This window comes from Lynx canadensis, chromosome B3, assembly GCF_007474595.2.
Source record: "Lynx canadensis isolate LIC74 chromosome B3, mLynCan4.pri.v2, whole genome shotgun sequence".
NCBI classification, from domain to species: Eukaryota; Metazoa; Chordata; class Mammalia; order Carnivora; family Felidae; genus Lynx; species Lynx canadensis.
In genome coordinates this window covers 47,548,337-47,799,384 of record NC_044308.2, presented here as the reverse complement: position 1 = coordinate 47,799,384, position 251,048 = coordinate 47,548,337, and the positions used below count along the sequence as shown (strand labels likewise).

At 36.2% G+C, this 251,048-nt stretch overlaps 1 protein-coding gene across 5 annotated transcripts; it reads right to left on the bottom strand.

Annotated features, from left to right (window-relative positions):
- Positions 1-95,620: 95,620 nt before the first annotated feature.
- Positions 95,621-238,954, bottom strand: ZNF280D (zinc finger protein 280D). Of its 5 annotated transcripts, none has more exons than XM_030318107.1 (22): positions 238,823-238,871; positions 221,941-221,984; positions 221,764-221,832; positions 218,790-218,936; positions 216,637-216,702; positions 216,398-216,537; positions 210,461-210,578; positions 197,850-198,020; positions 197,602-197,711; positions 175,186-175,409; positions 171,395-171,552; positions 170,596-170,696; positions 169,472-169,618; positions 163,920-164,054; positions 161,793-162,100; positions 161,186-161,326; positions 150,762-150,824; positions 144,027-144,145; positions 143,843-143,879; positions 124,604-124,649; positions 101,255-101,310; positions 95,621-98,614 (listed from the first exon to the last, which is right to left on the bottom strand). In XM_030318107.1, exons 3-22 carry the CDS (start codon positions 221,789-221,791, stop codon positions 97,990-97,992), a joined length of 2,940 nt encoding a protein of 979 aa, XP_030173967.1. In that variant the 5' UTR covers positions 221,792-221,832; positions 221,941-221,984; positions 238,823-238,871; the 3' UTR covers positions 95,621-97,989. The 5 variants fall into 5 exon arrangements, with proteins under 5 accessions (XP_030173967.1, XP_030173968.1, XP_030173969.1 ...); XM_030318108.1 differs by having other exon boundaries at positions 221,764-221,825; positions 238,823-238,845; XM_030318111.1 differs by lacking the exon at positions 95,621-98,614 and adding an exon at positions 106,567-106,649.
- Positions 238,955-251,048: the final 12,094 nt, after the last annotated feature.

The window sequence follows — 251,048 nt, the reverse complement described above, 5'->3', positions numbered from 1 at the left end:
CTGGAGGACATTATGCTAAGTGAAAGAAACCAGTCACGAAAGGACAAACGTTGTATTATTCCACTTATGGGAGGTACCTAGAGTAACCAAAATCATAAAGACAAAGTAGAATGGTGATTGCCAGGGGCTGGGGTGGGGAGGTGGGAGGAATGGATAGCTGTTTAATAGGCACAGACTTTCAGTTTTGTAGATGAAAAGAGTTCTGAAGATGGATGGTGGTGATAGTTGCATAACAATGTGAATATAGTTAACGTCACTGAACTATACACTTAAAAATGGTTAAGATGGTCAATTTTGTTATGTTTATTTTATACATTAAAAAAAAACGTGTAGATGAATGAGCTCTGTTCGCCAGATGGTCTGACTCAGGAAGGCAGGGGTGGAACCCTGGCATTTCTCTCTCGCCTTCACAGTCAAAGCCAAAATAAAATTTTGAGATTCATTAAGTAAAAGGAAGTAGCCTGGAAGAAGCAATAGAGGAATGACATGTTAATGATACAATGCCTAACTAAACCTTGATTGTTTTCAATTTTGGCTGGATGCTAATCTTTCTGGTAAGTAAAACTTTTATATTTTAGAAACTACTCTCACTTGTAGCAGACAAGGTAAAAGCTTTTACCAACATAGTTATAATTCCAGAGAGAGACAATTTTCATTTTAACTTCTCTTTTCTGACTACTCCGTCTTTCCTTTTTCTATTTCATCTTGACTTTCTTGCATTTCATTTTAAAGAAATAAAACTTAACTCCTCAAACTTTCTTAAAGCTTGATGGCTGGGGAAAAAAAATTCCACAAATGGTATCATTTATTCAGGCTGAGTTTATACCTGTAACTTTCTTCAAATAAGAGAAGCTACATTACTGGTAATCACATTGCCCTTGAAGTCATAGTCTCCACTACTGACTATAACAGTCTTTTAGCATCAGTTGACAAATTTGTCAAGTAGATACATGATATCATGTGAGAGATAGTGGAAATTTTACCAACACATTCTAGATATGTGGTCTCAACTCTAAGGAAACAGAGTTGAGATCATTTGGACTCATGAATGTAAAGTAAAAAAAAAAATACATATATTCGATAGATTTTTAGTTATTTGCCTATAAACCTTTTGAAAATAGTCACCTTCCTTTTACTTCCACTCGGAATATATACCTACTATATAGCTGGTTCATAGTGAGCATTCAATAAATATTTGTTGGATGAGTAAATATGGAGCATAGTCAACTAGGAAAAGCAATAGGATATAGAAGAAACTCTTCTCTAGTACATAAAAATCAACAGATATTCTAACATAGAAGTGTAAGGTTTCCAAATTTAATACCTACAGTATGAAAGGTATTAATAGTGCTAGAAATAGTCCAGAGACACATTCCTTCTGAGCAATTATTTATACTTTAGTGGAGCAGAGTCTAAGTTGGCAACTAGATCAAAATTTGAAATTCTGTTGAGGTTTTTTGACAAATAAGGAAATTATTACTTACGCAATTAATACTTTCTTGTGAGAAAAGCAGGTTGTTGAGTTTGGTGAGTCCACATCTTGTTCTGCTCAGCCAGCAATGGCTTTTTGGTATAGGGAAATCCAATTCCTTGACTGACGCGTATCTTCTGTGATTGGCAGAAATAGAGATTTCTGGACTTTCACTGGCAATGACAGCCACTCCTAACTTAACATTTATTACCTTTGTCACACTAAGTTGTCTAATACAGCTCCCTCTTATATCTCACTTTAAAGAGGGAATCTATCTCATTGGTTTCAACTTTGCAGGGGAACTATTCTTCTCTATTGCTGTTTACTTAATGGTAGCTATTTAAAGAATTATCAGCTCAACCAGGGCTAGCTGTCCCTCTCTTTGTTGCAGAAATGTTCAAGTAATTCTTAATCTCATCTTACACCTGTGAACTTATTCCTAGCAAATAATAACACCTGGTATTGACTGTTTTCTACTGTGCACCATCAACACTTCACATGTAGTATCTAATGTAATGCTTTTTAACAACTCTAATAGTAGGCAGTAGGGTCACTGTTAATTTAGAAAGGAAGAACCTAAGGCCCAGAGTAGATAATTTGGGATGCCTAACATAATAAAACTTAAATGATGAAGTCAGGATTTGACAGTCACATGCCAAGCCATTGGACCATATTGCCCTTCAAATGAAACACTGAATACAGCCTTGTCAGCAATAAGCTGAAGCTGCAAGGAAACAGTGAACCTCCCTCATCATCCGCAGGTGCTGGAAGAAGTGCAGGGAGAGGGAGATGAGCCTCAGAACCAGCTGGTACCAACTCCTGACCCTGACCACAGTGTTGGAACTCCAGAAAAGTATCTATTATTTGCTTAATTCTTGCTCAGACATATGCAGACTAAGTATAAATTCCTTCTCTTTCATGTCCACATTTTTCCAGAGAGATGAATAACTTAAGGTGTTAGTCCTATTTCAGAGACTAATCTTGCCAGGGTGAAAAATCACCAGAGAAAAAGATCCTTTTGTTTCTATCTACTGGCCAGGCCTGAGCAATAAAACCTACAATCATGGATCCTATTGTCTCACTTACATGATAAAAATCTTTTTCCCCCCTCATGTGGGCCATTTCAGTTTTATTTCCCACCTCTGAGACACAGAACACATTAATTCTCAATTATGCTTACTCAGGACCCCAATCTGCAGTCCTTACATAGACAAAACTGTAATGAGAAGCCTGAATAATTAGTTCCTTTGACATCACCCAGGCTGAGGGATTTATTTTGTTTGCTTGTTTGTTTATTTATTTTAAGGAAAACTCCTGGGATGCGGATTCAATGGGGTAGGCAGGATTAATGAGAGTGGAACTTTACATTTCTAATCAGCCAGACTGGCCACTGCAGATGACTAAGAAAGAATCACAAGACACTGGTACATCCAGTGAATGCTTCACAAAATGTTAAATAAGAATGACAACATCAACAAATAGCACTCTTATCTACATAGGATTATAACATGTTAGGAACAGAAAAGTTAATGTCTTTCAAAAGCACAGCATTAACAAGAAAAGATTTCTCAGTAGTAAAGCCAATTCAGTAGAGACTCTTAGTACAAAGTTTATCTGTCTTTCAACAGATACTAAGAATAATGTTAGCAACCAAAAAGTGATATTAACATGAAAACATGAGATGTAATGGATGCTGTGTTGTGCTGCCCAGTTCTGTCTTCAGGTAGTGCTGTCAGCAGGCAGCTCTTGGCACTCAGCCCAGTCCAAAAATTGCCCTTAGCGACAGTGCACCCAGGACCAGCTTGCATCCACTGCCTGGTTGATATGAGAATATGAAAGCCTAGCCTCCTTACTGCAAGGGGAGTTGACTGGAAAGAGCCATTTCAGCTGCTCTGAAGAGCTCCTCAAAGGGCAAGCTGAGACCTTTGTTGAGACTGCACTGAGTTCAGCTTTTCCTGCTACCCAGTCCTGCCTCCTTGCCTTCCACAAATGTTGATTCTAAGGGTCCCTACTCTCTAATGCAAGCTCTGTATGCTCATCACTGCCTCTGAGTTTGCTTCTCAGGGAAGCCAAATTCTAACACTAAGGAAATCAAATTCTTTGTTTCTAACATGTTATTAAAATATAAGTATTATAGGGGCACCTGGGTGGTTCAGTCAGTTGAGCATCTAACTCTTGATGTCAGCTCAGGTCATGATCTCAGGGTCTTGGGATCAAGCCCTGCATCAGGCTCTGTTCTGAGTGTGGAGCCTGCTTAAGATTCTCTCTCTCTCTCCCCCTCTGTCCCTCTCCCCCACTTATGCTCTCTCTCTCACTCTCTAAAATAAAATAAAAAATACCCACAAAAAGAAAATGTAAGTATTTTAATAAGGAAATAGGTTTCTATCCATCATTTAATAACATATTGTTTAGGTATTTTTATTTTTTATTTTATTATTTTTTAATGTTTATTTCTTTTTGAAAGAGAGAGAGACAGAGTGTGAGCAAGGGAGGGGCAGAGAGAGAGGGAGACATAGGATCCAAAGCAGGCTCCAGGTTCTGAACTCTCAGCACAGAGCCCAAAGTGGGGTTCGAACTCATGAACTGAGATCATGACCTGAGCCGAAGTCAGAACTTAACCAACTGAGCCACCCAGGCACCTTGTTCAGGTATTTTTTAAATCCCCTGGTACAGAATTATTTTCCTGTGGATAGAGGTCGAGCTAGTTGATTTACTGTGATAGAAAAACAATTAGGTGGGAGAAGCGCATTCGACGTAGACTACCAAACAGTCAAGTCCCCACACTTAGGAAGTTACACTGGGGATTGGGGAATGGAACTGGAAATACATGGGAGAGAGAGAGAAATTAGGAGTTTGCCATTCCCAACAGAATTCACACAGAAAGTTTCTTGTTGATGCCTAAAGCCGTTCAGCTTTCTAGAGGACCAATTTCCTCAAATGGCTCTGTCAAAGACATGGCATGGTGAAGAAAATTTAGTAGGACAATCTGCCCCTCCCTTTGTCCTTAGTCCCTTCTGCTCTAGGTTTGGTCTCTCAGAATAATCTTTCCTCCCTAATCTTTTATTAGGCAATAGATACATGCTGAAGGTATTTGAATTTTAGTAGAGAATTCTACAGAAGGTGAAAACCTTTCAATTCAATGAATCTAAATCGCTGAGTTTCAGACACTGTGAGTAGAGGAAGAAAGGAAATTTGGGGGGTGGGGACAGCCTGGCCAGAGGCTAAGCCAGACACACTCCTAAAACACCTTTAATAGAGTCTTTAATTAATCATGTCTCATGCTGAGATTATTCATCTACCTCACTGTGACAACTCAGACTATAGTCTGCTTCACTATTAGTTTGGGTTTCAACAATTCATTCAACAATTATTGAGAAATTACCAAGTGCCAGAGAACCAGCAATAAATAAAACAGACAAGATCCCCACTTTCTATTGGGGGAGGACAGAGAAATGAACACAAATAAATATGATTTCAGATAATAAAAGAATAAAGCAAGGTTAAGATAGGGGACCACAGGGGTTATTTTTCCTTGAGGGGCTAGGTCAGTAAAAATGTTTCCAAAGAGGTAACACATGAGCAGAGGCCTGAATGGTCATCATCAAACCATGTGAAGATTTAGGTGAAGAGCATTCTAGGCAAAGGCTGTGTTCCACAAACAGCAAAAATGATGTGTAGCAGGGACAGAGCAGATGAAGGGAGAATTAAAGAGGATTAGAATGGCAGGAAGGGGGCAGATCATGAAGAACCCTGAAGGCTAAACTCAAGAGTTTGAATTTTTTTAATGTTTGTTTATTTTTGAGAGAGAGACAGAGAGACAGAGAGACAGAGAGACAGAGGATCCAAAGCAGGCTCTTTGCTGACAGCAGAGAACCGGATGTGGGGCTTGAACCCACAACACACGAGATCATGACCTGAGCCAAAGTCAGACATTTAAGCAACTGAGCCACCCATGAACCCCAAGAGTTTGAATTTTGTTTTAAATGTAATAGGAAACCACAAGACACCTTTTTGAGGAGGAAGAAAGATGATATGGCATATGTTCCTGAGGATCTCTCCACAAGCTGTATGAAGAAAAGACTGTAAGGGAGCAAGAGTGAAGTCAGGGAACACACAGGAAGCCACAGCTGCAGAGCACATGAGGATTGAGAAAGGTAGTGACAAGTGGTTGGGTCTAAAATGTATTCTAGAAAGAAAACTAGCGGGGCTCAATGGTGGATTCGATGTGAGGAGTGACAGAAAGGAAGGAACCAAAGATAGCTGCTAAGCTGTCTTTGCCAGCACAACTGGACAAATGATACTATCAACTAAGAGGGGGATACTAAGAAGGGACAGATTTGGAAGCAAGGAAAGTCAAGATTTCCCGTTGGACCTGTTAAATTTGAGATGTCTGCATCTCAGTGGAGATCTCGAATAGGCAGTTACATATATGAGTTTATAGTTTAGAGGAGAAATTGGGGCTACAAGTCTAGATCAACATGAAAAGGATACTTGAAACCCGTGGGCTGAGGGGTAGAGCCAAAGATGGGGAGAGATTTAGAACTAAGCTCTAAGGAACACTAATACTTGGAACTGTGGTTTACAACACTGGAATCAGAAGGAGAGCTTTAAATAAATATTGAACCTGGACCCACCCCTCAAAGATTCTTATTTAATTGGTCTGGGGTGCAGCTTGAATATCAAGAGATTTAAAAGCTTCCTGTGATTCTAACATGCAGCTAAGGCTGAGAACCATTGATTCAAAAATTGGGAATAGGAAGTTAAATAAATCAGAATGACTAGAATGAACTGAAGCCGTCAGCAAGATAGGAAGAAAATCAAGTCTTGGAAGTGAAGGGACTATTCCAGGAGTGAAATGGTCAACTGTGTCAAATCCTGATGAGAAGTAAAACAAGAAAATGGGAGATAAGGGCAAGAAGGGTGGAGAAGACCTAAACACGATAAGGTTGTGAGTATGAAGGAGGGCCTACCTGGCAGAGATTAGAGAGACTGCAGAGTGAGGAAGTAGAGGCAGCTGCTGTCTCCTGAGTTCCCTTCACACCAGGGCCAGGACCACTCAAGTCCTGGGTTCATATCCTGAGACTCGAGTTGCCCCTTGTCCAGCAGTTCCTCTCAAGTTAACACCATCGCAACTACTTACTCATTAAGCCAGTCAACATTTACTCTACAAATTCATTTAAAACATGTTGAGCACTTGTATGTGTTAGTCATTGTTAGGTGGTGGGGATATCAAGTCAAATGAGGTACACTTCTTGCTTTCACAAGATTTTCTGTCTATTGAGGAGGGTCACAGATAATTACAACAAAATAGTAACCTTGATTCAGCATCCACATTGTTAATCCACTTTCCATTCCCATTTCCACTAACCTAGTCTAGGCCTTGAAAATGATCATGGTGTTCTATCCAGGCTCCCTGGATGCAGTCTCTCTCTTCTTGCTATTCTAGTTTAAATCTCACCTCCAAATTCCTCTTCCTAAAGCACACCGATGTTCATGTCATTCATTGGTTAAGGTAGCACTAATTGATCACCTATGAAGTACAAAAAGAAATACACACTTGTCTCCTGTAACATAGTGCCAGTTTCTGTTTGAAAAATCCTAACTGGGTAATCTCAATTAGAAGGGACCTTAGCAGTTACCCAGTCCATGCATGAGTCCTTTCTATGAATCTATCCATAAATCATAAATAGATGGCTAGGTAAGAGCACATCCAGTGCGTACTTAAACACCCTCAAGGACGAAGAATTCACTTTTTTTTTTTTCAACGTTTATTCATTTTTGGGACAGAGAGAGACAGAGCATGAACGGGGGAGGGGCAGAGAGAGAGGGAGACACAGAATCGGAAACAGGCTCCAGGCTCTGAGTCATCAGCCCAGAGCCCGACGCGGGGCTCGAACTCACGGACCGCGAGATCGTGACCTGGCTGAAGTCGGACGCTTAACCGACTGCGCCACCCAGGAGCCCCAAGAACTCACTTTTTAAAAAGGCGTTCAATACATGTTCAAGAAGTTGGAACTTTTTACAAGTTATTCCTTCAGTAGTGCTTCCTGCTTACCAGTTGGGGTGTAAGCTTCCTGGCTGGTATTCAAGGCTTGCTGTAATAGGGCTCTAAGGCTTCCTAGTCTTAGCTTCTGAAGTTCTTCAAATTTCCTTCCCCGAATGTGAAATATACATTTCACCTATTCCCACACATCAAATCCTTCAAGATCAGGTTCAAGTGCTACCTTCTCCACAAAACTACTGAGTCCCTCAGCTGATAAACAATCTTCCTCACCTGAGATCTCTCAGACTTATCTTTACCCTCCTTATGGTTTCCACTTTTGGTGATGGGGACACATGTTGTTTTTCATGCCTCACTGACAGGTGCATCAGAGATAGGCCCATCTGTTAGCCATCTCCTTCTCCTCCACAGTGCCCAGCACAGTGACTTAAAAGTTTGCTTAGGCACGTGTAGAATCAATGATGCAGCTATTCTCTGGATGTGTTTCCCATTTTGTGAAAGGCGGAAACTGTAATAGCTGTCATACTGACTCTAATATTCTGATTCCCAAATTTAAGGTATTAGGCACCTATTGCATGCCTGATGTTGTATGTTCCCCATTTCAAGACACGACTGTAGTTTAAACAGCATGGATGGATCTAGAAGACATAATGCTAAGTGAAATAAGGTAGTCAAAGACAAATACTATATGATTTCTCTCATATGTGTAATTTAAGAAACAGAGCAAATGAACAAAGGAAAAAAAGAGACAAAAAATAAACACTTAGATACAGAGAATTGATGGTTACCAGAGGGGAGGTGGGCAGGGGGATGGGTGAGAGAGGTGAAGGGGTTATGAGTATACTTATCATGATGAACACTGAGTAATGTAGAATATTGTTCATTCATTATACTGTCCACCTGATACTAACACTATATGTTAACTATATTGGAATTTAAAATAAATAAATTTTTAAAAAGACAATTCTGATGGGGGGCAGGGAAAACAATACACATAAAACAACTATCTTATAGACTGAATATAATAAAATGTCAGTTTTAAGAGAACAATGGAGCTCATAGAGAAAGGAGAAGTATGTGATCAACAGTTACCATGGAGGGGTAACAGGAAGACAATTAGTTGAACTGGGCTTTGAATCCCCATTTGATAGAGATGGTAGGTTCCAGGCATTTTAGGGCTGAAACAGAGGCAGAGTCAGGGACACTAGAGGGAGCCAAGGCTTAGATGTGGAGAGAAAGCGTCCTTGGCTCAGTCAGCCTTGGTTCACAGATTCTGAAGTATTTGCTTAGTAGGCTGAGAAAAACACTCTTTATCACACACTCAAATGCTTCCATTAAACAATATTCAAAATTAAAACTATTTTGTGTCTATTTTCAGTTTTTACCGGTGTTAAGCCTCTTTTGAGGAGAAAAATAATAAGTACTTATTCGCTGTGCATTTCATGTCATTTTTGCCAGTGAATATCTCCCGAATCTTAACTATGAGCTATCTAAGACATTTAACAACCCCTAATAGGGTCTTGAGAGTGGAAGTAGAGAAGGCTCAGGTGGGACCCTGGTCCAATGACCTTCCTCACCTCTCAGACTGGCCGGAGCGGGGCTGTTCTGTGACTACAGGTTCTCAGAGCTCTGGGCGGTCACATCAGGCCAGGGGTCTAGAATTTGCAGCCTCCACTCTCAAATATCAGGCCTCTGGAACCTATTGTGACACTAAGGTCTCCCCTTTAGCCTTTACACTCGGTCCAAATCTACAAAAAGTCCTAAGCAAAGATTGTTTTAAAGTACTTGGAAGTTCTGGGCCAACAGTGTGAGCTCAGTCTGGCAGCATCAGCACCGTCAGTGCTTGCTTGATGGATGGGTGGTTAAGACCAAGGCCCCATCATCCATGAGTAGATGGTAAGAGTGAGGAGTAGCTGGAAGGTAGGAGAAAGCAAATTGGGCATAGCCCTGATTTATTGCTCCATCTCAGATAGGGTGACATTAGACAATGTGAAACCGCACATCTCCCAAAGGATTAGAACTGGACCATATATTTTGCTGTATATAAATGTTTACTTGTACTAAATTTTGGGACACAGGAACTTAAAAAATAAAAAGTGAAAAGGATAAGGGCACCTGGGTGGCTCAGTCGGTTAAGAGTCTGGCTCTTAGTTGCGGCTCAGGTCATGGTCTTGAGGTTTTGTGAGTCCAAGCCCCGCATTGGGCTATGTGCTGGCAGGGTGGAGCTTGCTTGGGATTCTGTCTCCCCCTGTCTCCCTGCCCCTCATTCATTCCTCCTGTCTGTCTGCCTCTCTTTAAAATAAGTAAATTAATTAAAAACAATTTTTTAAAGGGAAAATGATATCACAACTCTAAAGCAATAGTGAATTAGAATTGGTCATACCTAAGGGAGAGGAAGCCTCAAGGCCAGAAGGGAAGACACCCTGGGAACCCTGGCCTGGAGGGTCTTCTGACATACCCACTCTTTGTGCCACCAGACAGAAGCTTAAGAAATCAGAAGGCATGAGGTCCTCACCAGCCACCAGAGTCTCCAAGAGGCTCCCTTTTCATCCACATGCCATTTTCAGAACTCCTCTTGATGTGGCTTTTACCCAGTTTCCAGTTAAGGTGAGGGCAGGAAGCTGAAGACCCAGGTCTAGAGGGAATAATGGAGAGGAAATTGTGGGGGCAGGCTTTTATGTTAAGAGGAGAGGTGCATTATCCAGCATCTCTGTGCTGCCCCCATCCCATGCTGCTGTCTTGGCATCCCGATGCTTCTTTCCTTTCCCCTAATTGCAAAGGGAATGAGGAAAGAGAGACAAAAGAAGCAAGCAGATGTGGAGGGTGAAGTACTTTCTTCTATCACAGGAGATGCCCGGTGAGGAGGATGCTGCATGAACAGAAGCAAGAAAGAAGCTGAAACTGCTACTCCTTGAGGCAGGATGCAGGGGAGTGGGGGGGGGAGGGTGTGCAGAGCCAAGTTCCAGGGAGGGTCAGGAAAAATGAGCAATACGGTCCTGGCTTGGGCAAAGGACATGTCTGTGCAGGGAGGAAGGCTGTGAAGGGCCACCGGACAGAAGAGTGGGGGGGGGGGGGGGGGGGGGCAGGGGGCGGAGTAGCAGAGAGGGCTCAGAAAACTCTTTCCTATGCAGTCTGAATTTGCTTAACCTCCTCCAGCTTTTCCCAGAAATAGCCTGGCTTCCTTCCGTGGGAAATGCAAACCCTGGAGGCAGAGAGTTGGGCAGTACTCTGTTCTGTCTCCAGGGAAACCTTTTGAACCCCATGATAACCAGGGCCAGACCCAAGGTGGGATGCTCGGTGTGCTCCCCGTGTGGGTGGTGGGGAGCTGGGCCCACAGACGTGCCTTGGTCTAGCATTCTGGGGCTGGAACAGGATAGGGTCCAAGCCTAGCCAACTGCTAAAGGTTAAAGTGGGACTGCAATCTTCCCTGCACTTGGGAGAGCAGGGGAGTGAAACAGACATGAGAGAAAAAAGAGACAGACGTCTTCATGGGCAAGGAGCTGAGACAGTCACATTCTGGTGGATGAAAGTGTGCCTTTCAGCAAACCGTCAGGGGGTCCAGCATGGATGGTAACCACCATCACAGTTGTCTCAGCTGACTCCTGTAGGCTGGTTTTGAGTGAGACGAAAAGCTTGGTGAAGGCCAAAATACATTCACACTTTATACCCTTCCCCATTCCCACATCAAATCCTTCATCAAGTTCAGGTGACCCATTACCTCCCTCACCTGGCATCCCTCAGACTCATTTTTACCTTCCTTATGGATTGCACTTGTGGTGATTAGGCCACACATCCTCTTTTTCATGCATCACTGACAGGTGCATGGGAACTGGACCCATCTCTGTCTCCTCCACAGAGCCCAGCACAGTGACTTGAAAGTTTCATGAGACACTTGTAGAACGAATAAAGCAGCAATTCTCTAAATCTGCCTCCTATTCTGTTAAAGGAGGGAAGTTTCTACAAGCTCTTATTTTCTGATTCCCAGTTTAGATTAAGCATTAGACGCCAGCTACGTGTCTGCTGTGTATCTCTCTCTTCAAAGAAGACACAAATGTAATCTTGTTGTGGTCGCACAACATACAAGGAATAATTATATTATGAGGCTGAATATAAGAAAAAGCCAAACTGTAAATTACAAGAGGAGCTCAGAGGAGAGAGAGGCCTGTGTGGTCCAGCGAGAACTTAAGGGCTAACACAGAGTAGTTAGTTGAATTAATCTCGGACGATGGTGGCTTTGTATGGGTTGGCAGCCCATAGATGTTGCAGCCCTTGCCCTTGACACCCTCTCACATCCCACAGACCTCTTCACCACTGCTTTTATCACTGAATAATCTAGACGCGAGGCAGGAGCTAGAAGCGGTCCCTCGCAGAACAGGACACCATCTGCGTGGCTGTCCAGGCTTCTCGCTGGTCTGCAGTCATTATTGTGGAGGATCTTGGATTTCTGCTACCGAGACCTTGGAAAAACTGAGGTGTGGGGTGGGTGGGAAGCCTCCTTGACCTTCTTCTTCTCAGCTAAGAGGGAGTGAGCTTCACTGTAACACTTTCCACATAGATCTTGCCCTGATCATCCAGGATGGAGGCTTCCAACTTCTTTTGAGCTGTCCATACCTTTACCCTTGCCACAACATGTGGGGTACTGAACTGAGCACACGGGCTGGTGTTGTGATGGTGGCATGCTTTATGGCTTCCCACAGAGCCTCACTACATCTCCTACCACTGCTACCACTTTTCCTCCCTGTGTGTACATTTATGTTTCTAGTCCCTAGCAGAGAGCCTGGCATGCAGAAGACATCCTATAAATGATGCTAAATCCTGAGGGAGACACTTGGCAGATGAATGACAATAGCTAATGCAGCCTTAAAGCTATGGTATGACACAATGAAAAAAAAATTTTCTCTATCTCATTTTACAACAGTAAATCTGAAACCCCATCTTTCAGAAAACATTGTCTCCACTGTGATGCCCACGTCAATGATCCTGCTTATCAAATTCTGTTGAGCCGGTGTGGAAGGAGCAGCTCTCTGTAATCTATTTACCTTAAGGAGCTCAGTCACGTGCTCAGCTCACAGCCCGTTTATCAGGATGAAGGATGCTCTCTGGAGAGAGAAGACAGCAGGACAGGCCGAGCTCAGATGACAGTCTGCCCTGTGGAGATTGACTTTAATGAAGCACAGAATAAACAGGAAGATTAAGAGGGTGCAAAAATCAGTGACACGTTTTGAGTTCACCTCTACGTAGGAAATGAAAGGTTCTCTGTACAGCTGAGAACTGTCTCTGGGTTATAGATGGGGGCATCTGTTTGGTCACTAATGATCCCATGCTGCCTAAGTCAGCCTCTGTGTAAGGAAAGAAAAGTTTTCTCTTAACTTACAGACCCACCTTTGTGCGATTTTAAATTTACCCACAGTGTGATGGGATTTAGACTGAGTAGAAAGATGGAATTATTAAAGGGTTTAAGAAATTATTTAATAGACGACAGTGTTAGCCCGATAAACAGGGACTAAGTATTTTTAATATTGCTTTTTTATACAGTCCTTCCATTTCGTGCTGAGAAATTGTGCCAACTCAGAGGTTTATGACTCAAGGATGTGATCATCCTGAAGGGATGGCTCGCCCTATGGAAGGGCTAAATTCTTGGAATAACACAAAAACAAAAACTTTGTCTTCCTCGTAAAACAGTGCCATTTCCATAGGCCTTAGTGGCATCCTGACATTGTATTGTATATCGTTTCAGTTCCTCAATTCATATGATATTTTTTCAATAAATAGTTTACAAAACAGCCAGAGGACATAGTCTAGAATTCACATCCATCTTTTTGAGATGATGGTTTTATTATTTAGAGGATCAAAATGAGAATCTTATTCCATTGCCATTTCTCTTTTGAAAACATAGATGTTACTAAGGGTAGGAGCAAAGTATTGCTTTGATATTATTCTTTCTTTCTTTTTTTAATTAATTTATTTATTTTGAGAAGAGAGAAAGAACAAGCAGTGTGATCAGGGGAAGGGCAGAGAGAGAGGTAGAGAGTCCTAAGCAGACCCCGCGTTGTCAGCGCAGAGCCTGGCACAGGGCTGAATCTCATGAACCATGAGATCATGACCTGAGTAAAATCAAGAGTCACTCACAGAGTATCTGACTTTGGGCGTCTGACTTTGACTTGGGTCATGATCTCGCAGTTCATGAGGTCGAGCCCCGTGTCAGGCTCTGTGCTGACAACTCAGAGCCTGGAGCCTGCTTTGGATTCTGTGTGCCCCCCTCTCTCTCTCTGTTCCTCCCCTGTTCGCGCTCTCTCTCTCAAAAATGAATAAACAGTAAAAAAAAAAAAGTCATTAACTTAACCAACTGAGCCACCCAGGCGCCCAATATATCCCTTATTTTTTAATCAAACCATGAGAGCTGGCGTGCGTCATGCGTATTGAGTATGTTCACTGGGCTGAATGTAATCATGTTGATGGTATTGTTAACGCTTACACCAGTAGATGGCACTCTGGTTCAAACTGAAACTAAGCTTCCAGTTGTCCCGCAGTAACCTATATTGAGCTCTGTGAAGAAGACATTGTACTAGTCAGCCAGGATGTACCCAAGTGAAAATGTGTGGCAACACAGAAGTACCTCAAAATCACATTTGCAAACTTCTTTAGGGAAGTGGATGTGTACCAGGATATAGAGTGATCAGAATGCTATAATTAGAGGGATTAGCTGAGAATTCTTTTGTGGAAGAGCTTCCTTACGTAGAGTGTTTTTGAATGGGTGGAAGGGACAGGAGGCAGCAAGCAGCAGACATGCCAGGTGGGAAGAGTGGACTGTAGAGGTCAAAGAAGTGGTGTGAAAAATATGAGACATTTGGGGTCTACTGTGAGAAAGTTACCTGATGCAGACTTAAAGTCACTAGCTAATCTTCATATCATGGGAAGAAAGCCATGAGACAAGGCTTAGGGGTGGGGGGGGGAGGTTGCCAAGAGCAAGAGAAACACTCAGCTTTGCAAAAATAAACAGGCAACTAAAACATGCCCAGCCAAAGTTATGCATTGTATTGGATTTTCACTTTTGATTGTTTATCACAGTAAATAAAATTCAAATCAGCTAGCTAAGCCAGTATCTTCAACTTCTGGTTTTATATACATGTAATAACTTATGTTTATATTTTATATTAAGTAATCCTGGAATTGGGAGAACTTGTACTAGTAAACGTTGAGTTTTCCACCTACATATAGAACTCCGTGTGTCTCCAGCATGTCCAAAGAGCCATCCGTTAGACGGTAATTTTTTTTAATCTTCTTAATTTCCTAACTTTCGCCATCTCTTTCTGCAAATTTTTGTATCGTTTCTTTATTCTAAGCTTAGGATAACAAGAAGGTCAGAGTATGAAGAGAGAAATGTATTTGTGATTGGGATTTAGCTTGTATTTATTTTTAGAGCATTTGAGGCAATGGAGGAATCTTAATTGGCATTGTACTTTCTAATGCAAATTGATGGTTAAAGCAGGAAGGAGGTGTTTTAAATAATTCAGCAGAAACTGCACCAAACCAACAGTTAGTTAAAATCTCTTTCAGTTTTCAAGTATAGAAAACCATTAATGGGAACTATGTTGTTTAATCTACAGAAAGTGTTTTCCATTCACCATATGTTACCAGGACTAAAACTAAAATAGTAATTCATTATGAGGATGAGTCTTTAAAATGCTGTGCTGAGGCCCTGGGTTCTGGAACCACTGGCTGGGTCAACACTTTGTGGCTTTAAACAGGGATATGCCTTGGGTAAGAGAAAGAGAATGAGGTTCATTAATTCTTGATGTGCTTTAAACACAGAAACACTGTACTTTTTTCTATTTCTTAGATGGGGAAAAGCATCCTTAAACAAATAGGGTAAATACTCTGATTGGTTAGTTCTCCTCAAAACTAGTAATGTCTCCCTCTCAGTGTGAGTGAATGGATGCTCCCTACAAGCTGTCATTGGGACAGGGGCTTGCAGTTTGCTTAAGAGAGAGGTTTCCATGTGGTCCCTGCTATGGTCACCATTCTAATCGATAGAACCAGTTTGCAAGAGGACTAGGTGAAGTTAAGCGTGCAGTCTGGTGGCAAAGAGTAGAGGAAACGTAGCTGTCATGCTGGAGGTCATGACCAAACCCTTGTTAGCCTGCTGCTCTCTCTGGCTCAGACAGTCTCGGTCTGAGTTTCTCAGTATTTTCGCCATTGCACTTCTGGTGTGCTGGCCTTGGGATCTGAAGATAGTCCTTGGGCCATATTCCTTGATGCGAAAATGCATGTCCTGTTCAAGAAAGTTGTGTGACTGGAGGGAGGTGTGGAGCTGAGTCAAGTGGGCTGAGTGGTAAAAAAGTAACCTAGAAAAATAGGGAGAAAGAGTGTTTCATTGAGGAGGGCCTTGAACACCGAGGACTTGGGTCTTTTAGAAGAACGTTTGGGTTGGAGGCCACACACACACTCTTACATTTAGTCCCAGTCGTTTATGACATATTTTCCAAAGCAGTTGCAACTTAAATTTTTTATTTCCAACCATAAGCCATGAAAAGAATCTTATAGCCCCTAAAATATTCATGTTATTGCTGCTGCATGTTCACGCTGGAATTTGAGGGCTTGCCTTCAGCTATACCTTAGCATAAAAGAAATCGTAGTAAAAATAATTGGCATAAAGCCATCAACTTGCTCATTTGCTCTCTTTCACTGTAAGACAATAAAGGAATTAAATGATGTCTCATTTGGCTTTACACATTTGCATACTTAAATGTTTGGATACTTCCCTGCTAAGTAAATTGAGTCTGATCAGACAAGCTAGGAGTGAGTGAATACTTAGAATTTTCAAATGGATTAATTCTTTCTGACTGCGGATTACTAGTAATATTTTTAACTATTATACTGTATCAATGACATATTGTTTAATGGATGAAGCAGGCTAACAAAGCTGTATGCTACTTGTGAGGAAAAAATTACATACTCACCACATATGGGTTTTTTTCTAGATACATGTAATATGGTAATACACACACAAAGACACACACACATATAAAAACCAGTATATCACTATCTGTGAATACAAATTAAGTCATTTTAACATTTAAATGGCCAAACTACAATGGCCCTGAGCCCTTTCCTGCTTGATTATCCAGTCTTTTTAAAGAGTCCCCTTCCCAAAATATTTCTAAGGGTCCCAGGGTAGTTCACATGCATTAAAAAATATTAGTCTCAGGCCCAATGACTCCATTAATGTGAAACCCCCATCTATAATTCTGGTAAACTTGAGGTTTACTCACACAAATTAAGAACTATGAAAAAAAAAGTGATTCCAATATAATTACTTATTCCTGCCAAACACAGCAGTGAGCTTCCTTGTTTTGTTCAGGAAAATAGCGATTTGGGGGTGATAGTAAAGTGTTCCCTCTTCTTTGTGTTTTCCACCATCCAAGATGTCCTAAAGCAAAGCAGTTTGGTGACCAAGTGTTACAGTTCATGAAAAGTATGCACACACACACACACACACACACACACACACACACACTCCCACTCTCACGTACATACACACATTACCTTTCTGTGGGTTATCAGCCATCCACTGGGCCTAAACTGGAGCAACTTTCTTTAATTTTCCTTCCACTGGGAGGAAGCATTCAGCCAAACCTCAAGCATTTTCTTCCTTCATTCTCTGCTTCCACTCTTCTTACAACTGTAAATAAAATACATGTCTCTATAAGAATAAGTTATCAGCATAATATAACCATATTGGACACAGAAGGGAAAAAATTCCCTCCCCCACCACCCAGCTCATGCCCAATCTTTTATCGACACTCATTCTACTCTGGATTAGGAAATTTTAAGTCCATATAGCCGACTTTTGTTCAGATTTTTAAAAAATCAAATATGAAAAAGATTTAATAACAAAACTGAGAGTTTGGGTCTATCCACCTATCTACCATGTACCTATGATCTTTAAGAGAGAATATACTACTTCTTTTTCAAGCACATATGAAACATTTCTACCAATAAGCAATGTAATAGGAAACAGAGAAAGCCACAAGAAATTCCAAAGAATCAAGTGATATATTACCCGACAGTATGTGATAAAATTAGTATAGAAAGAAATCAGTAACAAGAAAAAAAATTTTTTAATGTACACGCCTGGAAATTAAAAACTACACAAACCCTTTGGTTAAGAAGGAAACTTAGGAGCACCTGGCTGGCTCAGCCAGAAAAGCATGTGACTCTTGATCGCAGGGTGGTGAGTTCAAGCCCCCGCTTTGGGTGTAGGGATTACTTAAATAAACTTTAAAAAAAAAAGGAAATTTAAAAAAAAAAGAGAGAGAGGCAAACCATAAAACAGACTCTTAACTGTAGAGAACAAACTGAGGGTTGCCAGAGGGGAGGTGGGTAAGGGGATGGACTAAATGAGTGATGGGTATTGAGGAGGGCACTTGTGATAAGCACTGGGTGTTGTATGTAAGTGACGAATCACTAAATTATACTCCTGAAACTAATATTACACTACCTGTTAATTAAGTGGAATTAAATTTTTTTTTAACGTTTATTCATTTTTTGAGAAACAGATAGAAACAGAGCATGAGCGGGGAAGGGGTAGAGAGAGAGGGAGACACAGAATCCGAAGCAGGCTCCAGGCTCTGAGCTGACAGAGCCCTAACGCAGGGCTTGAACTCACAAACTGCGAGATCATGATATGAGCCGAAGTTGGACACTCAACCGACTGAGCCACCCAGGTGCCCCAATTAAGTGGAATTTAAATAAAAACTTGAAACAACAACAAAAAATAAAACTTAAAATTAAATGGTATTAAAAATGTACCAGTCAAAATCACTACTTAGAAGGAAATTTATAGATTTAAAAAACATACCAGAAAACAAGAAAGACTTAAAACTAATGAGCTAAATGCTCACCTCAGTAAGTTGAAAATGAACAACAGAGAAAGCCCAAAGAAATATGAAGGAAAGAAGTCATAAACATGATAAATCAATAAAATACTGAAAAATAACAACACTCCAAACTAGAGAAATTTAGCTAACGCAAGACCTGAAATTTTTTTCAGATCAATAAAATAGACAAGCTTCAGGCAAGAATGATAAGGAGGGAAAAGATGAGAGAGAGAAATTGCAAATAAGCAAAACACAGAAAGAAATTAGAAATTTGAAATTACACAGATGCATGTATACACACACCAATGTATCTGAACACTTAAGTGTCTACAAAAGTATACAAACGCCAGGGGTGCCTGGTTGGCTCAGTCAGTTAAGGGTCCCACTTCGGCTCAGGTCATGATCTCGCGGTTTGTGAGTTTGAGCCCCACTCTGGGCTCTGTGCTGACAGCTCAGAGCCTGGAGCCTGCTTCAGATCCTGTGTCTCCCTCTCTCTCTGCCCCTCCCCTGCTCACACTCTCTCTGTCTCTGTCTTTCAATAATAAATAAAGGTTAAAAAAAAGTACACAAACCCCAAAACGATGCAAGATGAAATCTAAAATGTAAATAGACTAGTCAAATAAAAAAAAATAATAAAAGAATTCACCTTTGCATAAAAAGAATAAAAATTATCCAACCCCAGACAATTATATAAGTAAATTCTACCAAATTCTTAGAAATATATATGATTTCTCCCATATGCAAGTTGTTACAGAAAGTAGAAAAAGTGAGAAAGTTACCCAACTCACTTTATGAAGTCTGTATAACCTGGATTCCCGTACAAAATATAGTAGTAGAAGAAAATTATACCCATTTCATATGTGGAAATGAATGTAAAATCTAAACAAAAAATCTAACTGAACCTACCAGTGTTTTAAAAAAATAATATAATAAAATAAAATTTATCCCAGGATGAAGAATGGTTTTATAACAGAAAATCTGTCCATGTAAATCATCATATTAATGAGCTAAAAAGGAAAAAATTACATAACCATCCCAGAGAAGCTTAAAAAGAATTTGAAAAAACTGAACAACTATTTGTAATATAAAAATATAAACTCTCAAATAACTAAAAACAGAAGGGAACTTCTGGAATGTATTAAAGGCTCTACATTGCCACCCACAGCAAACACCACACTTATAAGGGAAACTTTAAATGCAGCCATTTTGAAATTAAAAAACCAGGCAAGAAAACAGTCATCACCACTCTTTTGGAAGTCCTGGCCAATGTAATGACACAGAAAAAGAAACTGGAAGTGAAAGTATGGTAAAGGAAAAGACTTTATTGTATCACTATTTGCTGCAACATGATTACCTACATGGAAAACTTTCAGAATTAACAGCCTATCAGAATAAGAGAGCTAGTGTTTTCATTACACTAACAGTCTTTTCTTAATTTTTTAATATTTATTTATTTTTGGGAGAGAGAGAGAGAGAGAGTGCAAGTGGGGGAGGAGCAGAGAGAGAGGGAGACACAGAATCTGAAGCAGGCTCCAGGCTCTGAGCTGTCAGCACAGAGCCCTACATGGGACTCAAACTCACGAACCTGTAAGATCATGACTTGAGCTGAAGTTGGATGATCAACCGACTGAGCCACCCAGGAGCCCCTCATTACACTTACAATTAAAGAGAAAATATAATTTGAAAACAACATCACTCACAGAAACAGCAATTATATAAAGTCTAAGAATGAAATAATAAAGTATGCATAAGACTTCTATGGAGAAAAATCTAAAGCTTTATATCTTTAAAAGGGTAAAAAAGAAAGAATCTGAATAAAGAACTGATTAAAGATTTTTTATGTTAATGGATGAAATGACTTACTTGTTTTAAAGTAACAGTTCTCCCCAAATGAATCCACACTTACCCTATTAGAAATAAGAGCTATCATAAAGCATTGTGCTAATGCTGTAGAAATAGTCAAATAGAACAATGGAACAAAATAGAGTCCTCCGAATATACCCACTGACATATGGGTACTTGATAAATGAAAAAGGTGATATCTCATGTCAGTGGGAAGAAGTAGATTCTTTAGTAGATGGAGTCGGGTAACTTTCTTGACATTTGGAGAAAAACAAATGTAGATCCTTTACACCATACACACCATACACAAAAGTGAACTTCAGATCAACGAGTCCTAAATATAAAAGATTGAAATTATACAGCCAAGGGGCACCTGGGTTGGCTCAGTTAAGCGTCCATCTCATGATTTTGGCTCAGTTCATAATCTCATGGTTTATGAGTTCAAGCCCCATGTTCAGCTCTGTGCTAACAGTGCAGAGCCTGCTTGGGATTCTCTCTCTCTCCCACTCCCCGCCTCTCCCCCAGGAGCTCTCTTTCTCTCTCAAAAATAAATAAACAAACTAGAGTATTTTTCTATTCAATGAAGAATGCTATGGATACAATTAACAAGTGACACCTTGGGAAAAGATGTTTGCAATGATTAAACAAACCAAGAGATTAATATCCCTTGGAATTAATATCACAAGGAATACTTACAAATAAATAAGATAAGAAAGAAAGCCTAGCAGAACAAAAAAGAATACAAATGAGGAGTTCACATAAAGGGAAATCTGAACAGTTATAAGACCATTGAAGAGATATTCAACCACATTAGCAGTCAGAGAAATAGATATTAAAATGAGATGTCATTTGATGTACACAAATTTGGTAAAAATTATAAAGTCAGAAAATACCACGTTTGGTGAGGATGAAGGGACACGTACTTTCATGTACTATGAGTGGAAGCGTAAACTGTGTAGCTATTTTTAAGAGCAATCTGCCAATAATTGGTAAGCCAAAGATTTGTAAACTCATATTCACAACCCTAGTCTTCATTACATATCCTAAAGAAATTCCTACCCAGATAGATCCATAAGGGAACATATATGAGGATGTTTATTGCTGTGCTGTCTTTTCTAGAGAGCAGTCAACCTTGAATTGTTCAACTTCAGGGGAAAGGATCAGAAAATGTGACTAGATTCTGTGGGATATTACGCACGAGTAGGAAGCAATAAATTAAATACACATAGAGCCACAATATAGATCATAAAACATGGTGTTGAATGAAAAAAAGTTACACCACAATACCCTTTGTGTGAATTAACACATACATGTACAAAAGAGCACAGCAATGTTATAGGCATACATAAATATCTGAGGACATCTGCCAAATCCATCAGAGTGGATGCCTCTGTGGGGAGGAAGGAATGAGTGCGCAGGGATCATGACTGAAGGGGAAAAATGAAATAAAATAAAAATAAAATATAATGAAATAAATGAGGGGCTATGTTGACCCATGTCAACAACAAGGGTGCCATGAAACAGAGATGTGATTAACTCAGCCTCTGGCACCTGATGGTGCACGTCACAAGCAGATCCTAGAAAGGAAGAAAGGGAGAGTGCAAAGCACTGACCTTGCCTGAGACAAACCTCTACTCCCTCATAGTTGAAAGGTGTCAGGAATTCCTCAACCTCCCCATAACTTACAAAATAAAGAAAGGACCCAAGGTCCTCAGCAATACATTCAAATCTTCTCATCATCCGACCCTTGCCTCCTTTAACCTAGTTGAACTTTTCTATCCACTTGTCCCCTACAAAGGCACTAGACTGTTTCATTCTCCTGGGTCTTTGCACCTGCTACTGCCACTGCTTGGATGTTTCCCCCCACCCCCCACACTTGTCTAGTTGCAAACTCATCCTCATTCAACATGGCCCCCTCTACAAACACCTTCCTTGGCCTTTCTCTTCCTTCATCTGCTCTTCCCCTATACATACATCAATCAGGACACTCATCACATGGCATTGCAATTACTTGTCCACATATCTCTCTTCTAATTAGGTCACAAGTCTCTTGAGGACATGGTTCTGTCTTGTTTTGGCACCCAGAACATGCCTAGAACACACAACCTTCCTATAACTATTAATTGAATAAATGAGAGCATGCTCAGTCATGAGAATTTATAGAAATTTTAAGTGAGTGTCCATCTTTGTGTCTAGGGAAGTTCTTAATGAAGTGCTGGGAAAACACCAATATGTAGTGTTGTAGAGACTGGAGCAGTGAGAGGGGAAGGATTGTGAAGCTAAAGATCTGAGGAATTCCAAGTTAAATCAATGATCCTGCTGCCCCCGCCCCTCCTTTTTGCAGAATTGATCCCTACCACTATAAATAGCAGCGGGCCCTGCATCAGGAGCTACACTTCCTTGCATCTCTGACCTGTTGACTCCCCCATAGTGGAGTGCTGCTGTGATTGCCATTAGCATTTTTCCCCTGATGAGACAAGACACAGGAACTTAAAACTGTAGGGAAAAACCAAGTACATGGTTAAGTAAGCCGTTTGAAGAATTGCGGGGTGGATGCAAGCTGGGCTTATGCATTGGGCATATGGAAGCTGTGGTTGCACTCACTCCTCATCTCAGAACTTATCCAAGACATGTGGATTCAGGGAAGTCACCATTTTGAAACATATTCACAAATTTGCTTAAGAACTAATCCTGACGTAAGTTCCTGCAGCTGCTTTTGGAATATACCCTCATTGAGTTCCAGCTAGAATTTAGATCTGCTATCTATTTTGCAGATTTGTGAGAAGGATTAAATTGGACAATATTTATAAAGCTTCTTTCTATTTCCTGGTGCACAGTGAGTACTTGGCAAGTTAGACCGCCCCTCAAATGCTGCCCATGAAAAACTAAATGTATTAATGGGAAAAAATTATTTGAAGCAACAAGTGCCTTATAGATTCTGATTATATTTCTTTACATGCTCTCCCTCTCCCTCCCATCCTGCCACCTTCCCTTAGTCTTGCAACTTTATTCTCATCAAACTTAAACTTGATATTCTGATATGCAGGTTTTGAGCTGCCTCATTGTTTAGATTAAGCAGGTATGACTTCTGGGACTCTGGTCTTTCAGTGCAGCTTCCATTCCCAACCGCCCTTCTTTTGATATTATCTCCATTAGAATCAGTCAAGTCCCAGGCTACCCAAACCCTCACCTTAGACTTTAAAGATAGTGGCTTGCGGAGCCAACATATTTACACCCATTAGGTGAGCATCACATTAGCAGTACCATTGCCCAGGCCAGGGATCCAGAAGTACATCCTAATGAGGATTAAGGAAATAGCAGACAGGAAGGGGAGGTTAGGAAAGGTGTCCCTGGGCCAAGCACAGAGAACCAGAAGAGGGCATAGACCCGTAGAGGAAATGCCAAATGGGCATAGGATGGCACCAAAGATACACTATCCATTTCTCAGAGTTATTTCTTGTCTTCCACAGTATTCATTCTTAGTATGGAATTCTTACCTGGGCAATCTTTGTCTATAATTTTTTCTTCTCCTTGGTCTACTTCCTCATTTTCATAAATTGTCTCCCTAACACGTTTTCACCTCTATGTGTCAGTCTTTACCATGAAACTCACCCTTCTCCCCACCTCAACAATCTCTCCATGTAAAGTTAGACTTCTTGGGCCAAAGGTCAGTCACATTATATTTACATAAGCATAGGGGATATCAAGAACATCAGGAAACACAGTACAGATGTCTGAAACTACACTATGATAGGCCCGGCAGCTGTGGCCATTTGAACCCTCTCATGGGGAAGTAAGAAACCAAAATCCATAAACCAATCTTCAGGCAATAACATTGAGTTTGTCCACAAAGAATAGAGATCAGTGGAGTAAGACTCAGCATTAGTGAGCTTGGTACTGAATCTAATTATTTTCTGATATGAATTTGCTGTGGGAAATGGAACAACTGGTACTGACTTTTAAAGAGTTCTGAACCTATTTATTATTTGACCTCAATAAGACCATGAAGCTTATTGTTCTATGGTAAGACTTAGAATATGGTAGAGAAAGAATAAAGGTCAGGGGGAAAAAAACTGATCCTTCTGACTCTAAGGGATAGTGAGAAGAAGAGGACAGGCACAGTAGCCTCCAGAGTTCTTAGTTTTTTTCTCTCTTCTCGGGGCAAAGTTTTAAGGCAGGGGAACACCAACTGAACTGAGGAACAGACACTTTGGGGAAGCAAAGGAAGAGACTAGAGCCTTTGTTCCCCTGTGTCCTGGCTCTGAGAGGGGGTCTTGAGGCTTACCTTGGCATCAGTGAGGTGACTTCACAACAAGGCTTGTAGTGGACCCCTCAGACCTGGGTTCCAGATGGAGCCACTTGGAGCCTAAGGATACAAGGCGCAGGGTCTACATGAGTGAGAGTGAGGGGAGGTCAAGTCAGCCAAGGAACCTCTAGACTAGGAGTCAGAAAATTATTGCCTATGGGTCAAATCCAGCCCAGTCTCCCATTTTATAAATAAAATAAACACCCATTTGTTTACATGCTGTCTGTGGCTGCTTTTGAGCTGCAGAGTTGGACTGCAACAGAAACTATAGGGTCTACAAAGCCTAAAACGTTTACTACCTGGCCTTTTATTGAACAAGTTTGTCAACCCCTGCCCTAAGCCTTATGAAAGGCTTTTCAGGACAAGCTATTCAGGACAAGCTGTAATAAAGCCAATAAGAGATGGTGCTTTGGAGCTCAGAGGAATCAGAGGCTACCAAGCAAATCCAAGGAGCTGGAGTCCCTTCTTTAGTCATGAGAACACACAGCATAAGCCCCTTCTTCTATTCACTCAGAAGCTATCCTGGAGAGAAGCTGAAAAAGGGACTGAAGACTGAACTGAGAAATTCAAGAGGCTGAGGTTTTTACCTAGAGAGACTGAATATTATCTAAATGGATAGCTCTATTATTTCAGTAGGTTGGCCTGAATATAGTTTCTCCAACATGAAAGGGCTGAAATTCATGAGGAAGTCTGAATCAAGAAATTACATTTCCTCTCAACATCTCAAAATGTGAGCTCTACAACCCACCTACTGATTTATAGATTATGAGCCCTAATGAAAACCTTAAACCTCTTCTCTCATTGTGCAGAGAAGGAAAGACTGTCCCTGAAAGACCATGTTCCTCATATAGAGGATGAACTGACACTGGAATCCAAGTTCCCTGATCCAATGGTTCCAAATACCAAATTTTCAGAGGGATTATTAGTGCTACATGTTCATGGTCTTGGTAGGAAAAAGCACAGTCAAACATCAAAAAATGAAGGCAGTTTGATAAAGAAACTATTTAGAAAGGTGTGACAAGGGTTTAGGTATGCCACAAGGGAGAGTCTGTGTGCCAGGGCCAGCAGTAGTGGGGAGCTCTTCCCATCCAAGGGTAGGACAAGGGAGGGGGTTACTCTGAGAGGGAGTAGCTTAGGAGACAAACACCAACAAGAGTGGAGGGATGCAGCTAGCTCAAAGTAACCCGTTGGGGAAAAATCTAGAGAAGTAAGCTTCCTGATTTCACTTTCTTTCTACTCTTTCCTCGTCCTGTTTTTCCATTAGCTGAATCCAGAGTACATAGAAGTCCAAAAAATTAACCTCTCAAAATAAAAAGAAGGGTCGATATAGTATCTAGAAGAGAAAATGGAAAAATTGGGTACCGTCAGATAAAATAGTCATATAAAACATCGTCTGGAAGCATTCATGGCTTGTGGTAGGTGCTCAAATATTTTTTGAATGAATGAATTGATGAATTAATTAATTTTACTGTTGATAAATCCATCCTCATGAACTTGTAAGTGATTCTTACCAAGCACAACATCCAGTCAACAGACCATCCATCCAAGCAGGAAAGTTCTAAAGAGAGACATCTCTTCCCCATAACAGAATATGGAGCTCCCATAGATGAGAGCTGGGGTCTCATCCGGAGGTTGAAGGCCTCTTCCATGCTCATTCAGGTTATTGCCAGGATTCACTTTCATGCAATTGTAGGACTGAGGCCTCTATTTCTTGCAGGCTGTTGGACAAGGGTTTCCCTAAGTTCCTAGAGGCTGCCTTCAGGTATAGGTACATGACTCCCTCTGTAAGCCCCTTCACACCTCCAATCTCTCAGGTCCACCTACATAATCCCTTTAGATTGAGTAAAGTCAATTCACTTATTAGTAACGTGATAACTGGTATCTCATCATATTGGCAGGTCCTGCCTATACTCAGGGGGAGAGGATACACAAAGTGTATGCTCCAGGGTGGGAATCTTGGGGGCCATTGTAGAATACTGCCTTCCATGGTGGTGCAAGTTCTAGTGCTCTTCAAAGTTCGTAGATTTTTTTTTCAAGTAAATAGTTTGTTTACATTTGTCATCCTGACTTGGAATCTTTAAACTCTAGAGTGTTTTTTGTTTTATTTTGTTTTAATTTGGGAATATTTCTAGGTCATTTATCTCTTCAGAGACACATGTTGAGGACACTGGGGTATTAGTAGCTATGCTTGCATTTTAGAGCCATTTCTGGTAAGGGAATTTGGTGGATCTGATATCATTCACAAAAGAAGAAAGAGGAAAAAGTGGTTTATTTAAATTGTGTAAATATGATCATTTGAAGCAGCAAGTACCTTATAAATTCTATTTCTACAAAATTTCACAAGCATGGTAGCTAGTGTCTACAATAATTTTTAGACAAAACCATACAAAATTAAACAAACTACAGACCAGGGGCACCTGGGTGGCTCAGTCAGTTGAGCGTCTGACTCTTGATTTTGGCTCAGGTCATGATCTCATGGTTCGTGAGATCAAGCCCTGCATCGGGCTCTGTGCTGACAGCTCTTGAAATTCCGCCTCTCTCTCTCTCTCTCTCTCTCTCTCTCTCTCTCTCTCTCTCTCTCTCCCCATCCCTCCCCTGCTTGGACCCCACCCCCAAATAAACATTAAAAAAAAAACCCAAGCTACAGACCATTTACAGCCAAATCAAAATAACATTAATAGATCAAATAATGTCTAATCTTAATGCCAAAAGTAAAAGTATTTTTTATGCTTTTATGCTTTCCAGAATGGTATCTGTGAGATAGAAGTAATACTTAAATACTTAATAGGAAAGTAAATACTTAATAGGAATTCAACTCCCACACTTGACCCTCTTTGCATCTTAACATGGGTCTTAACATGGGTCAACATGGGTCTTACACAAAGTAAGATCATATTTGGTTGTAGATTTTTTAGGACTGTAAGGAGGAAAATATCAGCTATATATTATCATCCATGAAATCTTTGGATTTTGTGAGAAAAGATCAGGAATTTCAATGTCTACTTAAGGTTTTGTTTCAGAGTCATTGCTGCCCTACTGAGGCCCAGGGAAGGAAGCAGAGGGGGCTGGGGAATGGTTTGGTAGTATCTTCACTGAAGCTGCCATTTTGGCATGGACCAATTTGTTACTGCAAAGGTTACATTTTGGGGAAAGTCCATTCATGAATGCAGTTTGAACAGGGTATCATGAGGTAAGTGAAGAAACTGCCCTGATTGTTTTATGGACTCCCTGCTCCTCCCACTTTCCTAGTCTCCCACTACCTCACTCCCTGCAATATCAAACATGGGATTGGCAGCAGAGAGAAGAAAGAGGAGAGCAGGGAAAAGGGAGAGAAGCATAGCAGAAAATGTGGCAGAAATCACTCAGAAATGGTTTTTACCTCCTCATCAACAGCATAGAAAGAAAGTCTTCAAAGAGAGAACTAGAGTGTATTCCACCTGGTTCCACCTTTTCTCACATACTAAATTCAGTGATGTTTACCTGCTCAGTCAGAGAGTTACCACTATCACATATTGATACAATGGTACTATTGACCACTGGGCAAGCTAATGTATTTAGGGAGGAATATACCACACAAGTAGATGACTTTTAGGAAAGAGATTCAGGGAACTCTCCCTGTACAATTTAGACAAACAATAGTTTTCTTGGAGGCCCCACCAGTTTACTTTCTCTTGCATCTCATTAGGCAGAAATAGATCACATGGCCATCCCTAGCTGCCAAGAAAGTGATTTTTTAAAAAACTGACATATATGGAAGTCTTGAATCACTATATTGTATATCTGAAACTAATATGACACTGTATACTAGCTAACTTGAATTTAAACAAAAACTTAAAAAAATAAAATAAAAACTGGCATGTAGATGCTGCAATGAAAAGGGAGTTCTGTTAATATAAGACAGGAATCAGCAAACTTTTTCTGTAAAGCGCCATATTTTCATCTTTTGGGTCCAGAAAGTGTCTGTTGCAACTGCTCAGTTCTGTCCTTGCAGCATGAAAGCAGTCATTGGCAATACATGGTGAGACTGTGTTCCAAAAATTTTTTTATAAAAACAAGCAGCAAGCTGGATTTAGCCTAAGGACTGCAGTTTACCCACTGTCTTGACATAGGAGAAAGACAGTAGGAAGGAAATGAGCAGAGTGTCCCATCTCACCTGTTTGTTTTTAAAAATTACTCTCCAATCCCCTTTCCCACCCTGCATTCCGGTACTTGAACACAGCAAGAAAATAAGGATATCGAACACGACATTGCACATTTGGAAGGGGTTCGGCTTCTGGGTTGTCACAGGACTCGGTTTCTAATCCTCTTCTGACATAGGTGTCTGTGACTCCATGCACAGTGGAGCCCAGCTACTCTGGTATCTTAGTCATATCGTTTATTCAAGTGCAGGAGCCCGACTGCACCAGAGTCTAGAAGTCACAAGCAAAAGTGAAGACGTGGCTGTCACAAGATGATGAATGGCTGCTCTCCGAAGTGTTGATTTGGATCCTAAATGACAAAACTGGACCGACCAAGAAAACTGGGTAATTTTCCCTGCTACAGAGCAGCCACCTGGCGGATATCACATTGCAACGACCAACCCTTGGCAGAGGTTGGAACAGCAGCTATAATTATAAAGAGCAGGGAGGAGACTCTAAAAAATCTCTTCTGAGTGGCAAAAATTCTGAAAATCAAGATAATTACAACACTAGCTCATCCTGATTTGCTTGGCTATTTATAGATGAGGAGAAGCTGATGCACTGAGAGCTTTTTCTTTTCTTTCTTTTTTTCTTTTCCATTTGCATTAAATCCTGTGTGGCTCCTCTCTGAAATGTGTGCATATGCTGAGTCCATGTGAGATGCCACCACTGGCACTTGTCATAAGAATTAAATCCCTCTCAAGCTTGTTTACAGCTCAGCACTTGTCGTAGTGCTCCCTTGAGCTTCATGGCTGGTTGGGTTCTTTTTCTCCCCAGCTCTGCGGAAGATTTAATTTCTTTTTTGTTTATGTGTGTACTTACCCTTGCAGGTGCAGGAAAAAAAAAATTGCTGTGCCCAGATGTTTTGGAGCTGCAGTAGCATACATACAACTCAGATTAAATAGAAAAATTGCATAAGATAAGGCAGGCACTTCAAGTACATTATTCTATAGGGTACTGAATAAACCCATCATGTTTTCTTGACAATAAGACTCTTGAATATAACTTTAGGAGCAGAGGAATATTTCAAGGCATCACCAGCTCAATTCATTTATAGATGACTTTACAGTGAGATTTGTCATTTTTGAGGGGGACCCACTGCATTTACCCCATTTTCAACTTAGCGAATATCTTCCCAGAACAGAACAGTCTGGGAATTGGGTGGGAACATCTCCTATCAAGCTGTCTCAGTTCATTACTGGATTAATTAGACCCCAGGGATCTGAGACCAGATTTCACCTTAGTTTTGAAACACAGCAAACATAAGCCAAGCACAAACAACCCTCTTGCTGCCCATTGAGCTCTGTACTAATATGCAAAAGCCCTGCCCAAGTTGCAGATGGATAATGCTTCTGTGGACCCTCAGTTTGGATTTTCCTTTACCCAAGGCAATGGGGTAACCTGTTTTGTACATAGCAACTGTCAAATAGCGAGAAGGAGTTTAGCTCAGGAGAGGAGATAACGCTCAGTATTCTCCAGACCCCACTTCACCAGCCTCCAACAATTGTTTCCCATGACTGCATGGAGGTAGCTCATCACCTTCAGCAACTAGTCTTTTAAAATATTCCCTCACATGGGGCGCCTGGGTGGCGCAGTCGGTTAAGCGTCCGACTTCAGCCAGGTCACGATCTTGCGGTCCGTGAGTTCGAGCCCCGCGTCAGGCTCTGGGCTGATGGCTCAGAGCCTGGAGCCTGTTTCCCATTCTGTGTCTCCCTCTCTCTCTGGCCCTCCCCCGTTCATGCTCTGTCTCTCTCTCTGTCCCAAAAATAAATAAATGTTGAAAAAAAAATTTTTTAAAAATAAAATATTTCCTCACAGCCAAAGCCTAGCTCACAAGGCTTGTCACAAAGGCCTATACAATAGACCCACCTCTGCTTTGTGCCACACTCCCCTGCGGGGGGGGGGGGGGGGTGGTGCTCCCTGGGAGCATGTTACTGTTTTTACCTTCCCTGAGATGTGGAAGAGTTCCCAGCTGACTTGCTTAAGATGTTGATTTAAAAGAAAACCTCTATCTGCCTTTGCTCATGAAGCTAAAAACCCTCACTAGAATTGGTAGGGGCTTTAGTTAGTGGAAAAGAGAGCTGTAGGCCTGTTTCCCTGTAGGGAAGAAAGAGGTAGTGTAAAAAAAAGAAAAAAAGAGAAGCTCTCACATTTTAATCTGAGTTCCAGTGTTGGATCCCCAGTTGGCAAAATCTTTTATAGTCAGTTTTTGGCCCAGCATTTTGCATCTGCAAGATCAGAGCTTATTAGTATCATCTCTTACTTATGCCGCCCAACACTGCCACCAGAGACCGTAAAAGGCATAGGCTATACACACTGCAGGGCGAATGGCTCTTTCTTAACTACCACAATGCAGGGTTTTGCTTGCACTGAAAGACTTATATTCCCTTAGCCATACTGATAATATGAAACACTGTCTTCATCCCAGTATCTTCTAGAACTGCCCCTTGGAACAGAGGGACTGTATTAGAAATCAGTATTTCCTGTAACTGGCTGGTGTGAAAGACAGAATAGTGGGATGTGGGAAGCATCTGTGGTTTCATAGACTATGACAGTGATACTTTTGTTTGTAGGTCATTGATCAGTTCTAGAAACAAAGCCATCATATAATTTATAGACTCGTCTATTTGTGTTTTTTTCTCTTTAGTCTGTTCAAAGCATCCCATTAAACGCCAATTATTCTTATGGCAGGAAGCTTACGGACTCATCAAGAGATGGTGGGACTTTATGAATGAAATCTTTTGTGGTGGTGGTTTTGCTAGTGTAAATAATTTATTATGTCTCTAGCATGTAATGATTATAAATATTTTAAACATATGAAGCTTGTACATTGAGGCTCCAATCAAGCATAGCCACCCACCACCAGACCGTGGGTAATAGAACCACAACCACACGAGCCAATGAGATGAAAGTGGTTATATATGGCCAGGTCCTCAGTCTCAGTGAAGTATGAATCCAGGTGATGACTTCAGCAGCCCCAAAACATCTGCTCCCTACCTTCCCTAAAATCTTCACAAGCACATGCAGAAACACACATACATGTACTTGCCAGATCCAAAAATTAGCTAAGAGTCAAGTATATTATGCTGAAAGTAGCACAAGGAAGTTACTTTCTAATGTGTTTATCAGGTTCATTTGAGCCTGGAGCAGAGCCATGAGGAAGGGAATCTCTCAATGGCAGTCTTTGTTAGATCACCAGAATAAAAGAAGCTAAAAAGAAGTCTAGAGGCAAAGGGTACTCTTGGGAAGGATGGAGGGGAAGAAGAAAAGGGGACAGAGGGACATTTCAAAGGCACTTTTCTTGCTTCAAAACTTTGTCTTAGAAATCACTGGGCTATTTATACAACAGACAGAAGCCAAGCGACGGTCAACTAGAGTCAACCCCATTGTCTCTCAACCCACAAGTTTAGAGGGACTAAAGATTTTATGCAGTTAGTTGTTTACTCTTTTCTGTATAGCTGTCTCAATCTACCTTTCTAGCTCTTTTCCTGCCACTACCATCTTTACCTAAAGCTGGCCACCTTCCTTGAACATTTCCTGCAGCTCTGTGCCTTCATATCTTGGTTCAGGTTATTTGCTGTCTTTGGAAAGCTCTTTGAAAACCTTTCTCCTTTTGAAAACTCTTGCCCATTTTTTTTTTAGAACCTAGCTCAGAGGTATCAGATACTGTGACATCTTGCTTGGGCAGATCAGTCAGTTCCTCCACTGTGTTGTGAGTGTACATTTTACACATTTATTGCCTCCTACAGGATTGTTTGAGAGTTGCCATCCCATCAAGATTCAACTCCCAGAAATCAGTGATGGCATTGGATTTATCTACATGTCCTTAGTGCTTAGCCCACAGTAGGCACTCAATATATGTTTAATGAATGGATGGATGGATGGGGCATTGCAATTTTTAAGGGAAGAAAAAAAGAGCATGAGGAATTAGCAGGTGAGAAAGTTCCAAAAGAGGTGTTAATCAAAACTCCAGCCACTTTCTCACAAAGGTTCATCTTTCACCTCCAAACATTTGACTCTCAATACTGCCATCATTTCCAAATTAGAGCTACAATCCAGGCAAGTATGAAGGCTTAGAAAAACCACAGGAAAAGTCGTGAGATCCTGCTCATTTGAAGACGGACTTAAACTTCAGTGAAGTACCAACCCTGCCTGCTTGTGTTATTTCTTTATACATTTAATAGAGCACTTACCTCTCAAAACCCAGCTGTGGCTTGATCTCACATTTTCTTCATACTTGCTTGAACACCTGTTAACCACAACACTGAGGCTGCCGGTCCTGGCTTCATCTTGCTCTCTGACTGTTACTACGACGTTGTAACCACAGTTCTGCAGCTGCTACGTTGGCAGCCATTACAGAGACTGGGGCTGGCCTCTGGCCGCTGGGGTGCTTTAACAGTCACACAGGTTCCTGGTGCAATAGATGTCTGTCTCTCTCTTCTGGCCCTCACAGCCCTTTGCTCATCCTGCTCTTGTAAAGCCCATCGCTTCTATGTAGTTAGCTTAAGTATGTCTATCACTCTCACTGGACTGCAAGTTCTGTGAGGGAAGGACCATGCCCTACTCATTATTGTTTCTCTCACGCTTACCAAGGCCTGGCAATAGAAGGTAAGAGTGAAGAATGAATGAATGAATGAATGAACACATGCATGAAAGAATGTGTTCATTAAAATTCTTTGCTAGAGCCTTAATTAAGTCCCTCATCACTCCTATCAGTTATTATTTCCCCCAAAATTATACTCGTGATTTAGTGTAATTGATTGCTTTTTTTTTCTTTCACCCCAGAAACGGGTAATCTTTCTTGATTATCAACAGCTATGCTGTCATACAAAAATAGAAAAGAAAAATCTAGGCGTGGTATAAACCTGCTAACGGCTTCCTCTCTGAAAGCTATCTTTATACATCTTTAAATCCCATTTAGTAATATTTGATTTCCTCAAACCTCTCAAGCCAGTTGGACATGGTGTGCCCTGTTTATGTAGCTAAGTGTATCTAATTCCATTAGCACCAGAGCCACAGTGACACTGCATTTTAAAAATATTACCTGTGATTTTTTTCATTTAAAGACTTGAATGTTTCTGCTTTTTGGGGTCTTAAGAAATAAATGTCTCTTTGGAATCTTTGGGAAAATGGCCAATGTATTGAAACTTTATCACACCTGTTAGTAATAAAGATACCAAACAGATGATTCCTCCCACTTGATGTATCTATCTTGTCTTACCTAAAGTTAATCACCATTTCCAAATCAGAGGACACTTATGGGTGTGGTTAAGTGGGAAACCAGGGCCTGGGCTCACAGCTGACTGAAGCTGACTGATCAGCTTGGCCACACATTTCTCTTTATGTCTGTAAACAGAGATAATAATATTGACTACACAAGGTTCTTGTGAAAATGAAAAGAAAACACGGCATGCATAATGTTCTTAGCCCAATTGTGTGAAGCAGAATTTCCTCTATAACGTTAGTACCCTCCGCTTTCTGACATTCCATGTCCACCAGTGCTGCTTTCCCAACAGGGTGCACTGTGGTGCAATATAGAGACATAAACTTCCATAGCAGAGGGAAATGTGGGGGCTGGGGGTGCTTCACAGAGTTACAGAGTAGAGGCAATGGTAAGAACAATTTCACAATGTTTTGATATAAAGCATCCTGGGACTTTTTGTCTCTCTCCTAGTGACAGTGCTTTTTTCTTTTCTTTTCTTTTTTTTTTTTTCCAGAAATTCCTCTTCTAGGCCTCAGCCTTTGGGATTACCGCATTTCCCACTTCACCCATGTTTGTTTTCTCCTGATCCTCCAAATCTCAGGAGCAAGGTCTTTGCTTCCCCACTGGCCATGCTGGAAATTACCTTTGTTCTCAATTTAGCCAGAGTCCTCCCTGGGCTCTCCTCACAGGAAAATGCTCTGACTTTCCTGGTCCGGACTCACTTCTCTGACCTGGAGCCTTCACAACCTGAGTGTCATTCCCATCAGTGCTGCCCAAGCAAACACTCCCATCTTCAATGTGAAGGCTTTTCTTGACAGGGCATTTCTTCAACTTCTCCTTGGGGTCATTTTGTTTCCTTCTTCCCTGGACCCTCAGTTATCCTAAAAATATATCTTAGTGGCTCACTGTCACTCCCATCCACCATCTTAATCTTCTCTGACTCACGTAGAAAATTCCTGTCCCTCACAGGGGTAACAGAGATGACCACAGTCAAGGCACGTTTACAGCTCCCCACTCTTGTTTCTGGAGGTTGTTGTTTTTCATCTTCCTTTACAAAAGTAAAACAAGTTCAGAGTACATCCTTATGTTTTGTTATATCTACTACTTCTACCTTCAAGTAATTAGTTTCCTTTCAATTAACAGTTTGGGAGAAATAAGATTTTTAAATATAAAATGCCAGTTTTTTTCTCTTTAAAAAATTTTTTATTGTTAAAAATGTAAATAAAGAGAAAATATAAGATGCTACATAATCCCCCAACCACCGACAACTATTTTGTTTTGTATGTCTTCCATGTACCCTATTTATCTATATCCACCCTACAAAATCTCCACAAAAATTTGTTGTTAAAAATCTGTGAGATACTGAAAATGTCCTGCCTTCTGTTCAACTAAGTTTCTTACATCATCACCTCTTGTCACCATGATTTCAAGAGATTTCTTTAAATAATGTGCTAATGTGCATATAGTAGTTTCTTAATAAATATAATCTCTTATTCATAAACTGGATTGGATTATATGACAATAAAATGGCTTTAACTGTGTTAAAAGTGCAACACCAATGCAGTAGGTTTGGAGAAATGTAAATTCTACTATTAAGAAGCATTTGACTCTCAGGTCTTGATCTCAGGGTTGTGAGTTCAAGCCCAGTATTGGGCTTCATGCTGGGTGCAGAGCCTACTAAAAAAAAAAAAAAAGAAAAGAAAAAAAAAAGCACGTAACAAAGGTTTCACTCTTTCCACTTGTAGTGTTCGTTTTCAAAGCAATATATTTCTAAACTAAACTAGCTCATATTCATCAGTGATTATTGTAGCAGTAAATTGTGTTAGTTTAACTATTTCAAGCTTTAGCTTATGAATATACTTACCCTTTTTAAAAACTAAGAACAATAGCTTCCCCAGGGAAGTTTCTGTCTAGTATCCTTTATTGTCTCTTCAAGCGCTTATCCCTCTCTTGTGGTCCTTTCTTAGTACTGACAAATGCCAATAAAGATTGTCCACATGAGAGGTCTTCACCTCCTTACTAATCTCCCCTCAATGCTGGACACTCTGGGTTTCCTGCCACACTACTTTACTGACATTAGACTCCTGTGTTTGTTAGGACAGAGGTTTGGCTATTTTTAATCAAATTATTTGTTCTTTTTCTATTGAGTTGTATGAGTTCTTTGTATATTTTGAATATTAACCCCTTATCAGATATATCATTTGCAAATATTTTCTCCCATTCTGTAGGTTGCCTTTCCATCTTGTTGTTGGTTTCCTTTGCCATGCAGAAGCTTCTTAGTTGGATGTAGTCGCACTTGTCTATTTTTGCTTTTGTTGCTGTTGCTTTTGGTGACAAATCCAAAAAATCATGCAGAGACCAATGGCGAGGAGTTTAGTTTCTCTGTGTTTTTCTAGAAGTTTTATGGCTTCATATCTTACATTCAAGTCTTTAATCCATTTTGAGTTGAATCTTGTGTACATACCTATGTCCAGTTTTAGACACACGATTTGCAAATATTTTTCCCACTCTGTGGTTTGTTTTTTCATTTCTGAATGGTGTCTTTTGAAGAGAAAAAGACTTTAATTTTGGCAAAGGCCAATATACCATTTTTCAAGTGGATTATCCTTTTGTGTCATAACCCAGAATCACAAACATTTGCCTATGTTTTCTTCTAGGCATTTTATAGTTTTCGGTTTTACACTTATATCTATGATCCATTTTGAGTTATTTTTTTGTATGGTGTGAGATAAAAGTCTATATTTGTTTGTTTTAATGAGTATACAATTATACCCACTCCATTTTTTAAAAAAGAATATTCTGTTCCCGCTGAATTGTTTTGGAATCTTTGTCAAAAAGTGACAGACCATGGGTGTCTGGGTGGCTCAGTCAATTAAGGGTCTGACTCTTGATCTCAGCTCAGGTCATGATCACATGGTTCATGAGTGCCAGCCCCACATCGGGCTCTGCGCTTACAGCATGGAGCCTGCTTGGAATTCTCTCTCCTTCTCTCTGCCCCTACCCCACTTGTGCTCTCTCTCTCTTTCTCAAAATAAATAAATAAACTTTAAAAAAAAGTGATAGACTGTACATGTGTGCATTTATGTCTGGACCCGCTGCTTTTTCACATTGATTTTAATGCCTATACTACACTATATTAATTTCTGAAATTGTGTCATAAGTTTTGAGATCAAATAGTATAAACCCTCCAGTTTTGTTCTTCTTTTCAACATTTTTTCTTTGGCTGTTCTAGGTGCTTTTCATTTTTATATAAATTTTAGGATCAATTTGTCAATTCCTATGACAACCTATGGAAATTTTTATAGGACTTTTATCCACTCTGTTGTTTTATTTGAGGAATATTGTCATCTTAGCAATGTTAACTCTTCCAATTCATGAACAATTCATGAACATAACACTTATATATGCTGTTCATTTCTTTCAACAATGTTTTATAGTTTTCAGTGTACAGGTCTTGCTCTTCTAAGGACTTTATTCCTAAGAATTTTATTCTTTTGTATGCTGTGGTAAATAGAAATGTTTTCTTAATTTCATTATTGGATTGCTTTACTGATCCAGCATCATATGGCCTCACTGCTCAGTTCAAGTATTTTGTTTTGCTTTGTTTTGTTTTTACTAGATTCCCTACAGTTCTTGCAGAGTGGTAAGGCAGGAGACTCAGGGTTCTCCCTGATGGAAAAGTCCCTCCCTATTCCAATGCGCACCTCAACAGCTCTAGTTTTATCTTTTGATATGTTGTGGTTCAGCTGTAAAATACCATTCGAATACAAATCATCTATTTTACTCTCATTGTGCAGATGAGGAAACTAACTGATCTCAGGATCACTGAGTAAATTTGACATGCAGTTTACAATGAAATAAAATGGGGCACCTGGGTGGCTCAATCAGTTGAGCATACAACTCTTGATCTCAGCTGAGGTCATGATCTCATGGTTGTGAGATCAGGCCCCCCGTTGGGCTCTGTGCTGGGTGTGGAACCTGTTTAAGATTCTCTCCCTCTCCCTCTGGCCACCCCCCCCCCCCGTTCATGCTCTCTGTCTCTCAAAAGTAAATAAATAAATACATACATACAAATAAATAAATAAATAAATAAATAAATAAATAAATAAAATGAAATATTACAAAGGAAAAATAAAGTATGACATGGAAATACAAAAGAAGTAAGTGAATCAGTAAAATTGCAGTTAGTCTTGTTCCTAATGAAAGATTTTATTTTCTCATTATAGATATTAATTCATGGTGGATACAACTCTTCAGCTTTATGTAAATTTCATAGAAAAAATATGTAGATTTGTCATTTTTCTTATCTCAAATTGAAGCTGCATTTGAAAAGGTTAAAAGGATGCATAATTACACCGTTATTAAATGTCATATGGACTGATATTGTGCAGGTTAGGCCAAGTGTCTCTGTAACTCGAGTGTTAATTATTTGCAAACCTGCATATGGGAGGCCCCTAAGGATATTATTACTGAAGTACTGGCCTTCTCCTGACTTCACTGCTGTTAGTGTCAGCAAAGCCAGTGAATCTGTCATGTCTTTCCTGTTTATTCATAGAGGGTGTAGTGGTATTAGCAATATTCTTGCTTTTCGTGTATAATTGTTTCTGCTTTTGAATTTATATCTCATGTAACATTTTAATAATCCTATTCGTATGCAAAGCTCACTTAAAATGTAGAATATACAACTTGTTATTAACTCTTTTTGACAGAGAGAAGTTCGTGAGAACTGCATACTAACAAGCAGAGAAAGAAAGCCACCAGGACTTTCAATTATTAATAGAAGTAGGAGTTATGCCCAGAGACTTTTTGACACAAATACAGGTAGTGAACGGTCTTATTTTAAAATGGCAGGGGACTCTGACAGCAAAATACTCTGAAAATCCCAAGCCAAATGATGGAAACAAGAAAAGAGAATAATATATACACCTTTTTTTAATATTTGGAGAAGTCTGCACTTAACTTTGGTAGAAAAACTTATCAAAATTGTTACACAGTAATTAGAAGCCATTGAGTTTTGTTATTTACTTAACTGTTCTTATATATTGTACTTATAGAAGTGTCTTCAGTTGGCTAAGAACAGAACAAAATAGCTACTTGTTATAAAGCATAAGATAAAGTTTCCTGTGTTTAAATCTACCTTTTTGTTGTTATGATATCAGGAAGGTATCAGGGAATTGTTGAAAAGGAGAAATTGGGCCATTGCTACACAAGGAGATACTAGAAGTTTTAATACAGCATGAGTCTTTTCACTTAGAAATAGCTTTGGAGATTTGTGTGTGATAATATATACAACTATAACCCTATCTGCAAATGGAAAACTTATGCTCCAAGGTTCAACGATATTTTTATAAACATATTGCTCATATAGAGAGTCATAAATTACAAACGTAGCACATGAGGGATAGAAATATAACTAACATATTTTAAATTGATTTCAAAAAATAATTTTGTTGAGGCACCTGGGTGGCTCAGTGGGATGAGCATCCGACTTTGGCTCAGCTCACGATCTTGCAGTTCGTGAGTTCAAGCCCCGTGCTGGGCTCTGTGTTGACAGCTCAGAGGCTGCAGCCTGCTTCGAATTCTGTGTCTCCCTCTCTCTGCCCCTTCCCCGCTCATGCGCTGTCTCTCTCTGTCTCTCAAAGATGAATAAACGTTAAAAAAATTTTTTTAAATAATTTTATCAGTTGTTTTGGAATTTAGAAGCCTTTGGGTCTCATTCTGGTGGCCCAGGGATCATTTAAAATCTGTTAAGATCATGTGCACCCATGCCTTCTTTTTCTTTTGATCAATTCCCCTACAGCAAGAAAATGTATACAGGATGCTTCCCTTCACTCTAAAACTGTCTGTGTTCAAAACTTATTTTGTGCCAGTGGTGTTCTTCTTCAGTACCTGCCATGGGAGAAGGTCACTGTCAAGCATTATACATTCAAACTATTGCCACCTCTATATCTCTATCACGTAACAGGGAGGTCAGATGTCTGGACCTGGGGATCAAACCCTGGTTCTGTCCCTTATAAACATGTGAACTTGGGCAATTTACTCAATCTCCCCTAAAAACACCAACCTCACGGAATTGTTATGAGACTTAACATGGATGTATATAAACCTAAGACCTGGCTCCTAATAGGCACAAAATAAGTGATATGTAGTAACAATGTTTTGCTCATCACTATCTCAGGACCAGGGAATAAAACTTTTGGTGGGAAAAGTGAATAAATGCTGAAAACCATCTTCTGTTCTATTTCTTGCTTGCCCTCTGTCTTCTGTACTTCTCCACTGCAGTAAGTAGTAGTAAAGGGTGGAGGAGAGCCACAGCCAATTCCAGACCTACCTCAGAGTTGGTTCCAGGAAGTCAATGGAAAGAATAAAGCAGACCATTGAATTTACTGCCCAGGCTAGCTCACTAGGATGGTCAAGCAGACAAAGATGAAGTTAGAAGTTTTACTTAGGAGTATAGACTATGCACTGGGCTGCAGAGTGTTTGTGTTTTATATATATATATATATATATTTATAAATATATATATATATTTTTAAGCTTATGTATTTATTTGAGAGAGAGAAAGAGAGAGAGAGAGAGAGAGAGAGAGAGAGAGAGAGAGAGAGAGAAAGATCAGGGCAGGAGAGGAGCACAGAGAGAGGAGAGAGAGAATCCCAAGCAGTCTCTGCACTGTCAGCATATAGCCTGACACAGGGCTCGAACTCATAAAACATGAGATTGTGACCTGACCCAAAATCAAGTTGGATGCTTAACTGACTGAGCCACTCAGATGCCTCATTGTGTTACATTTCTTAAGGAGTCTGAGAAAAACCATCTCTGACAAGATGGGCTGCATGTCAAAAACCCTTAAATTAAACAACTCTTGTAACCATTAAATTAGTAAAGGTAATTTTTAAAAATTCTAAAACCATATGTAGGTGGGCAAAAGAGATATAGGCTGATTCATACATTGCTGATGGTACTGTGAGAGTTGGCTTTCAGGACAGTAAGTTGAATGAGGGAAAAGAATCAAAACTAATCATATTTGTCAAGACTACCTTTTTGAGAAAATGCATTCTTCCATAACTTTAAAAGACTAGAACTGCTAACATTATTGAAGATTAAGCTGTTGACCATCCAAGATTTACATCCTGTAAGAAAGAGTCGACTATCTTTTCCTCTCTAGCTTGGACACTGATTGAACAGACTTGGGTCACATGCCTTCCCACCAACAAATCAGTCACTGTCAAGAGGAATAAAAGACAATGAGAGACTTGCCACCGCATGTGGACACCATGGATGACCACACCCTCCAGACTGCTCTTGTCCTCATATATTCTCCAAAGGAAAGGGGATATATGTACCAGATAACAGAGGATGAGAAAGTGTCCTAGACAAAATAACTGTCACAATCTGATAATCTAATCATGCCCTTTGCTGTAATAATATTCCTAAAATTATATCCCAAGAAGTAAGTTGAAATAGTGGGAGGGAGGGCTTGTGTAATTACTATGCCAACATGTCATAGCTTTTTACATTTTAACAGAAAAAGGAAAACAAAACAAAACCTAACCTGGAAATGGCCTAAATGCTCAAATGCTGAAGAATGGTAAAGGTACTTTGGCATATTATAATAATAAGCCATCTTGTCCAATTCAATTTATTGAAGATTGAGAAGGTATGTACTTTTGTTTAACAGTTAGTGGGAACATAAGGATGGATAAGGTATAGTGGCCACTATGTGATGTTAGTGATAATGATAATGGGTATTTTTGAGCACTTGCCAGTTGATAGGCAGTGTGTCAAGTCCTGCATTATTACATTCAATCCTCTGAACAATATCTTGAGATAGGCATTTTTGTATATCCATATATTTAGTTATATAGATGGTGAAACTGATTTTAACTTTCCCAAAGTCACACAGCTAATAAATGATGGAAATGGGACTTCACCCAAGGCCTTCTAACTCCAAAGCTGACACTGTGGTAGAGCTTTAAAACAACATTTTGTAGGAACACAGAGAATATGGTTATTTTTTTACAATATTATTGAGTTATAATTTGACATTCAATAAGCACACACATGTAAAGTATACAATTTAATAAACATTGAGATGTGCCTGTGAAGGCATCTGATCTCCTTTCTATGACTATAGATTAATGTGCATTTCTAGAATTTTATATTTGTTTGACTTGTTTGACTCAGCCTAATTATACTGAGATTCACCATATTGTTGCATGTATCAAATACCAAAAGGTCAGTTCTTTTTTTGCAGTGTTCCGTTATTTATTTGAATAAACCACAATATGTTTACACATTCACCTGTTGAAGGACAATTAAGCTCCCAGTAGTAGACTATTACAAATAAGACTGTATGAACAGTTGTGTACAAGTCTTTCATTTCTCTTGGGTAAATAGTTAGGAGGGGAAAGGCTGGTTCATACGGTAGGTGCATATTTAACTTTTTTAAAATTTAAACTCTTTATTTTGAGATAATTGAATACTCTAATGCAGGTGCAAAAAACAATATAGAGAGCCTGTGTACCTTTTACCCAGCTCTTCTCCAATAGTAACAGCTTGTACTACTACATAATAATATAAAAACTGGGGTATTGACATTAATAAAGTGAAAATGCACAACATTTCTATTGCCACAAGGATTTCTTATGTTGCCCTTTTATAGCTACCTCTACTTCTCTCATATACTTCCTCACCAAGAATCAAATACTAATTAGTTCTCCATTTCTAAAATTCATTTCAAAAATATTCCATAAATGGAATCATTCAGTAGATAACCTTTTCGGACTAGCTTATTTTTATTATTTTTTCTTTCTTGTTTAATGTTTATTTATTTATATGGAGAGAGAGAGAGAGAAGGGGAGGGGGAGAGAGAGAGATAGAGGGAGAGAGAGAGACAGACAGAGAGAGAGAGAGAGAGACTCAGAGACAACCCCAAGCAGGCTCCACGCTGTCAGCACAGAGCCCAATGCAGGGTTCAATCTCATGAATCGTGAGATCATGACCTGAGCTGAAGTCAAGAACTGGATGCTTTACTGACTGAGCCACCCAGGAACCCCTATTATTAAGTTTTTAAACTCAATTCCAGAATAGTTAACATACAGTATTGTATTAGTTTCAAGTGTACAATATAGCGATACCACAATTCTATACATTATTCAGTGCTCATCATAAGTGTACTCTTAATCCCCTTCACCTGTTTCACCCATCCTTCCACCCACCTACCCTCTGGTAACCATCAGCTTTGTCTCTATAGTTAGAATCTGTTTCTTGGGTTGTCTCTCTCCCTCTTTTTTTTTCCTTTGTTCATTTGTTTCATTTCTTAAATTCCACACGTAAGTGAAATCATATGGTATTTGTCTTTCTCTGACTTATTTTGCTTACCATTTTACTCTCTAGTTCCATCCATGTTGTTGCAAATGGCAAGATTTCATTCTTTTTTATGGTCAAGTAATAGTCCATTGTGTATATATACCACTTCTTCTTTATCGATTCATCTGTTGATGGACACTGGGCTGCTTCCATAATTTGGCCATTGTAAATAATGCCACAATAAACAAAGGGGTGCATGTATCGCTTCTAATTAGTGTTTTTGTATTATTTGGCAAATAACCAGTAGTGGAATTACTGGATCATAGTGTAGTTTCATTTTAACTTTGTGGGGACTCTCCATGCTGTTTTCTAGAGTGGCTGCACCAGTTTGCATTCTCACCAACAGTGCAAGAGGGTTCCTGTTTCTCCATATCTTCACCTACACTTGTTGTTTCTTGTGAGGATTAGCTTTTTTCATTCAGAATAATTCTCTGGAGATTCACTCAGGCTGTTGTGTATCAGCTCTTTCACTCCTTTTTTTTCCAAAATTTTTAATGTTTATTTTTGAGAGAGAGACAGAGAGAGACAGAGCATGAACAGGGGAGGAGCAGAGATCTAGGGAGACAGAATCTGAAGCAGGCTCCAGGCTCTGAACTGTCAGCACAGAGCTTGATGCGGGGCTCGAACTCCCAAGCCACGAGATCATGACCTGAGCCGAAGTGGACGCTTAACCAACTGAGCCACCCAGGTGCCCCTCTTTCACTCCTTTTTATTGCTGAGTAGCATTCCATGATATGGATTTACCACATTTGTTTAATCATTCACCCACTGAAACATTTATGTTGTCTCCAGTTTCAGGCTATTACAAAAAAAGGCCTAGAAACATTCATGTACAGGTATTTATATAAATATAATTCTTCATTTTTCTGGGACAAATGTCCAGGAGAGCAGTTTCTTGGTGATACAGTAGTTGCATGCTCAATTTATTTAAACATTGCCAAACTGTTTTCCAGAGTGGCTGTGCCATGTTACCATCCTACCAGCAACATATGAGTGGTCTAGTTTATTCACGTTATCAGCATTTGGTATTATCACTATGTTTCACTTTACCCATTCGGATAGATAAGTAATGATATCTCTTTATGGTTTTAATTTGCATGACTCTAATGGTTAATGAGGTAGACCTCTTTTCATGTACTTTTTTGCCATCTGCATATCCTCTTCAGTGAAATGTCTCTTTCTGGTTTTTTTTCCCCCATTTTCAAATTGGATTTTTTTAATTGTTGACATTTCAGAGTTCTTTTTGTATTTTAGACGTTAGCACACTGTCAGATATGTGGTTTGCAAATAATTTTTCACATTCGTTGCTTATAACTATCTTCTTTTTTTAAAGTTTATTTATTTTGAGAGAGAGTGGGGGAGGGCCAGAGAGAGGGAGAGAGAAAGAATCCCAAGGAGGCTCTGCACTGATAGAGCCTGATGTGGGGCTCAGACTCATGAACTGTCAGATCATAACCGGAGTCAGTCAGATGCTTAATCAACTGAGTCACCGAGGTGCCCCATGTAATTTTTATGAGGTTCAGCTTTTCATTTTTCCATTATGGATTGTGCTTCGGTGACAAGTCTAAGAACTCTTGGCCTAGTCCTAGATCCTGAAGACTTTTTTTCCTTTCCCCCCCCTAAAAAAGTGTTATAGCTTTATGTTTCTATTAAGCTTTATGTTTACACAGTACTTATCATAACGTGTAAAATGTAGGTCAAGATATGTTTCTTTTTTAACCTATGGGTGTCCATTTTCTCCATAACCATTGTTTACAGGCTATCTCTCCTACATTGAATTGCATCTGCACATTTGTCAAAACTCAGGCATATGTGTGTTGGTATTTTGGGGGTTTCCCTCTTCTGTTCCATTAATCTATGTGTCTGTGCCTCAAAAATACCAATCTATCTTGATTGTCTTAGCCATTCTAGTTAGTCTTCCATAAAAATATTAGAAGAATCTTGCCTATACCTATAAAATTTCTTGCTGAGGTTTTGATGGGAATTGTGTTAAATCAGAGTATTAATTTGGAGAGAATTGACTATGTTCTTTCCTCCAATCCATAAACATCTTATACCTCTTCACTTACTGATATCTTTTTTAATCCAAGTACAATTAACATACAATGTTATATTAGTTTCAGGTATACAACATAATGATTCAACAATTCTATACATTACTCACTGCTCATCATAAGATTACTCTTAATCCCTTCCCCCTATTTCACTCATCCCCCTACCCACCTCCCCTCTGGCAACTACCAATTTGTTCTCTACACTTAAGAGTCTGTGTTTTTTCACCACTCAGAGTGGCCAAAATGAACAAATCAGGAGACTATAGATGCTGGAGAGGATGTGGAGAAACGGGAACCCTCTTGCACTGTTGGTGGGAATGCAAATTGGTGCAACCACTCCGGAAAACAGTGTGGAGGTTCCTCAAAAAATCAAAAATAGACCTACCCTATGACCCAGCAATAGCACTGCTAGGAATTTATCCAAGGGATACAGGAGTACTGATGCATAGGAGCACTTGTACCCCAATGTTTATAGCAGCACTCTCAACAATAGCCAAATTATGGCAAGAGCCTAAATGTCCATCAACTGATGAATGGATAAAGAAATTGTGGTTTATATACACAATGGAGTACTACGTGGCAATGAGAAAAAATGAAATATGGCCCTTTGTAGCAACGTGGATGGAACTGGAGAGTGTGATGCTAAGTGAAATAAGCCATACAGAGAAAGACAGATACCATATGGTTTCACTCTTATGTGGATCCTGAGAAACTTAACAGAAACCCATGGAGGAGGGGAAGGAAAAAAAAAAAGAGGTTAGAGTGGGAGAGAGCCAAAGCATAAGACTCTTAAAAACTGAGAACAAACTGAGGGTTGATGGGGGGTGGGAGGGAGGAGAGGGTGGGTGATGGGTATTGAGGAGGGCACCTTTTGGGATGAGCACTGGGTGTTGTATGGAAACCAATTTGACAATAAATTTCATATATTGAAAAATAAATAAATAAATTGAGTGAATACAGGGGAAAAAAAAGAGTGTTTTTTGTTTTTCTCTTTTTTTAATTTGTTTTTTTCTTACATTTCACATATGAGTGAAGTTATATGATATTTACTTTTCTCTGACTGACTTATTTCACTTAGCATTATACCCTCTAGATTCATCAATGATGTTGCAAATGGCAAGATTTCATTCTCTGTTATGGCTGAGTTATATTCCACTGTCTATATATACATCTTTTTTTTGGTAACTAAATTTGTTTATTTTTATCATGATTTTCCCCCAAAGATTTTTTTATTTGAGTATAGTTGACACATTATATTACATTAGTTTCAGGTGTACAAGTTGATTTGACAAGTTTATGCTTGACATGATACTATATTCACCACAAGTGTAGTTACCATCTGTCCTATTAACATTGCTATTTCAATAACATTTACTGTATTCTTTCTGCTGTGCCTTTTATTCCCATAACTTGTTCATTTCATAACTAGAGACCTGTATTACCCCCCTCCCGTTTACTCATTTTGGCCAAGCCCTCACCCCTCTCCTCTCTGGCAATCAGTTTAATCTTTGTATTAATAGGTCTGATTCTGCTTTGTGTTTGTTTAGTTTTTGTGGGGTTTTTTTTGTTGTTGTTTTTATTCCACTTATGAGTAGAATCATATGGTCTTTGTCTTCCTCAGTCTGACTTATTTCATTTAGCATATTACCCTCCAGGTCTATCCATGTTGTCTCAAATGGCACAATCTCATCCTTTTTAATGAACTCATAATATACGTGAGTGTGTGTGTGTGTGTGTGTGTGTGTGTGTGTGTACATTTTCCTTATCCATTCATCTAGTGATGGACACTTAGGTTGTTTCCATATCTTGGCTACTGTAAAAAATGTTGCAATCAACATAAGTGTGCATATATCTTTTCAAATTAGTGTTTCCATTTTCTTTGGAGAAATTCTCAGTAGTGAAATTATTGGATCATATGGTATTACTATTTTAAATTTTTTGAGGAGCCTCCATATCAGTTTCTACAGTGGATGCACCAATTTACATTCCCATCAACAGTCGGATTTCTTTCATCATCATTTGTACTTCTCAGCTTTTCCACCCAAGTATTTCTCTCTCTATCTTTTTTCAGTGATTGCAAATAGAATTCTGTTTTAAATTTCAGTGTTCATGTGTTCATTTTGGGGGTAAAGAAATACAATAAGTGTTTTAATGTTTATGCTGTATCCTGCAACTTTGCTGAACTCACTCACTTATTATCACTTGAAGGTCTTTGTAGATTCTTTAGGATTTTTTCCATGAATAGTTTTATTTCTTCCTTTATGATATGCATGCTTGTTATTTCCTATTCTTGCCTTATTTCACTGGCTAGAACTTCTAGTACTATGTTAAATAGGAGTTGAGAGAATAAATATATGTGCTTTATTCCCTGTTTTAGGGATAAAGCAGTCACTCTTTCACCATAAATGTATGTCAGCTATAAAGTTTTTTGTAGATGTTCTTTATCAGGTTGATGATTTCCCCTCACTTCCAATTTTTGTAAGTTTTCATTAGGAATCATTGTTAAATTTTGTCAAATGCCTCTTTAGCCTATTAATATTCTGGATTATATATATTTTTAAGTTTTTATTTGAATGCCAGTTACTTAACATACAGTATAATAGTCATTCAAAGCTTCCATTTAACACCTGATACTCATGACAAGTGCCCACCTTAATCCCCATCTCTTTTTTTTTTTAACTTGTTTTTACATTGATTTATTTTTGAGAAACAGAGTGAGACAATGCGTGAGCAGGGGAGGGGCAGAGAGAGAGGGAGACACAGAATCTGAAACAGGCTCCAGGCTCTGAGCTGTCAGCACAGAGCCTGATGCGGGGCTCGAACCCACGAACTGTGAGATCATGACCTGAGCCGAAAGTCGGACGCTCAACCGACTGAGCCACCCAGGCGCCCCTCCCCATCTCTTTTTTAAGCTATCCCCTCACCCACCTCCCTTCTGGTAACCATCAGTTTACTCTCTGTACTTAAGACTCTGTTTCTTGGTTTGCCTCTCTCTCTCTCCATTTTTCCCTTTGCTCATTTGTTTTGTTTTGTTTTGTTTAATTCCACATATGAGTGAAATTATATGGTATTTGTCTTTCCCTGACTAATTTCACTTAGCATAATACTATCTAGCTCCATCTATATTGTTGCAAATGTCAAGATTTCATTATGTTTATGGTTGAATAATATCCCAATTGTATATATATATTTCCACATCTTTTTTATCCATTCATCACTCAATGGACACTTGAGCTGTGCCCATAATTTGGTTATTGTAGACAATGCTGCTATAAACATTGGGAGTTTTGAGTACTGAACCAGCTATACATCCTTGGAATAAAGTCCACTTGATTATTATGTATAGTTTTTTTTACATGGTGGAATTTTATTTGTTGATATTAAGAATTTGTGCATCTATATTCATAAGTGATACTGAGGTTTTGGTACTGTCTCTGGTTTTAGTGTCAGGTAATAATGGCTTCAGAAAATGAGTTGAGGATTGTTCCCTCAGAGTGGGGGAAAATATTTGCATAATACATATTTGGTAAAGGACTTAAATCTAGAATATATAAAGAACTCTTAAAACTCAATAAAAAGAAGGTAAACAGCCCAGTAAAATTATGAGCAAAAGATGTGAACAGATAATTTACCAAGGAAGAGATGTGGATGGCAAATAACACATAAAACAATTCTTGATATCATTGGCCATTATGCAATAAAGGCACAATAAAATACTACTATAGACCCCACTCAGAAGGCAAAATTTAAAAAATTAACGATACCATGGGGCGCCTGGGTGGCTCAGTCAGCTGAATGTCCGACTTCGGCTCAGGTCATGATCTCACAGGTCCGGGGTTTCGAGTCCTGTGTGGGGCTCTGTGCTGACTGCTTGGAGCTTGGAGCCTGCTTCAGATTCTATGTCTCCCTCTCTCCCTGCCCCTCCTCTGCTGGTGCTCTGTCTCTCTCTCCTTCAAAAAGAAATAAACATTAAAAAAGTAAAAAAAAAAAAAGATCAACAATACCAAAAGTTAGTGAAATGCTCTAAATATCTGGTATGAATGAAAAAAATGATAAAACCACTCTGGAAAGAAGTATGGCAGTACTTTATAAAGTTAAACATACATGTACTATAGAAATCTGTAATTTCACTTCTGGATATTTACCAATGAAAAATGAAAATATATGTCCCACTAATAATTGCCAATGTATATTTATAGAAAATTTATAGAAGATACTCATAATGACCCCAGACTGGATTCAAATATTTTTTAAATTTATTTATTTATTTGCAGAGAGAGAGAAAGCATGAGCAGGGGAGAGGCAGAGAGAGAGAGAATCCCAAACAGACTCTGCACTGTTAGCACGGAGCCCAATGCAGGCCTCGAACCCACAAACCATGAGATTGTGACCTGAGCTGAAACCAAGAGTTGGCTGCTTAGCCGACTGAGCCACCCAGGTACCCCCAAGACTGGAGTCAAATGCCCAAGTCATGAATGGATAGGCACATCCATACAATAGAATGCTACTCATACTTCTACAAACAACAATCAAAAGAATTATGATAAATGAAAGACACCAGATATAAGTGGTGAGGATATTTTATAAAAGGCAAAACTATAGGGCCAGAAAACATATTGATGATTGCCTAAGGCTGGGAATGAAGGAAAAGGAGTTACTTCAAGTAGGCAGGAGGAAACTTTTGGGGATGATGAAAATGGAAATTTTGATTGTAGTGATGGTTATATAACTGTATGTGTTTGTTAAACCTCATCAAATTAGGGGTGCCTGGGTACCTTAGTCAGTTAGGCATCTGATTCTTGGTTTCGACTCAGGTCATCTCATAGTTTGTGAGTTTGAGCCCCTCATGGGGCTTTGCGCTCACAGCACAGAGCCTGCTTGGGATTCCCTCTGTCTCCCTTTCTCTCTGCCCTGCCCCACTCATGCTCTCTCTCTCTCTCAAAATAAATAAACTAAAAAAAAAAAACTCATCAAATTATACATTTTAAAATAATATACTTTGCTACATGTAAATTATACCTTAATAAATCTGATAAAAATTATTTATGTGGCTAAATTTTGCTATATCAGTTACAATTAATTTAAGTTTGCATCCCCAGGTTTTAAGAGCACATGTACCTCTACATCCTGCCAATGAGTAACATTAAACAAGCTTTTTGATCTTTGTTAAAATTATAGGTAAAAAGTAGTATACCATTGCTTTTTTTACTTACAACTTTTTTAAATAAATTTTTTAAGTTTATTTATTTATTTTGAGAGAGACAGAGACAGCACAAGTGCAGGAGGAGCAAAGGGAGAGGGAGGCAGAGAATCCCAAGCAGGCTCTGCACTGTCAGCACTGAGCCAGATGTGGGGCTTGAACTCATGAAACCATGAGATCATGACCTGAGCCAAAACCATGAGTTGGACACTTAACTGACTGATCCACCCAGGTGCCCCTTTATTTCTGACAGAGACAGAGACAGAATGCGAGTGGGGTAGGGGCAGAGAGAGAGGGAGACACAGAAACCAAAGCAAGCTCCAGGCTCTGAGCTGTCAGCTGGATGATTATTGTTTTTATTCTTAGTACATTTTATATGTGAAATGACTTTTCTTATTATTTCCCATATTTCTATTAGTGGTGTTTATCTTTTCCAACTGAGTTGTAAATAGTCACTGTGGATATTTATTTACTTGGCTGGTAACAATTTATTTTTATTTCATTTTTTAAATAAATTTCACATGCATGGTGGAGCCCAGCACAGGGCTTGAACTCATGACCCTGAGATCAACACCTGAGCTGAAATCAAGAGTCAGTGACTTAACCAACTGAGCCACCCAGGAATCCCTCACTGTGGAATTTTAAAAGGTACTGTATAATTAATATTCAAATGTTCTTGCCAATATATTATTTTTAAGTTATATATATATGTATATATATATGTATATATATATGTATGTATATGTATATATATATGTATGTATATGTATATATATATAGTTTTCATTGGAAATGTTACTAATTTTTATTTAGTCAAATTGACTTATTCTTTCCCTTAATATAATCCTGGTTTTACATCATATATTCCTACTCCAAGATTACATATAATAATCTATGTTTTCTTCTGTATCTTATAGAGTCATTTTTGTTATCAAATTTTGCTCTGTGCAGAATGTATTTGGGTATAAGTTGTCTGAACATGACTTATTTAAAGAACTAGCTTTTTCCCACTAATGCCACATTTGTCAATACTAAATTCCCATATCTATTATACTTTATCTATAAATTATATTCTGTTCCATTAATCTTTCTAGTCATATGTGATATTACTTTAAGTATTGATAATAGTCACAATCTTACCTTAAGAAATGAGCATGCATCTATCTATCCTCTACCTGCATTTTATCATAAGAAAGATAATACAGAGAAAGAGAGATACCATATGTTTTCACTCTTATGTGGATCCTGAGAAACTTAACAGAAGACCATGGGGGAGGGGAAGGGGGAAAAAAAAGTTAGAGAGGGAACCAAACCATAAGAGACTCTCAAAAACTGAGAACAAACTGGGGCACCTAGGTGGCTCAGTCAGTTGAGCTTCGGACTTCAGCTCAGGTCATGATCTCACAGCTTGTGAGTTCGAGCCCCGAGTGGGGCTCTGTGCTGACAGCTCAGAGCCTGGAGCTTGCTTTGGATTCTGCGTCTCCCTCTCTCTCTGCCCCTACCCCACAAGCATTCTGTCTCTGTCTCTCTCAAAAATAAATAAACATAAAAAAAAAAAGATGGTGAATAAACTGAGGGTTGATGGGGGGTGGGGGGGGGGGGGGGGGGTGAGCATTAGGTGTTGTATGGAAACCAATCTGACAATAAATTTCATATTAAAACACACACAATAATAATAATAAAGAAAGATAATAAATAATTGCTGAACTTAGTACTTTAATGCCAAGTATCAGTCTTTTAACTACAATATTTAATACTTATTACTTAGTGTTATATTTGTATTAGATTAAAATAATAAATTTAAAAGCAAAATGTAATAATATAGGATACTAGGAAATTTTTAATTTTTTAGCATCAGTGAACAGACTTACAGTACTATATTTAGTTACCCTGTTTAAGACCTTTAACATAATAAAATCTTTTTGTAGTTTTATGGTCTCCTCCAAGGAATGATTGGTAATTATGTTTAGTGCAGCAAATAGTGAGTTTCTGATTGCACTGCAGCTCTAGTTCATTAGGACTGAGCTAGAATGAGCTTGCACATTTTGAATTAGACTGCAGAAGGGTGCAAGTAGTAAATGAACCTTGGCACCATTTCCAGATTGGCATGTGAAAACCCAAAAGACGCCCTTTGTCCATAGTCATTTCCTCAAATGCTGAAGAATTAATAATGCTTCTGTTCAAAATGAATGTGTTAAAATTGGAAGCCTGAAGAACAAATCTTTTTAAATAACAGGGTCAGTAAACATGAATCACCATTTGTATACGGATCCAACAGATTATAAGAATAGACTAAGTTTTCCAAGGCCTTTCTAGCCTGGGTATAAATGGGGTCATGGTCACGGCAACAGGCTCAGGTCCTCATCTTTTTTGTGTCATCATATTTTATATGAACTCTAGGTATAAAACATATAGCTAGATTGTATTTTGAAATCCTATTTGACAATCTTGACCAGTTTAACCCATCCATTTATCATGACCAGTCATATATTTGGATTCATTCACCATATTTTGGATTCACCATATTTTATTATTTTCTACTTTCTAGGCTTTTTACTTGTTCCCCATCTTTGCTTGCTTGTTTGCTTGCTTGCTTGTGTATGTATGTATGTATGTATGTATGTATATTTGCATCATTCATTCATTCATTTATTGGATTGAATATTCTTCTCCTTTTTCTGTGCAAACAAGTGTTTTTATTAAAGTACAGGGACAGGACCCATGGGAAGAAAGAACTTGAATTGAGTTTTCCTTACTCACTTTACCCTACTTTACTGATTTGGGAGTTACTGATTATACTTGACTGAAAATCTAAGATTAGTCAATATCTCTTTCTCTCTAAAATGTAAGGACTCTAATTACAACATGCCCCTACCACCCGGCCTCTTCCATATTAATTTTGATTGCTTTTCAGCTTCATTTAATTTTGTCCAGTTCTGTAATAGTGATTCTTCATTTTCTTTTTTATATAATCAACTGTTAATTTGATTTATCCATATTGTTTTGCTCAGATTATTCTTACAGCCCACATCTTACTCTGGGTTAAATTTCCTAAAGTATGCATTTTTACAAATCCTTCTTCAGGGGTCTGAGTGCAATGAATGTATCTATCACCTAAAACGAACAAATCAGGAGACTACAGATGCTGGAGAGGATGTGGAGAAACAGGAACCCTCTTGCACTGTTGGTGGGAATGCAAACTGGTGCAGCTGCTCTGGAAAACAGTGTGGAGGTTCCTCAAAAAATTAAAAATAGATCTACCGTATGACCCAGCAATAGCACTGCTAGGAATTTACCCAAGGGATACAGGAGTGCTGATGCATAGGGGCACTTGTACCCCAATGTTTATAGCAGCACTTTCAACAGTAGCCAAATTATGGAAAGAGACTAAATGTCCATTAACTGATGAATGGATAAAGAAGATGTGGTTTATATACACAATGGAATACTACGTGGCAAGGAGAAAGAATGAAATATGGCGTTTTGTAGCAACGTGGATGGAACTGGAGAGTGTTATGCTAAGTGAAATAAGTCATACAGAGAAAGAGAGATACCATATGTTTTCACTCTTATGTGGATCCTGAGAAACTTAACAGAAGTCCATGGGGGAGGGGAAGAAAAAAAAAGAGGTTAGAGAGGGAGGGAGCCAATACATAAGAGACTCTGAAAAACTGAGAACAAACTGAGGGTTGTTGGGGGGTGGGAGGGAGGGGAGGGTGGGTGATGGGTGTCGAGGAGGGCACCTTTAGGGGTGAGCACTGAGTGTTGTATGGAAACCAATTTGACAATAAATTTTGTATTAAAAAAATAAATGTATCTATTGCTTGTTTAGAAGAGATTTTCTTTTTCCACTCTTGAAGACAATTCAATGGGAAGAGGTGTATAGACATAGAGTTATTTTCCCTCAACACTTTGAAATTATTGTTCTATCATTGTATGACTGTCAACATAACAAGTGTATAGTCAGTCAGCTGAATTTTTTTTCCATTATAAATACATTGTCTTTTCTTCTTTGGTGTCCTAAAACTTTCTTTCTGTCTTTGGTATTCTGTATTTTGGTGGCAATGTGTCTACTTCTCCATTTCATTTGCTTTATCCAGTAGGGGACTTGGTGTATATTCAGTCTGAAGATTCATGTCTTTAACTCTAGAAATTTTGAAATCATTTTCTCTTCAAATATTGATGCACTCTATTATTTCCTTGCAGAATTCTTTGAGATATACGTTAGACCTGCTAATTATACCCTTCATATCTTACAACATTTCCTTTGTGTTTTCCATATTTCTAATCTGCATTCTGTGTAATATCCAGTGATCTATCTTCCAGGTCACAAATTCTCTTTTCTACTATTTAAACATTTACTGAGTTTTAAATTCCAATGCCTATAATGACTATATCCATTTATAAAAATATAGTTGGTCCTTTTTAAATTTTGCCTCTTTTTTTCTCACAGTGAATTATTTATTATCATGATTGCTGGTACTTCTTTTATCTCTGATCATTTTAACAAATGTATTTTATACACTGATATTATTTATTATCTCAAGTTCTTAGACTGTCAGTTCTCCAGATTGTTGAGTCTGGTGACTCTTCCTCATGCTAGATCACCTCATGTTGTTTGTGAATTTTTGTCACTAGCTTAACTTCAGTGGGAATTTGCTTTATATGTGTGAATTAATGCATCCTGGGGTGTGGGGGTGCTCCCCATGGAGCAATTTTGTGGGTTTTTCCCCTGCTGTGTGCCCTCAAATTATTTCAATAGTCATGGATAATTTTTATTTTTTAAAAAATTTTTTAACGTTTTATTTATTTTTTAGACAGAGACAGAGTGTGAGTGAGGGAGGAGCAGAGTAAGAGAAAGACACCCAGAATCCAAAGCAGGCTCCAGGCTCTGAGCTGTCAGCACAGAGCCTGATGCAGGGCTTGAACTCATGAACTGCGAGATCATGACCTGAGCCAAAGTCAGTTGCTTAACTGACTAAACCACACAGGTGCCCCATGATGGATAACTATTAAATTAACATCTTACAGCACGGGATAGTATAAATTCATATACTCTCCATCATCAACAGTACTGGTAGAGTGGTCTCATGGTTTATTTTCTTAGAAAAGACTTCCCCCCTCCTCTGACCTTCACAAAATCAGGCAGATGACCAGCTACTTTGCATTTTTCAAAAACTTCATGGGTGAAGCTCATCTAGTCTCCTTTTCATAGAAATAGCATGCTTTGGGAACCCTAGCTTTATTCAGGGGGCTCCGTTCCAGTTCCTTATTTGGGCTCAAGGTTATATATCAAAGTTAGCTAAATCTCTATAAAGATATATAAATTCCCATCCCTAGTTATTAGACCTGATTAGGACTTCCCCTTCTGGTGATGTTGGAATGGTAATTTAGACCAATACTCCTATTGAAGAAAACTAAAAAAGGTTAGAATAGAACAATCATATTCTTAAAAGCATCAAAAAATGTAAAGGATATAAAGGAAATACTGGAGCTAAGTCCAGAGCTAAGTCCTGAATAACAATTCAGGGATTTGCTTTTGCTCAGGAGGCATTTGCTGACTCAGAAAAAGCAGCTGAGAGGACACAGAGATGGAGAGTCCAAATCCTTCTTTAAGGAAGTAACTGATACTCCAGGTGCTAAGAATACTGTCAGCAAAGAGTCTTCAGTTATCGTCCTTTTCAGGGATTGTCTCAGCTGTAGGGAAGCCACCTGGCCCAGATCATGCCATTCCTAGCATGGCCCACATCCAATAAGTGATTGAAATGACTGTATAAAAACTTGGCCATTTTGTTCCTCCTTAGGGCAACACTAACAGGCCATTTCAACTCCCCTGTTATTGGACCCGTATCACATCCTGACTTTTCCTTTTACCCAATTCCTACTCCCTTTACCTCCCTTTCACAGCTGTTGATCTCAACAGCACTCCTGAATAAACATCTTAAAAACTAAACTCCATCTAGCTCTTCAGAATTACCAAAACGTTTTTGTTGCAAGTTGGGTTTTCTGTGAATCAGAGCTTTTTCCAAGAGTTAGTGTAGAAGACTTTAAGAGTCCAGAGATTAACTAAACGTCATCTGTGACCAGAAATCTCAAGTCCTGAGATTGGAATGTAGTAATTTGAGATGGTTAGAACATTCATTCAAGCAGCAACACAATCCACCTTGGAGAACTCCTGCAAGTCAGTAAAGAAAAAGAATAATAACCCAGTAGAAAAATGGATGAAGACTTGGATAGGTGCTCAACTCAGTACTCTTCAGGAAAATCCAAACTAAAACTGTAGGAGATACCACTGATCACCCACTATAATGGCTAAAATTTAAGACTAGTGAAACTGAGAGTTGGCAAGTATGTAGAGGAACAGAAACTGTAATGCACTTCTAAGTGGAGTATAATTGGTACAACCACTTCAGAAAATAATTTGGTATTATCCACTAAATTTCAAGATATGCATACCTCATGATCCAACAATTTTACTGCTACATGTTTATATTCTACAGAATTGCATGTGTGTATAAAGAGACACATATAAGAATGTTCTTTACAGACAATGGACTGCTATACAACACTAAAGAAAAACAACAATGAATATAATTCAGATGCAACAACATGGATAAGCTAACACAATGGTGAATATAGGAAGCCAGACACAAAATAATACATTTTGTATGATTTAATGAATAAGAAGTATAAAACCAGGCAAAACTAAATAATAGTGCTTAGACCTACATGTCTTATTGGTCAAGAATAAAGAAAAACAAGGACATGTTTACCATAATTCAGTACAGGAGACCCTAAAGATTACACACACACACACACACACATGTAGAATTAATGAATGAATTCAACAAGGTTTCAGGATACAAATAAACACACAAAAATTAGTTGAATTTTTATATACTACCTGAAGAATTAAAAAAATGAATTAAGAAGAAAACACAATTGGTGAAGATGTGGAGAAAAAGGAACTCTTGTGCACTTTTGGTGGGAATGCAAACTGGTGTAGCCACTATGGAAAACAGTATGGAGGGTTCTCAAAAAGTAAAAATAGAATTATCAGATGATCCAGTGATTCCACCAGTAGATATTTACCCAAAGAATATAAAAACACTAATTTTAAAATATATAAGCACTCATACTTATTGCAGCATTATTTACAATAGCCAAATTATGGAAGCTACCCAATTGTCCATCCCTAGATGAATGGATAAAGAAGATGTGGTGTCTATATGTATATATATATATATATATATATATATATATATATATATATAATGGAATATTACTCAGCCGTAAAAAAGAATAAAATATTGCCATTTGCAACAACATGGAAGGATCTAGAGAGTATAATGCTAAGTGAAATAAATCAGTTAGAGAAAGACAAATACATATGATTTCACTTATATGTGAAATTTAAGAAACAAAACAAATGAACAAAGAAAAAAAGATACAAACAAAAAGCAGACTCTTAAATAGAACAAATTGATGATTACCAGCAAGTAAGGTCAGGGGGATGAATGAAATAGAGGGGATTAAGAGTACACTCATTGTGATGAGCACTGAGTAATGTACAGAATTGTTGAACCACTATATTTTATACCTGATATAATAACTGTATATTATACCTAATATAACACTATATGGTAACTATAATTGGATTAAAATAAATTAAAAAAATAGAATTACTATATGATCCAGCAATTTCATGTCTGGGAGTGTACTCAAAATAATTAAAAGCAAGGTTTTGAAGAGATACCTGTACACCCAAGTTCATAACAGCACTATTCACAATAGTCAACAGATAGAAGCAACCCAAGTGTTCATCAGTGGATGAATGGATAAGCAAAATATGGTATGTACATACAATGTAATATTATTTGCCTTTTAAAAAGAATGCAACTCTGACACATGGTACAACATGGATGAGCCTTGAGGACATTATGCTAAGTGAAATAAACTAGTTACAAAAAGATGAATATTACATGATTCTATCTATATGAGGTACTTAAATTGGTCAAAATCAAGAGACATATAGTGGAATTATAGTTGGCAGGGGCTGGAGGAAAGGGAGATTATGGAGTTGATATTTAATGGGTACAGAGTTTCAATTATGCAAGATGAAAAGAGTTCTGGAGATGAATAGTAGTGATGGTTACACAACAATATGAATGTACTTATTATTACTAAACTCTACAGTTCAAGATAGTTAAGATGATAAATTTTATGTTGTGTATATTTTGCCAAAATAAAAAATGGAAAATAATCCATTGGTCATAGATTATGTATTATTTTTGTACTCACAATTCTATTGATATATATCTGTCCTTATGCCAGTAGCACATTGTTGTGATTATGTAGCATTGTAGTAAGTTTTGAAATCAGAAAGTGTGAGTTCCTCAACTTTGTTCTTTTTCAGGATTGTTTTGGCTATTTGGGGTCCTTACAATTCCATATGAATTTGAAGACTGGCTTTTCCAATTCTTCAATTAAAAAAAAAAGGCCATCATTTTTGCTATGGATTGCACTCAATCTGTAGACCATTTTGGGTAGTGTTTCCATCTTAACAATATTCTGTCTTCCAATCCATAAGCACAGGACATCATTCCATGCATATAGGACCTCTGTTTTAGTCTCTGTTCTCCTAATAAACAACAAATAGGATAGGAGAAAGAGGGGGGGTTGATTTACTATAAGGAATTGGCTCATACACTTATGGAGGCTGAGAAGTTCAAGATCTGCAGTTGGCAAGATGGAGACATAAGGAAGCTGATGGTATGGTTTTAATTTGAGTATGAATGACTGAGAATCAGAACAGCCAATGGTATAAGTTCCAGTCTGAGTCCAAGTCTGAGGGAAGGAGAATATCACTGTACCCATTCTGGGACCAGCAGAGACAAAGATTTCTTTCTCACTCTGCCTTTTATTCTGCTCAGGACTTCAATGGATTGGATGAAGCCCAACCACGTTGGGGGTGGCAATTTGCTTTACACAGTCTACCTATCAAATGTTAATCTTGCCTGGAAACATCCCCAAAGACACACCAGAAATAATGTTTAACCAAGTATCTGGGCAATATGGCCCAGTCACGATGATAAATAAAATTAAACATCACTATTTGTTCTTACCTGCAGCCAAAGTTGAGAACCATTGCTCTAGACACTGGAAAGAATGAAATCTAAAGCCTGGAACTGTCTCCAAGTAGTTAACAGACATCTAAATGGTCAGGTTTTCCTTACAAGAAGTAGAAATGCCAGTTAAGAGAATGGCTAAATAGGTTGGCTTGGGATACAGAAATTGGAGGAAATGATATTGGTTTTTTTTTTAATGTTTATTTATTTTTGAGAGAAACAGAGAGACAGAGCGTGAGCAGGGGAGGGGCAGAGAGAGAGGGATACACAGACTCTGAAGCAGGCTCCAGGCTCTGAACTGTCAGCATAGAGCCTGATGCAGGGCTCAAACTCACAAACTGTGAGATCATGACCTGAGCCAAAGTCGGACGCTTAACCAACTGAGCCACCTAGGTGCCCCATGGAGGAAATAATACTCTAACAAAAGTTTGCTTTATGTACATCTAGAAACATGTTCACTTTTTTCCATATCCTCATACAAGAGAAGCAGATTCCAAACATGTAAACAGGGATTTTGATCTTTTATGCAATGAACTACTAATGTAGGTTTGTTGCATGAACAAGAAAAATGACTTTAATTTTCCAGCATAATTTGAAAACTTGCCATTCAATTACTAAATATTTAAAAACTTTTCAGTATGTTCCCTCTTGTATTCTTATAAACCTTTTATGAGTTGGGGAAAATTAGTGTCACATTCATGAATAAGTAAGCACAAAGGCTGCATTGGTGCAAATTCAATGAACCCACTATTTTGTTTTGTCATTTGGCAGCAAGAATAGACAACATCTAAACATAATCAACACCAAATCTGTGATGTTTTATTCTACAGCTCCAAATTTCAAAATACAGAATTTGAATCTGTTCTCTGGTGGCATATTTAGGCATGAAAAGCAAACTTTTGAGTGTGAATCTTATTACCTCTTGGCCAAATATGGACCCTTTTTCCATTTAGCAAAGCATCTTTGTCACAGTAACTGGTAAAAAGTGCATGAAGAAATGAGAAAGGCCAGTGATGTAATCTTATCTTAATCAAAAGCTGATTTCTGACTTCTTCCTGGCTATAATCAAGCTAACCTCAGAGCTAACCACCTCTGGCAGGACAGAAAACAACCTCAAAACAGACTTAGGCCACTTGAGTTATAAACTCTATTTTTGTATTCTGTGTGATGTAGCTAACTTTGGGAATGTTATCAAAAGCTCTCTTTTTATTAATTTAAACAGAAGGAAATGATAATATGTACCTCATAGGGTTGTCATAAATATGAAATGACATAACCTATTTAAAATCAATATCATAGCTTTAGAAATATATTCAGTAGGTGCTTGTTTCCTCCATCTGTCTTATAGTTTAAGTTTATTTTACGAGAGAGAGAGAGAGAGAGAGAGAGAGAGAGAGAACGAGTGGGGGAGGGGCAGAGAGAGGGAGACAGATAATCCCAAACAGGGCTGATGCAGGGCTCAGACTCCTGAAACCATGAGATCATGGCCTGAGCTGAAACCAAGAGTCTGATGCTCAACCAACTGAGCCACCCAGGCGCCCCGTCTTACAGTTTTCTACCACCTTTCTGCTTCCCCAGGTAGAATGCACTTCACCTATTTTATAAACCTAAACTTTGGATAATACCATGTAATAGTCTGAGGCTGAGGTTGGCCTAAAATGGACAGAAGAAAATACTCCTTGCCAAACCTCAATATCTGGTGGAAATGAAGCTGAGGGTACAGTGAGTCCAGATAAATTGGAAGCTCTTGAGTATCCTAGTAATGTGAGCACACTGAGATAGCTGTTGTTTGAATTAGGTTGTTGGTATATTGTATCAGCCCTAGAAGTATTGAAAAAGAGAGAAAGAGGAGTGCCTGGGTAGCTCAGTCCGTTAAGCGTCTGACTTCAGCTCAGGTCATGATCTCGCGGTTTGTGGGTTTGAGCCCCACATTGGGCTCTGTGCTGACAGCTCAGAGCCTGGAGCCTGCTTCAGATTCTGTGCTGCCCTCTCTCTCTGTCCCATTCTCACTCGCAATCTGTCTGTCTCTCTCAAAAATAAATAAACATTAAAAAATTAAAAAAGAAAAAGAAAAGAGAGGGAGCGATATCCTTGATAAATAATTGAAGCTAATTTTCAAATACTTAAGAGGCTATATTACTCAATCAGCTAATTCCTACCTATCCTAACTGCCAACCCCATGTACCTGGAGTCCAACTACATGAGCACATTCAAATTTGACTATTATAACTGCTCCATATAAAACTCTCCTGCCATCAGATTTTTCTATTTCAGCTTATGCTTTGCACACTGTTACTTGGTAGTATCTCCTAAAAAAATCAAACAACAAACAAAAATCTACACAAAAGTTTAAATTTAATATTTTTTGGCCTCACTAACTCCTAAAATATCACTAAAATTATAGTAAAGGAGGCAAAATGACAATAAAAGTGTATGTTCTTCCTCATCAAAATCCCTTTCTACCTCTACAAATGTAACTACTGTACTGACTTTTAAAAGCTATGGTAAAGTATCCATAACAAAATTTACCATTTTACCATTTTTTCTCAAATGTTTATTTATTTTTGAGAGAGAATGTGACTGGGAGAGGGGGAAGACAGAGGATCCATAGGGGGCTCTGTGCTGACAGCAGAGAGACCCATACAGAACTCAAATTCACGATTTGCAAGATCATGACCTGAGCTGAAGTTGGACACTTAACCGACTGAGCCACCCAGCTGCCCTACCATCTTTACCAATTTTAAGTGTACAATTCAATGTTATTAAGCACATTCATACTGTGTAACCAATCAGCAGAATCTTTTCATCTTGTAAAACTGAAACTCTAACCCATTAAACATTAGCTTCTCATTATTCCCTCTCCCTAGCCCCTGGCAACCACCTTTCTATTTTCTGTCTCTATGATTATGACTACTCTATATACCTCTTATAAGTGAAATCATATAGTATTTGTATTTTTCTAACTAGCTTATTTCACTCGCATAATGCCCTCAAGGTTCATCCACGTGGTAGCATGTTTCCTTTTTAAGGGTACATAATATTCCATTTTGTATACAGATCATATTTTGCTTATCCATTCATCCATTAATGGACACTTGGGTTGCTTCCACTTTTTGACTACTGTAAGTAATGATGTTATGAACTTGGGTGTACAGATATCTCTTCAAAACTTTGCTTTTCATTATTTTGGGTACATGTCCAGATGTGGAATTGCTGAATCATATGGTAATTCTGTTAATTTTTTAAGGAAGCACCAAAGTGTTTTCCATGGTGACTGTACCATTTTATCCTCCCTCCAACAATGTGCAAGGATTCCAATTTCTCCACATCCTTCCCAACACTTTTTATTTTCTGTTTGTTTGACATTAGGTATCCTAAAAGGTGATATCTCATTGTGGTTTGGAAGTGCATTTTCCTAAAGATTAGTGCATCTTTCCTAAAGATGTTAAGCATCTTTTCATTTTTTTATCTTCTTTGGAGAAATATCTACTGAAGTCTTTCATCTCTTTTTGAATTGGATTGCTTGTTATTTTGTTGTTGAGTTGTGGGAGTGCTTTATATATTCTTGATATTTACTCTTTATCAGATACATGATTTGCAAATATTTTCATCCAGTCTATGTGTTGCCTTTTCACTATGTTCATAGTGTCTCTTGAGGAACAAAATTTAAAATTTTTGAGGTAGTCCTATTTGTCTACATTTTATTTTGTTACCTGTGCCTTTCAGGTCATTGACTGATTGATTTTTGACATGTGCCAGGACCATTCAATAGGGAAAGAAAAGTCTCTTTAACAAACGATATTGGGACCACTTGATATTACATGCAAAAGAATGAAGGTGCACCCCTACGTCATACCACACACAAAAATGAACTCAAAATGGATCTAAATATAGGAGCTACAAGGAACTCTTAGAAGAAAACAGTGGTAAATCTTCATAACCTTGAATTTGGTAGTGGATTCTTAAATACTATATCAAAAGTACAAGCAATGAAAAAAAAACAGGTAAAGTAGACTTCATCAAAATTTAAAATTTTGTGCAGCAAAGGACATCATCAAAAAGTGAAAAGACAATGTATAGGAGTAGGAAGAATATTTTCAAATGATATATCTGACAAGGAACTAGTATCCAGGATATATAAAAACTTCTACAAGTCAACAATAACAAAAAAGACCAACAACCCAATTTTTAAAAATGGTAAAAGACTGTATAGACATTTCTCCAAAGAAGATATACAAATAGCCAAAAAGCACACAAAAATATGCTCAATATCCTTCATCAACAATGAAATGCAAATCAAAATGACATAAAGTACCACCTCACACCCACTAGTATAGCAACAACAACAACAAAACAAAAACAACAGAATATAAAAAGTCCTGTTGAGAATGTGGAGAAACTGAAAATCTTGCACATTGCTGCTAGTAAAGTAAAATGGTTCAGTCACCGTGGAAAATAGTTTGGCGGTTCCTTAAAAAGTTAAAAATACAATTACCATGACTCCATAATTCAACTCTTAGGTGTATAGCCAAGAGAATTGAAAACACACTTCAACAAGTAGATGTACACACATGTTCACAGCAGCACCGTTCACAAAAGCCAAAAGGTGGAAAAAACCCAAAGGTCCACCAATGGATGAACAGATAATCAAATTATAGTATGTACACACAATGGAATATAATTCATCAATAAAAAGAATGGAGTACTGACATGCTACAACATGGATGAACCTCAAAAATAGGATAGGGGCCCCTGGCTGGCTCAGTAGGTAGAGCATGAGACTCTTGATCTCAGGGTTGTGAGTCTGAGCCCCATGTTGGGTGGAGAGATTACTTAAGTAAGTAAGTAAGTAAGTAAGTAAGTAAGTAAATAAATAAATCTTTAAATATATATTATGGTAAATTAAAGAAGCCAGATACAAAAGGTCACATATTATGTAATTCCCTATATATGAACTACCCAGAATAGATAAATCCATAAAGATAGAATACAAATTGGTGGTTGATGGAAGCTGGTAGGGAGGAGACAATGGGGAGAAACTACTTAATGGACAAGGGGGTTTTACCTTAGAGTGAGGAAGTGTTTTGTAACTAGATACAGGTGGTGATTGCACAACACTGTGAATATACTGTATGCCATTGAAATGCCACTTTAAAATGGTTATTTTTATGTTATATTACTTTACCTCAACAATTTTTTTAAAAAGAATATTGTATATTCACAGAATTTCCAGGAAATCTGGAGAAGTAGGCTTGGAAATTGACCAGAAAAAAAAAGGAGGCCAGGCAGTCAGAATTACATGAAATTCACACCATAGAATCAGTCTGGAGGGCAAGTGCTACTCTGAGATTGAGGCTATATTCCACAGCTTGCATGAAAGCTTCATCTCTTCAATTATGGATGGTGCCATGAACAATATTATTACCCCTGAAAGGAGAATGTTGTGCCATCATGAAAACTTCTTTTTTTAATGTTTATTTATTTATTTTGAGAGCGAGTGAGCGAGAGATTAAGAGCAAGCAGGGGAGGGGCAGAGAGAGACGGAGAGAGAGAATTCCAAGCGTAGTGCCCTGCAACAGGGCTCAGAACTATGATATCATGACCTGAACCGAAAACAAGAGTTGGATGCTTAACCAACTGACCCACCAAGGTGTCCCCCAAAAATGAATTCTTCATTGGTCCTCCATTTTTGCTTCCTTATCTCTGAGTCCTAAGGGGGCACATTTGATTAGCTGAGTCTAATTGAAGTATCCACATCCTACCTCAAGGGGGTTGGGAAGAAAAGTATTTTGGCTTTTTCTGTTCATACAGTGAGAGATAGGCTTTTCCTGATTCACTGGGCAAGAAATTCCTTAACAACAACAACAAATGGTTCAGATGTCGAGCAGTTTTTTTCCTCCAAGTGGTAAAAGTCTACGGCATATTTAACCTTGACTTGAAAATCAAGAAATATCAGGAAAGGAGAAAATATCTCTATTTGCAGATGACATCCCAGCAAAAAAACTGGAAATGCTAGTGAAAAATTCGAAGAACTACTGAGAAAATTTGTTAAAATGGCAGGATACAAGATGAGTATACAAATGCCAATAGCTTTTCTTACCCATAATGGAAATGGAAATTTTTCCCATTATCATAACATCAAAAATAGTAAATACGAGGGGTGCCTGGGTGGTGCAACTGGTTAAGTGTAGGACTGTTGGTTTCAGTTCAGGTCATGATCTCACGGTTCATGAGACTGAGTGCCACATTGGGCTCCGTGCCCAAGTGGAGACTGCTTGGGATTTTCTTTCTCCCTCTCTCTCTGCCCCTTCCCTGCTTATGCTTCCTCTCTCTCTTTCTCTCCCTCAAAATAAATAAATAAATAAATAAATAAATAAATAAATACTTTGAAAAAATAGTAAATACTTAAAAAGCACATGATGAAAAATTCTGTGCAGTAGTCCTCCCTCATTCACAGTTACCTTTCTGCAGTTTCAGTTGCCTGAAGTTTCAGTTTTATGATCAACTGTGTTCCTGGAAGCAGATGATCCACCTTCTGACACATCGTCGGAAGGCTAATGGTTGCCTAACACTACATCACAATGCCTAGTCATTCACCACGCTTCATTCATCTCATCGTATAGGCATTTTATCACACAACATCACAAGAAGGGTGAATAAAGTACAATAAGATATTTTGAGAAAGACCATATTCATATAACTTTTATTACAGTATATTATTTTATTATTGATTCTTGTTAATCTCTTCCTAGGTCTAATTTATAAATTAAACTTTACCACAGGTATGTATGTATGGGGAAAAAATGGAGCATATATACAGTTTGGTGTTATCTATGGTTTCAAGCATCCTGTGGGTGTCTTGGAACATATACCCTGCAGATAAGGGGGGATGACTGAAATCTTATAAAAAACATAAAGCAAAACTTTCAAAAACAGACATGACATATCCATCCAGAATTGGAAGTTAACACTATAAAAAATTTAGTCCTCCTCAAATTAATACACAAATTGAATTTACTCCAAATCAAAAGGGTTATTCCTGGTACTAGATAAAATTGTCCATATACAAAAATTCATATGGAAAAGTTCATATGGAAGAAGAAAAATCTCCAAGAATATACAAAATGTTATGAAAAACAATAGAAAATAGCTAAAACATTGTAAAGAACAATTGCCTTTGGATATTAAACTTTACTCTAAACCTACTGTAATCACAATACCATAGTATAAAGCATTAGAGTAGGTAATTAGCTTAGAAGGAACAAATAGAGAGTCAGACATTAACCTACCTTATAAAGGTAACTTTTTGATTTAGTTATAAAATGGTAGCTTATTTAATAAATTGTAGGGTTTTTTTATAGTTGACCACAGAACGATGCATATAGTTTGGTTCTTTTTTTTTAATGTTCACTTATTTTGAGAGAGCATGGAGGTGCGCGCGCGCGCGTGCGCGCGCGCACACACACACACACACACACACACACACACACACACACACGAGTGAGTGGGGGAGGGGCAGAGGGAGAGAGAGAGAGAGAGAGAGGGAGAGAGAGAGAGAGAGAATCCCTGCATTAACAGCGCAGAGCCCAAGTCCAACCATGAGATTGTGACCTGAGCTGAAATCAAGAGCTGGACACTTAACCAATTGAGCCACCACCACTATATGAGCCTCTCATATAGTCTGAGTCTGTTTGACTAAAACAAGTGTGTGTGTGTCTGTGTATGTAGATGGCTATCTATTTACACACACACACACACACACACACACACACACACACACAGCCTGGGGGCGTCTGTGTCAAATTTTAACAGTGATTGATTAATTCTAGGAATTAGGATTTAAAAGCGAATAGGGAGAGAGGGGAGAGAGGAGGGGCTTTCACTCTATTTGATATGCTTCTGTATGGTTAGTCTAGGTTGTTCAGGTTTGCTTGCTTTTGTTTTACAAAGGCACTGTTTGACAGAATCAACAACATAACTAAGCAACAAGCATTAAACTACTTTCATTGTTCTCTGTTGAAATGTGCACAGTGGGCCTAATTTATTTTTTTAATGTTTAATTTCTGAATGTTGCTTCTTTAATAAAGACTTTAGTAACTCTAGGGTCTCAGCAATATGTCTGCAATATAACCTTTTCCATAGTACAAACTATGCCTTTTGGCATAGTGCAAACTACTAATTATGCCCAGCCACACTTATCTTTCTTTCTCGTAGGCATATGGCAGCTGAGATTAAAAATTACATTTCCTGGTCCCCAATACAGCTATGTATCGCCACATGGCCAAGTTGTGGGCAATGGGCTGCAAGGAGTGAATGTTGTGACAGGGGGAGTTCCTCACCTGGATTTGTTTTGTTTTGTTTTTTAGAATTTTTTTTTGTGAGCAGTTTTAGGTTCACAGCAAAATTTAGGAAACAGTATAGAGATTTCCCACATGCTTCGTGCTGAAGAACTTTTTAAAAAGCTATTTTTAGCATGAAGGATTAGATTACGTAAAGGAAATTTTGATGACAAATACTCTACTTCTGAGATTATTCTTTTTAGCAGTTATGTATGAAAGTCATAGAATCTTTGTTGGATTTGTCTGTTGGATTATATTACTGAGTTTGAAATAATAACTTTACCAATTTGTATTCATAGTTTTTATTGACCTAAACTGGCCACATTTAAACTGCTAATGCTTCCTGTATTTACCAGATAAAGCAAAGGATGGAAAAACATTTCACTGTGAAATGTGTCATCCTCCAGGAGTTTCATCAAATTGTCTTTGCCCACTAGCTACAATAAAGCTAATGCATCTACTAACATAAAATAGTGCACTGGTTTTGTTGAGGTTTATTTACTAGTCTAATGATTATTTCAGTAAAGCCAGAGTTCTAAATGACAACCACATGGATAATTGCATTGTGATGTGTTTTCACTTTAGTCAGGTTTGATTTCATATCTAACAGAACTAGTGCCTTTCAAATATTGTGATTGGTATAATATGAATAAAAAACAATTTATTTGTAAAGTATTTGAACATATTAGTTCTAATACTATCAACTGCATTTTTTTCAAAGTACTTTTTAGTAATATTAATATCAGCAAGTCATTTATTATTCATTTGATACATTAACTTTTATATATATTAACTTTTATATATGATATAAATTAACTTTGATATATAACTTTTATATATAAGAATGCATATTATAAATTTATTATACATTTTTGTGACTGGGAAATGTAAGAGTGTTAGGTCTCTTTTCTGCAAACTTTGAGCTCTGACTGCTATCCATATGAAATGGAACTTACCTGCAAGGATCACTTAATTGAACTCATGGTTGCCATAGAATGGCCAGTTGAATTCTGTCCTACATTGGAGCACCTGGTGGCTCAGTAGGTTGAGTGCCAGACTCTTGGTTTCAGTTTTTGTCATGATCTCACAGTTCATGGGTTTGAGCCCCACATCAGGCTCTGCACTGGCAGGGCAGAGGCTGCTTGGGATTCTCTCTCCTCTCTCTCTGCCTCTCCCCTACTCTCTCTCTCTCTCAAAATAGATAAATACATAAGTAAATAAATAATATAAATAAATAAATTCTGTCCCACCTTATCATTTTGGTATCTTCTAATAGAAGATCCCATTTACAATGTAGTCAAATTTATCAATATTCCATTATGGTCAGTACTTTCTTTTTTGTTCTGTTTTCTGTTTTATAGAAAACTTTCATTACACTAAAGCTGTGAATTAATTCTATATTACATATCAAAGTTTTATTATTTGGTCTTTCACACTTAGATTTCTAATCCACCCTGAACTGTCTTCATGTACAGTGTGAGGAAAAATCAAGTTCATGGGTTTTTTTTTTTTCCATTTTTATGGGGATTTCTCTCCCCTGTGACCCTGCAATACCATCTTTGTCATAAATCAAAGGTCCATTATAACACAGCTATAATGTCATTGCACACAAAATACAATGTTATGCCATCTAATTCAACAACTAAATATTTCACACTCCACCGTACCTTAGAAAAAACATGACGCTTGGAGCCCACTTTTACTTGCCTTATTTTTTTTAGACATAACTCGAATGTACTAGTAATAAATACTAAAATAAAATGTTGCACTCTGGTGTAACACATGGCACTTGCAACACTGTTCAGTTACAACTGCTTCATTGCAAGTTATAGTGCCACCAGACAGCAACGTGATTGGGAAAGCTAAACAAGATCAAAAACTTAACTACTAATAGCCTACCATTAAGCAAAAGCTTTACTGATAACATAAACAGTCAACACATATTTTATATGTTATGCATGTATGCTATATTCACACGTAAAGTAAGCTAGAGAAAATAAAATGTTATTAAGAAACTCATAAGGAAGAGAAGATATATTTACAGTATTTTACTGTATTTATAGATAAGGTAAATTAACACCATCTGTTTATAAGATAAATTGTCAGCATCTACATCAGTATTGTCTGATATGATACAAAACACTGTAGATGTTACACATATTACTAACATCTAACATAAAAAATGGAAAGATAATCTGAAAAAGAAATTTATATTAATTTACAGGTATAATGATTCATGCACTGATAACCAAGAAGCAGCCATATAATTGCTTTATAGGAGCCTATTGTAATCAACCCTCTTGCTTCATAGTAGCTGAGCCTATATACTAATGGATGAGTCATTATAAAATTTTTATGGCTTACAGAATTATAGTCATATTCATAATACATTATTGGAAACATTATTACATTTTTTAAAAAGAAAAAAACACTTGTGATGATAGGCTGATACATAGTTTTTGCAACTATGAGAGAGACATACTGTAATTCTTTGAAAGCAAAGTTATAAAACAGAAAACTAACACATTATTAATTTTATGTTAAATATCACTCACCTTATGTCTATGTGATGATAGGCTGTCCACCTTCCATACAAGTTTCACACAGGATGTTCAATGTGATGAACACTTGGGGTCATGATGGTAATGGTGACACACAAATGTCTTACACAGTTCTTGTACAGTTATTAGGTTTTCATGAGAAGACACATCTATACACAACAGGTAAGTTTATTGACTGTACAGCATGAGGATTATTTACTATTCATTAAGTGGAAGTGAATCATCATAAAGGTCCTCATCCTCAGGTTCTTCACATTGAGTAGGATGAGGAGTAGGAGGAAGAGGAAGGATTGTCTTTTTATCTCGGGAGTAGCAGAGGTGGAAGAGGGGGATGAGGTAGAAGGGAGGCAGGAGAGGCAGGCACACTCAGTGTGACTTTCTGGAAATACATTGTAATTTCTGACATTTTGTATTTTCATTTCTCTAAAAACGTTTCTATATGGTACAATTTCTTCTTCCACTGTTTGCTTTAGTTTCCAGGCCTGTATCACAGAAGGGTCCATGTTGTAGAAGTCAAAAGCAGTCTTGAATAATCAGAACCCTTCTGCCAGATTGTCTGATGTCAAGTTGTTTTTTGTGGCACTGCTTCTTCTAGATCTTCTTCCTCATCATCTAGCACCAGTTCCAAAGCACTCATTTCTATCAAGCCTTCTTCTGTTCATTCCTTTGGTGTGGTATCTGTTAGCTCTTGAATTTCTCTAAGATCCATGTCTTGAAACTCTCATCCTCCACCTTTTCTCCCTCCCCATATCCACAATCTCCTTCGTGATTTCCTTGATTGGCTCTGTCATAAACCTGTGAAGTCATGCACAACATCTGAGCACAGTTTTCTCCAGCAGGAACTTAATTGTTTCTGGCTTGATGCTTTCATGACTTTTTCTGTAATGATGATGGCATCTTTGATGGTGTGATTCTTTCAGACTTTCATGATGTTCTCTCTATCAGGGTTCTCTTCCATGGGATTGACAATTCTTTCCAAAGAGTACCATGTGTAATAAGTCTTAAAAGTCCTTTTGACCCCTTAATCTAGAAGCTGAATTAGAGACATTGTTTGGGGGCAAGTAGACCACTTTGATGCTTTCAGTGTTGAACTCTGGGTGGCCAGGGGTGTTGTTCAATATTAAAAGAACTTTAAAAGCCTGTCCCTTCCTGGCAAGGTACTTCCTGATGTCAAGGACAAAACATCAATGGAACCAATTCATAAAAAGGGTTCTCACTGTTCAGGCTTTCTTGTTATAAAACCCAAAGACCGGCAGCTGGCATTTATCTTTTTATTTCAAGGCGCAGGGGTTAGCAGCTTTATAGATGAGGGCAGTCCTGATCATAAACCTGACTGCATTTGCACAGAACAATAAAATTAGCCTATCCCTTCCTGCCATAAATCCCAGTGCTCACTTGTCTTCCTCACTAGTAAATGTTCCTTGTGGCAATTTTTTTTCCAGAATAGGGCACTTTTGTCTGCATTAAAAAACCTGTTCAAGCAGATATCCTTTCTCCTCAATGATTTTCTTAATGGTGTCTGGGAACTCGTCTGCTGTCTCTTGGCTGGCAGAAGCTGCTTCTCCTGTTATCTTGACATTTTTAAAGCTGAACCTCTTTTTAAAATTATCAAACCAAACTTTGCTGGCACTAAATTCTCCAGCTTTAGGTCCTTCGCCTTCATTTTGCTTTACGTTGTCACATAATGATTTTAGTTTTTCTTGAATTATATTAGTCTATAGGTGTGTCTTATAGCAATGCTGTACTTACCTGAAAGCTGCATTTTCAATATGACATAAAGAGGCATTTCCAAAAAGTGCAAGGTTTTCATGTTTGCTGACAGTGACGGCTTCACAAATTCCCTTTTCTTTTTTTTACCGTGGTCCTTAACACTGGATTAATTCATTTTGAAATTGTGAGCAACCACAGCTGCAGATCTCAATTTATGGTACATATCAAGCAGCTCAACTTTTTCTTGCAATGTCATGACTTTCCTCTGCTTCTTCTGAGGACTTCCAGCACCAATAGTGGCACTTTGTATGGGTCCCATGGTGTTTGTTATCCAAGGTTTATGATATTGCACTAAAAATGATGAAAAATAGACAAGAACTGCGAGAGATCGCTTTTTACTGTGATATACAATTTACTGGAGAGACAGACTGCTCATGTGGAGATGATTAGCATCACACAGCATTTAAGTGGATACTCCCTACACTTCAGCTCACCACAATAGCAACAGGAGGTTCCAGCAAAAATACTACAGTAGTCCAGTATGTACTACAGTTAATTTTATGTGGTTATGATTTAATGCTGCATCTTTATGTTTGTTTACATTTCTCTCCACTGTGAATAGCACCATGTATTCTCTGTGTTTGTGTACACAGGTTTTGATAAATTTTAACCTGTTAAACTAGATTTGTGTATGTTTATAGTAGTAAATAATAAAATAGATCAGTATCTACATATATTGTGCACATTTATGAAATATGTAACTTTTTCTTGATTTTTTTATATTTCTGGGCTATTGTGAGTTTTTTCAAATTGTCACAAATCTCCAAAAAATTTTCCAATATACTTATTGAAAATAAATCTGCATGTAAGTGCACCTGCACAGTTCAAACGCTTATTGTTCAATGGTCAATTCTATTCAACTCTGCTGTTACAGTGTAAAAACAGGCATTGATAATATGTAAGCAAATGACTGTGGTAGTGTACCAAAAATTTTTGTTCAAAGTCACTGAAGTGTAAATTTCATATAATTTTCAAGTATCACAAAACATTACCCTTTTGATTATTTACAACCATTAAGATATATAAAAATGAGAGAGAGGGGAAGATGGCGGCGTAGGAGGACGCTGGGCTCACCGCGCGTCCTGCTGATCACTTAGATTCCACCTACACCTGCCTAACTAACCCAGAAAACCGCCAGAGGATTAGCAGAACGGAGTCTCGGGAGCCAAGTGCAGACGAGAGGCCCACGGAAGAGGGTATACAATATACCATTCTTTTAAAATTTTTAATTCCAATATAGTTAACATACAGTGTTCTATTAGTTTCAGGTGTATGGTATAGTGATTCAACAATTCTGTACATTACTCAGTGCTCATGATAAGTGTACTCTTAATCCTCTTCACCCATTTCACCCATCCCCCACCCCACTGACCTCTCCTCTGGTAACCATCAGCTTCTTCTCTATAGTTAAGAGTCTGTTTTTCAGTGTGTCTCTTTTTACTTTTTTTAAGTTTATTTATTTTGAGAGAGGAAGAGAGAGAAGAGTTGTACATTCAAGCTGTGCATATTAAACATTCTGAAAACTTCTGCAATAAAGAAACGTGTCTATCTTTGCCTAATCCAGCTGTAAGGAACCTTATATATTTGCCCAAAAACTCTTAAGTTACATAACACTCTTATTTACATGCCTTAGAACCAAGATATCATATATACTTTGAGAAATGTTGGCATGAGTGAAATGAAATAACAAAGTGCTGAGAATAAAAAAAGTTCTTATTTTTCTAGAAAAGGTCTGACCATTTACTGGCCCTATCAGTAGTAACAACCAGAACCAGTTTAAAACTCATCCCAACTTTTCCATAACTTCAGATCAGTAATTAAAAATCAGTGATCACCCCTTCTGCAAGTCAGCCAATCAACAATAGTCTCATTTTGGTAGCAATATGAAAACAGCTAAAGGTTAACCAATCCCTGAACACTTCTTACAAGTCTTCGAGTTTACACATAATGAAACAAATACTGAGAGCAGGTGTATGGGGAAAGGTGTAAATAAATGCAGTAGTGTGAAACAATTAATTTTCCATTAGAATCTAGTGTTTTCTATTACACTTTCAGGTGAAAATTTTGTTCAAAACCCAAGGAAGGCTAGCTGACAGTAAACTGCCTACTCTTGAAACTTGGTAGATTTGCAGTAATTGGGTATTTTGAGGAAAGATCACATTTTCTTCGCTCTGAAGGCACTTTTGGCATTTCGAGTAAAATCAAGTTCCAGAGGCAGCACGTTTGGCTACAAAAATGTAATCTCAGGGCTGAATCCAGAGATTCATAGGTCTTTATCTTTTATCTATTAGCTCTTTAAATCCGAAAGTAGCTTTAAAAGCCTAGCTATTATTCTGGCAATAAAATTTTGGTGGATTGCTTAACTGCTGTGAATAAAAAGGTTCTCATCCTCTGTCCTAGGAAAGTACTCATTGTTTTCTGCCCGTAGCATCAAGTAAACTCCAGAATCAGGTTTTAAACCCACCTCAATCTATCAAGGACAACTTTGCATCAGTAACCATGCTTCTGAAAGCCAGAACCTTCATCACCAAGTTGATACATTAGCATGTCCTTATTGCCTTTATTATATATATAATGGAATATTTTTCAGCCTTGAAAAGGAATGAGATTCTTACACATGCTACAACAAAGATGAACCTTGAGGACATTATGTTAAGCGAAATAAGCTAACTAAAAGAAAAAGATAAATACTGTATGATGTCACGTATGAGTAGTCAAAATCAAGAGACAGAAATTAGAATAGTGGTTGCCAGGCACAGAGGGAAGGGAGAATAAGGAATTATAGTTTAATGTACCCGTTTCAAGGAAAAGTGTGAGTCCTCCAACTTTGTTCTTCTTTTTCAAGATTATTTCAACTATTTGGACTGTTGCAATTCCATATGAATTTTAGGATTGACTTTTCCAGTTATGAAAAAAGGCCATTGGAGCCTGTTAGGGATTACATTGAATCTGTAGATCACTTTGTGTAGTATTGCCAATTCAACTGTATTAACCCTTCTAATCCAGAAGCATAGGATGTCTTTAATTTCTTTCCACAATGTTTTGTAGTTTTCAGTATACAAGTCTTTCACCTTCTTGGTTTAATTTATTCCCAGGTATTTTATTCCTTTGGAGGCTATTATAAGTGAAATTGTTTTCTTAATTTCCTTTTTGGATTATTCATTAGTGAATAGAAACACAACTTTTTGAGTGTTGGTCTTGTACACTGCAACTTTGCTGAACTTGTTTACTAGTTCTAGTACTGAAATTATCACTTAATCACTTCTGAGGAAATGATTATTTCTCCCTCTGGTATCCCTCTGCTTGGATTTAGGCAGTCTGAGATGAGGAAATGGGCACTGATGTGGTGAGATATTGGTTCTAAAGAAGTCTTCTAGCTCAGGTTCAAAGAGGAAGATTGGGGTCTTCTGGAACCCCTACAGGACTCCACAAGCATCAAAAGTTTTATCATGTTGAGGAAACTCCCTTATATTCTTAGTTTTCTGAGTTTTTATCATGAAAACATTTTGTCAAATGTTTTTTTCTGCATCAGTTGCAATGATCACGTGATGTTTTTTCTTCATTCTATTAGTGTAATATAGTACATTGACTTATTTTCTATGTTGAACAACCCTTGCATTCTGAGGATAAATTCTATTTGGTCAAAGTGTTTAATCTATTAATATGCTCCTGGATTTGGCTTGCTAATATTTAGATGAGGATTTTTGCATTGATATTCATGAAGCATTGATCCATGATTTTCTTGTGGTGTCTTTATATGACTTTGGTATTAGGGTAATTCTTGTCTCACAGAATGAGTTACAAACTGTTCTCTCCTCTTCTAATTTTTTGGAAGAGTTTGAAAAGGTTTGGTGTTGATTCCTCTTTAAAATTCTATGTTAGAATTAGCCAGGGAAGACATCTGGCCCTGGACCTTTCTTTGTTGAGAGGTTCTCTAATTACTGATTAAATCTTTTTTGATAGCTCTATTTAGGGTTCTGTTTCTTCTTGATTCAATTTTGGTAATTTGTGTTTCTAGGCATTTGTCTATGTTATTTAGGTTATTTAATTTTTTGGTATACAGCTGTTAATAGTATTCTCCAAAAATCCCTTCTATTTCTTTAAAGTTGGTAGTAATGTCCCCACTTTGATTTCTGATGTGGTTATTTTTGTCTTCTTATAGTATTTATTCTGTAAGTTATTTTTCATCTTAAATCAACGAGTGGTTTTCTGTGATCTGTAACTAAAAAGCCTGAGTAACACAGCAGGCATCCCTGACTTGTTCTTGATTTAGTAAAATTTTGAATTTGGCTTCTACCTGAAATTTTGCTTCGATTAAAATTCTATGGGTCAGTCAGAAAAAGACAAATACTATATGATTTCACTCATATGCGGAATTTAAGAAACAAAACAACAAGCATAAGGAAAAATGAGATAGGGAGGTAAACTAAGAAACAGACTTTTAACTATAGAGAACAAACTGATGGTTACCAGAGGGCAGGTCAGTGGGGGGATGAGTGAAATAGGTAATGAGACTTAAGGAGTGCACTTGTGATGAGCACCGGGTGTTGTATGGAAGTGTTGACTTGGTAAACCGTACTCCTGAAATTAATATTGCACTGTACATTAACTGGAATTTAAATAAAAAAAATTTTTTTTAATGTTTATTTATTTTTGAGAGGGAGAGAGACAGAGTGTGAGCAGGGGAGGGGCAAAGAGAGAGGGAGACAAAGAATCTCAAGCAGGCTCCAGGCTCTGAGCTGTCAGCACAGAGCCTGACGCGGGGCTGGAACTCACAAACCGTGAGATCATGACCTGAGCGGAAGTCGGATGCTTAACCGACTGAGTCACCCAGATGCCCCAATAAAAACTTTTTTAAAAGTATGGAAACTTTTAGGGAAACTCGCCTGGTCTTACAAGTGCTTGCACATCAAATTTGTTTGATTAACAAAAAACTGAATAAACAGTCTCCCTTGCTACTGTTGTTTTTAATTAAAAAATTATAGGGATTCCAATTCTGGGTAAGATGCAGTAAGCACACTCCACTCTGCTTCTCCCACTGAATGCGGCTTTAAAACCAGTGTTAAAAAATGTAACAATTCTGGGGCACCTGGGTGGCTCAGTCAGTTGAACATCTGACTACAGCTCAGGTCGTGATCTCATGGTTCATGGGTTCGAGCCCCACGGCAGGCTCCAGGCAGTGGAGCCTGCTTCAGATTCATTCTCTCTCTCAGAAAATGAATAAAACATTTAAAATTTTTTCTTAAATGTAACACTTTTAAGAACACTGAAAAGTAAATGGTAGTATATAGAGTAGAGAAATAGGACAGAATTCGAAGTATCACTCAATCAGTGGTGAGTGAAGTATTTTTTTCTCCCTCTAGTATCCCTCTGCTTGATTTAGGCAGCCTGAAAGAGGAAATGGGCATTGGCATGGTAGAGAGTGGTTCTAGAGAAGCCTTCTAGCTCAGGGTCAAAGAACAAGATAGGGGTCTCTTGGTAGCTACAGGATCCCACAAGCACTAAAAACTGAGGGAGGCAAACTTTCCAATCAGAAGAGTCATAGTCTCAAGAGAGTGAGGAGATCCCCATTACTTTTTAACTCTCTCCAACTTCACTTAGCCCTGGTTGTGGGGGCAGTTATGGTGGGTGGCAGAATGAAATAAAGCCCCAGCATTCTAAATGGAGCTTCAAAAGGGAGTCCCATGGGATTAGTACTGAGGAGAGTAAGAGGGAGAAGTTTTTGACAATGACCTGATAGAATTGTTTATGAACACCTGGTATCACTTCTGAGTGCATGCGTGGTTCTGATTGTAAACAACATAGCAAAGACTGAGAACTCAAGTAAGAGAGAGACCACCACTCAGGACTCAGACTGGCCTCTGAGCAGCATACATGTAAGACAGATTTGAATAAAACTGTGGAGGCTTTGAAAATGGAACTGACATTGAAACCACAACCCACAGATGGCCGCTTGGAACTTGCAACCTGAACCCAACCAGGTTAATTGTCTGCCAAAACAAAAATATCAACATTCTCCATATGATTTAAACAAAACCCAGAGTCTCAAAATGTCCCGGATATAATCCGGAATATGAAGCATATGAAGAACCAGACAATCTGAACTTACATGAGAAAGAAATAATCAACACATACCAGTGCTGATTTGACACAGATGTTTGAATTATCTGACAAAGCATTGGAGAAGGCATTATAAAACTGTTCCAAGAATAAGGACATTCTTAACATGAATGTGAAGATATAGAGTCTTAGTAAAGAAGTGGAAGATACAGAGAACCAAATGAAAATTTTACAAGTAAAAAATGCAGTAACTGTATTTTTTTTGTAGTAAGAAAGTAATTTAATTTGTTTATCAATTTCAAATTTTCTTTATATATATATATATATATATATATATATATGAAATTTATTGACAAATTGGTTTCCATACAACACCCAGTGCTCATCCCAAAAGGTGCCCTCCTCAATACCCATCACCCACCCTCCCCTCCCTCCCACCCCCCATCAACCCTCAGTTTGTTCTCAGTTTTTAACAGTAACTGTATTTTTTTTTTAATTTTTTTTTCAACATTTATTTATTTTTGGGACAGAGAGAGACAGAGCATGAACGGGGGAGGAGCAGAGAGAGAGGGAGACACAGAATCGGAAACAGGCTCCAGGCTCTGAGCCATCAGCCCAGAGCCTGACGCGGGGCTCGAACTCCCGGACCGCGAGATCGTGACCTGGCTGAAGTCGGACGCTTAACCGACTGCGCCACCCAGGCGCCCCTACAGTAACTGTATTTTTAAAAATCTCACTGGAATGAATGGATTCAGTAGCAGAATTGAGAAAGCAAAAAGAGTAAGTTAATTAGCAGATAGATCAATAGAAATTATCTGCTCTGAAAACAGAAACATATTTCTTAAAAAGTACAGAGCCTACAGAACCTGTAAGACAACACCAAAAGGTCTTATGTTTGTGTTATCAAAGTCCCAGACAGAGAGAGAAGCCAATTATAGCTGATACCATTCCCTAAAGATGGCTAGTACCAAAAACCCTGATATTAACATGTGTTACTGAGGATGTGGAGAGACGGGAACACTCCCGCACTGCTAGTGGGAATGTAACATGGTGCAACCACTGAAGAAAAAGTTTGGAGGTTTCACAAAATGTTAACTATAGGAATTACAATATGATTCCGCAATTCTACTGTGAGGTGTATACTCAAAAGAACACAAAACAGGACTCAAACACACAGGTAACATGTTCACAGCAGCATTACTCACAATGACAAAAAAGTTGAAACAAGCCAAGTATCCATCAACAGATGAATGGACAAAGTGTGGCATATACATGCAAGGGACTATTATTTAGTCATAAACAAGAATGAAGTTCTGATAGATGCTGCAACGTGGATGAACCTTGAAAACAGGCTAAGTGAAAAAAATGTAGACACAAAGTAATACAGACATACGGTATGATTCCACTTATAGAAGATATCTAGGACACACAAATTCACAGAAACAGAAAGTAGAAGAGAAGTTATCAGGGACTAGGAGGTGGAGAAATGGGGAATTATACTTAATGGGTACAGAGTTTCTGTTTGGGATGACGAAAATGTTCTGGACATAGATAGCAGTGATGGTTGTACAACCCTGTGAATGTATGTACTGAATATCACTGAACTGTATACTTAAAAACATTAAAATAGTATACAACCCTATACTCAACACAGTAAGTGTATGGAAGTGCTGAATTACTATACTGTACACCTGAAATGAATATTATACTGTATGTTAATAAGAATTAAAACAAAAACTTAAAAAATGTTAAAACAGTAAATTTTATGTTGTGTGTATTTTACCAAAATAAAAAAAGGGGTTCCCTCTGGCTGAAAACTTCCCAAATTTGGCAACAGACAGAAATGTACAGATTCAAAGGAGTTCAGTAAATCCCAAATAGGATAATCCCAAAGAAATTCAGAACTAAACAGGCCATAACCAAACTGCTGAAAACTAAAGACAAAGAAAACACTTTGAAGGCATTCCAAGAAAAATACCTTATTATAAAGGAACAATGATTCAAATAATTGCTAATTTTTACCAGAAATCATGGAGACCCAAACAAAGTGGCACAACATTTTATTTTTAATTACGAAAAAAAAAATCTGTCTACCTAAAATTCTTTATCCAGTTAAAATATTACTTAGGAATCAAGGTGAAATAAAGACATTCTCAGATGAAAGAAAGCTAAGAGAATTGTTGTCATCAGACCTACTCTAAAAAAATTACTAAAGAAATTTCTTCAGACAAAAGGGAAATGATACCTGAAGGAAACTTGGCATATCATTAATAAATGATGAGCAAAAGAAATGGTAAGTTTCTTAGTAAATATAATAGACTATTCTCTCTTGAGTTCTTTAATATATATTTGAGGGTTGAAAGCAAAAATTATAACATTATCTAATGGAGTTTTAATGAATGTAGGTGTAACATATATGACAAAACATAAATTGAGGATAAAGGGACATATGATGGTAAGTTTTCTACATTCCATTTTAAGAAGTAAAATATTTATTCTAAGTAAAATGTGAAAGCTAAGTATGCAAATTATGCAGCTACTCTGGAAAACAGTTTGTTAACTTCTTATCAAGTCAAACATACACTTATAATGTGACCTACAATCCTTCTCCTAGGTATTTACCCCAAAGAAACAAAAACTTATGGTTACAAAAAAATATGTACATGAATGTTTATACCAACTTTATTCATAATCACCAAACAGAAAACAACTCATATGTCCTTTAATGGGTAAATAGATAAACAAATCCAGTTTATAAATATAATGGATTACTACTCAGCAATAAAAAAGAATGAACTATTAATATCCGGAATAGGTTACATGAATCTCAGGCATTACACTGAGTGAAAGAAGCAGTCTCAAAGGTTACAAGGGTAATATTCTATTTATATGACACTCTCAAAAAGACAAAACCATAGTTAAGAGACCAAATCAGTGGTTGCACTATAGAAAAACTGAAGAACTGAAGGAGTAACAGGTGAACTAGAGTGAGATTTTAACTCACATTACCCAGTAAGCAATAGAAAAAGTAGACAAACAAAATCTTATAGGATGTAAGAGATTTGATTCTTTAAAATTAAGAAAACTGACCCAATGGACATATAGCCAACAACTACAGAATATACTTTTTAAGTACACATGAAACAGTAATCAAAATTGACACTTACTTTGCCATAAAGACAATCCATAAACATGTGCCATAAACACATTTTATTTTATTTTTTTTAAATATATGAAATTTATTGTCAAATTGGTTTCCATACAACACCCAGTGCTCATCCCAAAAGGTGCCCTCCTCAATACCCATCACCCACCCTCTCCTCCCTCCCACCCCCCATCAACCCTCAGTTTGTTCTCAGTTTTTAACAGTCTCTTATGCTTTGGCTTTCTCCCACTCTAACCTCTTTTTTTTTTTTTTTTCCTTCCCCTCCCCCATGGGTTCCTGTTAAGTTTCTCAGGATCCACATAAGAGTGAAACCATATGGTATCTGTCTTTCTCTGTATGGCTTATTTCACTTAGCATCACACTCTCCAGTTCCATCCACGTTGCTACAAAAGGCCATATTTCATTTTTTCTCATTGCCACGTAGTATTCCATTGTGTATATAAACCACAATTTCTTTATCCATTCATCAGTTGATGGACATTTAGGCTCTTGCCATAATTTGGCTATTGTTGAGAGTGCTGCTATGAACATTGGGGTACAAGTGCCCCTATGCATCAGTACTCCTGTATCCCTTGGATAAATTCCTAGCAGTGCTATTGCTGGGTCATAGGGTAGGTCTATTTTTAATTTTCTGAGGAACCTCCACACTGCTTTCCAGAGCGGCTGCACCAATTTGCATTCCCACCAACAGTGCAAGAGGGTTCCCGTTTCTCCACATCCTCTCCAGCATCTATAGTCTCCTGATTTGTTCATTTTGGCCACTCTGACTGGCGTGAGGTGATACCTGAGTGTGGTTTTGATTTGTATTTCCCTGATAAGGAGCGACGCTGAACATCTTTTCATGTGCCTGTTGGCCATCCGGATGTCTTCTTTAGAGAAGTGTCTATTCATGTTTTCTGCCCATTTCTTCACTGGGTTATTTGTTTTTTGGGCGTGGAGTTTGGTGAGCTCTTTATAGATTTTGGATACTAGCCCTTTGTCCGATATGTCATTTGCAAATATCTTTTCCCATTCCGTTGGTTGCCTTTTAGTTTTGTTGGTTGTTTCCTTTGCTGTGCAGAAGCTTTTTATCTTCATAAGGTCCCAGTAATTCACTTTTGCTTTTAATTCCCTTGCCTCCCAACACATTTTAAAGCTTGAAATCATGCCGAGTGTATTCTCTGAGATACCACTACAATACAGATACCATACATACCCCCCCTGGAATGGATAAAATTAAAGAGATTGATCATACCAGGTGTTGGTGACAATTTGGAACAACTGCAACTCTCACATAATGCTGATGAGAGTATAAAACAATGTAGCCTCTTTGGAAAACAGTTCAACAGTTTCCTAAGCAATTAAACATACATTTGCCATATGACCTAGTAATCCTACTCAGATTTTTACCATAGGTGAATGAAATGTTTGTCCATTTAAAGACTCATATATAATGTTCATAGCAGCTTATAATAGCTAAAAACTGGAAACAACCTGTACTGGTATTCTGTGCTGCATAACAAATTACTACAAATTTAGTGGCTTAAAATTGGTATTTTATTTAAATGTACTTTTAAATAGGCAATTCACTAACATAGTTCAAATGCTAAAAGTACATTAAGTGAAAACTCTTTATCACACCTGTCTCCCAGGCATCTACTTGTCTTCTGTACCATAATCCTTGTTTAAGGAGCTCCTAAAGGGCTGTTTTGTGCATAGAAAAGCAAATCTGTATGTGTGTACGTGCATGCACCCACATGTGGTATGCTTGTACAAGTACCAAGAATTAAATGATACATACCAGGGTTATTAACATTGGTTACTTTGAGTGTGTTGAGTAAGCGGAAAGGAACTAAAAAATGAAAAAAATCTATGAACTCTTTCTCTATACATATTTGCATCATTTAACTGGTTGAGCTAATTCTAGTCAAGATCTCAGGCTTTTGAGAAACAGACGACCTATCTAATTACCTTTGGCAAATTTCTTATTCTTTATGCCTCAATATACTCATTTACAAATGGAGGTACTGATGGTTTCTATCTCCTAAGATTTGGGGGAAGATTATAGCAAATAATTTATATAAAGTACTTTTAGCCTAGTGCCTGGCATATAGTAAATGGTTAGTAAATGTGAGCTCTAAAAAATAATCACCTTAAACTCATATTTAGAAAACAAAATGATTCAAAAGAGACTAAGCACCCAAATAAAGAAGCTAGAAAGAGGACAACAAAATAAACTTAGAGAAATATGAGAGGGACCCTTCAGGTCAAGAGTGTTGTAAACTCACACTTTAAACTCTCCTGTTCTACATATGTGGATTATAGATTCAATTAACAAGAAAAAGATCGACTCATGCTCAAACATAAAATGAACATTCTCTGGGTCAGAAACAGAAGGTAATAGTAAGATGTGGCCTTACAGCTATAAAGCTATAGCCCTGCAGATTTCTGGGTCCAGGAAGCAATTAGAAGTCAGTTGGGGGGAGGGGGAGGCTGGGTGGCTCAGTCAGTTTAGCCTCCAACTCTGGATTTTGGCTCAGGTCATGATCTCACCACCATGAGATCGAGCCTTGCCTTGGGGTTCATGCTGTGAGCACAGAGATTCTGCTTGGGATTCTCTCTCTCCCTCTCTCTCTCCCCCTCCCTTGCTTGTGTGCTATCTCTCTCTCAAAAAAATAAATAAATAAACTTCTAAAAAATGCCGATAGGATTTTTCACTCTTTTGAGGCGACAAAAGCATTCCATATGTGGCATGGAACCATGGTATAGCTGGGCTCTCTGTGTGAAAATGGTTGTGATCACTATATGATGTTACTGCTTATATAAACCTGTATAACTTCATTATTGGTAAGATAAACAGAGAAAACTGAACAGAGACCTGAGCAAAGTTGCATACTTCCCCAGGTACTGGGCCAGCGACAGCCTCAAGCCACTTTGGGGCAGGAGTCCCTAGCCATGGAAACCTAGTTTTGGACTAGGGTCCTGGATGATCAGAGGGAGGAAACCACAAAACTGCCAAATAGGGAGGGGTAAGCACAGAAAGAGGCGAGGTGGGAGCAACACTCCCACTGAAAATGAATCTGCAGATAAAAATTCCAAACCATCTGATGGAAATTAACTTTAAGAAACAGAGCCGGGGCGCCTGGGTGGCGCAGTCGGTTAAGCGTCCGACTTCAGCCAGGTCACGATCTCGCGGTCCGGGAGTTCGAGCCCCGCGTCGGGCTCTGGGCTGATGGCTCAGAGCCTGGAGCCTGTTTCCGATTCTGTGTCTCCCTCTCTCTCTGCCCCTCCCCCGTTCATGCTCTGTCTCTCTCTGTCCCAAAAATACATAAACGTTGAAAAAAAAAAAAAAACAGAGCCAAGAACAGAACAGAAAATAACCAAAAAGTCTGGACAAATATTTTTAAAATCGTCTTAAATGGTCCATAATCTATTAAAAAAAGAAGAAAGAAGAAAGAAGAAAGAAGGACAAAAGAAAAAGGAAGAAGGAAGAAGGAAGAAGGAAGAAGGAAGAAGGAAAAAGGAGAAGGAGAAGAAGAAGAAAAACAACTCAGGAGGAAAAACTTATTGAAGGCAGGAACCCAGAGAGTTTGAGACCTGAAATTGACTTCTGCTGTGAGTGTACTTGCTGAACTGGATGAACCTGAGCATCAGTTTTACAGCCTTAACCCTGAAGAAGGAAAATAAAGCTTATGTGCAATAAGAGACTGGCCTACAAAGCTGAGACCACAAAAGTCTACTTCTTAGTGTAAGGGTGAATTAGAAATACTTGCTCACTCCCTCAGCCACTGGTACTGCAAAAACAAAAAATTATCTCTTAAACTGTGGCATGTTGGGATAATTTGCATTTCTTTTCTAATTTTTTTAATGTTGACTTATTTTTGAGAGAGAGATAGACAGAACACGAGTGGGGAAGGGGCAGAGAGACAGGGAGACACAGAATCTGAAGCAGGCTCCAGGCTCTGAGCTGTCAGCACAGAGCCTGATGTGGGGCTTGAACTCACGAATGGTGAGATCATGACCTGAGCCAAAGTCGGTCACTTAACTGACTGAGCCACCCAGCACCCCGAGAATTTGTATTTCTAAGCTGCCCTTCAAGTAGGTTTGTAGCTTGAATTTGTGGTATTTCAAGAGTCCACAAAACCTCAGATCATGAATTAAAAGTGGTACTGGACTAGTACTACCTCCAGATGCTTGATACAATCTAACCCTCCTCAGAGGAAATTTCTTTCCTTCCAGGTCTTTAAAAATTACTGTATGAGGAAAATACACAGTAGATCAGAATAATCACTAAACATCAAAGAAATAAGACCCCATAAGTGATAACAAGCAGAAACAACAGAGAACAGAATCAAACCTGAAAAAAGTCAGACATTGGAATATTCAGACACAAATCAAAATAATTTTGCTTAATATCCTTCAATACATCAAAGGAACTTAAAATAATGAGTAAATTACAAGAGAGTTGAAGAAAGAATCAGAGGATGTTCTAAATTAAAATATGTAATAATTGAAATTTTACAAATTCAATGGATATTGACTAGGTAGAGCTAAAGCAATATATTAGAAGGTCTGACTAAGTAATGCAGAATGTAGTCCAGAGTGGATATGAGAAAAAAGGCTAAGAGTCATAGGATAGAGTGAAAAAGTCTAATGTGAAGTTAATGAGTTTTAAAAAGAAAGAAAAGAGCAGAGGCCAACATTTGACTAGATAGTGGCTGAGAATGTTTCAGAAAGTCACCAATCCACAGATTCAAAAAGTAGGTTAATAAACAGAAATCCATACCTAAACACATCTTTATGAATCTGCAGATAACACAAGGCTAAAAGATCTTAAAAGCATCCAGAAAAAAAAAAAAGGAAGCATCAATTAAATGAATAGCTAACTTGTTAGCAACAAACACAGAAGTCAGAAAAAGTAAATTTTAATATTTTTTAATATGCCAAAAAAAATTATTGTTCAATCTGTAATTCAATACTTACAAAATTACTTCCAACAATAAGGACTAAAAGCAATCAGACAAAAGCTGAGAATCTGAAAACCCTCCATTGAAGAGCATTATGAAGGATGTACTTCAGGCAGGAGAGTGAACCCAGAGAGAAGTTTGAAATACAAGAAAAGATGAAGAACAAAAAGCTGGTAAATATGATGGTAAATCTGAATGAACCTCACAGCTATGTTAATCTCTCATGAGAAATTCTTAGAGGCCTGGAATGAAGCTGGCATCCTCTAAAGAGAATTAGCTCTGTCAAATATTTGGAGGCACTACTCATCACTTGTTAAAACAAAACAAAGAAATCATGCACATGACAATTGTAGGGCCCTATATTAGTCAGGGTTCTCCAGAGAAACAGAACCAATAGATCTGTATCTATATCTGTATCTATATATCTGTATCTATAAAATATATATGCGTAAATTTATTATAGGAATTGGCTCACATGGTTATGGAGGCCAAGAAGTCCCATGATCTGCCCTATGTAAGCTGGAGAACCAGGAAGCCAGTAATATAATAACCTGAGTTCCAAGGCCTGAGAACGGGGGGCTAACGATGTAAATCCAGATCTGAGTCAGAAATTCCAAGAACAGGGAGTGACAATGTCTGAGCTCTGGAGAAGATGAATGTCTCTTAAAAATAATTGATTAAAATCATTAATAAATTAAGGTTACTTGGTATAATTTCTGGAGTGGCATGCAGGGGCTACTGGAAATTTTTACTTCTCTCATAGCAGGGATAAAAGCATGGCACGTGTGGTAAGGGACTACAGTGAGGCTGTCTGTGAAAAATAGTTGCAACCACTATTAAATCAAGTCATGATGAAATGTTCTCTTTCTTAGGCCCTAGCAGAGTCTTGTAACTGCTGAACTATTAACATGTTTATGTTTTGTTTACACATTTTTTAACCAACACTTAAAAATCAAGAGATTTCAAGTCCTATTCTGAGCCTGCATTTCTGATTGGCAGGAGTGGAGTCGAAATGGGAAGCAGAGGCCACCTTTAGAAAAGGGTATGTGGTCTCAAGTGGAGTTTAAGTGTTTTTAGTCCCTGTTTAGGAAAATGGAAAATATAACTTAGGACTTTAATAAATTAAAGTATACATTGTGTAATTCTTGGGGGTACCCATTAAAAAGATTTAAAAAAAAAGAACATAGAGTACATAACTTCCAAAACAGTAGATTTTAAAAAATAGATGAAAGGATACTTCAAAAGATGACCAAAAATAAGATTAAAAAATAAAGAAGACACAAGGGAAACAGAGCACACACAATTCATCAGTACCATAGATATAGTGGATTAAATGCTGTGATTAAAAGACAAAGATTGCCTGGGTAGATTTTAAGGTTGTATCTATATACCACAAAAAGGTTGAAAGTGTAATAGTGGAAAATACTTATGTAAATCATAACCAACAGAAAATGTGTAAGCTATATGAAGGAAAATGACTTCAGTAAAATAACAAAAACTTTAAGCGTTACTAGAAATAAAGAGGGTCACTATATAATGAAGCTCAATTCACCAGGAAAATAAACTAAGCTTGTATGTACGTCATATAATTTCAAATTCAAGCAAGAGCTAATAAAATTACAGCTATAAATAGACAAAATCCATCATCAGAGTCAGATTTAAAACATGCTCTTAATAACTGATCAAGGGGAATAAAAAACCAGTAAGACTACAGATAATGTGAACAGAGTTAAGTAATTTGATCTCAAGTGTATACCTTCTGCATACAGGACTTCTTTGTATTGTACGTCTCCTGGTGATAAATTCAGAAAAAGTCTTTGCCTTTGTTTTTGAAAAGCAGTTTTCCTAAAGAATATAATTCTATGTTGACAGGGTTTTTTTTCTTTCAGTACTTTTAAGGAAATCTGATGTCGTCCTTATCTTTGTTCCTCTGTATGTCATGTCCTTTTTATCTGACTACTTTAAACTTTTATCTGTCTGCTTACAATTTTCCCTTTATTACTGGTTTTGAGCAATTTTATTATGCTACTTTTGTGGGTTTTCTTCATGTATCTTGTACTTGGGATTTGTTGAGCTTCTTGGATATGCAGCTGTATAGTGTTCATGTTTGGAAAACACTAGGCCTCAATTGCAGCTCACTGGATTGTTTGTATTGCTGTCTTAAAATCTCTAAACTTTTCTTCTGCCCTGTCTGATCTGCCATTAATCTCACAATTTTTATCCCAGATGTAGTTTTTATCTCTAAAGATCAATTTTGATTTTTAAGTATCTTAATTTTTGAAGATAATTCTATTAACTATTTTAATGTCTTGTCCTAATTCTGACATCTATATCAGTTCTGGGTCAATTTTGACCAGCTATTTTCTTTATTATGACCATGTTTTCCTGCCTCATTGTGTGCCTGGTAATCATTTACTGGATGCCAGACATTGTGAATTTTACTTTTGTGTAAAAAAAAATTTTTTTTTACTCTTGTTCTGCTTAATGTGGAAATTACTTGACCCTTTCAGGTCTTGTTTTATGATTTGTTCATTGGGTCCGGAGCAGTGCTCAGTCTAGGGCTAATTATTTCCATACTACTGAGGCAAGACTTCCCTGAGTTCTCTACCCAATGCTCCATGAATTATACATTTTTTTTTCATTCTGGCCTTTAGGAATATGCACTTTCTAGCCCTGTTTAAAATGCCAACACTATTTCCCCTAATCCTTTTGGATTTTTCTTTCCTTCCCCCTGGTTAGTTTCTCACATAAAACAAAGTGCTCTGAAGAATACCGCACATCAGTGCAGCTCTCTCCTCTCTGGGACTTGGTCCTATGAACTCTTCTTCTCTGGGCCTTTCCAGACTCTCAGCTGTGTCTTCTCACCTCAGTGAATCTCTCAGGTTTTGTCTCACTTACCTTCCTCTGTTTCTTAGCTTGTAAACTCTCAAGGCTGTAAACTCAGGCAATCATAGGGCTCACCACATTTGTTTTCTCTCATGGATTCACTACCTTTCATTCTTGAGGTCACTGTCTTGAAAACCATTGTTTTATGTTGCTTTTTTGGTTTGTTTATTTCATGGGGGAAGGTAAATCCAATCCTTATTACTCCAAATTTATTAGAAGTCAAAGTTCTAAAACTATTTTTTTAATTATGCACAAAACCCTGATTCTTAATAATCCCAAGGGGGACTAATTTAAAAATAGTAAAAACTAAGAATTGCTGAGGTAGTTCTAAAAGGTTAGGAAATTCTGACATAGGTTCTAAGGCACTGGCTCAAAAAGATTTTCATGATATTATCAGTCAGGATAGGTTAGACTTATATTGTAGTAACCACCCCCAAATCTCAATTAGTAACAGCAACAAAAATTTCTCACTCATTTTAAAAGTCCATTGCAAACTGGACCGGTGATTTTTCTGTTCATTAGTTACTCAGATGACAGAGCAACCACCATCTCAAACAGTGCCAGTAAACAAATCGAGGAAAGATAAGAGTCTAGAAGGTCTCATACTGGCAATTCAGTGCTTGAGTTCAGAAGTTACATGTCATATTTGCTTACAATTCATAGACCCAGACAGATTGCCCCACTCACCCATAAAGGAAGTGTAATCCTGTTGTGTCTGGTTCTCTAGGGAGAACCTAACCATCTGGGATCATCTTTCTGGTCAATAGCTATTCAGTGCACTCTCCTTCCTACAGCCCAAATACAGTTTCTCTTCTAAGCAGAAGTAACTCAAAAGTCCCATTAAAGCAATGGCAGCAAGCTCAAAGTTCAGTATCTCCTGCCAGTCTCTAAATTGGGTAATGGTATGCACTAGCCTCCTCTTAACTATTGACCTATGAATTGAAAAGCTATCCGTCTCCTACACATACAAGGTTGAAACAGAAATATAAAGGGGAATTTGGGAGATACACAGTCACTGGCCCAAAACAATTCCTTGATACAAGAATGCTCTACTCTGGTGGCTCAAAAATTCCTTGAGGGGATCCCTAATCCACTGATGTCTATAGCTATTGATCCCACCATCAAAGAGGCCCTTCCTTTTTTCTTTATCCTTCTGACCACATCTGAGGTGGATATTGGGTAATAGGTTCCATCTGCTACATCATATAGAAAGGTGGGAGCCCGAAGGATACAAAAATACTAATTTGAAGGAATATATTCACTCCAATCTTCATAGCAGCATTATCAACAATAGCCAAATTATGGAAAGAGCCCAAATGTCCATCGACTGATGAATGGACAAAGATGTGGTGTATATATACAATGGAATATTACTCAGGCATAAAAAAGAATGAAATCTTGCTATTTGCAATGACATGGATGGAGCCAGAGAGTATTATGCTAAGTGTAATTAAGTCGTCCAGGGAAGGACAAATACCATATGATTTCACTCATACGTGGAATTTAAGAAACAAAACAAATGAACATAGGGGAAAAGAAGAAAGAGACAAACCAAGAAACAGACTCTTAATTACAGAAAACAAACACACTGATGGTTACCAGAGGGGAGGTGGGTGGGGAGACAGGGTAAACAGGTGACGGGATTAGGGCTGGCACTTGTGATGAGCACCAGGTGCTGTATGGAAGTGCTGAGTCACTAGATTCTACACCTGAAACTAATATTACACTGTATTTTAACTACCTGGAATTTAAATAAAAACTTGGAACGAAAAAAAAAAAGTTGGGGACCCAAGGGTTCATTTTAAGACTTGAACATTTATAAACTTTTAGTCTAAATTCATGGTTTCTTTGACAGTATACCTCTCTCCAAATTTTTGCTTTTTATATGATTCCAGTTAGCAATGAGCCAATAGTCACACCCACAATTTTAAAGAAATGGTCCCCACTTAACTGGAGTACCTTGAGCCCATCAGGCATTGATAGAAGACTGACACTTCAGCACCCATTTCCTAAGCCATTTTGTCTACCTGAACAGATTTACTGGGCATTAGTATTTCCAATTCCTGACAGACATTAATATTTAGGAAATAGGAATAAAGAATAACATTTCTGGGAATTCTCAGGAATCCCCAAATTATATGCAATCATCATTCTGTATTTTTCATAACACTATAATTAATATATTTTAAAATAGTTATCACCATAATAAATACTGCATCATTTTTCTGCTAAATGTTTGATATTTTCTGTTAAAAAGACATAAATATGTGATTTCTTAATACGAACGAATGTACTGTGACAATATTATATATTTCAATACCACTCTCTTTGCCTGACATAGATAGACATTTGACAACAGAAAACATTAAATGAAGGAAATATTAGCATAGACGCCAAATTAAAATCATCTTAAACTGTAAGTACTACAAATACTTGTTATAAGTTTATCTTAAAATGAAACTTAAAAGCACACAATGCATTAATTGACCTGATAGTTTTTATCTTTATTTTGTTACAAACATGTCAGACATAGAAACTTATCTTTCATATTCACATTTCTATTAGTTGAATTGCTAAGAATTGTCCAAAAACATCTATAAGCTGGCATTTGGTTACATGTTGATTTATAAAAGTTCTTTTCCTTTTTAATGATGAAAATATTTTGTCGGCTTTCCCTGATTTTGGTCTTGCTGTTGAAATTGATACTGCTTTTTCTAATTTAGAGTTTAGATCAGTTTCTAACTTCATTTCATTATGTGCCAAAACATTTACTTCTTTCCTTTGCATTTCTAGTTAAAGTATTTGCAAAGAACAGCAGCCTTTGGCAAATAATCATACAAACTTAGAAATGCTGACAAGTTTATTTGGTAGTATTTGAATGTTACATTTGGATGTCCCATGAAGGGACAGGACACAGAATCACAGGTCAAAACTGACAATGTAAGGAATTAATTTGCTTCCATGTGTTATTTCTTAGAACACCAGTGATGGGATTTGCATAAAGTATACTCTCTATATATAATCCTATTCATATTTATTTTACTTATAAGAATGACTCACCGTTAGTAGCAGACAGGAACATAGACATACATTCATAACATGGCAATAGCTACAAGTAAGACTGAATGATCAGGTTGTGACAACTTCTCTTCCATGTCCTCCTGTTCTGATTCCTGGAAATGTTGAACTTATTCTTGGACTCTATATCAGCATTCCCCATTCTTGCTTTTGTGCTTGACTTCAGTGGATTCCTTCAGTCCAATAATGGCTCTAAATTCATTACTAAGCTTTAATTCTTGCTTAGTTGCAATTCTTCTTCCTGTTTCACTAATTTCCTGAATGATGGGTCATGAGATTCAGAAAAATACATAAATTTCCCAAGAAATGCTGTGAAAGAATTCCTACATAGAAACACTATGGAGGCAGGATCTCCTTAACCAAATTAGATATTTAAAACAATTAGTATGATGGCCATATTCTTGAATTAATTTAGCTTTGTTACTTAAAGGCTTTCTTGTTCAACTGATTGGGGATGAGAAGTTCTGTCTTTCCCAGCTTTTCAAGTGCCTGAATTTCTGGACTTTTCTTATTTTGTTTCCAATGGACATCTTACCATTTCTCATCTGGGTTCATGTCTTTCTTAAAATGCAACTGTCAAATGCAACTAATAAACAAAATTGTTATCCAAACTCTTCCAATAGAGATAAAACTTCACTATATTATTTTTCTTCCAAGTATTGCAGGCAAGTTTACCAAATGTTTCACCACAGCAAATGTGGATCACCTCATGTAGCTTTACCACCTGTCACCTAAGCCAATGCAATATAGTTTAATTTAGTTCAATTTTGCTTCTTTTTATGGCAGCACTCCACTTTCAGTGCTAATCCTGTATCAAATGAGGTATTCCCTAACTGTATTAACTTAAAACAAAAATGGTTATTTCTCCCTCACGCTATATGTCCATCTAAACAGGGAGGCTAGGTTTACAGTCCCTCAGGAACCCAGCCTGATGCAGCAATCATCATCACCATGTCAGAGAGAAAAGAAAGTTCTAAAGAGTCTCGTATCAACACTTAAATGATCCAAATTGAAATAACTTTTCACTCACAACTCACTGGCTAGGTAACAGTCATATTACCACACACTGGAAATATTTGGTGAATAGCATAAATTAAAGTCACAATAGGTTAAAAAAGCTAAATTTGTTTGAAGAGTCAAAATAAAATCTAGATAAGTAAACTCTTAACTCTAGGAGTTCATACTGGAACAAGAAGCTTTCCACAAGCATCATGGGAAGATAATTCAAGTTAAGTATTGGTATTTGGCTACTTAAAAACTAAATATTCTTCAATCTAATATTGCACTTAGACTTCCTACAGGTAATAACAAATAAAGACCAAAATTTATGAAGTGAGAGCTTCCCTGTAGTCTTTATAATAGTGACAATAAAATAATTATAAAATTATGATATACTTACATAAAAATATAGAGCAGGTGCTAGCAAACGTTTTCTTAAAATGCCAGATTTAAGCTTTGGGCCTGTGAGCCAAATGGTCTCTGTCCGGTACAGTTGTGCTATTGCAGTGCAAAAACTACAACAGACAATATATAAACAAATGATATGGGTATTTTCTAATACAATTTTGTTTATAAAAACAGGTGGCCAACTGTGGGTCACTGTCTGCTAGCCCCTGATACAGAACAATTAAAGTCATATTTTTAAGGCAGTGGATGAAGACTTGAAATATTTAAAAAATTTAAAATTATAGTTTAAATTCTCCCAAATTCCCCACAAATGGCAAGTTATACTTTAAGATTTAAAGGGTTTTAGTCATTTTTAAAAAGAGGTTGGATTGGGTGAGTGATACAGTCAATTTTTCTGTTCTGTTTTTGGAAAAGCCAAATGACCCCAGATGTATCTGGGATATTTTCTAGAAACCAAAATCCAAGGTAACTTCTGTGATCAGCAGGTATTCAGGCCATTAACATCTATAGCTATGGCTTCATTTACAGCTTAGCTCAATAATCTTCATGGTGATACACTGTGTCATCAAAGAAGACTATACTATATGCTTAGTATATTCATTTAAATAATGAAACTGGTTTTATAATATTTTTAACATGCAATTTACATAACTGTAAAAGTGATTTCTCAGGATATCTCATTCCTCTACAAAGTTACATTTGTTGCTAAAGATGTGTTTAATTCCTTACAAGTATCTTTTAATTTATAGCTTTTGAGGTAAAAATTAAACACTGCCATAACTTTTAAAAATCTAATACTATTTTTTTGTCTACATGGATCTGCACGTGTCTCATTTGAAAAAATAATTTAAAAATAACTTTCTCTCTTTTAATACTTAGAAATAGGTAAGTTAAATGTTTCATTTCTTAACTGAAAAAACAAGTCTTATTGTTAAGGTAATCTAGTAAAAATGAAATATTTGCACTTCTTCTGTAGTGTCTACATACATACAAAAGTACTATTTCATTGAAGTCAGTATAAGTGAGTGGTTTTGCAGTAATGATTTTGATGGAACAAAAATGATCATGTCAACCATGAAGTAAAAAATGACATTACAGAAGCCTACAAAATTTAATGATGTTAAATTTATATAATTATTATATAAAGTATATCTTTAGTGGCTCAGTTGGTTAAGCATCCAACTTTGGCTCAGGTCATGATCTCATGGTTCGGGAGTTCGAGCCCTGCGTCAGGCTCTGCGCTGACACCTAGAGCTTGAAGCCTGCTTCAGATTCTGTTTCAGAATCAAGATCAAATTTCATTCAAATCTTAGCTTTTTAACCTTAGGCCAATAATTGCCTAGATATTTGGTTTCCTCATCTTTTTACTTACAGCTAAAACAAAGTGACTTGTATATTATCAGTTCCTTTTTAAAATGTTTAGAATAGTTCTTAAAAAAATTCATGGATGAAAAAAATTCCAATTTCCTCCCTATTGGAGAGTCACAAAGGGGAAGAAAGAATACAAATAAATATGGCATTCAGATTTTCAATGTAAATTAAAAGTATATCCACAAAATGAATATAATGCTTCTTAGTGTCACTGAACTGCACTTAAAATCAATCCTAAGTTTAGTGTCAGGTAACAGGGAACTATTATACACTAAGGCACCTTGGTAGGTAGTTCCTAGGCAAACAGTCACTAGAGTGCATCACTGGCTTTCACTGTCAGATTAAGTCAGTCTAAGCACTCTAAAGCAGGCAAAGGCAAACCACAATCCATGGGCCAAACATTCTTGTTTTGTAAATAAAGTTTTATTGGAACACAAACAGGCTATTATTTACATTACATCTACAGCTGCTTTCAAGCTACAAGGAAGAGTTGAGAATAATTGTGACCGTATGGTCCACAATTATTTACTATCTGGCCCTACACAGAAGTTTGCTGTCCGCTGTTCTAAAGCACTGCTACTCAAAGGCTAGGTCTGTGCACCTGAACTGTTTGTTCCTCAATGGAAATAAGGAGATGGTATGAGAACATAAACCAATTATGTTACCAAATACAATGCTTATTTCAACTACACTTTTGTTTTCATTGCCAGACTTTCCTTAGAGTTTGGTACAGTTTCCTCTTCTCCTAATGGATAGGCATAAACAGTTCACTGATTAGCTATGTTGAACACAACTACTCTAAAGGTATATAGCCACAGAAGAAGGAACTACCCAAAGCTCAAAGGGATAACAGTGTCATTAGAGACTTATTTTGGCACAGTGATCTAGGGTTTTGTACATTAGGTGATCTGCCAGCCGATTAATTGAATAAGATTCAGAAAATAGTCTTTACATAGACTTTCTTCTACTCCTTCACTTCTAAGGTTTAAATTACTCCAAAAATCTTGTCCGCTATAGTTTTATGTTTCAACAAGGTGAAGGGTAACAGCTAAAAAGTCCCTCTCTCCCTATCTTTTCTTGGTAGCAGGAAAGATGAAAATATGTGACCCCCTCAAAAAAAAAAAAACTTTTCAAGAAAGTAAGTCAATAATATATTTTGCCTGTTTACTCTTTTTACTTTGCTGGGCAGATAGAAAACTAGAATAGTAAATTATATTTCTCTTGCAATAAAAGAATTTTTAAAGCAGATATATTCTCTGTAAATATTAACAGTATTTTCCCCTGTACTTTAAGTCCTAATTTAAAATAAATCATGCATCAATTAAAGAATACAGAATGAAATCCTACCACTAACTTCAACATGAAATTTCCTTGAACAAGTATACAATTTCTAAAGGCGCCAAAGGTAATCCAACTCAAGCAGGTTTCTGAAAAATAAAATTATTCAGGGACAGATTTTTATTGCAAATATTTACTCAAAAACTACTATATACAGCAGAATTTTAATAGCCATTTAAAACATTTAACATTCAATGAAACAAAATTTAAGAATTCAAAGCACATTTTAAGAAGTAAAAATGTAGCATTTTAAATAAAATTTTAAGTACTTTAAAGCAAACTACTTTATCCACATTATTTATTTCTATATCTACTATTTTCTAGATGATAAAAAACAACTGAAAAATCTATTTAGCAGCCATTTTATGGATAAAATAGGATATGGATAAATTAGACTAAATGTCCCAAACCAATTTTTTACATCACTGCTTTAGGTCCCATTTGAAGTTTCTATTTTACAATTAAAGAAAAAGTCACTTAAACATGGCATGAGCCAGGACATGTTTTCCATTTACTGCTTTACAATATCTACATTATACCATACTTTGGTTTGGTGTCCAGACCATTTTTATGGGTCTATTTCTAAAGATCATTAAAACAATATTAAAAGCATAATAGCTACAGGAGTTTCAACAGTGGGTTTCTATTTTATACAACTAGCACATCAAGGGATTTCTGCACAGCTTACACACTGACAAAAAGCACAAATATAAATTTACATATTAATAATGTCACTTTCACTGAAAGTTTAATTAAGGTAAGCTTACAGCCTTGCAGGCTCACACTTGTAGGGAGGTACACAGATTCAAATATTCTGTTTACATGCTTGTGACAGTCTGGAATGTTATATTAAATCCAAAATTAACTTTACGTTCATCCAAATTCCCATTAGATCAATTAACTTAGCACTCTAAGCATGCCCCTTTACCAGCATCATACTCGAAATGAAGCCTTCATTAACAATGACTATCAGTCATTACTTTAAATCAATTACTCCCAAAAGGTATGTGGTTTCCAAATCTCTTCCTTTAAGTAACCTGAAAAGAATATATAGCTACTAAGAACTTTTAGCTTAGGACTGATGGAAGTTTCAAAAGCTTTATCATTATAATTAATATTCTAAAAATCAATTCATACTGGCCACCGACTTCTCTTCAAAAACTGTAAAATGAGACTTTTCCATTGCAAACTTAGCTTTCTTTAAAATCCATAATAGTTTTAAAGGCTTTTTGGAAATCCATACAAATCATGCTATTATGGGTGAATTGATTTCTTTAATAACCTGGATTGAACATACAGGTAAAGTGTAGATGAATGACCTCCTCACATTTTTCTATTTCTGAACTCTACAGAACAGCACCACTGAGTTCACCTGATAGCACTGTTCCAAATGTTATTACCGTTGGTACACTAAACTTAGAATGACTAATAAATTTCAACTTCTTTCTTTTTCATCTGCCAGGTCTACTGTTGTCTCTGTTGTGCTAGGGCTATTTTCCCCAGGAACACTGCCAGTTTGATCAGATACTACGTCATCAGTCTTGGCTGAAGGATCACCACTACCTTTCTGAAGAATCTCTGTGGCTTCATACTCAAGTACCTCTGATGGAGTCAAAGGTTCTAAATGAATACTGCCTTGCTCACTAACATCAGAACTAATAGATTCAGGTTCATCTCTTTTTCTCAAAAATTGATCAATGCTAACATCACCAGATGTTAACCGCAAATCCTTAACATTCTTTGAAGAAAACTTAGCTTCACTGGAGTTGGAATCTTCATTCTGATCACAAGAAATTATGTTTCCTGAACTTTGGCACATCTTCAACTCCATTTTCTGACAAACGTGCTCTATTTGTTTTTCCTTTTCTACTTTATTTGCATCAATATTTGAATCATGGCTGAAGATATTCTTTAAGCCAGTTTTCTGATCTTCAAGACAGGTATCATTTTCCTTATTTGACACTGTTATGCTTTCTTCATTTTTTGTTGCTAATGAGCCTTCAAATGAATTTGTAACACATTCATTTTTTTCTTCCTCTGAAGAAGCTTTATCTTGTTTACTGAAAAAATAAAGCCATTTATTATCTATTCCTTTATAACACATTGTATTTGAACACTATCAAAATAAAGACATGCTCTTAAAAAAAAAAAAAAAAAAGATCAAAGCACATTTGCCAAAACAGAAAACAAACAAACAAAATAACCCAAATCCCCAGTCCTTGCCATGTACTTTAGGAGGTGGCCAGTTTCTTAGGCATGAGACTGAGAAACTCCAGAGTCACATCTTAAAAGGAGACCTGGGGAATCTATCAAAACTGGTTTTAGTCCTGATAATCATCACTTTCAACTGTTCACACTCTTGCCTATCTAGGTTAAAATTTAAGCATTCTTATTAATTTGTAACTTTAAAGAAGAAGTGAACATATTTGGAAAAAAACTATTTTTTTAATGTTTATTTTTGAGAGAGAGAGACAGAGACAGAGAAAGAGCATGAGTGGGGGAGGGGTAGAGAGAGAGGGAGACACAGAATCTGAAGCAGCTCTAGGCTCTGAGCTGTCAGCACAGAGCCCCAAGTTGGGCTTGAGCCCACAAGCCATGAGATCATGACCTGAGCAGAAGGTGGACGCTTAACCTACTGAGCCACCCAGGAGCACCGGAAAAAAACTACTTTTTAAATGATTTCTATATCCTCTTAATTAGAGTGTCTTTCCCTATGCAAAATTAAATAAGCATTCATAAATATTTCCCTAATATTTAATAGCTGAATTAAAAAAAACAAACATATGCCTGAAAAAATATATGTAAATATATACAACATGCATACATAAATATGTTTGTTTGTATATATAAACGTTTATGTGTGTATAAGTGTGTGTGTTCACACTTACCCTGGCATGTTAACACAAACTATGTAGTGAATCATAAAATATTAGATGATTTCAGGAGTAGATTCCAGTGATTCATCCCAACAAGTGTATAACACCCAGTGCTCATCCCAGCAACTGTCCTTTATTATTTAATAGAGTAAATCACCTACATTCTACTACTTTTCTTCCTAAGTTTAATAGTTTAAAAATGGAAAAGATATTGGTACAAAGACACTCATAAAAACAATGTCTAAATAGTGAATACAGAAACAACCTAATACTAACAAAAGAACAATAATTTAAATAAACAATTATGGTAGTAAATAGAACATATGAATCTTCCTTTAAACATTGTTGGTTTCCAAACCAAATCCCATTAGGATTTTTAACTAACTACTCATTATTAAAACTATAAATTAATTTGGAAAATGGCCTATTATGCAGTAGTTGTTAATTAGTTATTTTCTATCACAGTAAGTTTGCATTTCTTCATTTAGATCCTGCACAGTTCTCATTTTTTGCTCCTCTTGTGAAGAATATTATATTTTATAATCACATTATTGGTATATTGAAAGATTCAGATTTTTATAACAAACTACCTTAATTTATACTCTCACTAATTTCATTCTTAGCTCATTTTCTTGGATCTTATAGGTCAATTATGCCATCTGCAAACAATTAGTTTATTTTCCTCATTTAAATTTATATAATTTTTATTTTTATTCAGATCTTATTGGACTAACTACAATTTATAGAAAACATTATAGAGAGGTGACTAGTCTGTTTTGTCTAACTCCTTTGTTGAAATTTTGTTAACCATTGCCCTGTCCCCAAATTCTAGGTGAAGAAAGGGCTAAATAATTTTTCTAGCAAAGTCTAAGAAACACCTTCATAAGGCCTTATTCCATAATTTTCTTCTCAGGGGCAATAGATGAATCACTCTTATTTGGTTAACTAGCACCCTACACCTTACGCTGTATAGCTGTATATAAAATACACAGCATAAACATAGCCATGGGGAAATTACTTAACTTGAAAGATAAAATAAAATTATCTTTATCTGGAATTAAGTTCTAATTTGAATGTTAGATTCTCTTTTGTTAAGAAAGCTTCTAAAATGTCTTGGGCTCTTTAGTGTTGATCAGAGAATTACATTTTTAAAAGCCAATTCCTGAAGTTTGAAACTTTTATGAGTTCCCACCAAAAGTTTTATAGCTTTTGAAAATACTTTAGGAAGAAAAGATTTTAAGATGATCTGTTTGCAAAAATTGTCCCCATCTGTCTTGTAACTTGTAGTATCTTATAACTGTTTTCATTTGATAGGAGCAATTAAAATCTGTTAACATTTTATTTACTAATAAGTACTTTTTAAAATTTAACAACTGTAAGGTGTTTAAAAGATGTTTAAAAGATGTCAAAACTTAAAAAATGATTTTAAAACTAAGGATATACAGTATATTTTTGTTGTATTAAAATTTCAAAATTTTATTTTAATTAAAACTAAAATAACAGGGTACCTGGGTGGCTGAGTCATTGAAACGCCAGCTCTTGGTTTCGGCTTAGGTCACAATCTCATGGTTTCATGGGTTTGAGCTCCACAGAGGGCTCTCTATTGGCAGTGCGGAGCCTGCTTGGGATCCTCTCTCTCCCTCTCTCTCTGCCCCTCCCCCATTTGTGAGCTCTGCCTCACTCTCTTTCTCAAAATAAATAAATAAGCTTAAAAAAAAACTAAACAAAATAACTGAAATATCAATTCACTAAAATAATGCAGTTCAAGTATCAAGCTTTTTATATACTTGAATTTCAAGAGAGTCAGTTTTTCCTTATATTTACCTTTCAGAATTTGATGTTTCTGTTTCTCCTTCAGCCATATTAGTTCTTGTAATTTCCTGAAACGATTAAGAATGTTTCTTTTATATTCATAGTTAGGCTTAAATTAAACTACTTTAATGATACTAAACTTTCTAGATTAAAGGAACATAAATGTTCAACCTAACATACCAAAGAAATAGAAAAACAATTTCTTAATCTAAAGTATGTACTAGAATAATTCTCAAAAGCAGACTTTAAAAAATTGTTAAAAAAAAAAACCTATCAGAATTTCAGTATACCAAGTTTCCAAATCAAGGTCATGAAGCAATTACCCAGTTATAACAATACCCGTTTTTCTTAGACTGTTTAAAATGTGGACTCTAGTTACAATCACTTGAATAGAAACACAACTTGAATTTGAAAACAAGTTGCATCCATAGTAATTTTATACAAATATATTAAATACAAACATTTATATAAAACATTTCTGAAATTATAATTTCATTTTGGAGTCATGTTAGCCCTTTGTATAATATGAGATGATAGATTAAATATTTTGCTTACTTGAAATGTTTTACAGGGAGAAAAGAATGCAATAAAATTTCAGTAAGCCAGAGACCAGACCAACAGTTCATAACAATTACTGATTATTGAGCATGTATGATGCATGAGGTAGTATGTTAAGAGCTTTGCTTCATTATCTCATTTAATCTTCATGTTAGACATTCTCAATTCCATTTTTATAATAAGAAATATGATTATGTAGGTTAAATAGAGAACCCTAGGCAATAACCACAATAAATGGTAAAGATTCAAATCTAGGTCTAGTTCTTAACTACTATAGGGATTGACTATTGAAATTGATAAGGGTGTATTAATCACATACATTTATTTTTTTTACTCTCCTAAAACCCTGCTAAATTGAGGCAAAGATATGAAATATTTTCATTCATAAAGACCACAAAAACACCAAACCATACTAATCGTCAATGAGATTTCAACAAATTTTTAGATGGAAAGTGACTGTAAGAGTACAAGTTAACTTTGCAGCATGGAGGAAGTTACAACTAAATACCTGAGTAAATGAGTGCAAGGAGAAGAGAATCAATTTGTCCAGGGAACTTAAGCAATCTGGTATTTGGAGTAATTCGGTATAATATCCAGTACATAAAAAATAAAAATGAAGCACAAGGACTGCTGAGAAATCTAAATGCTCTTTCCCCAACTCATATAACAGATACCTACTCTTTCCTCTACCACAGAGGCTAAAGGTTAACTTTATGAACTAAAGAGAATCTAGACTTGTGAACACCAGGAATGGCAAAGGGCAGCCATGAGGTACTGGGAGAAAACAGAAAAATTTAGTCAAATTCCATAAACTGAATAAAGGTCCCTACAGTTCTCCCTGACTAGTTCCCAAAATGCTAGCAGCTGGAGGGATCACTCTTCACTCTACTACCAACATCTGGAATCTAGAAGATTCTTCTTTGGAGAAAATTATTAGATTCAAGACAGACAAGGTTTCCTATAATGACTTTGAAAGCATCTTCCTCACCAAAGAATTAGTTCATCAGCATCTGATTTTCCTATGGGAAGTCTGAACAATTCCCATACAGACTATGCAGATTGTATAGACCACTAATCCAGAAGAATTAACTAACCTTCATATTATAATACATGTCAACAGTTCTCCAAGTGTGTTTCACAGATACCTTGGGCCTCCAAGACACTTTCAGGAGGCAGGTGAAGTTAAAACTCTTGGTACAAAAGCAGTAGTGAGTAATATGCTGGCATCTCAACATCAATCAAGGCAGTGGCATCAACCCAAAACTACACTAGAAGTCACTAAATAATTCTTCACTGGCAAACACCAGCAGCAACACTCACTTTATTAAATATCAATCTCTGAGTTCATGTCTTTTGAATATTCTATGTGATAAAACAGAAGAATGCACAAAGCACTGCTATTGTATACTGAAAACACTTGGGTCTGAGACTGAGTTGCAAGTTGAATTTAAGCATATTTTTTTCATAGAATATCATTTTTATTTTAAAGGATGACTGTCAAACTGAATATTGAAACTTGGTTATTTAGGAGATATTTTCTTAAAATTGACAAAGTAAGCCTGTCATATCAAAGAAACAACTGACAGTGTTTATTGCCATAATAAAATTAAACAAAAATTAAATTTTAGGAAAACTTGCATTCACCATTGATTAGATTAATGAATAATAATGAATGTGCTTACTTGGAATTATACATAAAACATGTCAACACTTGCAAGATCTATGTAACACAGTGAACCATTATTTCCAAATGACTAATCTATGATGCTATAAAATCATTTGTGAATGATTCAATCAAAGTGTAAGACAGACCAATAGATTTTAATGCAACAAAGCATAAAATAGTTCAGTGATATGGAATCAAATCCTGCACTGCAAAAAACCTTTAAGAAAACTTCCACTTGTCTACTTTTTTAAAATTAATTAATTAATTTTCAATTTAAAAAAATGTTTTATTTATTTTTTGAGACAGAGAAAGAGAGAGCATGAGCAGGGGAGGGGCAGAGAGAGGGAGACACAGAATCTGAAGCAGGCTCCAGGCTCTGAGCTGTCAGCACAGAGCCCGATGAGGGGCTCGAACTCACAAACCGTGAGATCATGACCTGAGCCGAAGTCGGACGCTCAACCGACTGAACCACCCAGGAACCCCAAAATGTATTTATTTTTTAATTTACATCCAAGTTAGTTAGCATTAAGTGCAACGATGATTTCAGGAGATTTCTTATTGCACCTTACCCATTTAGTCCATCCCCCCCTCCAGCAATCCTTTGTTTGTTCTCCATATTTAAGAGTCTCTTATATTTTGTCCCCCTCCTTTTTTTATACTATTTTGGCTTCCCTTCCCTTATGTTCATCTGTTTTGTATCTTAAAGTCCTCATATGAGTGAAGTCATATGATATTTGTCTTTCTCTGCTGATTTCGCTTAGCATAATACCCTCTAGTTCCATCCATGTAGTTGCAAATGGCAAAATTTCGTTCTTTTTGATTGCTGAGTAATACTCACTGTATGTATGTATGTATGTATGTATGTATGTATGTATGTGTATATATATATATATCACATCTTTATCCATTCATCCATCGATGGACATTTGGGCTCTTTCCATATTTTGGCTATTGTTGATAGTGCTACTATAAACATTGGGGTGCATGTGCCCTCTTCAAAACAGCATACCTGCATCCCTTGGATAAATACCTAAATCTAACAAAGATAAATCTATACAATGAAAGCTACAGAAAGCTTATGAAAGAAATTGAAGAAGACACAAAAATTTGGAAAAATATTCCATGCTTCTGGATAGAAGAACAAATACTGTTAAAATGTCAATACTACCCAAAGCAGTTTACATATTCAATGCAATACTACTTGTCTACTTTTGATGAGTATCAAAAAAAAATCACAATTATTTTAAAAGATTATTGAAGTACTGGCTAGGGCTGGACATTCCTCATATATTTCATCCACAATAACAAGTCATAACAGGGGCGCCTGGGTGGCGCAGTCGGTTAAGCGTCCGACTTCAGCCAGGTCACGATCTCACGGTCTGTGAGTTCGAGCCCCGCGTCAGGCTCTGGGCTGATGGCTCGGAGCCTGGAGCCTGTTTCCGATTCTGTGTCTCCCTCTCTCTCTGCCCCTCCCCCGTTCATGCTCTGTCTCTGTCTGTCCCAAAAATAAATTAAAAAAACAACAACAACAAAAAAAAAAAAACGTTGAAACAAGTCATAACAGACTGAATGCAGAAACATGAAAATCTAGCTTTATTCTATTTAACCAGACATTAAATAGTTATGCAAAAGTATAAAACAATACCAAGTCTTCTAACTAAATATCTCATGTTTCAGAAAATAGTTATTTTTCAGAAAAGTGTTATTTATATGTTACTATATGTGAATATATAGTAGGTTTATTAGTTTTGTTTTTAAGTTACATTTTACAACTCCTATTTTTAATTTCTAATATGGCAAATCCAATACTTTTTGAAAGTACTAAGGGATGTATGTAAATATTACCTCCTGGAGTTCTTCAGTGCACAACCTGTATGACCATATGAGGCAGCCCTGTCCCTATTCATAAACAAGTTTTCAAAGAACTTTGTAGTGCTTTACTCTTTAGTGTGTATGGGCAGACAAGGATCACCACACAATTGAAGATACCCTTTAATGTCAGAAATCCCAAAACAAATAGAAAAGGAATAAAGAGAGGAGATACGAGACATCAGAGACACTGCTGGGAACAAAAGAAAAAATATATAATTTATATTTAGTATCCCCAAAGAAGTATCAGATGTTATTACATCCATTAAACAAGAACAAAAATTATGAAGAGAGCCGAAGAAAAATATTAAAGAGCTCTTCAAAAATAAATACATGACAACTAAAATAATGTGTTAAGTACAGTAAATGTTTTTAAAAAGACTGTATAAAAAAGAAAGATGGAACGCAAGAAAGAAAATACCATACAATTAGAGGAGTTAAAGTAGGAAATCAGTGTCACATCAATAGGAGTTGAGAGAGAAAAAGAGAAAGAGAATGAACAAAGAAAAGTGAAAATTTACCAAATAAATAATACAAGAAAACTTTCCCAAACATATACATCCAAATTACAAAGGTTTATCAAATGCCTACCATAATGAATGGAAAACGGATGACTGGTGAACATATTATGAAATTTCAAAGCACTAAAGATAATCATTAAAGTTTCCAGAAAGAACAAAATAACCAAAATGCAATGAAACTGGAGCAAGAATGGCATCAGACTTATCAAAAACAATACTTTCAAAATTACATGGGAAAAATGATTTCTATGTACTTCAGCCAAACTACTACCATTTACGTAAATAAAATTTTAAATATGCAAGGAGTGAAAAAAGATGCACCCCTTCTGAGGAAGGTATTATAGAACATGTTTCATCAAAGTAGGAAGTAAACCAAAAAGGAAAAAAAAGGAACTCAGAGTTCAGGAAATAGGACATCCAACATAACAAAGTGGCAAAGCAAAATCTTGATACAACAAACTATGCAACCAGACCCAGAGAGCAACTAGTTTACACTGAAGGAGATCTAAGGAGATATACAGACTCTCCAACAATTTCTTGTGATGTGTGTGAACATTTGGAAAAAATACTTCCAAACATTAGACAAGTAAATCACATTTTTTAAAAAACAGCATTAAGTGTATAGAAAAACAAATGAGTAAAGATATATATTGTTTAACTCCATAAAAGTAAAAGGAAAGGATATAATAAAGGAAAAGAAATCATAGTACTTCCTGGATCAGCACACATAATGGTCTCAAAAGCTGTCATGTAACTATGCTGATATCAGTGCTATGCCAAGCCATACTGGAACCTGAAGTAAAAGAAAAAACACATACCCCTATACACACGTTTTTTTTTTTTTGTGATAAAATACACATAAAACTTACCATCATAAACACTTTTAAGTGTACAGTTCAATGATACTAAATACATTCATGCTGTTGTGCAACCATCAACACCACCCATCCCCATACCTTTATCTTGTAAAACTAAAACTTTATACCTATTAAACATTAACTCCACATTCTCCTCTCCCCCGCAGCCCCTAACCACCACTACACTCTCCATCTTTATAATATTGACTATTCTAAGTACTTTACAAAGGGAATCATATTGTATTTATCTTTTTGTGACTCATTTAGTTCATTTAGCATAATGCATTCAAGGCTCATCCATGTTGTAGCATATTGAAAAATTTGTTTCCATCTCAGAGCTGAATAATATTCTGCTGTATGTATATATCACATTTTGCCTACCCATTCATCTATAAACGGATACTTGGTTTACTTCCGTATTTTAGCTACTGAGAATAATGTTATACGAAAATTGGTATACAGACTAATTGAATTAGTCTCTGCTTTCAATTCTTTTGAGTATACTCAGAAGTGGAACTGCTAGATCATACATATTTTTTCTTTTGAGAAATTGCCATACTGGCTGTATCATTTTACAATCCCATCAACAGCACACAAGGGTTCCGTTTTCTCTACATTGTCATCAACACTTGTTTTTGTTGTTGTTGTGTTGTTTTTAATAATAGTCATCCTAACAGGTATAAGCTGATATTTCATCATAGCTTTGATTTGTGTTTCTCTAATAATTAGTGTTGCATATCTTTTCTATTTATATATCTATCTTCTTTGTGGAAAAGTCTGTTCTAGTCTTACCCATTTTTTTAATTGGGTTGTTTTTTGTCATTAAGTTTTAGGAGTTCTCTGAATATTCTGGATCAGACATATGATTGGCAAATATTTCCTGTCTTTTGTGGGTTGCCTTTTTATTCTGTGGATACTGTACTGATGTACAAAATTCTTAAATTTTTAGGAAGACCAATTTGTGTATTTTTTTCTTGACTGTGTGGTTTGGTGTGATAACTAAGAAATTATTGCCAAATACAATGTCATAAAACTTCTATCCTATTTTCTTCCAAGAATGTTATTGTTTTCAGTCTTACATTAAGGTTCTTGATCCAATTTGAGTTAATGCTTGTATATGGTGTTAGGTAAGGGTCCAACCTCATTCTTTTGCATGTGAATATCCAGTTTTACCAGCACCATTTATTGAAAAGACTGTCCTTTCCCCACTGATCATGGCTACCTTGTAAAAAATTATTTGACTACATATATGAGGCCTATTTCTAGGCTTTTTATTCTAGTCCACTGGTCTATGTGTCTGTCTTTATGCCAACACCACACTGTTTTGATTTCTGTAGCTTTGCTGTAAGTTCTGAAATCCGTGTAAGTCCTCCAGTTTTGCTCTTCTTTTTCAAAATTGTTTTAGCTATTTGAGGTCCCATATAAATTTTAGGATGGGAAAAAGTTAAAAACTGTCTTTGGGACTTTTGTAGGGATTGCAATAAATTGGTACATTGCTTTGGGTGGTATGGACATTTTAACAATATTAAGTCTTCCAATCTGTGAACATGGGTTCTGTTTCCATTTATTTATGTTTTCTTTAATATCTTTCAGTAAGGATTTTTAGTCTTATTTTACAAATCTTTCATCCTTTTGGTTAATTCCTAACTATTTCATCCTTTTTGATGCTATTGTAAAGTAGAATTATTTTGGTAATTTCCTTTTCAGACTTTTAGTGTATAGAAATGCAACCGATTTTTGTCTGTTGACTTTGTATCCTCCTACTTGGCTTAGTTTCTTTTAGTTTTTTCAATGTTTATTTATTTTTGAGAGAGAGAGACACAGCACAAGCAGGAGAGGCACAGAGAGGGAGACACAGAATCCAAAGCAGGCTCCTGGCTCTGAGCTGTCAGCACTGAGCCCGATGCAGAGCTTGAAATCACAAGCCATGAGATCATGACCTGAGCTAAAGTTACCCTTCAGCCTGAGCCACCAAGGCACCCCCATTATTAGTTCGAACAGGGTTTTTGTTTTGTTATTTGTTTTTTGGTGGACTCTTCAGGGTTTCTACATAAACAGGATAATTTTACTTCCTTTTCTCCAATTTGGTTGCCTTTTCTTTTTCTTGACTAATTGCTATTTCTGGGCAGAAATAATCTAGCTCTAAATGTCTGCTAAATCTAGTTAGCTTTTTAAGTTCTCTAGTTCCTTACTTACGTCTTATTGTTCTATCCATTATTTTAAGTGGGGTATTGAAGACTCTAACTATTATTGTAGAACAGTCAATTCTTCCCTTCAATTCTGTTAGTTTTGCTACATATATTTTGGTGAATTGTCATTAGGTACATAAATATTTATAATTGTTGTATCTTCTTGTTGTATTGAACCTTTTATTAATACATAATGTCCTTCTTTATTTCTTGTAAACTTTTTTCATTTAGTCTATTTTGTCTGGTATTAGTAAAGATACCCATGCTCTCTTTTGGTTATTATTTGCATGTAATACCCTTTTTATCCTTTCATTTAACTTGTCTTTAGATCTCATATGAGTCTCCTGTAGACTGCATGCTCTTGGGTCATGTGTTATTATCCATTCTGCCAACATTTGTCTTATGATTACAGTTTAATCCATTTACATTTAAATTAATTACTGATAAGGAGGGAGGTATAACTGTCATTGTGTTACTTGCTTTCTGTACGCCTTATAACTGCTTTGGCACTCATTTCCTCCACTACTGACTTTGTGTTTAGCTGATTGTGCTGAAATGTTTAAATTCCTTTCTCGGGGCACCTGGGTGGCTCAGTCGGTTGGGCGTCCAACTTAGGCCCAGGTCATGATCTCACAGTTCATGGGTTCGAGCCTCACATCGGGCTCTGTGCTGACAGCTCAGAGCCTAGAGCCTGCTTTGAATTCTGTGTCTCCCTCTCTCTCTGCCCCTTCCATACTCATGCTCTGCTCTGTCTCTCAAAAATAAAAATTGAGGGGCGCCTGGGGTGGCTCAGTCGGTTGAGCGTCTGACTTTGGCTCAGGTCATGATCTCGCGGTCTGTGAGTTCGAGCCCCACATCGGGCTCTGTGCTGACAGCTCAGAGCCTGGAGCCAGTTTCAGATTCTGTGTCTTCTGCTCTCTCTGCCCCTCCCCTGCTCACTCTCTGTCTCTCTCTCTGTGTCAAAAATAAACATAAAAAAAAATTTTTTAAAAATTTTGAAAAAAAATTAAAATAAATAAATAAATTCCTTTCTCGTTTCCTTTGTGTATAGTTATTTGTGTGTGTGTATGTGTGCTTACCATGGGAATTACATTTAACATTCTAAGATTGTCACCCTCTAATTTGATTTTATACCAGCTTAACTTCAATAACATACAAAAACTCTGTGCTCCTTTACAGCTCCATTTCCCTCTCTGCCCCCCTTGTCCCATGCTTTTTGGCTGTTGTAACAAAATCACATCTTTATAAACTGTGTACCCAGACATAAACTAATAATTATTTTAAATGTGTTTAAATCACATAGAAAACAAATTTGGAGTTAGAAACCAAAGTTACAGTAATACTAGCATATACACTAATATTTTTTTTCTTTTAGTGAATTTATCTTTTAATTCACATAGAAAACAAAAAACAATTACAAAGTATTGTTACAATACTATTAGTTTTTATAATTCCCCATGTACTTACCTTTATTTAGATATTTATTTCTCTGCACATCCTTGAGTTACCACGTAGTGTCCTTTAATCTCACCTTACAACGACTCCCTTGAGCATTTCTTGCAGGACAGATGTAGTTGCCACAAACTCTCTTAGGTTTTATGTCAGAATACCTCACTTTTGAAGGATAGTTTTAATGGATATAAAATTATGGACTGAGTTTTTTTCTTTTAGCACTATGAATACATTGGTCCACAGCCTTTTGGCCTCCAAAGTTTCTGATGAGAAATCTTTTGATAATCTTTGTGGGTCCCCTAGATGTGATGATTTGCTTTTCTCTTGCTTTCAAGATTCTTTGTCCTTTGAGAGTTTGATTATAATGTGTCCTCAGTGTGGGTCTCTTTGAGTTCATCTTACTTGGAATTCACTGTGCTTCCTGATGTTTACATTTATGTGTTTCATCAAATTTGGGAAGTTTTTTTTATCATTATTCCTTCAAATATTCTCTCTTTGTTTCTGTCAAATGTTCTCTGGAACTCCCATGATATGTATATTTGTCTGCATAATGGTGGGCACCAGCTGCCTCAGGCTCTGTTCACTTTTCCTCAATATGTTTCCTTTCTGTTCCTCAAACTCAATACTTTCCATGTCCTGTCTTCCAAGTTTTCTGATTCTTTCTTCTGTCTGCTCAGATCTGCTTTTGAATCCCTCTAGTGAACTTTTCACTTTCAGTTAATGAACTTTTCAGCCCCAGAATGTATTTTTACCTTTTCAGGTTTTCACTCTAACATTTTGTTAACATACTGTTTCTTTGACTTTCCCCACATTCCTTCTGTTCTTTGGGCATCTTTAAAATAGTTGTTTCAAAGTCTTTGTCTAGGATATCTGCCATTACATCTTTTTCAGGACCAGTTTCTATTGACTTTTTTCCTCTGAATGGGCCCTCTGAATGGGCCATACTTGCCTGTTTCTATGTATGCCTTGTAATTTTTTTTTATTGTACAATGGACATTTGAAACTAATAATGTAGTAACTTTGGAAATCAGATTCTCCCCCTTCCCAGTCTCTGATGTTTTTGCTATTGTTTTTGTTTCTTTTGATTGTTGTAGGCTGTCTCTGTTCCAGGATCAACATGAGATGTAAACTTAAGGTCTTCTTAGGTCTATGCTGAGCCTTTCTCTGGGCATGTACAATCACTTTCTAATTTTACGCATATATGTGATTGTTTTTGAATGTCCTAATCTTTAATGTCAGGCTCCTGAATGGGGAAAAAGCAAAAAACTAAGGGGGGAAAAAGGGCACTGTACCTTTAAATCCCCTGGAAGTCACATCAGTTATAAGGGGAGGGGCTTGCAACAATGAGGAGAGGTTTTAACAACAATGTGCCCACTTCTGTGCAATGCTGTGATAAGAAGTATCAATCAGTGATAACAGCACAGCTCCTCAATATTTGGAGGGCGGTATCTTTTTTGGCCACTCTGGTCTCATAAGCTTTGCGCAAGCTGTTCTAGGTACATGTGCACAGCTGCTTGCTATGTGGCTGAGGGTGGGGGGGTGGGTAACTGCTACTGTGTTGAATGCTTAAATTAACCAATAGTAATTACAATTTACCAACCAAGTCTTCCCCTGGAAGTTGCAGGCATTCAACAGACTCAGGAATTCCAAAATACAGACATATTCATTTTATTACATGCATTTCACAGATATGCATTTTATTTTACAAATTAAAGATTTATGGCAGCTGTGGCATAATCCAAGCCTGGATGATAGTATATCTGTTTACTACAGATATGAATCTATGTTTTGAGCCCACTGTTGCAACCTACTGTTCAGGAAAAAAAGATTCCTTTCAAAATATTACTGCTCATTGACAAGACACCCAGTCACCCAAGAGCCCTAATGGAGATGTACAATAAGATTAATGATGTTTTTCATGCTTGCTAACACAGCATTGATCCTACAGTCATGGACCAAAGAGTAATTTCGAATTTCAAGTCTTATTATTTAAGAAATACATTTCATAAGGTTATTGCTGCCATAGATAGTGATTCCTCTGATGGATCTATGCAAAGTCAACTGAAAACTTTTTGGAAAGAATTCATCAGTCTAGATGCCATTAAGAACATTCATGATTCACAGGAAGAGTTCAAAACATCAACATGAACTGGAGTTTGGAAGAAGTTGATTCCAACCCTGACAGCTGACTGAGGGGTTTAAGATTTCAGTGGAAGAAGTAACTGCAGATGTAGTGGAAACAGCAAGAGAACTAGAGTTAGAAGTAGAGCCTGAAGATGTGACTGAATTGGTATAATCTCATGATAAAACTAATTGTTGAGGAGTTGGTTCTTATGGATGAACAAAAAAGTAGTTTCTTGAGATGGAATCTATTCCTGGTGAAGATGCTGTAAAGACTGTTGAAATGACAACAAAAGATTTAGAATATTACATAAACTTCATTGATAAAGCAGTGGCAGGGTTTGAGAGGAGTGACTCCAACTTTGAAAGAAGTTCTATTGATCAGTCGGTAGCCATTACAATTGAAGGAACACCCTTCACTCGCAAAAATATTATTACTTGCTGAAAGCTCTGATGATGGTTAGCATTGCTAATCAATTTTAGAGGACCTGAATACAATTCCCAATTTTATAATTTATTGATATTGTAACAAACTATTCTACATGAAATTTTGATAGAACTTAAATTGTCAGGATATTTGAGAACAGAGTCAGTGGCTGCTTTGTGTAAATCAATGTAATTTATAGAAAATAATTTTTTTCTGGTTTTAAAAATTCTAAATTCTGAAGATACCTTAATTTTTCATATATATATTTCAAATATGAAGTTAGCACATTTATAATCTTAATGTCTATTTGATAAGCACTTTCTCTATAATTATAAATACCCTCAATCATTGATTCATGCATTTCTAATTTCCTTTCTTTTTGTCTAATTTTGAAATTCATGTGAATATTCACATTTCTTGCTTATGTTTTATATTCAATGAACACACTTGTCAAATTACTTTCTTTCATTTGTTGTTAGCAAAGGCACAAGCCTTTTATTAAGCATGCAGTTTTATTTATGGTGATTTTTCTGATTGTAGAGTTCTATTATATCTTGCCACTTTGTTCAAAATATCATACTGATAAGTTGTGTAAAAATCTGTAATATATTTGTATCAAGATGCTTTTGAGTTCAACATAATTTTGACATTTGATATTATATCTTTTCATACTTGATAAAAATCTTTAATTTGTATACAAAATACCTCAATTGCATTTAATCTTAATGCCTATCACATATCTGTATGTGATTTTAATTTGTATTTAGAATAGTCAAGAATATTCCATCTGCTTGTTGAATTAACCAACTCCCAAAATATATCCTTTCTACAATACTGAAAAAGATAATCATATTTGAATTCATAGATGCTGTACTATTATATCAAATTATGATTATGAGCTGAGCAAGGCACAAATTTGGCATAATTATTTTGGGGGAGAAATATTGGATTGTATACCCTTGTATACATCTGACATACCTGCTCCATTATCATATACCTGGCCAGGACAATTTTTATATAAATATGATCTCTTTTAACTTATTGATAATTTCATAAGCTAGACCATATTGAGTTTTTCTTTAAAATGAAAAGTTTTTTAAAGATATAATTGTCCAGTTTTTCCTTTTGTTTCAATCAAGTCAAATAAAACTCTCCTCTTTAAATGACATTATTCTTAATGTAAATAATCAGGCACATTCATTCATAATGGAGTATATCTGGTTTCCAAAGAGCAAGGAAACATTTTGCTTTTTTTTATTCTTCATGGTATTTCAGATTTAACATGATTTGCTAACAGCATTTTACGTTTTTTAAAATTTTACTAGACAAATAAAGCATAGAAGCCTTTTAATGATTAGTTATATGATGAGGAGTTCCTGTAAGTTCAAGTGATTTAAACATTCCAGCATTTGGACTTCCAAGAGTTTCCTATGCCCATCTAAGAAATAAATAATTTTTGCACAAAACATACATTTAAAATCACTGACACATATTTTAACACATTCTGTAAAGCATCATCTATTAAACTATCAGTGAATATATGTTTAAAAATACTTCCATTTTTAAGGGGCACCTGGGTGGTTCAGTTGGTTAAGCATCTGACTCTTGGTTTTGGCTCAAGTCATGATCTCACAGGACATTAGATCGAGCCCCAGGTCAGGCTATGCAATGACGGGGTAGAGCATGTTTGGGATTCTCTCTCCCTCTCCCCTGCTCATATGTGCACTCTCTCTCTCTCTCTCTCTCTCTCTCTCTCATTCTCTCTTTAATAAATAAACTGAAAAAAAATACTAACATTTTAAAAGCATCAAGATGAAACACGGAATTTTTGTGATCACAAATTCTTTTTCAAATTTTAGAAAAATTTGAAAGCATTTTTTTGGTTACAAAAATTTAATTCTGTTGTGAGACACCTGGGTGGCTCAGTTGGTTAAGCATGACTCTTGATTTCAGCTCAGGTCATGATCTCATGGTTTGTGAGATTGAGCCCTGCAGTGGGCCCTGTGCTGACAGCACAGAGCCTGCTTGGGATTCTCTCTCTCCCTCCCTGCACCTCCCTCACTCATGCTCTCACTCACTCTTTCAAAATAAATAAATAAACATTAAAAAGAAAAGAGAAAAAAAGATCCAACTTTTGAAAATTGTTGCTCATGATGTAAAACAGATACTCCAAAATCTGCATGTTGAATAGGCCCATGCTCTATTAAAAGCATTTTGATTTTATTAGAAATATGTGGCGACAATGAAGAATTAATAAATTTATTTCAAAAGGCATCTTCTTATTTTCTTGCTGATGCTTAATAAATCTAGCTTCTGAGACTTCCAACATTTCATTTTCTTTATCTTTTCCTCACATTTCAAAGAAAAGTCTTTATTTAACTCTGAATTTCATAGTAATTCTATTCTAATAGTATCAATCAACATTAAAGACTATAATTTTCAGCCACTGGAATATTGTGTTTTTCCACCCTAACTTGTTACAATGCCCTATAATTCTGATCAAGTTGTGTATGTGTTTTTCCCTATGCACCACTTGACTTTTTAGGTGCCATATTTGTTTTAAGAAATTTTTGGTATTCTTTTTAAATATATTTATTTTAATTAGTACATTCAGCTAAACATAACAAACATTTATTTAATCAATTTTTTAAATGTTTATTTATTTTTGAGAGAGAGACAGACTGGGAGTGGGGGAAGGGCAGAGAGACAGGGGGACACAGAATCCGAAGCAGGCTGCAGGCTCTGAGCTGTCAGCACAGAGCCCAACGTGGGGCTCGAACTCACAAACTGTGAGATCGTGACCTGAGCTGAAGTCGGATGCTTAACCAACTGAGCCACCCAGGCACCCCAACATTTAATTAATTTATATAAATTAAAATATATAACAACCAAATAGGTGTACATAAACATTCATATGAAAAATGTAAAAAGTTAATGATTACAAACAATAGAAAATTACATACCAGGAGAATCAGATAAAATGTCAAGACAGAGGAATTTATCCCAAATGAAAGAACAAGATAAGGTCACAGCCAGTGTTAAGTGAAAGAGATATAAGTAACATGCCTGATGGAGAATTTAAAGCAACAATCATAATGATCACTCACTGGAATTGAGAAAAGAATAGAAGACATCAGGATGACTCATACCACAGAGATAAAAAAGTTAAAAAAACCAACCAGAGATGAAGAATGCAATTAATGAGATTAGAAACAGGCTTGATGCAAGGAACAGCAGGCTGGAATAAGCAGAGGAACAAATTAGTGATATGGAAGACAAAATAATGGAAAAATAATGAAGCTGAACAAAAAAGAGAAAGAATTATGGAACATGAGAATAGACTTAGGGAACTCAGTGACTCCATAAACATAATAATATTCATATTATAGGAGTTCCAGAAGAAGGAAAGAGAGTGAAGGGGGCACAAAATTTATTTCAGGAAATGATAGCTGAAAACTTCCTTAATCTGGGAAAGAAATAGACATCCAGATCAAGGAGGCACAGAGAAATCCCATCAAAATCAACAAAAGCAGGCAACACCAACACATATTGTAACTACATTTGCAAAATACAGTGATAAAGAAAAAAAATCTTAAGAGCAGCAAGACAAAAGAAGTCCTTGACTTACAAGAGAAGACCCATAGGTTAGCTGGAGATTTCTCAACAGAAATTTGGCAAGCCAGAAGGGAGTGGCATGATACATTCAAAGTGATAAATGGGAAAAATGTGCAGCCAAGAATACTCTATCCATCAAGGCTATCATTCAGAATGGAAGGAGAGATAGAGTTTCCTAGGTAAACAAAAACTAAAGCAGTTCGTGACCACTAACATGGCCCCACAGCCCTGCAAGAAATATTAAAGGGGACTCTTTGAGTGGAAAGGAAAGACCAAAAATGACAAAGGCAAGAAAGGAACAGAGAAAATCTCCAGAAACAATAACAAAACAAGTAATAAATCAGGACTAAATACACAGTTACCATAATTACTCTGAATGTAAATGGACAAAATCCTCCAATCAAAAGACATAGTGTGTCAGAATGGATAAACAAAACAAGACCCATCCATATGCTGCCTGTGAGACTCATTTTAGACCTAAAGACACCTGCAAATTTAAAGTGAGAGGATGGAGAAACACTTATCACACAAATGGATGTCAAAAGGAAGCTGGAGTAGCAATACTTATATTGGATGAACGAGACTTCAAAACAAAGACTTTAACAAATGATGAAGAAGACACTACATCATAATAAAGTGGACAATCCAAAAAGGAGATCTAACAATTGTAAATATTAATGCACCCAACATGGAAGCATCCAAATATATAAAACAATTAATAACAAACATAAAGGAACTAATTAATAATAATACAATAATAGTAGTAGACATAAACATCCCACTTACAACAATGGACAGTTCATGTAAGCAGAAAATCAACAAGGAAACAATGACTTTGAATGACACACTGGACCATATGGACTTAAGAGATATATTCCCAACATTGCATCCTAAAGCAGAATACACATTCTTTTCAAGTGCACATGGGCAATTCTCTAAAACAGATCACAGGCTAGATAACAAATCAGGCCTCAACAAGCACAAAAAGACTGAGATCATGTCATGCATATTTTCTGACCACAATGCTATGAAACTTGAAATCAACCACACGAAAAAATTTGGAAAGACCACAAATACATGGAAGTTAAACAACCTGTTACTAAACAACGAATGAGTCAACAAGGAAATCAAAGAAGAAATAAAAATAATACATGGGAAAAAATGAAAATGAAAACAATGGTCTAAAACCTTTGGGATGCAACAAAAGCTATGATAAGAGGGAAGTATATAGCAATAGAGACCTACCTTAAGAAGCAAAAATACCTCAAATAAACAAACTAATATTACACCTAAAGGAGTTAGAAAAAGAAGAATAAATAAAGCCTAAAGCCAACAGAAAGAAGGAAATAATAAAGATTAGAGCAGAAATGATAAACTAAAAAAATAATACAATACATCAATGAAACCAGGAGCCAGTTCTTTGAAAAAAAATCAATAAAATTGATAAACCTCTAGCCAGACTTATCAAAAAGAAAGGAGAAAGGATCCAAATAAGTAAAATCACAAATGAGAGAGGAGAAATAATAACCAACACCACAGAAATACAAACAATTATAAGAGAATATTATGAAAAACTATACGCCAACAAACTAGACAACCTGGAAGAAATGGGTAAAGTCCTAGAAACATATAAACTACTAAAACTGAAACAGGAAGAAATAGAAAACTTGAACAGAACAATAACCAGGAAAGAAGTTGAATCAGTAATCAAAAAATTCCCAACAAACAAAAGTTCAGGACTCAATGGCTTCAGAGGAGAATTCTACCAAACATTTAAAGAAGAGCTGATACCTACTGTGCTCAAACTATTCCAAAAAATGGGAAAGGAAGGAAAGCTTCCAAATCTATTGTATGAGGCCAGAATTACCCGGATAACAAATCCAGACAAAGACTCCACTAAAAAAGAGAGCTAAAGGCCAATACCCCGATAAACACAAATGCAAAAATTCTCAATAAAATACTAAAAAACTGAATCTAACAATACATTTAAAAACACATTCACCACAATCAAGGAGGATTTATTCCTGGATTGCAAGGTGGCTCAATATTTACAAATCAATCAATGTGATACATAATAATAATAATAATTATAAACATAATCATAATAAACTTCATATCAACATAATAAATTCCATATATGAAAAACACACAACTAATATCATACTGAACAGGGAAAAACTGAGCTTTTCCTCTATAGTCAGGAATAAGACAGGGATGTTCACTCTCACCATTACTATTTAACAGTACTGGAAATCCTACACTCAGCAGATGACAAAAGGAAATAAAAGGCATCCAAATTAGCGAAAAAAAATTCAACCTTTCTTTATTTGCAGATGACATGATACTCTATATAGAGTATCCATATAGAAAATATATACTCTATACTCTATATAGAAAATCCATAAGACTACACTAAAAAATTGCTAGAACTGATACATGAATTCAGTAAAATTTCAGGATTAATGTGCGAAAATCTGTTGCATTTCCTTTTTTTAGTGTTTATTAATTTATTAATTAATTAATTTATTTATTTATTTTGAGAGAGAGCATGCGAGTGGAGGAGGAGCAGAGAGAGAGAGGGAGAGAGAGAATCCCAAGCAGGCTCCATGCTGACAGTGGGAGCTCAATCCCACAAACCATGAGATCATGACCTGAGCTGAAATCAAGAGTCAGATGCTTAACCCACTGAGCCACCCAGGCACCGCACACAGAAATCTGATGTGTTTCTATACATAACAATGAAACAGCACAAGGAGAAATTAAGGAATCAATCCCATTTACAATTGCACCCAAAATAATAACATACCTAGAAATAAAACTAACCAAAGAGGTGAAAAACCTGTCCTCTGAAAACTATAAAATGCTGATTAAAGAAAATGAAGATGACAAAAACACAAGGAGAGACATTCCATGCTCATGGATTGGAAGAACAAATACTGTTAAAATGTCAATACTACCTAAAGCAATCTACACATTTAGTGCAATCTCTAATAAAATACCAACAGCATTTTTCACAGAGCTAGAACAAACAATCCTAAAATTTGAATGGAACCACAAAAGATGCTGAATAGCCAAAGCAATCCTAAAAAGAAAAGCAAAGCTGTAAGCATCACAATGCCAGATTTCCAGTTATATTATAAAGCTGTAGTGACCAAGACAATATGGTACTGGCACAAAAACAAACACATAGATCAATGGAATAGAACAGAGAAACCAGAAATGAACCCACAACTATATGGTTAATTACTCTTCAACAAAGCAGGAAAGAATAATCAATGGGAAAAAATCCCTTCAACAAATGGTGCTGGAAAAACTGGACAGCAACATGGAAAAAAATGAACCTGGACCACTTTCTTAAGAAACACCATAAACAAAAATAAATTCAAAATGGATGAAAGACTTTATGTGATACAGGAAAAAATAAAAATTCTCATGAACATAGGCAGTAACCTCTTTGACATCAGCCTCAGCAACTTCTTTCTAGATTGATTTCCTGAGGCAAGGGAAACAAAAGCAAAAATAAACTACTGGGACTTCATCAAAATAAAAATCTTCTGTACAGCTAAGGAAACAATCAACAAAACTAAAAGACAACCTACAGAATGGGAGAAGATATTTTCAAATGACATAGCCAATAAAGGGTTAGGATCGAAAATCTATAAAGAACTTATAAAACTTAACACCCAAAAAACAAATCACCCATTTCAAAAATGAGCAGAAGACAAGAATAAATATTTTTCCAAAGAAGACATACAGATGGCCAACAGACACATGAAAAGATGCTCAACCTCACTGATCATCAGGGAAATACAGAACAAAACTACAATGAGATATCACTGCATATCTGTCAGAATGGCTCAAATCAACAACACAAGAAATGAGGTGTTAGAGAAGATGTGGCTTGCACTATTGATGAAAATGCAAACTGGTGCAACTACTCTGGAAAACAGTGTGGAGGTTTCTCAAAAAGTTAAAAACAGAACTACCCTACCATCCAGCAAATGCACTGCTAGGTATTTACCAAAGAATACAAAATACTAATTCAAAGGGATACATGTACCCCAATCTTGAGATTGGGGTTATTATCTACATTATCTACAATAGCCAAATGTCCATCGGCTGATGAATGTTTAAAGAAGATGTAGTATTACTCAGCCATAAAAAAAGAATGAAATTCTTGTCATTTGCAATGGCATGGACAGAGCTAGAGAATATTATGCTAAGCGAAATAAGTCAGAGAAAGACAACACAATATGATTTCACTCATATATGGAATTTAGGAAACAAAAGAAATGAGCAAAATGAAAACGAAGAGATATGCAAACCAAGAAACAGACTCTTAACGACAGAGAACAAATTGATGGTTACCAGAAGGGAGGTGGAGGGGATGGGTAAAATAGGTGATGGGGAACAGGGAGTGAGTGCACTTGCTGTGATGATCACTGGTTGTGGTATGAAGTGTTGAATCAGTATATTGTACACCTGAAACTAATATTATACTATATGTTAACTAACGGGAATTTAAATAAAAACTTAGAAAAAAAAGGCATCTCTACCTGATTCTTCTTACTCCCTACCTACATTATAATGAAACTCCACTAACCCTCAAATTGGAGGGGAAGATTCATGGTATACATACAGTTACAGATCAATAGCAGTAGACTGTTGAGCATACAGAATACAAATAGTTGTGTAACAGAGGCTATGTTAGAAGCCACTAAATCATAATTCCAACTATAATCTAGTATAGGAAAGGAACTAACTTTCAAAGAGAAAATGTAAAACTACAGAATGAAAAAGAGTGATACCAGGAAAATATTATCTGGGCATGATAACACCATCTAATCAAAATCTTGAAGATTAATTCAGCCTATCCATCCTATCACAGGTGTACCTAAAATAAATACTTGCATCTATTCAAAGAACTATCCACATCACATTATACTTGAAAGACATACCTGGACCAAGATTGTTCTATGTAGCCTTCCATTCAATATGACTGCCTTTAACCCTGATGATGGCTTGCTGAATTTTTAGTATAAGGTTTTTTCTTTTAACAAAAAATAAATTTAAGAAATTTGGTTTATGTCTAAAAGGCTGGTTTCATTTGACACAGATGAAACAGGGCAATCAAAGGAAAGTAAGAGTTCAAAGATTTATTCTAGTCAAGTATGAATGTATCAGAAAAGAATCAGTAGATGACATGATGAAAATATGGATTCATATTCATATGGATTCATAAATTTTCTTCATGCCTCTACATACTGGAAAGAAGATGGGCAAACTCTGTTGTCCCCACGGCACAGAGACCAACTGTGGCTAGGGGATGGAAGAAAAAATTCCTAATCTCAAGACCCAGAACACAGCCATCTTAAGAGTGAGGCAAAACCAGAATACAGAACATCACCCCATGCCCCACCACCCACCTCCAGGCTAGCAAACACCAAATAACAAACAATAGCACTACTGCTGAAAAAAAGGCAACAGTGTAGAGAGAGAAAGACACACCCTCTAAGACTCAGTGTCACAAGGACTAAAGCTGAGTGTGAAACAAGGATATTGAGGGAAAAAACCTCCAGTGATATAACTCCCACCCTAAGCACAAAGAAATACCAGAGGAATTGAACCTGTAGTATGTTAAGGGTAACCATGGCAACAAGAAAGCTACAACCCAGTTCAACTCACTATTAAGTGAAACAAAATTCCATAGTAATGACTTAACATAAGAAAAGGTACACCTATTTTCAGATATATATACACTATTTATCTTAGTCCTAGATATAATTTCTTGCTTTTAACCAAACATGATATAACACCAAAAAAAAAGCAATGGGAAAAAATGGACTGTAAGGAGACAAAGCAATCAGTAGAACCAGACTTATAAATGACCCAGCTATTGGAACTATCAGACAGAAAATTTTAAATTACTATTATTAGTATGTTAAATCCTTTGGTAAAAAAGGAGGAAAACATGCATGACCAGAATGGGAATTTTAGCAGAGGGTCAGAAACTGCAAAAATCAATGCAAATGCTAGGAAAACAACAACTACAACAACAAATGACAGGGATGAAAAATACCTTTGATGAGCTCATCAGCAGACCTGATACACTGAAAAAGTGAATCAGTGAAACTGAATAAACGTCAATAGGTAGAAACTACCCACACTAAAACACAAAAAAAAGTGTGTGTGGGGTAGGGTGGAGACTAAAACAAGGCATCTAAGAACAGGGACAAACATCAAATGGTATAGTATTTAGGAAACTGAAGTAGAAGATACAGGACAGCTCAGAGGAAATTGAAACCCCAAAAGTAGAAGAAACAGGACAGCTCAGAGAACACCAATCAGGGTAAATGTCCCAAATAAAAAAACAACTAGATAAACATAAATAAACATATGTACGATCCAGAATAAGATACATCATGCTCAAACTGATGAGAACTATAGATAAAATAAAGATAAAATCTTAAGGACAACCAAAAAATTTATATATATATATATATATATATATATATATATATACACACACACACACACACACATATATATGCGTATATATACATATATATACACATATATACGCATATATATACATATATATACACATATATACGCATATATATACATATATATACACATATATACGCATATATATACATATATACACATATATACGCATATATACATATATATACACATAATGCATATATATACATATATATACACATATATATATACATATATAAATAAAAGATCAAAATTCAGTAAGACATTCTGTCAGAAAATATGTAAACCAAGAGATAATAAAATGATTCTACACTCACCAAAAAATATCTTTCAAAAATGAAAAATATAGATATTTTTAAATGAAAAAAGCACAGAAGAATTAATTACCAGTAGATCTGCAACATAAAATATATCAAAGGAAGTTGTTTATGCAAAAAGAATGTGATACTAGACAGAAACGGGGAGCTAACAAAGAAACAACGAGCATTGGGCATGGTAAAAACAGCGGTGAATATGAAACTTTTTTTTAGAATTTTTAACTGCTCTAAAAAAATAACTATCTAAAACAAAAACAGTAACACTGTACTTTGTCTTTATAACCTATATAAAAGTAAAATATATGGCAATAATAGAAAAAAAAGAACTCACAAACTATTAACATCAGGAATGAACAAGAGGATTATCACTGCAGACCTTACAGACATTAAAAGAATAAGGAAATAGTACAAACAACTCTACACAGATAAATTCAACATTAAAAACTACAACTACCAAAACTCACTCAAGAATAATCATATAATCAAAAAAATCCCATTTCTATGAAACTTATTTGTAGTTAAAAACGTTTCAAACTGAAGGAAACTTTCTGTGGTGTAAAAGAAAGCTGCTTGGAAGAAGGCGGCTAATTCTGTCTAGGTCTCACTAACTCTACAAGACAAGAAATGCTGTTCCAAACATAAATGCTGAACCTGCCTCACTTCATTACACTCAGAAGGAGACATGTAATATTTTGTAATATTAAAAATAATGACATCAAAAGAACAAGTACTTGAGCAAAACTATTTCTATACACATCCAGCAGACTGCCTAGTAAATAACATTTATATGATAATCCTGAGTGTTATATTAAGAGTACCAGTTTAAGATAGGTAAAACACATTTAATAAGTAGCTAAAACATAAAATACTTCTATTTTAAAAACTAGTTAAGTCTTTTAAAAAATCCCAGAAAATATAATCATCTGGAAAGATTAGTATTCCAAAGTGTCAAATCTTTGAGGTTTTACTGATTTCAGGATTTTTATATCATAAATTTATCTCCATTAACTCACTAGTTGAACTAAACAACAGGCAAGTGAAATATGTGATGCCTTTGTAAAAACAAAAACATCTTATTAGAGTTACATATTTTTATTATCTAAAGACAAACAAAAAACAAATCTCAAAATTTTTTTCCCTGATAATATGCCATATGCCAATAATTATTGATGTACACACAATGAATTGAAATGTCTGAAAAATTAAACCAATAATACTTTCAAATGTATAAACCTTTAAAGTACAAATAAAACAAAATTTACCTCAGACACAGGTTCTTGTTCCTTAGTGGGAGCTTCATTTTTTAATCTTGAAAACAAAATAAGTATTGAATATTTTATATTTACAATGGAAAAATATGAGACAGTTCTTTTTTGCATGTTTAAAATAATTAAAATGTAAATCTAAACTAAAGTAGATTTGTAAATGACTTCTATAAATGTTTTAAGGGAAAAATAAAATGCACAAAATAAACAGATTCAATAAATGTGCTAAATAAATTAATACATGTATTTCCTTCTTTTCTAAAGTTAAGAGCACTTATGAAATTTTCTCTATGTTAAATACAATTATAAATAAAGGACATAATACATTAGTAAAACAATTTCAAAAAAGGAATTACTTTTCATTTAAAAAATGAAAGCACATTTTATGCCTCATATATAAATATGCATGAGTATTTACTATTATAGGGCTTAAAAAGGGAGAAAAGAGAAAGAGAAATTTTATCTATTATGAAATTCAATGTAATGCTATTTTGATATCTATTATAATTAAAGTGGCAAACTCACAGAAATAATTTAGAATTCTGAAGGATATAGTCTCTTAAGAGCCTTCATAAGCATAGCTCAAATAGTAACTATAAATTTTTAAACTTGGCTTCTAGAAATAAAAAACTAATTGTAACTTATTACATTCAGAAAGGCATATACCATCTATAAAATCTTTTGAAATAATTTAATATAAAAGCTAGCTTTCCCAAAAGATCTTTTACAAACTGCTGATAACTCAATATTATTTGCTGATATTATATATTAAACTCAATTATAAACCATATAAGTTGAGTGCCTACCTGATCTAAAATGCCATTAATACATAGTAAGGTGAATTCATTATTTTATGAAGGCTTACAGTTATACCTAAAAGGTTAATACATTTAACATAAGCAACAGTTATACTGACTTAAATTTCATGTACACAAATGAAGACATATAATAGGATAGAAATGTCAAATATCCTAAAAGCTACTCTCATGGTTAGTGAAATACAGCTGGTGTACATACATCCTTTTCTTTCTCCATTCTCTGTAGTCAAACTGAAAAAAGTGGGTTGATAAAGGCTAATAATTTACTAGATATTAACAATAATTTGTGTAAAATTACTTATCTATATTTTAATTATTACATGAGATTGCAAACCATTGGAAATTGAGCATTTTTTTTGTTCTTTTACTATGTTAGTAGTGTATTACAATAATTTATAACTAATTTACTAAACAAATTTAAGCAAATAAAACTTGCAGAAATATTGACAAAATGCATAAATGTCAATCATTTTGGGAGTCAAAGATTTTGTAATTCCTGAAAGTGTTTAACTGTGAAAAACAATATTCATACAGATGAAATTTCAAGTGTTTAGTCTAACTTCATTGCTTTAATGATTTATACAGGAAAATGCTAGTCTTAAGAATAATATCTACAAAATAGTAAGAAAATATGAGACCTTAGTCTGAAGAAACAAAAAGTAAACATTAGACTAATGAAATTTTAAGTAAATTTGAATAGGAATGCCTGGGTGGCTCAGTTGGTTAAGTGTCTGACTCTCAATTTTGGCTCAGGTCATAATCACACCATTCATTAGAGTGAGTCCACGTTGCTTGGGATTCTCTCTTTTTCCCTCTGCCCCTCCCCCTTTAGCACACTCATGTGCATATACTCTCTCAAAAATAAATAAATTTTAAAAATCTTTAAAATAAATTTGTATATTACAACTGATTTTTATTTCTAAGCAGTTAATATTTTAAACTCAGTTTGAAAAGCCGTGCAACAAACTACTCACAAAGTAGTTTAAAAATATTTTATAAAAGAATTTTCCTTCTCAGCTTATTACTGAAATATTATCAAAGATCAACCTTACATTCTTACAAAAGAAACTTTACTATGCTTATCATTTTCACATATGGCTGTTCTAATGAACGATTTTATGCAACAATTAAAATGAAAGCCAATAAGCATGTGTTACTATTATTGCTGACATTTCATTTGGGGAAACTGGGTCCTCCTACTATCTCTGGAAGGTAGGTTAGTGACAGAGGTTTTTATTACGCTTCATTTTACTGGCTAAGAAACTAGTAAATGAGAACAAAGTAAGTTATTGAAATAATTAGCAGTAAGAGGTCTATGATCCCAATCTTATTTTAACTATACTGATATTCTGTTTATGGAACAGAATTATAATAACCAGCGAAATACTTAAGAAAATATTTAAAAAATTAGAAAAGCACACTATAAAAAATTTCAGTTACAAATTCATCACTAAAATGTACACTACATTTTTATAATTACAAAAGCATACTTTAAGATTAACAAATTAAAAAGATTAACAAATTTTAATGCAACTCATTAACATTTATTGGAAAAGAAAAAAATGTTCTTACCTGTAATTCTTATTCATTAAAGATACCTGCTGAAATAGTCATCATTTGAGATATTCAATTGCTTGGCAGAAGACAGTGAAATTTGCTAAGCTCAAAGTTCTGAGCTAAAGACCTGCTATTTAAGTTAATTACACTTTTCACCTGGGAATGTTGCAATAACTTTTTATAGAAAAATGTAGTACAGCATTTGAAACAAACACTAAGATTTCAGTGTAAAGAGAACAGAAAGACTGGTGATCAATTTCAACAATGATTAGAAATCAAGATTGCAAATAAGTTACTTTTCCTCTGTATGTGAACTTGCTGAAACAGATCTTTCTGATAAAGGACAATCCTTTCTCTCTAAAGGTTAAAGTAAACTAAATGTCACTTCTTGCATTTTTCTGCAGGTCACATAACTAATCCAAGGCTACATGTAAAATAAATATTTCAGGTCAATTACATTAGTGTGTTCTTTGCAGGTTTCATTCATACTATATACATAACCACGGGTTAAAGGGAAGAGCTATAAAGGGAAAAATGTTCAGATTCATTTCAGCCAGGCTACATTCTTTCCTTCTAATCACATTTAAAAGCCCCAAATTTCAATGCTGAGTTTTAAAATGTAATCTTCAATTTCAGAATATTTGTAAGCATATGAAAAAAGCTAAAAAGTTGTAAAAGCCAATAGTAAAATCAATCAGTTCTTAAGATCTTCCACTTAGACACTCATGATTGGATTTAAGATAGTAATCACCAGACTAATAAATTGTAGTAAAACATCTAGTCTACCATTTCTGATCATATGTTGTGGGAGATGTTAATAGATATGCAGAAAGGGTAACTGAGTTAAACATTTACTAGGTTGCACATGCATCAGGTACTGTGCTAAGAGTTCCAGTCCAAAGACACAGTCCCTCCTATCAAGGAATTCACCATCACCATAAAGGAAACATACAGAAGCAAATGCTTATGTACTGTTGAAAAAGAGACATCTATATGACGGAATGACTGTACAAAGGACTGAGCCACTATGAAGGGGAACATGCAAGGAAGCAATGAATATACTACAGTAAACCTGGTTTTGCAGCAAGAGCAAGGGTTAGCAAAGCAGGAGAAAGGGATTCAAGGCAATGCAAAAGAAAAGAAGTATGAAACAAGACAATGATACATGAACCTGAGTGGTCTCATAAGCCTGAAATGTAGAGAACAAAGGAGAGGGGTCAAAAACACAATTGAAGAACTAGCAAGGACAACTTCAGGAAAGATGTTGATTGCCTGGGTAAAGTGCTTATGTTAAGAACTTTATTTTCAGGCGAACAGGAAAGTATGATTAAATTTGTGCATCAGAAATGCAAAGGGTAGGGATGCCTGGATGGCTCAGAAGAGTGTCTGACTATTGATTTTGGCTCAGGTCATGATCTCGTGGTCGTGAGCTCAAGCCCCATGTGGGTGGGTCTCCATGCTGAGTGGAGAGCCTGCTTGGGATTCTCCCTGCCCCCCTCTCAAAATAAATACCCCCTCCTCTACTTTCTCCTTTACTATTAAAATACATAAACATTTTAAGAAAGAAAGAGAAAGGGTAGTATTAGGAGAAGATAGGTTCCACCCAGGAAGTCCAGAGAAGAGACAGTTAATGCCTGTTGCAAGTAAAGCAGTAGTGTCAATAAAGAAGAGGAAGGTTTAGGGAGACAACAAACAAAATAAAAACCAACAGAATATAAGTACCAACTTGATAAAGATAAATGAGTAGAGTAAATAGGACCACCTATATGTCTGCCTCAGTGGCAAGAGAATGGTAATACTATTAACCAAGAAAGGAAATTCAGGTGGAGAAACAACATATACTGTGGGGGGAAAATGAACTTGTGATGCCTGCAAAACATTCAGATGGAAATATTTACCACTCAGAACTGCTCAGGGTTATTTATTTCATCCTTGAAGAAAAATTCCAACCATCACTTCCAAACAGATAACCTCAGGGTCATCATCCAGAGCTTTACCCCACCCCCATTTTTATTAGTTTATTTCAATCAATCAACAATTCAATTCAGAAATATCACAGTGTATTAGAATTAGACTTGAGCCCTAAGAGATTGTACAACTGTCCCTGTCTTATAGATGAGAAAAATCTGAAGCCCAAAAATGCTAAATAAGTCTATTAAGCAATAGAACCGGGATTAAAAGTGGTGGCTCTACTTCAAATTTCCACTGCATTGCTTCACAGCCAATTCCTTTCCTGTGAATCAGGCTCCCTTATAATCATTCCAAGAAAAGTGAAAAAGCTTAACTTATCTCTCTGCCTCTGGATGTTTTCCACTCTTTTTTTTTTTTTTTTTAATTTTTTTTTTCAACGTTTATTTATTTGTGGGACAGAGAGAGACAGAGCATGAACGGGGGAGGGGCAGAGAGAGAGGGAGACACAGAATCGGAAACAGGCTCCAGGCTCTGAGCCATCAGCCCAGAGCCTGACGCGGGGCTCGAACTCACGGACCGCGAGATCGTGACCTGGCTGAAGTCGGACGCTCAACCGACTGCGCCACCCAGGCGCCCCGTGTTTTCCACTCTTAAATATGCTGAGTATCATTGCCAAATTAATCTTACTAATAGACCAATTTATGGCCATTGTTTGCTGAAATGTCCTATTGCCTACAGTACATCAATGCTACAAGTGTGTCAGTTGCTGCCTACCCTCCTGTGAAAACACACTGAAGCTCAGTCCCATGTAGCTCCACAGCCAATCAGAAACAAAGCAGGAATTACATGTGTAACCACAAGTACAACCAGAGAAGCAATAGCATACAGTGCTTATTACTTTGGTCTCTGAAGACAGACTGCCATAATTTAAATGGAGTCTCTCTACTTGAAAGCTATGTGACCTTGAGCAAATTATGTATCTGTACCTCAACTGTCTTACCCATAAAATTATCCATAAAATTGGCACATATCTCATTAATTTGTGAGAATTAAATGAGTCAATAAATACAAAAAAGAAGAGTGTCTGGCACATTACATGTGCTCAATAAATGTTAGTTATTATTAATGACATGGGTAGAGTTGGGAGTCAACCTTACTGTCCAGAATTTATTTGATGTACCACACAGGCTCGTAAAGCCTTTTACCACTTAAATATCCTTCATATTTTGAGATTTCCCTGCCATACTTCCCCCAACTCTTAAACACAATACATTAGATATTTATTTTGATTGCTGGTATACTCCTGTTAGGACCAGCCTTATTTGCTATCATATGAAATTATCTATCCACTTCTAAACACTTAGGTATGATCTAAAGTTAGGCAAGACAAGAGTAAAAAACCACTCTGTATGGATCGAAGAAAGAATTAACAAGAGACAGGAATCAAAAGAAACAAAATATTTGTGAAATTGTGAAGCAAAAAAATTAATAATAATAAGACCATTAGTGAAGGCAGAAGATTTTGATGCCAGACTAGGGCTCTATTTTGTCATTTTGTTGGCAATATTGAATTAAGTCTGGAATATTTAATTTATAATAAACAAGCACCATCAGGACCAGAAGACTGAAAAAACTAGTAACCTTAGAATCACTGGCAGAAGCTGGTACAGTTTGTCCTAAATGAAGGACTACACTAAAGTTTCATTTATCTTTTCATTTCACTGATTCTCACATCCTTCTCTGCTTACCGGGTATCAAAAATAGAGGTCCAAACTGCCAGGAACCACCATATTTTGACACATAGCTCCTACCTACTGACTTGTAATTACATAGTAGGGGCAAATATATTGTACCCACTTTGAAAAGGAGAAACCATTTTAGAATTGCTCAAGATTTGGTTTGACATATTAATGTCCATGGTAGGGGAGAGAAATCCAAGCGCATGAGCCCCCATTATCTCCATACCCAGTTACATTTCAACAGTTTAGAGAAGGTAACCACAAAAGACCCTGAAAAATCAAAGCAATCTTGAGAAAGAAGAACAAAACTGGAGGTATCAGAATTCCCAATTGCAAGATATACTACAAGGCTGTAGTAATCAAAATGGTATGGTACTGGCACAACACACATAAATCAATGGATCAGAAAAGGCAGACTAGAAATAACCCTTGCTTATATGGTCAATTAACCTATGACAGTGAACACTGGCAAAACTATACAATGGGGAAAAGACAGCCTCTTCAATAAATGGTGCTGGGAAAACTGGACAGCTACATGCAAAAGAATGAAACTGGACCATTTTCTTACACCATACACAAAAATAAACTCAAAATGGATTAAAGACCTAACTGTGAGACCCAAAACCATACAAAACTCATAAGAGAACACAGAGAGTAGTATCTCTGACATCGGCTGTTACAATGTTTTTCTGGATACGTCTCCCTTGGCAAGGGAAACAAAAGCAAAAATAAACAACTGGGACTATATTAAAATAAAAAGCTTTTGCACACCATACACAAAAATAAATTAAAAATGATGAAAGACCTAAATATGAGACAGGAAACAATCAAAATTCTAGAGGAAAACATAGGCAGCAAACTCTATGACCTCGGCCATAGCAACCCCTTACTAGACACATCTCTGGAGGCAAGCAAAACAAAAACAAAAATAAACTACTGGGACTTCATAAAGATAAAAAGCTTCTGCACAGCAACAGAAACAATCAACAAAACTAAAAGACAACCTATGGAATAGCAGAAGATATTTGCAAATGACATATCTGATAAAGGGTTAGTATCCAAAATCCATAAAGAATCAAACTCACAACTAAAAAATAAAGAATGCACTTAAGAAATGGGAAGACATAGACATTTTTCCAAAGAAGACTTCCAGATGGCTAACAGACACATGAAAAGATGCTCAACATCACTCATTATCAGGGAAATAGAAGTCAAAACCACAATGAGATACCACCTCACACATGTCAGCATGGCTGAAATTAACAACACGAGAAACAACAGATGTTGGCGAGGATGTGGAAAGGAGAACCTTCTTACAATGTTAGTGGGAATGCAAACTGGTACAGCCATCTGGAAAACAGCATGGAGTTTCCTCAAAAAGTTAAAAATAGAACTGTCCTACTGTCCAGCAATTGCACTACTAGGTATTTACCCAAAGGATACCAAAATACAGATTTGAAGGGGCACATGCACCCTGATGTTTATAGCAGCATTATCAGCAATAACCAAATTATAAAAGAGCCCAAAAGTCCATCGACTAATGAATAAAGAAGGTGTGTGTGTGTGTGTGTGTGTATACCATATTTTGATATACATATTTATGTAAATACATATATATATGGAATATTACTTAGCCCTCAAAATCTTGCCATTTGCAATGATGTGGATGGAGCTAGAGTGTATTATGCTAAGTGAAATAAGTCAGAGAAAGACAAATACCATATGATTTCACTCATATGGAACTTAAGAAACAAAAGAGATGAACATAGGGGAAGGGAGAAAAAAACAACAGAGAGAGGGAAGCAAACCATTAGAGACTTAACTATAGAGAACAAACTGAGGGTTGATGGATGGAAGTGGGTGGAGATGGGCTAATTAGGTGATGGGTATTAAGGAGGGCACTTGTTGGGATGAGCACTGGGTGTTATGTGTAAGGGACGAAATCACTAAAATTCTACACCTGAAACCAATTTTACCATATATGTTAACTAATTAAAATTTAAATAAAAACTTGAAATAAAAAAAATGCTTTTGGGGCACCTGGTGGCTCATTCACTTAAGTGGCCAACTCCTGACTTCAGCTCAGGTCATGATCTCACAGTTGATGAGATCAAGCCCCGCATCAGGATCTGCACTGACAGTACAGAGCCTGCTTGAGATTCTCTTTCTCCCTCTCCCTCTGCCTCTTCTAAGCTCATGCGTGCACTCTCTCTCTCAAAATAAATAAACTTAAAAAAAAAAGCTTTTCCACAGTGAAGGAAACCATCAACAAAACAATAAAGACAATGTACTGATTGAGAAAAAATATTTACAAATGATATATCTGACAAAAGGCTAATATCCAAAATATATAAGGAAGTTACACAACTCAACACAAACATTTCAATTAAAAAATGGGCAGACGACCTGAAAAGTTATTTTTCCAAAGCAGACATACAGATGCCCAACAGTCACATAAAAAGATGCTCAACATCATTCATCATCAGGGCAATGCAAATCAAAACCACAATGAAATCTTGCCATTTGCAAGATAGATAGAGCTAGAGTGTATTATGCTGAGTGAAATAAGTCAATTAGAGAAAGACAAATACCATAGGATTTAACTCATGTAGAATTTAAGAAACAAAATAGGTGAATATATTGGGGGGGGGGAGGAGAGAGGGAAACACACCACAAGAGACTCTTAATGATAGAGAACAAACTGAGAGTTGATGGAGAGAGATAGGTGGGAGATGGGATAGATGGATGATAGGTATTAAGGAGGGCATTTGTGATGCGCACTGGGTGTTGTATGTAAATGATAAATCACTAAATTCTACTCCTGAAACCAATATTGAAGTATTTTAACTAAAATTAAAACAACACAGTGAGAGATCACTTTAAATCCTGTCATAATGGCTAAAATCAAAAAGACAAGAAAGAACAAGGTGAGGATGTACAAAAAAAAGGGACCCTTGTGTACTGTTGGTGAGAATGTTAATAGCATGGCCACTGTGGAAAACAGTATGTAGGTTCCTCAAAACATTAAGAATAGAATTATCACATGACCCAATAATTCCACTACTGGGTATTTACCCAAAGAAAAGGAAAACAAGTTCTAAAAGATATATGCACCCCTTTGTTCATTGTGGCATAAATTTATATGGAAGCAAACCAAATATCTATCAATATATAAGTGTATAATGAAGAAGTTATATATGTACATATATATATAACTTGTACATATATGTACATACATGTGTATGTATATGTATGTATATATGTGTACACACACTGCAATATTATACAGCCACAAAGAAGGATGAAATTTTACCATTTATAACAACAAGGATAGACCTAAAGGGCATTACACTAAGTGAAATAAGTCAGATACAAAAAGACAAATACTGTATGATTTCACTCATATGTGGAATGTAAAAAACAAAACAAATGAATAAACAAGCAAAAAGCACAAAGAGACCTATAGAGAGAACAAACTGATAGTTGCTGGAGGTGAATGTGGTAGGGAATGGGGAAAATGTGGGAAGGGGAGTGGAGATCCTGGCTTCCAGTGATGGAATAAGTCATGGGAATAAAAGGTACAGCATAGAGAATATAGTCAATGGTATTACAATAGTGTTGTATGGTGACAGATGGTAGCTACACTTGTGGTGAGCGTAGCATTTATAGAGAAGTTGAATTACCATATGCTGTAACCTGAAACTAGTGGATTACTGTGTGTCAACTATATTCAAATTAAAAAAAAAAATTAGGGGACCCCGGGTGGCTCAGTTGGTGAAGCGTCTGACTCTTGATTTTGGCTCAGGTCATGATCTCACAATTTGTAGGATGCAGCCCCACATCGGGCTCTTTCTTCACTGACTGTGGAGCCCAATTGGATTCTCGCTCTCCCTCTCTCTTTGTCCCTTCCCCACTCATACTTTCTCTCTCTCTCTCAAAATAAATAAACTTAAAAAATACTTTTTTAGTTTAGAGAAGGAAATAAGCCCAAAATAAATTCCATATACCTCATAAATGAGATCAGTTTGCCTTTTTCCCACTAAATCAAATATATGAAGTGAAGACACTGACCATTTTGAATACTTAAGATTCTCTAACTTAGATAATGTGTTCAGAACAAATAATTTCTCCAAATAATTTCAGAATTTCACAAGAAAATAATGGAATGATTTCTTACATACTCTTCAATGGTCACAGTATTCAATGGAAGTAAACATTTTTACTTATTTTTTAAAAATTTTTTAAATGTTTTCATTTATTTTTGAGACAGAGAGAGACAGAGCACGAGCAGGAGAGGAGCAGAGAGAGAGGGAGACACAGAATCTGAAGCAGGCTCCAGGCTCTGAGCTGTATGCACAGAGCCCGATGTGGGGCTCGAACCCACAGATTGTCAGATCATGACCTGAGCTGAAGTTGGACGTTTAACTGATTGAGCCACCCAGGCACCCCAGAAGTAAACATTAAAGAAAGATAGTATTCCTAAACATAAAGCTTACTTTAAAAGGCTGCCATTCTGTTTCTAAAAGAGCTTACTTGCGGCTTACATTTATGAAGGATAATTAATGAGTTACTGGTATTGTTTAGAGTGGTATAATAGTGATACTTCTCTTTGGGAACAAGTCCAGATTCTCTGTTGGTATAGTATTTCACAAAAATCACATAATGTAATATATACATGGTATTACTGGTTTAACTGGTTATGAAATCAGTTTACTATGTGGCCCTGTGAAGATGTGGATTCAGTGTCTACAATTCTGATTGGCTTATTCTGTAATTACTCTGATGGCATGAACTATGCCTTATTCATGTTTCCATATCCAGCACTTGATACAGTGTCTTGCACACAGAAGGCAAGAAATCAATGTTTGGGTCAAGGAATATATGGGCGGGTTATTTATTTACATCATACTATTAAAGAGCCATGCAGTTACAATTGGTGTTAAGAATAAAACACAGTAGCCATTCTGAAATAAGACAGAGGAACTCAGTTTTAAGGAAAGTAAGTTTTCTGTTTTCATTTCTTCCTAGTACTCTTTTAAATTAGGAGTATTTAATAAAACATAATACAAATTATTTGTAAAATATTTTACACTCCTGCAATCTTCTAAACAATAGTATAAAGATTATTTTTAAATTTATTTCACAAATGAAACTGAAGTAAGTAACTTGAACATAAAGTTAATAAGAGAGAGGAGTCTTCAACTCCGGTGTTTAATGTACTTTGATTAAAACAAACTTAAAGGTAACTGAGACAACCAAATCAACTTCTAAAATCACTTTAAACAGTGGCTTTTAGTGCATTTGATTCAATCAATAAAGTAGACAACTGGTTAAGTAGCCTAGTTTTCTAAGTTTGAGGTTTTGTGGATTTACTATGGACTCATACTCCCAAGATGTGTTAGAGGGGAATATCTTTCTAACCTGAACTTGTTGTCAAGAAAATTAACCTTGCAAAAAACCTGAAAATTTACTTCTATTCTATGTTATAATTAATTCACCCAGATAGTATACTGGAGAAGACAGAGGAAGAAGAAAATGAAAATAAGGGAAAAACAAATAGAAAAGTACAATTCCATGATTGAATTACACCCTAACATTGTAAAGTTTTTAAAAAAATCATTTCAAAGGTCTACAAAAGGAACAGCAACTTTACTACTACTACCTGGCACAGTTATACATATCCATAAATCTAGTAATATCGAATAAGTAGCCAGGAAATGAATGCCTACTAATAATTTTAAAAGTTTTCTTTTAAAGGGGGATTCTATACGCTCAAAGGGAATGTTTTCTCCTCAACAGAGAAAGAGAGTTTTCTTTTTTTATTTTTTTAAATTTATTTTTGAGACAAAGAGAGACAGAGCATGAGTAGGGTAGGAAAAGAGAGAGAGGGAGACACAGAATCTGAAACAGGCTCCAGGCTCTGAGCTGTCAGCACAGAGCCCAACGCGGGGCTCAAACTCACGGACTGTGAGATCATGACCTGAGCTGAAGTCAAATGCTTAACCGACTGAGCCACCCAGGTGCCCCTATGTACGAGTTTTCAACAAGGGTGTTGTTTCATAGTCTCTAGACAAGAAAAGTAAGAACTATACTCAATCTGACATTAAAGAATTATATCAGATGCAACTGAAGCACTTCAATAAGATGCCATTCACCCAGAAGTTTGGAGGAAGGTACTGCAAGACCTTTGAACTACAAGCCGAAATTACGAATAACTACAGTGCAAATCGATTGCACTAAAACTCTCAATGATGAGAAGATGCCACTGACAGGTGGTTTCCAGGGTCTCCTGTCATCAGCAGTAGCAGTAATTACAGTATTAACAGCAGAAATAGCAGGAGCAGCTGGAGCAGTATCAGGAAGAGCCTTAACAGTAGTAGCAGTAGTAACAGCAGCAGCTGGAACAGCAATGGCAACAACATGCATTTATTAACTACTTTTTGTCAGGCCAATGCTAAATAATTTTAATTATTGAAGTTAATAATTTCAATTATTTAAGTTAATAACTTAACTAATTTAATTTTCATACATTATGTCGTTTTCTAACGACTCTGTAAGGAATTCTCACAGACTTTTCATTGATGAGGAAGCTGGGGCTCAACGAGCTGGTTAGATACACAACTAGCACTTAAGCCTAGGGCTGCCTTATTTCACAGCTGCACTCCTTTCACAATACCATACTTCACAGTGGGATGGAGACAGATATTTTTCCATGTGGAGGATTCCAAACAACAGGTTCCTACATTTCAATAAATGACAAAGGAAAGGAGATGCACAGTAGCTTCTCCAAGTTTGGAGATGAGAGCAAACTCAGGTAGTCAAATACCAAAATGATTAGAGTGGGGCTGCTGAAGGATCTCAAAATCAGAGAGATGGACTGAAAATATGAGATGAACCACAGTGCAATCAGCATAAGGCAGGATAATTAGGTGAAAAGACTATTCTTACTATTTATAAAATACAATTATGACTAAAGGGAACCTAGGAGCATTCACAGACATTCTCAAACAGCAGTTTGGTGAGCATCAGATACCAAAAATCTAATGGCATGACTACTATTTGCTTCAACAATAACTCTAATATATATATATATATATATATATATATATATATATATACACACTGGGTTAGGAAAAGAAAGTTAACAAAACTGATCTGTGAAAATGGTATGGGAAGCTTAGGTTGAAAATAGTAATCCTAATGAAGATTAAGAAAATGCAGGCAGAAATAAAATCATGAACAGTAGTAATATAACAACAATAGTAACACTGATAACTTTACACTTGTATAGCACTTCCTATGGACCAATTATTTTGTAAGAACTATATGCATAAACTGATTCATTTAATTCCCTCAACACCTTATAAGCAAGTACTGTTGTTATCTGCATTTTACAAATGAGGAATGGGGCACAGACAACTGGTAACCCACCCAAAGTCACACACACTGTAGTAAACAACAGGGTAGGAACTCCAAACGAGGCACTCAACTGTAGAGCTTGTGTTATTTAACTACTGTCCCCTTAGCAGTCTGAGAGGGTTTAATGTGGAGCTAGTATCAAAACTTTACATTGGAAGAAACTCCTTAACAGATAATCAGATAATAAAAGGCTGGAAATAGCCTCAAGAAAAGTAGGTAAGTGGGTATATTGATAAACTAAGCATAAGGAGAAGAAGCTACAAATAAATGAGAGATTCTTAAGGTTCTTAGTGTGAAATGAAAAGTAACCATACTCCTCCTCCTCCAAAAAAAAAAAAATTTGTTGCAGCTATAATCAGAGACAGAATAAGCTAATAACTGGTTGTCCCTGTTATGTATTTCTTCAATTTTATAAACATAATGGAAGATATGATTTTATTTAACTTCTAAAAACATGAAAATGTACATTGCTATCAAGTTATAAAGTCTAGAAAAATACATAAAAATGAATGAAATGTCTAGGAGTCCATCCTCGTTAACCCTACACAGCTATTTATTTCTCAAGTCAGAGAATCTGAAGAATGATTCCTCTAAATCAGCATTCTACATACGTATTATATGGAAATTAATGTCAGGAAATTAGTAAGTAAGGTTGAATAAATATTCTTGCAGACACTCATGGGCCACATCTAGCATGAAAAATCCTATATTAAAGAATCTATTTAGGGGCACCTGGGTGGCTCAGTCAGTTGGGCATCTGACTTTGGCTCAGGTCACGCTCTCACAGTTCGTGAGTTTGGCCCCGTGTCGGGCTCTGTGCTGACAGCTCAGAGCCTGGAGCCTGCTTCAGCTTCTGTCTCCTTCTCTCTCTGACCTCTGAGGCTCACACACACACACACTCTCTCTCTCTCTTTTTCTCTCTCAAGAATAAATACATTAAAAATTAAAAGAAAAATTTTTTCAGAATCTATATCATTTTAACTTGCATTTCCTAAACTTATTTGACTATGGAAACTCCCCCCCCCCCCAGATACTTTATAAATTTTGGACACACTAGTTCCACCATTCATTTGGGAAACAATGACTTAAGTTATTTTCTTTTATAGAAATGAAAGAGAATTACTTTTATGAGAATATATGTAGAGAGTTAACCATGCTAAGGATTAATGCAGACATTTAGTTTTTTTTTTTAAGGTCAAAAGGTTCTGCTACCAGAGATAAGGATATGCGGCATTCTGTAATCATCTTCTCCTAAGAACAAATTATAGCATGTAGGTATAACCAATATTGAATAACAGAAGTCCAGAACCCTACAACATGTCTGCACTCCTATTTACAAAAAGAGTAACTGTGACCCCAAGGACACCACCACTCCCCTGGTTTTCTTCTATGTCATTGGCCACCACTGTTTAGTCTCCTCCTCCTTTTCATCTCCCTAACCCTTTATTGTCAGATTCCACAGAGCTCAAACTATGGACCTTACCTTTTCTCTATCTCTACTGTGTTCCTCAGTAATCTCCTACAGTCCCATGACCTTTTTAAATTTAATATTTATTTGGGGACAATTGTATATTCACATGCAATTGTAAGAAATAATATATATTGATTCCATGTACCTTTTGTCCAGTTTTCTCCAGTGATAACATCTTACAAAATTATAGTACAAAATCATAATCAAGATACTGACAGTGATATACCAATTAATTCATATTACTCTGGTTTTACTTATATTCATTCCAATGGCATTTAACAGTGTTCAATGATACTTACAGCCTAGAAACTCCCCTAACCTCACACAAGTGAATGACTATGGCATCTCCATTTGGATGTCTAAGAGGTATCTCAAACTAAAACATGTCCCAAGTCAGAGTCTTCATCTTCCCTTCCAAATGTATTCTTCCTAGTCTTCCCCATCTCAATTAATAACAATAATGCCATCTTTCTAGTTGCTCAGAGTAATAACTATGAAGTCATCCTCTTCTCTTACTTCACATCCAAACCAACAACAAATTCAAAATATACCCCAAATCAAACCTCTTATCACCCACACTGCTAGTTGCCTAGCCTAACCCTCTGCCATCTCCTACCAGATTATTACAATAGCCTCCCAACTAATCCTCTGAAATTTGCCCTTGGTCTTCTAGAGTTTATTCTCAAGACAGGGGCTAGAGTAATATAAACACTCTTCTCTATTTAAGGTTTTTTGTTGATTGTAGTTTTTACTGAGATACAAAAGACTTCACTATTCAAAATCTTCTAATAAACAGCTTCTTATCTCAGAGTAAAAGCCAAATTCACACATGGCCTACATTACCTCCCACACCCTGCCTCCTACTGCTCTCTCTCTCTTCCTCACTCATTTGCAACCAACCCAGTCTCCTTGCAGTTCAGGTTTTCACTCCAGTGTCGACTCAAAGGCCTTTTCTGACCACCAACTTTCAAATGGAAACCTCCCACCTCCAACCCTGTACTCCTTATTCCCCTTCCCTACTCAATTTTTCTCCCCAGTATTGACCACAATCTAATATACCATATGTTTTACCTACTTTTTATTGTCAGTCTTTCAGCACTAAATAAAACATGAGCTCGAGGAGGGCAGAGATTTCAGTTCATTTTTCTAGCACTTAGAATGGTGCCAGGCACAAATCAGATGTTTAAGAAACCACTGAATAAATACACGAGGCCCAAAACAGCAAGGTGTTTTGCCAAAATGTGACACAAATATGGCAAGAGTCCTAAGTCTATGTAGCTTAGGAATCATTTTTTCTAAGAATGGTGATGGACTCAAACTGAACCAATCTCACTTTTTATTCAGTGGTCGCCAAAACAAACATGCATGAAATGACAATTTCTGATGAAGTGAATAAACTTGATGGTAAGGAGGGATCAGACTCAAGCTAAAACCAAATTAAAATTCAACCACTGCCTATAATAAGCAAATTTTACATCAACTGCCTTAATGTTTTATTTAAACCAACTTTTTAAAAAAGGAGTTATAGGTGATAGAACTTTAAGAACTTAAACTTCAAGAAAATAAACTGGATAACACTATAAGATAGAGTCCTAGGAAAGAACACAATGCAGTACTCCTACATTGTTCTATCAAGAATGTAGTTTATCAGGGGACCTGGGTGGCTCAGTCGGTTGAGTGTCTGACTCTTGATTTCAGCTCAGGTCATGATCTCACGGTTCATGAGTTTGACCCCGCATCAAGCTCTCTGCTGGCAGCCCAGAGCCTGCTTGGGATTCTCTTTCTCTGTCTCTCTCTTCCCCACCCCTGCTCGTGTGCACTCTCTCAAAATAAATAAATAAAACATTAAAAAAATAATGTAGTTTATCATATTTTTGAGCTTTAACCAAGGTAGAGCAAAACAAAGATTTATAAACAAAAAGGAACTTATGCTAAAAACAGAAAGAAGTTGTTGTTTCTGGGCAAAATTTTAAAATATTTTTAAAAATTGGGTAGAAAGAGGGTGAATGACAAAAATTTTCTAGAGACAGATAAGGAAATAAAGACTAATATATCACCATGTCAAATTATTAAGAAACAAGCCACTTTGGGAGCTTTTGGAAAATCATTCATTTACAATAAAAATTATTTTGGAAATGTAACACTAATGGGTTCAACTTATTATTCTTATTATTTACAAGGAGCACATTTTATAATAAGTAGTCATCTAAGTTGGCTTTAAATCTCTTTCAAAGTAAAATTAAAGAAGTTTTGATTTTAGAGTAAAAAACATAACTGAGGTCATACTTTCAGAGGCTCCTAACCTCACAGCAGGTAAGATCACAAAAAGCATTTTGCTTGTTTTTAAAATTCAAGAAATTGGTATACTATAGTGACCTTTTAATTGTTCTGGAGGAAAAAATGCAAGATGCATTAAGTAGACACAGCTTTCAGTTTGCAGGCCAAATAATAACAAGGCCTCCATAAAACAATTAAAGCAATGCTCCTATTTATATGATAAAAATCTATAGCTTTCATATGAATTCTTTATTGGTAAATAATTCCTGAGGCACTTAAACAATACAACTTTTATTAAAAGAAATTAATAGCATCAAAACTGTTTATATCTATATTTAATATAGCTAAAATAAACAAATGTTCAATATTTAAAATATACATATGTATGAGGAAGTATATATATAAAATATAACAACTGCATTATTGGCCCCCATCATTTTTAATGTTACCTTTACCCAAAGAGACTACATTAATGGTTAAGTGGCTATTTTGTATTTGACGTACAAACATGTGACTTTAAAACTTGTTTTAAGGTCTGCAAGAAGAGGTTCTACCAATTCTTTACACTTTAAAATTCACAATCATTAAGATAATATTAATAATAAATATCCCAAAGTAAGACAGAGGATATAATAATGTCTAATGGTCTGACCAACAGCCAAATTAAAAAGCTATAAATAGGCAGCTATAAAGAAATCCATAGAGAATTCCAGGGAATCTCTTGGAGTTCTTAACAAAACAAAGCAAACACTAAACAACAGTTTTCAAAAAAAGAATATAAAAATAGACATCATAAAATAGACATCTGTAAATCTGGAGAACATAAAACCAAGCTACCAAAATTAATTTTTTTTAATTCAAAAATCTGAGAACTGGTATTGCTAAAACTCTATAATAAAGTTAGCACTGAGTAATATATTTTAAATGATAGAAAAATAACTGCAATTTGGAACATAAGTTTAGAGACCTGTTGTTCCAAGGACATAAAAATAACCATGGTTTCCTAACAACCAGAGAGCTTTTGTATTCCTTGGACTGCATTCATGCTAGATAAAGATGAAAAGGTAGCAGCCAAAATGACTACACTTCAACTTGGATGTTGAAGCACTTATCTGAATGGGTTTTCTTGGCCACAAGTGACCCACAAGCCTAAGATCAAGAGCCAAGCCCCCAGCGGGAAGTTGTACTCAATTTGGTGGGCTTAAAACCATCTCTGGCTAAATCAGCATCAGCCTTACGGGAGGCCAGCCATGAAGGAAGGGAGTCTCCCCAAAATCTGATTTCTTGAGACCACAACCTAGAGCAGGTCCCACAGTCAAATTATTCACATTCCTTGGAAAGAGAGAACAGGCATCAGTTGTGTCCATCGAAGGGGGACACTGTCCAGGTGTACCCTGGACATTTTTTGAAATCTCTGGGCTGCCTCTGCATCTGAAAAATAAGAAAAATAGTACAATGACAGACAACAGATGAGGAAAAAGACAATCATCTGGCCTAAAAGCTTAAGACTTATAAGAAATTAAGAAAGCAGACAAAACAGACAAAAAGACAAACAGCTATATCGTTTAGAATGTATTATTCTGAAGGCAAGTACAGCAGAGAAAAACACAAATTATTTTAAGCAAAGTAAGAAATGACCGTAGCAACAAAAGTTATTTTTGGAGAGAGCCAACTGGGGGAAAAAAAAAACAAAAAACATATGTTAAGATATGTCAACCTGACACAAAGATAAGGTGGAATAAGAATCTAGTCCCATTTGAAGCTGAAAATTGCTGAATAATGAGAGCTAGTGTCATGAACTTGGCTGCTTAACTGCCTTTGTGTAAGAAAACATCTCAGAACTTTGAACTTAGGAAATTCCAACTTGTCTTGCACCAGGTCACGAGCTCCAAAGAGCAGGAACCTATTTCAACAAGCAGCTTTAAAAAAAAAAAAACAAACAAAATACTTTAATATTTTTCATTTCTATTAATGATACATTTTAAAATGCAATAGTGCTAAAATCCATCAAATTAAATTGCACTGAATTAAAAATTAAACTTACTCAGAAAGATGTTCAGAAGTTGGGATACAAACAGAAACTGAAATTAGAAGAAAAGTTTTATATTTAAAATGGCATATGCAATATGAGTGAGAATAACGATTTAGTAAAGAGCTCATATTGTAGCTGACCAAAAATACTGGGACAAATTTCAAAAATCCAAAGTAATGCAATTATAAATACGTACCTTTCTCTATTACAACTTGACAAGTATGAGTTTCATGTTGACTTAAGTGTGTGGCCATATTATCTAAGCCAGAAACATCAGCTATGAAATCACAATTAAGGCACACTAGAGTAATGCCCCTATAAAAAAAAAAAAAAAAAAGCAAACAGTATAAAAGAAAAGGTTTTCATCTTTTATAAAAATCCATATACAAGTTCAATGATTACTTTTCTATAATTTGCTTTTTATGTCATAACTGTCACTCCCATTTTTATTATAGAAACTTGATATAACTGAAATGATTCTCTAGAAAATGGAAGAGCCATATTCAAGTTATACTACTATTTATTTACAGAAAGTATTTTTGCTTTATAACTGTTTTTTAATGTTTGTTTATTTTTGAGAGAGAGAGAGAGAGAGAGAGAGAGAGAGAGCAGGGGAGGGGCAGAGAGAGGGGGAGACACAGAAGCCGAAGCAGGCTCCAGGCTCTGAGCTGTCAGCACAGCGCCTGATGCAGGGATCAAACTCACAAACCATGAGATCATTACCTGAGCCAATGTTGGATCCTCAACTGACTGAGCCACCCAGGCACCCCTGCTTTATAAACTTTTACAGTTCATGTCAGTTGCTAAAACCTGGGTGACAAGAGATCTATAGCCCAACCTTGGCTGTACTAACATGTGTCTCTTCAATAAGTCACAATCTATTTGTGCCTTTGCTCATCTGCAATGCAAGCATACAGTATTCATTCACTTAATGTATGTTTACTAAGGCTTCTTGATACATACTGTAATATTATACTGTATTGTGATTATAATGATGACCAAAAATATAGTCTGTGCTCTGAAAGAGTTTATAATCTAGTGTTTCACTTAGGTGATGAAAAAATTAGAAAAGAAACATTAAGGCTTTAAAAACAGATCATGTTGTAGCTGCCATCAATTGTGTACCATATGTTAAAGGTATTGCCACTATTCTCATTTAACGCTGTATTAACTAAAGTAGTTAATTCACCATAAAAGTGCAAAGCTTGAGGTACTTAGTATATCAGCACTGGCAACTGGTCCACTTGCTGGAGCCAAAATTATGAGTTCCCCTAAGAAAACCTCACTGGGTGTTGTAGTTCCTAAATGAAATCTGTAATGATTACAAATTTTCAAAAATATTAGGAAAGAATTCTCAAAGCCATTGATACTTTTTGTTGAATAGCTTTTATACTCATTGGATCAAACTGTGTAGCATTTGCTATTTGAAGTATTTAAACACAATTGGCATATTGCAGGATGTGACACTGGCCTTAAGATTTAAATTGTGTTTAAACGTCTGATTTTTTGTTGAAAGGTATTCTAAAATATTATTAAGCCTGCAAATATATGGAAGTGTTTCAGAGAATTTAGAAAACGACTATATGCTTAATTTATTATATTTACTAGAGTTAAGCACTTGGGATCTTGTGTGTCAAGCATCTGAAGTGCTGTTTAAAAAAGTCAAATATATTAAAAGTATAAATGATGTTAAGTTGTTAAGGAACCTGAACTATAAATGGGACTGTTTAAAAAATTTATTCAACTTAAATGAACTTTTTATCAAACATTAATTAAAAGCTCTCTTGAAAGTGATTATTAAAATGTACTAGGGGCACCTGGGTGGCTCAGTTGGTTGAGCCTGTGACTTCGGCTCAGGTCATGACCTCACGGCCTGTGAGTTTGAGTCCGGCTTCAGGCTCTGTGCTGACAGCTTAGAGCCTGGAGTCTGCTTCGGATTGTGTCCCTCTGTCTCTGCCCCTCCCCCACTCACCCTGTCTCTCTCCCTCTCTCTCTCTCAAAAATAAACATTAAAAATTTTTTTAAAAAAGTACTAGATTTCCAGATGGAATATTTTATTTTTATTTTTTTTTTAAAACGTTTATTTATTTTTGGAACAGAGAGAGACAGAGCATGAACGGGGGAGGGGCAGAGAGAGAGGGAGACACAGAATCGGAAACAGGCTCCAGGCTCTGAGCCATCAGCCCAGAGCCCGACGCGGGGCTTGAACTCACGGACCGCGAGATCGTGACCTGGCTGAAGTCGGACGCTTAACCGACTGCGCCACCCAGGCGCCCCAGATGGAATATTTTAAAGTTAAACTTAAAAGCTTAAGGGAAGTTAAGATTTAAATACTTTAATAACCAATTATATAGTCTTCTCTATTAAACTACCCTTGCAGAAACTAAAAGCAGTCTCAATGGTAAGCAGTAGCTAAATTACTCTTCCACTAGTCATAGTTCCTGGGACCTTCACTAAACAAGGATTCTTAATTAGAATTTGTAATCAAACTTCTTGATCTGGGAAGACGTGGGGGAATGGGACTACTATATTTGAGTCATCAGTAAAGAAGGCTGGTCTGCACTGAGAAAGGAAAATGGAACACAAGTCCAGAGAAAATATTAAAGACAAGATCATCCTGCCTCAGCAGCTCAGACTAGAGAGAAGCAATGTTAGCAATTGGTAGCTTTCTATTTCCCTCATTTGTTCTGGTTCCACCTCCTCCTCTTATGGGTTCATGAGATTCTTTGGAATCCTGCTTATAAGTTATTTTTGCTTAGGTAAAAAAAAAATAGATTATGTGATGTGATCATTGTTACCGTCAATTTATCAACAAAGCATAAATATAGCCTTGAAGTTCATCACATAACTTAATAAATTTAAGTGTTTTACCAATATACAAATACAAACAAATAACATACCTTAGACTGACTTATCTGAAGTTCTACTCTAACAATGTGATGTGTATTTACACCTAGATGTCATATTAGGACATTAAAACTGACCTTTGTTAAAATCATGTACTTCCTTCCCAAATTAATTTCTCCTGACTTGTCTTTCTTATGATGTTTCCTCTGATAGTAAAACTCAAACTATAGTTATCTCTGTCTCTTCTTCCTTAAAATAATAAGTATGGCAAGGATTTTATAATATTTATTATTTATACTGTGCCAAGCTAACAATTTTAGACATACATCTACCATCTTATCTAAATATTTTAACAACCCAAAAAGGCAGGTGCTAGAATTTATTATCTTTTTATAAAGTTAGCTTAGTAAACTACCAAGGATATAGAGCCGGTAAAGGTAAGCACTAGGTTTGAAACTGAGCACTTTGATTCCAGAGCCCATAGTCTCAAAGATAATATAATACTGCCTCATCATTTTAACTAACTAAATTGTTCATAATTACAATTGTCCCAATCTGTAGGATTCATGCATCTATAACTCATCCTATTGTTAAATCTTCCTTATCACTTGATTCTAAATTTTTTTTTTTTTTCAACGTTTATTTATTTTTGGGACAGCGAGAGACAGAGCATGAATGGGGGAGGGGCAGAGAGAGAGGGAGACACAGAATCGGAAACAGGCTCCAGGCTCTGAGCCATCAGCCCAGAGCCCGACGCGGGGCTAGAACTCACGGACCGCGAGATCGTGACCTGGCTGAAGTCGGACGCTTAACCGACTGCGCCACCCAGGCGCCCCCTTATCACTTGATTCTATATAAAATATCAACGGTTCTCCAATGTTCTCCAACTTACGTCCAAGTTCCTTAACCTTATTTTCAACACTTTTATAATTTGGCTCTAGGCTTAAAACTACTGCTCAAGACTTCTTTCCTTATTACCATTATCTGAACTTCATGCTCCATCCATTTATTACTAGCTATTCCCTCTGTATGCCTTGTACTTTCTCATTTCTGCACCTTTATTCACACTATTCCTTCTAACTCGAATCCCTCTGTGCACCTTCTATCAGTATAAATATTCATTCTTTAAAGCCAAGTACACCTAACATCTATGCAGATATTTCCAAGTAAAACAACCACTCTTTCCTTTGGGAAAAAAAAAAAGACTCTACTGAACTTAACAAACACCTCCTTGATTTATTATAGTTTTATATGTTCATGCCTTATCTCCCGCCCAATAAACTGTACATTCCCTAAAGGCTGGTTCCAAGACTAATTCATCACTGTCCTCTTCATAGGACCTGCTATATTATGTACCTGGTAGGTGTATCATAAATAGCTAGAGTGACTATTCCAATCTAATAAAAGACTAATTACAAAAACTACTGTTCTACAATTATAAGTATGCTACGTCCATTCACAGAAATTGACCATTTTCAATTTGAGACCTATTCCAGTTGAAAGAAAAGTATTCCAGATCTTTAAAATCATATAGTTCATTTAAAACACATACACACAATTGAGCTTGAAACATTATGGTAAAAATCAAACTTAGGGGATCTGGGTGGTTGCGTCAGTTAATCATCCAACTCCTGATTTCAACTCAGGTCATGATCTCATAGTTGTGGGAGGTTCTGTGCTTTCAGCACAGAGCCTGCTTGGGATTCTCTTTCTCCCCCCCCCCCCGCCCCTTCCCTGCTCATGTACACTCTCCTCTTTCTCTCTCTCAAAATAAATAGATAAAAACTTAAAAAAAAATCAAACTAAAATCTCATCTTTTGAAAAAAGCCCTTTTTATTCTTATAAAAATTTTTAGTAAGGGCAACATGTAATATAATCTTAATCTATTTCCTTGAATTCAGTAAATGTTTTAAAAATCTGTACTAATGCATTTTAAAAGCTGAATCAAAATTTTCTCTCCCTGTGAGCCACTGATCCCTATATAATAGATGGGGCCTATTCTGTTCATATAAATCTGTTATATAAGACTTATATGACTGTTCATATAAGTCATTTTCAACATATACATTAACTTATTCAACAAATATTTACTGAGTACCTACCATGTGCCAGGCACTAATCAATTCCTGGCAGTGACAAAAATCCAAACCTCACATATTCTTGTGAGAGCACACAGAAAAATTTAAAAGTAAAGTATACAGTATGTCAGATGATAAAAGATGATCTGAATGAAAATGAGCATAAAAAGGAGATAGGGAGTGCTGGGGTAAAGCACAGGGGAGAAGATATAATTTAAAAATCAAGCGGTCAAGGAAAGGCTCAGAGTTGCAACCCAAAGGAGATAACAGACTAATACATCTGGGGAATGAAACTAGTCATAGGAACCAGTAAGTACAAAGATCCTGAAACATAATATCATCCCTTTTTCTACCTTTTCCACTAAGTCAAAGCATCAAAACAAGTACTGGCTAACTTTATCTCTATATATTAGCTTGGTGCAGCAAAGACACTGATATTCCAAGTAGCAATGACAACATGAACAAAATAAAGAACAAGAGAGTCCAAATGCTTCAAAAGAATATTAAAAAAAAATGGTGCTCAGTGGATTCTGAGTTAAGTGTGTAGTACAATCAAAATGAATTATCAATATCTTTAGAAATACTCATCAACAGTTCTTTCTACATGGTAAGCAAGTTGTGCACTTATCTTTATTTGAAAAAGGAAAAGTAAGAATTATGAAGCTACATAGTAATTTCAAGAATTCCAGTGGGTTAAGAAATTTACTTCAAAACTAAAAAAGTGTTAGTCACTTTACTAGGTATCTTAGGTTATCTTTTTAATAATCAAATATTGTTGGACAGCCTTATTTTTGTTCTCATTTTATAATATAAATGAATGAAGATATAACTTGTCACCACTGAAATTTAGCAAAAGAATATAGGCTAATCATACCTCTAATCTAAGGACATAATGAATAGAACTCTCCAATGTCCAGTAGCAATCATTTAGATTTCTAAATCGGGCATTCTGATATCAGGTTTAAAAATAGGACAACCACAATAAGATACCACTTCAAGGGGCGCCTGGGTGGCGCAGTCGGTTAAGCGTCCGACTTCAGCCAGGTCACGATCTCGCGGTCCGGGAGTTCGAGCCCCGCGTCGGGCTCTGGGCTGATGGCTCAGAGCCTGGAGCCTGTTTCCGATTCTGTGTCTCCCTCTCTCTCTGCCCCTCCCCCGTTCATGCTCTGTCTCTCTCTGTCCCAAAAATAAATAAACGTTGAAAAAAAAAATTAAAAAAAAAAAAAAAAAAGATACCACTTCAAACCCACTAGGATGGCTGTAATCAAAAAGAGGTAATAACAAGTGTTGGCAAAGATGTGAAGAAATTGGAACCTTCATATATTTCTCATGGGAATGTAAAATAGTAAAGGTACTTTGTAAAACAGTTTGGCAGCTCCTCAAAGGTGCAACACAGAGTGACCATATAGCCCAGAAATTCTAATCCTACATATACACTAAAGAGAAATGAAAACACAAATCCAGACAAAAACTTGTACACAAATGTTTATAGCAACAATATTCATAATGGCTTCAAAGTTAAAATAACCTTAATAGATAAACAAACTATGGTAGATGCATACAATGGGGTATTATTCAGCAATTTAAAAAGTGAAGTACTGAAATGCTACAACATGGATGAATCTTGAAAATATGTTAAATGGAAAAAGCCAATCACAAAGGATCACATGTTGTGTCATTCCATTTATATGAAATGTCCACAATACACAAATCTATAGAGACAAAAGTTATATTAGTGGTTGCTTAGGGATGGGAATAGTTGGAAGGAAATGGGAATGACTATAAATGGGTACAGAGTTCCTTTTTTGCAATGACCACAATGTACTAAAAGTAACTGTGGTGATGGCTGCACAACTCTGTGAAAACACTAAGAACTGTTAATTGTACAATTTAAAGGCATGAATTACATGGTATATGAACTATATTTCAATAAAGATGTCATATACATCACACATAATTGAAGTTCTACAATTTTTCAATAGAATTTAAAAAGATCAACTAGTTACCTGAGATCTTCTGAGTGCTTCTTAAAAATACAAAACCTTTTACTTGGACGATTACTATGAAAGCTGGAGAGACAAAGCAAATTTTATTAATTTTATTATACAGTAAGTCATATTAATTTATAGCTTTATTATCAAGCCTATACTTAAGTTTCTAGTTTTGAACAAAAGATCATGATATAAGTAACAAAATAATGCTTATCATCACTGTTTAACTTGACATTTTATCTTAAATTCCACTTTATCTATTAATTTTTAATGACACATATTTCTCTAAGTATATTCTTGTACGACCAGTACTTCACCATTACATTAAAAAAAAAAAAGGAAATACGCAAGAATTTTTTTAAAAAGTAAAGCACATCAAACCAGTTTTTTTCATCTGTTACAGAAGAGTTGAAGACACTTTTAAATGTCTGCAAATAACATTTTTGTATAATATGAATCATGGTCAATAATCACTTTTTAAAAGTCATTTTCCAATCTTAACATGCCTGTGTCAGGGGAGGGGGAGTAAAATCCAAATGATCTTTGAAGTAAACAGTCCTTCAGCTAAATGCCACTCTTTACCATTTGTGAAATCAAACATTTAAAGAGTTCCTTGCAATTACTAGTAGAGGTTTTTTTAAAAAAAACAAATTTAAGCAGAACCCTAGAACTAAAATAATGCTTCCCCTAAACACAAAACAGAGAACCACTAACCATACTTTGTACACACGATAATAGCTTTCACATACCCTTTTAAATCTGGTAAAGAAAGCTTTCCTGTATTAGAAACCAGGATTAGCTTAGCACCGTATTACTGAAAAGTCGTAGACTAATAACATCAGCATCACCCAGGAGATTATTTAAAAATGCAAAGCCTTGTAACCCCCACAAACCTAAGTGAATTGATCTCTGGCAGAGGGGCCCACTAGAATCCATTTTAACAAGGTCTTCCGGTGATTCTTATTTATGCAAGCTAAACATTGAGAAGCAGCAGCCCCAGTAGCCATCATCCACGTCAATGGTCACTCTCAAATACAAGGTAACCATCACCAACACCATATGTATGTATGGGAAAAGAAATATACTGTCACTAGCTATAATCCCCAAAAATATCTTCAGAAGACTTCTAACAGTCATTTCTTCAATTTGAGGATAAATACTATTAAAGAGTTTATAAATTCAAGACAACATCACAAAAATAATTGGGTTTTTTATACTACACAGTGGGTTAGAAAACACTGAAATTACATGCAAAAATTTGTGCACATATACTGTGCTTCTTCAGAAGAATAAATCCAAGATTTATCTGATTCCCAAAGAATGTGAATCAAAATAAGGTACTTTTTAATGAGATTTAAAAGTTACTTTTAAAAGCTATTTTTTCTTTCTCTTCAAACAGACTATTTTGGTTTTATTTATTTGGTAAGAGGAAAGGAAAAGATTACATTTTAGGGACTTTTTGATGGCTTCCATTTCTGTATATAACTTGTACCTTATTAAAATGTTGGTAATTTTATAATTCTAGTTGTCTGAATCCAGTTTTTTTTTATTTTTTTAATGTTTATTTATATTTGATGGAGAGAGAGAGTGCACAAGCAGGGAAGGGGCAGAGAGAGAGATGGAGACAGAATACGAAGCAGGCTCCAGGCTTTGAGCTGTCAGCACAGAGCCTCACGCAGGGTTCAAACCCATGAGCTGTGAGTTCATGACCTGATGCGAAGCCGGACGCTTAACCGACTGAGCCACCCACGTGCCACTGAATCCAGTTTTAATTTAGAGTTCCCTATCTATGTAAAAGCTTATCAAGTCTCTTTATTTACATTTATTACATAAATTCCATTCTTTATTATTATCCTTGTATTATAGAAATGGAAAAGCGGATCCATATAGCTCACAAAAAGGAAAAGAAAAAAAATAACAATCCTTCTTCTTCCTATTAGATCTGCATAAAGTTAATAACAATATAGAAATCTAAGAAAAGAGAAAAAAGTTAAAATTTTAAAAACAATATAGTAAAAACAGGTTAAAAACTAGATTCTAAAAGTTCACTACCTAGTTATATGACTGTATATAATTATCAAAACTCATTAAGCTATTCTCTAAAAATAAGTGAATTTTATTGTGTATAAATTATACCTCAATAAGGCTAGAGGGAAAAAACTCCCTTTGACCATATTTTCTTAATAATCTTAATTCAGTCTAATAACAATTTGTTTCTGATGAAACACAAAAGGAGCATCAACAATACTGATGGTATGTCTACAATTTAAGACCCTAGACTAGAGGTTGATGATACAAAAAGAAAGAGGGCAAGTTGTCTGCCCTATAAGTGAAGGTCCAAGGGGACAGTGGGGGGAAAGGGGAAAAAGTCAAACAGCAGCTGGCAAAGAATAAATGCCTAATAAATGGTTAAATGAATGCATACATATTTACTAATAATTATAAACATTAATAGTGACACATATGAAATTTTGTGGCTACCTGAAGGAAAAATGCAGATATATGCAATAGAAACCAGCTAACAATTAGGAGTTCATTTCAGCTAAGAAGTTCACTACTGCATTGCTCCAGGCAAAACAGAGAGCAAGATACAGAGGGATTTTCAAGAAAATAAGTATTAAAGGAGCTGAAAAGGTGGTTAGAAATTAAATATTGAAAGGTCTCATATTCTCCAAAAAATTTGAACTTCATGACTACTAATGTTAGGAAGGCAAAGGATTATAGGCCAAAAAAGACCTGACCAGATATGCCTACTGCAGCAACAGAAGAAAGGAAAAAATTGGAAAAAATGTGTGTGGTGGGAGGACGGTTTGTGGACAAGACATCAATTATGATGCTATCACAATTATGCAACTGTTCTTCTAATGACTATTATTTAATGCCAATAAATCTATACAAAGCATATAATGAACTCAAGCATATCTTATAAAAATTAATTCAGTACTGTCTTCCTCACTGTATATTTCTTTTTCCTTGGAAAAATTTTAAATCATCCTGTAAAGCCTAAGTGAAATGTCCTTTATAGAATACCTCCCCTTATTTCTTGCTTAAAGAACTCATTCTTACCTTCTCAGTGCTCCTATAGTCATTTGTTTACCACATTTAGTTAGGTAAATTATCTCTATCCTACTAAACTGTGAAAATTAAAGGCAAGGACTTTATCCATAATACCTAACAATGACAACTCAGAAATAATAACAGCTAAAATTACTTGAATATCTCCTAAACAAAAATAATTTTATTAAGCACTTTAAGTACATTTTCTGTAATTATCACAATGACTTTCTTTTCAAAAAAAGGAAACTGGGAGTCAGGTTAAGTAATTTGCCCAAAGTCAAACAGGTAATAAATAATTGGTGAAGCTTGGATTCAAATCCAGATTTGTCTCACCACCAGTTTGCCATACGTCTTAGCAAACAGTAAACTGTGCTAGAAAAAGAGATAAACACTTATGTCCGTTAACTTAATTCTATTACACGTAGAGAAGAAGCCTTCCTATATATAATGTTGGGGAATAATAACATTATCATATGGTAATTTATTTCTTTTTTCAGGTGACTTCAATTGCTACCTAAAAGCTATAAGCAAATAAGGTGCAGTAACTTAAACAACCAAACACAAGTAACAGTTACTTTTTAAAAAAATCAGTTAAAAATTACATGTTTAATGATGCTCTTCTTCAAAAGCCTTATTTCAAATATACTCCAAATGCATCAAAAATTTTTAATATCCTTTTTTGAGATTTTATTTAGAGTCTTTTATAATTACAACAAATAATAATTATGACTTACTATTCCTACTGTGCTAGGTGACATGGTGAATACAAAGAGCCCCTTCTTCTCAAAGAAACAAATATAGTAAAAGGCAGAATAAATGAATGGTATACAGCTGAAAGTGAGGAACGATCCCTGTGAGTGGTTGTGGTGATGAGATACTCCAAAAAAAGAAGGTAAACAGAAAAGAAGAACAGGAACATTCTAAAGACTAACAAAGAATAAGGAGACACAAATGTCAAAAATGAGATTTGCAATAAACTTTATTTTGGGGAAGAGTAGTCAATTTATGGAGATGGGAGTCTTTAAAGAATGGATTGGGGCAGATTTGAGACCAGAGGGAAAAAGACCAATTAAGAGTACAGACGTGATATAGGATAGAGATTAAAGGTCCCCATCCTCTAGAGACTGTGAAGCTTCTGTACATAGAGAATTCAAGCCTATAACATGAATTCACACTGGGTAGAGGTAATGGTGGGACCATTCAATGGGAGATACCTAAGGCAGTGAATAAGGCAAGTGTACCAGTACATAAAAAGGAAAAGAGACTTACGAAACCCTAAAAGTGGCAATGGAAGCTTTTAGTTCCATAAGAGACTAGCAATGAGTAGGAGCTCAGTATGTGATGATGATGAAGAGCAGGGTTGGGCTCATTGGGAACTGGAAAATGGGTATGAGGGAGTTGGACTAATTGGCAATGTTTTGGAAGAAAATGGATTTAGAGGTTTATAGGACAGGTAGGAAGCCTATGACAAATGGAAGAGGGAAGGGTGGAATGATGCTTGGTTTAACAAAACAGAACATACACACAACCAACACCGCAAAAATACAAACAATAATAAGAGAATATTAAGAGCAATTATATGTCAACAAATTGGGCAATCTCAAAGAAATGGACAAACTCCTAGAAAAATATAAAATACCAAAACTAAAACAGGAAAAAGTACAATATTTGAACAGACCCATAACCACTTAAGGAAATTGAATCCGTAATCAAAAATCTCCCAATAAACAAGAGCCCAGGGCCACATGGCTTCCCAGGGGAATTCTAGCAAACACTTAAAAAAGAGTTAATAGCTATTCTTTTGAAGCTGCTATAAAAATAGATATGGAAAGAAAACTTCCAAACGCATTCTATGAGGCTAGCATTACCTTGATTCCAAAACCAAAGACCCCACTAAAAAGGAGAATTACAGACCAATTTCCCTGATGAACACAGATACAAAAATTCTCAGCAAGATACTAGTAAACCGAATGCAACCACAATTTAAAAGAATTAGTAGCCATAATCAAGTCGGATTTATTCCTGGGCTGCAGGGGTGGTTCAATATTCACAAATAAAACACAGTGATGCATCACATTAATGAAAGAAAGAATAAGAACCACATGACGCTCTGGATACAGAAAAAAGCATTTGACAAAATACAGCATCCTTTCATGATAAAAACCAGAAATAGAAAAACAGAAAAAATAGAAAGTAGGTATATAAAGGCCATATATGAAAGACCCACCACTAATATCATCCTCAATGTGGAAAAACCAGAGCTTTCCCCCTAAGGTCAGGAACATGACAGGGATGTCTACTCTCACCACTTTGTTCAACATAGTGCTGGAAGTCCTAGCCTAAGCAATCAGACAACAAAAAGAAAAAGAAGGCATCCAAATCAGCAACGAAGAAGTCAAACTTTCACTCTTTGCAGATGACATGATATTCTACATGGAAAACGTCAAAGACTCCACCAAAAAACTGCTAGAACTGATACATGAATTCAGCAAAGTCGCAGGTTATAAAATCAACGTACAGAAATTGGTTGCATTTCTATACACCAATAATGAAACAGCAGAAAGAGAAATCAAGGAATCAATCCAATTTACAACTGCCCCAAAAACCATAAAATACCTAGGAGTGAAAACCATACAAAGCTTATGAAAGAAACTGAAGAAGATACGAAGAAATGGAAAAACATTCCATGCTCATGGACTGGAAGAACAAATACTGTTAAGATGTCTATAGTACCCAAAGCAATCTACACATTCAGTGCATTCCCTATCAAAATAACACCATCATTCTTCACAGAGTTAGAACAAACAATTATAAATTTGTATGGAACCAGAAAACGCAAAATAGCCAAAGTAATGTTGAAAAAGAAAACGAAAGCTGGAGGCATCCCAATTCTGAACTTCAAGCCATATTACAAAACTATAATCATCAAGACAGAAAGGTATTGGAACAAAAACAGACACATAGATCAATGGAATAGAACACAGAACCCAGGAATGGACCCACAAATGTATGGCCAACTAATCTTTGACAAAGCAGAGAAGAACATCCAATGGAAAAAAGACAGTCACTTCAGCAAATGGTGTTGGGAAAACTGGACAGAGACATGTAGAAGAATGAATATGGACCACTTTCTTATACCATAAACAAAAATAAACTCAAAATGGATGAAAGACCAAAATGTGAGACAGGAAACCATCAAAATCCTTCAGGAGAAAACAGGCAGCAACCTCTTTGACCTTAGCCACAGCAACTTCTTACTAGACATGTCTCTGGAGGCAAGGGAAACAAAAGCAAAAATGAACTATTGGGACCTCATCAAAACAAAAAGCTTCTGCACAGCATAAAAAACAATCAAAACTAAAAGAAAACTAATATGCAAATGACATATTGGATAAAGGGTTAGTATCCAAAATCTATAAAGAACTTCTCAAACTCAACATCTAAAAAACAAATAATCCAGTGAAGAAATGGGCAAAAAAATAAACAGATACTTCTCCAAAGAAGACTTCCACCGGGCAAACAGACACATGAAAAGATGCTTAACATCACTCTTTATCAGGGAAATACAAATCAAAACCACAATGAGATACCACCTCACACCTGTCAGAATGGTTAAATGAACAACTCAGGAAACAAAGATGTCAGCAAGGATGTAGAGAAAGGGGAACGCTTTTGTACTGTTGGTGGGAATTGGTGCAAATTGGTGCAGTCACCCTAGAAAACAGTATGGAAGTTCCTCAAAAAATTAAAAACAGAGCTATTCTATGACCCAGCAATTTTGCTAGTAGGTATTTTTCCAGAGGATACAAAAATGCTGATTTGAAGGGGCACATGCACCCCAATATTTATAGCAGCACTATTAACAATAGTCAAATTATGGAAAGAGCCCAAATGTCCATTGACTGATGAATGGAATAAAATGTGGTATATGGGGCACCTGGGTGGCTCAGTTGGTTGGGCGTCCAACTTTGACTCAGGTCATGATCTCACAGTTTGTGGGTTCAAGCCCTGCATCAGGCTCTGTGCTGACAGCTTGTAGTCTGCTTCAAATTCTGTGTCTCCCTCTCTCTCTCTCTCTCTGCCCCTCCCCAGCTTGTTCTCTCTCTCAAAAAATAAATTAAAAAAACAATTTAAAAATTAAAAAAAAAAAAGATGTGGTATATGGTGATCCAAAAGAATGAAATCTTGCCATTTGTGACAATGTGGAACTATAGTATATTATGCTAAGGGAAGTAAGTCAGTCAGAGAAAGACAAATATCCTATGATTTCACTCACATGTGGAATTTAAAGAAACAAAACAGATGAACATAGGGCAAAGGAAGGAAAAATAAGATAAAAACAGAGAGGGAGGCAAACCATAAGAGACTTACATACAGAGAACAAACTGAAAGTTGTTGGAGGGATGATGGGTTGGGGAATGGATTAAATGGGTGATGGGTATTGAGGAGGGCACTTGTTGGGATGAGCACTGGGTGTTATATGTGAGAGATGAATCACTAAATTCTACTCCTGAAACCATTATTACACTACACATTAACTAACTTGGATTTAAATACAATTAAAAAAAACAAAATATTTTCGAATTTGGCCCCCTACAAGTTTTGGGCAGAATTAAAGCCCCATTTGGGAAACCATGTATTTATTTGTCACAGGAAGAAGAGACATTCCACACAGAGGTATACTGAGGAAAAGGATGCCTGGGCCTGGTTTAGAGGAAATGGAACATAGGTGTGGGCCATTGTAGTAGCTGGTAGGCAAAGTGGCAGAATGCAAAAAAGGGAGTCTCAAAAATCATGATGAGCACAGTGGCCAATCAAAATGATATCTTGAAAGAGTATTTGGGTGGTAGTCATGTGAATTCTGGACAGATGATAAAGGTTGGATCATTTGTGTTCGAGACGCTAGTGAGTCAAAGGTAAAAATACATATAAAATAAATAGAAATATAGAGTTGGACCTCAGGAAGACTAAGGATTAAAATTGGAAGATTTAGAGTTGAAAGGTAAAAGTGACAGTGGTTAAGTTACCAAGAAAGCAAATGGAAAGAAGATGAGTTAAAGGAAGAAAAGACAATGAAATAGAGGAGTAGCCAAAAAGGAAGAAGAAAGATAGTGGTAATAATTTAACAGAAGCTGAAGAGAATACTTTCAAAAGTGAGTGATGACGTCAAATGCTCTAAAGAAGTCATGGAGTAGTACGAGTGAAAAAGTAAATAAACATGGTGATAAATAAAGACAAATAATCTTTTAAAGTGTCAGTGTCAGTTGGTACAGTGGGATGAGTTAAAAGGTAGAGAAATGAATCATAAATACGCTAGTAAACACTTCTTACAAATATTCATGGTAAGAGGAAGACAAAAAATAAGGATAGTAAGCAGTAGGGACAAATTTCCATCCAAAAAAAAAAAAAAAAGTACCTGAAAATGTTTATAAGCAAAAGAAATCTGGGAGAGAGAAGAGATGAAGCTGCAAGTTAACTGAACAAGACTGTGGAAGAACTAGATGTCTGGAGAAGTGGAACATATCTGATTTCTGAGATCAATGACTAGATAAAAGTAACAAGAAAAAAATTTGAGGTTTTTAAAGATTAGTTAAAAGGATGACTTCCAACTGAGTACTTACTAGTAGGCCAGGTTAAGAACTAAGAGACTAAAATAAAATCTTTAGAATACATAAAAAGTTTAAATAAACATTGTAGATAAAAATAAAGAAGTATTGAAAGAGAGAGAGACATGGGGCACCTGAGTGGCTCAGTCGGTTGAGCATCCGACTTCAGCTCAGGTCATGATCTCGCGGTTTGTGAGTTCAAGCCCCACATTGGGCTCTATGCTGACGGCTCAGAGCCTGGAGCCTGCTTCGGATTTTGTGTCTCCCTCTCTCTGTGCCCTTCCCAATCTCTCTATCAAAGATAAATAAACATTAAAAATTTAAAGGAAGGAAGGAAGGAAGGAAGGAAGGAAGGAAGGAAGGAAGGAAGGAAGGAAGAAAGAAAGAAAGAAAGAAAGAAAGAAAGAAAGAAAGAAAGAAAGAAAAATTTAAAATAAAAATATAGGACCCAAAGTTAAAGACTACAAAGTCAAACTTGATTGAATCAAATGCTGGTGAGTAGTCCAGAACTCAGCATAAACTTCAGGAGAGTAAGATGTCCGAGTCTCATGTTGGCCTTTATGCCAAGTGAGATGACTAAAAATGTAAAGGATTTTAAAACAAAAACAAAGCAGCAATCAAAACAGATGACCCTGCAAGTGAAATGGACTATAAAGTTAAATAGGTGCTGTTAGAATGAAAAAATGAGTCAAAGCTCCTTAAAGTAACAGGGTAATGGGAACTGGAAAGAAATGAACAGTGGCTATGATGAATGATGTAAGAAAGGGGGTACAAGAACTTAAAAGCTGATGTGAAGCACTGGCCATGAAGAAGTCCAGGTCCCGTGAGGTCAAGCTAATTAATCATCAAAGGGGGGTGGGGGGGGGAAGTGGGAGACAGGTGCTAAAACCATCAAGAAAGGTGGATGAATCCTTGAAAAGAGTGGCTGATAAATGACCAGAAAGTAACATAGAGGACATTTTATGATTTGTAAGAAAATCACTTTTATTAGTTATACTTCAATTCTAACTTAAAAAAAAAAATGGAACAACTTCACTTTGAATAATCAAGCTAACTGCTCTATATCAAAACAATTTTTGACTATTCTTAAAAAAATAGAAATCCATCCTAAGGGATGCCCCTATTAATGAGACAAAAATGAAAGCAATGTGAGCTGTGAATACTTTCTCTGCATAGAGTAAATATTGGGTACTCAAAAGCCTAAGTTGAATGAATCAATAAAAAGGAGTTCCAACAGTGGCCTTGTGACTGGAATAAAGTCTCATTTCACAAAATGAATACAAGAATATGGTTGATGGATAGATGTACTGCTAAGACAATGGATTACAGACAAGGAGAGAGAGAGAAATAAGACTCAATAAGGCTCCTAACATCATCCTGGAGTCTCTCAAAGTGATTGCTTTAAAAAGAATAATATTCATGAGAGTACATGTTTTGTAAATTTGTTTGGTAAATACATTTAAAACATTTGACCTTTTATATTTGAAAGTGACCATTTTTAAAAATTCTATAGGAAAAAAAATACCCATAGAGAAATCATTTCCCTAACCAACCTATCCTTATTTCATTAGTCTATCCATTCATAAAATTTTAGTTCCAGTAATTTTGAGTTACTATGCTGGGAAAATAGTATATGAGGCATTATCCTAAAAGTTCCCTATTGCTAGATGTTTAGGTTTGAAGAGAAAAATTGGCTTCTAAAAGGATAATTGTTTTACAGTGAACTTGCTGAACTATAATTGTAATTGGTAATTACAGATGTTTAACTCATCTTACCTCATCATATGATTTACATAGGCTTTGCTACAGCTAGTGTTGTATCTGCAAAAACTACAATGGACATACGTAGGAAAGTGGTTTGCAAAATCTTTTATTTCGGAACAACACTCAATGCACTTGTGAACTCCCCGACGATACCTTATGGAGATATAAAGAAAATGATATATATTTTAAAATAAAAATAATAAGGGAGGGCCTTATTAATATTCTGTTAATAGAGGCCAGTGTGTTTAAATTAATGTGTAAACAGAGAGTTGTAATTTGAAGAATTTGTTATGGAACAACAGCTGTAATAAGTGTAAGCAATTTAACATAAGTCAATATTTTTCACTGGCATAAAAGGGATCAAATTAAGCAATACAAACATCACAAGATATAAGCACAACATATAATACCAGTATAATAAGTGAATATTATAAAAAAAAATAGTAATTCAAGTACTGTTCAATAGTTGTAAAAAAATACCTTTTTATTATTTTCTTGGCCTTTATGTCATAGTGATAGCATATAAATGTATAAGAGATATGTGTAATAAGGTAAATTTATATTAAAGTTTTTATACTTAAGATTAAATTAGAACTATATATGAGGAATAAAAGATTACCTTAAGTTCCTCAATGCTGTATTGACTTTACTTTTTTTATTGCTACTAGCCAATGTGCTTTGTTTCTTTTGTATATTAGAGATTTTTGATTTATATTTAGATTTACTTCCATTAGGCTTACTTGCATTAGGTTTACTTGTATTGGGTTTAGTTGTATTAGGTTTGGTTGTGCTAGATTTTGTGGGAATTTTAGCAGTTATATTTTTAGTCCTTGGAGGTGAGAGCTGAAGAGTAGAAGTGCTTGCACTAATGGAAGATGTAGTTGAAGATCCTGACTGAAGAGGTCCAACTGAAGCTCGAATAGTAACCTACAAAAATGGAGATAATATTTGCTTTAGAAAATTAATCATGGCATTAACATTAAAATATCACTGTGTAATAAAAAGTTAAACATCAAGTATTTGGAAAGGGCAAGTATAAACTAAAATTAGATTAAGTCTTCCATTTATTCTAGATTTTCATACCAATTAAATTAAACTTGATATTCATTCACTTGCAGTACTACATTTTTTTGTATTGATATCAGTTATGTTAACAGTTATTAATGCATAATTAGGAGTTAATGCAAATTATAAGATTATTAAAAAAGAACACATTACATAGCTATTTTTATGCTCTCCTATAACTAAAATAATTCATAAACATAGACATCAAAATTTAAATCTCAAAGTCTGAAAAATAATTCTAGAAAGGCCTGTATTATCCCTCAACAACTATACAACAAACAGATCTACAGTAAACATGACCTCCTCTTTTCAGGGGCTCATTAGGCAGGATTTATGTATACAATGGTTAGGGAGACGTTACATTAATTCATTATACTATATGGAAAGTTTAATTATATTTAGAATTTCCTTAAAGGAAACTAATATAAAGCTTATCACTTAGTATCCAGAAATTATATTTGTTGACTGACAATGAAAAACAATTGCCTACCAACATTCTTGTTAATCATTTGACTACACTTCTCCCATGTATTGGAGGAAGTCCTATGAGATACATGTATTTTGGTATCACACAAAAGCACTGGACTAGGAATCAAAAGACCTGAGGTTAAATTTCATACCATGCCTTCCTAGCCATGTGACCTGAAGTAAGAAACTTATCCTCTTCTTTATCTATAATATAGGGCAATAACTACCTTGTCTTCCTCACTGGATTGCTGTATGGATTAAATAACAATGTATAAAAAAGCATATCGAAAGCCTAATTCTAAGGTGCTATAAAAACATTTAGTATCATTATTAATATTATTACTATTATTATTAATAAGGGAAAATATGAGAGAGGACTGCACTGCTTACATTAGTGTTCTGCATGTCTAGTCCCAGCATGGAATGAATGGATTGTAGGGATGCTGGATAGCTTCTCTTGCTCTAGGTCTTCAGAGCATGGCTTTATATTGTTTTAGTTAATTCAAATAACAGACATACCCACATTCAAAGGTAAGTACCCAAAGCCAAATATAAATGTTTTGGGGATTATTTCACTTTGGATTATCCATGCCTCTGTTTCCCTCCACTGGAGCAAATATTCAAGAGCTGACTGTATATAAAGAAGTCAGAGAAAACAGAGGTATATAAGGCAAAAAGGGAAAAGTAAATTACAATCATCAGTATGCAGTCAGACATGTTGTTTGCTCATTTAAAACATAATGCTATCCAGCAGCAGAACTTGCTTCTCTGAGGAGACTCAGTAACAACAACTTCAATAAACATCTGAGAACCTATGGCATTCGATGCACTATGCCAGATGCTGAGGACACAAAGATAAAACATGACTCCCGATCTCAAGCATCTTATAGTTAAGCAGATAAAAGTGAAATATACACTGCCAACTGGAATAGCTCAGAAATAGCCTGTATGATATTGACACAACCCACTGACCCAGGGAACAGTTAATCTAGTTGCATTTTTTAAAAAGGAATATCACTCTAGCACAGCACACACCACTGACCATAAAACAATGGTCAGAAGGTTTCTTTTCTAGATATAAGAATGATAAAACTTAAAGTCTTAACAAAAATCAGAAATCATTTTTAAGTATTACATTCAATAGGTAAAAGGAGGCAGGAGTTAATTTCTATTATCATACAAAATGTTAAAAATACAACATATTTAAACTCACTTTTGTTCCAGGAGGCAATCCTTCTAGTTGTTTAGGTTTTATAAATGTTCTATGATGCTGAGTCTTGTGATCCATTTTCTCTTTGCATGTCAAAAACTGCAGTCTGCATTTTGTACAACGATGTATTCCTTTTTTCTGTTTAAAAAAAAAAAAACAGAAAAAGGGAGGAAAAATAATTTTTACAACCACAAATGCTGTGTCCTGAAACTGCTCTGATTCAATTTTAATGATACCTAAATAATTCTAAAAGTAGTATTTTACATCTCCCATATAAACAGCAAAATCTATTTTCATTTTTAAAAGCACTTTGTATTAGTATTTATGTTCCAAAAATGTCTATTACTATATAGACATTGAACATAAAAGATCAGTAGGTTCTAATGAAAGTTCTCTCAATAGTGGTGTGAAAGCTCTTCTAATTACAATTTTAAAGTATTTAGACACATGATATGGTTAAAATGAGCCATACTATATTTTTACCTTAGAAAAAGGTAAATTCTTTTTAATTTTTGCTATTTCCAGTTGGTTGACAAGTTGGCAAAATAAAGTCAAATACTTAACCAGACAGTTCAAAGAAGGTCACTATAGAAATGGGTTATATAAAGCAGTCTAATATAACTTTCTGCACTGATGAGAATGTTGTATAGCTACACTGACCAGGATGGTAGCCACTACAACATATGGTTATCAAGCACCTGAAATGTGCCAAGTGCAACTGAATTTTTAATTTCATCTAATTAATTTTAGCTTGAATAGCCACATTGACATTGCACAGTATTGATGCAGAGGCATAAATCAGAACTACTACTCTCCATCTACTTACTGATTGAGATCTCTTGAGTAAGTCCCTCTTGAAACTCAATCCTGTTACTATTCTACAGCTGGAAAACAGGACCCAAAAAAATCTAAATCACTTTCCCATAACTAGTTACTGACGTTGCCAGACTGCTGATCCAGTGTTCTTTCTACTATATATCAACTACAATCTTAACTATATGCTCTCATTAATTTAGAAATGATACATGTGTGTGTGTATATATACACAAACTTTAATAATACATAAATATAAAAGAATGTTTTCTCAAAACTATAATCTGCCAGATATATCACTATTTCCATTTTAATACACTCACTCATTTATAAAATTCAAACAAGGTAATATACTAAGAAGTACCTGGCACAATTACTAGCACACAGCAGGGATTTCATAAATCAAAGCTCTTTACAAAATTCAAAGTAATGTATAAATATAATGTGTTTGTATTACTATTCTAGCTGCTTCTTAAGACTATTTTAGAAATGTGGTGAATTGGATTATATCATAGATACAGGCAATTTTTGAAAATTCATTTATATGTGCTGAAGGAAGAGGAGGAGGAAAAAGAGAAAACTTAGCCAAGAAACAGATACCAAGACAAAAGGACAGAAAGTTACTTCTCCAGAATCCAATTCCCAGAAATCTTTTCCCTATCTGTAATCACTGCCCAGGTTACCTCATTCAGTTTCAAGGCTTTAAATACTACCTATCCGGCTGTCTACTAGACACCACTACCTGATAGCTAATATGTATCTCAAATCAACATGGACAAAGTTGAATTCTGGATTTTTCTCCCTAACTCCTTGCCCCCCCCCCCCCCAACATCTGTTCTTTTCTCACTCTTTCCCCTATGACAGTGTATGAAAATTATACTCTTATAGCTGGTTAGGACAAAAAATCAATAACTCACTCACACATCTTATAACTAACACACTAATAAAACCTGTCAGCTCTACCTTCAAAACCTTTCATAAACTTTCCACCCCTCATTACCTCTAACCATTGCTACCAAACCACTCACCTGGACTACTGTAATAATCTCCTACCTTCCTGTCATGTTCTTTCCTCCGTATGGTCTATTCTCCCCCTAGCTGCTAATGATCTTAAAACATGGTAGATCTTTCTTCACATGCTAAAATGCTCCCATGGCTTTCCCAAGTCCTATTTCTGGTTTACAAGGCTCTACATAAACTAGCCTGCATTCTACTGTTATGCTCTTACCTCTTACTTCTCTTCCTCTTTTTAGTTTACTCTGCTCTAGCAACAACTGTCCTCTGATGTTTTTTGAGTGTCCCATGTATGCATTCACTTCACTGTATGTCTCCTCTCCCAGACTTCTACGTGGCTTATTCTTTTATTTCCTTCAGAGAGGCTCGCGTTTTACCACAATATATACATAACAACAGCAACCATTCCTCCACTCCCAACACCTCTCTGGCACTCTCCATCTTCCACATTTTCCTTCCACAGTACTATCACCAGCTAGCATGCATATACATTCAAACATAAACACACATATATTTATCTTTCTCCACTATAATTCAAATTCCAGAGAGCTTAGACTTTGTTTTCTTCACTGCTATATAATAACCAAAACAGCTCCTGGCACATAGTAAGGCACTCAGTAAATATTTGTTAAGTAAATGGATAGTGAGGCGGAAAGCAAGAGACTGACAGAGAAAGTACATATGAGAAGTACAATTTAACTAGTTCAAAACGTCTGCCATTCCATTCAATGAACATTTGTCCAGAATCATGAGATAGAATACATTAATCTACTATTCCCTTAGTTGGACACAAGTCTTGCATGTGTTTCTTGTGTATGTATGCATTTCAATGTGATAAGAGTGATAAAGAAAACAGTGCATTATTCAGTAACATCATGTTCAATCAAAGAAATGGTGATCTATTCCAAGGATAGAGAACTAATTATTGGTGTTGAACTTTTTGATACACATACCACATTGTTTGAGAAGCTTAAAGGATATAAGAGTGATTCTGACTACATGTTATTTCTACCCTTAGATCTAATGCCAATGTGAAATCTGGCTCTGTGATAAAGTAGTAAAAGCCTGGGCTCTGAAGTCAAATTTAATTCTGCTTTTTATTAGGTAATAAGGCATTGAGCAAGTTACTTTCTCTAAAACTTTGTTTCCTCATCTATAAGTTAGAAATAATAATATACATATGTGATTGTGAGGATTAAATGTGATAATGTTTGTAAAGCACCTGCTGCTGCCATAAGGTAAGTGATGGCATGTGGCATATGTTAACTGCTTAACATTTTTATTAAAGATCTAATGAGCATATTTAACACATCCAAAATCACTTATATTATTTCTTAAAAGTCATACAAACTGGATTCTTAGCTCTAAAATCCCGAGACTTAATAACAAAACTACTTAAAAAAAAGTCACAACCAATGTCTTCGAAGACAATAAAATGAGCCAGAGTCAACAATTCTTATTGTCTAATATCACACTAATAATGTCACCTCAATTACAAGTTTATAGTCCTGCTCAACTGTGGTGTCCTAGCCTTTGTAAATAATTAAACAAACTGTAAATACCTTCAAGGATGTTGATGATCCTTATTAATAGATTTCTCCCCTCTTTACTGATGACTGCCTGCCTCCTGAGTATTCCATATAAACCAAAGAAAACTGGGCACCAACAGCAAGTTAAGACATAAAACTCAGCTTATAAAAACCTTATAAATCACATAGCCCACATAGTGGGCCCACACATCTCTTTCATAATTATCATTCTTCCCACATCTACATCTCACTCTGGAGCTTAGGAAAGCATGTGGGGAAAATTATGTTAAAACTCCCATAATGAAATAGCACTACTGTTTTATATCTCATTCTCCCATTCAAAATTAAAGGCCAAAGGCGAAATAAAGAGTACCAAAAATGGTGTTTCCAAAATTCTATTCTTCAAAAAAATGTTAATAGGTATTATGCAAATAAAGGGGTTAGTGGCCAAAAAAGTTTGGGGACTAATGCATACTATACCCCTTGCTTGGAAATTCACAAAGTTCACTGGCATATAAAAATTTCTGAGAAGTCCTATTTTAAAAAACAGACAACCAAACTGTTTAATATTGTAAATCTGGGCATTTACCAAATTTATTTACCAGTAACAATTTGGGGGGAAACATCTATTAACACCTGCTGGAACACTGTTGAGGAAACCTAGAATAGAAAGATCTTGCCAAAACTTCTCCAAGAGGAGTATCATCCTAGTCACAACATAGGTGATACTAAATTCAATTGGATAAAGAAGATGTGGTACACACACACACACACACACACACACACACACACACTCAATGGAATGTTACTCAGCCATAAAAAAGAATGAAATCTTGCCATTTGCAATGACATGGATGGAGCTAGAGAGTATTATGCTAAGCAAAATAAGACAGAGAAAGACAAATATTATTTCACTCAGATGTGGAATTTAAGAAAGAAAACAACTGAACACAGGGGGAAAAAGGGGAGGCAAAGCAAGAAACAGACTCCTAACTATAGAGAACAAACTGATGGTTATCAGAGGTAAGCAATGTTCTAAGAGGTGAGGTGTGGATGGGGGGATGGGTTTGACAGGTGATGGGGATTAAGGAGGGCACTTGTGATGAGCACCAGGTGTTGTATGTAAGTGTTGAATCACTAAATTCTAAATTTGATACTAATATTACACTGTATGTTAACTAACTGGAATTTAAATGAAAATGTAAAAAAAAATTCACTTGGAAATTCTACTTTTATGATCTTTCCCAGTTAAAAACCACAAGTTGATTTCATGATTGTCTCATGACTAGAACTGAAAGCAAAGTGAGCACCAATCAGCGTGCCAACTTCATCAATAATAAGAAAATGTAATGAGCTGATTAGGGAGGTGGCAAAACTTGATTGCATGATCAGATTCAGTAAGCCCAGTGACTTCTCATTTTGGCAAAGGCACTGTTGTTGCTCTTTCAAGCACTTAAGAACAGGATCAGTGTTACATAAAGGTTTTCAACCCAAACAAAGGGTGGTTTAATTGCTTCAGGAAAAGAACCAGTAAGTATTAACACCAGAATTCAAGAGAAGGGTATAAGTGCTAATATTGGGTCCCAAAAATTACATAGCAGAACTAACATAAGTCATCCATAAAACAAGTGATGGCCTAAATACAGTTCTTTGGTAGAGTTCATGTACCAAGCAGTGTCATTACTGTTTCCTTTATCAGTGGCAGCTATAAAACACCACTTCTGGTCAATGATAACAACATGTATTCTCATAATAAGGGGGCTAAAAAGTGGAAATAGGTTGGAAGAGAAAATGGAAAACAAGAATATGATTCCTCAATGTTTTCTCAGTTCTAAGAAACCACTTTCAAAATCATTCCCACACCTGATAACTACCTTCAAAATCATTCCTATATCCACTCTTGGGCTCTGAAATATCCAATCGTTTGAATACTCCACTCATCTCTCCTTTTTTTCCTTCAATCCTAGGTTTCTGATTTCCAGCTATCTTTCAGAATTTTCACTTATGAGCTACAACATCACCAGAAAGGAAGCAAGGAAAAGAAGTGAAAGTTTCACAAGTAACTCAGCATAAATCAAAATTAATCATGTCATTTGAAATAACCTTGCTTTCCTGTAGAACAAATCTAACCAATGTTCTCAGTAATAACCTATATTTTTGCTAAAATAACATGAACAAATAAGAACTGGTAAATCTCACCTGATGCTTCATATAATGATGCATGTAGGGTGTTGCAATTTTAATAACTTTGAGGCAAAATGGACATAGCAAGTTCTTAGTGTTTTCATGGGATGTTCTAAAATGAGTTTCCACATCAGAAAATGATGATGATCTATAATTGCAAACCTACAAATAAAGAAGGTTTAGTTTAACTTGAAAATGTATAATGATATGCAAAGTATCAATTACAAAGTAACAATGATAGGTCATTTGTTTAGAAGAACATAAGGTGCTATTAGAATCCCATTAATACAAGCAGTGAAAGATAATCTTTGAGAGAGAAAAGTTATCTTTTAAAGTTTAGGGATAGCTCCCAAAACATAACTAGATTCCCTTATTTTTATCAGCTCTTTTTAATTATCATTCCCATCTTGACTTGAATTTTCAAGCTTTAACACCTCCTGTCCTACAAAGTTTTTTTCTGCTACATAAAACAGCACTTTCCTTTAGATTATACATGGCTTCCAGGCTATGACATTGGCAATATATTTTTATCTTCTTTTTCTATTTCTTCAAATTCTGAAAAATTACTAATCCCAAAGCATTTGGTAGAGTTCTCTGTAAGTAGAAGCATTTCATATTTCCCTTGTATGCCTACATTCTTCCCTGTATAGTAAGCTAAGTCTCTACATTTGTCTGTTAGCCACTGGGCTTTTCTTTGTCCAATCGGGAGTGGGTAAAAATGGCCTGTGGGCCAATTTCAACTCTCTACTGATCCCCACATACAATGCATAAGTTATACCAAAGGTTTTTAAATTAATAAATAGTTTACAAAAGGAATTTTAATTTTAGTAACCAATTTTATTTCATGACCCATAAAAATTATATGAAATTCAGATTCCAGTGTCCATAGATAAAGTTTAAATAAACACAGCCAGATCACATTCATTTACTTATTGTCTGTGGCTGCCTTTGTGCTACAATGACAGAGTTGATTAGTTACAACAGAGATTATATGACCCTGAAAGCCTGAATATTTATCACCTGGTGCTTTACAAAAAAAAAATTTGCTGACCCTTGGCCCAAGAGGTTTAAATCTTACAATCAAAACAATAGAAAACAAACAAACCAAACACTAAGTACACAATAAAATATATGTATACCTGACAAATATATGGCATTTCACCGGGCTTATGATTGTCCTTCATATGTTGTAAAAGAATATGCTCTGTTTCAAATGATAATTCACAGATTTTGCAAATGGCTAAAAGTGGGGGGGAAAAGACATTACACCATTTTAAGATGCACACACACAGACAAACAGCAAATCATTATTTTGTATAACTGAAACTCTATGTCAATTATACCTCAGAAAAAGGTATCATTACCAGGCAAACACAAATATATATGAATAAAATTCATTTTATATATCTATATCAATAATAACAATAGTATTGATGGTAGTGACAGACAGCAGCTATATAGTTTTTATTGGTGTGCCAAACACAGTTCTAAGTACTTTACTTACATTAGCTCATATAATTCTCATGACAGCATTATGAAACAGGTATTTCTATTATTCTCATTATTCAAATACTAAGTTGCTTAACATCACATAGTTGTATTAAAAGGCAGACCTGGGATTTGAACTCAAGCTATCTAGCTCCGAGATCTGTGACTTTAACTATGACTGTAGTTGTTTTTTTCATTATTTTCATATTTTAAAACTATGATCTGAGCTTTTTAATTTAGTCCCCCACATATAATGCACAGGTTATTTACCTTAATGAATTATTTACAAGAGGGATTTTAATTTTAGTAACTAGTTTTAACAGTTAGAACTTTTTCAATTTTGCCCCCAAATTCCAAAGTCTTTTTCTTAGTCTTATTTTCCTAACAAGCTTCTTAAGTTTTCTCAGAGTTACACTGTCAAAATTGATAATATCCAATACTGTAACTTACTAGAAAATTCATGAGGTGTATGTGTGCTTTCAATGTGACACTGCAGTTGAAATGGTGTGGGAAACTGACGGTAGCAATGCTGGCAGGTGGTGTGGTTTTCCCAGCTCTCACTGCTCTGCTTCTCAAGTTCCAAGTGGTGTTTCATGTGGTTCATAAACCTATAAATGATTGTCAACAGGTGCAAAAATTCAGATTTAAAAACACAAATGTAAAAAATAAGTATCTGAATCTAAATCTTAAAAATACAAATACATTACTCAAAAAAAATCTCAAAAGCCTTAAAGTCTTCTAGAAAACTGTGTATTTTAAATAATCACTTTCATTAAGTGGCTAAATAAACATCTTTTCATCTTTGTTTTAAAAGAATTCATCAATGTAATTAATATGAAATTTCAATAATTTGCTTTAATTCTTAATCATTTCAGATTAAAATGTTTTTTTAAAGATAAAAAAAAGCAGTCTTTTTTTCCATACACAAATACTATTTAGATTTTTAAATAAAATTTATTTACTTGAAAGGAAGGAAATAAAATACTTGAAAGGAAGGAAACCCTACCACCAAAAGCAGCTATAGTCATGAGAGAAATCTTTTAAGGTTGTGAAGATATACAATAGATTCCAACTGTTTAAAAGACAAATTACTGGTATTTTTACTTGTGTCTTGGTTTCTAAATGCATGTAATAGCAATTTTAATGCCTACAATTACGAGAACCTTTTGTTTTATTTAATGATACCGGTTTACTGTTAGCACAGACCGTTCATTTTAACTTGCAGACTGTGCCCTTTGTAGGCAACGTCCATTTTTCAGTTTTACATTCTGCTATTTCAGCTTCCCTAAAAGGCTTCTTATGAGCAGGAACTATGACCTTCAACAGCAAAGAGTGCAATAAAACTGGGAACACCTATTTAAAAGAGCTTACTGAAGCTTTTTACTGAATTTGAAAGTAAAGTTATAACAATTTTTAGTCTGGGTCAACTATTAACAATTACTCACTTTGAGCCTGTAAAGAATCTAGAAAGTAAATGATAATGTTATTAATCTGGATAGCAGTCACCATGAAGGCTATAACGTTTATCTCTTTTTCACACCTCCACAATACTACTCTTAAACAGGTTATGGCACACTCTGAAGAATCTTTTTGTCCTCCTTTGGTTTTAACACCAGATCTACAAACACCTATAGAAAATCCTAGTCTTGGAATATTTATATAGAGAGATATGGTCATAAGCCATTAAATTTTCACCACACAACTTTAAGCAATTCAAGTGTATCTATATAAAATAATCTTTTAACTATCAAGCTTTCTCTTAATTATTATATGAGCCCCCATCAGGAACTCATGCTCTCAAACCAAACTATGGAAATGAGGGAAACAAAAAAACAAACTTCTTGCAAGATGTTCACAGAATAAAATAAACCTAACCGTTTTTGGTGACATTCAATGTAGGAAACAAAAGAAAAATACCACACCACAGTATGTTGATGAGGCAGAGAAAAAAAATCTATAGCTATCAATTTCTTACCATTCTCTACAAACATCAATTTGTCTTCCCAATTTTTACTGTTAAAATATTATTTAACACATTTAACTCCTTTGGTTATGAAGTATTTACCATTAAGGTTACATTTACTCAACAATTAGTATTTTAAAAAATGCTCAATTCCTGGATGTTATAAGTGCTGTTTGCTTAAAATTTCTAAATAATCTGGTACTCTAAAATGTATAACTACTCTACTGAAAAAAATAATAAAAAAAGGAATTGTTAATTTTCGTATGTTTAATATTAAGTGGGCTAATCTCAAAGGAAAGGCAAAAGCTGTTGCTGAAATAACTTAATATCATATATGTAATATTTAAGTATAACAAGGAACTAAGTCAGTGAAACATATTTGTATGCATGCACCACATTTATTAACATGATTTTTCTGGTGTATTTTACTATTAAAGGAGTAATAATATGGAAATCGGTGACAGAATTATACTGTAATATTGTTTCAATGTTATATCAAAAAGTACAATATCTCACGGCCCCTGGGTGGCTCCGTCAGTTAAGCAACTGACTTCAGCTCAGGTCATGATCTCACAGTTCGTGGGTTTCAGCCCCGCGTCAGGCTCTGTGCTGACAGCTCAGAGCCTGGAGCCTGCTTCAGATTCTGTGTTTCCCTCTCTCTCTCTGCCCCTCCCCCTCCTCATGCTCTGTCTCTTGGCTCTCAAAAATAAACAAACATTTAAAAAAATTTTTAAAAAAAATACAATATCGGGGCGCCTGGGTGGCGCAGTCGGTTAAGCGTCCGACTTCAGCCAGGTCACGATCTCGCGGTCCGGGAGTTCGAGCCCCGCATCGGGCTCTGGGCTGATGGCTCAGAGCCTGGAGCCTGTTTCCGATTCTGTGTCTCCCTCTCTCTCTGCCCCTCCCCCGTTCATGCTCTGTCTCTCTCTGTCCCAAAAATAAATAAACGTTGAAAAAAAAAAATTTTTTTTTAATAAAAAAAAAAATACAATATCCCTTCTGTTAAACTACTAGGACCATTAACTATTGATGGCTGTTAAAGTTTAATAAAAGGAGATAAAGAAAAGTGAAAACTCATATGAAATAACATACATGAAAGAATTTGGAAACTATAAAACACCACCATAAACAAAGCTTTAATAACTGTTATAGGAGTATATCACAATGTATCTCAGGGTTTTTCTATATGCTTCTTTTTGACCTAAGAACTCACAGGAAATGAAATAAATACTAGGTCCAGAAGTAACCTATTGGTACCTAAGAATGCTATTTACAAATAATAGTTATCAAGGGTAAACATAAAAAGGCATACATAGGTATGCTTGTATAAACACACACACACCAGTGATGTCTGCAACTTACTTGGAAATGTGTGAGAAAAAAAATAGTTTGATATATGATATCAAATAGATGTATGATAAAATACAGTAAAATGTTAATGGTAGAATCAAGGTGGTAAGTATACAAATATCTGCAGTAAAATTTTTAAAACTTTGTTGAATGTCTGAAAATTTTTGTAATAAAATGAAGAAACAACCTTACCTAATATAAATGTCAAGCTACATAACCAATGAAAATACCAATCAATATGTCCTGTTACTTTGTTCTTGTTATGTACTCATTAATAGGATGACAACTACTAATATGCCATGTAACACAAAGATTACAAAGTAAAGGTCATAAAATTTAAAGCATACAGGTATAAATCTTCAAAATTACACTGGAAATTAAATTTGTAATTTTTGAAGAGGTTAAATTTTGAAATCAAAGCCAACATGTTTCCTAGAACTGGTATTTCTCTAAAGAAGATCACTTTCCCTGCAAGGTAAATGTTCCAAAAATTACAAATATGAATCGAAAGATCTGAGCATTAAATAAGATGAATATGGAAGAGGTCAAACTAGACAAAACATACTGAAGTGGTACTTCTTGTAAAGTGAAGAAAAATAAAATTCAAAAGCAGCTAAGAATGAAAACAATCTCATGAAAATTCCTAAAACCCTGATAATATAAGGGAAATGTTAATTTTCCCTTATTTGAAAAAAAATTTGTCCTTTCTTAAGTTATCTTAAAGAGATACAACTAAGTGGATCCAGGAGTCAACTCTGAATTATAAGAAAGAACAAGTTTTTCAACAGGACGATCTGCCTTTGTTCTTAGTAGAAAGTATTAAAATTACTTGTCTAGAATGGCACAGAGAAATACAAGATAAAGATACAACATTTGTATCTTTAGCACTCCAATTTTCAAACACAAATAAAAATAAGTATTTACATACCTAATATTATTTTTAAGAATTTTCAAGCAACTGAAGCATTTAAAGGTTGTGTGAGTCTTCTGTTCTTCCTGAACATCTCCTTCATGTTTTCCATAATAAAAGTCATTAACTAACATGATCAATTTTCCTTGCTCTGAATCAACAGTCTTATTTTTATTTGCTGTACTTGAAAATTCTGTTTTAGCCAGTCCTAAAAAGTTATTTATCATGTCTGGACAACAGTACTGAAAGAGAAAAAACATAAGTCTTATTTAACACTTAAAAAAGATTGGACATCAAAAAACAACTGTATGTTTACAACAAGGCCAGACCATGTTAAAACTATGCTTGGTAAATATCTGGGAAAATATTCACCAAAAGTTTGTGGTACATACTCACATTCTAATAACAATAAATACCTATTATCTTAATAAACAACAACAAAAAATTTTTAAAGAAAAACTTTAAAATGAGAACTTGGCTACTGACATAATAATTTTTTTCCTTGCAATTTATCTTTTTGGATATAAATATTGAATAATAACTTAAATGCTTAATTGAAACTAAAACTTATTCAGGGCGCCTGGTTGGCTGAGTGTCTGACTTTTGATTCAGCTCAGGTCACGATCTCAGGGTTGTGGGATTGAGCCCCACTTCAGGATCCATGCTGGACATGGAGTATGCTTAAGATTCATTCTCTCTCTCTCTCTCTCCCGCCCTCTGACACTCTCCCTCAACCAGTGCACATTCGCCCACTCTTAAATAAGTAAATTAAATAAATAAACAAACAAACCTTATTCATTTCACATTCATGTCAAGATAGAGCATAGAAAGGAAATGTAGGTTATATGCCATAATGTAGATGTTTCATTATCAAGTGATATATGAAATTTCATAATATCTAGTTAGAACGAAAAATTGAGTACAACTAATTTGCCATTGCCCAGACTCAAGACACTAGAAAATGTATGAGTTAAAAAAAAAAGCAGCAGTAGTAACACCCTGAAATCTAGAATGCTTAAATTTTTGAAGGGGAAATTTAGTTCCTCATGAGTAAACTCAAGATGTCACATAAATTGGTTCTAAAGTGGAATACTTTCATACATGAGCTTTTTTTTTACCCAACAAGATTTAACTAATTCATTTATTGTACATCATTTTCAGTTGTAGAATTTCTCCAGGGCAGTTTTTCTCAAAGGTCAGTCCAAAGAAGACCTACATTAGAAAAACCAGGAGTACTTGTCAAAATGCAATTCCTGGGCCCACTTCAGATCCATAAACCACAATGTCTAGATACAGGGCCCAGAAATCCTTATTTTTCAACTAGCCACCCAGGTAATTCATTTATAATATAAACCAGCTGACTTAAACTCTTCGTAAATGTGTTACTTAGTAAATTAATAACAACATTAAAAAGTTTGAAACTCTAAACACAACTCTATTCCATTTCTAAGGTAACATCCATCTCTTCTTCTGCCACATCGAAATGTTAAATCACTGGTAAAATGTTCTGAATCACATGAGAAGCTGTTCCAAAACAGGCCTATAACATTTCCTTCAATTGCATTTATGCTTTTCATCTATCAGTTCTGAAACCTTTAAGAAAAAAAAAACACCAAGAAAAAAATATAAAATAGATCTATTTTAGATCTAAAAGAAAGGGGAAAAAATACTGAATAAAATGGGCCCCAAAACAATGACATAACTTGTGATTTAGGAGTTAAGGTTGCATCCATAAGCGAATTTAGGACAAATACATTAGGTCCTTAATACTACATGATCCTCTGTAGTCAACCACTCAGAATAAATACAGTTGAAATGAAACCATTCCATTGAAATGAAAAGAGGGAAATGAGAAGGGTTTTCTCTATATGTTTCTAGATATTCCTTAGGACACACATAATACTTAAGAGCTGAACACTAGGTAAGTCAGGCTATTTCTAAGGACTTTTATAGGGCTAAGTTCCTTCTAAAACAGGCTGGTTTTGAATTTAAGGATAAATGGAGAAAAGGATAGTTCAGAGTAAATCCATCAGCATTATCAGAAAAAAACCCAAAATACATATCTTATTACAAGTGATGTGTACCATAGTATCATTTTGATAGATAGAACCACTGACCTTAACTGCAATTTTACCATTAGAGTGATCTCAAACAATGGGAAAAATTATAATGCACAAAAATGATATATATGGAATAGTGTCCCTAATTAGAAATGTGGACAATCACATATATTCAAACAACAAACCTGGTTTTCAGACTGTAGGAGCTCTTGAGTCATATTTGAGATTCAATACTTTCCTGAAATCTACAAAATAAGTAGTCTATAGTACAGTGTGTTACAAGGTTATATTTTTCAGAAACATCTAATTTGGTACACCGATAAGAGGTAAAGTTACCTTAATTACTCATAAATTACAATATACATAATAGATGATCAACCGCTTTCTGTGCCTCCATTTTTTCTTTTAAATAAAACAGGATCCGATTTTAAAAATAAATATTAAGTCTCAAAGTGTCTTTATTTTTTAGTATAGTTGTCATACAATGCTACATTAGTTTCATTCACAGTATCTTTTTTTTTTTTTCATTCACAGTATATTTTAAGCAATGTTTCAGATCCCTGTAAGACAGATGAGGAATAAATCACTGAAAACCAAGAATGGACAACCTAGTTCAGAAAATTTAGTAACTGAGAGAAAAGCACAGAATCCCACAGAAAATATCCAGAAGTCAAAAGGCAAGAAAGCAACTTAAATGAGAATTAGGCTTAGAAGGAAGGTTTTACAGGAGGATAGAAAAAGCTATGGATGGTATGGCTGAGGTATGGTCTAAGATCACCTGGTCATCTTTTATTCAGTCTAAAACCCTTTTGGTTCTAGCCCTTCACTGTAGCTCTAGGTTATCCCTTATTGTCCTCGGTTAGCCATTCGAAAGTATTAAACTTTAATGCCATACACTGTAATTTTAAACAGTAGATACCATCTTAGCACCATTTTCATCTTCAGTCCTCCCAGTAGATGGCCATGTGCTAGTGCTTTGTTAGTACCTAAATATTTAGGTAAGATTTTCAGAACAAAGAAGGAGAGATGCTATTTTTAAATACTAAAATACAGAGGTGCCTGGGTGGCTCAGTGGGTTGAACGTCTGTCTTCGGGTTCAGGTGATGATCTCACAGTTTGTGAGTTCAAGCCCCCCGTAGGGTTCTGTGCTAATAGCTCAGAGCCTGGAGCCTGCTTCTGATTCTCTGTCTCCCTCTCTCTCTGCCCCTCCCCTGCTCACACTCTGTCTCTCTCTGTCTCTAAGAAGTGAATTAACACTAAAAAAATATTTTAAATAAAAAAATAAATAGTAAATTAGAAGTTCCCATACGATCAGCCTACATAAGTCAACATTTCCCCCTTTTCCTAGGACTCATCCAAAGCCACAACAACCAAATTCTAAAAATTTCACTTTCATTGAAACTAAGAACCACATAAAATCCACAGACTCTACAACATATGACAGTACTACCCAAAGCAGCCAAGATCAGACAGAAGACATGCAGGTGGAAGTAGAACAGAGAAGTCAAAAGGACCCAATAGTAACAGATCTTAGAAAGTGTCAGCAAAAATTTGCTAAAGATGAAAAACACATCCTGAAGTGCAAAGCTATATCCTTTCTTCGCAAAAACAGGTGCAGATGCTAGGGCAAGTAGGATGACAGAAGTCCCTCAGACTTCATTTGGTACAGAGAAGTAGACAAGGCAATGCTATAAAGTCAGACACACAAGTCACATTTGCAGGAAACCTTCTGCCCAGCAAAGAGTTATTATATAAACCAGCTAATAGAATGTGAGATTATTATGGCAACCTTGGCTTCCCTAAAGGAGCTTTGTACAAAAGAGCTAGCCCAAGAAAATCCAACTTATTCTTCACTATGATGGAAACTTACATCTGAACAAAAATACTTTAGGATAAAAGAAGGAAAACGTAAAATTCAGACAAAAACGCCATGGAGCAGATGCAGATGAAAACAGTGACCAAAATTTTTGTTGCAAATTTTAAAACCTTAATGACACAACTGTGTCTATTTGGAAGACCATAAAGCAAGAAGAGATGGCAAGACCAAAAAGACATTAAAAAGAGTGACAAAACTGAGGGAAAAGTAAGGAAATAAAATCAGAGAGATAAAGACAAATTAGACAACAGTGGTGAACAGGCATTGGAAAATAAAATGAAGGACACAGAGGTTAATAATAAGAAGAGCAAATAAAAAAAATTAAGTGTTAAAAGAAGAAAATATTTATGCCAGACAAAGGACATCAAATGAATGCATATTGGACAACATTCTCCTCTCCCCTTCAAAAGGCAAAATAATTACATGGAATAAATATTTTTAAATATTAATCAAGAAAATTACACTAAAATAAATTCTCAAATCCCAACACTAAGTCAAGTCATTATAAAATTATCAGTCTTGCAAAATAAAGAAATTCTATGGACTGCATGCAAAAAGGTCAAATCACTTACAAAGGGCAAAATAATTCAGGCTTATCCCAGATTTCTCAACAGCAACATTCAATATTGTAAAACAGGAGCACCACAAACAAGATCCTCAAAGTAGGATCCAACTTACTTTATATCTGGACAAACTGTCCTTTTGAGAATGGATAATCGAACTGTTTTGAATATGAAAGACATCAAAAAATGCTGTTCCCAGGCCATGTTTGAGGAAATTACTAGAGGATGAACTTCAGCCCAACAGATAACTAAAAACCATGACAAACAGACTGGTAATCAACATATTTACTGTGAAAAAAGATTAAAACAAATATAGAAATAAGGTTAACAAAGTCAAATGCAAATGTTATATGCCCTGGCAATGAAAACATTATACAACCAACAAATAAAAACTGGGAGGGGGTAAAAGGACAGTAAGCATAAGTAAGCTTGAGAAAGGTCATAGACTGCCTCACATATAATAGCAGTACACCAAAGAATATCATTTAGAGCTACCAAACGAAGTAGTATATGTATGACCAGTTTTAATAGTACAAAGATAAATACTCAGAAAAATAATAATGACTAAAATCAGGCAGGAGAGGAGAAGGTAACAACGAGTGGGTTAAGAATACTTCAACCAACTCTAATTTTACAGAATGGCAAAATGAATATAAGACTACTAGAATTATATCAGCATTCCCTAAAAACTGAAGCTACATACATGTGAAGCAATCACATGGTGACTTTTAAAAAAAGATAATAAAAATTGTCACAGAACCAAGACCAAAATAAATCATATCAACGAATACAAGTAAGTTTAACATAAGTGCCAAAACAAGAGATTTTCACATAGGATCACAAACCAAGAGGCATAAAGTGATTCAGAATGGTTAAAAATAAAAGGGTAAACAATATATTAGGCAAATGGAAACCACAGGAAAACAAGGGTTGTGAGCCTAAAAGTCATCAAACATTAAGACAAAAAAAGAGAATATTTTATAAAAATGCTAAAGGAAGAGGAAGTGATCCCCCACCCCCACCCCTGGAGTGCAGGCAGGGACCACATATCATGCGCCATGGAGAGGCACTTCTCCAGTACCACGGCACATAGAAGGGAAGTTTGAATCCTAGCCAAGCACAGGGGCATGGGAGTCAGAGGAGTGAGAAAGACCACCTGGTCTGCACCCAGCACAGTGAGGGCAGTTCAGAGTAATTTGGTACAACGGGTCCATGGAGAAGCAATTGGGGGGACGGGGAACGGGTCGCCATTTTTCCCCCCACCACTACCAAAGTGGGGCCTCAGGGATTGGTCCTAAGGGCCCACAGTGGAGGGGGGAACTTGCCCACACCAAACTAGGCCCCTCCATGCCAGGTATACTGCATATCTACTGGTGCGGGATAGAGGCAGAGGAACCAGACAGCCCCTCCTCCAGACCAGTGCTGCTGCATTACCTTGATTAATTCTTGGACAGTTCTTGTTATATAGATATATTCTTCCTTCCTTTTCTCCTCCTTATCTCTTCCCTCCTCTAGTCTGGTTACCCTGGTTGTTGGTTTATTTAAGGAGACATATTTAATCCATTCTCTTGATACATATTCAACACCTCCTTCTTTACTTTCCTTTCTCTCCCTCTGGAATAATCAAGCCCCATAGTTTCTCTGGATGGGCAACTTTATCTTCATTTCTTTCCCCACTCCACCCCCGCTTCTTTATTTTCCTTTCTCTCTCTCTGGATTAAGCCATTTAGTCTCTCTGCCCAGTCAATGTTTATTTTCTCTTTTTCCTCCCCGCCCTTGTCACTTCTCTCTTTGTATATGCTCTTCCATCAGCACCACCTCCACCCTGTTCTTTATTTGAGGCTGGTGTTTCTTGCTTTTCTTTTGCATTGTTTTGTTTTTTTCTTTAACCTGTTTGTGTGTTTGCGTGTTTTGTTTTCTGTATGTTTGTCTGTTCATTTTCCTTTCCAAGGCTACTTGAAGGAACAAATCAAAGCACACCTGGTGGAGGGTCCAAAACATCACTACGAGTAAGGAAATAAAATAACCAAAGTCACAACAACAGAGACCAAATAACACTCTCCAAAAAACACCTCCTGAAGGTCCAGGCCCTAGACAGTGTATGACCCTCCTTTAATATAGCAGTCCTTACAGGTGCAGAGCACATAATAAGTTTTTAGAACTCATAAGGGACAGAAAACTAGCCAAAATGACGAAACAGAAGAATGCTCCTCAAAAGAAATGCCAGGAGAAGTGACAGCTAAAGAATTGATCAATACAGATATAAGTAATATAACTGAACAAGAATTTAGAATAATAGTCATAAGATTAATCGCTGGGCTTGAAAAAAGCATAGAAGATAGCAAAGAATCTATTGCTGCAGAGATCAAGGACCTAAAAAATATTCATGATGAATTTTAAAAATGCTATAAATGAGGTACAAAATAAAATGGAGGCAGCCATAGAAAGGACTGAAGAGGCAGAGGGGAGAATAGGTGAATTAGAAGATAAAATTATGGAAACAAGGAAGCTGAGAAAAAGAGAAAAAAATCCAGGGGATTTAGACAAATTGAGAACTAAGCAATTCAATCAAACAGAACAATATCCATATCATAGGAATTCCAGAAGAAGAAGAGAGAGGGAAAGAGACTGAAGGTGTACTTGAACAAATCATAGCTAAGAACTTCCCCAATCTGGGGAAGGAAACAGACACTGAAATCCAAGAGGCACAGAGAACTCCCTTCAGAGGTAACATGAATGGATCTTCTGCACCACATATCAGTGTGAAACTGGCAAAATACAAGGATAAAGAGAGAATTCTGAAAGCAGCTAGGGATAACTGGGCCTTAACATATACAGATAATCACATAAGGGTAGTAGCAGACCTATCTACTGAAACTTGGAAGGCCAGAAAGGAATGGCAGGAAATCTTCAATGTGGTGAACAGGAAAAATCTGCAGCCAAGAATCCTTTATCCAGCAAGTCTGCCATTCAGAATAGGAGAGATAAAGGGTTTCCCAAACAAAAACGGAAGGAATTCATCACCACCATACCAGCCGTATAAGAGATCCTAAGGGGGACTCTGTGAGTGAAATGTTGTAAGGACCACAAACTACCAGAGACATCACTACAAGCATGAAACCTACAGAAAACACGATGACTCTAAACCCACATCTTTTCAATAGTAACACTGAATGTAAATGGACTAAATGCTCCAATCAAAAGACATAGGATATCAGAATAGATACAAAAACAAGGCCCATCTATTTACTGTCTACAAGAAGCCCATTTTAGACCAGAGGGCACCTTCAGATTGAAAGTAAGGGGATGGAGAACTACCTATCATGCAACTGGAAGTCAAAAGAAAGCTTGAGTAGCCATACTTATATCAGACAAACTAGACTTTAAACTAAAGGCTGTAACAAGAGATGGAGAAGGACATTATAGAATAATTACAGGGTCTATCCATTAGGAAGAGCTAACAATTATAAATGTCTATGCACCAAATTCAAAACCACCCAAATATATAAACAACAATGAATCACAAACATAAGCAATCTTATTGGTAAGAATGTGGTCCTTGCAGGGGACTTTAATATTCCACTTACAACAATGGACAGATCATCTAGACAGAAAATCAGTAAGGAAACAATGGCCCTGAGAGATACACTGGATGCAGATATACTTGACAGATATATTTAGAACTCTACATCCTAAAGCAACAGAATATACTTTCTTCTTGAGTGCACATGGAACATTCTCCAAGGTAGATCACATACTAGGTCACAAAAGAGCCATCAATAAATATAATAGAATTGAGATCATATCACGCACACTTTCAGATCACAATGCTACAAAACTTGAAATCAACCACAGGAACAAGTTTGGAAAACCTCTAAATACACAGAGGTTAAAGAACATCCTACTAAAGACCGAATGGGTCAACCAGGCAATAAAAGAATAATTTAAAAACTATATAGTAACAAACGAAAAGGAAAACACAACAATCCAAACCCTTTGGGATGCAGCAAAGCCAGTCCTAAGAGGAAAATACATTGCAATCCAGGCCTATCTCAAGAAACAAGAAAAATCCCAAATAAAAAATCTAACAGCACACCTAAAGGAACTAGACACAGAACAGCAACAACAACAACAAAAAAAACCCAAACCTAGCAGAAGGAGAGAAATAATAAAGATCAGAGCAGAAATAAACAATATAGAAACCAAAATCACAGTAGAATAGATCAATGAAACTAAGAACTGTTTTTTTGAAAAAATACACAAAACTGATAAACCTCTAGCCAGGCTTCTCAAAAAGAAAAGAGAGAGGACGCAATTAGATAAAATCATGAATGAAAATGGATTTATTACAACCAAATCCCTCAGGAATACAAGAAATTACCAGGGAATACTATGAAAAATTATATGCCAACAAACTGGACAACCTGGAAGAAATGGACAAATTCCTAAACACCCACACACTTCCAAAACTCAAATGGGAAGAAATAGAAAATTTGAACAGACCCATAACTAGCGAAGAAACTGAATCAGTTATCATAAATCTCCCAACAAATAAGAGTCCAGGACCAGATGGCTTCCCTGGGGAATTCTACCAGACATTTAAAGCAGAGATAATACCTATCCTTCTCAAGCTGTTTCAAAAATAGAAAGGGAAGGAAAACTTCCAGACTCATTCTACAAAGCCAGTATTACTTTGATTCCCAAACCAGACAGAGACCCAGCAAAAAAAGAAAACTACAGTCCAATATCCCTGATGAATATGGATGCAAAAATTCTCAACAAGATACTAGCAAATCGAATTCAACAGCATATAAAAAGAATTATTCACCATGATCAAGTGGGATTTATTCCTGGGCTGCAGGGCTGGTTCAACATTTGCAAATCAATGTGATACATCACATTAATAAAAGAAAAGATAAGAACCATATGATCCTGTCAATCAATGCAGAAAAAGCATTTGACAAAATGCAGTATCCTTTCTGGATAAAAACCCTCGACAAAGTCGGAATAGAAGAAACATACTTAAACATCATAAGCCATGTATGAAAAGCCCACAGCTACTATCATCCTCAATGGGGAAAAACTGAGTTTTCCTCCTGAGATCAGGAAAACGACAGGGATGTCCACTCTCACCATTGTTGTTTAAACATAGTGTTGGAAGTGCTAGCATCAGCAATCAGACAACAAAAGGAAATCAAAGGCACCAAAATTGGCAAAGATGAAGTCAAGCATTCACTTTTTTCAGATGACATGATATTATTGGGAAAACCCAAGAGACTCCACCAAAAGTCTGCTAGAACTGATACATGAATTCAGCAAAGTTGCAGGATACAAAATCAATGTACAGAAATCAGTTGCATTCTTATATACTAATAATGAAGCAACAGAAAGACAAATAAAGAAACTGATCCCATTCACAATTGCACCAAGAAGCATAAAATACCTAGGAATAAACCTAACCAAAGATGTACAAGATCTGTATGCTGAAAACTATAGAAAGTTTATGAAGGAAATTGAAGAAGATACAAAGAAATGGAAAAACATTCTGTGCTCATGGATTGGAAGAATAAATATTGTTAAAATGTCAATACTACCCAAAGCAATCTACACATTCAATGCAATCCCAATCAAAATTGCACCAGCATTCTTCTCAAAGCTAGAACAAGCAATCCGAAAATTTGTATGGAACCACAAGACCTCGAATAGCCAAAGTAATATTGAAGAAGACCAAAGCAGGAAGCATCACAATCCCAGACTTCAGCCTCTACTACAAAGCTGTAATCATCAAGACAGCATGGTATTGGCACAAAAACAGACACATAGACCAATGGAATAGAATAGAAACCCCAGAACTAGACCCACAAAAGGATGGCCAACTAGTCTTTGACAAAGCAGGAAAGAATATCCAATGGAAAAAAGACAGTCTCTTTAATGAATGGTGCTGGGAGAACTGGACAGCAACATGCAGAAGGATGAAACTAGACCACTTTCTTACACCATTCACAAAAATAAACTCAAAATGGATAAAGGACCTGAATGTGAGACAGGAAACCATCCAAACCCTAGAGGAGAAAGCAGGAAAAAACTTCTCTGACCTCAGCCGCAGCAATTTCTTACTTGATACTTCTCCAAAGACAAGGGAATTAAAAGCAAACATGAACTACTGGGACCTCATCAAGATAAAAAGCTTCTGCACTGCAAAGGAAAACAATCAACAAAACTAAAAGGCAACCAATGGAATGGGAAAAGATATTTGCAAATGACATTCGGACAAAGGGCTAGTATCCAAAATCTATAAAGACCTCACCAAACTCTACACCTGAAAAACAAATAATCCAGTGAAGAAATGGGCAGAAAACATGAATAGACACTTCTCTAAAGAAGACATCCAGGGGCGCCTGGGTGGCGCAGTCGGTTAAGCGTCCGACTTCAGCCAGGTCACGATCTTGCGGTCCGTGAGTTCGAGCCCCGCGTCGGGCTCTGGGCTGATGGCTCAGAGCCTGGAGCCTGTTTCTGATTCTGTGTCTCCCTCTCTCTCTGCCCCTCCCCCGTTCATGCTCTGTCTCTCTCTGTCCCAAAAATAAATAAACGTTGAAAAAAAAAAATTAAAAAAAAAAAAAAGAAGACATCCAGATGGCCAACAGGCACATGAATAGACGCTCAACATCACTCCTCATCAGGGAAATACAAATCAAAACCTCACTGAGATATTACTTCACACCAGTTAGAGTGGCTAAAATGAACAAATCAGGAGACTATAGATGCTAGAGAGGATGTGGAGAAATGGGAACCCTCTTGCACCGTTCGCGGGAATGCAAACTGGTGCAGCTGCTCTGGAAAACAGTACGGAAGTTCCTCAAAAAACTAAAAATAGAACTACCCTATGACCCAGCAAGAGCACTGCTAGGAGGGTACCCAAGGGATACAGGAGTGCTGATGCATAGGGGCACATGTTCCCTAATATTTAAAGCAGCACTTTCAACAATAGCCAAATTATGGAAAGAACCTAAATGTCCATCAACTGATGAATGGATAAAGAAGATGTGGTTTAGGGGCGCTTGGGTGGCTCAGTCAGTTGAGTGTCCGACTTCAGCTCAGGTCATGATCTCGTGGTTCATGAGTTCGCGCCCTGCGTCGGGCTCCGTGCTGACAGCTCAGAGCCTGGAGCCTGTTTCGGATCCTGTGTCTCCCTCTCTCTCTGCCCCTCCCTCACTCATGCACTCTCGCTCTCTCTCTCTCTCTCTCTCTCTCTCCGTCTCTCAGAAATAAGTAATGTAAAAAAATTTTTTTAAATAAATTAATTAAAAAAAAGATGACGTGGTTTATATACACAATGGAATACTACTTGGCAATGAGAAAGAATGAAATCTTGCCATTTGCAGCAATGTGGATGGAACTGAAAGGTATTATGGTAAGTGAAATAAGTCAGTGAGAGAAAAAGACATCATATGTTTTCACTCATATATGAATCTTGAGAAACTTAACAGAAGACCAGGGGGGAGGGGAAAGGGAGGGAAAAAAAGTTACAGAGAGGGAAGGAGGCAAACCATAAGAGACTCTTTAATACAGAGAACAAACTGAGGGTTGATGGGGAGTGGGGGACAGGAGAAAGTATGTGATGGGCATTGAGGAGGGCACTTGTTGGCATGAGCACTGGGTGTTGTATGGAAGCCAAGTTGACAATAAATTATATTTAAAAAAGCTAAAGGATGGGTTTATAATACAATTGTGAGAGAACCATCCATATCGCAAATAATATTAACAATCTTAGAAGTGCAATATATGGCAGAAAATATCAGTAATGAAAGATATACATTGACATTTGGTATTTCTCCATCCATGTAAGAAAAAGTACACAACAGGATGGAGTTAAGATGGCAAAGTAGTATGGGGACCCTAAGCTTGTCTAGTCCCTGACATCAGCTGGATCAGCATCACACCATTTTGAACACCTAGGAAATTGATTGAAGGATTAATGCAATAATCTGCATAATTTGAGTCAGAGAATTTGGCAGTTACGCAATGAATAGAAGTGAATTGGGGGAGGAAAAAACCCACAGAGCCATGGAGGGTAGGGAGCCATTTTCACAGAGAGAGGACCGAGAGATTAAGAAAAAGGGGAAACTGCAGCACATCCTGATCATGCAAAAAAAGCACACACCCCAAAAGTAGCTGGAGAGAAACAAAGAGTAAAAACATTCACAGGACACAGGACAAGACATTTGTTCTCCAAAATCACTGATGGGAAGAAAGGAGAGGGTTCTAATACTGCCAGAAGTTTATACAGAATGGAGAACAGAGTCTGAAGTTTCAGAGCTCAGTGCCTGGCAGTCTTCTGGCGGAAAAGTAGGGCGAATACCCAAAAGCAGGCAGCACAGTTCGAGGGGTCCAAGTCTCTCACGGGGAGAAGCAATTCTCCTGCTTGCACTGCATTTGGTAGAGGCCATACAACCTTCCTATGGGCAAGATTCTCAGCAGACCCTGGAGAACTGCCACATTTACTGATATTTTAACAATGATCCCAGAGTGGAGCAAAACCTGGCACTGGCTGTGTGTTGTGATTTACCATAAACTCTGAGACAGTGCTGCTGCACGATCACATGAATGTTTTCTGGGACAACCTGGCCACTGCCCAGGAATATCCTACCCCAGAGAATCAGCATGGATCCAAGATGCCGAGGTCTCTGAAGTGTGGGGTTTTGAAACACAGCCCCATCTGAGATAAATCTCTGGAGGCCACACCAGGAAGACAGACAGCTTGGACAAAGACAGAGTAAAGGCATGGAGCAGATGGAGGCCTGAGACAAAGGACGGTTGCTTGACTGCTTGTGTGTGAGGGCATGAAATTCCTGCGCCAGAGACTAGAGAGCCAGGTGAAGCTATTTTCACCGCAAGCATGCACATGCACATGCACACACATGTGGAACAACCCCAGTGAGCTAAGCAGTGCCACCAAGTAGAAAACAGAGCTGTTACACCAAGCCATGCCCACCTGCACACTCCAGGCACATCCCCCAGAGGACCAGCACAAATCACTTCCACCTGCTTAGTCTACAGACTACAGTGCTGCAAAGTTTCAGTTCTAGGGAAAAATGGATATAACTTCATTTGGATATCATTCAGTTTGCTTGTTTGTTTATTTTCTTTGCTTCTGTTTTTATGTTATTTTCTTTTTTCTCTCTCTGTTTCTTAGATACAGAAAGGGAAATTTTTAAAATTTTTTTATTCTACTTTATTTTCTTTATTCTCTTTTATACTATTTTATTCAATTTTTTTAATTAAAAAAATTTTTTTAATGTTTATTTTTGAGACAGAGAGACAGAGAAAGAGTGAGAGAGAGAATGAGCACGGGAGGGGCAGAGAGAGAAGGAGACACAGAATCTGAAACAGAATCCAGGCTCCGAGTGGTCAGCACTGAGCACAACGCAGGGCTTGAACTCGTGGACCATTAGGTCATGACCTGAGCTAAATAAAGTCAGACACTTAACCGACTGAGCCACCCTGGTGCCCCTTTTTTAATATTTAAATTTGTTTTATAAGTTATTTTTTCATTTCTGTCTTTTCTCTTTTCTGTCAAGCTTATCTAAACAAGCAGACTGAAACACACCTAGGTTCTAGCTTCGTTTATTTGACTTTTTTTATTTTTAATATTTTATTTTATTAACTTTTTCTTTACCTCCAAAATGAAAGGACAGAAGAATTCCCCCCAAAAGAAAGCAGATGACAGCCAGAAATTTAATTGACAAAGATATAAGTAAGACACCTGAACTAAAATTTAAATTTTTTTTAACGTTTGAGAGAGAGAGGGAGAGAGAGAGAGACAGAGTGTTAGTGAGGGAGGGTCAGAGAGAGGGAGACACAGAATCTAAAGCAGGCTCCAGGCTCTGAGCTGTTAGCACAGAGTCTAACATGGGGCTCAAACTCATGAACTGTTAGATCATGACCTGAGCTGAAGTTGGACGCTCAACTGACTGAGCCACCCAGGCATGCTGAACTAGAATTTTAAACCACAATTATAAGAATACTAGCTGGGGTTGAAAGAAGGATAGAAGACACCCGAGAATCCCTTTCTACAGAGATAAAAGAACTAAAAGCCAGTCAGGCTGAAATTAAAAATGCTATAACTGAGATGCAATCTCAAATGGATGCCATGACAGCAAGGATGAACAAAACAGAGCAGTCAATCAGTGATATAGAAGATAAAATTATGGAAAATAAAAAAGTAGAAGAAAAGAAAAAAAAGGCAAAAGATCACAATACAAGACATAGAGAACTCAGTGGCTTATTAAAGAGGAATAACATTCATATCATAAGAGTACCAGAAGATTAAGAGAGACAAAAAAAGGGGCAGAAGGTTTACATGAGCAAATTATAGCTGAAAACTTTCCTAATCTGGGGAAGGACAAAGACATCAAAACCCAAGAAGCACAGAGAACTTCCATTAGATCAACAAAAACCAACTATAACCAAGGCATATCATAGTCAAATTCACAAGATACACAAACAAGGAAAGAATCATGAAAGCAGCAGAGGAAAAAAAAGTCCTTAACCTACAAGGGAAGACAGATCAGGTTTGCAGCAGATCTATCCACAGAAACTTGGCAGGCCAGAAAGGAGTAGCAGGATATACTGAACATGCAGAATCAAAAAAATATTCAGCCAAGAATTCTTTATCCAGCAAGTCTGTCACTCGGAATAAAAGGAGAGCTAGAGTCTCCCAGACAAACAAAACTAAAGGAGTTGGTGACCACTAGACCTGCCCTGCAATAAATTTTAAGGGGGACTCTGAGTGGAGAAAAAAACAAAACAAAACAAAAAAGACCAAAAGCAAAAAAGACCAGAAAGGACCCAAGAACATTACCAGAAATACCAACTCCATAGCAATACAATGGCATTAAATTCATTTCTTTCAATAATCAACTCTGAATGTAAATGGACTAAATGCTCTAATCAAAAGACACAGGGTATCAAAACGGATAAAAAAAAAAAAAACAATGCCCATCTATATGCTGACTACAAGATACTCATTTTAGACCTAAAGACATCTGCAGTTTGGGGTGCCTGGGTGACTCAAACAGTTAAGCATCTGACTCTTGGTTTCAGCTCAGGTCATGATCTCACATTTGTGAGTTCAAGCCCCGTATTATGCTCTGCGCTGACAGTGCAGAGCCTGCCTGGGAATCTCCCTCTCCGCCCCTTCCCCATTCATGTTCTTTCTCCCTCAAAATAAATAAATAAACTTTAAAAAATTAAAAAAAAAAAAGACATCTGCAGACTGAAAGGGGATGGAGAACCAACTATCATGCTAATGGATGTCAAAATAAAGCCTGAGTAGCAATACTTATATCAGACAAATTAGATTTTAAAATAAAGACCATAACAACAGATGAAGAAGGGCATTATATCATAATTAAGGAGGTTATCCACCAAGATCTAACAATTGTAAATATTTATGCCACCAACTTAGAATCATCCAAATACACAAGTCAAATAATCACAAACATAAAGAAACTCATTGATAATACCATAATAGTAGGTAGACTTTAACACCCCACTTACAACACACAGATCATCTTAGCAGAAAATCAGCAAGGAAACAATGGCTTTGAATGACACACTGAACTGGATGGACTCAACAGATATGCTGAGAACATTTCATCCTAAAGCAGCAGAGTACACATTCTTCTTGAGTGCACATGGAACATTCTCCAGAACAGATCACACACTGGGTCACAAAACATCCCTCAAAAAGCACAAAAAGATCAACATCATTCCATGCATATTTTCAGACCACAATGCTATGAAACCTGAAATCAGCCACAAGAAAAAATTTGGAAAGACCACAAATACTTGGAGATTAAAGAACATCCGTAAACCAAGAAATTAAAGAGGAAATAAAAAAGTACATGGAAGCCAATGAAAATGAAAACATGACAGTCCAAAACCTTTCAGACGCAGCAAAGGCAGTCATAAAAGGGAAGTATATCCCAATCCAGGCCTTGCTGTAAGAAGGAAGCAATGTCTCAAATACACAACCTAACCATTCACCTAAAGGAGCTGGAAAAAGCACAGCAAATAATGCACAAAACCAGCAGAAGAAGGGAAATAAAGATTAGAGTGGAAATCAATGATTTCTAAATCAAAAAATAGTAGAACATATTAATAAAACTAAGCTAGTTCTTTGAAAAAATTAACAAAATTGATAAACTCCTAGATTTATCAAGAAGAAAAAGGAAAGGACCCAAATAAATAGAATCACAAATGAGAGGAGATTTCACAACAAACACCATAAAAATACAAACAATAATAAGAGAATATTATGGACAATTATATGCAAACAAATTGGGCAATCTGGAAGAAATGGATAAATTCCTACAAGCATATAAATTACCAAAACTGAAACAGGTAAAAGTAGAAAATTTGAACAGACCCATAACCACTGAAGAAATTGAATCAGTAATTATAAACTGAAGAAATTGAATCAGTAATTATAAACTAACAAAACTGAAACAGGAAGTAGAGCATTTGCACAGACCCACAGCCAGTACAGAAATTGAATCTGTAATAAAAAATCTCCCAACAAACAAAAGTCCAGTGTCAGATGGCTTCCTGGGGCAATTCTATCAACATTTAAGAAGAGTTAACACCTATTCATTTGAAGCTGTTCCAAAAAATAAAATGGAAGGAAAACTTCCAAACTCATTCTGTGAGGTCAGCATTTCTTTGATTCTAAGACCAAAGACTCCACTAAAAAGGAGAATTACAGACCAATTTCCCTGATGAACATGGATGCAAAAATTCTCAACAAGATACTAGCAAACCAAATGCAACAATACATTGAAAGAATTACTCACCATAAGCAAGTGGGATTATTCCTGGGCTGCAGGAGTGGTTCAATATCCACAAATCAATCAATATGATATATCACATTAATGAAAGAAAGGATAAGAACCACATGATACCCTCAATAGACACAGAAAAAGCATTTGACAAAATATAGCATCCTCTCTTGATAAAAACTCTCAAGAAAGTAGGGATGGAGGGAACATCCCTCAACATCATAAAGGCCATCCATACATGAAAGACCCATAGCTACTATCATCCTCACTGAGGAAAAACTGAGAGCTTTTCCCCTAAGGTCAAGAACACAAGAGCGATGTCTGCTCTCACAACTGTTGTTTATCACAGTACTGAAAGTACTAGCCTCAGTAATCAGATAACAAAAAGAAAAAAAAGTCATCCAAATTGGCAAAGAAGTCAAACTTTCACTTTTCACAGATGACATGATATTCTATGTGGAAAACCTCAAAGATTCCACCAAAAAACTTCTAGAAGTGATACATGAATTCAGCAAAGCTGCAGGATATAAAATTAACATACAGAAATCAGTTACATTTCTATACACCAATAATGAAGCAACAGAAAAAGAAATCAAGGAATCTATGCCATCGATAACTGCACCAAAAACCATAAAATACCTAGAAATAAACCTAACCAAAAAGGTAAAAGATCTACACACAGAAAGCTATGGAAAACTTAGGAAAGAAATTGAAGAAGACACAAAGAAATGGAAAAATATTCCATTCTCATGGACTGGAAGAAAAAATATTGTGAAAATGTCAATACTACCCAAAGCAATCTACACATTCAATGCAATCCCTATCAAAATACCAGCATTCTCCACAGAGCTAGAACAAATAATTATAAATTTGTACAGAACTAGAAAAGTCCCCAAAGAGCCAAAGTGATGTTGAAAAAGAAAACCAAAGCTGGAGGCATCCCAATTCTGAACTTCAAGCTACATTACAAAGCTACAATCATCAAGATAGTATGGTACTGGCACAAAAAGAGACACAAAGATCAATAGGACAGAACAGAAAACCCGGAAATGGACCCACAAATACATGGCCAACTAATCTTTGACAAAGCAAGAAAGAATATCCAATGGAAAAAAGACAGTCTCTTCAGCAAATGGTGTTGGGAAAACTGGACAGTGACATGCAGAAGAATAAATCTGGACCACTTTCTTCCACCATACACAAAAATTAACTCAATATGGATGAAAGACCTAAATGTAAGACAGGAAGCCATCAAAACCCTAGAGGAGAAACCAGGCAAAAACTTCTGATCTCAACTGCAGCAACTTCTTACTAGACATGTCTCCAGAGGCAAGGGAAACAAAAGCAAAAATGAACTACTGGGACCTCATCAAGATAAAAAGCTTCTGCACAGCTAAGTAAACAATCAACAAAACTCAAAGGCAACCAACATAATGGGAGAAGATATTTGCAAATGACATCTCTTATAAAGGGTTAGTATCAAAAATGCATAAAGAATTTCTCAAACTCAACACCCAAAAAATAAATAATCCAGTGAAGAACGGACACTTTTCCAAAGACATCCAGATGGCAAACAGACTCATGAAAAGACGCTCAACATTACTCATCATCAGGGAAATACAAATCAAAACCACAATGAGATACCACCCCACACCTGTCAGAATGGCTAAATGAACAACTCAGGAAACAAAGATGTTGGCGAGAATGTGGAGAAAGGGGAACACTTTTGTACTGTAATGCAAACTGGTGCAGCCCCTCTGGAGAACAGTATAGAGGTTCCTCAAAAAATTAAAAATAGAGCTATCCTATGGCTAGCAATTACACTACTATTTATACAAAAAATACAAAAATGCTGATTCGAAGAGGCATATGCACCCCAATGTTTACAGCAGCACTATCAACAACAGCCAAATTATGGAAAGACCCCAAATGTCCAATGACTGATGAATGGATAAAGAAGATGTGGTATATATATACAATGGAATATTACTAAGCAATCCAAAAGAATGAAATCTTGCCATTTGCAACAATGTGAAGGGAACTAGAATGTATTTTGCAAAATGAAATCAGTCAGAGAAAGACAAATATCATGATTTCACTTATATGTGGAATTTAAAAAAAACAAAACAGATGAACATAGGGGAAAGGAAGCAAAAATAAGATAAAAACAGAGAGGGAGGCAAACCAGGGGAGACTTTTAAATACAGGGAACAAACTGAGGGCTGTTAGAGGGGAGATGGGGACGGGATGGGCTAAATGGGTGATGGGCATTAAGGAGGGCACTTGTTGGAATGAGCACTGGGTGTCATATGTAAGTGATCCATCACTAAATTACTCCATTATTATACTATATGTTAACTAACTTGGATTTAAATTTAAAAAATAATAATAAATTTGTTGTAGATTTAAAAAAAAGATGAAGTATACAACAAAATAAAGATAAAGAAATCTAAATAATGTAATTAATAAGCTATGTCTGATTAATAAATTTCAAATTCCATACCCTATGAAAAACTGCATACCTATTTTCAGGTTTCCATGTAACATTAAATAACCTATCCACTCAAAAAGGAAAAAAAAATGTGAGAATTTGGGCTTTTACCATTAATGTTTGAACGCCAGTTATGCCTTTAAATAAACTGGCTATAAAACAATGAGAAAATGTTCATCTCCAAGAATTTTTTTCTTTTTTTTTTTTTTTTTAAGATTTTAATATATATTTTAGAAAGAGCCTACAAGCAGGGCAGAGAGAAAGAAAGAGAGATAGAGAGGGAGAGAGATTCTTAAGCAGGCTCCATTACCAGTGTGGAGCCCAAAGCAGGGCTCAATCCCACGACCCTGGGATCATGACTTGAGCCAAAATTAAGAGTCAGATGCTCAAGAGAGTGACCTACCCAGGTGCCCCTGCAAGAATTTTCTAAAGATTAAATGAAATACAGTATTTAAAGTTTAGTAGTCTGGCACATGGTCTCAGATACACAAATTGTTCTTAATACTGTAGGATATTTGCCTTATGTTTTAGATATTCTTTACTGAAAGAGAAAACATTATTTCTGTAGTGCAGTCATCTACTTATCTATAATAGCAAACATTAATTCACAAAGAATCTAAAAATTACATTTTTTCAAAATGGAACTCATTGTTGTAATACTAAAACTTCAACTGATATATAAAATGCATAAGCTAGGATACAAAAAGTCTAAGTTTTAAACTTCCTTGTCCTAGAGTTGGTGACTATTCTGTCACATTTCTTTATGATATAAACACACATAATAAGCTGTTTATATTATATATTTAACTTAGTTCACTAATACGTCTTCAAGATCATCCCATATCATTATCCATTACAGACATTCCATTCTTTTTAAAAGGTTGCATAGTGTTCTATTATATGAATATTATATGAAATTTTGGTTGTTTCTAATATGAGTAATCAAAAACAATGCAATAATACACATATTGGATGTAAAGCTACATTTTGGAAAATAGCTGCCAATTTTACCAGATACAGAAGGATATACACAATATGCTACAATTTATATACAAAACAGAAAGAAAATAAGAACATTTGTGTTAACTGTTTATGTGGAAAGGAAATTAGGAAAAATACAAAAACCAACTAATAAAAATTATTTTCTTTGAGAGTCATTCTGAGAACCAGATAAATAAGAGACACAGTTAAGATTTTTCACTTATATGCCTTTGGAAACTGTTTTATCTTGAATAATATCACTGTATTTCTTACTCAAATAATTAAAGTCAAAGAATGTAGCTTTTTCTTTCGATCTAAAATGCAAACATAAAATACATCAAGTATCTCATCAAAGCATTACACAGATAAAAAAAAAAAAGTGAAAGCACCTGTACAGGTTAATTTTTATGTAAGAAGAAAGCACAGAGTGCAATTATCAGGGACTACATTCTGGTTGCTGGAAGTAGTGACAGACCAAATGCTGTTTTGTAACCGAATAAAAAGACATACTTGAAATTCTAAAAAAGTTCCCTTATTTTTTCTACCTTTTTAATAAAATGTTTTATCTTAATAAAAGTTTGTCAATTTCTGAAATTGTGAACAAGAACTTTCCTTACCTATTTCTTTACAACTGTACCCTTCTCCTTCCTTTCTTTCTTCATATAATCTACATGGACTTTTTTCTTTCTCTTTCTCCCTTCCTGCCATTGCTATAGGACATGCAAAGAGAATGCAGGATATCTTTCCTCACACCAAAGGAGGATACTGTAATATACACTAAAATATTTCAAGTGAAATGTTACCTACACCTCATATTTCATTTGCACTTTGAAAAATTCTTAAAATTTAATCTCAAGAGCTTCCTATTCCAATAAAAAGCCTGAATTAATTTAGGACAATTACACAAACTATATTCTGAATATAATTATTTCAGATGAAATGCTCCATTATTTGGGGTTTAAGTCTGAGCGTTGAAAATTAAATGTAAAATTCAGATTTTCATTGTGTAATGTGTCATGCACATGTTACCATGAACCCAAAAACATAATAATTAAAGAAACTATAAAAATGCCTTTTTTTAAAAGTTTGAATTATGCCAAATCTACTAAATATTTTGATTAATAATTTACTTTCATTTAAAATGAGAATATAATAAGCATACATTATAATGCACATAAACTTAATTCTTAAAATTTGATGATTCAGGGGCGCCTGGGTGGCTCAGTCGGTTAAGCGGCCGACTTCGGCTCAGGTCATGATCTCGCACTCCGTGGGTTCGAGCCCCGCGTCGGGCTCTGTGCTGACAGCTCAGAGCCTGGAGCCTATTTCGGATTCTGTGTCTCCCTCTCTCTGACCCTCCCCCGTTCATGCTCTGTCTCTCTCTGTCTCAAAAATAAATAAACGTTAAAAAAAAATTTTTTTTTAAATTTGATGATTCAGAGGAAATTTAAAAATCTTATATGAAGATAATCATTATGAATATAAATCTTTGCCAAAGTTATATGGAAATACCACTATGAGAAGATTTTTTTCATTAAATATCTGGACAAAGCATTATTTACTATAAATCAATATTTTAGGGATTTGCAAACCTGTTTAAAATTAAATTTTGAAAAAGTTTTACCTTCATGTGATTTTTCAAAGGATCCAAAAGATTAAAATGAATATTGCACTTTGGACAAGCTCTTGGAAAAGGTGTTCCATTTTTAGATTGATTTGATGAGGTATTTGTACCTAAAATAAATTCAAAACATATGTAATTCAAAATTCATCTTTTATAATTTTAATCACTAAAAATAGGAAATTCACGATTTCTAAAATTTATATATAAATACTATAATTTCTTTTGTATATGCCACATTTCACATTTACCTTTTGATGATGTAGCCTGGGGAGATGTCACTGAAAGAGACTTAACTGAAGGAAATACAGCTGAAGAATTTATTCCAGAAACACCATCACTGGGCTTAGGTTTTTTTGGATTAACGCTGTTTACTTCAGAAGTAGAAGGACGTTTTGATAAAAACGAACTTTCATTCATACCTACAATGAGTTAAATAAGTGGGAAAAGTATTTTTAAACACTGTAGCATGTTTCCTACAACTAAATCAAATTACTTTGGAGCTAAATTAAATGTAATACAATTGAGTGATCCTATCATTCAAATGACAATAAATAATGATAAAAATTTATGTGATGAAAAGTCAGGGGTGTACCAAATGGAAATCTTGAAAAAGAACAAAACTGGAGGCATCACAATCCCAGATTTTAAGATATATGACAAAGCTGTAGTAATAAAACAGTATGGTACTGGCACAAAAACAGACACACAGATCAGTACAACAAAACAGAGAGCCCACAAATAAACCCACAATTATATGGTCAATGAATCTACAACAAAGGAGGCAAGAATATACAATGGTTTGAAAAAGTCTCTTCAACAAATGATGTTGGGAAAACTGGACAGTTAATATGAAGAATGAAACTGGATTACTTTATTACACCATACACAAAAATAAACTCAAAATGGAATAAAGACCTAAATGAAAGATCTGAAACCATAAAATTTCTACAAGAAAACATGGGCAATAATCTCTTGGAAATCAGCCATAGAAATATTTTTCTAGATAGGTCTCCTCTGGCAAGGCAAACAAGAGCAAAATTAAACTACTGAGACTACACCAAAATTAAAGACTTTTGCACAGCAAAGGAAACCATCAACAAAACAAAGAGGCAATCTACAGAATGGGAAAAGATATTTTCAAATGATACATCCAATAGGGAGTTAATATCCAAAATTTACAAATAACTTATACAACTCAACAGCAAAATAATAATAATAATAATAATAATAATAATAATAATAATAACACAATTAAAAATGGTCAGAAGACATGAACAGACATTTCTCCAAAGCAGACATACAGATGACCAACAGACGCATGAAAAGATGTTCACCAACACCTAATCATCAGTGAAATGCAAATCAAAACCACAATGAGAAATCATCTCACACCTGTCAGAATGGCTAAAATCAAAAAGACAAGAAATAACAAGTGTTGATGAGGATGTGGAGGAAAAGGAACCCTCATGCATTGGTAGGAATGCAAGCCAGTGCAGCCACTTTGGAAAACAGTGTAAAGGTTCGTCAAAAAACTAAAAATATAATTACTGTATTATCCAGTAATTCCACTACTGGGTATTTACTCAAAGAATGCAAAAACAAAAATTCAAAAAGATGTATGTTTATTGCAGCATTATTTACAATAACCAAAATATAAAAAAAACCCAAGCATCCATCCACAGATGAATGGATAAAGAAAATGTGGTGTATATATATACACAATGGAATATTAGCCATAAAAAAGAATGAAATCTGAACTTTTGCAACAACACAGATGGACCTAGAGGGTACAATGCTAGAGTGAAATAACTCAGTCAGAGAAAGACAAACACCATATGATTTTATTCATATGTGTAATTTAAGAAACAAAACAAATGCATAAAGAAAAAAAGGAGAGAAAGAAATAACCCAGACTCTTAAAGAACAAACTGGTAGTAGCCAGCAGGGAGGTGGATGGGGAATGGGTGAAATAGGTGAAGAGGATTAAAAGTACACTTATCATGAAGAGTACTGAGTAACATATAGAATTTTTGAATCATTATATTATACCCCTGAAACTAATATAACACTGTATTTAATTATATTTGAAAATTTTTAAAAAGTAATTTAACTTTTGGGTGAGGAACTAAAATGGCAGCATAGTAGGACTCTAGGCTCCTCTTGTCCCTTGAACACAACTAGGTAACTATAGCATCATTCTGAATACTCAAGAAATTGACCTGAGGACTGACAGAACAAACACCACAACTAGAGGGAGAGAAGAGGCCACACATCTAGGTAGGTAGGAAGCACAGAGACTTTGGGGGAGAAATGGACTACAGGTGCTGCAGAGGGGAGGGAGCCCTGGTGGTGGAGAGATGAGAAAGAGAGGGGAGGGAGAAAGAAAGAAAAAGAAAAGAACACACAGGGGAATGCACAAAAACACTTCCCCAAAGCCATTGGCCGGGAAAAGGAGACGGGCGGATTTTCCTAAGTTTTTGCAATCAGCGGAGCTTGAAGACAGGAGTTTTAAAGGTCAGCAGGCTTGACGAGAAGGTAGGCAAACAAATCTGGGGCAGACAGTGACATCTGAGGAATGCCCAAGGCACACAGTGGGGAAATTGTTCACTTGTGGGGCGCATCTGAGAGAGGTAGCATTTGGAGAGGCACCTCTCACGGGCCAAAAGAGCTGGGAGCGCCATTTCCCTACCCTGCCCCTCAGCATAGGCACAGAGCCACCTGCCAAGGGAAGCTTGGACCCAACACTGGCTGCCTACCCTGTGCACCTTGGCCTCTGGCAACTGCTGTTCTTGGTCAAACCCGCATCAGTCCCAGGGCAACAAGACCTTTCGCCAGGAGGCCAGCATAGGCCATGCCCACACCACATCCCTAAAGTTTGGAGTTTTAGAAGTCAGAAGGGTTGGCTGGGATAGAGCCCTAAGTACACTGCACTGCTCCTGGCAGACAAGCAACCCAGGGACAGACAGCATGAAAATGGCAATCTGAAAAATGCCTGGGACACAAAAAGGGAAACTACCTGCTCTTCTGAGAGTGCTTCCCTGATAGCAGCAAGCACGGAGACCCCTCTCTGGGGACAAGGGAGCACGCTGGCACCATTTCTCTCCCCAAGTGTCAGCATAAACCACCGGCAGTAAACAGCATAGTGCCTACACTGACTGCCTAACCTGCTTACACCATGCCCTGCACCACCCCCCAGCACTCTGGTGAGACTTCCCTTCTTAGGCAAGCATGCTTCAGTACCAGTGCAGTCGGCCGTTTCCCCAGAAGACCAGCAGAAACCCCGCAAACATCACGTCCCCTGGCCAGACAGTTCTGCAAGGCTTCAGTTCTAGAGGAAGTTGTTAAAACTCACCACACTCTGTTCCAGGTCCAAACAATGCTCACTGCAAGCAAACAGAACCTCTGAAGATGATTGGCCTAAAGGACATAGTAGCCAAAACACAGCAGTGAAGTGCACACAACACACACCAGAGACACTCCCTGAGGCGCCAAGCTCTGAACACTATATGACCTCTTCTTCATAAAGCCATTGGTCTCAGAAACAGGAAATATAACAGGCTTTTCTAACACACAGAAGACAGAGACCTAGATAAAATGCCATGACAGAGGATTTAATCCCAAATGAAACAACAAAAAGTCATGGCCAGAAATTTAATCAAAATAGATATAATATCCCTGATAGAAAATTTAAAGCAACAATCATACAATACTTGCTGAGCTTGAAAAAAGGGAGACCCTTACCTGAGATAAAACTGTTAAAAAACAATCAGTCAGAAACGATAAATGCAATCTGAAAACAAACTGAAACAAACTGGATGCAGAGAACACATGGATGGAAGAAGCAGAGGAACAAATAAGTGATACAGAAGATAAAATAATAGAAAATAATGAAGCTGTACAAAAGAAAGAAAGAATTATGGAACATGAGAATAGACTTAGGAACTCAGTGACTCCATCAAACATCATAACATTCATATTATAGGAATCCCAGAAGCAGAGAGAAAAGGGGGGAGAAAATTTATTTGAGAAAATAACAGCTGAAAACTTCCCTTATCTGGGGAAGGAAAGAGACATCCAGATCCAGGAAGCACAAAGAACTACCATGAAAATCAATAAAAGCAGGTCAACATCAAGACATATTGTAATCAAATTTATAAAATATAGCCAAAAAAAAAAAAATACTAAAAGCAGCAACACAAAAAGTCCCTACCTTACAAAGGAAGATCCATAAGTCTAGCTTCACATCTCTCCATAGAAACTTGACAAGCCAAAAGGGAGTGGCATGATATATTCAAAGTGCTAAATGGGAAAAATCCGCAGCCAAGAACACTTTACCCTGCAAAGCTATCATTCAGAATAGGAGAGATAAAGAGTTTCCCAGACAAATAAAAACTAAAGGAGTTCGTGACCACTAAAACAGCCCTGCAAAAAATATTAAAAAGGGACTTTTCAAGTGGAAAAGAAAGACTAAAAGTGACAAAGACAAGGAAGGAACAGAGAAAATCTCCATAAACAATGACAAAACAAGTAATACACTGCTACTTAATATATACCTATTAATAATTACTCTAAATGTAAATGGACTAAATACTCCACAAACAAAAGACATAGGGTGTCAGAATGGGTAAAAAAAAAAAAGGTACTGGGGTGCCTGGTGGCTCAGTCAGTTGAATGTTCAACTCTTGATTTCAGCACAGGTCATCCAGGGTCAGGGGATTGAGCCCTGCATTAGGCTCCACACTGAGTGTGGAGTAAGATATTTTCTCTCTTCCTCTGCCCCTCTCCCCACTCATGTACACTCTCTAAAATGATAAAAAAAAATTTTAAAAATAGGGGCACCTGGGTGGCTTAGTCAATTAAGTGTCCAACTTCGGCTCAGGTCATGTTCTCACAATTTGTGATTTCAAGCCCCAAATCGAGCTCTCTGGTGTCAGTGTAGAGCCTGCTTCAAATCTTCTGTCCCCCTCCCTCTCTGCCCCTCCCCATCTTGTGCTCTCTCTCTCTCAAAAATAAATAAACATTTAAAAATGTTTATTAAAAAAATAATAAATAGGGGTGCCTGTGTGGCTCAGTTGGTTAAGCGTCTGATTTTAGCTCAGGTCATGATCTCACAGTTCATGAGTTTGAACCCCGCACTGGGCTCTGTGCTGACAGCTCGTAGCATGGAGCCTGCTTCGGATTTTGTCTCTCCCTCTCTGTCTGCTCCTACCCCCTCATGCTGTGTGTCTCTCAAAAAATAAGTAAACATTTAAAAAAAATTTTTTTAATAAATAAATAATAGCAAGACCCTACTAAATACTGCCTAAAAGAAACTCATTTTAGACCCAGACACTGGTAGTTTGAAAGTAAAGGATGGAGAAATATTTACCATGCAAAAGAACATCAAAAGAAAGCCAGAAGAGCAATACTTATATCAAACAAATTTGGTTTTAAAACACAGGCAATAACATGAGATGAAGGGCACAACAGAATAAAAGGGACTATCCAACAAGAAAATCTAACAATTGTAAATATTTATTACCCCAACATGGAGATACCCAAATATATAAAACAATTAATAACATAAAGGAACTAACTAATAATAATACCATAATTGTAGGAGATTTTAACACCCACTTACATCAATGGACAGATCATCTAAGCAGAAAATCAACAAGGAAACAGGGCTTTGAATGTCACACTGAACCAGATGGACTTAACACACATATTGAGAACGTTTCATCCTAAAGCAGCAGAATATACATTCTTTTCAACTGTACAAGGGACATTCTCCAAAACAGATCACACACTAGGTCACAAATCAGGCCTCAACCAGTACAAAAAGACTGAGATCATATCAGGCGTATATCCTGATTACAATGCTATGAAACTTAAGGTGAACTACAAAAAAAAATTTGGGCAGACCTCAAATACATGCCACTGAACAACGAACGGGTCAACTAGGAAATCCAAAAGCAAATATAAAAAATACAAGCGAACAAATGAAAATGAAAACACAATGGTCTAAAACCTCTGGAATGTACCAAAACTGGTCATAAGAGGGAAGTTTACACTGGCTCCTGGGTGGCTCAGTCAGTTAAGCATCCAATTCTAAATTCAGCTCAGGTCATACTCACAGTTCTTGAGACTGAACCCTACATCAGACTCTGCACTAACAGTGCAGAACCTGCTTGGAATTATCTCTCTTCCCCCACATCCCCTCCCCCCCAAAAAAGACATTAAAAAAAAATAAACTTAGTTTAAAAAAGAGGGAAGTCTGGCCTACCTTAAGAAGCAAGAAAAATCTCAAATAAACAACCTAACCTTATACCTAAAGGAGCTAGAAAAAGAACAACAAACAAAACCAAAAGCCAGCAGAAGGGAAATAATCATCAGAGCAGAAATAAATGATAAAGAAACTAAAAAAAATATTAGAACAGATCAATGAAACCAGTACCTGGTTCACTGAAAAAAAAAAAAAAACAATGAAATTGATAAACCTCTAGTCAGACTTATCAAAGAAAAAAGACTCAATAAAATCACAAACAAGAAAGGAGAAATAACAACCAATACCACAGAAATACAAACAATTATAAGAAAATATTATGAAAAACTATATGCCAAAAAACAACATGGAAGAAATGGATAAATTCCTAGAAACATATAAACTACCAAAACAGAACAAGAAATAGAAAACTTGAACAGACCGGTAACTAGCAAAGAAATTGAATCAGCAATCAAAAATTTCCCAACAAACAAAAGTCCAGGGCCAGATGCCTTCACAGGGGAATTTTACCAAACATATAAAGAAGAGTTAATACCTATTCTTCTCAAATTATTCCAAAAAACAGAAACAAAAGGAAAACTTCCAAATTTATGCTATGATGCCAGCATTACCCTGATAGCAAAACCAGACAAAGACTGCACGACAAAAGAGAACCACAGACTAATATCCCTGATGAACATGGATGCAAAAATTCTCAATGAAGTACTAGCAAATCAAATACAACAGTACATTAAAAGAATCATTCACAACAATCAAGTGGGACTTATTCCTGGGATGCAAGCATGGTTCAATATTTGCAAACCAATGTGATACACCACATTAGTAAAAGAAAAGAACCATATGATCCTCTCAATAGCTGCAGAGAAAACATTTCACAAAGTACAATATTCATTCAGGATAAAAACCTCAACAAAGTCAGTTTAGAAGAAACATACTTTAACATAATAAAGGTCACATACAAAAATCCCACAGCTAGTATCATCCTCAACAGGGAAAAACTGAGAGCTTTTCCTCTACAGTCAGGAGGAAGACAAGGATGCCCACTCTCACCACTTTCATTGAACATAGTAATGGAAGTTCTAAGCACAGCAATCAGAAAACACAAAGAAATAATGGAAGTCCAAATTAGCAAGGAAGAAGTCAAAGTTTCACTATTTGTAGATGACATGATACTGTGTACAGAAAACCCAAAAGACTCCACCAAAAAACTGCTAGAACTGATACATAAATTCAATAAAAAAAATGAATGTAGAGAAAACTGTTGCATTCCTATATACCAATAATGAAGCAGCAGAAGGAGAAATAGAGAAATCAACTCCATTTATAACTGCACCAAAAACAATAAGATACCTAAGAATAAACCTAACCAAAGAGGTTAAAGATCTATATGCTGAAAATTACAAAACACTGATGAAAGAAACGGAAGATGACACCAAGAAATGAAAAAAAAATTCCATGTTCATGTATTGGAACAACAAATACTGTTAAAATGTGTATATTACCCACAGCAATCTACACATTCAATGCAATCCCTATCAAAGTACCAACAACATTTTTCAGAGCTAGAACAAACAATCCTAAAATTTGTATGGAACCACAAAAGACCCTAAATAGCCAAAGCAATCTTGAAAAAGAAAAGCAAAGTTACAAGCATCACAATTCCAAACTTCAAGTTATAATACAAAGTTGTAGCGATCAAAACAGCATAGTAGTGGCACAAAAAGAGACACACAGATCAATGAAACAGAACAGAAAACCCAGAAATAAACCCACAATTATATGGTCAATTAACCTTTGACAAAGCAGGGAAGAATATCTAATAGGAAAAAGAGAGTCTCTTCAACAAATGGTGCTGGGAAAACTGGACAGCAACATGCAAAAGAATGAAACTGGACCACTTTCTTACACCATACACAAAAATAAATTCAGACTCGATAAAAGACCTAAATGTGAGATAGGAAACCATCAAAATCCTAGAGGAGAACACAAGCAGTAACCTCTTTGACTCTGGCCATAGCAACTTCTTTCTAGATAGGTCTCCTGAGGTCAGGGAAACAAAAGCAAAAATAAATTATTGGGATATCATCAAAATAAAAAGCTTCTGCACAGCAAAGGAAACAATCAACAAAACTAAAAGGCAACCTATGAAATGGGAGATGATGTTTGCAGATGACATATCTGATAAAGAATTAGTATATAAAATCTATAAAGAACTTCTCAAACTCAACATCCAAAAACAAATCATCCCATTAAAAAATGGGCAGAAGACATGAATAGTCATTTGTCCAAAGAAGACATACAGATGGCCAACAGACACATGAAAAGATGCTTATTAATATCACTCATCATCAGGGAAACACAAATCAAAAATACAATGACATATCATCTCATACCAGTCAGAATGGCTAAAATTAACAGAGGAAACAACAGGTGTTGGCAAGGATGCAGTGAAAAAGGAACTCTTGTACACTGTTGGTGGTAATGCAAACTGGTGCAGCCACTGCAGAAAACAGTATGAAGGTTCCTCAAAAAGTTAAAAATAACTACACTACCATCCAGCAATTGTACTAGTAGGTATTTACCCAATGGATACAAAAATACTGATTTGAAGGGATGCATGCATGCTAATGTTTATAGCATCATTATCAACAATAGCCCAAATCTGGAAGAACCCAAATGTCCATAGACTGATAAATGGATAAAGAAGATGTGGGGTGTGTGTGTGTGTGTGTGTGTGTGTGTAATATAATACTACTCAGATATTAAAAAAGAATAAATCTTTGGGCACCTGGGTGGCTCAGTCCATTAAGCGTCTGACTTGATTTTAGTTTAGGTCATGATCTCCCGGTTCATGAGATCGAGCCCCACATCAGCCCAGAGCCTGACTGGGATTCTCTCTCTCCCTCTCTCTCTGCCCTTCCCCTGCTAACGCACTCTCTCTCTCTCTCTCTCTAATAAATAAATAAACATTAAAAAAAAAAAAGAATAAAAAAATGAAATCTTGCCATTTACAACAGCATAAATGGAGCGAGAGTATTCTGCTAAGCAAAATAAGTCAGTCAGAAAAAGACAAATACGCTATGATTTCACTCATGTGTGGAATTTAAGAAACAAAACAAATGAACATAAAGGAAAAAAAAAAGAGGAGTGCCTGGGTGGCTCAGTTGGTTAAGTGTCTGATTTGATTTCCACTCAGATCATGATCTTGGTTCATGGGTTGGAGCCCCACATGGGAGCTCTGCGCTGACAGTGTGGAGCCTGCTTGGGATTCTCTCTCTCTCTGTGCACCGACCCCACCTCTCAAAATAAATAAATACACTTAAAAGAAAAAAAAAACTCCTAAGTACAAAGTAGAAAAACTAATCTTAAACGATAATACTTCACTCATTCATATGAAAGAGCCCATGGCTTGTTGGCCTTTTGGCTAAGATCAAGGGTAAAATATGAAAGGACTCATAATGGAAGGAGTGTAGGCATAAAGGTTTTCAAATTATGTTCCCAGAGCCTAAAAGGCTCATTTTAGGGAATATAGAGGGTATGTCTAACACAGAAACTCTTGTATATTTTATTTATTAGGCTTCTGAATAAAATTTTTTTTGCATAGGAATTTTACTCCTAAAAACAGTTTGAAAACCATCACCGGAAAGCCTTATTCAGAACATTAGCAAGAGAAATGGGGATATTTAGGCTATATAACCAGGCCAGGCAAAAGCTCTTTTTGAAAATATCATTCAACTGTACATGGTAATAAGCATTCTAAAACTGCACACCACATTTTCATTCTCTCAACTGTACACTGAAAGTAGGAGCAGTAAAGTAAATATATTAGAAATATTCCAGGGTTTTAAGTCAGAAAGTATAAGTTCAAATCGAGGCTCTGTCACTGACTAGCTATGTATTCTTGGTTTATTTAATTAACTTCTCTTAGCCTCAGTATCCTCTTTTGTAAAAATAAGAGTCATAATGCCTTATTTTACAGAGCTGTTTTAAGATCAATTAAGATAATATATTTAAAGCACCCAACACAATATCTGACACACTGAAAGCATTCAATAATAAATGACAACTACTATCATTACTAAAAAAATATTTTGTATCTTAACTTACTTTTAAAAAGTACCCATACAATATATGGCACATAGAAAGCATTCAATAATAAATGGTAGCTGTTATCATTACTAATGAAATTATTCTGTATCTTACTTTAGAGGAAAAAAATTATTCTAATAGATTCACCTATCAGCTTTTTAATAAGGGGAAACATGCAAGAAAAATAAAGAATATTATATTAGTTGGCTCCTCTGTTCATCCTGTGAAATAACATAAAAATGATTTTTTTTCCCATCCTCAAGGCACATCATTATGGCTATAATATGGGTACCTGGAAAAGATTTGTGCAATCAATAGCATTCTTGTGAAATGGTTAGGTTACCTGAAAAGCCAATGAATGCTGATATTTTAATTATGCATCTGCTTACATAACAGGCTGGAGAGTAGAAATAGACTGTTTTACTATAAGAAATTTTTAATATAATAAAATCACTCTGCATTTAGGAGTTTTAAATTCTGACCCTTCAACTTATTTATCCCTGTTGTCTTTGGCTTGTGTTGTTTCCTATTCTGAACAGTTCTCTCTCTGCCAGTAAAAATCCTTTCAAGAACAAGCTCAAATCCAATCTTCTCCAAATATCCATGATCATTGCAGGGTAGTCAATCATACTAGTGAACATAAAACACATATTATCATTCACACCAACTGGTGTCAAATCCTTTAAAGTTTGGGGCATGTGGGTGGCTCAGGTGGTTAGGCATCCAACTTCGGCTCAGGTCATGATCTCACAGTTCATGAGTTTGAGCCCCACATTGGGCTCTGTGCTGACAGCTCAGAGCCTAGAGCCTGCTTCAGATTCTGTGTCTTCCTCTTTCTGCCCCTTCCGTACTCAACGCTCTGCGTGTGTGTGTCTCTCTCAAAAGTAAATAAACATCAAAAAAAATTTTTTATAAAGTTCATAATGCACTTTCATTTTATTTATCTTATTTGTGACTGAAAAATCCCTGACTAAAGTAGAGTGAGAATTAAAATTATATCTCCTGATGGCTGACTCCAGGCCTGGAAAATAAATGCATTAAAAAAGAAAAATTAAATCTCCATTTTAATAATATGAGAAAACTGAAGTATAAAGACTTGATAAAGACTACAAAAATCTTAAGAACGGCAGTTGAAATCTACATCTTCTTCCTCATCCTACTTACTGTTCAGGCTAAACTCTCTCTGCAACAGAAAACTTACAGGTTGAGCAGGAGTCATTGTCCTTACTCCCAAGAAGTTTCAAAAATTCACTTTTTCTATTAATAAAGTTTCTGTGTTTTAGAAAACCAGACTTAAGACAACAATTTTTCTTCTTCTTTCTTTTGGTTCTTACCTATTGTACTGACTATATTTTTATAAAGCATGTAAGTGACACACCAAGAAATGAATATGAACTCAATATTATCTAAATGGAAAAACATTTTAGGCACTAATATTACAATAAAAAAAGTTGGAGGAGAGGAGTGCCTGGGTGGCTCAGTCAGTTGAGCATCCAACTTCGGCTCAAGTCATGATCTAGCGGTTGATAAGTTCTAGCCCCACATCAGGCTCTGTGCTAACAGCTGAGAGCCTGGAGCCTGCTTCGGATTCTGTGTCTCCCTCTCTCTCTGCCCCTCCCCCGCTCATGCTCTGTCTCAAAAATAAATAATCATTAAAAAAAATTTTTTTAAAGTAAGTGTGCTTGTATTTCTGTCTTGCTTTAAAAAAAAAAAAAAAAAAACAATGGTTAAGAGGGTTTAGTAGATTCTCCACACTGATTTTTTAGTAAATAATCTAAAACTTCCCCTCAAATCTTACTTGTCTCTATTTAGTCAAATATCTGAAATATACCAAAACTGCTAAGATACAAAGCATAATTGCCTTCATTACAGGGAATTTTCAATTAGATGAAATTCTTTCATAGATTACTAATTTATTTTAGGTTAATGAAGAACTATGTTTTAGTATACAATCTAAGAACTTTAATTCTACTAAACAGAGAAATTTCATATTCCTCCAATGGGCATAAACTGAGTACTGGCTATATACAAATTTATTGTACCACTTTATAATAGCATTCTATAATCATATGTAACTATAGTATCTAAAGGCTTTACTGAATAGAAAGACGCTAATCTAATTAGGAAATCAATTGTAACCATATACTTTTTCACACTAGTCATGGAAATTAATACTTCTTTTAACAGAGTATTTATGGTGTCAGAGGACTTCTATAACTTACAGAAATTATTTTATGATTTTTCAGCCCATTTTTAGTGCCAAGTAAGAACATTAGCCAATGTCTTATTAATAAAATGTCTTACTAATAAATAAAAAACAAATAAAAATAAAATGTCTTATTAATAAATAAAATTTTACTTAAAACCATCCAAGGGGGAAAAAAAGTCACCCAAGAAAGGTATTCATGAACTATTAGCGCCATTCTACCTTACAAGAAAGTCAATTACATATGCATATTCATCAAATTTCTTCTTATAATTTTGTTTAAAAGTGCTAAAACCAACCTGGTATAGAAAGCGTCGGTCCCCCTTGGTAATGTGATGATCCTGTATCCTGGGTCAAATCAAATAGTAACTCTGAAGAATTATTAGACACAACTCGTGATGAGTTTGTTATATAACCCTGTTAAAATATTTCAAAGGAAGAATATTACATTTATTCAACATAGTTACAATTATTTTCTTTCATAAACTTTTCTAAAGGTAAACTTAACTGTATCTCAATATTGTAAGAATAGCTTTTGATGACTCAATTAGTAATTAATAAGTTATAAAACACAAAGGTAATTATTACTGTCAAAATTATCATCTAGTAAAACTGAAAGGAAGCTATTACTTACAGCTGATTTGTTCCTAACTAGCGAATTAAAACCGGGCAAATTTTAGTCTGATTTTTTCAAGATCAAGGAAACATATACTCATTTTAAATCAATAGGATTGATACACTTTAGAGGGCTACTAAAAATGCAGTATTCCTATCAAAGAGCAAACAGTAAAACTTATCAAAATCTTTGGGTAAAAGGAAAACAAATATGAAAACATACTGACATAACTATAAAAGCTTCTGTATCTCTATAAACCCCCCACCCCAAGACAAAATATTAGGGCAAACAAATTAGAAGTCAATCTGTAGTGCTGTGCATCAGGATTAGGGATGAATATATCACATGGTTTGAGTTTTGTAATCATCCTAATTGGAAAAATTTATAAGGCAAGGGTCAGGAAAAGAAAGAATGGGTGTCCCCCCACCCCCACCCTGCCCCGCCCCACTCTTCCTACCATTCCACAGAAAGCCATGCTAGACCAGGTAATCTTCCATTTCATAGGATAAATATGAAAGCTACCTGATCAACAGGGTAAACAAATAAGAAAGCCAGGCAAACAGGGTTTATTTAAAATGGAAACTGTTTATAGGAATAATCTGGACTAGCTGCTCTGCTCTTGGAAGCTATGGAAACAAGTGTGTAAGTAACTCAAACCACTTCTAAAATTTGAGAAATAACAGGTAAATTATCTTTATTTGGGCCTTAACAATGTAACATAAAAAATCAGTAATGTCATGACTTCACTGTAAAAAAGCACAATCTTATTTCATAATAAATATTTTCTCCCAATTTGCACTTAAAAAATAAAAAATATTCACATGTATTTAACAAAATAGTTCTTTAACAGAAATACAAAGTTAATACTGTTAATACTTTATTAGGAAAACAACTCTGGTTAATTAAGCTCAACAATTTCAGAGGGTAGGCACATAGTATTCAATAATAATTGGTTAAAATAATTCTCCAACAGGGAATTTTTAATGTCTTAAAAAACAGTTGAAAAAGATATCAAATGGAATAGTAAGGGTGGAACAGACACTAGACTGAGATTCAGAAGACTGGCACATTTAACTATGTAACCTTGGGCAAGTCACTTCTGAGCTTCAAGTTATTCACCTATCAAACTGAAATAATGGCCACAATTGTGTTTTAAATGTACTTGTACTTCATGACACATGTATGTATTAAATTAAGTAGTTGTCACATTACTAATAAAAACCTAACGTTATACCCTATTTTATAAATAGGTAAACTAAGTTTAGGTGTGGTTATATAAGGCTTCCCAATACAGCTGCTTGTTGTTGATGTAGCTGTAATTAGAATCGAGGCCTTATTTCCAAGGCTATACCATTAGGCTATATCACACTAACTTTATTATAAGTGATAATAATATATCCCTGCCATCTGCAAGAGATCTCAAAGAGATATTGAGGTATAAAGATATTCCATGAAAAAGTGTGTGTGCACACACCAAAAAATGAAAAACTGTAATTATAATTTATTAAAAGCAGTGGCTTCCTAACTTCAGAGTAAATTCCCTTAAATAGAGGGGTCTCAATTCATTCCAGAATATATGACATTCTTAACTTTGGAAATTAGAATCACTTGGAGAGTTTTTTACAATATTTCATCTGTAGGACCCACACAGACCAACTGGCACAATCTCTCCTTTTAAGAACTTACAAGATTGGGAAACACCAACTGAGGTGTTTTGATTTTAAAACTATGCCCAGAGAAATAAATATTCTCAGCTAGAAAAAGCTCTAGTTTCTAACTTTTATAACACTAACATACAACCCTTCCTTTTGTTTTTCTTTCTTCTTCCTGGGTCCAAGTCAGAAAGATTTTTTATCAAACTGAATTAAATAACAAAGTTTCTTTTTCCAGTTTTCTATCCTGCAAAAGCCAACAACTTATGGAAAGTATACTGAGTTGACAACTTATGGAAAGTATACTGAGTTAATGTGATCCAACTAATACATTTCAAGTAGCTTTCCAACTTTTGAAATCCCAGAAATAACCTGCATAACCTTAGGATCCAAGATAGAGTCAGTGGTCTGGGTAAAATCTCTCACTTTAGAAATTAAGAAAATGAGGCTCAAAGAGGTTTTGACAATGCTAAGGAGCAAGGTTGAATCAGCATTCAAGTCTCTTGCTTCAATCTAACTTTTTTAACTTAGAGCTGATATCACTATGAGTTATTATTTCAGATAATAATTATCTCAAGTCATTAACAACTCAGGGGACAGAAACATTTGCCCAAAGATATTCTTATTTTTTTATGATATATAACCTCTTCAAAATATAAGTGGGAGTTGAATTTACTTAGCCATAGATTTAAAAATCTATAGCCTTCCTTTTCATTTTTACATAAATTGCAATTAAAATAACTTTTATGAAAAATAAAACCTCAGAATATCAGTTTTAGTGCTAACAGATCTGCAGATTACTTAATAGTAATATGAAATACAGAAAAAATATATTATTCCTCACAAAAGTATTTGGATTCAGTTCTGGTTTTGAACTTGGACATCTGCAAGAAAATTTATAGGTGCTTTGGAAGTTTCCCTTATTGTCAAAAGAACAAACATTTTCATTAAAATTTATTATTTCTCTAAGGCCAGTGCCAAATAGCTTATGATAGATATACATGAAAAAAGCACTGAGTTAATTCAATTCCAACTAATAGCAAAGAACCTTTACATTTTGGGTAACCTTTTGTTTTAGTACTCTAACTCCTTGGTTTCAGGACCCCTTTAACACATTTAAAAATTACTGAGGGCCCAAAAGGTTTTATTTAGTTGGGTTATATCTATTGATATTTATAATATTAGACATTAAATATTTATTTTAAATAACAATAAACCCATTATAGATTAACATAAATAACATTTTATGAAAAGTGACTATCCTACAACACATAAAAAATTAGTGAAAAGAATGGCACTGTTTTACATTTCTGAAAATCTTTTTAATGTCTGGCTTAATCAAAAACGGTTACAGATTTATATCTGCTTCTGTTTTCTATCTGTTAGAGTATGTTATTTTATTTGAAAAATATAGAGAAAATCTGGCTTCATAAAGATATATAGTTGAAAAAGGGAGTATTCTAATAGCAAGTTGGGATAACTATGGGTACACTTCTTTGATACCACACCAAAATTCAACATTGATATTTTCTTAAAGATTTACTGCAATGTGGAATCTGACTCCTTATCACTGAATTTTTTGTACTTTGTTAAAATAAAACCTATTAGTCTATCTTACACTTTGAATGATCTTTTACACATGCATGATTTTACAATATCATGCACTGGTTATTTCAAAAATACTGGTTTCTGTGAATTATGATTATCTTCCAAATGTTAACAGAATCCACTATACAATAACAAAAAATCACATTTATTAACTGTACCACCCATCAGAAAAGTCTTTAAGTACTGGGAAGCTGTCAGATCATAGTGGCTGATACAAGTTTTCCAAAATTCTAATTTGTGCTTGAAAGCTCAATTTTATTATTGGGAAGAAATGCTATCAGTTATTTTCCTTTAAGTGTGCACTTTGTTCAGTTTTGAGGAAATGTCTACCAAATAACCAAAACTGAATACCTCACAATGTGCAGCAAACAAACTCTCAAGTGGCCTTTATGATCCCCACCCCATGGTGTTCATGTCCTGCATGATTCCCTTCCTTTTAGTGTGGGCAAGGCATGTGACTTGCTTCTCACCAAGAGAATACAACAAAGGTGACAGGATTACATGATTTTGTGTATGTGATTACATTACATTAGATCAGCATGGCATTCTGCTACATATTCTCTCTCGTGGGCTTTGAGCATGTAAGAAGCCAAACTGGGAAAACTCAGGTGGCAAAGCCAGCCAAAAGCCAGTCATTTAGTGAGATTCTCAGTCTAACCCTTAAGAAACTGAATGCTGCCAACTACCATGAGAACTTGGAAGCAGATACGTCTCCAGTCAAGCTTCAGATGAGATCACAACCTCAGAGCCCACACCCTGAAAGTAGCTTCATGAGAACCTGAAGCAGAGGATCCAGCTAAGTCATGACCTGACTCCTAACCCACAGAAACTGTGAGACAATGTGTGTGGTTTTACACCATGAAGTCTGTGATATTACTGATACACAAAAATAAATAATATACTATGGCTTGTTGTGCTTTCAATTAAAAGTAGTCTTCTATTTTTTAGAAAGTGGGTAGTTTAGCTCACAACTGAATCACATAAGTGCTTTTCCTTAAGATAATCATCAAACTTTGGAAACAATAGTGCTTTCTCATACTATTTCATCACACAAAATATTTTTTTTTTTTAATTTTTTTTTTTCAACGTTTATTTACTTTTGGCACAGAGAGAGACAGAGCATGAACGGGGGAGGGGCAGAGAGAGAGGGAGACACAGAATCGAAACGGGCTCCAGGCTCTGAGCCATCAGCCCAGAGCCTGACGCGGGGCTCGAACTCACGGACCGCGAGATCGTGACCTGGCTGAAGTCGGACGCTTAACCGACTGCGCCACCCAGGCGCCCCGACAAAATATTTTTAAAAGACACATAGAAAGGTAGAGATTTAACAAAATTAATAACATTTCATCAAGGAAATTGAGCATGAATATTTTTTATTGGGAGTGAGTGCACAGTGGGGACGAATATAAAAAGTACTCATACATCTTGGTACCACTGTCTTGATTTATACTAAGGCACCAGCAGTTTACCCACCATTACTTTTGCATCATCGGTGCATAGGTCAACACAGTAGAAAAGGCAAATCATGTCTTTGTATTATCATGAGAATAGTGTTGACTCTCAAAACCCATGGAAGAGTCTCAGAGGAACCCCAGGGACTGAAGACTACTTTGAAAACTGCTACACTAAGGCAATGGTTCCATTTTAAGTATATATCAAGTATACACACATACACACACGCACATACCTATATGTACATATGTATACAAATACATAGAAACTATGGGTTAGTCTGGATTGAAATTCTAGATCTATCATTTGCCATCTGTGTGACCTTAAATGATTTAACCTCTGTGAGCCTCAATTTCCTCAACTATAAAACAGGAAAAATAATAATAGTGCCTCTTCACAGGGTCGTTTAAGAATTAAATGATTAATTTATGTATAGCATTTACAACAAAGCCTCATAAATATTACAAATATTAACTATTACCATTAACTATTACTTTTTGTTAAGAATTTTTTAAGTGAACTAAATTATGAAGGTATATTTTCAGAATAAAAAGCTACAATGTCCTCTTAAAAGTTTTCCAATTAAGAACTAAGAACATTTGACCCAGTTTACAATTTTTGCCATTATGCAATATTCGTAATACTTTTATTCATGTTTTGTTATCGCAAATTCCAATACCTTACTATTTAAGTGTGTTACCTGATTTAGGAACAGACTACATCGGTAGTTCCTTCCAATATTACTCCGGATACTGGCTGAGCTATCATATAGATAGTGACATTCCTGATGCTGATTATGCTTCTATTGGATGACTACCCACGACAATGCAGAATTTTAATTGGCATTGTTTATACTGATAAATAATATCCAATGTATCCCTGAGCTGTGTAGTTTTAGAAACACTTACAGGTTTAGACAAAGGCTGAACAATAACAGAACTATCTGAAGATCTAGATTCAGGATGAAAATTTACAGGCGAGGCAGCCACTGGATTTGATGCTGGGTTCGTGTAGTGTTGATTTGTAGGCTTGAATGCAGCAGTAATACCTGTATTTTAAAATTAAACAGTGCATTGAATATATTTAGATATAATCAATGATGTCAAAATACTTCACTTTAAAATAAAATACTAAAATAATACTGTACCTCGACTGAGTGCACCATTCTTTATTCCCCTTGAATATGAGCTGGGGTTTACTCTATTCAAAATATCTACAAAAAATTATAGTGATTTTAAAATTCATTATTTGAATAAAACAGAAATCATGAATTGAAATAATCAAATAGATTCCCAGAAGAAGTATATAAGTTATCACTGATTTAAGAATACAGTTAATTTGGGGGTACCTGGTGACTCAGTCGGTTAAGTGTCCAACTTTAGCTCAGGTAATGATCTCATCAGTCCTGAGTTCGAGCCCTACATCGGGCTCTGTGTTGACAGCTCAGAGCCTGGAGACCATTTTGGATTCTGTGTCTCCCTCTCTGTCTGCCCCTCGCCCAGTTGTGCTCTGTCTCTCAAAAATTTTTGTCTCGGGGCACCTGGGTGGCTCAGTCGGTTAAGGGGCCAACTTCGGCTCAGGTCATGATCTCATGGTCCATGAGTTCGAGCCCCACATCGGGCTCTGTGCGGACAGGTCAGAGACTGGAGCCTGTTTCAGATTCTGTGTCTCCCTCTCTCTCTGCCCCTCCCCTGTTCATGCTCTGTCTCTCTCTGTCTCAAAAATAAATAAATGTTAAAAAAATTTAAAAAAAAATGTCTCTCAAAAATAAACATTAAAAAATATATATGATTAATTTTAAACATATAGATCTTTATCTACCAAAGAAACAAGATTACTAGCCTTGTTTTATAGAATAAGAATACTTTCTAATTGTAACTCAAAATCTAAAAGCCAGAAGTAAAAGATTAATAAATCTGACTACATATAAGTCAAACTTTCTAAAGTTTCTTTCATGGTAAAGAAAAGGTCCACATAATAAAAATCTTCCAAAAATATATGTATATGCAGTCTATAATTAGCATATGTATCTTTCTTTCAGTGATGACTCAGGATCCTACCACTCAAAATCAAACCTTATCCATCCTCCATATCCCACTCACACCTCTAGAAGCCTTGGAAGTGTTATTATAAGGGATCTCACTGGATTATCTGTAGCATTACTTTTGAGTTGTTTTTTTTTCAATGTATTTATTTTGAGAGAGACACAGAAAGCCCAAGCTGGGGAGGGACATAGAGAGAATCCCAAGCAGGCTCCACGTTCAAAGCGGAGCCTGACACAGGGCTCGATCTCACAACCGTGAGATCATGTCTGAGCCAAAATCAAGAGTCAGACACTTAACTGACTGAGACACCCAGCTGCCCCTACTCTGAAGAATTCTGAAAGGGAAAAACTGGCAGAGATTGCAGACTAAAACAACTTACAGTTTATCAGGGTATCTTATAACTTAAGGGGTTTCAAATCTACCAGTATACCTGAAGTCAATCTGAGCCTAATTTAACTTTCAGGATCACTTGAAAGTTCCTGATTCTGACATGTGTGTTACCTCTGTAACTTCTAGATTTTTTGGTAATCAAGCTAAAATTGGAAGAGTGGGGATTTGCCAAAACCTGCTGGTCAGGAAAAGGTAAAAGCACAAACAGTACCAAACCTCATAAAAATTTCCTTTTTACCTCACAGTAAAAATAGAACCAGATCACATAAAATAACTCTATAAAGTAAAGGCCACACAAAAGTAGAGTTGTTTTCTGATAATGGCAATGCAGTACTGTATATCTAAGCACTACAAATGTCTTACAGAATAAAAACCTGTTCAAACAACCTGACACCATTTTCATTCAGAAATTTAAGATTAAGTATTACTCCAACCATCTTTTTAGTGGCTGTATTCTACAAAACACAAGTTTGTACCCTCCTACCTAGCAGTTCTATATAAACACTTGACTCATATTCCACATACTAAAATATTTTATGGCTTATACCTTAACAACAATAAATTCATTTAACTTCTGCATCTTAACAGTCCAGAAGAGAATTTCTACTGGGGTCAACCTCCTTTTGGAAAGAATTATTCTAAAACTAATATACATTGTTCTAGTTGAATACTGTTATCAGTCATCCCCAATTGGTATAAATTCAACCTGACCTTAACCGTCATGTTTTCAGTAACAGAATTTGAGTAACTATTTTATAATATGGTAATATTCCAAGGAACTTATGTCCTTATAAAGCAGTTCACAAATTTTCCCATTAGAAACAATATTTTATAAAACTTGGCTTCACTAAAAGTAAATGCTTACTTGAAATTGCTGGTTTTGAACTTGATATCTCTCCAACAAAGATTGGCTCATCATCATCATCATCCTCAACCTCTTTTACTTTCTTCTGCCATGGTTCCAACTCTTCTTCTTCACATTCCATAAAGAGTTCTGCCATTTTTGAATTATCTAATTTCCAAAAGGAGAGAAGCAAACCTTATTTTCAAAAAGAAAAATACACTTTTAAAAATCCATAGTATATTTAAAATCTACTTTAATCATCCTAATAGCAATGTGACTTGATATTTGTAGATAGTGCATGGCAGCAAGTGAGAAACTCAGAGCTCACTCTCTAAGATACAAACCAATTTAGACAGATAATGGTTGACAGTAGTAGTTATTTAATGGAAAAGTCAAAATGAGTTCTAGTCATATGCCTGGAATATAATTTTATCTACAAAAGGACTGTACCTAACCATTATCGGGAGGAGGGGGGGATATTAACAAATGGGAAATAAACTAAGACTAGGAGGCATCTCCTGGGAGATATACTTAGTAAAACTAAACCAAATTCAGGAATTCTAGACACAAAGCAGTGATGAGATGCTAGACTAAAATAAGGGAACAAGGTGAGACTTATTCCATTTGGGGCAAATTAGACCATTTCTCACCTAAAGAAACAGACCAAAGAACATGCAGTAAATATGAACATACACCATCCTAGAAGTTCTGACCAAGAACAGAACTCCTATGAAGCATTTTAATACTTCACTCTTAAATATTAATGGACAATCAATAAGCACCAGAAAGTTTAGGAAAATCTCCTGTCTTTTAGAACAAATCAATAAAAAAGATAAAGAATCCTAAGGAAAAGAAATAATGCAGAGAGCAAGAAAAATATTAAAGAAAATACAATTTGCATCTTTAGAGATATTAGATAAGAAAGAATGTTATAAAAAGTAATATTCACAAAACAAAAAATAAGATTAAAAATATGATAGGAACTCCTGGGTGGGTCAGTCGGTTAGGCATTCCACTCTCGATTTCGGCTCTGGTCATGATCTAGCAGTTCCTGGGATTGAGCCCTGAGCTGGACTTTGCACTCATGACCTGTGCGGAAATCAAGAGATGGACGCTTAACCAACTGAGCCATGCAAGCGTCCCTGGACTATCTGACTTTTTAAACTATCTGCATATATTGATTGCTTTAAGCTAAGATGGAGAAAAAAGAAGAGGAGGAAGAGGGGAAGAGGGGAAAGAAGAGAAACAGTACTGAAGGCCTAGACTTATATCCCAACTAGATATAAGTGGTGCTTAACTGATACACAGAATGAGATGGGTGGTGGTCTACAAAACAAACAAACAAAAAAACCCTCCAGGGTTCTGGCTTTGACAATAATATATTTCATTTATCATTTAAATATAGTCATTTCTAAAGGTAATTTTTTATTATATTAAAGTAATGCCACTTCTACTTTTGACTCAAAATTAGGATAATGTTCTACCAGGTCTTAAAACATACTAACTGAAACAATTCTTTGATGGCATACAAAAGAAATACCTTATCAAATTAAGAACCATTATTTTATAAATTTTTAAATTTTTTCCTTTCTATAAAAGTATGTCACAAATCATTTCCTGTCTTAACATTATTTAAATGTTAATAGTCCACCTACCAAAAAAAAGAAGGCCTTTCCATTTTCCCAAAGGTCATAAACATATTAATTGATCCCTTTATTTTCTAAACTATAATGTTTTATTAACTACATAGAGTTCTTCAAGTAAAGTAACTAAAAATATTACTATATGTCCAAGACCAAACTGAACTCTTTGAGTGTATTTCTCTACACACTAGACAGGCAGTAAGCACATAGTATATAATAATCTATGGCTAGGAAACTAAGTGAAGTTAGGCAATGCCTCGCTTTTAAAAATTAGGGAAACTTGTAAATGGATAATAAAAGTTTCCAGTTAGTATATGTTATGGGCTAAATTGTGTTTCTCTAATATTCATGCGTTAAAGTCCTCACCATCAGTACCTCACAATCTTAATGTGTTTGGAGACAGGGTCTTTAAGAGATAATAAGATGAAAATGAAGTTATCAGGGTGGGTGCTAATCCAGTATGACTGATGTCCTTAAAAGAAGAGATCATGAGGCGCCTGGGTGGCTTAGTCGGTTAAGCGGCCAACTTCGGCTCAGGTCATGGTTTCGTGGTCCGTGAGTTCGAGCCCCGTGTCAGGCTCTGTGCTGACAGAGCCTGGAGCCTGTTTCAGACTCTGTGTCCCCCCCTCTCTCTGACCCCCCCCCCCGTTCATGCTCTCTCTCTCTCTGTCTCAAAAATAAATAAACGTTTAAAAAAAAAAAAAAGAGGAAGAGATCAGGACACGGATGAAGGACATGCTTAAAGGTAAAACCATACAAAGACACAGGAAGCATATGGCCATCTCTAAGCCAAGGAGAGAGACGTGATACAGATCCTTCCCTTATGGCCCTCAAAAGGAATCAAACCTGCCAACACCTTGAACTTGTACTTCTAGACCCTAGAACTGTGAGAAATTCTGAAATAAAGTTCTGTTGTTTAAGCCATCCAGTCTATGATACTTCATTATGGAAGCCCAAGCAAACTAATACAGAAGACAAAGATCTTGTTCATTCTTCTTAACAGGGTAGTGCCACTGTCAATACATTCAGGATACATGTTGAGAAAAAAAATTTTTAAGACACATAACATCTTTACATTTTTATAAATAATTATATTCTTGTCTATGCATAGAAAAAATACAGGTAATTATATACACCAAACTAGCAGTTATCACTGAGCGTAAGAAAAAAACTTCATTTCTACTTTACTCACGTTTTAATTTACATCATTTTTTATGTGAGCATGTTACTCCAATAAATTTATGTTTTTCTGTCTTTAAGAAAGTGTGCCTATCCTTCCTTCTTTCTACTGAAGCAAATTTATCAGTACAAAAGCCACGTATACTATTATCAGTCGTGGCAGCAACACTTACTTTTTGGCTGAAAAGGGTTGTCGCCCATCAAGTTGCAGAGTTGACTTTCTGTAAATTGTCACCTGAGTACTGACACATGATATCAGTCAATTTTATGAGTCACTTTAATGCCAAATATTGAAACATGAAACTTGGGGTTCAGAAATTCTTGGATCTAATTTTGATCTCAAAACTCACCATGTGATTCCAGACAAGACAGCAATTTGTATCTGTTTTCCTTCCTATAAAATAAAGATACCTAGTATTAGAGTGGATCTCATTAAATTAAGTGTACACACATTTAATCTTTTTTCCTATAAAAAGCTCAATTTTTAAGTTTGATATGTCTGACTTTTACTTACAACTCACTTTACATAATTGGTTCATTCAAGAATTTAGTAATAAAAATGGTAATTCTCTTAAGTACTTACTACTTGAAAAAGTCTGAATTATTAAAAATAATTTTTTAATCTTTTTGTAAAAATGAGTAATCACCTCATAATGTATTGTTTTAGTAAGTCTGAATTTTGAAATGCTAAGTGATACTAATCTTTAACTGTTACTTATTCATGTTTCAGGTATAAGTGTAATTACTTCCATAAGAAAACATACCTTTAAATAAATTGTATTTTTCTTATTTTTTACCAAAGAATTTACAAAGAAAGAAATTAATTAGATATATTTCAGTGTAGATTAATTCATCGAAAAATAACTACTCATTGGGGCACCTGTCTGGGTCAGTCACAAGAGCATGTGACCCTTGATCTCAGGGTTGTGGGTTCAAGCCCCAAGTTGGATGTAGAGATTACTTAAAAAAATAAATAAACTTGGGGCGCCTGGGTGGCTCAGTCGGTTAAGCGTCCAACTTCAGCTGGGGTCATGATCTCATGGTTCGTGGGTTTGAGCCCCACATCGGGCTCTGTGCTGACAGCTCAGAGCCTGGAGCCTGTTTCAGATTCTGTGTCTCCCTCTCTCTATGCCCCTCCCCAACTCATGTTCTGTCTCCCTCTGTCTCAAAAATAAATAAACATCAAAAAAATAAATAAATAAATAAATAAATAAATAAATAAATAAATAAAATAAACTTAAAAAACATAAGTACTCATAGCCTTCATTTTTTTTAAGTTTATTTATTTTTGAAAAAGAGAGCACAAGTGAGGGTGAGACAGAGGGAGAGAGAGAGAGAGAATTGCACTCAGGCTCCACACTGCCAGCGCAGAGCCCAACGTGAGGTTTGAACTCAGAATGATGAGATCATCACCTGAGCTGAAATCAAGAGTCAGACACTTAACCAACTGAGCCACCCAGGCACCCCTTAATTCAGTTAAATAGTTATAGCTTATCTCTAAACAGTATCAGTATTACAAATATGTCAAGAAAATATATACATAACAATTTTTGCTCATGTTAAGAACCTACTGTTACCAAGAATACAGAATATTTTTTAAGTGCCACAATTACACAGCTTATGAGACTCATATATATTTTTTATTTTAGTTATAATCATATTGGCTCATACATAATGGTTATATTAAATATTACATAGTTGACACATAGATATTTTGCTAAGTGACCATACAAATATCTCTTACCAAAATTCTGTAATTAGTATTCAATTTACAAATATTCAATTAATGACTTGTCTATATGAATAAGACATCCAGTGCCTATTATGACAGAGATGACTTTAAGATAACCTACTTCAAAAGCCTGAGAACCATAGTAGCCTACTATAAAAAGTTGGAAGTCCTCAGATGAAACTTGAATCATAAATTCAGCCTAAAGCTGCCCTGTGATATACAGTAGCCACTAGCCACATGTGACAATTTAAGTTTAAATTAATTAAAATTAAATAAAATGTAAAATTCAGTTTCTCAGTTTTAATAGCCACATGTCAAATGCTCAAGGCCACATGTGGCTGGTCGCTACTATATCGGACAGTGCAGCTACAGAACCTTACAATTGGACAACACTGGACTAACAAATCATTGCCATATTTTGTTCCATTAATGAACAAACACTTTGATGGATTCTTTTGTCATCTCAGCCACTGAAGCATGCCAAAACTATCATCATAAAAACCTCTCAGGTCACACTGCAGAATTTTGGTGGTAAGGCATGGAATTCTATGAAGGATTAAGTCAGCTGTCACTGAAGTGGAATATCCAGCAAAGATATGCAGTGTGGATCTCAAAGTTCCAAAACATTTCTAATAGCTTCTACAGCTCAGACTTAGCCCCAAAATAGCCAGAAAAAAGAGAATACTCTACTTCAGCTACAGACTCATTTCATGCCAAGTTTAATACACTTGTTTCTATGAAGAAAAAAATGAATTCCAATTAACTGACTTATCAAAGACTGTTTAGAAAATGATTCATTCACTGTTGGGAGACTGCTTATATAAATAATTTTAATTCCTACTTCACTATTTTTTGTTTCAGCTTTTATATATCCAAAATTAAGCTATACCTTAAATAATTTTTTCTACAAATTTAAAAAAATCAGTAAAAATGTAGGTCTACATTCTTAATTGAAAAATTTACTTTTAGCCACTGATAGCTGTCACCTGATGCAATGTCACTGTGTTGAATGAAAGTAAGGCATTTGATCTGGTACATAAGCACACAGTATGACACAGGTGTGCTATGTACTAGATATAGTTCAATTTACTTTCTGATAAAAGATTAATTCCACAAACCCCAACTGTAGAGTCTGCACATTAAAAAAGAGCATTAGGCTAAAAGCCAGAAGAGGCAAGTTATAGCCCCCAGCACTACTACAACCTGCAGTCAAATCACCTTGTAATTTTGGGTCTCAGTTCTTAGTTCAACTAATAATCTCTATGGCTTAATTCAGCTCTCTACTCTGCTGTATACTGTGTACTTTAAACATTTATTAACAGTAAACAGTAAAACATGGTGAAGAATGAATGCCACATTCAAATTCTGACTCAACCATTTATTATCTGTACAACCTTGGGCAAATTACTCTCTGTGCCTTGCTTTACTTTATACATGCAACTTATTTCATGAAGTTACAGTGAAGATCAAATTAGATAACACACATAAAGTACACCGCTCTCTGCCTGGCACACAGAAATCATTCAATAAATCTTAACCATTTTTAACTCTTGGCTTAATCACATTCTGAAAAACTCTAAGAACAGATTACAATTTTGTTATTACACTAGAATTTTCAAGATATCAGCTGAGCATTTAGAAATTATTTTGTTTTTAGATCTTTATTACATTATTTCTTTCGCACAATGAAATGTTAGCTTTATAAGTATACCTTCTAGAATGCAGCTATCAAATCTATCCTACCATATTTTCATCTTTTTAAGAAACATTTATAAACTAGTGAAAACACACATAACAATTTTAAACCCTCATATAAACATAACACACATACCTACAATTCATCAATACTGTTAAAATATATACTACCTGTCTCATAGGTTAAAACAGTATCTAATTAAAAAATACCAACATATAAAAATTAACATTACGATAAAATACCTGATATCATATCCATTAAAAAACACTTTCATTTTACATGCAACACTGTATTTTAATTTCTAAAAAAAATGATTTTAAAAATGAGTAAGGGGCACCTGGCGGCTCAGTCAGTTACACATCTGGCTTCGGTTTAGGTCATGATCTCATGGTGAGTTCGAGCCCCACCTGCGTGGGGTACTCTGCCTCTCTCTCTGCTCCCCACCTCCCACACTCTCAAAAGCAAAGAAACAAACAAACAAACAAACAGTAAAACCCTTAAAAAAAAAAAAAATGAGTAGGTACCAAGTTAAATAAAAAAAAGAATGTGAGGAATACGGTGAATGGTTAAGTTTTCTATCTCCCCAGGCCCCAAAAGTCAGTTATTCAATAAAATAACCCAAGAAACCACATCATAAAATTAATGCTTTCTTCTCATCATAAAAGTAATGTTTTAATAGGGAGTTTGCATTCCTAATCAAGAAATTAGCAACAGTAAAACCAGACAGAATTAACATAAAAGGGAAAATACAAAACTAAAATATAATGATTTTAAATAATGAAAATTTGTATTCAAAATAAGTACAGCATATATATGTTCAACCAACTCATAAATTTTGTCTAAGATTAACAAGCTAGCTGTAATCAAAACCACACTGAGATATCACCTCACGCCAGTCAGAGCAGCTAAAATGAACAAATCAGGAGACTATAGATGCTGGAGAGGATGTGGAGAAATGGGAACCCTTTTGCACTGTTGGTGGGAATGCAAACTGTTGCAGCCACTCTGGAAAACAGTGTGGAGGTTCCTCAAAAAATTAGCAATAGATCTACCTTATGACCCAGCAATAGCACTGCTAGGAATTTACCCAAGGGATACAGGAGTGCTGATGCATAGGGGCACTTGTACCCCAATGTTTATAGCAGCACTCTCAACAATAGCCAAATTATGGAGAGAGCCTAAATGTCCATCAACTGATGAATGGATAAAGAAGTTGTGGTTTATATACACAACGGAATAGTACTTGGCAATGAGAAAGAATGAAATATGGCCTTTTATAGCAACGTGGATAGAACTGGAGAGTGTTATGCTAAGTGAAATAACTCATACAGAGAAAGACAGATACCATATGTTTTTACTCTTATGTGAATCCTGAGAAACGTGACAGAAGACCATGGGGGAGGAGAAGGGGATAAAAAAAGAGAGGGAGGGAGGAAAACTATAAGAGACTCTTAAAGGGGCGCCTGGGTGGCGCAGTCGGTTAAGCGTCCGACTTCAGCCAGGTCACGATCTCGCGGTCCGTGAGTTCGAGTCCCGCGTCAGGCTCTGGGCTGATGGCTCGGAGCCTGGAGCCTGTTTCCGATTCTGTGTCTCCCTCTCTCTCTGCCCCTCCCCTGTTCATGCTCTGTCTCTCTCTGTCCCAAAAATAAATAAACGTTGAAAAAAAAAAAAAAGAGACTCTTAAAGACTGAGAATAAACTGAGGGTTGATGGGGGGTGGGAGGGTGGGGAAAGTGGGTGATGGGCACTGAGGAGGGCACCTGTTGGGATGAGCACTGGGTGTTGTATGGAAACCAATTTGACAATAAATTTTATAAAAAAAAAAAAGCTAGCTGTAAGAAACACTAATAAACCTTTAACAATTTTACTTATGTACTTGGAAGTGTTTTTCAGTGGAGTAATTTGGATGACACAGGGTCACTGGTACACTGTTCAGAAAAGTTTGATCTGTCACTCTTTCCTCCTCACAAATTTCCCAAAAAATCAAGTATTCAAATCATTCCACTGACTTTAAAGCTTTGGTTTATGTTCTATTTCATTTTATAAACAATTCTTAGTCTTTATCACTAATAGCATACTGAAATGGAGGTCTATATTTTTAGAATTCTAATCCCAAATGAATAGAGCTTTAAGGATTCAAAGTGTGTTCTTAACTATGAGTAGCAATCTATTATTTCCAACCCTTGTTTTGTGATCTCTCAAGAATTTCCAACTATCTCAAGGAGATTACAAAAAAACTCATTTTAATGTTCATTACCTTAAAAGCATACACAATCTTTTGAGGACAGAGAGTCATTTTAAAAATTTCATTTTATAGCACCTTAATATCCATCACCTATTGATTCCACTGTGGAAATTAATTGTAACAAGGTTAGAAAACAGAGAATGATGTCTACCTTGGCATACATCACACAAATACAAACCTTAAAGCGTAAGCAATAAACCCTATATAATTGAAAAAGACCCACAAGTGAAATCTGATTTCATAAAATTCAGGTGTTTAAATATAAGATTTTATAAAGAAATTAACTTAGTAAATTTATTTACTAACATTAAGCAGATGAAACAAAATTTCAAATCAGTATTTTCTTTTATGCCTATTTTTTAAAATGCTTTATTGTTAGAAAACTAAGTACCTTTTTGTAGAATCAGTCCAGTTTATCAGTTACTGTTAAAAACCACAGACTTATTTCTGAAAAAGGTACATTTCAATCACATAAAATGTACAATCAGAAACATCTGACCACTAGCAACTAAAATACTACAGACAAAATACTGAGAGATCATAGAAACTTTAGAAGCTATGTCATCAAATTTTAACCAATTTCTGAAAGACTGTTATTTTTATTTTAAGTAGAATAATGTCTTTTGAAAATGGTCACTCCAAGTATATGAGAAAAGGTCTCCATAAGGGGAGAATATGGATACACTGTTTTATTTTTTAAATAAACCAAATATTTCAAATGTCATTTTAAAAAAGGATTATACATGCAGGAATCTTAACAGTGAACAAGCAAAGAGAGAATGGAAAGGGTTGGGACTCAGCCTTGGCTGGAGTTCCAGGAAAGGAAAGGAAAGGACGGGAGGGGAGGGGAGGGGAGGGGAAGGGAGGGGAGGGGAAGGGAGGATTCCATGCAGAAGAAATAACATGTGGAAAAGATCTATGACACAGCAAATATGAAAGAAACCAGTGTGAGTGGAAAAGAAAATCAAGGGGTATATGGTAGAAGGTAAGACAGAAGTCAAACAACCGCAGCATCCTAGAGATCATATTAGGAATCTTGTCCGTAATCTAAGAGCAATGGAAAGCCAAAAAGGGGATTTTAAACAAGAACTGGTATAATCAGATTTGTAATACAGTGTCAAAATAACAGAATTTGAGTCTAAAATCAAAGAGATGGTGGTTTTATTCTATGCTGTCCTAATCATCCCCACTTGGAATACAGTGAGTATACTGGCTAGGATGCTTTCACCTATAAGTAACAGAAAACCCAATTCAAATTGGCTTATGCAAAAGAGAATTTTTAGCTCATTTACAGAACTAAATACAGGTGCAATTTAAACAATGATTTACAAAGTTGGCTTTCTATCTATGTTCCTTGACTTCACTTCCTCTATGTTGTTTCTACCTTCAGAAGAGGTTTCCCACTATGAATGACTCCAACTTAACACCTTCCAAGATTCAAGTCCAAGACTCTAATATAGAGGGTTAGCTCTGATTGGAGTTGACTGGTTTGACTGGTTTAAGACATATGCCCTTCCTGAAGCCAATCACTATTGCTAAGGACTTGTAATAGGTTTAGTCCTAGATCACATACTACCCCTGGAACCAGAGGCACAACAACAACAACAACTAAGATAAAAATTGGTTCCCCAAAGGAAAATTAAGGTATGTTACCAAAGTAAAGGGGAATGAATGTTAGGTAACAAAAACAACAGATGTCCATTATAAGGAATTAGTATTAGCACTTTGTCTAGGTCAAAGGACTAAAGATATTTAACCTAGGAAACATGAGACTGTGGGGCAGGGGTGGTAGAAAAGAAAGCTATTTACAGGTATTTTAAGTTTGTCATGAGAAAGAAGGAAAAGAGTAGGTCTTGTTCTTTCTAGCTCAAGTGATAATAATAACAATACTAGTAATATTTACTTGTTTTGAATAAACAAGAATTTTATTCCTAGTGTTCAGCTTCAACACAACTACTTAATTTATTACACACTATTATGTTATCACAATTACAAATTATGTTACTAATAATAACAATTTATCATTACCATAAGCTAACATTAATTAAATGCACACATTATTTTGTCTATTCCTCAAGAAACTCTATGAGGCAGATACTATTATCATCCTCACTTCACAACTGTAGAAACTGAATTATTGAGGTTAAGTACCTTGCCCAAAGCAACACAATTAAGAGTAGAGCAAGGATTCAAATCTAGACACTTAAAATATCACAGATTCCAGCCATACACTACTTGCCTCCACCAGGAACAAGACCAAAATTACAGGGAGGCAGATTTCATCTCAACACAAGAACAGAACAATTCATGGTTAAATATCAGGAAATGAGACAAACTCAAGGTGTGATAGATCACCAAACAAAAATATGAAAAATTCAAGCATTATGTAATCGAAATGGTCACTTTCCAACATCCCCAAGGATCCTTCCAACCCTAACATAAATATACCCATCTGGCATAGATATGAAAATGTAAATTTTTGCCTAGACAAAGGGGATTTATTATTTCAGTGAATGTTGAATTATGAAAAGCCAATTTGGTATTATGAAAAGTCTTTCAGTAATCAAATCAACCATTCCCAAATATTTTCTAGAAACTCCAAGTTCAATATAATAAATGAAGCAAATGGGTTGAAGTTCAACACTGAGGATAAATGAGGATAACTGAGGATAAAAGCAAGTAAATTTCTGAAGAATAAGTAATAGTTGATAATTTTAATTAAATAATATAAGTTGAATTTTAATAAACCTGTTTGATGTCAACTCCCAATGATATCAAGATCTACTTCACAGACACGGATTCAGAGCAAAATCCCAAATATCAAATCATGATAAACCAACTGTTCAGATTTTTAACATTTTTGATGACACAAAAATCTTTAAAGTAGTATCAATAAGTAGAAGGCCTATGCTTCAGCAGATTGCTTATAACTATAAATCAATCTAAATCAGCAGAGTCATTAAAAGCTTCTACGTGAAAGGAATCCTTCATAAAAAAGGGTATGAGGAATCTCTTTTTGTACCACCTCCATTTCATCCAAGTAAAATTTCTGCTAACCCTGATCCAGGCTGCAATCCATTTGCTCTACTTATCACCACCCATTCTGTCAGTCAAAACTAACCTAAGCACCACAGTACAGCTACTACCTTTTCTACTGCACACACTGTATTCTACTGACAATCCGGATAACCCTCCTCCATTGCCAAAGCAAATTACCCTTTCTTCATTTACATTTTCCTTATCTTTCATCTATTTTAACTCAATTTCTTGAAACCTCCTCCTCAAATATTTTCTATATGTCAACAGACTGTTTCTCTATCTACCTGCTCCAATTTAACTCAATAGATTCTCCACATTTTCTTGCTCCTTAAATAGTGCAAAATCAGGTTTTTCAGAGTTTAGTCTTCAGCCCTACACAAATTGTTACCTAAACAACAGATCTAATAAATTCCATTGTCTTAGGTTATCAGTTCTCAATAGCAGGGTATAAAATCATCAAATATTAACCTCCAACCTTCACTCCCCAACTCAGTTCCCGCCTATCATTTCCTAACTGCTAAAAACTACTATCTGGGTATTTAAACTCACCTCAAACTCAGTATTTCCAAACTGAACATAACTTCTCCACAAAAATTAGTCCTACTTCATGATTCATAACAGCCAAGAAGTGAAAACAAGCCAAATGTTCATCAACTGATGAATGAACAAAATATGATGTATCCATACAATGGAGTATTACTCAGCAATAAAAAATGAAGTACTGGTACATGCTACATGGATGAACCTTGAGAACTTTATGCTAAGTGAAAGAAGTCAGTCACATACTGTTTGATTCCATTAATATCAAATGTCCAGAACAGGCAAATCCACAGAGACAGAAATTAGATCAGTGGTTGCCAGGACCTGTGGAGTGGGGAGAGGCAGCTTAACAGTACCATTACCTGAAAGTTAATGGTCTGAAAGCTGAAAATACTACCTTGAGATTAGACGATTTTGATGATTGTATAACACCATGAATGTACTAAATGCCACTAAATTGTATACTTTAAAATAATTTAAATGATGAATTTAATGTTATGTTAACCTGACCTCAGTTTATAAAAATTAGTTCTACTTCTCTTCTTCCACCAATAAAACTGTCATCCTTCTGATCTTGAGTCCTTAAAAGTGTTTCTCAATATTCCCCTCTTTTATTCATCATATCTAATCAATCAATTCCCCAGTCCTATATAGTCTTCCTTCAAAATATTTTCTACAACCACCCTTGATTTTTGATTCACTACATACTTGTTCAGGCACTTAGAACCTCACATCCATAGTAAGATTTACCGTGTAAGATTCACTTTATATCAGCCTCTCAGCATCCAGATCTATATGATTTCATCCATTTAACATAGAACCACCAAATTAACAATGTCACAAAAAAATGTTTTCATTGTGTCATTTATCAATTCCAAACTCCTCAGTAACACTCCACCAATCCATGCAGAGCTCGGTTATCCTAGTGCCAGAAGCTTCTAGAATCCAGTGAGGTACAGAACAGGCCAAATGTTTTAGAAACTGTCATTTCCACCAGTGGTTGTTGCTGCCAGGCTGCAAGGCTAGTCCTATACTATCCAGCTTAAGCAAACAACATGCAATCCTGAGATTAAAGGGCTGAGGTTTGAATTAGGTAAGACCAAGGCATCATAGCCTACAAAATTAACATACAGCATTAGGCATCCAGTAAGTATTACAATAAATGAAATGCACTTTTTGAGATTCAATTCCTTCATCTGTAAAGGGCATATGATGATAATACCATCCATCTCAAAGAAGCATTTATTTTAAAGATAAAATATGATGTATAAATTTACTTTATAATATATAAAATACCACAATAAAAGATTGGAAACACATCTCTTGTGTTACAACTCCTCAAATAAACACAAATACTAACAATGTAGTGTCAAAAAAGTAAGGCCAATTTTCTTATTTACTTTTTCTCTATTCAACAAAGTTGACAGCTCTATTACTTATTTTTAATCCTAGAACTTAATAAAGCCATTTTGTTTATGAGGGCCTTCCCATCAGCAATCAACAATCCTGTATAAAGTCAGATAATCTTAAACCCTAAATGGAAAAAGCAAAATAAGTTAACAAAGTAGGAGATAGGGATTACCTATACCTAAAACACTCAGACCCCTCCCAAGAGCTTTAGGCTTCCCTTCTCAAACTTGCCAAAGGTAACAATTACCCACAAAATAAGGAAAACACAGGGGTAAAGCCTAGAAGCAAGGAATATATTATTTCATAGACTAATGATCTTTGCTTTGGTTAATAGTCCTCAACTGAAAGACATGCAAGTAGCGGTCATGCTAAAGAAATCCCAAACCTGGCAAAAAAAAAAAAAAAAAAAAAAAAAAAGTGTGTGTCTAATTAATTTCTAAGGATGGAATCTTAGAAGTCCACAAACCCCAACCTGAAATATTCAAGATATATTAATTTACTTAAAAATGACTACAATAGGGGTGCTCGGGTGGCTCAGTTGGTTAAGCATTCGTCTCTTGATTTTGGCTCATGTTGTGATCTCATGGTTCACGAGACTGGGCCCCATTTCAGGATAGCACTGGGCATGCATCCTGGTTAAGATTCTATCTCCCTCTCCCTCTGCCCCTCCCCTGAACATATGTGGGGTCTCTCCCTTAAAAAATAAAAGAAAAAGAAAAAGAAAAAGAAGAGAAGAGAAGAGAAGAGAAGAGAAGAGAAGAGAAGAGAAGAGAAGAGAAGAGAAGAGAAGAGAAAAAAGAAAAACTTCTAAAAATGATTATAATAAACCCATTACATATTAATATAAATATTTATGTGAAAAGTACTTCCCAAAACAAAATATTTAGAGAGGGGTGGCATTGTTTTATATTTTTGTAAAACTCATTAATATCTGCCTTAATAAAGACAGCTGTATTTTCTTATCTGCTTCTACATTTAATCTGTTGCACTACAGCGTTCGGTTGAGAAATCCAGCCTCACAAGATACGTAGGCGGTACAGAGAGGATCTTGTATAACCCTTGAAAGCACCTCAGGTCCCCAAGACCATGGTTAGAGAACTGCTACACTACATTAAACAAGTCAAAGCCTTTGTTTAAAAAAGAGAGCTAAATTACAGCTCACCAAAAATTTGGTATATACCAATGCCAAGGAGTAAAGTCACAATTTTAAATAGTTAGGGAATATTAAAGTGATGAGCACAACATTAAGAAAAAGCATTTATTAAGCAGTAGTTATGTATAAAGCATTGTATTTAAAAACACAAAGATGTAAAATGATACAACATCATTCCAAAAAATCAGTGTTCATCATCATATAATAAACCAGAAAAGCAGAAATGCTTGCAATGAAAAATAATTGAAATAAGAAATATTTTTTATTTAATCCAGTTCGCCAAAAGGCCTAAATATTACACCCTGATTCTACAGGGTTTCAGTTAATCATTTTTTACTATAGAGGAGCTCTGAAGGTAAAGTTGGGAAGTAATGGAAGAAAAAATGCTAACAACAAAAATATTGTGGAACAGAAACGTCAAGGAATAACTTTTTAAGTACTACCTGCATTCATTAGAGATGGAGTGCAAACTGCTGAAAAACCTATCATGGCAGTAGATGGAGAGGCAGGAAGGTTTAATGTGTTAGAAAGGGGGCACTTTATATATCTGAAGGTCCAAATTAACCATTAACCTTCAATATACTATCAGAATCCACAGAAACAATTTTAGTTTATTTTCTTTCTCGGGTAGTTCTAGTTGTAAAGATTGACATTTTATGGCTTTTACTGTTTCCTAGAAATCTTCAAACAATATCTTATTACTTTTAAACAGAATAAAACTCATTGTATTTGACAATTACTATGTGGGTCTACAGGATCCTTTTATAAATCTAAGATACATTATGCGATCATAGTGATTTTATTCTTCTTACATCTTGAAATAATTTGCTAATTCCATCATTCTGGGTATTATTTCACCACTGATAAACAAATATTCCCACCTATGCTTACAAAAGAAAATTATAAATGAGAAAACATAAGAACGATTTAATTGCCTAGAAGAATAATGCAACAGTTAAGTAAATCATCATCTTTCACTTTTCTTATCTTTCAGTTTTCTTATTGTTTTGCACAAAATATTGCATGAACTTTCCAAAAGATGACTGAAGACATTATCTTTGTAATCTGTGTCGAAAAGAAAAACTTTACTTCTACCCTTTTATGTTGTTGTACCTGAGGACCCATGAACTAAACTAACAAAAAAAACAGATTAACAGGAGAAAAAGCACAAAATTTTTATTAACATTTACACACACAGGAATTCACAGAAAAGAAGTAAAACTCAAAGAAGTGGTTAAATTCAAGGTCTCATATACCATTTTAACAAAGGAGAGGGGATTAGGGCTTTGAGAGACAATAAATCATGGGAAATAACTAGGAAATACATGGGAGGACTAATGGAAGATAAGGGTTATTTTCATTAGGTCTCTTTATGCAAACTCATCTTGGTATCAGCTCTCCATCTCAAAGTGATAAGAGTCACTCTTTCCTACTAAGGGGGCCTGGGGTGGGGGGAGAGGGATGTCTTCACAAAGGGATATTTATGCCTTGCTTTCAGGCAGATAACAGGACAGAAAACAATTTTTGCTTCTTTTAATTCCAAACTGCTGTCCACTCAAAATAATCCTTAGCTCAAAGTGGCATATGTTACCACAGCATACCCTGATCCTTTTCATATGCTTTTATTTTAGTCTTCCCTAAATACAGTTAAGAACTCAGAACGTTTTATTTTCTGCCCATTATGGGACAGAAGAAAACTGGCAGAGGACACATTTCACAATTATTAAATGAACCTGAAAATGAATGCAAAGATAGACAGCAAGCACCTTAGACTCTAATGATGAAAACAAGGAAATCTCAGACTAAATTTTCAGATGAGATTAACCTGATACAGTTCATAAATGGACAAATGTTAAATGCGGGTGTATATAATGATGACTAAAAGGAAATAGAAAATGTGGAAAATTTTTTTAATTCACTGGATTGGTTATGCTAACTGATATCTAAAAATCCATAACTGAAAATATCTGGCAATTATGAAGCAAAGAAGATGGCCATCAATGCTTCAACAAAATTAAGACTTATGAAAGGTTTCAAAAAATTCTTCAAGTATTGCATTTAATGATGCACATTGAAAAGAAAAAAAAAAGCCCCAGAATGATAAGAACTTATCAGAAGTATTTGAAATCTGAAATCAGTATTTACAAGATAAATACACTCCAAGTTCATTCATGTATGACAGTTGACCAGTAGTTAGTTACATTCAAACAATGTTGCCCATTTCAGGTACACATACTTTCAAACCCTGAAAAACATTTACTAAAAATCTGGGCAACACAGCACAGTGAATCATCCTAAGCTTGAAAGATGCAGATCTACACAGATTCAGAAAAGGGTGGGAGCAGAACCAAGAGTAATAGAAAAATCACAAGAATGGACAAAAGAATTTTAAAATTCTGTCAGAAATACAACATGTGGGGCGCCTGGGTGGCGCAGTCGGTTAAGCGTCCGACTTCAGCCAGGTCACGATCTCGCGGTCCATGAGTTCGAGCCCCGCGTCAGGCTCTGGCCTGATGGCTCAGAGCCTGGAGCCTGTTTCCGATTCTGTGTCTCCCTCTCTCTCTGCCCCTCCCCCGTTCATGCTCTGTCTCTCTCTGTCCCAAAAATAAATAAACGTTGGAAAAAAAAAAAAAAATGAAAAAAAAAAAAAGAAATACAACATGTGACAAAATTTTTCTAAGTTTGGAACTAGGTTAGTATTATTATCCAACAAGAAATTTTCTTGATTTGGCAATATCAGGAAGAACATGGTTGAACTTCTATGAATTTTCACAAATAGGACATAAGAAAAAGTCAACTGCACATAATCTGGGCTTTATACATATTTGATGACTCTTAACTATCCTACAAAAAACTAGTTTTTTTCTCAGCTCAATGCATTCTCAAGCATAAATGAATTCAAAAACCCTTGCATAAATTAACATGAAGAGAGATGTATTATAAAAAGACTACATGAGAGGTAGATATGCTCATTAAGAGGGTTAGAACTTATATTTGCAAAGGAATGACTTGAAAATGATAACCTATGACTGACAATAGTGCAGGGAATTCTTTCAGTGTATGGGGAAAGCTTCAATTACAAAACCATAAATTGCCAAGAAAAATATTTCTCATGCAACTAGGAAAAGAACTTGCAGAAACAAGGAATTTTGTCTAACCCTTCAACCACAACATTCTTTTGCACAGGTCTCAAAGTGGGAATAAAGGAAGATACTCTTCGTGTGCATACCAAAATTTTTAAAACGTGCATATCCATTGTAGTATGTGGTATATAATTAAATGCATAAAATATATATGTACAGAAGGTACAATTTAAACCTAACGAAGAGTAAACTATCAGTAAAATACAGAATGTGGGTTATTTTACAGGACTACTGGTAGCCTGGTCTCAAAGGTCAGTGTCATTCAAAAATCAAAAAGAGGGAACTACACTAAATTAAAAGAAACTAACACAAACAAATGTAATGCATGACTGGATACCGGTTCCAAAATAAATCACTAAACAGAACATTTTGGGGACAATAGGAGAAATGTGAATACGTACTGCATATATATATATATATATATATATATATATATATATATATTAGATTGCAGGGATTATTCTTAACTTTAAGTGTGCTTATGGTATTGTGTTTATATGGAAAATTGGCCTTATTTCTATGACACACAGATAGACACATCCATCCACAGTACTTAGGTGTGAATTGTGGTATTTGCAGTGTGCTCTGAAAATGTTCACCAGAAAGAATTTAAGATAGGTACTTAAAGCAAATGTGACAAAGTGGCAACACTGTTTAAACTAGGTGGTAGGTTATATGTGTCCAAACAGACTATTCAACTTTTCAATATGTTTGGGGAAAAAAATAACATCAAAACTTAATAAAAGGGTGAAAAACTAAGAAATGAAGTCTAAAAAACAAAAATGTAAAAGAAGGCGCAACTGAATATTTCTTAAATTTTGTAGGTGAGCCTCCTTGCTTCTCCTCACTCACCTTATTCCCACAGACAAAAAAAGAAATATAATATAGTGAATTGCGCACTGAGGTATCAGAAGACCTAAGGTTCTAGAAATGGTTCTATCACTCCTTAGCCATGACCTCATTAAAGATGTCTCCCTGAGGCCGTCTCCTGATCTTCAAGATGGTGCCATAAACACAGACCAGTGCAAAAGGGGTCTTCGGGTACAAATAGATTGTACCAATGGCAGATACAAATGCAAGATAACAGCTGTAACGGTATTTATACTGATGTTTCGAAACATCAAGAGCAAAGCAGCCGTAACAATTCTCTAAGCAAACCAGGGCCTTCCTTGGCACAGCAAGTTTCCGCTTAGGCAGCCTAAGTTGCCACTAATCCCCCGAAAGCAGGACTTCTCACAAATGCTAAGAGGGGGCTTTTGTACTTTAAAACTCTACTCCGAGGCTTCAATTTTATGCTTAATGGCACTAAAAGATGTCAAATTCTTAAGACCCAGTCCAAATCTCAAAACAATAAAGTTTAAGTCCACAGAATTTTTAAAAAATCAATCTTTGCAAACAAAGAGAAACCCTTGGACCAAGGTCTCCCGTGCTTGCAGAAGCGGGTCCGCTTTGACGTTTCTCCTCTCTAGCAGATTTCTCCTTAAAAGCCTTCAAACTTGACGTAAGTTGGGAAGAACTTCCATCTCTAGAGCAAGATAAAACCTCAGAGTGAGCTCATTCTTTATGTCTCATTAAGTGAAACCTGAAAGCACGGTCAGTAAATTGTGTACCCAACTCCACGTTTCTCCTCAGGGCCCTTCTGCAGACAATAACGGGACTTCAAGGGCAGAGCAGGGAAAGTCCCTTTGACAAGAATGAGGGTGTGAGCGTGGAATGACTGGTCACCTGGGGGCGAGGGGTAGGGCAGCAGACAGGGGCCCTAGGGCCCTGGACGCCTGGAAGTTCGGGACCCCCTTTGGTCTCTGTCTACCACTTTAGAGACTCCAGGGAGCGTCGTTGCGAAGGAGGCATGGGTCCCCGCCAAACATCGGCACAAAATGTACGGCGGACCAAAGGGAGTAGTCTCCAGAGGAGAGCCAAACCCAGGCTGGGGCAAACAGGCGCACAGGCCCTGGAAGGCGAGATGGAGGAGGCGGTGGAGGAGGCGGAGGAGGAGACGGAGGAAGAAGCGGCGAAGGCCTGCGCGGCCCCGGCCTGCCGCACCGAGCCGTCTGCCGCGTCGCGCCGGGATCCCTCCCCCGCCGGGGCCGGCGCAAGATGGCGGTCAGGCCGCCGCCGCGCAGCCGGTCCCCTCCCCCGCGCCCTGGGCGCTCTCGGCAAACCGCGCCGGCCTCGACACCCCCGGCCCAGCGCCCCCGGAGTGAGGCGGCGCAGGCCGCGCGGGAGGGCCTCTGCCTGCTGCAGCGCGGGGCGGGCGGGGGCGGGGGGCGCTTACCGTGAGCGGAGCGGATCGGCCTGACTGGGGCCCTGAGGAGGAGGAGAAAGAGGAGGAGGAAAAGGAGGAGCACGAAAAACTACACGGCGGCAACGGCGGCGGCTCCCATTGCGGAGCAGCAGATGAGCCGTGGGAAGGGGGGGGGGGGGTTCTCGTGGAGCCGGCGCGCTGCCTCATGGGTAGGCTCCGGGTCAGCCTTCGCGCGTCCGGGCTCCCTTTCTTCTAGCCGACACGGGAGGCGGGCGCCGGCATGTGCGTCGCACCGCAGGCCTTCGAAGGCCGCGGCGCCCCACCACGCGCTGGCCGCGGGCGAGGGCTAGGGCCGGGGCCTGGCGAGGCTGTGAGAGCCCTCCTGCTTGTCGGCCCGGTCGGGCCAGCGGTCTCGAAATCGGGGCTGCACCGGGTCTGAAGGCGTGGGAACGTGAGTTCCGGGTCCTCCCTGTGTGTAGCAGCTAGTTCTGGGCAGGCTTGGAAAGAAAGAACGTCTAGGAAGAGAGGCGCCATTACAAAGACTGTTCCTGAGGCGCGAAGACGTAAACCAGATGAGAAGTCAAGACAGGTTCTTTTAATAATTGGCTAATTTAGCCATACTTTTTTCAAACCTGCGATTTTAATTGTGTCTCCTTTAATTCCTGCCATATGGATGCCTGTAATAACTTAAAAAAAAAGAAAGAAACATGCATTTACAAGAACACTTACCAAGATACTGCTTGCTACACACTATATTTTGATCTGTAAGAGAAGTTTCCTCTCCGAGTTGTTCTCACAAGATCAATGTATCTTCATTAGATCCTTGAAACACACACACACAACACCAATCACTGTGCAAACCCATCACTGAATTGTACTAATTCTCCCTATTTGAATAAGTTTCTTCTTTCTCATCCAGACTGCCCCCAGCTTTTCTTTGGTGTTTAGCATTACAGTCACTTCATTATTGGTTACCACCCCCAGATTAATCTTACCCAAAGGCCACCTGAATTAACCCTAGAAGACCTGGAATGGCTACAGGTAACCATGACCTACTCTTCCCCCATCTGTGCCAGGGAGAGTCTATCCAGCTTTCTCTTTTCTTGCTGGCCCTGAAAGTCAACTTTGTAGGAAAAGAGAATAATTAAAATAACAAACTGGGAAGCTAAAAGTTAAAAAAAATTTTGGTGTATTATTCTTAAGTCATTATATTTCAAATATACTTCTAGTGGTTCTCAAAGCATTATGGTATGAAAATGAACTTAGATTTCACTCTGTGTTCTATAGTTTGGTCCTCGGTTTAAAGAGACAGAAACTTCATGTTGTTAGACCCTAGAGCTAATTTAAATCCAGGGGATGATTCATGCCAACCAAACTTAATACAGACTGATATACAAACCAATTTATCCCTCTTTTTTTTTTTTTCCTTTCGTGAAAAGCATAACTGCTCTGAAGACCAGAAAACCTGGTTGACACATTTTCACTCAAAGGAAACATTTATATGAGAAGCTACATTATAAAGGATGTCCAATGAGTATGGAATCAACACACATGAAGTAATTTAGATTATTATTATTATTAATTATTATTTTGACTACTCCATCCTTAAAACTCCTCCCTTGGCTTGTAGAACATGACTCTCTTGGTTCTTTTGACTTACTATCATTTTCTTAAGAGCTTCTCTTTCTCTGACTTCTATTTTCTGCCCTTTTCCTTATATACATACTCTTTAAGTATCCTCACCATACTCATTCTCAAGTGAGATCATGCTCCACACCCTTCCCTGACTTGTAGTGGGCATAGGTGATTGCCCAGCTTCCATTCCACCACTCCATTGTATCCACCTATACAATTTGGATGGAATAACCACTATCCAATTCCAAGAATGGTCCAGTCAGCGTAAAACTATTATAATTACTACCCTTACCTCCCTTTGAACCAGTTTTGGTTTCATAAACCAATTAGAGCAAAGCCCAGGATTTTTGTTTGTGGGCAAAAGAGAAGTTCTTTCCTTCTCTGAATGCTATAGCATTGGCATTAGAATATGAATACTGGTAGAGTTATAACTTTTTTGTCCTTTTTTCTACTGAGACGAGCCAACTGAGAATAAAGCTAACAAATGGAGGAGGAAGGGCTGGGTGAATCAATCATAGGGAAAGGAAGTCAATCCCTGAGAGCATCACAAGCCTCCAAACCAAACCCAACCTGAACCCCCTGCTACCTCTAGACTTCTCTATTATATGTGCCAATAAATTTCCTTTTCTGTTTAAGTAGAAGGTATCCAGAATAAGACTCTGTGGCAAAAAAAAATTATTTTTAGCTGAAGGCATTTGAGTTCCTGCAATCTCTTATCTGCCTAAAAGTGGAGCCTCCCAAAAGAACTCAATTGTCATAAATCTCCTCCCAGGGAGCAACCAGGGAAGATTAGCTCTTATCAACAGAGACAGTGAGAATTGTCACCACACCTAAACAATCATTATCACAAAACTATCATATCTCCCATCTATTCTCCTACGGGCCCATTTATCTTTCCTAAACGTCATTTGTTCTCCCATAAGTGCACTTTCTCCCCCACCACTTTCCAATAAGTCAATTGGTTTCATGTAAGTGCCCTCTCCCCTCCCCTTCACCTATTTAAATTGTATATAAGCCCCAAATTCTAACCACTCCTTTGAGTCACATTTCTTTGTAAACCCCCCTACAAGGTTTGTGATTAAATTCTGTCTTTTCTCTTGCTAACCTGTCCTTTTGTCACTTTTATTCACAAGCCCCTGAAAAGTAAATCTAAGAGAATAAAGAAAAAGTTTGCTCCCTGCCAAAGCCATTTTAAGTGGACTTTCTGTTACTTGCAAGTGAAAGCACCCTAACTGTGACAGAGACAAATATTCACCATCTTGCATACCCAGGAAACCCACATTTCCTAGCTCCTTCTATGTTAGGCCATGTGACTGTTTCTGGCCAGTGCAATGTAGGCAGAAGCAGTGATTGCCCAATCTAAAGCCTGACCCTTAAAGCCTCCAGTGATTTGTAGTTCCTTTTTATTTTTCACACATCAGTCAGCCACATAACAGAAAATTCTGAGGAGCTAAGGAAAGGCAGTAACATTAGATGGAAGGACCCCAGTTCTGTTAATAATTGCATGGAGCACATCTAATACAATGATCTTCATTGTACTGATGGGAGCAAAACATAAACTTTTACTGGGTTATGACTGAGATTTGAGGGTTGTTTATTACTAAATCACTAACCTTGATTAATAATAGAAACAATGGCCTACCATAACAAAAAATCCAAATAGGTGGCATTAGTTTAGCATAGCAGTCATGTGGAAATTAAAGAACCATGTAGTAGGCTGGATAACCAAAAATTCATATTAGGCAGGGGCTAAGCTGTTGCCTATAATACCTTAGAAGGCAGATTGGTATAAGTACATATTTTCTAGCTTTAAGGGAAGAGTTGAGAAAACAATATTAATTGTAGATGTTGGTGACTTTTTATGTGATTAGCAAGATATTACTACAAAGAGATTAGCATGGAACCAGTTTACAAACAAATTAAAGGAAATAGAATCCAGCATTTGGAGGCCTTGCAGAGTTTGAAAACACAATGCTCCTAGATTCAGAAGAGGAAGAGCTATGATTTTAAAAGGCTTTGAGCAAGGAAACCTCAGTAGGATTTGAACAAAATGACTCAGCCCTTAGGAATAGATCAGATTACACATGTTGTTTCAAATAGCATCTACTGTTTCAGATAGCCTCAAAGTAACAGCTATTATTTGTTCCCCAGCTTTACTGAGGTGTAACTGACAAAATTGTATTATAAAGTGTACAGGATGATTTGATATACATATCCATTGTGAAATTATTACAATTAGGTTAATTAACACATCCATCCCCTCACAGTTACTTTGCATGTGTATGGTGAGAAAGTTTAAAATCTACTCTCTTAGCAAATTTCAAGTATACAACACAGTATTAGTACATCAAATCCCCAGAACGTATTCATATTATAATTGAAAGCTGTGACCAGCATCTCCCCAGAGTAGCAACTGTTAAATTGAGAGTGAGATTTGATTAAGAAAGTGGAGAAATAAGGCATCTTTTAGAAGTATGTCCCCAGGGGCAATATTGTTGGTGCTTCAACCATTACTCTCAGATATCTACCCACTTTTTTGGGGGTGCTCCCTTTGCCCCAAGCTTCACTGCGCCTTCCAACAGCTAGCATCTGCAGCTCTTTTTCAGAGGACTACACTTAGACTCTTGGAGCCACTTTTCCTCCCATCACAGAGACTGAAAATACTTGGGAATTTATACCCATAGGGCAAGCTCTTAACCAAGAACTGATAAATGCAAGAGTGTGAAAGTCCTAACTCCCTTGTCTTGGGTGAGAACAACTTGGAAGCATGACTCACAGTCCAGAATTCCCCTGTAGGACCAGTGCATCCCTACCCCAAATTCATTATGTTAAAACCCTAATCCCCAGTGTGATGGTATTTGGAGATAGGGCCTTTCGGAAACAATGGAGACCTCTCTCTCATTCATTCTTTCTCTCTCTTTCTCTCTCTAATTCTCCCTCTCCCTCCCTCCCCCACTCTCTCAGGATACAGCAAGAAGGCTCCTATCTACAAGCCAGGAAGCAGGTTCTCACCAGGCACTGAGTCTGCCACAACTTGATCTTGGACTTCCCAGACTCCAGACTGTGGGAGACAGATGTTTATCATTTGGAGAGGCTGGGTGGCTCAGTCGGTTAAGTGCCTGACTTCAGCTCAAGTCATGATCTCATGGTTCATGGGTTCAAGCCCTTCATTGGGCTTTCTGCTAACAGCACAGAACCCACCTCAGATCTTCTGTCCCCCTCTCTCTTTGGGACCCTCTCAAAAACAAATATTTTTTTTTTTTTTAAAGAAGTGTTTGTTGTTTAGGCCACCCAGTCTATGGTATTTTTGCTATAGCATCTCAAACTAAGACAGTGTTAGTAATGCAAACCTCTTTGTTCCCTCAGCCCTAGAGATGGTAGCTGATTCCTGTAGTCACCACCTCCATAATATTTAGTGTTATCTTTTTGCTGTTAACAATTCTTAATTTTATTTTTTAAATTTTTTTTTCAACGTTTATTTATTTTTGGGACAGAGAGAGACAGAGCATGAACGGGGGAGGGGCAGAGAGAGAGGGAGACACAGAATCGGAAACAGGCTCCAGGCTCTGAGCCATCAGCCCAGAGCCCGACGCGGGGCTCGAACTCACGGACCGCGAGATCGTGACCTGGCTGAAGTCGGACGCTTAACCGACTGCGCCACCCAGGCGCCCCTACAATTCTTTATTTTAAATTCTCTTCGTTAAACAACGAGTATGCTTCTATCTCCTAACTGGATCCTTAGTGATACACTTGGCTTCCTCTTCTTCCTTGTCCTGCTTTCCCCACTTGTATACAAAGTTCTTAATAGTCAATTTTCACAAATCCTCTTCTCAGGATCTCCTTCTGGGTAACTCAACCTAAAACAGTCTCAGAAAGAATTTTGGGTGTTGTTAATATTGAACTGACTGGAAACAAATGGATCAGAAGCCTACTATAGTTTTGAGAAAACTCTACTGTGAAAGTAACTAGGCACCTAATCTAAAATTATTTTTAATTTTAAAGCTGTAAAACCATCTTTGGTTGACCACTAGCCTCCTCAAGTATGAAAGCTATACAGTCTCCAGGGAGAGCAGTCTCATTCAGATATGGCCACAGAAGATTATAAACAAGGAAAACTTCCCAAAGTGTAGAGCCAGAGGAAATGAAGAAAGATAATATCCTGGTTAACTTTACATATTGACTTGACTGGGATAAGCAATGCCCAGTAAAGCTGATAAAACATTATTTCTGCATGTGTCTATGAGGGTGGTTTCAAAAGAGAGTCCCATTTGAATCAGTAGACTGAGCAAAGAAGATTGTCTTCACCAATGTGGATGGGCATCATACAATCTGTTGAGGGCCTAAATAGAAGAAAAAAGGCAGAGGGAGAGTGAATTTACTCTCTCTGCTTGCGCATCTCCTCCTGCCCTCAGATATCAGCACTCTTGGTTCTTGGGCCTTAAGACTCAGCCAGGACTTACACCATCAGCCCCCCTCATTCTCAGCCTTCAGATTTGTACTGAATATGCCACTGGCTTTTTTGGTTCTCCAGCTAGATGTAGATATAGATACAGATATATAGAAATAAAGATATGTATCTGTCTCTATATTTAACACCTATTGATTGTTTCTCTGGAAAACGCTATTACAGAGTATCTCACCAAAAGAAGAATTAGAGCTTAACACCTAACCAAGGAAACTTCTTCACCTCTGGTATAAAAGGCCTTCAAAAATGTCTTGTCATCAGGATTTCAGAATTGCTATAAAGGTGTAACCACTTTGTCTCACATTCTGCTCCTTTTCTAACAAGAGTGTCTTTTGCAGTTATCCTCCTTCACTTCTACCATTGTATATTGAGTGTAAGTCTTGTGGGAGGAGTGGATTATATGCATTAGCTCATAGGTCACCAAACTGAGAAAAGTCACATCTAGAGCTGATGAAGAAATCTGTGCACCATCTGAGACTTTAAGCTAGACACAATGGCTTGATGGGACTCTGGATTATCACCTTTGGACATAGGTTAGTGTAAGGGAGGAAAAGAAGAATACGTATTTGGGACCAGAAAGGTGGATTAAGACAGAGATAATCACTTAATTTTCTCCTTTAAACATTTCCCATCCCTTTTACATTCAAATGGCAGCATGTAACTAGTTCAGGACAGTGGAATGTAATCAGAAGCAATTTACATCAATGCTACTGAAGTGTGGTTCAGAGACCAGTATTGTTCCATGATTTGTTTGTTTTTGGTCCATAACAAGGTAAGAAAAGCAAATGAAAATATTTAGAAACTTATATAGAAATTGGACATTTTCACAACATCTTTGTTGTCTTTTACAAAAGTAACAGTCTGTAACAGATTGGAAAGTTTTTAAAAAGTGGTCCTTTGCTACAGATAGTTTGAGAAGCTGTATTCTAACATCACCTCTAGCCCAGCCTCTAAAAATTCTTAACATTCTTCCCAGACCTTTTTGTTCTTCAGTTGGTCAGATGCAGAGGATCTACCAGAGTACTTGAAGCCCTAGAAAATAGTGGAGGTATGAGGTAGAAGTAACCTGGGGTTTCTGAATGATTGATGGAAGAGAAACAAATCCCCAAAAAACACATCAATATCCACTAGACTATAAGGTGAGTGAGAAATAAACTTTAATATGTTAAGTCTCTGGGATTTGGGGGTTATATTTTTGAGTAGCTAGTGTAAGTTATCCAAATACATTGTTACTGACTTTTCCTATGACATTGACTTTTATCTCTATTTTCATTATTCCTCAACTTATATCCTGAAAGCACACCCCTCCCCAAAGCATCAGAGCCATATATCTCATCACCTAGTTGACAATCCCACTTGGATGTCCCACAGGACCTAAAAACTCAACATTACTAACACTTAATCCTTTATGCTCCCTCTTTTTTTCTCTATTCAATTTTGTTCAGCCAAAGCGCCATCCCTCCAACTTTCCAATCCTGAAATCTTGGAATAACCCTCACCTTCTCCTTCTCTTGTCCCCATCATAACCCATCAACCCTGTACCAACTTCTGAAGGTTCTACCTTCATCACATCTTTCTAACCGTTTCCCTACTTTTAATTTCTAGTTCCTCTACTCTACCTCACTTGAGTGAGAAAATCTTCCTTTGTACACTCCTGCAATTAATTTCTTCTAACATTATAAAACACCTTTCTTTTTTTTTAAATTTATTTAAATGTATATTTATTTTTGAGAGAGACAGAGACAGAATGTGAGTGGGTTGGGGCAGAGAGAGAGGGAGGCACAGAATCCCAAGCAGGCTCCAGGCTCCAAGCTGTCAGCACAGAGCCCGACACGGGGCTCGAACTCACAAGCTGTGAGATCATGACCTGAGCTGAAGTCGGATGCTCAACCAACTGAGCCACCCAGCCGCCCCTATAAAACACCTTTCTAAGAAGCAAATCTAAATATATAACATCCATGCTTTAGAAATATATCAATTTTTTACATAGCCCTTAAAGACAAAACTCATGCTCCTTAACATGATGTGCTGGATACTGTGGATTGGCCACTTTAATTTCCATTCCACTCTCCTTCTAATTGGACATGATAAAAAGCCAAACAAAACACACAAAAAAACACAACTATACTCTCCATACAGCCTTACCAGTAGAGTTCTAGATGTGTTAGGTTCTGCAATTTGATGCACCTGCACTAAATTTGAGGTCGAAGCCATCTTCTGGCAGCAAGGTTATTAAGATGTGACTGTTAGGAACCCATGTGGGAGGGGAAGGAAAAAAAAAAAAAGAGGTTAGAGCGGGAGAGAGCCAAAGCATAAGAGACTGTTAAAAACTGAGAACAAACTGAGGGTTGACGGGGGGTGGGAGGGAGGGGAGGGTGGGTGATGGGTATTGAGGAGGGCACCTTTTGGGATGAGCACTGGGTGTTGTATGGAAACCAATTTGTCAATAAATTTCATATATATATAAAAAAAAAAGATGTGACTGTTAGAGGCAATTGCAGCAGTTGAGTACTAGTGGTAGTATCTATTATCTGTCTATAACTGCAGGTTTGTACCTTTTGACTCCCTTCACCCATTTAGCTCAGCCTCCAATCTCTGCCTTTGGTAACCACCAATCTGTTCTCTATATCTATGAGTTTGGTTCTTCACTTATTTGTTTAGATTTTACATAAAAGTGAGATCATGCAGTATTTGTCTTTCCTTGTCTTATTTCACTTAGCATAATGATCTCAACGTCCATCCATGTTGTCACAAATCACAAGATTTCATTCCTTTTATGGCTGAGTAATATCCCATTATATATATATATATATATATATATATATATATATATATCACATTTTCTTTATCCATTCATCTGACAATGTACACTTAGAGTCCATATCTTGCCTCTTCTAAATAATGTTGCAATAAACATGGGGTACACGTATCTTTTTGAGTTAGTGTTTTTGTTTTATGTGCACAGCACCCAGAAATGGAATTGCTGGGTCATATGCCCATTCTATTTTTAATTTTTTGAGGTATCTCCATACTGTTTTCTACCATAGCTTCACCAATTAGCATTACTACCAACAGTTCATAAAGGTTCCCTTTTCTCTACATTTTCACCAACATTGGTCGTCTTTTTTTATAATACCTAACAGATGTAGGTATTACCTACAGATAATACCTTCCCTAATGATTAGTGAATTTGAGCACATTTTCATATACACATTGGCCACCTGTATGTCTTCTTTGGAAATATGTCTATTCAGATCTTCTGCCCATTTTTAGATCAGATTTTCTTTTTTGCTATTGAATTATATGGGTTCTTTATATATTTTGGATATTAATCCCTTATCAAATATATGATTTACAACTATTTTCTCCTATTCTAAGTGACCACATTCTTATGTAACATTGCATTTATAGCTAATACAGTATATAATTAGTGTTAGTAGTTATTACAAAAGTCAGTCTATATTGTAATTATTGTCTACTGCTCTCTACTAAACTATATGCTTGTTGAGCACAGAGACTGTGTTTCATTAGTCTTTACCTTTTCAGTGATTATCACAAAACCTATACCAAGCCTCAATGAATGTTTGATTAATTAATAAACAAATATGTGAACGAATGACAAACATTCTAAAAAGCTGCATTTTTTGGTCTATTGTACCATATAGGAAACACGTAGAACATTTCTTTATTAAATCATTTTTTCTTCAGTCAAAATATAATAAAATTTATTAGATTAAGCTGGATTGAATTTTTTGCGGTAATACCACCATACTTTCCTGAGACTATTCCTTTTTTATTTTACTTAGAGTTTTAGGTGATCCTCAATGAGGTAAATACACAGGTCCAATTCATAATAAATATGTTTAATGAATTTCATTTTAATTTCCTTTCCATAACTCCTCAGTTACTAACTTACACACAAACTTCAACTACTTCTATAGGTAGTTGGTTATTTCCATTATGTATAGATTCTACTAGTTTCATTTTTAAATATTAAACTAATCCTTGTTTTCAAATTTGGGCATATTTGCTAGTGTCTCAGTGTTCCATGATCCAAATACCTAACCCACAGCTGAGACATTGTTAGATGAATTTGACATTTGTTATATTAATAGTTTCCTGAGTATGTAAAATTATGATGTGATCATTTTGACTAGGGAACATTTTGGTACAGACTAAAATAAAAACTCATACTTTTTTTTATTTTGATAAAATACTCAAAATTATTTTTCTCAACCCATTCCTAAGTCTCATACAATTACATCTTCAGTTGGAGTAAAGATCTGGGATGTGATGAGGCTTAGAGATCAAGTGGGGTAAGGAATGAGGTATAAACAACAAAATTCATGATCATGACCATTTTGATGAGTCTGTAACAATTGCATCAAACTGGCCATCTCAAAAAAACAGAATTCAGAGCTATATATATGTCCTGTCTCCATTTCTAAGTGTAAGCTCTAAAACAGTGGTAGAGTACTAGATCATAAATAGGCTAACATATTTTGGTTATTATAAGTTAGTTAGTAATTATAAGTGATAATATTTGTAAGTGATAAGCAGGTAGAACTATGTAATATAATCTCTAAATATGTTGACTCAGTGACACATGAACAGCATTTAGTCATGAAATAAAAATATAAAACATTTTATCCAAAATATTTAATAATGTACATAATCATAGCCATGCATCATAATGAAACATAATTGATAAAGAATTTACAAAAGCAATACTCAGTTTTTCCAGTTTATTGGTATATAATTGGCATATAATATTGTATAAGTTTAACATGTATTCCATAACTATTTGAGATATGTACATATTGCAACACTATTACCACAATAGGTTTAGTTAACATCCATTACCTCACATACATTTTTTTCTTATGATAAGACTTTTAAGAAATACTCTCTTAGCAGCTTTCAAATATTCAATATAGTATTGTTAACTGTAGTCACCTTGAACATTACTGTTTTCTATACCTCCAAAACTTAACTTATAACTGAAAGTTTGTACCTTTGAATACCTTCACCTATTTCCCCCATTCCACTGCCTCTACCTCTGGCAACCACCAATCTGATTTTTGTTTCCATGAATTTGTTTTTTTTTTTAGATTCCACATAGAAGTAAGACCATGTAGTATCTGTCTTTCTCCGTTTGACTTATTTCACTTAGCATAATGACCTCAAGTTTCATCCATGTTGTAGCAAACGTCAGGATTTCTTTCATTTTTAGGGCTGAGAAATAAATCCATCCAGTAATGGACATTTAGGTTGTTTCCATGGCTTAGCCACTGTAAATAATGCTGCAACAAACATGGGGTGCAGATATCTCTTCGAGACAGAGATATCATTTCATTCAGATATAACCCAGATGTGGAACTGCTGGATCATATGGTAGTTTTAGCTTTAATTTTTTGAGGAACCTCTATATTGTCTTCCATAATGGCCAGTTTACATTTCCATCAACAGAATATAAGGGCTTCTTTTTCTCTATATCCTTGTCAGCACTTAAAACTTGTTTAATTTTATAATAGTCATCCTAACAGGTGTGAAATGATATCTCATTGTGGTTTTGATTTGCATTTCCCTGATGATTAGTGATGTTGAGTGCCTTTTCATGAGAGAGAGAGCGCACATGCACAGGGGAGGGGCAGAGTGAGAGGGAGAGAGACTGCTGTCAGCACAGAGTCCAACATGGGGCTCTGGGGCTTGATCTCACAAATCAAATCATGACATCATTACCTGAGTCAAAATCAAGAGTCAGACACTTAACCAACTGAGCCACCCAGGTGCCCCTGGCATTAATTCTTCTTTAAATTTTGGTAAACCCCACCAGAAAAACCATCTGGTCCTAAGCTTTTCTTTGTTGGGAGGTTTTTGATTATTGATTCAATCTCCTTACTCTTTATTAGTTGATTCAGATTTTCTCTTTCTTCATGATTCATTTTGGTATGTTGCATGTTTCTAGGACATGCATTCATTTCTTCTAGGTTGTCTAATTTGTTGGCATACAATCATTCATAGTAGTCTCTTATGGTTCTTTATATTGTGACATCAGTTGTAATGTCTCCTCTTTCATTTACAACTTTATTTTTGGGTGCTCTTTGCTCAGTCTAGCTAAAGAACCAACTCTTTGTTTTGCTGTTTTTGTTCATC

Coding starts and splice junctions, on each gene's coding strand:
- ZNF280D (XM_030318107.1), bottom strand. CDS start 221,791: ATGGGCGACAACCCTTTTCAGCCAAAAA. Junction 198,021..210,460: donor ACCGACGCTTTCTATACCAG/GTTGGTTTTAGC, acceptor AACTCATTGTAG/GTATGAATGAAAGTTCGTTT. Junction 161,327..161,792: donor ACAGCATTGAGGAACTTAAG/GTAATCTTTTAT, acceptor TATCTCCATAAG/GTATCGTCGGGGAGTTCACA.